Source organism: Larus michahellis, chromosome 1, assembly GCF_964199755.1.
Source record: "Larus michahellis chromosome 1, bLarMic1.1, whole genome shotgun sequence".
Lineage (NCBI taxonomy): Eukaryota > Metazoa > Chordata > Aves > Charadriiformes > Laridae > Larus > Larus michahellis.
Genome location: NC_133896.1, coordinates 155,216,104 through 155,437,906, shown reverse-complemented (window position 1 = coordinate 155,437,906; position 221,803 = coordinate 155,216,104). Strand labels below are relative to the sequence as shown.

At 41.6% G+C, this 221,803-nt stretch overlaps 4 protein-coding genes across 20 annotated transcripts; 1 reads left to right on the top strand and 3 right to left on the bottom strand.

The window, feature by feature from the left end:
- Positions 1–28,951: 28,951 nt before the first annotated feature.
- Positions 28,952–52,743, top strand: EDAR (ectodysplasin A receptor). Of its 2 annotated transcripts, none has more exons than XM_074572917.1 (11): positions 28,952–29,014; positions 29,743–29,865; positions 31,001–31,182; positions 35,745–35,830; positions 45,976–46,062; positions 47,197–47,325; positions 47,414–47,488; positions 47,806–47,878; positions 48,590–48,749; positions 51,725–51,785; positions 52,424–52,743. In XM_074572917.1, the coding sequence occupies exons 1-11, from the start codon at positions 28,964–28,966 to the stop codon at positions 52,741–52,743; spliced, it is 1,347 nt and encodes a 448-aa protein (XP_074429018.1). In that variant the 5' UTR covers positions 28,952–28,963. The 2 variants fall into 2 exon arrangements, with proteins under 2 accessions (XP_074429018.1, XP_074429017.1); XM_074572916.1 differs by having other exon boundaries at positions 28,964–29,014; positions 47,200–47,325.
- Positions 52,744–63,704: 10,961 nt separating this feature from the next.
- Positions 63,705–102,537, bottom strand: CCDC138 (coiled-coil domain containing 138). Of its 7 annotated transcripts, XR_012583956.1 has the most exons (16): positions 102,271–102,537; positions 100,390–100,450; positions 99,602–99,740; positions 98,763–98,878; positions 96,623–96,807; positions 95,442–95,600; positions 91,179–91,298; positions 89,648–89,725; positions 89,458–89,568; positions 87,115–87,273; positions 86,219–86,335; positions 84,995–85,187; positions 80,733–80,909; positions 65,675–65,813; positions 65,312–65,374; positions 64,436–64,527 (listed from the first exon to the last, which is right to left on the bottom strand). XR_012583956.1 is itself a non-coding variant. In XM_074560546.1 (15 exons), the coding sequence occupies exons 1-15, from the start codon at positions 102,403–102,405 to the stop codon at positions 64,356–64,358; spliced, it is 2,061 nt and encodes a 686-aa protein (XP_074416647.1). In that variant the 5' UTR covers positions 102,406–102,537; the 3' UTR covers positions 63,705–64,355. The 7 variants fall into 7 exon arrangements, 6 of the variants coding, with proteins under 6 accessions (XP_074416647.1, XP_074416657.1, XP_074416678.1 ...); XM_074560546.1 differs by lacking the exon at positions 65,312–65,374 and having other exon boundaries at positions 63,705–64,527; XM_074560556.1 differs by lacking the exon at positions 65,312–65,374 and having other exon boundaries at positions 63,705–64,527; positions 102,292–102,537.
- Positions 102,538–103,485: 948 nt separating this feature from the next.
- Positions 103,486–136,824, bottom strand: RGPD4 (RANBP2 like and GRIP domain containing 4). Of its 4 annotated transcripts, none has more exons than XM_074560502.1 (30): positions 136,552–136,824; positions 134,016–134,083; positions 133,428–133,539; positions 133,100–133,252; positions 132,156–132,386; positions 131,578–131,723; positions 129,901–130,093; positions 129,104–129,194; positions 128,004–128,213; positions 127,334–127,512; positions 127,067–127,242; positions 126,643–126,766; positions 126,121–126,282; positions 125,637–125,774; positions 125,409–125,555; positions 124,749–124,931; positions 124,582–124,665; positions 123,929–124,067; positions 123,657–123,754; positions 118,519–123,109; positions 117,453–117,530; positions 112,445–112,612; positions 110,954–111,046; positions 109,859–110,055; positions 109,111–109,339; positions 108,456–108,554; positions 108,142–108,284; positions 106,298–106,571; positions 105,792–106,126; positions 103,486–103,974 (listed from the first exon to the last, which is right to left on the bottom strand). In XM_074560502.1, the coding sequence occupies exons 1-30, from the start codon at positions 136,624–136,626 to the stop codon at positions 103,669–103,671; spliced, it is 9,222 nt and encodes a 3,073-aa protein (XP_074416603.1). In that variant the 5' UTR covers positions 136,627–136,824; the 3' UTR covers positions 103,486–103,668. The 4 variants fall into 4 exon arrangements, with proteins under 4 accessions (XP_074416603.1, XP_074416611.1, XP_074416619.1 ...); XM_074560510.1 differs by having other exon boundaries at positions 109,859–110,052; XM_074560518.1 differs by lacking the exon at positions 117,453–117,530.
- A 2,327-nt stretch (positions 136,825–139,151) lies between these two features.
- Positions 139,152–215,469, bottom strand: LIMS1 (LIM zinc finger domain containing 1). Of its 7 annotated transcripts, none has more exons than XM_074560434.1 (11): positions 158,517–158,889; positions 156,137–156,296; positions 150,179–150,245; positions 148,038–148,158; positions 147,150–147,299; positions 145,790–145,940; positions 144,887–144,979; positions 143,430–143,478; positions 141,509–141,584; positions 141,061–141,252; positions 140,335–140,672 (listed from the first exon to the last, which is right to left on the bottom strand). In XM_074560434.1, exons 1-10 carry the CDS (start codon positions 158,696–158,698, stop codon positions 141,105–141,107), a joined length of 1,197 nt encoding a protein of 398 aa, XP_074416535.1. In that variant the 5' UTR covers positions 158,699–158,889; the 3' UTR covers positions 140,335–140,672; positions 141,061–141,104. The 7 variants fall into 7 exon arrangements, with proteins under 7 accessions (XP_074416581.1, XP_074416592.1, XP_074416553.1 ...); XM_074560460.1 differs by lacking the exon at positions 158,517–158,889 and adding an exon at positions 215,313–215,469 and having other exon boundaries at positions 140,544–140,672; XM_074560469.1 differs by lacking the exon at positions 158,517–158,889 and adding an exon at positions 182,682–182,871 and having other exon boundaries at positions 140,544–140,672.
- Positions 215,470–221,803: the final 6,334 nt, after the last annotated feature.

Below are 221,803 nucleotides of genomic sequence, written 5' to 3'. Positions count from 1 at the left end.
CCCTGGGCACACCCCCACACACTCCTTCCTGCCCGTCTGTTTGTCTCTCCACCCACTACCTGCATCAGGGGGTTGATTTTTCTTTTTTTTTTTCTTTTTTTCCTTTTTTTTTTTTTCCACCTCAAAGTGATAGCAATTCCTGGTGCATTTATCTTAGATGATGTGGTCGTTGTAAGATGAAGTACCTGCAGCAGCCAGTCTGCGGTTGATTTGAAGGCAGGCGAGTCTCAACAATGAGCTTAAAGGAGGGTGTCAGGTATAAATCTTGTCTTCAAACAGCCAGGGTGCATTCCAGACTTCAGAGACACCTCTTTGTGTGGAAGGGGAGGGTTTTTTTTATGCCTCCTTTTTCTTTTTCTTGGACCTGGAAGAGGATGAAAGTGGCGGGGTGTGTGCGTTCGTTTAGGCTGATAATGAGAGTGGGGCTCACGGGCATGGTAATTTGGCAGCCTCTTCACTTCCTGTAACAGTTTAAAAAAAAAAAAAATCATCCAAGGGCTGCTTAAAGACAAACATTTTTTGTTTAACTACTGGTGGTTCATTTTCTGAACAACCATGCAATTAATCTTATTTGTATTAAAGAGGCAGGCTGCTTTTTGTAAGCTTTTCTGAGCTATAATTAATGAAGATCAAAAATGTTACAGAGACATAATATTTAAGTTTTCATAGGTGCGACTATACAACATCTGCAGCAATTAGAGAAGCAAAAGAAAAAGGCATTGTGTTGGGCTTTTTCCCTTCAAAGTGGCTTTGTTAAGCCTCTTTCCTGCATACAACTCTTTAGTGCTCTAGCTTTGAACATAATTTTTGGTGAGGAGACTAATCAATACTAAAACCACAGATAGTTATTTTTTTTTTAATTGCATAGAGAGATAAACACACTGTTCAAAAATGTTATCATCAGCTAGGTCAGACTTGCGAGGACTGAGCCCATGAAGTTAAGTGCAGGACTACCGGTGTTGCTCCTTGAAGGACCGAACCCAAACACGAGTGTTTGTTGCTTGCATAGTCGTTTTCAAGCAAATGCGTGTGTGTGTTTAAAACTTCAAAAGCATCACAGCAGTTTCATGATTTTACATGTAAAAAATCCTGGATGTTTTGCCACTAGGAATTCTGTAGCACAGATTATCTTTTAGCTGCGCTGCTTAAAAAAATAATTAGTTTGTAATAAGTAGCAGCTTATTTATCTCTGGATGATTAAATAAAGAACAACTCTGGAATGTATCACTTGAAGACATATGACAAGAAACGTGCATAGTTTTACCTTGGCATTAGCTGCTTCCCGCTCCACCAACCTTTCAGCTACTCTAGCAAAAGGAAAATCTGGTTTTCACTGGCCTGAAATCAAAACACGGATGGCTCCAAGTGTGTCACTCGGATCCACAAAACAACTGCACGCTTTGCCTTTACATACAAACAACTGGTGCACGACTTTATTATGCCAGGGATCACTCATATCATATGCATGTGGCATTTTGCTAATGCTTTGCAAAGAGAAGCTGCAGCTACGTCATTCCTGTTAGCAGCAGAACTGTTCTGGCATTGCTAAGGCAAGGTCAGATCTGTCATCTGTGTGATCTGGGATAAGTCTGATCTCAAACATTGTTTGAGAAACAAGCTACCCTGGTGCGATCCCAAAACCAACAGAGGCACCATCTGATGTGTACTACACCATGTTAAGAGTGAACGAGGAATTAATCTTTGTGGGATGCAAGTGTCACCTAGGAGGGGACATATGAAGAAGTTGCGACCCAGGGATGTCCACCACACCATAGCTGTACCCTAGAAAAGTTTGTGCTACCTGATGCCAAGTCCCTCTGTCTCCAGTAAGAATAAACTCTGCTTCTAGAAACTCAGAGGGAAATATGAGCAAGGGGTGCAAGGCCTGCGCCCCAGCTGCTTCTTCCCAGGGAGAGAGCAGTCTGGTGCCTTTCTGACCAGGGGGGTCCTTGCCTTTAACCCGTGCTTGATGTCCGAAGATAGATGCGTTCAGTCTGGAGAATGGTTTGCAAAACTGAATCATGGAAAGTTGCGCATGCTGATTACATCATATTTATTTCTATTTACTTTGTGACTCATAACTTTCCTAAGTATATGCAAGCCAAAAAAGGTCTAACAGTGTCATGTATTTAAATGAAAAGTCTTCCACCATATCCACCATATACAAGAGACATCTGGTCTCTAAAGCTCTCCTTCTAATACCTTTCAAGGTCAAAACCCAACAAGTTGTTTACGGGACGTCAGGATGCTGATGCGCAAGTGTTTCCCTCAGAGCAGGGTCAGCGGTTTGAGCGAGAGCGTTTGCCTTTGGGCAGGGACTGGCTGCAGCAGGGTGGCACGGTGGCCACCTCGGGGATGTCGGGAGCATTAGCAGCAATGCATTACCTAAGTCCTAACAAAACCTGGCACAAGCAAATGTCAACCGCTTCACCTTTTCTTCTTAAACGCAAAACTGTTATACTTAAAAAAATCCACATTTTCAGTACCAAAATCTGTATGTTCTTTGAGTGATTTCCAGGTTTTTACGTTTCAACTGAGGTAAACCCCTTCCGCGGTCCCCCCTGTTACTCATCTTCCCAGGCACTCTTTCATCTTCTTATCTTTCAGACTGCAAGATCTTTGAGGAAGAGACAGTCTTTATTTGTGTACTGTACAACACCCAGCATATTTAACACTAAACTCAAATGTTTGCCTACACTGTAAAATAGTTGCCAAACAGTGCGGTTTAAGAGGGTGTTCAAGGTTGTTAATTTCTGTTAAGAAGGGAAGGAGAAACAGCGTGAACATACTGTAGATTTCATTCAAAACGAAATGATGGAACATGGGGCCACCTGAAGATTTCACTGAGCGCACTCCGATCACGGCGTTGGTCAGTGCACAGTTGAGGTTGCCCATGTAATGACAGTTTTGCTCCATAGCTTCTTTCTGCCCCTTGCAACTTGCACGTTAATCTCAGCTGTTGTCACGAAAAGTTTTGATAAGGATGTTTTCAGGAAGAGTTGGAGAGGTCTAAGAAACTACGGTCACCGTGCTTACACTTAACAGGCTCCGTTTGTTCAGGAAAACAAGGCAGTTTTGGTTTGTCTTTGCCCCTCCAGCTTGTCCCCTTTTACCCAACAGATCTACTCTGTGAGGCCCCAGGTTTTTTATCCTGCTCTCAAAATGCAGACCTGCTTTAAAGTCAGAGGAATGGTGTCTTTGATTACTTTTATTTATTATACCATATAATCCCCACGCATACGCTCAGTTTATACATAAAAACAAAGCTAGTTTGACTCTGTATGGCGCTTCTTTACATGATGTGATTATTTTCTCTGGTGACCTGCAAAAGTATGAAGTAAGTCAGAAAGATAGTATTTTCGTGTAGAAATAAGTAATTGTGTGGGCACCAGCCACTGGAAGTTTTTATCTGTTTTCTTTCTGTGACTACCATCATAACCTGAAATCAGAAAATCGCTCTGCATGTTGCTTTCATGTGGTCTTTAGGATGAGATCTTTCAATGTTGCTTTCTTTCTGCCTGTGATTTTTAATGAGTAAAAGATCCTTCTGAAGAACTGTATTCGTTTGCCTGCCTATCTGTGGCTGTTGCCATTTAAGATGTGCTAGGTAAGATGTCCATGTGAGGCTGGCAAGTCTGACACAGGACCCAGGGGGGACCTACAGTCTTTTGGAGTGACACACTGGGGTCAGGCAGGGTGCCATAGGACATTTCAGATGGCACCAGGCACCTGTGCGTGGGCAGCTGTGGTGAGCCCTAGACAGGTCCAGCAACTACAAGAATTGCTTAGCAAACAGCTCCAGAAAGCTCCTGATCATCTACCTGGTCATCAGATGACTTCTTTTTTCCCTACATACATCATGCATTTCTTCTTTCTTGCTCCTGTGGTGGTTCCCAGCTCCCCCAGTCACCACAACTTTTATGCTTGCTACTGTATATAGTGGATTCCTAACTTGAATATAAATGCGATCACTTTACAACACTGTAGTAGGGTTTCAAAATTATGTAGACACTTTAATAACATAAATATGAACTGATTATTAGCTCTTAATAAACTTTAAGAAAATCACAGCTAGAACAGAACACCAAAAAACTGTCTAAGGGACAAGATTAAAGGAGGGATGTTTTTGAGTTCTAGCTCCAAAAACACTGAACATCCAAAAAGTGAGATCACTCCATTTTTAAAAAATTATTATTATAAATTTCCTATGCTTTGTGCAGCTTACCCTTGTGTTTCCAGAGAAACCTGGAACAAGATCGGGCCTGTGACATTACTGAACATGTAATGTGAGATTTTCTTCAACACATACTATGACTGCTAGATAAAGAACTTGCACCTAACTGATAACGCAAAATGTTTTTTTCAAGCCTGACCTATTGCAGTGACTAGAGATTTAATCTAAAACTTTGTCCAAACCTTCAACTCAGTGTTAGCATGGAGATCACCGGGAATTTCAGAAAAACTTGACCGCTTCTTTAGTCGAAACTTGCTTCTCTCTGTATCCATTTCTTTATTAAAGACACATGACAAAGTGAAGTTAAAGTATATCTGCATCTGAGCTAGGTCACAGATTCGTCTCTTCCAGTGGTAGTAGGCTGGTGAGGATCAACATACAGTATTGTGTGTTAGGAATAATCACATTTAAAAGTCTAACAGAGAATTACACCTCCTGCATGCCTTCATGCCCTTGACCTCAAATTTCCAGTACTTTATAGAAGCCCTCTTTGTCCCCATTACATTAACTCTGGGAAAATTGAGTGTGTGGTTGCATTGATCTGTAGTAACGAAGTGTTTGTAAAAAACATTGTTTACTTTACCTTGCACTCGAAGCTAGAGGGTATAACACAAAAGCTGTCTTGGAACAGTGTTCCTGATGCCGCCGAGCCTTGGAGAGCCCACGTTCTTGGTAACTGCCATCATAAGTCAGAGCAGAGCTGTCACGCCAAGGATGCAATGTCTTTTCTAAATACAAGGTCAGGCTGGCCGGTAGTTCAGAGGAAGTTGTACGAGGGATGAAGTCTGGCACATTTGAGGACCGTCTGGATGTTGCTCTTGGTGCCCTACGTGTGTGGAGATGAGGACCAGTCTCACCAGCCCCATGTCCACCACCACTGAGCCCTCAAACCACTTTCCCAGAGGAGTTTGCATTAATGTAAAAAAAAATTAGAGTTAGAAAGGGGCAGTTTTTTCAGCCAGTAGTTTGTTCACATGTGCACACAAACCCTGCCAACACAGTTTCCAAGCAACTGAAACCATTTATAAATTCAATTCTAAATTGGAAAACACTTTTAGACAATAAAACTGGGAAGAGTCTTTGGAAAATACAAAACAATTCAAATGTAGGATTTGCTAAGTGAAACAACTTATATGTTTATGGTACTTTACCTGAGAAAATTACTTATTTATTTTAAGGGAAGGTAAAATCTTTCCCAAAACCATGGGAAAACACCTTTAGCCAGCTCTTCCTCGCATGTGCGGTTTCACCCCATCTGAACTCAGTCTTGAGTTTGACCAGTACAGCTGCCTGAAAGCATCCCCTCCGGTCGTGTCGGGAAAGCGTTAGCTGTCCCGCAGGCACAGATGGACAGAACGGGAGCGGCCCCAGTGAGCCATTTCCATCCTCGAAGCAGCCGTGCTTGGACCAAGGGCTGAGGAAGTTCTCCTCTCTCAGAGGAAAGGAGCGCCTAGCTTAGTGGCTTCCCATCCTTCCTAAATGGAAAGCTACTTTCTTTCCTCACCCCAAAGCAAAAAGAAAGGGGCAAAGCAGCCCAAATTGCACCACCGTAGCTCTAGGACTCAGAGTGCTGCAATCCCAGTGTTCATAATGTCAGACACAGCACAAGACACCTGAGAATGGTGAAGTGTCCCATGGGGCGTCCCTGATGAAGAGCCCTGCGAGGTGCCCCGGGGAGGGTCTCCGACCCCCTGGGTCGAGCAGGATGGGGAACAGCAGAGTATTGCCTACCTGCTCACTGGCATGTGTGGGATACAGCGCTCGGGGGGAAAACATGGGCTTCCTCAGGATTACTGCTCGATGCCATAATGGATGGCTAATTATAGGTCTCGCAGTGAAAGAAGCAGCACAGCAGAGATCTTAAGCTGCTAGAATTTAAGTAGAGATGTTATTTCTGGGATATTATTCCCACAGGCCAAAGTACAATTATAGTGGTGTTTTATGTTTCCTCACCAAAAAGAAGTTAAATGAGCAAAGCGTATGGTTTTAAATTAATCCTCTTATCAAGGAGTCACGTAGACACAGTGTTTCATCTTCTGCTTCCTCCTTGTAACGCCACTGATCTCTGGGAAAGTCTCTGGTTTGAATCCTTGGACAGCACAGCATAAAGGGCCTGAGCAGGTACAGCCTGGCAAGCTTGATCGTGCAAGGTTGAGTACCTTCTTTGAAATCAGCAGAAAACCCGATCCTGTATACCAAACAAACAAACAATCAAGCCCTGTGCTATCCAGTCCTCCTCCAAAACAGCCAGGGGAAAGTAATGTTGTTCCCTCTACATAGAGGAGAACAAGTTCTTGAAACAAGATGGAGGTCTCCTTTGTTCTTAATGGGAGCCTAAAAATATGGTTAGCTACACCTAGCCACTTTAAGGTGAGATATTGCAATACAAGTCTTTGCACACATCCTAGTAATGGCCAAGAAAAAGGTTTCAACAAGTTGTCCATAATTAATCTTTCCCCAAAAGATAAACTGTATGAGGAAAATATTGGGAAAAATGAGCTCTCAGTTTTCCAAGTTGGTGAGAAGACATTTTGCCCTCTCTAAAGTATCACTCCTTTGGGCAAAGTGACAGAAAGATGGATGAAATTTGTAAGCTTGAAGTTGACATGGAAACGCTCTCTTCTGGGGAGTGTGCACTTTTCCGACTTGAAAATAAAAATGGGCAGAGTATGACAGGGTTAGGAGCGTTTGCAAGCTGTGCCTTAGGAATAGTCAGCGGAAGAGATGAAGAATTAACTCATGAGAACTGAGAACTGTGCCTTTACTTGTTTACTGATGTGTTTGCCTGGGGTATTTTCAAAGTCAGAGTACTGTTTAGAGGGTCCTATGAGTTTACTCAGGATGTCATTGAAGTGCAGAAGGCCAAAGTTTGTACATGTCTGACACACTGTGCTGTACTACTGAGAAACAGCAAGCGGTCGGATGGTGAGAGGTCATTAAAACAGAGGGAAGACAATAGATAAGATTGTATTTTCAGTCTTGTTCATGTATAACTTCAATCCCAAAACACATGGGAGGATTTTACAAAAGGATATACAAATTGTATTTAAGAGCAAGCTTGTTCATACCAGTGTGTCACTGGCTTCATGACGCAGGGTAGAAATCATAGCGCTGTGCTCAGCAATACTTTCCATTGCCATTTCCATTTGGAGCATGTGAACGGAGGGGTAATATTTTAGATGTTACGGGAAAATGTCAGCTGGTGACATGTAGTTACAAAAAAGGGCTCTGGTTTGTGCGACAGGGAGATGGCTCAGGTATTTAATCCGGAAAGAGCAGTGGGACTTTGGCTGCATGGCCACTCTGCAGGAAGCAAGGTGGTCCTTTGTGGTCTCCTGCTGCCCAAACTCTAGCTTGATAACACCTCCTTTCCCAAGCGGCAAGGATCCTTCCCTAACCACGGTTTAAATACAATGCCTGTTTACTGATCTTAAATGGCACCGTCAGCAGCTTGATACTTCAAAGATCTTGCTAGGTTGCTGGTTGGGTGCCAGCACCCCAAAGGAAGGGTGCCCACATCACTTGGCATGGCAGCCGGCATTCCTCTTTGTCTCACCTCCAGACACCAGTGCCAAGCCTGCCCCTTTGGTGAAGCCCAGGATCTCTCCTAACACTGTGCCTGATGACCACACGCCACACATACAATAGCCTTGGCGAACAAAATTAATTGTCTCTGAGATGTACAGCAGCCTGAGGAGTAGCTCCATCTTTAGCAGAGAAAACCTGTTCCCTTGGATGCACGTATATGGCAACAAAGGAGAATGGATGTGGGTACTTTATTTACCAAGCCAGGTCGAATGTTGCAGATCTATCCCAACCCCCAGTTCTCTGAACACATATAAAGGCTGAAGGTGAGTCATTCATGAGCAAAGGAGAGATCTAGTCGTAACCTAATGCCCCAGCCTCGAGTAAGCTGAATATTGTTCTTAAAGCCTGTTGGTTTTCCAAAGATTTCAATTTGTATGACAGGATGCTAGATGCATTGCCCAAATGGTCTGTCAAATCTGTCATGGTGACAAGGAAATATTGTGCTCTCCTCCTTCCCTCTGAAATTCCTTGAATACCTGGTGGCAGCAGTTCAGCTGATAACACAAAGAGGGATGAAAGCAGACAGCCTTGTCTAGAAGAAGTGACTTTTCAAATGGGCTGTGACAGGCTCCCTTCATCTTTCTGTAACATGTCATTTTGATGCAAGCAACCGACTACAAATAACCCCATTGGCACAGCAAGGGTACAGCAGTTTTCATCTTTTCACTAATTGTGAACTATTACTTAATTGCTAATGTGTTAGTGGATGTTCCATTACTTGGAATGTATTGAGTGTTGCATTTCAGGATCTGAGCTAGAATTTGGCTATTTTCAAGCAAATTTTAATGTTTCTGATCAGGCTGCTAAGTAGGGGCTTATGTTAAGGTAGGTCTGTGGTGCTTGTAGTGGTATTGTTTTGATAGGGAAATTATATGACTACTTCCTTTGAGCGCAGTGAACACACAGCGTTTTTATCTACATGATCCTCTTTTATTAATTCTGTCAACTACCATATTGAGTGCTCTCTTTGTGTGTCATGGCTCAAATCCAGATGCCGCCAGGATCACTGAGAACTTCACCGCAGACTTCAGTGGGATTTCACCTGCGCAGCTGTGCCTGATGCTCCACCTCGGGGAGGGAGCAGCCTTGTTCTGCCTCGAATCCCTGGTTCTTCCTTTGAACCAGGGTCGTTCAGACAACACGCGTTCTCCTGAGTGTCTCAGCCCCTCCTACTCTAGGGACCATGGTCTCTACCCCCTGCAGGTCCAGAGGCAGGGACCTCAGTGACCACCACCCTACCCCACCAGATGGAAGAGACTGCTGTCACACAGGGAGCGTAGGACGGTATGCGGAGACAGGGCCGTGTCCCTCAGTGCCTCCCAACAAACACTGCCAGAGATGACAGGTTTTAGAAGTCTAATGCACAGAAAAACCTCTAAAGGACAGGGAGAAAAGCCTACCTAGAAAACGAGATAGGGCTGACCAAGTCTGTTTTACTTATGGCAGACAAGCACCATGCAAGGTGTGATGAGAAGCTACCATAAACACCATGGAGTTAGCACAGCAGAAAAAAATATATCTGTGCGGCAACGCTGCCCTCAGCACAGAGGATGATGTATGCCTTGTGCTTTGCCTCTCCTGGCTTAGCCCCAACATATATTAAAGTAGCCTGAGGGCTACTTTAACTCTTAACCGACTACAAGGCCTCCAGTGGACGACTGAAGCGCACGGGCAGGGCGTAGCAATGGTTACGGGTTTTCTAAGATATTTGAAGCATCTATGGCAACTTGTCAGACTGATCCATAGAAAGATAACTAAAGTCTACTCAGCTGCACATGAGCTCACCCTTCTGAGACAGGTCCAGGGCTTTACAAAAATAAGCATGTTTACTTAAGAGAGCAAATGTTTCCCCTGTTTGCCGCTTCCAAACCAATCTACAGCAATCGGTCTATCATGGGAATTGCTCTTCTGTGTTTCATCCCCTCCCTCTACAGCATGCTCCTACTATGCAACACGACAAACAAATTCTGCTAAGCTACTTCCCTGCGCAGACCACGCTCCAGCCTCCCACACTGCAGCGTGCGTTCAGGATAGCCTCCCTTCCCTGCAAGATGGCTTAATTGATAACCTTCAGCAACGTGAAGCCGAGGGCAGGGGCAGGAGCAGTGCTGCACCACGAGGTGGGCATGCTCTGCTTGAGCTACCTAAGAATACGTACCTGATGTCTGCCTATGCCTCCTATAGGTTAGAAAAGTTGTATCGGACACTATAGAGCAATTTCTAATATATCTATGGACAGAAGTTTTCTTTCCTAATGAGAGGAGACTCCCGTTTTCCAGCTGCAGCAGAGTCAGTGAGTTTCATATCCACGCATCTCGGGCAGAGCTGCAGATCCAGGCACTGCCAACATGCAGGACTTAAGCACAGGACGTCAGCGGCAAGTATGTGAAGCATGAGAGAACAATTACATTTGTGACCCTCAGACTGCTTTCTGAGCGGCACGGTGATGTAACTCTTCGCCTGTTCCAGGTTTTTTCCTGCTGGATGTTAAGTTAGTTAAGTAAGCAGACTGAGAGCGCTCTAGCAGGCACGTTCGGAAGAGGCCGGACAGGTTTAATGTGCTTTAACTTTGTGGGTTTAGTTCGTTCCCCCACCCCAGTTCCTCTCCCAGACTCCCCCCATGTTTACAAGCCTTTAGTGTTATTTTAGCTTCTCGCTCTTGCATTCATCATAATCTGTGAAAATCGGAGTTGACATGATGACAAAAGTTGTCACATTGAATACATTGTTTACTTGGCTTGAACAGTTATTTTTATAGTCTCTCCAGAGAAAGTTTCTTATTCAAATTTACCAGAGATACTCAACAAGTTTAACTAGAAACTTGGCATTTCCTCTTCCAAAAATTCTTCGAGTGATATTTTCCAGCAACAGACTAATTGACAACATCTTGCTTCACGGAGGCACACATCCTTCTGCATTAGATTTTTCTCGACACATTCGCACCTGGAGTTTGGGGATGGGCAGTTCGGCACCGCACCGCACCGCCAGTAAACGGCTCACCTAGGAGGCACGCTGATCAATCCCCAAAATTCAGTTTTGTGTAAACGAGGGATAAAAATCCTACCAACTTGTGACAAGAGTGATTCTTCACGCCCAGACTGAGATTTCTCCAGCGTTCTGCGCTGTATATTTTACATACTGAATCTCTCACCAATTTAATTTTCCCCAAGGCTTTCATATTGTTCTAAGGGAAACAACAGCTAAGATCTTTTCCAAACCAGTGGAACGAGACATCGTGTTTGACAGGAAAGGTCTAAAATTTATATTTTGCTTGCTTCATGCTTAGACTTGAATTTACCAAAACAGCTTCTCCAAGAGGGGATAGTCCCTTGTTGTTTATATCCACTGAATGCCGCAGTCACCTGTGTGATCCGGGACCGTCTGTGTCTGGGTTATTTCCATATCGATACCCGCAGACATTTTAACCTGGAGGATGGGTAGACTACTTTAAATTTTATTTGTGACCAATAGGGAATAGCCACCCCCCTGAAATTTTTAGTGTAGAAATAATGTCTCCCACAAATTTGGGCTAGGTAGATTCACTAGCACCATAAAATACCATGAAATATGCCTTTGGCCTCCAGAAACCATGCACAAGTTTGCAAGATCTCTGCAGCAATCACTATTAGATGCTTATAGGGCTGCAAAACAATTCTTCTAGGTATAGCCAATTGTTATAAATCAGTGTGATTTGCAACGTACAGTGTAGTTAATGTAGAAGGAAGTAAGGAGACGTGGAAATCCAGCAGCAGCAGCCACGATTTCAGGGTGGTCAAGAGACCTCGCCTACAAAAAGGAGCTGAGTTCTGCATCCTGGAAACTTGTTTATTTAGATTAAGAAAAAATTAAGGCAAAATCACCACTAACATCTGACCCAGCTCTACAGCAGGCAAAAGAAATGGCTAGAGAAGGATAGTGGCTGGCTGACCCGCCAGCCACCGGGGACCAAACAAAGCTGTTTATAAAAGAAAAGGAAAAAAAAACAAACCACCCAAACTTTGTCATTCTACAAAGTCTCATCTATTCTGTTTCCAATTTATATAACAGTTTAGGCTTTAAGGAGTAAACAACGTGTTTCTGCTTCTGGCTCTTCAAAAAGCTATTCCATTTACCTTTCTCAGCTCTAAGACGGTGGGTTTCCTGCGCGTCCTGCTTTGCCTCCTGCCTCCTCCCGGTGCCTGGATGCTGAGCGGTGTGCAGGCAGCAGCACCAGCTCCTCCCAAGCCCGCACGGGTCCTGTGAGTGCTGCAGCACCCAGCATTAGTGTCGTGGCCTATTTGGGCTGGTTAGCTTGCTGAGCCACCCATGCCCTGCCTGTTGTCACCCTTCTCCCTTCCCCACTGCTGTAAATGTCTGCCCCTTCACTGATCACGCACCAGATGTGGAGGCATTAATTTGCTGGACAGAAGGGTTTTTTCCAGCTTGCCCTGCAGAAGCAACACACACGTGTGTTTAACATGAAATGTAACTAATTAAAATATGACAAGCTGATTTGGGAGGCGGAGCTCACAATCTGTCCTGTTCAGGAGGGGAGGTTACCTCTAAGCAGCACCTCCAGAGCTCCTCCAGAAAGTATTGAAGGAGTTATTACCAGTATAAGCTAATTTTGTGTGAGCTAATCCCGCCGGAGAGCAAGCTTCCTCCATTTCAGATGAACCCAGCAGACTAGAGCTGGCTTTGACAGACATACTAGCTTTCTAGTCAGGATAAACTCAAAACTATGTGGTCCCATCTCACCAGCCAGGACTGAGAATAGCTGGCAGACAGATCAGGCAAGCAGTCTTTCCCTCATCCCTGCGTTTCTCCAAAAGCATTGTCGGCACTGTCTTGCTCACGTGATAGCGTAGGTAGAGCTTTGACCTGTTTGCTAGACTCCTTTCAAAGCAGATACTTGACTCCACCAGTTGCTTTCTTTGGGTGCAAACTCAAGTAAGCAATAATACACCTGAAGGGCACTCCAGTCCACTTTTAACGCACTGTCTTCTGAGGAAACTAAAAAAAAAAAAAAACACAAAAGGGTAAAAAGCTGACAACATGTATTTTCATCATCGGGCTCTTCTCTCCTTGGGGCTTGATATTCCTGCAACCTGTAAGATGGGGTCCTTTGAAACTTCACCACCTGTAGCAATATGGAAATTTCACTCTCTGAATGCCCTGACTTTCTGTTTAGTAAGGGTCATGTAGTGTTAACAATGGGAAAATGTTAGGATTTGTATGAAATTGAAGCTTGCCTTGTTTCTTCTAAATTGTTGGTCTTCAAAGTGCAGAGGTGCTGGCTCTGCAGGAGCAGTCACTGCTTTATACAGAATTAAAGCTTCTGAAAAGTTCGCTGCCTCCATCTGAAAGCCATCCTTCAGTCTTCCACGCACCAAAAAATACAGGGGACACTTAGCCATTACAGGTGTTCTCCAAAGAGACAAGATTTAAGCTTCACTGTAGCATCTCCTAGACCCTACACGTATTACTTTGCTTTGCTTCGCTTCTATGCTTCAGGACAGCAGTTAAATACACAATTAGTGACTCTTGCATTTTCCTACAGGCCACTTAAGGAGCGAACAACCTAATTTTAACCAGGGTGATCAAAGAACAATTGAATATCTGCAACGTTTATTTGCTGAGGTCTATAGTTTTGTGTTGTTTTATTAAAATAGATGTTATCTATTAAGGCATCCTCCAGTAGTTTGAGCTCAGGATTGGCCATCAAGTGACATACAAGATACTCAGAGAGGTTAATGAACAAAGGGGAGCAATTTCTTTGCTCTGTTTAATGCAGAAATGTTCTCGCCAGCCCTCACAACTGGATTCTCTCCTGACCATGCAAGTGTGTTTGCCCGTAATACATTCAGTCCTCAAAATGAGACATTAGAATTTGAGGATGAAAGCAGATTTTTGTAGCGGAAATATTGCAAAGATGTTCTGCCAGAAAAATCTTTTTCAGCAACTTGAGCATCCAACTCAAAATAGCAGCTCATGATGCTGGAGTCATTGCTTTCATCCAGCATCACAGTGAAAAGATTTGAGCTGGCATGGCTCAGCAGTCTGCAGGAGACACGATGACAGCTTTCTGAGGGTGCAGATTGCTTTTGTTCTCCAGATGAAAACACTCTTACCATGGCAGTCTCAACATCCCCTTCACCCACCTGGCAAAGCAAAGAGCATGGAGAATGGGAATATGTTCCTATGGCATCACTGGAAAAACAACAAATTTGGTAGAGTTTACTCCAGCAGAATAAAAAACCCAGAGCTGTTGTTAGGCACAAAAGGAATATATCTGCTGATGCACAAATAGCAACACTGCAAACCTGATATATGTCTTACAAATGCAAGATATTCTTTTACATCTTGGTAGAAATGCCAACGTAGATTAAGGGGAAGGAGGGAGAAGAGCAAGTCAAAAACCTTACCAGCTTCAAACATGTAGTAGCTTAACAGATGAGATTTTATGGTCTCTAGTAGATCCCTAGCTGACTGCGGGACCTTTATTCTCTCCACAACCTCATCCAAGGATTTGTGAAAAAGAGCTTATAAACTCTTCAATTAAATGCTCTATCCAGGGTGACCAAGGCCTTCATAAAAATATTCTGTTCAGTTTTAGACATTCATCTCAAGAAAGATGGGGGCAAGCTGGAGAAAATCCTGGTAGAAGCAGAAACTGTTCTCGAAATCTTGGCTTAATGGTGCAAGACTGAATGAGTTAGGACTGTTTTGCATAAAATATGACCATGTTGAGATGCGAGGTCAGACTCAAATACCTAGGAGACTACTGCAGAGCAGAAGGAAGTAATCTGCTCTTCACATCCGTGGTGGATAAAACGAACAACAGCAGCTTCAAGTGAATGAAGCGAGATGTAGATTAGACATTAAGAGAAGAAGCCTAATACCAAGAATGGCAGAACACTGGAATAAATACATGAAGGAAAACTGTGTAATCTCTGTCACTGGAGATTCCTAAGACCCAGTGAGATAAATGTTTGTTGGGATGGCAGGGAATGATTTTCTCTTAGTGTAAAACAGAAGGGTAGATTAGATAACTTCTTGAGGTCCCATCCAGTCCTTTTTTTTTTTTTTTGATGAATGAATTATTTGATAACTGATAAGTATATAATAAGCACAGATCTCAGAATCACCTTTTTTTTTTTTCCTGACAGGATGCATTTTACTGTACTGATCGACTGAATTGGTAAAGGTCTATATAATTCTCTGTAAAATCTAATGACTTTATAGTCTGGTGGTTTTGGAGGTACATAGACTTTTAAAGAAAGCACAGCTGAGAAGATGCAAGTATCTTGTTTTAATTAGGCTAATTTAATGTAGCTCTGAGAGTTGTTTCAGTATAAACTTTATTCTATTAATGTTCATCAAAATCACTCCTTCAAAAATAGAGAGATGAAGTATAGGAAAAATATCCATGTTGGCCTCGCAAAAGGAATTTTTATGTTAAAATACTTGGCCACAAATGTCACACACATAGACACAAACTAGAATGCTGTCAGAGGTGACAGAAATGAAATACAGGGTGAAATAATTTTTTCCATGTTTAGTAATAAACTGCATGAAGGACGTAAGATGGAGTTGCAATATTCAAACCAGTAAGCACCTATGATACAAGTTTTCCAATAAAGGTCCATGTGAATTGAAGAAGTGTTTGCGGTATCATCTGAATTGCAGGCAAGTTTAATCCAAGGAGAGCCTTCAGCCTCTCATTTCTGCAATTCTGCAATTACTGGGAGTTCTTAAGTGCTAAGAAAATGAAAAAAAACATACTTGAATTTACAGCTGAGAGCTATTCTTCTTCCTTATAATCCTGATAAACATGAATTATCCATTAATTACTAAAAATTATTTTAAATCTTCTTAGAATTGTCTTAGTTTTAGACAGTTCTGTTTTCTACCTTGCACTTCTCTTCTGCCCACAAGCTGCATGGAGTGACATACCTCTAAACAGGCACGTAGCGTTTCTCCTGTCAGGGACCTACTGCACTGCTTCCCAACAGCCCATCTCCCCTATCCAGAGCCCGATGTATCCGACTTCACCCCTCATCTTCCCGTAGCCATACTAGAGTTTATCAGCTGAGTGGGACCTAGTAAGACCATTTCTTTGAGTGCCTCCTTAGCCTTCTCCTTCTGCTTCAGAAGTTTCTTCCTTATAAAGTCCAGATGTGCTCCACCAACCTGTGGTGGGCTAAATCTGTGTTCTTGGCTGCAAGGCTCTTGGGCAAAGCCATTCACGGCATGTCCAGCCCTGAAAAAAGCCAAAACAAAGCAAAACAAAACAAAGCAAAGCAAAGCAAAACCAAACCAAACCAAACCCACAAAGCACAGTGAGAATCTCCTCCTCCACAAGCTCCAAAATCCAGGGACTGATGAGTCAGCACAAACTTCCAGCAAGTTCTGCCTCTTCCTAGCCTAGAGGGATCCTAAATGGCTCTAACCCTTCTGCCCAGCCCTACTCTGAAACCTGTTGGAATGTACCCAAGCAGGGACAAGAGCAGCGGCCTGGACTAGCTCAAATTGGCAGACATGGTTACAGTCCTGGCGCAGGTATCAAATATGTACTTTACATTTCTCTACAGCCTGAAACGAGACACAGAGAAGCACCTGTCTCCTCTCAGAGGGCACAGCCCTGCAACTGCAAAAACACTACGAGGGCCCCAACGAGAGCAAATTAAGGCGCCGGTGAGAGAGGATTTACTCTAGCACGGGGAGTGGATTGCAGACAGCGGTCTCCCCAAGCACAAGTCCCGGGCAGCCCCAGTCCGTCTGCCAGCGCAGGCACCTCTCAGCTCATCAGTTCCTCCACGTGCACCACTCAGGGCGAGGGCTTTGCTCGGAAAGGCACAACACCGGCATGAAACCTGCCCAAGTGCCTTCTCTGCTGTGGTGCAATTCCCGTGTTTCACCTATGGTAGCTGCTCTGTCTGCATGTATCCCTCAGCTATCCCGCTCCTGGGCTCAGGCCAGAATAAGTATATGTCTCCCTTCAGGGTGGCGTGTAACCAAGGCTTTGTCCTACCAGCTAATTCTTCGCTCTAATTCTTGTCACCATCCCAAGGCGCTTGGCATGGCGCTGCAGAGCTTTGCCGGGGGAAGCGCAAGCAGTTCACTTTGTGCTGCCACAGGGCAGACATCACTGCTCTCTGTCAAGCAATCTTCTCCCGTGCCTTCAAGTAGGATCTTGAACCTCATCATAAGGTTGGTTTAAGGCTCATCCTCTTCCCTGTCCCGCTGCTCGGTGCAGGATGGCTCCAGTTCTGTTTCCTGAAGCCTCAGCAACCTGTGCTGTTCCCTTGTGTTGCGATTGCTTGCAGCCCTGGAGGCCCCATGCCATTCTCTGGAGTCATGTAACCCAGACCCCACCAGACAACTGTCCTTACAGCTTGCTGTGGAGCAACCAGCAGCTGGGATCCCACTAAAAGGCAACCACAGCCTGTGCTCGGCTCTGCTGCCTTCCAGTTATGTCATGTTCTCCATTCCTGTCCTCATCCTCTGTTCCCTTTCTCCAGCCCAGGGCTCCCAATCTAGAGGCCAGCCCTCTGTACCTCCTCCAGCTCCATGCCTGGACTTTTGCCCTGGTTCTTGCTTCCACCCAGCTTCACCCCACCTCCCCGGCTGCCCTCCGGTCTTCATTTCTCTTCTAACCAGAGAACAGGGAGCCCTGTCCCACCCAAACCCTGGTATATAGGTGTGGTAGCACCTTGTGGGGTTTAACGCTTAGGTGGTGCTCAGAATAATTAAGGGGCCAAATGGATTCCTCCCACAGCTTGGCTGCCCCGGGAGAGCGGGGATGTGCATGCATTACCCCTGCAATCCTGCACACGGTGTTCTGACACCTCACGGCTCCTGTTTTCATGTCATTCCAAGCAGCCTTTGACGGATACAGGTCTGCAGCATGCAGACAGGACCTTTGCCATGTCGAAATGCCTCCAAGCAGCAACCACCCATGTTGGCAGGCTATTAAGTTTCTATAGAATTTTGACAAGCGTCCAGATGAACATCAAACCATCCCAAGTCTCCCGAGGGGCTAAGAATTAAAAAAAAAAAAAAAGAAGAAAAAAAAAAAGAAAAAAAAAAACCAAAAACTGACTTCACATGACATTATTCCCTGCAGCTTTGTAGCTAATTTAGAATCTGTTGATCCTGGTGCCAATAAATAATTTATCTTTAAACTCCCTCTGTACTCAGACTTGATTTCATTCTCAGGTTAGTGTTGGTTGTTTAGCTAGCAAGTCAGTAATCGAACAGCATCTATAGGAGAGATATTTGCCGTATATATCTGCCTGCACATATTTGTTCCATTAAGCAGAACCCTACATGATAACTAAATATTTCTCTGGGAAAACTTGCTTTCTCAGAAGAAGGTGAGTGCAGAATTAATATATGTGCTAATGCACTGCCCCCCAGTGGAGTCGGGGTCTGGTATAAGAGATCAAGCTTTTCAAACCTTCATTTGTAGGGTGTGAAAAGAAGAAGCCAGCCACAGGACTTATATTAAATCAAAACACTAAATTAACCATTGGTGGGGCAGTGTTAAATCTGTTCAAAGGTGTTTTATGGAGATGATAATTCACATCCGATTGTAATTTTGCAGTACCATCTAACGCTGTCCCAGAATACCTCCTTTCTCAGTCAGGGGGAGCAGAAGGTCTTCAGCTGCTTCTGGATGACACTTCACATTTCAGAGCTGCTGAGAGGAGCTATAGGAAGGTCTCATTTTTAAAGAATAGCCAAATCCAGAATGTCTCAAGGCTGATGAGATGTCACACGTAGCTATTAAAGCAGCTGGAAGGAGCTATATTTATTCACTGCAACATCCCTCATCATCCAGTAGGAAAATGTGTCACCTTCTCATTTGTACCAGAAATGATTATGTTTATTTGAGCATATCAAATATTTCTAGAGATAACTTTAAGCCACTTTTTTTTTTTTTTTACTGCTGCATTTCCTTCTCTCACTGGCTCCTTGTCTTCCAGAATTCTTAGGAATGTCATTGCTTCCCAGAGGTTCCTTTTCTATCGTCATTTCATTTTTCCTACAGCAACACAGAACATTGTAAAAATTGAGGTTGGGTTCACGGTTACAGCCATAATTTGGCATGTCCAAAGACTTTTATCAAACAGCAGCTTTAGATGAATATAAACTTTAAAAATGCACACAATTAAATGTCTAGATGGAAGAAATCAAGACCATAAGCCCATGATGTTCGCCATTGCTTCAATTCTCTTCTGTTGTTGTCCCCGTCACATCACCTCTGTGTCAGGACAGGGTAATGCATCTGAAACCACATCTCCACATTTTCTTGTGCTTGTGTCGCTGGAATGGGATGAGGCAATAAATGTGCATACGGATAATAAAAATATCTTTTTCTGCTCACAGCATAGTCGGGTTGTAGCACCATAAAAGGCATCTGAATCAGCTAAATGACCAGTTAATGGAGGGGGGGGAGAAGAAATATAAAGCCAATGTGAAATTTAGTATATTCGAAGAGAGCATGTAAGTTAGGCTTAGCAGTACTCAAGGCAGAAGCAGGCAGGACCCCTCCCCAGGTGACTGGGGGAGGTGGTCATGAACACCCTCGTAGTGCACGTGGGAAAAGCAGCGTCTCACACTGCACAAGCAGAAGGAGTATAGCTTCCTTTCTGTATATATATTGTCCTAACACCCTATAGCCTTGCCTTCCAGGGCATTAGTTTGCCAGGCTCAACTCCCCTCTTTGCCTATGCCTTCTGGGGTGCTTGCTGTCAGGTCAGCAAGTGGCAAAGCCTGACCCTCAGATATTGAGGGGTGGCCAGCAGCATGTGCAATGCTTTCCAGTTACCCCAGTTCCCAGGCCACAGGCATCCAGGCTGAGATGCCAGCAGGACCTATGGGAGGCAGCCTCACACCTGCCCTGAGGTGGCCATCCTGGCAGGACACTTGCTCAGCTACCTGCAGCCCCGGGAGGTAGTGCCAAGCCCTTGGCTGGTAGTACCCTAATCCTGAATATATTCTCCCCTCCCCATCTACATTTGGAGTCAATAGCTCCAGGCATTTTGTTAGTGGTTTTTGCACAAGAAATGTGCCTATGTCTCCTGTAAAATCATAGAAGAAATAGAGGCTTCCTTTAGGTGTGCAATACAATATGACCTCGGTAGGTAATACCAGGCTCCTAAGTTATCCTTGACAGGAAGCTTTAATTCCTAAATAGAGCAGGTACCATGGGCTGTCTGGACTTCAATAAAGCATTTGACACTGATACACATGAGGAACACGGGATAGATAAGTCCAACAGGTAAAACATGAGCAAGCAGAGAGCTATGGTCATGTCAGAAGAGCAATTACTGAACTGAAGGCTCCTGCCTGGTCTCTCAAAACCAGTCTTACTTAAGCGTCCTGGGCTGCAAATTGCAATCAGAATTGGCTGAGCGCACCAAACTGGAAAACAACATCTCTGCTGAAATGGCCAGGGCGCAGTCACAAGGTGCTACTTCATGGGAAGCAGGTCAAGAGATCGCTCACAGAAGGTTACATCTTGCACGGCACTGCTGGTGGTGGTGTCTCAAGGTTCTCATGATGCGTGCAGTGGTGGTGGTGGTGGGAGAATAGGCATGGAGAGAGAAGCGATGTCTTTTATTAGACCAGCCAGTAGACCTAGAAGAAGTGAACATTGCTTGGCCTTGCCTCTTCAGCAGGCGCAAAAAGCAGCAGTGAAAGCCATGCTATCTGCAAGGCAGAAGCAGTCACTCTTGGATCAATCTTGCTATGCTAATCAATCCCGCCACATGAGAGAAAAAGGTGGTTAACACCTGTGGAGTGTGGGGGGGTGTTAACTGGGAGCAAAGTGACAGGCTGTTAGCTCCCGCAGAGGGGGAAAAAGGAGGGAGGGCAGGAAAAAAAAAAAAAAGGTCATTAGCACCTGTGTTATATTTTTAAATACATTATTACATTTCTGGTATTTTGTAATTAACCCGAGTTAATTGTGAGCTCTTGGCTTGCACATTTCCAGCCCAGAGGATAACCAGTTTTTAAAACTAGTTTGCTCCTTTGAAAGGCTCGGCTTGACATAGCCTCGTAACAGGTTTATCAGATAAGGTACCACTAGGCTTAATGCACTCCTTAATTAGGAATATAAACACCTTCATTAAAAAAAAAAAAAAAGAGGGCCTCAGAGAAATTATGAAGAGATTTTATGATTATCGACTCGAAAGAGAAAGTATTCCAACAGAGAAAGCCATTTCTGCCTCCTTCCCTAGGAGCGGAGGCAACCTACTTACTAATTGTAACCCCACGCGGCGCGTTGAGCACAGAGATCTCCCTCCACAGGGACACGATCTGCGATTCGGGAGATACAGGCTGAACAGAGATGTGAGGCACAGTCAGGCCCTCTAGGGGCACGTGGGTCTAAATAGACGTGTTTGCGTACACGTGCGTGCCTGTATACACGCAATTTCTATAGGCGCGTCCATATAGCGGACTGTGACTTCAGCTGCTGTTGGCCAAGGTGGTGGCTGTTCCTCCTCCCGCCTGTACGCGTGGTGGTTGGCACCAGTAGCAGCCCCAGCAGGTCGCAGCTCGCAGCTACCCACAGATATGGAGGATTTGGTTGCTCGGGCATGTTTCTCCGCCTGCTGTTGGACCGGGAGCTGCGTTTTGGCCTCTCTACGCCCCATCCCCTCGCTGTCCCCCCGGGGGGACCCACGGCCATGAGATGGGTGGGTGGATGGCCGTACGTGGTGGGGGTGCTCCCATGTGCCACCCCGCATCCCCCTGCTCGGGGCACAGGGGCCATCAAGCCCGTGCCGTGCCTCCCCGGCCACCTCTCCCCTCGAGCACCCCCCGGCACGGCGCCCACTCGCTGTGTGGCCCCCGTTCCCGGCGGAGAACTTCCCCTCCCCGTCCTCCCTCTTCCCGCTTTTCCCAACAATGGTGGCCCCGGCAGCTCGGGATGTAGTTTTGAATTTAAATGCGGCCAGCCTTTAGTTTACAAAAATAATAAATTCCCTTCAAACAGAGTTATGCAAAAAGTAGAATAATAAAAAAACCTAATGTTTGTTGGCAGCGTATGTATCCCTTTGTCTGCATGACAGAGGCCTGTTGACAAACAAGAGGCTTTTTCTGGGACTCTAAAATCAAGTACCAAAGCATACATGGCCACCACCTAACACTGACAAACACCGATTTCATTACGTTTGCCAGACACGGTGAAACTGCTGCACTGTTGCTTCATGCACTTGTAGAGGGAAAGAAAGTTCATGGCCTGGACGCTCCCAATGACATCCCCCCCACGCAGCGACCTGCTCAGGGGAGGTTCACCCCCCGTGAAGGTACCACCATGCTCTGCCGCAGCCCCCTCCCACAGCCCCCCAGCTGCTGCTACTCTGCCTGTAAGATGCAGTATTTCAGATGGTGGGGGTTTTTTATGTAAACCGTGGAAAAACCAGAACTGTGTGTTGACCTCTCTAACAATTTTCTGGCTTTTAGCTAAGAAATGCAAATGTGCTGCAGAGCTAAGAGCAGGCAGTATTTATTGATGGTCACCATGGGATTTCTATTCTGTTTACAATTTCAGTAAATTCTGGTGATGGTCGCTGTAGGATTTTCAATTTCTTCCTGTAAAGTATTTCTAAATTTCTCCACCTCTGCCCTGTCCGTCAACTCTTAGTGTATTAAAAAGATGCCAGTCTTTGCACACTGCTAAAAATCCTCTGTTTCTCAAATACTGTGAGATTTGAAGGTACTCGGCAGCTCACAGGATCAGACCCTGTGAAACGGAAGCAAAGTGTGAGCTCAAATCCTTATCAATCTTAATAATGCAAGCCAAGACTCACACTGTTCTTATTAGGTTATCTGTCATCTAGAAAGCATAAAGCTCGATAAAAAGGAAAAGATGTTAGAAAAACATCATCGTTGCTTTGGTGGTTTGTGTTTTCCTAATAAGCTTTTAATTTTCTGCTCTGAATGGAAAGTAATACTTCTCTGAGGAACTAAGGAGAGCTTCTGAATCTAAAATGAGTTGTTTTCGTACTAGCAATTTCACCTCTCCCTTGGAAGCAAAATTCCGAAGCCAAATTTCTTCTCCCTCAGGTAGGGGCAGATGGGGAAACTTCTTAGGAAGCGGTGGTGGAGAAAGCACAGAGTTGATGTGGCACTGGGACGAGCCAGTAGTCGGTGAATGACTGTACTGTTGCTCGTTAACTTAGAATTATTAGGCTGGGGAGCCTAACGTACGATTTTTCATGGTGAGGTAAGATCCATCTTCCAATGATTTCCATGGAAAACTGGGGTGCCCTCCGGCAGCTGCGAGCTGGCAGCGGGGTGAGCTCACCTGGGCAGGGGAGCAGGATCTCTGCGGGGGCGAGCACGGCGCAGCCACGATGTGCCTCCAGCAGCTCTGCTCCCACCACCACCATTGCCAGCTTTTCTTAAAATAAAAGCCTGAGCCCTCCCCCTAAAACAAACAAGTAAGCAAGCAAACCAGTAGGAATAATATGTCAGTTGTAGCACTTCCCGGCAGACATTAGGAGGGGTTTGAAAATAACAGGGAAGTCGTCTTCCTGTAAATCACCTTAGAAAAAATTTATTTTCAGAGAGATGGAAAGCAAACCTCTCCCACTGAGGAAAATCCTTATGGGGACCAGCCAAAAGAGTCAAGATTTTTTTTCCCCATTACAAATAGAAGTTTTCTGATTTTTTTTTTTTAATTGCTTGTCAGAACAAATCCCAGATTTATTTATTTATTTATTTATTTTTAATTATAGAAAACAAAAGAGATCATGTGACTTAGCCTAAGGGTCAGGGCAGCCTTTTGACTGGGGGAGGTACAAGTCCCTGCTCACATTTTTGCCCTGATGAGTACTTTCTTGTTTGTATGAAGCAGCACCAACTGCAGCAGCCTCCATAGCAGGAGGTCATGAGTGCCTTTTCCCCACAGCATCACTCACCCACCAAAATATCAGCCTTTCTAGCGGGAACATCACCGAAGCGGATGCCTTGCAATGGCAGGTTGTGGGATCAACGACTTACCATTTTCCTCCCCAAAAAGCCACCCCATATTCACTCCCTGCTCATCTCCCTGAGTGGCTTGGGTTGCTGGGGCGGCAGGGAGGGAAGTTTGCCTGTGGGAGGGGGAGCCTGTGGTGGGGATGGAGACCGCCATGCTCCTCTGGCAGCCCTGGTCTGATGGGGTTAGGTTTTGGAGGGATGCTGCTGGCAGATGAGGCCAACATCATCCTAGAGGAGGATGAATTGGGGCCATGCGGGTAGTAAGGGGGCCAGAGGACAGCTGGATGCTTTTTTCCTGCATCGTAGCCTTTTTTTTTTTTTTTTTTCCCCCCTGAAAACCTTTTCAGAAAGCTGATGGCCTGTCTACACGTGAGCCAATGCCAACCCGTGTCTTTATGTAAGGTGAGAAAGCAGGTTCCAAGACTACGGACTTCCAGATGAAGCTTCTGGATAGGAGAGTCTTTAAGAGACAGACAGCTCTTCATTAGGCTTGACTGCCCCATGTCCTCAGTGTATGGTGCCCCCGTTAACAAATTACGGAATCTTTTATGTCCTCTCTTGTCAACGCAGTTCCCACTGGAAAAAATCTTGTTTCTGTGCCCAAGCAATGAATTACTTTTCTGATGGAGTTGCCAGATCACAGAGGCAGTTTAAGTTTTAAATGTAGCTTGAGCTGTTCTCATTTCCTTTTGATGTTTGAGGTAAAAGGAAGAAGAGAGTTGTATCATTTTAACACTTTTTACATCTCTCTCCGAGGTAATTCTTAAGGTATTTGCAAGGTCAAAGTGATAAAAAACAGATATGGGAAACAGTGTAATTCGCGTCGTCCTGCAAATGTAATAGTGTTCTGTGCAATATTTTTTCACAGCAATACAAACTGTAACCAAGGCTACAAAATAGTTTTCTTCGTCATCCCTGTGTTTCCATTTGCTTATAGTTCTCTAAACTTATTCTCCCCCCGAGCTTGTGCTGCCATCATTGTCATTCAGTGATGGGCTCAGGGAACCCTCTTTCCTCCTGAAAGAAAAACTCAGACCACATCTTTTTTCATGAGGCCAGAGCCAGACAGAACTCTGAAACCTGTGCGGCCCTGCAGCAAGGATTATATGCTTATTGCAGCTGGGAAGGATTTAGCAGCATCAGGAGCACACAGACAACATCTACTGAGCCCATGCAAAAAACTGTGATAATCCGTGGAAAAGGTGGTTCTTCAGGTTCCTCTCATAAGCCCGGGAACTCGAGGCAAGCGCTGGGTTTGTTGGTGGCACCTGTGAAGTACATAGGACCTGCCCACGTTTATTTATGTGGAACCTTTTGTCTCGCATTCTGCTGTCCATCCCGGCTGTTGTTGCTAGTGGTGGAGATCTCGGATGTGGACTCGTGATCGAGACCGGTTTGCCAGCTCTTCAGGAATTACATGTGTAACCGCAGATCTGCTAACCAAACTGCTGCCTAGAAAATGCCAGAAGATAAATGCTTATAGAAATATCAAAATGGTGAAGTTGTCTGACACGGTGGTTGTGCCTTTCCCTCTTGCAAAGACAAGTTTTGTGTCCTTGAAGTATATCTGCATCAGTGATGAAATTAAGGAAATGCAGAGACACCAAGAAAAAACCCCTCTCTACAACATTAAGAAGCATGTATTTCTGTACTTCAATTCCAGTATTTGTTTTCCTCCTTTTTTCAACTTTTTTTTAAAACCAAGAAGTCTATGATAGGAAATTATCTTTTGCACTGTGCTAATACTGAAGCCACAGAATTAAAGTAATCCACCAAAAGCTGTGAGCTTTAGCTTAGACCACCAGCTAGGGTAACCTCATTGTTCGCACGTTCCCTACATTTACTTCCCTACATTTACTCCATTTACACATGGATACTTACAGTATCATGGCAGTACTACCTTATCATCTGAGTAAATTATCGAACTCAAAGGCTGACGACTGCGAATGATGCTTTTTCTCCTTTGGACAGCGTGAACTAAGGACTTGCTGCCTGGGGATCAATTTATTTATTTATTTGTTTGTATCTGCCAGTTCTTGGTAAGAAGCCGCAAAGACTATATAGAAAGGCCTTTCGACTGGGAGGAGAAATATTTGATTAATAGGGTCCCAGGCGTCTCTTTTCCTATTCCCCCAGGCCAAATTTGTGCCTCGCAGTCTACAGGAGAGAAGCTGAGACAACAAGTCTCTCACATTTCTTGCTGCGGTTGCCACTGGGAAAACAGTCTTCCTTTTCCTGTCAGCTTGTGTGTGTGCTCTTAACAGCTATTAACGAATATGCCCCGAAAGGCAAATATGGCTGTAATTAGCAACCCCCTCTAGTCATGACGAGGCTTGCTGCGTGTTGCACACCTGATCCACAAAGACACAGGTCTGTGTTCTACACCTCCTCTCCGGAGACACCCACACGGCCTAAGCAGAATCACGAGTCGGGATCTGTGGAGGGCTCTGCGGACGAGCTGCCAGAGATCCCAAATAGCACAGGAGCCGTCGCGTGGTCCTGGCAAAAATCCACCCACTCGCTCCTTCCCACTTACCGTTGCCTGCCATCCCGCAGGAGAGAGTCATTTGCACAGCAGAATACGAAGGAAAGGTGCAGCGTCTGTTAGCTCATTAAGAACTAATTGCTTTTAATGATTAAGGGCCGTAATAACTGGTCACTCTTTTTCCTGCTTCTTGGCAGACACAGGCTCACTGCCCAAGCTTTGCACGTCTTCACAGATGTCAGCTGGAGAAAAAAGCGATCTTAGCTCTAGAAGATCCCTTGTTGTGTGGATGGGATTAATGCATGACACATAATATGCGGGTGCGGGTGCAAATTAACATGCCTGAAAATCGACAGCAAGCCCGAGAGCATCCTGGCACGTCTTGGTAAATACCGTTGGGTATCGTCCCAGCTGAGGAGCTACCTGAGGCCCTCCTGCCAGAAACCTCCTGCATCTGCCTTCCCCCAATCCTGCGTTGTAAAAATAAACATTTTGGTTTTTTAACTACAAAGGAGGTTAAAAAAAACCAAAACCAACAGAAAATAACACTGCCAGTTTATGGCAGTGTACTTGAATAGGGGGATGACTAATTAAATTTAACATTTTGGTATTCCAAATTGGGGAGAAAGCCTCCCCTAGAGTTCCAATCTGGCCATATTCAGCACTTTGAACTGGATTTTTCCAGTTAAAAAAGTACTTCCCATATGCTTGACATATTGCTGCGTATAATGATGGAATGCAGGGGGGGAAAAAATCTATGTTTACATACAGAACATACCCCCACGTGCATATTTATATTGAGAGACAGAAAAATATTTTGTGTATGCACGTATAACTTGACACTTTCAACATTTTATGTAAATAAGTGCCAAATGGATGGAGAAGATTGTATTGTACATTAGTGGGCCACATTTCTTCATTTCCATTTTTCAAATCTGGCTATGATTGCATACAAGTACCTCAAACAGCAAACATCTGGGTGGCTTGGAAGCAACTGAAGCATGTTTTTACTGTAAGACGTATTCTTACTGTAAAGTTACAGATTCAAGCTTTACCAAGTGAAAGCTTTGGTCCTGAGCAGGCTCAGGCCCAATTTATAATAAATACGATGATTTTGCGGTGTCAGTGGTGACACAGTCTTAAGAATATTCATATTTAAAGTCTAACAAGCTCTTTTGTAATTAGCATTCAGTTTAAGAGACACATGTGTTAAGACTATATATCCTTGGAACTTTTCCAAGCAACTGCACTGTCATAGCCAAAGCCTTTGTCCAACTTAAATGTTTGACAGTTTATACAATTGCATGACTATTTTCCATCTCTCACCTCCAGATTTAGGACACACTATCTCTGATTCTCTTTTGTTTTTAGGTTTCAAAGTGCAATTTCCTGCAGAAACAAATATACTCATAATTCAGGTTGTCCACCCACCCACCCACCCAGTTACCTGTCTCAGCTAGCCCAATTGCTGGAAGGAACATATAAAGCAAGTTCATAGCTTGATGCTGGAGTGATATAATCTTTGCTTAATCTACTTAGTGCTTAAAATACTAGAGCGCTGCTCTCATGTAGGTTGTACACTCGAACGTGGCACAAAGCAGTGATTGTGCTCTTCTGAGAGACTAAAAGCCTAGCGGTGTCTGAGACCTGGAAAATTTAAAAGAGTAGTTTACATCTGCTAGGACCAAAGTGTTGCAACTGTATCTCAAACATTTGCAATTTGAGGCTGTAAAATCCCTAGGGCATATTATGTGCTACAACAATAGCATTAAATATGTTGTATCATGCTAACAAAACAAATTGTGCTTCCTTTTCCTGCCTCATTTTTCTCCTTAGAAAGAAATGCAGTACATGAATATGTAACATTAGGCCTTATTCAAAACTATTCATTTGAAGAAATGAAATAAATTAGCACGTGTGTTTATAGCAGAGATTGATTGCAGCCTTTCTTTTCCTTTCTTTTCCCCAACCATTGTAATAGCACTTCAAATACAAAGTTTGGCTTCTTCCTTGAGCTTTACCTCTTAAACCTGCAGTTTGCTTATTGAGAACAAAAAGCAGCCAACGTTTCCGATGGAAGGCAGCTCTGGGCTTTCTCGGTGGATCCTCAAGAGCCGGCGAGGAAGGTGCAGCCCCGACGTGCCAGCTGCCCACGCTGCTTGCCATCAGTTCGCTCCCTGGCTCTGCTTTTGGCCGCTCCAGCTAGATCTTTCCTAGACCAATCTGATCTAGCAGGGTCAGGCACTGAGTGGTGCGGATACAAGCCAGGCTACTGATCCCCATCCCCCTTTCATTCAGCGGTCGAGACTTGTCTCCGTGGGAGCCCTTGGTTCCTCCACGGGAAGATTTCTCAGCAAGCCAAGAAGTGCCGGGGCTCAGAATGGATTCCTCATCTTTGTCAGATTTTTATAAAGGCTACAGGACCGGGCTCCCTCATGCCATCGGTCTTCTTGAAGAGAGGAATGAGGTGTGCAGTAAGGATGTGTAGTGTGTGCGTGTGTGTTGGTGCACGTGCGCATCTCCCCCTCTCTTTCTTTAGACCTCCGGGCATCGCTCCCCTGTAACCTTTGTTCTGCTTATGAGCCCTTCAGTTCTTATTTTGGCAACACACGCAAATATTTGCTCGTTTTCGTAAACAGTCACCAATTCTATCTTTTCAGGTAAAATATCAAGAGAGCATGGCTCACCTGGGGGAACGTAAATGGACTCACGTGTTTCCTTTTCTGGTGGTAAGTATTTATGCACGTATAGATCTCTCCAGCATGCAAAGATAACTGGGTTCTCCTTGGGTCTTTGCAAACACCTCTGAATTGCCATGGTCCAGCTACAGACAACTTTGGGACTGAACCCCGATGCAGTGATCGGTTTCCATTCAATGAAACACCTGGGCATGTGCTGCTTAGACTGAGGCTGCTGGGGAGGAGGAGGGGGACCCGGGATGGGGCAGAGACAGGAGGCGCTGGAAGAGATCATTTGCCTGGGTGTCACATGGAACACAGCCTTACCATGGTTGAGTCCTGACGCAGCTCATTATCTCAGGTTGTTATAATTGTCGCTTGCAGTCACAGTTAGAGCTGGGAGGAGTGAGGGTGAGGGTGAGGGTGAAGGTGAAGGTGAAAACTCAGGCGTTTGCTGCACAGGAGAGCATGAGAACAAATAGGTCAGGAATCACGGCCTGCAATACTTTGAGGAGCTGTAGCTGTGCGCAAGCATCAGTGCTCTGAGAAACTCTTAGGAGGACCAGGTTGCTGAAAACCATTCCTGCCTCCATCCCACATAGCGGCACCGCTTCTGTTTCTGAGCTTTAGGGGTGTTTCCCCCCGCGATGCTGTCCCCATCGCCTTCTGAGCCACAGCAGCTGGGCGAGGCTCAGAAGGGGGGGACAGGCACAGGGGGGGAGGCGTGGGGGACAAAGGCGGTGGAAGTGACAGTGCTCTGGGATGCTCTCTGGTGACAGGTCTCCCTGGTGTACTCCGCCAGCGCCGAATACTCCAACTGCGGCGAGAACGAATACTACAACCAGACCACCGGCATGTGCCACGACTGTCCCAAGTGCGAGCCGGGCGAAGAGCCTTACATGGTAATTCCAGCTTCCTCTGGGGGGACACATATCGAGCACCGAATGCAAAAAAAAACCCAAAAAACAAACGCTTTGCTACGCGGAGGTAATATATGGATAAGAGAGAAACTGGGGAAGGGCAGAGATGCTTAAGCTCACGCCTGCGAGTGTGCCATGGGAGCCAGGCACTGCGTTGTGCGCACACCGGTACGCCATGTCCTGGGTACACGTGTGCGCTGTACGCCATGCCTGTTAAAAGCGATATTGTAAAAGTCGTAAGGTAAAAGTTTCACTCACGGTCTCTGCCGGCCCGTTCTCATCTCAATAGTTATTTAAAAATCTGACGCTGCCATTACGGCTTGGTGTGATAAATTGGTTAGTCTGGTGTGCTCGCTGGCCCCCCACACCGAGAATTTAATTTTGCTCTCCCACTAAGACATTTTGGCACTGGAGGAACTTGGATGCTTCTGCAACATTTTAAATTACAGTTCCTAAGTAACCATTTGATTTACAGCAGATAATTGTTGCTTATTAAAAAATGAATTACTGAAATCCTGTTTGGTTTTAATGGGATAAACATCCTATTGCAAGAATTTCACGCAGTTGGTAGTCCTGAACAAGTACATTTGAATAATAACCAGTTGGGTTTAGTTTTATTTAATCTAAATGTAATGTTCAGCTGGGACATGTGAGTTCAGGGGTTACGAAATCTCGTACAAACACTGCCTTTTGTGATGTTCCCTCTGGCCTCTTCAAGCATGAACGCAAGATCGCTGATTTCCCTGCTGCAGCTGTGTTTCCCCTGTATTTTTCTTCTCTATTTTTCAATTTTCAGTTCACTTTCTATCTAAGCAGCAGCCAAAATTCACTTCCATGACTTGCTGGAAGGTGATATAAATAGCTATGATGGGGGGCCACTTTCAAGGATTATGGTGCTCTGGTTCCCCTTTTTGCTCTCCAGGACACAGCATGTTGGGTCCTTGTATCCCTCCATGGCCTTTTTAGGTCAGACAGACACTAAGGGACCAAACAGCAAACTCTTTTCCCTTGTTAGGACGTTGTGCTGCAAAGCCAACGGGCCAGAGTATGGCTATTCCCTTTCGCTAGAAGCCGGTGGGTAGCGCAAGCCTGCTTTTCAGTGACTGTGTTGTTGCAGACATGTGGATACGGCACCAAAGATGAGGACTACGGCTGCATCCCCTGCCCTTCGGAGAAGTTTTCCAGAGGAGGTTACCAGATATGCAGGCGGCACAAAGACTGCGAGGGTTTTTTTCGAGCAACAGTCTTGACACCCGGCGATCAGGAGAACGATGCAGAGTGTGGTCCATGTCTCCCGGGGTAAGGGTTTAACCATGGACCTTTGCTCTAGCCAAGGCACCGCAAAATACTTTTTTAATGTCAAAATCTCTGGCAGCCTCTTTGTGTCCTAGCTGACTGTGAATTATGTTTTTCAGTCTGTGCTAAAACAATACATTTATAATGTTTCAAAAGCATTGGTGAATTTAGTGTATCACAAGACATCATTAATCTTACCAAAATCTCACTGAAGAAACTGTTGGGAACAACTAGAAAAACTGAAATTTCTCCTCCTACTAGAGGTGGAAAGGGAGCAGCTCACGTACCCAAGCACAGGTGTACAGTGCCTTTTTGGGTGCTCTAAGAAATCCAGCGTGGCCTCCAGCTGCCACTTCAGATGGCCGCCTTGTAAGTCCCGCATCCCACAAACGAGCTCCATGAAGGTGCCTTGGATACTCTGTAGGATCCATGGTGGCACTACAGCGTGTTTAGGAACGTAAAATATCTCCTCTCCACGTGTGACCAGCTGGCAAATTCGTCAGTAGTTGACAGAATTAGCTTACATAGCTGTTAGGTGAGATTGACCAAGGCATTTTAGTCTCTCAGGGTCCTTTCTACCCAACAGAAAGGGGTCTAAAGAGCTGCTAACGTGGCGTGTGTGCTGTTGTTCAGAGTCAGAACAAGTTCCAGGGCTGGCTGAAGGCACTTAAAACAGATGCTGTTTAAGTCCGTCTTTTTAATGGTCTCTTATGCTCAGTATAAATCTAATAGCAATGGTGAGAAACCAATTGCTACATGGAGTCTGTTAGCAATATATTCTTGACCACCTTACCTTCAAAGTCCGAAACCCAAGCACGCGTTTGCTTTCTCAACATTTTTTGGTTTTGGTAGGGTAAGTAAATACTCTAAAACACAACCTCACCTTACATACCTTTTCAGTTTCTGCCAGTGCGCCTCTTTGGTTTAGAACCCTAATTCCTACTGACGTTTGGCTTTTGTGCATTTTGCAGACGCTGTATAACCCACACTACTTATAGGGCAGGAAACCCTGTTAAAGAGGCCCTGCAAGGTTCCAGGTTTATTATATCAGTGAGTCTGTGTGAAATTTTCACAGTTTACAAATAAAAAGAAGGACTTGTCTAGCTGCCAGCCGAGCAAACTGATGATGTGATTTGAAAAGAGCTCCCTCTTGACTTCCCCTCATACATCATAAAGAGCAAGAAAGTTAAATAGTGGCCACAGTTGCTGTTTTGCAATTTTTGTCAGGACTAATGAGGTCACCCAGGTGGGAGCGGGGTGCTAGCTGAAAATAATCAGCTTGCACAGCTGGTGCTTGGGGAGTAATCTCAAAACATCATGTTTGCACAGGTGTAACCTGTAGCAGAAACTGGTCTGCCGGAGCCTGGCTGTGTGCCGCTCTGTGGGTGACTCTCAGGTCCTGGGATAGTTTGGAGAGGCCAGCAGTTAAGGAGAAACACCCTCTTACTCCGAGCACGAAGAGATTAAATTCTCGGGATAAATTAAATACAGGCTAAAAGAAGCTCTGAAGCTGCCTTGACTCCTTGTGCATCTTAAAGACCCCAGGGGTTGCTCCTGTGGGGTGGTGGGGGAAACGCAGAGCCCCTGGACCAGAGCAGAGGCTGACTGACTGGTCACCCTTCCTCGTTGCCCCTGGTAGCAGAGGGACAGCCAGGCGCCTGGGTGAGTGGCAGCTGTCAGAGTGCTCCCTTCCCCAGGCAGGAAACCTCAAAGAGCCCCCGGGTCAATGGGAGGGGAAAAATAAGGTTTTCTTTTTTTTTTTTTCACTGTTATTGATAATTAGTTTTAGGGAAGAAGGAGACCTTTGGTACAAGAGCATGGGTCATCCACTGCTTGTCTGTGTCCAGGTTCCCTTGCATATAAAATAGGAATAAGACTATTTGTCAAGCTCACAAAAAGCTTGCAAGACTATGACCAGGGGGGAATTTAAAGGCTTAGCTCCAGAGCTGTGATCCTCAAAACCAAAGTTCAGCTGCCAGTGAACTCTGGAGTTACCCAGACCTAACCTCCTGGGGCACTGCAGGCTTCATCCTCTGCTCCTCCCCAGAAGCTCTTCCATCATGGTAAACAGGACAGGTCAAGAATGTGGAAATTAGGTGCGACTCAGACTATTTCCCTCACTGGGATGATCCATTAGGTGTTCCTGTAGGGTGACTGAAATCACGACCAACTTGGAGCAGCCACAGCGTGTCACAGTAAGGGTCTCTCTAGCCTGGTCGTCTGTCTTCAGGAGCGGCCATAAGTGAAAACCCACAGAGGATTAAGAACAGGGCAAGCGTATATGATAAGTCTCCTTCATGCTTGGAGGAACTGCCTGGTCTCCTCACAAGATGGAATTGCAAAGGGAACATTTTCTTTTAAAATATAGTCAGAGATGCTTCCGCTACTGCCACTTCCCCTTTTTATGTGTTTGTCCATGGTTTCAGCAAATCCAGGTTCAATTCTCTTCTCTGAGGTATGTTAAAAGAAGGAACGAGCTCTTCCCTTTGTTTTCTGAATGAAAAGACAGTGGATTTCTCATGAAATGAAGTCCTTCCCTGCAGTTCTGGATAAGGCAGCAGCGCCTCCACTTACGTGCTCATCACCTCGCTGTTGTCTCTCTACAAAATGTCCCCTGCCGAGAACAGCCCCCATCTGTCCCCCGCCCAGTCCCAGGTGCCCTGGTCCCTGCAAGGGGGTAGACCTAAACCTGGGGCGAAGTCCCTGAGTGTGACATGACACCACCAAGATGAGCCCGAGATAAACGACCATGGTGTTAAGTAGGAAAACGCTTAAGTCTGTTTTTCAGTCTTGCCTTTAGTCTTGCATTTTTCCCGTGACACTTCAAAATCTGGGCCTGGCAGGTGCTAAGGAAGGAGGAATAATGAGCCTCATAGTGGAAGAGTAACACCACGAAAATTCATTATTTCATTAGTGGGCCACTTCTCCATAGTTAGTGATATAAAGGGATCGGATATTTCCAATATTGCCTTTAATATTTGGTGCATTGCAAAGTAGCCAGAAACACAAATCTGTTGCCACTACTTTGTAGGGGTGAATCATTAATGTTTGCAGCTGCAGAGGTTCCTACTCATGTGAGCGAACAGTTGCTTTCCACGAGCATCCTCTTCAGTTTTCTTTATGTGTCCTCCACCATCCTGCATTGTGGTGAAAACCAAGAAATATTCCACCAGCTTGATTTAATTAACTGTTGGAAGGACTGTTTGTCTTTCCTAAACCACTGTGGCTATTAGACTGTGGATCCTAACTGTCCTGTATTTTCCTTTATAGATTTATATGTATTTTTGGCCTGCCACTCTTTTTTTGTGGTTTGGCAGTCGTTCCCTGCTTATTTATTAGCCGCTTCACGAGCTACCATTAACATTACACAGGCCCCCATAAGAGTGGAAAGATGAAGTTTTGCTCCTGAGAGAAGGGTGAAGTGGCAGATGGGGCACAAGAGACATTCAGAAGAAAGAGTGAGGGCTAGTCTTTTAAAACCAGTAAGAAAGAAAGGAGGAACCATGTTCAGTTTGCCTGCTCTCTGAGGTACCTCCGGCCCCCAGCCCCATCCTTGCATCCCTGCGTACTCCGTTTGCTGGACCCTTATTTGTAGGCTGGGTCATTCATTAATGGCCAACTGATTTTGCTGGACAGTTTCAGCAGTCATTTCCTAACAATGCGTACATTTTCCAGAAAAAACGTACTGCACATGCATAGACAGGTACGTGAGAGCGGAAAACAGATTCCCCATTGTGTAAAGTGTCTGTTATGTTGAGTGCCTGTCCGCACAGAATGGATTATGAATTTATTTATTTCTTTGTTCAAATTTGTAGTGACTGTCAAGTGATTTGTAAGGATATATCCATAACGTCAACTGTGTATGATTTTGATGTAATTTACTAATTAGCATGCCTGTGGATCCAATTATTGCATTAGCAATTACCTTATTTCAACACTAACTTTATTAGCAGCCCAGAACTTCAAATAATGAAAACTTTTCCTTCTCACTGTAATTCCACTATCAAGGACTAACTTATAAACCATACAGCAAGGAAGTATTAAAAAAAAAACAACAAAACCTCTCTGTAAAACCTAATCTGACTTTCCCTGTAATGGTGGTGTTTTCCTGTATTTTTTGTTCTGATTTGGCTCAGATTTGGTTCTAACATTAAGGACATTGAAAGAAAATTAGCCAACCATGTCCAATTGATGCTCTTGCCTGAAAGATTACTGCTTCAAAAAATAGCGTTCCCTTATTTTGAAAAATCTTATTTCAGGGCATGCTGTAAACTGCAGCTTGAACCCAGCAGGGAGAATAATGTTGTTTTAGGCAATGATACTACTTCTTGTCATGTAGGCTTGATGCCTGATTAACTGCCTTTTAGGAGGAAAGGAAGAAGGGAAACACTGTCTCTATTCAGGCAGCTTAAAAAAAAAAAAAAAGAATAATCTTTGCATCAAATTGCTTATAAAAGTTTTTTTTTAAAATGATTTTATCTCAGTGTAATTGGTTGCTGCTGAACCATGCTCAGTTGTAGCATATTAATTTACACTGTTTTGCCTCATCTTGCCCTTCATTTCAGTTACTACATGCTGGAAAACAGACCTCGAAACATATATGGGATGGTTTGCTACTCATGTTTGTTGGCGCCTCCTAACACCAAGGAATGTAAGTGTTCTGCGATTTCTATGCATTTCATCTGGTTTTGACTAGAAATCATCTGGAAGCTCAATATGAAGTCCTTCAGCGATGATTATTATGTTCAAACAATAACTCCCTCTCCAGTAAAGCGATTTCTGCTTCCAACTGGCCTTGCCAACACAGGGACCAAATGTTGAACATTTGAGGGGGGGATCAGAACCCTTGATTTTAGGACCTGCTATTGTTCGGTTGTGCTCCAGTTTTCATCTGTTAAGGCACCCCATACAGGATTATTATGGTTCCTTAAGCAGTAGGTGCAGGAAGTCACAAAACTGTATTTTTTTAATTCCGTTTCAGTTCAGCTATGAGGAAAACATGGGAGACTTTATAGATCCCCGTAAAGGTGCATCACACCTTTTCATATCCTTTCTCCTTTATGCTCCACGTGCTTTCTCCTTTAGGGGGTAAAGAATGTGAGAAAAAGGGAAAATTAGGTTCTCTCTGAATGAACAAATTACTTCCACACCCCTTCAGAGAATCTGGAGCAGATAAGGAGAAAAAGCTTTTTTTAAAAACCAACCAAACAAACCAACAAAAACCACACAAATATGGGCTGTCCCCCAGAGAAACCCGATGCATCTGAAACAGATGTCCTGTCCGTGTCCTGTTCTTGTAAAAGTCTTTATCATGAAAAAGAATTGCAGTATTTTGCCTGCTTGATATGAAAGCAGAGGTTGACACAGAAGTCCCTGAGCACTTAGTTGTGTACATAAATAGCAATCACTGAGTTCAGATGCTGCCGAACTGTGTATCACTGGTGCTCTGCGAGCCACTTCAAAGGGGGATAGGTCATTAACAGCTACCACCTTTCCTAAAGTGACGGAGCTCAGATGAGCCAGGGGATAATTACCACCTCACACAGCTCCTGGTGAGCGGTGACAGCCTGGCTGGAGGCATCTCCCTTGACCTGTCTGCACGCAAAGGGGCTGATCGGTTCTACAGCCTCTCACCCCGCTTGGCTGCAGAAACCCACCCGGTCCCGAGATGTGCACCTCTGCCTGAGACAGAGGGAGCGGGCAAGGGCAGGGTGAGCGTGATTTTGGTGAGACAAGGTCCATGTTAGGAGGTGAGGTAAAGGTGCTAGGGAGGACCCGAGTGTGAGATGTGGGGAGAAGGGGGAGAGGTAAGTGAAAACATGAGGTTAGGAGTCTCGGTGGGAGATGAGGTTATCTGGTAAAAGGATGAGGACGCATCTTCTGCATGCACGGGCGGGCTGGCTGCCCCGTTGGTGGGAATACAGCCATGCCGGCTGCTAGCCCATAGCCTGAAATGAATCACTTCCTCAGCTCTGACGGTCTGTCTCAAACACGTGCTGCAATGGGTTTTTAGTAGTATCAAACATGTTGTAGCTTACTGATTTGGCAAGGAACGACCAGAAGATCTTATGGCTATTACTCAAAATCTTTGTCTTTGATAGCATATCTGGCAGATACTATATATAATGTGCTTTGTTCTGTGGGGAAAGTATGAACTGCAACAACTGATTAACCACGTGCAATTTTTCACTTGACAAACACAAGAATAAATATATATTATCTTTGGGAGGAATTTAGGCAGGCGCATAAAACAACAAATTGGGTACTAAGGTAGGAGAAAACATTAGTCCTAGAAAGAGTAAACATTACCATTTTAATCAAGTCTATGAAACCAACCATTTGATTACAAGTGTTTAAAAAGTAGGAAAGCTTCTTAAAAATCAAATCACCAAGCTCAGGTAATTTAGTCTAAACCTCTGGACCCTGTTTGGGATGGCAGCTCCCTAATTCATAGGCAGTAATTTGTACTCCAGTTGGAAAATCAGCCTTGCTGCAGGAACCTCTTGAAAAGCGCACTGTTGTTGTGGCAGGCAGCATAAAATTTGGTATTTTTATGCTGCCAGGCAGCATAAAATCAGCAAAAATAAATCTTCTTTATCTCTCCCATGTTTCACTGTCATCAGATTATACCAGTCAGAGCAAAGAAAAAGCATCGTGTCAGTGTGGCACAACTGCCTCATTTTTTGAGGTTTGCAAATTCCAAATTTGAGCACATACCCTTGGTGTTAGCATGCCATTTCTGATCCTTCTGATATGAAGGATAATATCAGTTCTTTGATAAGAATGGTTCCTCTATGCAGAACAACTTCTGTGTAGCAGCGCTCCTCATGCACCCCTCTGGCTGTCGTGGTGGAGGACCCGGAAGGCCTTAGAGAACACCAAATGATCCCAGGCGTCTTCCCTTTCTTTAGCGAGACTTCAAAATAACACTGAACAGCCATCAGGAACTTAAATTTTGCCAGGGTCCCTCTTCCCTAGAGCTGCCCTTTCTTCAAAGTGTCCTGCATATGGCACCACGCTGGAGAAGGGTGACCCAATAGGTTGCAAGGTACCAAAGGTGGCAAATTACTTAAAAATAGGAAACTGGGAGTGACAAGCTCTGGCTTTATACCTCTGGAGAGAAGAATGAGGGCAGATTAATCCCATTTCAGGCCTTCATTAGGTTTGAGACAGGGTTGAAGGACAGTTGTGCTCTCCTTAGGTGGAAAAATACTGTGCTGGGGAAGTGCCTGGCCTGCGTGTTATGGAGGGCCAGAAGGAGAGCAAAGCATGGTTTGTGTGCTGCTGCATGGAAACCTGCTCAGGGAATTTGCCTGACGATACATTATGTCTGGCAGAAAAGTGTTTGGGTTTGATCAAAGGGTAAACAAATAGCTTTCAACTCCAAGAGCCTGCTGTGCAACTTTCATCTCCTACACAGTCAATAAACCTTGAAATGGCTGAGGAAACAAGATGAACACCCCGAGTCCCAGCATCTGGAAACACTAGTGTAGAAAAGACTGGAAGTGAGAAAGGGACTTGTGTCCCTGCCCACGGCAGGGGCGTTGGAACTAGATGATCTTTAAGGTCCCTTCCAACCCAAACCATTCTGTGACTCTGTGTTTCTGTGACTTAAGACAAAAATAGCACAAAATAGCATCGAAAAGAGGGGGAGGAGAAGGAGACATTTCACAGAGGTCTGACATATTTAATTGAGGCAAACGTATTACCAGGTTATGGCATTGAAACTGTCTCTCTGGACTGAAGGATGGGAGCAGTCTGGGAGGAACACCAGGCTTCAGCGGCAGCTTGTGGGCAATGGGCACGTACGGGCAAGGGGCTGTGCGTATGTGAGCATAAGGATGTGTGCTGTGTAGCAGGAAAGCTTTTTCTTACTGGGAAAAGGGTAAACGTCACCCTAAAGACTGCAGTTTTTCATGTCTTGTGCACCGTGAAACACTTGTGTAAGACTTCTGGGTAGGAGCCTCGGGCCTGGTCTGCCAAGCACAGAGGAGCACAATGCCAACCCATCGGAGGTGTGAGGCCTTCAGCTGTGCATGAAGCAGATCACGGGCCACCAGTGACCCATTGCCGACAGTAAATTGGGGTGTGATGCCCCTGCGATAAATAGCAGCACTGCAAAAAGTAGGGGAGGAAGGTTTCTTATGCAAATCAAAGAATGAAGGTAATGAGCACCAAACCACTTTAAGATGTGGCTTCCCACAGTTAATGGTGCTGGATTTTCTGTTGACACCTCTGGAAGTGGAGTTACTTGAGGCTTCTGACTACATTGGGTGTTTGCGTTGTGGTTTTTTTTTCTTTTATCCCATGTAAAAGTATATGCAAAAGAGAGAATAGTTAAACCTACATGGAGCTTCTCTAGCAGAGAGGTACAGTTGCTGCTGCAAGAGATTTTGTCTTTTAGCAGCTGCAATTCTCTATCAGTTTATGTATATTAACTCTGCTCTTCTGTTCAAACTTTGATATTTGCCATTCCAGTTCAAAAATGGTGGAGGAAAACAAAATCAAACCCCACTGCAAAAATTGAAGAACTTACTTTGAAGTTGTATTTACACAATTATGTCAAATATGTAAATCCTTTTCCACTCACAGATTATTGATCTAGAGAACTTCAGCAACTGATTGGGGGTTTTCTTTTTAATCTACTGTATATATTCATAAGTTTGCATGGGCACAAAATATTTTTTTTCCTCTCATCTTTTTTGCTAGTTGTAGAGATGAAAACAGATGCAGTAATCAACCTGTGTAAGTTTTCAAGTTTAACAGCTACCGATGATGGCTTAGGAAAATTAAAAAAAAAAGAAAGAAAAAGAAAAAAAAAACCCAAAGGAAAACATACGTAGTCAATTTATTTTTTAATTACCAGAGAGCAAATGGCATCTAGAAACGGAAAAGATAGATAATTTTTATTATTGTATCATCAGAACTTGAAAAAACTAAACAGATGAGATGGAACAATTGACTAACAAGCTGACGGCTTCGTGTAAGCTGTAATCGTGGGGGGGGCACGTCCACACCCGTGTGCTGAAGACGGAGAACTCAGCCTCCTTAATTGAAATGCTTAACACAAACAAGCCTAATGCCAAGAACACTTGTATTAGTGAAAAATAATTCTTTCAGAGATTTTTATTTTAACTCTCCATTCTTTGTAATATCACTAATTTTCTTTCCTTGCCAGTTTTGTCCTTTTGTAATACGATCAACGTCAGGACTTTTTTTTCCTTCTGTTTCAAATTACACTTACAAATGAATAGGCTTGTTAGCTGGAGCTAACAAACTTTTTTTTTTTTTTTGAGTTGTTTGATCTCTGAACACCCCATTCCTCTTCACATGTGGAATGGGAGAAATGTCGAAGGCAGCGCTTTATTGTTCGCCGGTGGTATGGCCTAATTCTCATCCCCTTAGGGTTTGTCTATATTAGGAAAGGAACCTAATCTTAGGATGAAATTGGCCTCAGCCATAAACCTTCAAGGGGAGGGTTCCGAGAAGCAAATATGGGGTTTGCTGTCTTCAGCTGCTGGGAAGGCTGGGCCCAGGTATCGCTCAGGAAGGCACCTGGGCCCAGTGCAGCTCTCCTGAAACAAAACTCCGGTGGCTTTGATGTTCTCGGCTGTGCCGGAGATGCAGCTCCCATCGTGCAGGTTTCTGCAGCATCGCTCTGCCCAGACGCAGGAGCTGCAGCACCTGCAGGGCTGCAGCTTTCCACCACCTGTACAGCCCGGACACCAAGGAGCAGCGGCTCCTTGCGGGTCCTTCTCTCCTTTCTGACGCTTCTAAAGTCACCGTAGTAGGGGTTCAACAGCAATTATTCCCTTCACGTTGCATAGAGAAAGAGGGCATGATGCTGAATTCCTGGAGGTGGGCTTCATTCATGAAGCGTGTGCCTGTGACCTTCCAGTACTGTGCGGTGATTACAGCTCCCAGGGCATCCTAAACAAAGCTACAACAGATGCAAACAAACTGTCGGGCTAAGGCCACGCAGCCTGTAATCATCACTACTTCCCTGCCGGGGCGAAATAAAAGGAGGGAGAAATAGAACAAGCGGAGACATTACAGAGAGCACAACAGCATAAAACATTTCCTTATATGTCTGAAGAGTAGTGGTGACTTAGAGTGAGAATGACCAGATCAAAAATAAAAGTCTGGGGGAACTTTGCTATTCCCATTGTGAAAAGGTTCACTCTCAGGAATTAATTTATTTTGTGCTCTTCCTGGTTTAATAACTACCTGCACTAACTGAAGTATCGACCTGCGGCTCCAGCAAACGTTAGAGTAACTTGCTTTGGAGTATTCCGTATGTCCCCTGAAAATAAAAGACAGTAAAATAAAGAGCAGTCAGGCAATCCTCCATTGTCTAGCATATGCTCTGTCGCTACCGCTTTGCAGTATTTTCAGAGCTGGTTAATGTTTGGTTACTGAAGTCACGTGTAGACACCTCAGAGAGTGGGTTGGCTTTGACTGCTGCTTCAGCCTCCATGACTTTCCGAGCACGCAGGGTTTCCACGTGCAATGTTGTTTCCTTAAGTTTGAAACCAAACCTTTCGTGCAAGTCCCTGAGTACAGATTTACATTAATTTGAAAATTCTGACCTCTGCTCTCTAAATATCTGCTTCTTTATTTATGCCTAGGTTTACTTATAATCCAGTTTTCAATTACTTTGTCAGCCATAAACTGTCTACCTCTATTGAATTTCAACTCAATATAATTTATTTTTCATCTCATATTCCGGGCTGCTAGTTATTTATTTGCCTATATGTGCTTTATCTGACTTCGCTCCCATAAAACGGTCTCAGTGATGGGACTCGCAGCTCAGCTGGCAGTGGCGAGCGTGCGTTGCCATTCATAAATGGACCACGGCTGTGAGAAGGGGGATGCATCAGGAGAAAGCAAGCTCCGCTCAATGGCAAGAAATAGATTCGTATATACACCAAGACATTTTCGAAACACTTCTTATTTGGGGATCACTCTGATAGTCTGTTGTATGCACGCTTTGGGTGTTTTTATAATATGTCATTAAGTATTAAATAAACTTCAAAAAAAAAAAAAGCTTTTGCTGGCTATGAGCAGCAGTCCTTTGCAGGGACCAGCAAGCTGACACCCACAGCAACATATGTCAGGAGCACATATGGTCTCCTACTGCACCAGATTTTATTCACTCACAAACACTTTGCAAAGGGGCATGTTGGTAAAACCTCCCCTCCCTGCGCCCTCCTCCTCTCACAAATCTGGTAGTTTTGTCCATCACTTCTTCTTGTAAATCTGTCTTGAGACACACGAACAACTGTAATGGTCCTGTTGCATAAAGCAGAAAGGTTCTTTGAAACGAAAAAAAAAAATTATTTTATTGCCCAGCATTTGTTCACCGTGAGGACAAAAGGCTGACTGCACGGCAATTTAAGTTAAAGCTATCTTTTGAGCTAAAAACCCCCAAACATTCAAATATGAATACAAGTTCAATTGTTCTTTTAAACAATAACTATGTTTTTAAATGAAACTGTATTTAGACTCCAAGAAAGTTATAACTAAATTACAATTTTTGAATAAAAACATTTATAAAGCAAAAGCTGACCAAACTTCAGTGATAAATTTCTTTCCTAATGTCTTTATCACATTCCTACAATATTACTTACAGGTGTCTAGGAATATAAGCCACTCCTTTGCACAGCTATATTACAGCTATCAGTCTTTTCTTGTGCTTAAAATAGAGTTGTTTCCATATGTTGTGCTGTAGCACCTTAGGATGTCTCTGCCTGAACTGTGTCTACGTCTTTATAGATTATGTAAGTGTCGTCTATATTGGAACCAGAATTAATAATGTGATTGGGATGCAAAACTGGATGTGCACAGGAAGAACTGACATTGCAATCACGGTGTGCTGCTGGACGGGGAAAAAGCAACAGCCACGAGTTCGGTTTCTTTTTGCGCACACAAAGACGATACGGACTGAACTCCTGCAGAAGCTGGCATTTTTGGTTCCCCTTGTAGCGCAGGTGCACGAATTGGCACTTTCTTCCAACCCACATCTAAAGAAAAATCTTGGCTCATAATGAATATGCCAAATTATTAAATTTGATAATGGGCTTAAAATATGCATAACGACTAACTCCCACCTAGGCATATGTAAAAGGCCATCACGTTCTAGCACCAGCCTCGATTTTGCCACAACAGGCACTAGAGAACACCAAAGCGGTCCCATTCCCATGCAACTCGGAGGAAATTCTGCACGTAGGCTCCGGAGCTCACCCTTGTGCTCACTCTTGTGCATGGGAAAGGTGTGTGTGTGTGTGTGTGTGTTCGGTGTGGGCGACGTGCCGTATCCTGATGTGGGGTAGAGCTGGGTGAAGCGTGATGATGGTGCTGAATGAAGAACGGGTGGCCTTCCTCCTTACCGTTCCCGTGCCACGTGCTGCTGCGTGAGTTCCCACCTTGGAAGGCTCGCCTTCCTTGAAAAGGAAAGAGACACGGTGAAAAAGAGGTGGCTAACAATACCGAATGATTGAAAGATTGATTAGGCAGAAAATACTTCAATGACTACATATCTCAGATGAAGGGAAAGAGAGAGGGGGGAGTTTGATAAAACTTGCTTGTGGAGGAGACGAGCTGAAGCTTGTTCGACAAACTCCAAGCAGAGGGAGCATGGCTCGCCTGGGTTAACTGAAAGGCGGTGTAAGAAAAGCTACTGTTGACTTGTTGCAGCTTGCGAGGACTGCGCAGAATTGCAAGTGGCTGTAACTGGATTTGCCAGGGGGACTGCAAGGATAGGCGTAAGCTGGGTACCTGTGGACATGAAGGAAAGTATCGGGCTACAGCATTGGCCATTTACTAAATTTCCTCCGTTGTCCAGCCCTGATGAGTAAATATATAGGTCGAGACCAAGGGTGATTCACTTCACTTTTGTGAAGAATTGCTGAAAATTTAACAAATTACCTGTCTTTTAATCTCCAGTACATGCAGATGATACCTTCACGCTGGTGTCTAGGTGTTCTACTGCTACGTTGCAGTTTCTGGAGCTCATAACCAATTCTTCCTAGAAGGAAGTTTGTCACGGAGAAGGGACCCAAGGCAAGACTTACGTAATCCGCCTGTCACTTACACAATATGAAAAGCATCTGAATTAACAAATTAGTATATGAAAACATTTCTTCAGTTTGGAAAAAAAAAAAAAAAAGAGCAATTATAATAAATGAATCCGCTTCCTTCCAACAAATGAGGTTTGAAAGAAGTTTTACCATTGTTAAAGAAAATGTCTTTTAAAGACATCTGCAACTCATACTTTGTGGCCACTTTAAGAGCGTACATTTCTCATTCACTACATGCAGCCACGTTTTATGTTAGGTAGTACCTTTTTTTTTTTTCTTTTTAGAAAACATTTCTCTTAATTTGAAGAACATGTATATTGCTTTGTTCTTAACCATGGAACATTTCTCAGACCATTCCAGACCACTTAATTTCCTGACAAGTTTACCTGGTGGGTTTAAATTTCTCGTAATATTTACCAGGTCAAAAGAATGGCACGGTTAGTTCTCAGCTACTCTAGCTGCCAAACTAGCTTGTGGAGCCGTGTGCTGTGTGCACCTCACCAGATGACCAGGACCGTCTTTTGCCTTTAGGTCTGCTGAATTTAATTATCGCTGGACCTTTTCCATAGACAGCTAATACAAAGCAGGAGGGATTTCATACCCCCTCCAAGCCAGAAGATGTTTTTCAGTGTCTGCTGATAGCAGCTGTTGCATAACCTGCTTACCAATGATATTAAAGTTTACATGAGAATGAAGAGAATGTTTTCTCCCAAGCCTAATGTTTTTATTCTGTTTTGGAATGCTGTGCCAACACCGTCCCGTATGAAAGCATTCCCATCAATTCCCAAGCCTTATTCGCAGTAATACCCAGTATTGTCTGGTATTGTCAAAATATGTTAATTTATGACTTGGTTTACTGCTTTGAAAACTTGGTGTATGACACCATCTGAACGATGAACTGTAGAATTTAGACATGGACAATTGGACAATCTCACTCCTCCGCCAGCGTGAAGTTCTTTAAGTTCTTCATTTCACTATTTTTGTGGATTTCCCCCCTCTCCAGAATATAGATTTGGACTGGAAGGGGGAGTTGTAAGAAACATACTGCCCAGATAGATTGCAGGAAATTCTAATGTTCCCTGTTATGATAGTTTTCTACTCCTAAAGACATTCAACACTATTATTTGTCACCTTCCCTAGGTTTTCCTGTGGGGTCATGAGGGTTGGCACACCATCAGAGTTTCACCATAGAATCACAGAATTGCCTAGGCTGGAAGGGACCTTTAAGATCATCGAGTGCAACCATCAACCTAACACTGACAAAACCACCACTAAACCACGTCCACTAAACCGTGGTCCTGCTCCTGAAGGGTGCTTGTGGGAAGCGCTAGTTGGCCGAATCTACCAGCTGGGACTTGGGGTCCACAGTTGCAAATAAGGGAGCGGGGGTTGTAAACAGTTTGAGTCATCAGCTGGACTCTGGAAAACTTTCTGCTACCGAGGACACACTGGTGATACGGGAATCTATGTATAACAGTTGGCCCTGCACGTGTGTCTGAAGATGCTTGGGTTTCTTCTAAGTCCAGAACCATTTCAGGAACTTTGACTTCTTCCCCTCCTTCTAGATGCTTATGCAAAATTGTATTCTGTAACACAATTTTCAGCATGGTAGAGATGCAATCAAGCTAAGTAAGGGTTCTGTTTAGTTGGGCCAAGGTATCGCTTTGACTGGACAAAGTAACTGTGGAAGTTTATGGCATTTCTGTTTCTATTCCAGGTGCGGGGGCTACCTCTGGCATTTCAGCCATTTTCCCAAGTACCTCTGGCACAAGCACTTTCTCCCCTTACCAGCATGCTCACAAAGGTAAGAATGCATTTGCAGTTTTAATTTAGCAGCTGTTTTGAAAATAGCATCAATAAAGTGCAACCAAACTGAAAATATCTATTGTGAATTTAATTGCCGCTATTTCCAGATTTCTGAAACTGCTATAAAAAATAATTCAGAATGAGCTTTTATTTCTTGGTTAATCAGCACCGCTGTTTTAGTCAGACGGACTTAAAATGGATTGGAACTGTACTCAGTAATGCCAGCAATAAATTTAGCTCATTATTTGTAGCCATACAGAAATGGCGCTATGCCTCAGCAAAGCTTAGCTTAGAGTGGTGAAAATAATTTAAGGCGCAAATATGGCCGGTCTCTTATTGAGCTAACATAAACAGTTCTCCAGCATCATTATTAAGTTTTAAAAATACGTGAACCTGGGAAGACACAACAGGAAAGATGCAATTAATGAGGTACTGACATTGCTGATCTTCCTGGTATTGTCCGGAAACATGATCGTGAGGATCATGTTTTCAGAAAAATTAGTTTTCACGCATTTTAGCATATCTGACATTTTCTGCATCCTTTTGTGGCTTTTCAATTCTAGTCTTTCGCATGCAATTTCTGCTTCTGAATACCTTTTCACATACGTTATTTTAAATTCGCCTTCTAGCCGTGCTGCATTTACGTCTTGGTTAGAAAAACATCAGTCCGTCCACATACGCGTTGGGTTCTCCTTTTTACTGCAAAGCTTTTGAGGCAGCCGTAGTTATCAATGGTCATTTTAGCTCTCGTCCCAGTTGTTTTTTTTCCTCTTCGATGCTGTTTCACAGAATAATGTTAGGAAAGTTACTGCTCTCGCTCACATATAGCTTCCTGTATTATTTGCAGATAATATAATTTCCTACACCTTTGTATCTGATGGATCACGTCATCGAATATTTTTATGAATATGTTAACTGGTTATTGCAGCATAAATATCACAATTTTGAAAAACTCTTCATTACTTTCCCTTTAAGACATAATAGTAACTTTTTCAATGTTTAACAAGTAACCAAGAGTCAGATCAACTAAACGAGTATGCAAAATGTAAATGTAGAGCAGCCCACAAACTGTTAACTATTCTCTCATGCTGAGTTGCTCCTTTATGAAAATATATTTTTTTGTTTATTCCAGCAGATCTTTCAGGACAAGGACATCTGGCTACAGCTCTTATAATTGCAATGTCTACCATTTTCATAATGGCTATTGCCATTGTCCTCATCATCATGTTTTACATTGTGAAAACAAAACCTTCTGCTCAAGGTAATTGTTCAGCACGTGACATTTTAGCTGCAAATGCTATTTTTAGATAGCTTCTGAGAGTAATTAGTGTTATATTTTTATATTCTAGCCTGTTGCAAGAGCCACTCAGTAAAAAATGTGGAAGCTCAGGCTAACACACAGGAAGAGAAGAAAGAAGTGCAAGGTATAAGTTGCTTCAGTTTTGCTTTTTCTGTCCAAGACAACATTAGGCTTAAATACTCTTAATGCATTTCTCTTTACTACAGTTTCTCCTTTGAACTGTATAAAATCCACATCAGTTTACTAAAGAATTGTGTGTAATAGTTTTTATACTTGTATACTTCTTATATAAGAATGTCACTTAATCCTCTGATAGCAATTAAAAAGGTAGCAGAGAGATTTATGTTTGCAGTAAGTTTGCTGGCAGAACCAACTCCTGAGACAAAACTCTGGTTTGGAAAGTCATTACCAACTTGAATTTCTCTAATTGTTGATCTGCAGATAATGTTGTGATATTCTCTGAGAAAGAAGAGTTCGAAAAACTTACAGCAACTCCAGCTAAGGCTGTTAAAAGGTGGGTAAAAAATAAACACACTTCCAGTTTGAATGAAGTGGGGAGCGGACATACCATTCATCCTGGTACGGAGGAATACATGAAGAACAAATTAGATGGGTATAATGGCAGCAGGGAAAAGACTAGATGCTTCAGTAGACTTTTTTTACCCTCTAAGAGAGGATGACAGAAGTTACCAAATAGAGACCTGTGTCCTCACCACTCCCTCTGTGTCCAGTTCATCAGCTTTTGGGGCTCCATCTCCTCCGTTGAGAGGTCCATTTTTGGGACCTGAGTGTTGCTCTCACATACATGCCCGTAGTAAGGTTCCTCTTCGCTTCCAGGCAGGAGGAGCAAAAATAGCTGCTCCGGGCCTCAGGGAAACTCCTTGTCCATAGCATCATCTGGGTGGCACGGTGGGATAGTTTTCTTCACTTTGTGTCTGCCTGGCGGCCAAACCTGGCTGGGTAACATGATAAAGGTGGGCTAAACACTGTCCTCAGTGGAAAATCCCTCTATAAAAGGATTCTTGCAAGATAGGCGTGACTGCGTAACTTGGTGGGCATTGTGCATACAGCCTGCGCTGGTGGGTGCGGTTACATTTCAGAGGAAGGACATTATAAGACATGGAAAACATCATTATTCCATTACTCTGGGATAGCAAAAAGGAGATGACTGGAGTCAACCCTCCACTGCGGCTCCACTGAGATAACCGTATCTTTAATTTTACAGCGAAAATGATGCATCTTCTGAGAATGAACGACTTTTAAGCCGCAGTATGGATAGTGATGAAGAAGCTGCGGTTGACAAGCAAGGGACTCCAGAGAGATGCTTGTTATCTTTAGTACATTTGGCCAGAGATAAATCTTCTACAAGCAATAAATCAACTGGGGTAAGGCTATTTTGAGATTTAAGAACTGAGAGGATTTTTAGGTGTTTTGTTTTTTTTTTTTAAAAAAACAATATACCAACCCCCAAAAATGCATTATAGTGTGGAACAGTCTAATTTACAAGAGTGTCTCCAGACAAATTTATTATAGAATCTCTTTTGCATAGTGACATATATGAACATATATACTGTTCAGGGATGAAAAAACCCAAATTTCCTACAAGATTAATAACTTTGATTTTTGAGTATTATATTTTACAGTCTAAAGAAAGAAAAAACAAATAACAGCAAACCCCCAACATAGCTAATGCTAAAATAACTAACCCCGGTGCTACATTTACCACAGAAAATCCAAGACAGCAAAATAACGTAGCCGCTTGGCTGGATTCATACGACCGCATAGTACCTTGACCCCGTAGCATCGGTATTTCCATGGCACAGACTTTTCAACAATATCTGGTGTTGTGCTTGGGTTTTGTGTATAATTTTGAAACACACACGTGCTTTGAAGGTCACTCCTGTGCTCTGAAGGACACTGTAAATCCACTGATTGCTTTGCTGCGGAAGGGCTTTGCTTCTTCCTGCTGAGCGCGAACTGCTCAGGGCGTTTTATCTCACTTGGAGTATTTCAAGGTATGGTGAAGGCTGTACCACCCACACAACTTTTTTTAAGGCTACCTCACCCACACAACTTTTTAGTTTATATTAACACGAAACTATCCTTAAAAAGACAGTGTCTGCTCAGGTATTTTTTATGTTTTTAGTACTTCAAAAATCATTTTTAAATGGCAATACCTAGGACAAAAACACATCATTAATATCAAACGTTATATAGCTTTTAAGAATAACAAAGTTTGAAACTACATCTTTTCATGTTTTAAATTGTTGGGATGGCTGAGATCAAACTTTCTAAAATAACTTATTTTTCAACTGAGACCAGACACACAGTCTCAACACAAGAGAAATGTTTTTCTAGTTGTAGACACTCAGGAGCATCTGAAAATAACTTACTACTCCAGTGCTCACGTTTTAAAATTCCATTTTCTGAGGTCTCTCTAAATATCCAACTTTATCATACTTCTGTATGCACTGGCTTGAAATGGGATAATACGAGTTGCTATGCATGAAATCAGGTTTAATAAGAAGCGGTTTACCTTCTAAAGACCACATGTAGTAGATATATTCTCCAGAGTGACTTAGATAGCTGGCTTGTAAGCACATCAGAAGCATGAACTATTTCTTCCAGACCTCCTCTTCTAACACACTCCTCATGGGCTGAAGCCTGCTGACAAGGCTGAAGACAAAGTCTTCAATGAAAGGGCAGACTGCACCAAGGTCCTCTGCTCCATACCTAAGATTTCACAACTAAGCCAGTTGCCAGAAGTTAGGAAAGCAGTAATTTGCTTCAGGCTGGGGCTTAAGTAACACTTCTAGTACAGGAAAGAGTATTAAGTAGCTGTTGGATGAGGGTAAAGAAAGTTTGCTCTTATACAAGTCTGCTCCTTCCTCGATAAAACCAAAACCAATATCTGCAATGAGCTGCCCCATGAAGGATCATCAGGGTCAATTTTACCCGTTTGCTTTCAGCATAAGCTTTACAAATCCCCCCATCTTCTGGCTCTGGTAAAAAGAGCATCCTGCACAATTCTTCGTGGGCATGGAATTATTTAACCTCCCTCCTTGCCCTAAAAATGAGGGAATGAAAATAAACATCCAATAGTTTGCTTAGGAGGAATTTTAAAAAAACCCATTAAAAGAAAAATTCCTGTTTACAAGGTTCTAAAACAGCTCATCCAAGCCTGTAACAGCAACACGAATGGTTAAGCACATGTAAATTATACCAAGAATATGTGAAGGAGAGAGAGTGTCTGCGCTGCGGTGTGTCTGCGCCGGCAGGACGGGGCGCGTGCAGGTGGAGCAGCCACTTTGTGGTCTCCAGCTGCAAGTCTGTTAATCCAAGTCATTGCTGCGCCTTGCCCTTTAGAGTCCAAATAAAATGAGGAAAATCTTTCCACAAAATAAAATGCTGAAAGCAGAGCTTTTTTTTTTTTTTTTTCCCAACAAAAAGTGGCAAATTTGCGGAGATAATGCTAGAGTCCTATCAAAAAGACAGCTTTTCAGAAAGCTCTGTCCTAATGAGAGCTGGCAGAGGGATGACAATTCCACCCTCTGACAACTCGTGACATTTTGACATTTGTTTTCACTCCACATTGAATCCAAAGCCAAACCTTGAGAATATTTTTGCTAAATGAAACTATATCAAAATGTCCATTTTCAGCTTGGAAAATGTCAGGTTTTCAGTCCAAGTTTCTTTCTTGTCAAAAATGACCAGAGCGCCCTGGACCTCAGGTTTTCCCTGTCCAAAGTTTCACTAATTTATATTTTTTTTCAATCTATCCGTAAAACATTTCAGATTCAACCAGCCAATGTATCATAGAAGAAAACACAGTTAATTAGTAATGCGCTAAGCAGTTCTAAGTCAAATGACAGAAAGGAAGATCCCCTCCTCTGCAGTCCTCTTAGATTACTGGAAGAAGGCAATTTCAGTCTGAATTTAACCCCCTGTGACCAGTCCTGTCCTGGCTTACCCGGACATCCCTGCATTAATTGCCTGCATGCCTGGTATTGGATTTGTCCTCATTGTCAGGAGTTTGCTTTGGTGTGAAAGAGAAATAAAATATACAAACACTTGGAGCAGAAAAATAATTGATATTTAAAAAGACTAGAAGGTGGAAAGAAAGATCTCTAGCAGTGGAAAGAGAAATCAGAAATAGGTTTTGAAACCAGAAATAGATTTATGTTCCACGTAATAATTGCTGTGTCCTTTTCTATGAGTCTTCAAAAGGGACCCTTGAGGACATTATGTGATAACCCCTAGTGCCATGAAATGAGGGCGTCCCACAGGTTTTTCACTGCTGTTTGCTAATTGTTTTCTCTCATGACAGCAAAATTAATGAAATAAAAATCTTTTCATTTAGATTCAAAGTCGAAGGAAAAAGATACTTGACGTGTATGCTAACGTGTGCGACGTTGCAGAAGGTGAGTGTAGGAAACTTTTCCCCCACAGGATGGATGTTAAATCCCCCACAGGATGGATGTAGCTTTTCCCCCACAGGATGAATGTTAAATCCTCTCTAGAGATTCAGCCATAGTAATGACAATGGAGCACTTGCAGGGACTTTTATGCTTGCAAACGTCTGGCATCATTGCTTCACCTCACTCCTCACATTCCTACGAGGGCAACTTTCAATTACAGAGATGTTGCAGCAGCCGCTGGTGACAGACTCAGGGAAGGGTCAGAGCTGTCTCTCGAGCTCGAACACTGTGCCCGATGTGCAGAGGTGCATTAATGGAGCTGCTCACTAGGGATATGGTTGCAATATACTTTTTCTAACAGCTAGTAAATTGTTGAAGGAAGGGGCAGTGCCATGGGAATTCATACAACCCAACTAATGCTTCTTTACCAGACAACTTTTTACCCTAATTATTGTACACTACTGTCACTAGGAAGAATTAATTTGGTAATATACAGTAATAAATTCGGAGCTAGACATGGACTATCACTCAAAGTTTTTAGCTGTACTTATTGCTAACAGTATATGCTGTGGTACTTTAATAAATGTCTTGAATAGTCAAGACTCGTGCACAGATCTGACGATGAACACCTCACTTTGCAGGTCTGAGCCCTACGGAGCTGCCGTTTGATTGCCTGGAGAAGACCAGCCGAATGCTCAGCTCGACCTACAACACAGAAAAAGCCATAGTGAAAACGTGGCGCCACCTTGCCGAGAGCTTTGGACTGAAGAGAGATGAGATAGGTGGTATGACAGATGGCATGCAGCTGTTTGATCGCATCAGCACGGCAGGCTACAGCATCCCAGAACTCCTAACCAAACTGGTGCAAATTGAGCGGTTGGATGCTGTTGAATCCTTGTGTGCCGATATTCTGGAGTGGGCACAAGCAATGCCGGCTCCTGAACCAGCAGGGACATCCTGACGTGCCCGCCGGGGACCCGCGCTTCCACATCACCTGCAAGAACCATGATTCCGGCAAGCACCGCATCAAAGACTTTGGACAAAAGACCATTGACATTTCTTCTGCATAACTGCTCCCAATAACCAACAGGAAGCTATTCCCTTTGACTTCTAAAAAAAAGTGAAGTTACACATCTACCAAAACAGGGGCAGAAATCTCCCAAGGAGCTCGGTATGAGACACGTCATTAAACCAAACGATCATATTAAAGAGTTACTAATAATAAGTGGACACGCAAACATCCATTTTGCAGTCTGTGTTACCCTTCCTGCCTGGCCTTCAAGAAAGCCGCTGAGTTGCTCTCTGAAAATATTCCTGTTTCTCAGGGCTTCCTTCAGTGGTTTAATAGTTACAGTCAAAAGCAGCAGTACCACAGCTACAGTATCAATTAATACACCAGGCACGTACATTTCTATCGGCTGTAACATATTTAATATGTAACCAGTCTCGTTTTCTGTACTTAAACCGTGGGTTCGTTGAATCTAGAAGTATGCGCATAGGTGTATATACACAGTCCTCACATTAACTAACTGTACTCTATGAAAAAAAGAGCCAACAGAATTTACGGATTGAAGTGCTGCTTCAAAACGCTGTACATATTGCACATAAATGCACTCTTGCTCCATACTGACATTTCAGAAATTGTAAAAAACTGCTAACTTGCTGAGGACAAGCTGGTTAGCAAGTGGGCAGTAAAAGCTGGCAGTCACTCCGCCTAAGTTGAGAGCAACAAGTTCTTCTACTGTATTTTTCCAGTTGTGACATCTTTATATCAAATTATATTCCAAGCAGAGGAATTTCAGACAACAGTGGTGCACATTTGACACTAAGAGCAAAAAGAGTAGATCTCTTCAGAGACGCTTGAAATGCAGAGGAAAAAGTGTTTTTTAAATTCTAGCCTCTTGTAAACACAGACCATAAGCACAGAATCCACAGGTGAAAACCAGCTCCTCTGGAAGGTAAAGCATTATTGTGAGTTTGTGTACAACAAAAATTGACCTTATTTTTTTTCCTTTTACCTAATCTCTGATTTTCACGGTTAAAAGTTCTCTAAAACTCGTTCAGACGACAAATCAGTAGTTGTTACCAAACCTATTTGCTTAATTTATGGCTGAAATGAGTGATGACAGATTTCAACAAGTGCAACCACTAAATTGAGACGTGTCAGTTACAAAGCAATACTTTTTTAATTCCAAAATGCATGACTGAACAAAATGCTATAAAAAATACTAACTATTACCCTGAAGTTAACAACCGGTATTCCGTCACTTAGTAACTAGATCTTATCTATGATAGTACCATAATTGTGCAGAACATTTAGTATCACCCTTTAACATCTATATTTAGTATCTATTCAGCACTTGATTTGTACAGCAGAGGAAGTACATACTGTCACATAAAACCTAGCGCTCTCATTATTCTTCTTCCACCATTTCTTTTGTATCCTAACACACTCTTCATTAATTCGCATATGCCAAATTTGATGACAATTTTGACTTTTAACGAAGTAGCAAGCTCCATTTATTTGAACATTTAACTAGCTAATTGATGTTTAATTTAGAGGTGAAATTCTTGCTGTCTTGAAATGAATGGCAAATTCATACAGATTTCAACAGGCTTCAATAAGATTTCTAGATCTGCTGACAACTCAGCAACCTTCAACAAGATTTTCAAGACCCCGAATTTGCAGTTTAGTAATATTGCTACTAGAATAAAAAGGGGAAAGAAAAAAAAAAAAAGAAAATGGAAAGATTGTATTTTTCTTGTGCCAGTGTGTAGCTACAGTGTTATTCAGTGGACTGCCTCCTATATTTCATTTGTCAGTAGAAGTACATGCCATTTATTTGTTTAAAAGAAGATACAGGAATCTTCTTTTTTATGTTTATTAGGCCATGAAAAGTTAGGGTCTTGAAATCAATGGTGCCAATGTGAACACAGACTATTTAACATTATTTTATTTAGTATACAGTATTTTTATTGTTACACAAAAGATGTACAGGAATGAAAAAGATTCCTGTAGATCTTGCCAAAGCTTACTTTCTAATAATTTTGTTTAATGCTGTATATATAACTTATTATATTGTAAAATATGAACATAAAATATGCTAATAAAAGAAAGAGGTCAAAGACAGTTGCATTAGCCATTTCTTTGATTAAATCATATATTGCCTTATAAAGCTGTAATTAAATGAGTTAGCCACGGGCTAGCAGGCACATTCCTGCGGTATGGGAGCGTCTAGGTAACATACATGAAGGAATCTTTGCATTCCCGTAGGATACTGCTTCTCTGCATCACACTTTGGAAACTTTTGAAGCAGAAACCATTCTTCCTTTGTCAATATAGTTTTGGTTCAATGTTTCACCTTGTAGGTACTATGAAAAAGCCAAACTCCTCGCAACTCCTTGGAGAAACTGCTTGAAGTTATTATATATGTAGTGAGAGCTGGTACAGACTGTGAGGCTGGTGAGTAATCTCACAGTAGCAATACTCTCTCATTAACGTGTTTTCATTTTGCGCTCCTAAATTAGCAGTACTACACCGCATTATCAGAGATCTTAACAGGAAGCTTTCACTGCATGACGGGACAATTATGTTCATCCAATCTTAGGCTGCACTGGTGAGACCGCCAGTAGAACTGCTAGCTTCTACATAAAACAGAGCACCAAGTCGCATTTCCCCCAGACCCTGGTGACTAAGCTAAGACTTTGGAAGTGCTTCATACAGATCAAATATTTTCTAAAGGGAAGAAACACTGTCCTACTTTAAAAGCAGTTTGGGATTTTGTTTATTCCGATTCATTTGTTGGTTTCAGCATGATGAATACGTTCTCGTTCCATCGACAATTAAAGGAGAGAAAAGCTCCAGAAACTGCAACAAAAGCTGTGAGGTTGCCAGATGGTTGGGAGGAACTGATGTTCCGAGTTTCACTTTACTGTCTTTTTACTCCCCGCACGACATGGGCAGGAGTTAACGTAGCGTGAAGCGCACTCCAGCAGGCGTTGCTGCATCTAAACGCGTCACTGTCTGAAAGGCTTGAGCATCCTCTGCTTTAATGTGCTTATGGGTACCCACCCAAAGGAGGAACTTTGGCTTTTTAGGCTTAACTTGACAAAGCACAAACTCAGATCTGCATAAAATACCCATGTCCTTCCATTGTGCAAAATAATGAAACAAAACACAGAAACATGAAAAACAGACCACCCAAGAGCTTCTGTGGGATGTCATCTTTGTTTCAATTTTTCCTTCTGTTTTTTTTTTCTTCACTTTTTCATTTCTGTGCGGTTCTTCCAGCACCGTGGGACATACCTGTGCAAATACAGGTGTCTGCAGTGAGATGCATCTTGCACTAAAGCAGACATCTGAAATAATCAAGATTAATTGAATCCTCAAGCCATAGGCTATAGTGTCTCTAGACTACAAGGAGAACCTGGAGGGACAAGTTTAGATGTAAACATTTATTCTACAGTTATCAAAGTTTGAGGTGAATCTTCCAAGTAACCAATGAATTTCAGGTGTGTGACTGTATTTCAGCTCAGTAACATCTCTGAAATAGCTGCAGCCAGTAAGTGAAGAATGAAGACGAACATGAAACTATTATAAATTCTGTAAAATATGTTGGGGAATTATTGGATCAGATGAATGCTTAAGGTGTACTTCAGCTTAATTTCTCTGACATTGTATAATAATATTAGTAGTATTTACAGCAAACTTGGCTCATATAAGGTTATAGTAAAGTTACAATTGACTCTGCTATCCTAAATATAACAAGGAATTTGCAATCAGAAGTCAAATGGAAATTTTCGAATTCTCGTGTAAGAATGTTAAAGATTTTAACCTGTTGCAGTGACTTCAGCTCAAATGTAAGCACATTTCTAGGCACACAGTCTTAAACCAAATTCACTTCAATGATCCAAACTCTGAAGCAAACATGACCACCCTTGCTTAGAAGTGGCTCTTTACCTCTCCGGCAAGCAGTTGATCAACTACAGACTGACTTCTTCAGAGAAAAATATCAATCCTGCTTTTGGTGTGGAAAGCTCAATTTATACTTTCGCTTTTAGGACACTTTTTTTTTTTCAGCACCTGACAGCACTTTTTTAGGATTTTAGGATTATCTTGGTTTGAGCTTTTTGACCTAATGCTGAAGACAAGATTGAAAAGGGGAAGAAATGGTTACTGACATTAGCGTATGTGCTCAGGCAGAGTGATTTTAACTCGACTAACCCATAAAATGTCTTTACACAGCTACAGATCCACTTTGATCATCCCTGGAAGTTTGTTGACTTACTCATCACAACAAATGCCACACAAACTAGGTGTGTCCTAGAGATAAAAAAAATCAGTTACGTTACAATGTTTTATTCCTTTAAAAGGCTGCCTTTTCACAGTGAAGTGGAAAGGCTACTGTTTTACCTTGCCCTGATCGCCACAAACAGTCTCAGGCTTTTCCTCTGGACAGAGGAAAACTTGTGCCTTCCTTCAGACCAAAGGAGCGTGCCAGCAGCAAGAGGGGCTTCAAAAAGGCAAGGTGGGAAAGGCTGGGGGGCAAAGTGGGAAAGCAGAGGCTCTGCAGAGCAGCAGGGAATGGGAGACCACCGGTAAGGGCAGGGACAGGTACAGGACAAGGCCTCAAATAGCTATGATGTAAATTAGATTAATGTTTATGGAAGTTAGAGGAGACACGTGGAATTTGCTGCAAACAGGAAGTTATTAGAGTTGGAATAAAATTTGAGATCCATCCCTTAAGGAAGTGAGCGGGTCAGGGAGAAAATTATCGACAAGACCTTTTATTTCCTTTTTGATGTGCTTTTTTTTTCCCCCCTTAAAAAACAATTGTTCTTCTTTATACTCTGATAAAACCCAGGTTTCAAGTTGAAAAGACCCTTTAAGTCCTTGGAAATGCTTACTTAAAATAAAAGACTTAAGAGATTCACACAAAGCTCTGGTCAACTCAAGGTTTTGCTGCAAGGACTTCTACAGCCCATGTCATGGACATTGCAAAAATAGCATCAGGGCTTTTCTCTTTTGTGTTATATCAACAGGCTCTACTAGAGAAAGCACTTAACTGTGTATCTACAGATAAATCTATTCCCAACTCCATCCCTAGCCTTTTGGGTGACTTTGTGGAAAGTTCCTCCTGGGCAAGATTAATACTTACTACCTTGCAAGACCTATCCCACCTAATCCCAGCTTCCTAGCCTGACCAGTATCATCCCAATTTTACCTTAGAGAAACTTGCCGGATTTTGCAGACTCTCTCTAACCTCAGGTTGCAGTCAGGAACTGCCCTCTACATAATGTTTGGTATCTGATGGTCCTGGTCTGATGACATTAATAAAAAGAAATGACAGAGGCAAGGTGGGCTGAAAAGGATGGGTCTCTGCTCTGCAGCGTGAAGCAACAACAGCTGACTGCCTCCAAATTCTGTAATTTGGAATCATTAAACCATTATTCATGAATAAAAAGATAATGCGCGTAAACGGCCAGCAGCATGGGTTGGAGGATGAGCTGAAAAGGCATGCCAGCTTCATTTCTCCCCATTGAACTCAAAGCCTGATACAGTTTAGAAGTCATGCTTTGTTATAAGGAGGGTGTATTTAAGACGTCGGAAAAAACCTTACTGTTGCAGGTGAAAATCATGACCCCGAGGTAAGCCAATGACTCCTGTAGGCAGAAGTCATTCTTCTGCAAGCAACCTCTATACTCCTCCGTGATAATGAAAAGCAAAGCGAGCTCATGCCCTTATTATGTATTGGATAGGCTTCCTAGTGCATCTTCCAGTAAATATATTAATATAAACAGGGTAAGAATGCACTGTCTGTCTATATCTAGTTCTAGACACATAATATTGCATATATATTCTTTCCCCACACCCGAATAAGCTCTTTTGATTATTTATTGTGAGATGATTTATAATGCATAGCACCTGTTACCTCAGGCATTAATTTATCACTATCAACCGCTCTTCAAGGACAGAAAAATGTTGATTCCTTTTTTGCCAGTGTTCTGTGAAACCAGACCATCTGAATACCTATATTATGGAAGAATGGTAAGAGCCTTTCCATGCTCTGCTGCAGAAGACATCAGTGATTAGCTGTTACACGGCCCACACACAGGCATCTCATTTGTCCATCACCTTTTAAAAAAAAAAAAAGATAATTCATTTTTTTATAGTTGGTGAGAGAGGCTGCTTTAAAAAGAAGATTGTAATAGGATTCAAGTTAGTATTGCAAGACAGTTCAGGAACAGACAATGATTTTCCAATTTAATCTACCACATAGAAGTAAGTGAAAAATCAGGAGGAGGTAACACTGAAGACCGGTTAGTAGAAAGACAACTGAAACAGGAAGGAAGCGGAAACAGGCATCTGCTTCTGGAATTTGGCCTTGGTGCGCAAGGCTGCTGTGAAAAAAAAAATCACAGCCATGCTTCAATGTGGAGGAGGACAAACCAGGAGGACATCAAGCTGCTGCATTTTGGGAAGGACCACAGAACAGAGAAATCCTGTTTATTTGCATTTCTTATATAAATAACTCTTGAATGCACATACTAGAATACTATTTCTTCTGAAGGACAAAAACCAGTCTGGCAACACTAGTTATCTGCCCTCCTCAAAGGCATACTACTTTTCCAAGAAGCTGCTGTGTGGGTGGAATATTATGCTCCTGTTGGAACTCTTATACTACATGATACTATTTTTTTCCCTGTAAGCTGGATAGATTGGTTTTTATTTCTTTTCTCCATAACTAACTGCATTTTATGGAGCTGAAGATGACCTTAAAGTAAGCTTATTAATGGGAATGTTATTCTATGCTGAGGTTTCATAGCTACTGTTGTTATCAGTATCCTGGCCACTGAGTTAACGGCCCTTGCTTGTGTACATCTGCCAGATCATTAAGTTGCAGTGATCAGAGAGATGCGGTATGTTCAGGGAAATATTCCTTGGGACCAGTCTAAATATCCTTCAGTAATGGGCACAGAGAGAATTGTAATATATATATATGGCTTCTTGGATCTCTTTCTTGGGTAATTCTCTCAGTGTGACTTTAGAGATCAGAATGTCTTGTGTGTTATGTCTTGTTAAACTTCAGTGTATGACCATTCACTCCAAAAAAGTAGCTACAAGCAAGTAAGCAGTAGGTGGTTTTGTTTGAAGTTCTCTCTTCTAGTTGAGCTCAGGTAGTCATATATAGACAAGACGCTTGCTTTCAAAGTTATGTGAAAATCAAAAGTCTAATAAACAGGGATGTTCCTAACCATGGTCAGAAGATGGCATTAAAGGCTTTCATCAGCCCCAAACGCATCTATTTTTGGTAATAGATAGTGGTGGCTTTGACACAGCACATTACAATTGCCCGTATAACACATAAAGATGCCATTGCCCATCACAGTGTTTCTCAGGAGGATGTCAAAGGTAGGATATCACGACACTGTGCAGCACTATTACTTTTAAAATAATTTTTATTAATTTTAAGAACACGTGAGCATGATATCATTAAGAGGAGCACAAGGGGTCACTGCTCTGCCACCGCAGTTCCTCTAACCATTTGGAAAGTGGAAGATTACCAAATTGTGTCATAGATCAAATTTTCAGACTCTCTGGACTAAATTTAAATATGTTATCCTGAAGATAAATGCTTTCTATCAGACCATCAATCCCTGAAGCCGTATAAGTTTTAGGTAAAAATTCAGTATATAATTAAAGGATCCAGTGTCACAGCTCTGAGTTATGAGCTCTGTTTACAGCTCCTTTTAGATCTGGTCTGCTAAGTTAAATCATATATTTTAGACATTGATGCTGATCATGAATAAAAGTTCTTCAAAAGTATGTTGCCTTCAGCATGCCTTCACCTTTCAGATTAATTTATCTGCTACAAGACATTTTCCCCCATAATATATGAAATTCAGTTACGTAACATTAAAAAAGATGCAAGCCAGTCATGTTCAGGGGAACTGGAAGATAACTGTGAAATCCCACTTTAAGAGTCAGACCTCTCATCAGCTGGTGCAAGTCACAAACATGAAGAAACGGAGCACAGCTGTGCAGGCTGGGTAATGTTAGCCTATTTTATTTAGATCTGCCAAGCCTCTGCAAATACAACTGTCGCCTGTCCAGGGAACGATCTTTCTTACAGATTTGCCAAATCTAGACTTTGTAGATTGGGTCCAAAACATTGTCTTGCCCATTTATCAATAGGAAGCCTTCAATAAACAGCAAGGGTGATTACAATTCGGCAATACAAGGGTTTGTAAAAATAAAAGAAAATATTTCTCTTTAAATTTGGTAGCCTTTTCTGGGATAAAAACTATCCTAACATAAGCAGGATAGTTGCTTGTTGACTTTCCCAATGAGGACTCTCACAGCTGTTCCAAAAAACCGCGACATAAAATCGTGTGTCAATTCTTTATTTTCCTTTAAAGTGACAGGTTGTGAATCGCAGAAACTTTCTTCGTTTTATGCCAGTGACGGTAGTTAATAATTTCAAACCTTTTTCAAATGTATCTTGTTGTAGGTAGTCTTCTGAGAGAAGGATAAAGTAGTTGAAATTCTTACTCATATTACAGTACCCAAATGCTGCAAAAGCAGAAAACCCCAAGGAAATTCTAGATTTCACTTGAGAAGGCAAGATTATATAAAGAGATGCCAAAAATGTGGCCAACTTGACAGAAGTCTATACTTCACAACCCAAATCCACAAAAACCAGCAGGGAATGCAACTGACTTCATCTGTTCCCCTTCCTCACAAAGGCTGCGAAGGTCACTCAAGGGAATGATAACGCGATGGGGATGTTTGGGCAAGGCCACAAGACGGACCTGGTGTGGACAACTGGGGTGGGCTGGCCCACAAGACTGACGTTCAAGACAGTGCAACAAGCAGATGTGTACAAAATTTGATATACCAAATATTTAGAAGCAAAAATATAGAAATAACTCTGATTCTGGTACAATATTTATTCTGGTACCCGCTTCTGCCTGTTAATGACAAAGGCAAGCTAGATTATCTACGCTTCTAACACAGACACCATTATTAGTTAGCTTAGTTACACTGGGTAATCAATTACAAGTTGAAACAGAATAGAACTAAAATCTCTGTTTCACTTTATTATTACTGATCATTTTAGTTCCATTTTTGGTAGACTGACACTTTACTTTCCTTGAAGTCTCTGATCCTGAAAATCATATTGTTGTAAGACAATCTTTTCAATTGTATTTATAGTCCACACGTCCCACAAAACCATGTAAGTTTAAAGGTGCAATCCAACACAAACTGAAAATCTGATGGCAAATAAAATCAATTCCAAATTCATCATTGTTTTACTAATTCATTGATTAGTAATAAATTTGGGAAAAACGGCATGGTTTATATTCTTTAAAAATCTTCACGGAAAAGTTTTATGACAATGTATGAAGGGACTATTGTTAAGTTGTCTGTCAACAACTGGCTTAAAATATTCCCTTCTACCATCACAAATCTAACCTCCATATGGCTCTACTAGAGTGTATTTGTGACTTTCCTTTTTTACCTAATAATTATTACCCTGAGTCAAAAATCACATGCACATTTTGGAACCTTACTCTAGCTTTCTTATTTATAGAAGTATCTATTCTTCACAAGACACTTCAGATTCATTTGCATAATTCATTTACTTATTTCTGATAATTTTTATGTTTACTGTAATATGAATGTGAAATCAAGAACTTTATTTTTCTTCACAACTCAGTTAAAGTTTACTTAAAATCAAAATTATTATTCTCATCCTTAGTTCGTCAATTTAATTACATTAATATTTAACAGATTAAAAAAATCTCTCTTTTTTTTTTTATTTTAACAGAAACACTCTAGATGATCAAAACTTGAACTTAACAGTGATTCACCTTTTCAGACTGCCAACACTACTGCATATAAACCACAATGGACCATATAGTAAAAGCTACACTGTACTCTATGTGCTTCTTTTACCCCATTACCTTCGCCATTATTAGAATTTTGTGTTAAATCACATTGTGTTAAATTGGTACCACAAGGAAGATTGTTAATCTACCAAACAAGAGGGGTGAAGGCCGAAAGCCAAGAGCACAATCAACTTTCCTGTGGAAAGTTTTTCCTAAAAACTTTCTGCAGCTTGTTTTGGTTATTAATTTTCTAGTATTTTTAATGACCAAGCAGAGGGAGCAGCACGTGAGGACTGTGAACACACTTCCTAAATAAGAGGATTTTGTCTCCAGCCAAAGGTATATGCAAGCTTTTGCACTGATGGTAAATATGACAGAAAAACGAAACTACGGATGAAGAAATACTTATTCCAAAACACAATCCATTGTCAGCAAAAGCTTTTAGCTATGATTAGTGTTATTTAAAAATTACCTAGAACTGGTTTCCTGCCCAAAGAGTACAGACTGCTTGCTCTCTCTTCCAGACATACTTGGTGCCAAAGCTGGTGTAGACTCCTTTCATATAGGAAAGCCTGTCAGAAATATAAGTCAAATTGCTAGAAAAATATTTGCAGTTAGAATTCAACTTCAAAGACTCAGTTCAAAGACTTCTGGTAAAAAATACAATGGAAAACTAAGAAAAAAAAGGGGAAGTAAACCTCTCCAAAGTTTTATACTGACTGCCAGTGTTAGTCAGAGACTAACAGCAGATCTTTAAATTTTAACTGCAGTTTCAATTTTACAATTAGAGAGTTTCAGTAGTTAGAGTACAAACCAGAAACGGAAGTTTAAGTTGAATTTTTAAAAAGAATCCTATTTGCTATGTGTAAGAACTTCTGAACGCTGAACTGTGGGCAGACAAAAAAAGATATTCATCATACTCAGAAAAGAAACGTGGGTACTAAGAGACCAAATGAGGATTGTATTGCAAATTAATATAAAACACAGCAGAAACAATAAAATATAATAATTTTACATTAGGGATTACTATTGGCAGGCATTTTAAGAAATGTTTTTATTTACTTTTCTAGAGATGATACAACCCAAAGTTACACTAGAAGTTCATACAAAGCAGGATAAAATACAAAATGTTACATAAATACAGGAAAAGATCAAATAAACATTAAGACATTCTGAAATCAAAACAACAAAAAAAATTTCTCATTCAACACAATTACGTTAAATCAAAATCTGGTTTTAATCATTAAAACTAATTATCTCAAAAGATAATTTGATAAGATACCTGTCTGTTACTTATCAACCATAAAATAAATAAATGAATTTATAAAACTCTCTGAAGAATGAAAGGTAACTAAGATCCATACCTATTAGGAAAAGCTGGCATTTCTGCTTACTCAAGGGATCCAATTCCTTAGATTGCATGAGTCATTTAGAACAGCAGCATTATTTCACTTCTTTTAAAAGTATTGAAGAAAGCCATTTAGCATATTACACAATTTTTCATTTTCCTGTTTATGAATGAAGATCAATGAGATTCCACATGATACAGAGTAACTTATACAGTACTGAGGTTCTGCTTAATTTATTTATAGAAAACAGTAAAAGAAAATATCCAAAATTCAAGTAACATAGGCAGTTGGTGTAAATTATACAGAACAATAATTAGATTGAAAGATAGTGCTAGTGACTTGTGCTTAGACTGGAAGTAACAGAGTTACTCCTTGACAATCCCAAATTCAACAGAATTGAATTGAGGTTTATACAGAGGAAAGCATGATCTGGATTTGTAGTCCTATGTAGTTCCTGGATCATTTGGTGAAGAGCAAACAATTCAAACATCTTCTTATTGCTTCTGCAAAAGATTTTACATAAAATAACTGTCAATTGAAAATTGAGAGTTTTCATCTAAACACTAAAGATTCCACAGAAAATTTTTTTTTTAATGAAGAAAAACGTGCATTATATTGGGAGTTTCATATAATTCTTCTTTGTTGCATCTAACATCTCTAAGCAGAAGGTTATCAATGCATGGTGAGAAAAATCTTGGCAAAAATCACCAAAAACTATCATTTGACTTGAGTAAGTGGTATTTACATGTAGTATAATGAAAGCTCAAGGAAAGGCTATAGCAGGGTTTCAGTAATGTGAAACAGGATTCCAGAACCAATAAATAAAAAATTTTAAATAATTAGGATTTCTGAGCAAATTTTACTTTTAGTATATTTCCAATGTAAGTTATGATTTGTATTAGATTATTTTACAGGAACACTTCTTTTTTTCCCCTAGAGTTCAATTTTATTCCTAATAAAGTCAAATGAAAACCTCGGTTTCATCAACAACTTTAATGTACAAAATGGTTCAGTTTAGATACCTGCTTATATAAATGAAACAATCCCATGAAGTAATGCACCAATGGAGCTCATCAGCACATTACTACTGATACGATGAAGACCTTTGTTACAATAAACTAACAGCCAATAAGCAAGAAGAACATATTTTACAAAGATTAACATTCACAAAAGGGCTTAAATGGCTCAAGACTTAAAATTTTGGTTTTGAAGGAAATGAAAACTAATGAAACTTGAATGCAAGTCACAGATGAGGCTCAATTTTCAAAGGAGATTATTACCATGTACCTGAGTAAAAGTGAAGGTTGAGAGGAAAGAAAAGAAGGGTTCTCTTCTAAGGATTCTTGTCATCTGCATACAGAAGGAATAATTGCTCTTTAGCCTAGGTTTTTTGGTGTGGGTTTTTTTTTTTTTTAGTTTGCATTCTGTAAATTGAACTACATTTATAAGCAAATTGAGAGTCTTGTCTCACGCATACGTGAGACAAACAGTTTAAATTTAATTGCTAACAGAGGCCAGCATTGTCTATGGTAGAGCACATAAACAGCAACATAGAGATGAGTTTTTGAAAAAGGAGAAGGAAAAAGGAGAAGGATCTCCAAGTTTGCTGATCTAATAATAACTAACAGAGTAATGGTAGTAAAGGATTACTTTATTCTGGAGAGTTTTTGCAGTATAGCACAGAGCTTTTCCAAAATCTGAATATCTAGCTTAGAACTTCGAAGCAATACAGAGCAAGTACGGAAGAAGGATTCGTTACTGCAGGCTTCCAGGAAAGGCTGTAAGGAATCTGTAAAAGAAAATAATTAAAAAACTGTATCAGAGTGCTCTGTGCAGTGAAAAGTAAAATAGCTATTCATACCTTTAGAGGGCTTTAAGTGTCTCGTGTTGTGCAACTATTAGAAAAATGAAATAATTCAGTTCATGCTGGGCATATGATGCAAAACTTGGGTAAAACTAGGAACTGAAAAAATGCAAGTTCCTAAGAGTTCTGACATTACCAACCCATGTATTAAATCAAGGCCTATGCCCTTGAGAACAAAGGAAAACAGAAAACAGAACAATTTTAAACTCAAATAAAAATTCTTATCTTGAACCTGTTTATTCAATGCTCACTTATCATGGTTCCTTCCTTTTGATCATGTGAGGGGAAGAGTAAGCCATGTAAAAAGACTCACAAGGAAATCGCTGCAAATCACATGGACAGGGATAGTACACGTAGAAGCTAATGTGATGCCTGACAGCCTTTCATTATCAGAATATCATCACTGTACTCTGTTTCAAGCCAAGCAAAATAATAATTGAGAGGTAACAGTAAGAGCTGAGTAAGAACGCTTTAATACCAACAAAACTCCCTTAGAAGAGTGGATGAATTTTTAAGTCACATTGTATAACATTTCCCTCTATCCCTTTCCCCAAAATCTAACCACTTCAGAATAAAGTTAAATCTATTCCCTTGTTATCTCTTTCTTTGTTCTTTTTTTTTTTATTTTTAATAATTACAGATTAATTTATAGCAAAACCAAGGAAAATAAGTAACAATTGATTTTTTAAAAAAATGAATAGTCTTTCATATAGCATAGGGTATTTGCATTAGAAGAATACAGATGTGAGGAAAATATTCTAATGTTTACATAATGTTAAAAATATTTATTCTGCTTAACAAGAAACTACAATATGCAAATTACACCACAAACTAATAAGCACAGACATTAAAAAAATTCTTCACATACTATAATTTATAAACAGGATGTCAAGATGCTTTTATCGGTTCAAAGAGAACTAGATATATCTTCTGGTCAAAATTTTCCCGTTCCTTGTCCAAGGACACACAGTTTATTAAATATAACAAGTAGCCTTGGAGTGAATTCAAGGTTTTCATTTATTTCAGGAGGCTTACTGATACAAAGTCAGAAGAAATGCTATAGAAAACTGTTTGGAATAGGGCTTAAAAAAAAAAAAAAAAAATCGACTAAAACCAGCTTGAGAGCCTAAGTAACTAATTTTCTCAGAGCTGGGCATTTATACTGAATATTCAACAAGGACCCCGTAATTCCTAGACCTTACTGTTAGGACGATGATCTTTCAAAAACTGTATTTTTTGCAAAACAGTGGCATATCATTTGGCTACACCAACAAATGACCCAGTGTCGCCTGTCCTGTCCCCCCTCCCTCCCCGGTGCTGAGAACATCTTACCTCGCATTATACTATACAGTGAAGTCAACAAGATTTGTGGGCCTTTACTGGTTTACACCGTCAGATGAAGAGATGGAGAAACAGCAAATGCCTTTAGCACAGATCAGAGAAGCTATGGCTACATGATATTTTTCCGCTCTTTTCAGTGGAGGTGCTTTCAGCAGAATTGAGTTGAAAGGCTGGATTCAACAGCCAGAATCCCCAAAATATGCAACAGAATGTGCGGATGGAAACTATACAGATGCAGGATGATGGACTTCAGTAGCAAGGGGACAGCCTTGCAGCAATAAAAAGCAAGATGACAACTGATATACTATGAAGTTTGGAAAGGGAGGCAAATGTTTTGTGGTTTGCACACAGCTGAAGCGTCCTCTGTTCTTTACCCAAAGCAACACAAAGCAATAATTATTCCAGGAGACATACATTATCCAGCAGTTAATGGTTATAAATTAACTTCTTTTTATATGTACTTCTACTTCCATGTTTCTTGCATTCTGTCTACCATATTCAATCCACCTACAGTTTTATGCATATTCTCTCACTTGTACTACTATTTCCAGTTACAATTTGCTGTCTCCAAATTGTAACAGCAATAAATATAAAACTAGAATGAAAGTAAAGTAGAAATGCAAGCAGTAATCAGTAAAAACTATAGTAAAAAATAAGTACATATATATTTTTATTGTCTGTCAGTAAAGATACTATTTCTCATTTTATTTTAGCTTATGGTCTTCAATTAAGGATAGAATACTATAATTGAAGCGATGTATTAAGTACCATTGACAGCTTCTAAGACAAGAAAAACGTCATGGATACTGGAAGAGTTAACTATGGCTGCATTTCTATAGACCAGCAGATACCACAACACATTAAAAGCAATTGAACTGAAGATTGGAAGCTACAAGTCAATTCCTAAAAGGAACAAAGAAAAGGGCACAGCCTCCTTAAGATGAAAAATAAGGTTCACGCTGAAGAAATACATTTTGTATGCGTGCATAAATATATATTTATATAAAATAGATACATATAAAGAAACCATTTACCAGATATGTTTGATTGACCTGAAAGTGCTATTTTTGTCACATATCACAAGGGACCAGTAGAATGCTGATTTCACTAAAAGAAAAAATAAAAGAAAAAATAAAAGAAAAAGATGAGAAGAATACATTCTCTAAGGAAAATTAGAGATTATTCTAGTCTGGGATTATTCTAACGTACAACTCAACAGGTAACAGAACTGAACAAATTTGTCAGAATCCAACAAGAGAAGTCACTATTGACTGCATTCTGCCCTTGGCGTCTTTTAATATTCTTTTAATATTTCTCTACTTTTGTTGTAGAAGGTAATATTTTTCAGAAATTGTGACGTCAAAAACTCAGGGCTATCTGTCAATTATAGCAAGCAGAAATTCCTTAGATGTGTTCATAGTATGTGCTAAATTTAGGGATACGTGACTGACAAACACTCAAGATTCATCACTCTCTATTGAGACACTGTTCTCTATGACAGAACTTTGAAGTTATTAGATACACACAGCAGTGTATTAAACCCGGAAAAAATAATTAACTCAAAATTCACTTCTACTACGATGGTATCATGCTCTAATGAGTCTAACTTGTTAAAACCCATGAGAAGAGGTAACAAAACTACAAACAGAAACAGCAAATAAGCAAAGCCCAATGAATACAATCCTACCATCTTAAGAGCACTTTCTATCAAAAGATTTCTATCCATTGAGTGTTTGAAGCAAAAATTGCTATACAGATAGCAAAAAGAGATAGCCTTCTGTAAAGCAAGAAAAATCTAAGACTAAAAATTATGTTATCACTTATAAACTACAACTTCATAGAGATTCTTCTACAATTTGCTAGAGTTCCTACAAATGACTGCCTATTCCCAAGAAACAGAAACAGTCCTATCAATCTGCACAGCACCACTGATGAAGTCTGTTTTAACAACAAAAACTCGATCAGTATCTCTTACTTACCGAAGATGTTTATGAGAAAGGTAAGAAGAGAAAAGTGTAAATAAATGTGCGAGAACAGTGACAATCAAGAAGTAAATTGAGAAGAAGAGTTTTTCTTCTTTTCTATTGCCTGTTGAAACAACAAATAGCTTTAGAAACCTCTCATTTAACATGACTTCAGGCTCATCTGAACTCTGATTCATAAGAGATCTGAAGGTAACAAGACTGATGAGATAAAGAGGGCGGTCCTACAATTTATTCCTATAAATATCCTTAAGTAGCCATAAAATGCTTTACATTCCTTTTCTGCAGGGGTAAACAAGTACCATATTCAACTGACCTGGACATTTCTTTGCTGCCTTGTTCTTACTGGTTCCTTTAAAATAGTTAATTAAAAAAAAAACAACAACAAATGCACACACACATATATGTACTGTAAGAATGTTTTGACTGTGAAGTTTACAAACCAACATAAAAGATATTATTACTTTTAAGACAGAAAGATTTATTATAAAACAGAAGCGCCAAAGTGGAAAAAACTTCTAAAGTTTCGCAAAGTTCAACTTCGTGAAAGCAAACTGATAAAGGCACACATTTAAATAGACTTTTTGTACACTGCTTCAGATAAGCTTTTGCAGAATATATTCTAAGTAATCAGAAAGTGTACAAAACAAGCATAAAATTTAAATGCATGTCTAGATGATGAACTAAAAAAATATAAGCTTCACATTTTAAAATATGTTGGTAGTTTAGATTTACACAGGTTTTGTTTTTATTAACTATTTTGGAAAAAACTAAATTGCAATCAATTCTGACATGACTTTGGCACAATTTAAAATGATCTGCAGAAGCCTCCACTGGTATTCTTTAAAATTGCAGCATGTTGTAGTTGCATTAGCTTAACTTGATTGGTAGAGTGCAATGAACAATGAGCAATTTATCATTGTTGACAGAATTCATCTGAAATTTACCCTCAAAGTAATCAGTCACTCACAGCATAAAGTCTCACCAGCTATAGTTATCCAGAAAATTCTGTTTTACACCTAAAGCTATGCCATCTCAGAAAATGAAGACTGTCAGGAATGCCAACTTTAAGTTCATGTTTTAACAAATTAACTATTAGTTTTGCCTCATTTCTAATTGCATGAGGATCTGCCGGGAGAACAGAGAACAGGTGAAAGCAATGCAAGTGAGTGACACAGCACTGTCTACTAGTGTGGAAAAGCTGACGAACGCAAAAGTTAACTAACTATGCACCACAGCAGGAACACTTAAAATGAAACAGTAATATCACTTACATGTTACTAATAGCCAATTGTGTGTAATACAGTCACCTGTAAGACTTGAACCATTTGCTGAATTTAACTTTTTCTCCTGTAATCGACAGCCAGGGCTGTTAAGTGCCAGTGGTTAAAGCACAGTGGAGGCAGGGCAAGATTCCAGTCAACGTAAGGCACCTCAAGTGTTGATGCCTACACAGGTGACCCTGAGCGAAGAGAGCCCAAGTGGCAAATTCAGCTGGTCACCCAATGTGACCGAAATTGCTCTTCAGTTTCCTAGGATGCACGAGACATTCAGACAGACATGAGACAAGACGTATGGGAGACCAGTGTCATTCTCAAAGGTCAAGTGAATGTTACACCCACCAAAAAAAAATTATAATAGAAAAGGTTAAAAAATTAGCAGGAATACTTATGTCACAAGAGATGCTTGGAAGAGATGCTACAAAGAAAAGAAAAAAGATTAGAAAAGAAAGCCTTGGCGGTCAGAAACTATTTTTATAATTGAAAGGATAGTATGAAAAGTCACGTTAAGTCAGATCTTGTTAAGAAAAAAAAGTTCTCCCAGCCATTTAAGTAAAAAATAGGACAAAAAAGAGGTATTGAGGTCATCTGTGGTCAGCACAAGAAAGATGGGATAGAAGCTAATGGTATTTTAGTCTTCTGGGTGCACCCCTTGGTTAATATGCTGGTTTTCAGGAGAGAACTCTAACTTGATTAAAGGCACACAAAAAAAATCCCCCAAACTTGTAATTCCAAAAGACTCCTTTAGTCAGGGACACCAGAACAGACTTCAGGATTCTGAAAGAAATGTTGCCTCAATTTTACGAAGGAAGAGTTAAACAATTGTTGAAAAATTAAATCAAGTGTACTATAGTTTTATCTGTAAGTATGTGTACAGGAACTGCAGGTATGTTGTGTCAGAGCAGTCAGATACTTTTGTTTGGTAAAGAAATGCCACAGCAGTTATAACTCAGCTAGACTTCAACAGCATTTGGTAAAACAATATGTGATACCATACTGGAGAAGATGGGGGTTAGTAGAAGAACTGGAAGGTATATAGTATAAGGAACTGGTTAAAAGCAAAGCAAAACATTTTGCCTTGAAAAGTGAACTTTAGTTTTAAATACTGATTTTTGCAACCGTACTTATTTAGTGTATTTATTAATGACTGTGGCACGAAAACAGGAGCAGTCTAATAAAATTCCATGCTGGAACTGCCCATTTAGAAGGCAACAGGTATAAAATACATGAAAAACAGAATTACCTTACTTACTAGAATAGCAGAAGCGTAAAGACAATACACTAACAAACAACAAAAATTTTTCCTGGAAAACCACTGATTAGAAACATCAGAGGATGAAAACTTTTGGTGTGCTAATTGAACTCAGTATGTCTATGAGCAACCAACATGGTCTAACCATTAAAGACTGATTCTAATGAGGCCTGAGAGAGAGAAAAACACCATTTTACAAATAACCTAGACAGCACTACAAATTGAAGCTATGCATTATTATGGGAAACGTTGTTCAAGAAACCAGAAAAAGCCAAATGAACTACCAGAATCATGAAGGAATCACAACTCTCTCTTACAGAGGACACCTAAAGGCACTTTGTTCCAACACTTTCTGTTGGAGCTTGCCTGCCTTGTTTCCCCTGCTCCCATATCTCCACTCCTGTAATAAACAGCTCAGAACTAAGCACAGTATTTCAAACACAATGACAAACCCAAATAAGGAAGCCTTTAGATAAATGAACTAACCTGGCATGACCTGTAATTCTGTAACTTCAGATTGCATGTAAGCAAGTAAATAATGTCTGAACTCTGACAATTCATACACGTTACTCAAACTGCAGAAATTGTATTATCTACTTCCAAAGAAAGCCCTTCTTTATGAAATTATTTCGATTATGGCATTGCTCTAAATTCACCTTGAAAGTTACAGAAAAAAGCCAGCTAATACATACAGTAGTTCTGCTAGTCAAATGCAAAATTTAAAAAATATGCATTAGAAGATATTTTTTCTACTTAAATCATACTTTAATTGCTTGAAATGAAATAGTTTTATGGAAAATTACAAAACTGTAAACTGTTGATAAAAAAATGCAAGTTTAGTAACTATGAGCAAACAAGATCCTACTTGAATAAACTTTAATGTTCTAAAGATTTGATAAATTAAATTGACTTGAAAAGGGATGTGTATATCCAAGTACTGATATAAACAACTGCTTTTTACATCAAATACTTTAAAAAAGTTAGCATTCACATGTACCTTCAAAGTGGTATGCTGCTTACAAAGTACAGTATTACCCTGAATTAACAAAGTGGCTACTTGGCTCTACTTGAGTTTATATTTAATAGTCCCTTTTATTTCTTACTTTAGAGCGGATGAGACAGGGCTCCAAAATTCAGAATGGCTAAGCATTACACAACTGTTACTAGAATAAGAAGAAAACAATGACAAGAACATTTTTTCTTATTAGAGAGAAGGCTAATGTTACTTCGTAGAAATCAAATGACATTATTCCATTTACTGCATTCATTTTTAAATCCTGTAAACATGTATTTCATCAAAATCAAAGTACTCAAACTAAGCTTGCAATTAATTATCAAAAAGTGTGCAAACTTTTGGTGTACTTGCTTGCTTTCAGCAAGTATACAGGTTGGTCCTAACATTATCATAGGCTGCATTTAACAGAGTTAGAGATACTTACCTGTGGTTAAAATATTAAACTAAAACATCTATTAATCCAGCATAATTATTCACTGTTTTCAGAAGAATGAATAAAAAAATTACAAAGGTAAGAAAGGATAATAGAGGAAGGATTTCCTTTTAAATGACTTGTATTTCAATGTTTATCCCACATAAGCTGTAAATCATTCCTTTCGCTATAGCTTCAAACACAGTTCCTCAGGATAATTTCATATCTGCCTTTCACACAGGTGAGTGGGAATCCTACCTTAGGATGGTATTTGCAGACTTGACATTTTTACCCTTTCAGTACTGCAGAATAAGCTCATTTGAAAACTTTCAATCCTGCGAACGGCTACCAGGTAAAGATAATATGCTGCTTGTAGTCTTTAAAGTCTCGAAATGCTAAGACTCAAGAGAAAAATAAAGGAGCGGGTTTGGGTTTCCTTGACAGATTCTAACAATCAACTTTTAGAAGTACCTGTAGAACAGTGTGAATTGTGGAATGCCCAGCATTGGCTATGGAAACATTCCAACTCCAAGGAAGAGACAGAGTGTGTGTATAGGCAGCCCAGATAAAAAGATTGTCTCCACAGTAAGAAGTTGTGATTATTTACTTGTAAACTGAATCTTTTTATCTTCACAGGCATGATTAACTTCCCATGTGAATGAGTAAATCTGGACACAAAAAAAAACAAATCAGAAGTAAGGTTCAGTGAACCTGTAAACACAGCTCACTTTTGCAGTTACTAAAAATCTTAAGTGATGTTAATATGGTTAAGAAATCATACTTAGGCCTGACCAGAATGTGCCTTAACTTACAGTAAGCATAAGAGTCATTTAGAGCTTTTTTTTTTCCAATATGCACTCATTTCAATTTGTGAACAGGCACACACTAATGTAAAATAGTCTCTCCGTAAAACAGAAATAAGCTTGAAGACAAAGTAAACGTAAGCTTTATTTAAAGCAAAGCCCAGTGCTTTGTAATGTCTAATGCGCAAGTAAGTTTTGATTTCCTTGAATGAACATAAGGTTGGGAAAGGGGAACCTACTAATCTATGTGACAGAAGTCAGCTATCACTGCGGGAGGAATTTAAGATGTATGCTGTCTTTGTGTAAAAGTGCAAAGGGTGAAACTGAGACAGGCAGCTCCCTGCTAATAGCAGATCTCAAATCAAGCATGAATCAAGACTACAGTTCAACAATAGTATTTTTGATAGGTGACTGTAAAATCACCACATCCTTTGGAACCCTTTTAACTGATTCACAGGTAAAAAAACACAGTAAGCTCCGTAAGAAGTGAGAAGACAGGAACAACGGTATTTAACAAGATTGTATATGACAAGTATTCAGCTACAGCGTGATTTAATACTAATGATGTGATGTCCTTCAACACCCACAGAACAAATTTTCTTGCTGAGGTCATGCTACTTATTACTAGATTGTTTCCAGAAAACATTTCATGTCTGGCATCCAGGAATTCTCTTGAACGGTGTGTTGCAACTACTGTCCTAGAAACACGATCTGTTGTGAAAATAAATTTGTCATCTTAGGGAAAGAACTTTGGGGTATGAAGATGCCCTGGAAGCCACTGGTGTTATTCTATAACAATCTGGATGATAAAAAGTAACTTTTACTTCAATTATTAAACATTCATTTTAATAGTAATTTAAATGGGAATTTGTAAGAGCTTTGTTAAGGAATAAATACATTATAAGCTATTCAACTAAACTGAAACATAACAGTATCTAGCAGTTAATACATTTTGGTCTCAAAATTTCAAAGATGGTCAGAGCATTGCATTTGTGGAAATTTCTCACTGAGCACATTCAGAGTTTATCGAGATATTAAATCTATTTTTTGTGATAATACTACCAGAGAAGGTTTTGTTCTATCTTCAGACAGGTTCATAGCTTAGACATGGGACTAAAAACCAAACATCATGGCTCAGTAGCCTGCTTTCCTTAACTAAGGTAAGGAAACCTTGGTACTGAGATCTTTCTTCCCTGTCAAATCATCAGGAATATCTCTCTTCCCCTTTTACTCAAGGGGAAGCAAGAAAGATGACTTTATAGACCACTCACTAGTTTCAAAGACCAAAAGAAGGATCAAATTGAATTTTATGGCACCCATCTGAAGCCCCGGATTCAAGCAAAGCACCACCACCATTAAAAAAAGACTGCGGGACTTTCTCCCTTGATTCTGCTTTTATCAGTCAATCTCTGCAGCAAAGGAAAGATGGGCATCTTCCAGAAAACAAACATGGATTGAAAACCTGGTAATGGTTACGGAGAGCCAAATGAAAGACTGAAAAGCATACACCTGATCTGGCACTCATCCCATCTAGCCATGACAGAAAACCAGCATTGATGAGATAGCTATGTTGAAAGTATAGCTAAACCACTGCTTTGGTGCTGTGTTCACACATATCAGGTATTGGAAAGTACATTTAAAACAGAAGACTGAACAGGTTGAAATGTAGCAATTTATGCACCATTACAGACAGCATTAGACAAAAATATTAGCAGAATGTAGTAAAAGAAAAGGGGCAAAATACTTTGTTGAGTTAATTTTCTACCGTCAGGTTCATAACAAGCTGTTAACTCTCCCAACTGTGGAATTTAGAAGCAAACAATTTAGAAGTAATAACTTCCAGTGAAGACAGCAGACTAAATCGACTAGACTTACCCTTACAAATACTTACACCTTAATTTCAGGTACTTATCAAGTTTCTAGCGTAGGTTAAATGAAGCGAGCATTTGCGAAGAGAAAGCAAATGGTTAGATAAGGATTTCACTTAGTTGCAAAGTTTCTTTCCTCAAATGTAGTAACAGTAAAAGTAGTGAAAAGAATCCACATAAGCACTGGAGGATGAGGGAAAAAAAAACTATTACAGCTTGAAAGTAAGCTGAAACTGAAGTTCTCTTGACACAAAGCAAACTCTCAGAAATTACTGCATAACATCTGTAGCAGCTCCTCTCACTCTTACGCCCTGAGGAGCTGGCCGAAACTAACCTCAACTTTTTTCACCCCTGACATTCAGAAGTCAGCATTTGTTCCAACTATGAATGTTTTTGTATATTACAAGAACAGTAATCAGTATAACATTTTACCCTCCTTCCTAGGCTTTAACATTTTTATAAAAGAGGTGAGGCAAACAAGATTGGCATGCATACATATATATTATTTTTTTTTTTCTGTATCTGTGACATACTGTTACAATTCCAAAAACATTTAATGATTGGGACAAAATGGTGAGATTATTTTTGGCTGGTACCATAATTCAGAATTATACAATGGCATGAAAACTCACTGATGTCTGGGAAATGCTGTGCAGCTGGAATAGTATCCAAGCTCTGATACCTAAAACATAATGTAGTCTGATGCCATGTATGCAATTTGAGATCCCAATTTGATAAACACACATAAACTTGAATCCTTCCAAGAAATAATGCGACCGTGTCGTGTACTATAATGTGGGCTCTGGAGCTTTGTATGCTATGATGATGTACCTAAGTTTCAAGAAACATACACAAATAAACTTACCAAGGGTACCGAAAGTCCGAAAGAATTCCTGTGGTGTTAAGACCACTGTGCTTCTATGGCCTAGCTGGATGGTGTTATCAACTCTTGTACAGAACACAGATCAACTCAGACAAACTTTTCATAAAGTTGTGGACTTCAGGCATAATTTTATTTATAGTTTTAAATGAGCTTGCAGCTAGTATATGAGATCTACTAGACCGGCATCATTCCTGTGGAGTATGGTAAGCTCTCCCTAACTTGGAATCAAAAAGATTAAAGAGTAAACCCTGATCCTATTAGTAACTGAAAATGTTCCAACCTGGAATCTGAAGTAATACTAAGAGATGAACCAGAAAGAACACTTCGAAGGTTGATAGCCCATCTTGTGGCTCTAATGAGAAAATGATGACAAATGGTTTTACCACTAAGAATGCAAATGTATAGACCTCTTGACACAAAGGGGGTCAAAATAAGCCTTTTGTCTTTGGAGTAGGAATGAAATGCCTAATCCCTGATTACTAAGGTTACATTTTCTGCTCTTCTGTCATCTAAGTGAACATCCAGATGTTGATTTTACAGTACCTTGTCATGATGGTATGGATGGAAAAGGTAATGTAAGAGCACAAGTTCAGTGAAACTATCTGTAATATCCACTGCTCACACCTTCTTGCTCTCATTAGACCTGGGGATTCTAAGTCAGGTTTCCTGAAAGAAAGTCTGTCACTAGAAGTTGTGTAGGGGTCATTTGGTCTAGTAACCTATGCTTCTTCCTTTGTACCTCACAAAACTGAGTTGTGCAGTGCAAAAAAACATCATCTGCTTCTTCCTTCAGACTGGAATGCATAAGCTCACTGAAAACAGAAGCTCCAACTTCTTAATGAGCGAAGAGTTTCGTTAGCCTTTGAACTAATGTTTAAATTAAGTATTTTTAATGGCTTGAACTCCAACCCTGATAGCTATCTTCATCAGCCACAGTCTTAAGGGCATGGATGTGCCCAAACATCTAAAAACATGTGCGGGCACATTGCATACAAGGATTTTGGCTACCAGCCGCATCTCACCATATAGATTTTACTTCTTCCCACCACTCTGTGGGAGTCTTTTTATAAATAGACAACCTGTTATAATAGACAACCTTAATAAAGTTAGTCTTGCCTTGCCAGAAACACATGGTGAGTGTCAACAGACATTTACAAAATGACAGCAGATCTCACCAAACAAATCCTGATTTACTGTCCTTTTTCATGCATTTTTTCAGGTTTTGAAATGCCCTGAAGCCATCCTCTGGACCACGTTATGATCTAGCAAGCTTTCTCAGACAACTAAATCACTCTAGAATTAATTACTCCTCCACCTCTGCCTGCTGATCCTTCTTTTCCTTGTGAAAAAAAGATCTAACAAGCAACAATCAGAACAGTAGAAGATACTGCGTACAAATGCATATCCTCAGCTGGCCAGGACTGACGAGCATATAATAATGACATCATAGGTGGACAAATAAAGAAAATACTGAAGAATGTTACCTTTCAGTCCCCCACCATTTCGCATTGAAATGGTGGTGTCAAGACTCTCCTATATTTTTGGTGTGAAACTCCTGAATAGAAATGGAGAGAGAGTGCTTGAAAGGCTGTGTGCCAGTAAGATGCACAGCAGTAAGACTATTAATTTTAATTTAGGTCTTGTACACAGAGAGAAAACAGATGATACCAATGCCTCAACTGTTGTATTTGACATCATGTCTTCAATAACTGAATGCCGTATCAGTGCTGTCAACGTTGTATGAATTTGCCATGGAAACTTGGATCCTGGACCCATTGAACAAGGTATACTATGAAGCCAAAAGCAATGATACTGATCTAAAATATGAGAACATGCACACCAAAATCAGTCAAGGGGCTTAAGCCGTACTGCCGACTCTCTTGCTATAATTTCTATCAAAGCACAGAAATATCCATCTTAGAACAGCAGGTACTTTCTTCATATACAGCTTAATATATGAGGGAAATCTAGGTTTCATTTCTGGAACATGAGGATGATAATTTCTTCCCCAGAAGGGAACCTACATGAAGACCTCAGACAGATTTGGACTGTACAGAACCATTAGAATTTATTTCTTACTATAACAAAAGGTACATGCAGTGACAGGGAATAGTGCAACATAGTAGTTATTTCATATCTGATTCACATTTCTCAGTCCAGACAACTAAAATCTGAATCTGTAAAAATACTTCACCAAAAATTTAAAACTTAGAAAAATTAAATTTTTTCTAAGGTGCTTAGAATAAGAATATCTGCAAAAAAATAAAGCACTGGCTTTTTTTCCAACTTAATTTCTAATCACTTCATCTCTAAAGGTAATATTTTTAAACAAAAATATTCAAATACTCCTACAGAGCCAGAAAATTATTGCAGGTCGTTGAAAGAATACCTAGGATTGCATATCTTACAGGAAAAAAAAAAAGCCTACACTTTGCCTACTGTTGCTCAAATGCTGTCTTTTTGTGCAATGTAATTCCATATTTTACCATATGGCCTATGACTTCCTATTTAAGGCTGCACATCAATATAGCTTTAAAATCAAACATAAATTCCTGTTTTAATCTAACACAGAGAGACCTGAATATCCATTGCTGCCTTCCAGTTTATCTTTTAATGGCTTTTTAATAGGAAACTTACAAAGGAATGAAAATACGATTTACCATCAACAATACTACCTCTCATTGTTAATATTTTCTTGCAAAACACTAACTATATATTAGAAAAGAGCAGAACATGCTTATAACTTGTGTATTGGCAATTTATTCTACCAAAAAGAAAGGCTCTGCAAAAAGATTTATATCCAGTTGCCAAGAAAGAAATTCTCAATTAAATGTCAATTCAATTAAAGATAGCTTCTCCTTCCCTGATTTCACAAATACACATCTTCTCTGGGAAGCAACAAAGCAAAACGAGTCTCTCACAACATACCTCCATTATTCTTCAAACTGCGGGCATTTAGCGTATCAGAACGACTACTGCTAGATAACAGATGATGTACTGTTACTGGCATCACTCAAAGTAATACCAGAAACCATCCACCTTGCTTAGGTTACTTTTGTATGTACAACTATCTCTCTCATAATCACTTTACCAATCATAGTTATGACTATTAGGAAGAACGCTTTCCTGTAAGATTACACTAACTACATGGTCAGAAAAAGAGTCTGTAAGGAAGAATAAAACTTCAGTTAAATCTTTCTGACACCTCGCTACAAAATGGCTTTTAACTTAATGCTGTTCCATCCCGAGTCAAATATGCTTTCTATTTTTACTACTACAATGCATGGTAAGAAAATACTCCCCAAAAAACAATATAACTTTCAAAAATGGCAGCAGCCCCTTCCCCTTTTCTATTCTAAAGGGCAGTGAGTGATTCTTTCCTTTTACAAAAAACAGTCACAAGGTTTATTCAACATGGCACTGGAATGCCTTACTACTTTCATGTTCATCCAGTTGGTTATCAACTGATTCTTAGCCTGTATCACTTGGAAAAGTGCGGCGACAAATGAGATTATTAACCCTTTTACAGGGCCACAGCACAGTAAAAGTCAGCAAAATATGACCATCTCACCACAGTAAAATCCAGTAAAACCACCATCTCTTCTAGAAATGTCATTTCCAATTATTAGAAAGTGAAAAATGACTGGGGATGAGCTGTTCATTCAAACTAGAAAAAGAATTTTGATAAAGCCTGTTTTTTATCTCCACCTGCTGGCAGTTTTTCATGATATGGCTTCCTAGGCACAGCCTGACTTCAAAGAAAAACATCAACAGAAAAATTCACGCCAATAAATAAGAAAGTAACAAGAAAAGATAACTCAAAGAGACAGACAATTCAGAAATACATTTTATGTCTCTAATGAACCTACATGACACAAACGAATGCTAATACTAGATTAGATTATTTATACAGAAGAATCATGCTATTTTTATGTTGTATTTGTGCATACCTCACCTGTTTTCAACATGATTTTATGTTTTTATTTTTTTTTAATTATATAAATTTACCAGATTCTGTGGTCATCTGAAGTAATCCATCAAGAGCACAGGGAAGCAGACCTCTACTGGATATTTTTAAGTGACTTAATACAACAGGTACGCTTTGGTATTCCACAAATAAGGCCTTCCCTTCATCTGTCTTCAAGTCTACGCGAAGGGAATCAAACGCTTGAGCCAGGTAATCCACTGAAAGATATCAGAATACAGGCAATAAAACTTCTACAATCATAGCTCCATTAACCAATATGTTAATAGCTATCCTGAGAGTTACTGTTGCAGATGTATACTTAAAAGTTAAATGGCTGAATATATTAAATTTTATTTTTATTTAAAGACAGCCTCTGCCTGTTTTTATTCCTTAACAAATTGTTGTGAGTGGAGAAAAGGTCTAACTACAACTCGTATGTTGAAGAAAAATACACTTACAGATATAAAGCCCTTTAACATTTTGCTTAAGAGGAAAGAAATTAAAAGCTTGTATAGTTTGAGACAGTGTTGGTTTCAACATCTGGGAAACCTCTATTAAAGGAGCTAAGGGCTGATTTGTCTGAATAAGAGAAATTACTTTCATGAGAGCAACTACTCCCATTCCTTTCTATAAAAAGCTGTACTTAAGTTTCAGTGCATACATTTTATGTACTCCTTCATTATGGGGCGCACTAAATTATACAAAGAATGTAGATTAAGTGGAACAACCTAATTTTCTTAATTTCCTGATGTCATATCTTTCTCAGTATCTTGGAATTGCATTGATCAGCTGGAGCACAGAAAAGAAGTGTAAGCAAACAATTTATCCTGTAGCATACGTTTAACTACAGTGCCCTCTGCTGGATACTGGCATTTTGAATGAAACAGGATATCTGTTCAAACCAAGCGTGCTACCTTATCACTACATCATTGGTGCCATGTGGTCAGAGCGATCAAAATTCACACAAGGTGACATTTGAGATATGTTTAACAACAGGGTGTATTTTCCATGTTATAGAAGTCAGCAGTAAAAAACTACCATGAGAAGCTAACCTGATTCATTCTAATTAACAGCATACATGCAATAACTCTGCAATAACTGATTTTTGTATTGTAATTCTTTTGCCTCATTTTTATCAAACATTTCTAGAAATGTGCGCCTCAATTTTAGAGGAATTATCACACCTCATCAAAATATCTTGACTGAAATAGTTTCCTCCAACAGCTAAAATACTATATATGTTCATTAATGATGTCAGGGTGGTCTTCCACCATGTTTAAATCCTGTGTTTACTGTAAATAGTTACAATATAAATACTGCACAGGTCAGTTAAGCATAAAGACATACTAATCTGCTTAACCATTTAATCCAGAAGGATAAATTCCATTAAGAAGAACATTGTTCATTATGTATGGACTTAAAATCTTTGCCATCCCTGATTAGCATCAATCAGGATGCCGGAGACTGCAGGAATTTTGTGATGTGGATTTCTGCTTTCTAAGAAATGGCCCCAAATTCATAATGTATTTCATGCAAGAGACAGAAAAAAATCAGGTGCCATCTGATTCTGACACTCTGGCATGGTTTTTCAGGATTACCTTGAAAATTAACATCTCTGTAAACTGTCTCTATCTCTTTGTGTTACTAGCAGAGGAGATGTGTTACTGGTAAAGACATTTTAAAATACCAACCATTCTGAGAACAATAGATAGCAAAAATAGAATCATGGAATAATACAGGCTACAACCTCCTGCACAAGGCAGGACCACTTCTGAAGTTAAATCAGATTGCTCATAGTTGTAACCCCACTGAACAATTATTTGCTATCAAAATAATCTGTGCTTTTAAAATGTCTTTGAAAATGGAAAAACAATCGGTTAGTATCACAAAGAGTTGGAAAAGGGTTATGGATATATTTATTCTTATGATACCCTTGCAAAACTCATTCTTGCAGAAAATCCCAGTTATGTGGCACCACACTACTCCTAAGTTGCTGCAAGTAGGCAGTAATCACCTCTTATGCCTGCTCTTAGTGGTATATAATTAGTGTTTTCTGCCTGACTTCCATAAAAAGGATCTGCAGCACCTCTTGTTCCCTACTTCCCTTGAAAAGAGAAAAGGCTTCATAACCAAAGGCAGCAGTTAACAAATCAGCCTACAGAATGGTTATTGTATTCTTTGAAATATATTTTCCACAGGTTTTTTTCTCATCCTGTCCAGACACAATCTGATTCTTGTTAACTTGTAGTGTCTACTTTGAAACCTTTACCTTCTCCCTCTCCCATGAGGCAGACCCAACTTCCCCTATTTCTTTGCCAACACAAAATCATATAAGTTTTAAGTAGAGGATTCTACTTTACACTACTATTATACATGATCTGCTAATGTGAAAGGTGGGAAGATCCTGTGAACAAAGTGGAAACGGGAAAAAAAAAACTCAACAGTGAAAGCAAAGAGTCACTTATCCTATGATGTCCCCTTACACACACCCCAGATTCTTTTTGGTTAATAAAAGGCAAAAGCATGAGCTGAAAATGATATAGCTGTTTCAAATACAGTAACCCCCTAACAGGCACTGAAGGCTGTCTGGACTATATTGTTTAAGAGGATGTTTGGATTTTTCTTTTCCTAAGCTCAATTTTTTTCAAAGAAATAAATACATGAAAAATCATATCTTTATATGGTCAGTAGTTCAACTTGATAATACGTGACAATTATATTGCATTTAGGATTCAGAGAGGACCTATCAACTCTGCTGCTTTTATGCTGTTGGACTCCTTTTGCATAGGTGAACAAAATTGCTTCACAGTAATCATTGAAACCATTATTGAATTAAAACAATTAAGTCAAAAGAGAAAGCTAGTAACAGAAGTCAAAATAAGACATTCTTTTGAATTACTCATCAAATCTGCAGATTTACGAATTAAGAACCTTCAAGCATAATTCAGATTAAATACTAATGTAGAAGTTTTCAAAAAACTCATATGTAAATTAGAATTTGTTTAAATAACCAAAGTTAATTTTAAAATAAAATATCTCTATAAATCAGATTGATTTAAGGTTTTTCTTCTCTGGGTTCTGACAGAAAAGTGTACACCAATCTCTATGTCAAAAGGATAAGGAAGGAAAGTATTATAAATCTGGGTTTGCGCCTCTTCTCATAACGTGCTCAACACTCATGAGCTCACAAGAAACAGTCCATCTTTGTCATCACTTTAAAGAAAATGTTTCACTCTTTTCAGATCGTATCTGTATGCAAAGAAGGTCCCACTGAGAAAATTTGCCACAGCATCTTGAAAACTGCACAAGTGGAGTAACCTGTCATAACCTGAAGCAGAAGTCACTATTTTCAGAGCTGTGTTATCTCCTGATATGACCTTGTACGTTACTATACTACATCAACATAGGAATTTTGGAAGATTTTGGATAAAAAGGCCGCTTTTCATGCTAGAGAGGTGGCTTAGAAGTCTAAAACATTTTTACGTGAACAGAACATGGTGCCTTTGTAAATGAGTCTATTTAACAGTGAAATCTGAATGGACAATCATATAAAGAACTGACAACTTCACAGAGTAGCACTTTTCAGTGTTGCTAATACGGGTAGCCATTTGCAGACTTGGTAGGAGAAGAGGGGAGCAGCAGACATTAAGAGCTGAAGCATGAACTGTATACTAAACTTAGACCAAAGGACAGAGCAATTGCAGGACATATATCACAATTAACTCTAACAATAATAATCCACTACACAGCTGGCTTTCTCTATGTGACTACAGATACATCAGAAATACCTATGAACATCAGATTTATCTATAGAGATAAATGCAGCACAGTTGTAACTATGTCAGAAAAGAAACACTTGACACTGCAGCTGATTAGCCTTTCAGGGGATAGGTAAACAACCTACTAGCTCAAACAGGACAGTGAAATTCTAGAACTGTTCAAAATCTGCTACTTATTTCAGTTTATAAAAGAGTAACTAGCTGTGCCATTCCATGCAGTAAAGATCTTGGCAATCCAATCACTGCTATAGTGACAGTTAGACAGAATTACCATCTCTTTTCCCCTTCTTTAGAAATGTTGATTTCTGACAAGAAGTCGTCATACCAAAAGAAACACATAAATTCCAATATGAAATGAATAATAGCGAGATTCATGCTTGTTTCCAGTATATTTTTCTTCACAAGGTAGCAAAACCACTTTTCACTAATAAAGTATAAAAGATGCTACAGTATCACTGAAATGTTTTTTTGTCCAGCCACATGACTGAAATAAATAAATACATTTTTAAAAAATCAGAACTTACCTTGTGTCACTGTTTTAAGCACAATTAAAGTTGACAGAAACCTCAAAGGCATACAGGAACTCTTAAAGAAAGCTGCCGATTTTGATTTACTCTCTGTAGCCTGTTCAGAAGAACTGTGTGGGTTTCCCTTACTTACTATGCCTTTGAAAATATCTTCGCCAAGTCTCCTTATCGTTGATGTCATTGTTGCATGCTGTTTCAAACACCGCATACAGTTAGTGTAAAGATTACAATGCATTAAAATCCTGCATACTATACAGAGACATAAATGTTCCCCTAGTGATTAAATATTAAATAGCAAATGGTTTGACCATGTATTGGATCCTTATCTGTATAGGATCCTTTGTGTTCCAAAAGCAGTTGAACAACATTACCGTGCCTTGTCAACACCAGTCAACATCAGTCAACTCTATTTTGTAAGGTTGCCTGAAGTTATATCCTGTAAAAGCATTCATAGAATCAAGGTCTAAACATGAACCTTAAGAGCACTGTACAGGCAAGATCTAATAGATTTTTCATCATAAGCTATACAGAAAAATTACTTCAGAATCGAACTTCACAATAGGCTCATTTAAAATATGGTTCCTTATTAGCACTAAAACTGACAGCTTACTATTCTATTGAATTTAAACAAGATATTTACAAGTTTCCTCCTTTTTGCTTTAGCAAAAGCACTACTGACAGCGCTCTGCACTATACTGAGTCTTTACAATACAGCTACTGTCTTTTTTCTTAAATATACTGCTATATATTTTCTTATAGCATTCTAGTCCAAGAAAAGTAAGAAATGTCTTGTGGTTAGACAACTGAGCAGAGAACAGAAAAATCAAAATTCCTTCACTGCTTTGCCACACATCTCCATCAATTTCAACAAGTCTCATGCATAAAGTGAACCTAAAAATATCGCCTTTTCAGTGCATATGTAAAAACACAATTTCTGAGATGCTTTGACACCACAATAGAGATCACATAGTTATGAAAACTATGTTTAGATACACAATACAAAATTTAAAATTAACTTGAAAAAGAATTTATTTTTTTCATTTGCCATCAATCTGTGGTAAACACTATGATTTTAGGTTTTGCAAAGACAGCAGAATTTCTTTTATACATTCTAGCTGAAAACACCCACTTTTCATATGCATTTAAAACACAAAATACAATGATGTATTCTGGGAATTTAGTTTTAAAAGAACCATACAGCAAGAGGACTACTTGTTTTACCTGAATACCACTGTCTAGCTGTCTTATAGTCCAGTAAATAAATTTAATTACAGGCATGTGTAGTTTAGGATTCACAAATGGCATCCACTGGAGTTGTTCAGCAGCTATAGGCAAAAGCTGTAAAAATAAACAAAAGTACAAGTACATGCAGTATATTAAACTACTGTATAAGCTAAATGTAAGTGAAAACCAAACAAAACTCCCAGCTTTCTCTTGGCATTTAACAGATTACATATGCAAATACTCACTGGGCAGATCCAGTACAGGTTTTATATGCAGTACAGGAATTACATGCATAAACAGATTTAAATTTTATAGAGGCTTACATGCAAAAGTGGAGATACATCTCCACTCAATCTCAGTAAATCCAATCCCAATGGCTATAAATCTTTAATAATAATGAAGAAAAACAGTAAGAGAAGATTTTCTGAACACCTCACTGATTTCCAAACCTTGGTATCCCCAAGAAGAAAACAATAAAAGTGGAGTAGAACCTTTCATCAATCATAAATTGGAACTTTAATACCTAATATAGGCATCAAAATATTTTTAAATTAGACATGTTCATCTCCTTAAAAAAAAAGGAATTATACATAAAACATAAGACAAATTATGAACTGACAGAAGTGACTTGAAATAAAATGCTGAAACTCTCAAGGTGAGACTGAACACCACACTTTACCTTAAAAATGATTTGTATGCTTTACAAATGACAAATTGTCTACTATATTTCACTGCTGGAATTAATACTGACTTACTAACAGTGGTTTTGTTTAAATTACTGTATCCAAAGCATGTATCAAACAGGCTGACCTGCAATATTCTCAAAATCATTTAAAAAAACCCCAAAATCCAGAAAACATATTAACACAAGCAAACAATCCAAACCCCTTTACCTTTGTACACTTTTCCTGGGTGTGGGTTTTTTTGGAGGTCTGGGTAAGTTTATGACTGTCCTCTCTTTCTTCTTGTATTTTTATTTTGCTAAGGTGCTGGTCTGAGATCCAATCCATAAGAAAAGTTAAGAGCTCATAAACTTGAGAATTCAATGGTAGCTGTAATACATCCACATCAGATATTTCAGCTTTCAAGTTAACCATTTTTCTAAGCCAAAACAGTAACAGACTGAAATATATGAGAGTACATTAGTTCTGAAATATTATGCATAATTTAAAGGATGATGAGTAATGCCTGATAAAATCTGGGAGGTAAGTTACTGTATTGGGAGCCTGTGAAAAATGTTGTATTTGATGAAACAGTGATCTTGAACAGGCCATGTCTACTCTGTTGGGTCTTGTACCCAGGGTTTGAGAAGCCTGTATGTTATTAATATAACATGTAACTTATAATATCTTTGGGAAAGGTAAACTGTATGTGGATCAAAGGGTGATATGTGGTGATCCTGACCCTGAGACCACTGTACACTGAGGAGTCAGAGATGCACATCACAGTTAACCTGGGTAGGCACAGCCTATGCTGTGCTGCGCAGATCCCTTGGCTGCAGGATAAAATCAGCCTGCAGACACCTCCCACTTGGTACCAGTAATCACACCTCCTGCCTGGCCATACCTTTGTCCAAAAGGGCAACAAGAAGTTCTCCTGTGAATGGCCTTCGTGAATAGAGTTTGTTTTCTTATAAGAGAACTATATAATAGCTTGAATGACCAAAAAGGAGGAGCTTGTCTCCACGGACAGGACCTGCTCAGCGTGCCCTGGGAAAAATCTACTGGGCTCCATCTGATGCTGCACAAACGCAAGGTTCCCAACATCTGAAGTGACATTAATATTTACTTGCTATCTACATTCCTCCTCTTATTCTGTCTTACTAATTCAGCTATTTCATTAAGCTATTTGTTGTCAGGCTTTCTTATAATAGAGATACAGAAAGAACCCTGCAATGTTTCTCTCTCTCACACCTCACTCCCCTCCCCACTGCAGAACAGGTACTATCTGTGATGGCTTCTGGGTATGAAAAAAATACGCATATAATTTATTTTGTACTCAGACAAATGGATATAAAAGGCCTGGAAAAAGATTTTCACACACAGAATCACTCCATTTTATAATTTTGGCCAAATGACTTACAGGAGAAAGCAAATCTTTAATGTCCTTTGCGTGTGAAAATTCTCATTTCAGTGCACTAGACCTCTACACTAGACCATACAATCCACTGTTGTTAAAATTTAACTGCGTAACTAGCACCGTTAGAAAAATAACAAAGACTTCATGAAATGGTCATTCTATCATTCACTACATTGCAGTGAAATACTCTATGAAGGATATCCAGAGATACCTGAAGACAGGCTGCACGGACAGTTCTCTAAAGACTTCAAAAATTTTCTTGCACCTACCTTCAAATAACAGTTTTCCTCTTCACTTGGAACTGTAACTACTGATACTGTTTATATTTCACTTGCAACCAAATTACACTAAAACCTATGTAAACAGAGAAATACGTTGCCTATATATAGACAGCACAGTTTTAAGGCATCTGATATAGAATAATTAAACCAGGATGGTGTAAATATCTCTTTCCCATTTCACAGTTTAGCCTCTAGCTGGAGAAAATCATTACTAGTTGGGAGATGTTGGCAGAATACTACCAGAGGACTTGCTACTAAATGGAACAACATGGAGACAGAAAGAATTTCATTACGTGATGTAAGAAGACATTTTAAGGAAAACAAGGTGATTGGTTTGGAACTGCATATGAACACTGTCTTCATTCTCTTTCCCTCATTAAAGATGATTTCTCAAAAAAATAAAAGTAGTACCATCACCTCTGGCTTACAAAATTAAAATTCTTTATCTGATACCTCTGACTGACTACTGTTTAGCTGGTGTTATTCATAAAAAGTGCTGTACTGTAGCAGCAACCAGAATGAATTTAAGATTTGCTCCGACACAGCAAAAGAAACCAGTAACAGGTTACAATTTTAATTGACAGATGAAAGTTGATGTGACAGGAAGAGGAAAACATACCATATAAACAAAAATATATATGTACACTATACACATAGACAATACGAAATCCAACAGATGTTTTTAGCAACAAGCTTAATTCTTTGTTAACTGCCTGTTTTCCCCCAATAAAATCTGTATATTTTCTTACTGTAACTAATTCACTCATTAAATAAATAAAATTGGTAGTTACGTTTTCTAATTTCTAGCAGATATACAGAGAATATTCCACTGCCTAATGTCTTTAGAATGAATCTTTCACTTTGCCCAATTCTTACCTTAGCAATTTTCGATGTTACCATCATTTTTTCCTGCTTGACGGGTTTATTTTGTTGCACCACTTGATATATATCCTTAGACTTCTGTACCATTAAAAATTCATGCTTCCTCTACGACAAAATGTAACAATGAATTATAATTCACTTGTTACCTATAAAGGAAGCAAGTACATGTAAAAACAAACCTTACTTGTAGATTCTCTAAACGAGCTTGTACTTTTCTTGCTTGACCTTCCAACTTCTTGTTCAGCTCAGTTACATCACTTAACTGAAAGAATCAGAAAATATCAAAGTATCTGTAAATTCAAAAATCACTTCTCAATTATCACACTGAAATAACTTCATGTGGTTGCTGAGCCGTGATTATTTAAGTTCAAGTTTTTTCTTTTCGGTATGTAAAGTGATAGAAACAAAATCATCATCCACCTCCTCAACAAATCACAGAATCACAGAATGGTTGAGGCTGGCAGGCACCTCTGGAGGTCATCTGGTCCAACCTCCCAGCTCAAGCAGAGCCACCTAGAGCTGGCTGCCCAGGACCATGTCCAGACAGCTTTTGAATATCTTCAAGGTGGGACACTCTAACACCTCTCTAGACAACCTGCTCCAGGATAACTAAGACAGCAGCTCTTAGTTGACTTGCAGCCCAACCTTTCAGTTTGCAGGGGAAGAATAAGCAGTACAATGCTTCTCTAGATATACAGGCATGACACATTTGATTACTTTTCATAAGAAGTGACATAAAAATGGAGCGCGCATTTCAAGAATGGTCCAATAGTCTTGTCAGTGGGGATGGTGAAAGTTTTCCTCTCTGCAGAATCAAACAGTTACTGACCATGCTACAGAAACAGTTTACTCTGTGAGAAAAGGTGAGGGAAACTGTAACCTCCATTGAAACATATGAAACATGCTCTAGGCGTACAACAATGAACACCATGATTATTGCAGAAGCCCTCGGTTTGCACAGACATGCAAAGATTTTCTAGTGATGCGAAATAAAGAGACAGATGGGTTGCACCAGAACCATCAATATTCTAGGAGTTAGGTCTGAACTTCTCTAAGGGAAAGAATAAGGCTCTGATGTAGATTTTTATTGTACTCAGACTATCAGAACTGTAATTAATTCAATGAATAAACAGTGGTCAAATAGTTTAGACAGCAATTTGTGCGTCAGCATTTTAGGTCAGACAACAGTCAAGTGAGATGAAAATTCTTACTCTCGGTATTACTATGAACCACTGTCTCAGTTTAAGAACTGAGAAAATACTGCCTTCATTAACGTTTGTAAAAATAACTGAAAATACTGACCGAACATGAAGTTAGAAATACACATTCTACTTTTTATTTAATAGAATCAACGCAGCGATTCAGCACAGGGTGAGATTGTTATAAATATTTTGTTATAAAATTATGTTATAAAATACTTTCTCCCCATCCACTCTCAATTTGCTTCAGAGGACACATGGATTTGTACTTCCTAACAATTAGCTGTTGCTAGTGGGTCAGAAAAATAAGTGCAACTTTTTTTATGCCATAAAAGATCAGAGAGGCTAAATTTCAAGTACTAGAAAAAGTTGAGGAAAGTACTTTCAGACATTCATACAATTCTTGTCTTACCAAAACAAAAAATTACCAATTTTGCAAACTTAAGCTGTTCAAGTATTTAAAATTGTTGACTGTAACTTGTAAAATTATTGATAACAAGAAATAACTAATTTTACCTGTTTTCTTAAAGAGTCATTCATTTCCTTCAGGGTGTCGAATGATGACTTCAGCCTCCTATTTTCTTTAGTTATTTCTCTCAAGGCTTCTGTCAGCTGTTTAACTTCTGCCTCATGTTGCTATAGGAATATCAAATTTAAAACCATGATTTACAAGAGACCATTTTAGAAACAATTCTAAGCTAAGTTACATTTCAGTGTTAGAATAATAAGACAAACTTCAAAGATCAATTTGGAATTCTGCATTGCCAAATTTGCACGTTCAACCAGTAGCAAGAAAAACAACCTCCACACCACATATTCATGTTCAGTATATTCATTAATGACTTGGATGATGGGACAGAGTGTATCCTCAGCAAGTTCGCTGATGATACCAAACTGGGAGGGGTGGCTGACACTCCAGAGGGCCGTGCTGCCATCCAGTGTGACCTGGACAGGCTGGAGAGCTGGGCAGAGAAGAACCTAATGAGGTTCAACAAAAGCAAGTGTAAGGTCCTCCACCTGGGGAGGAAGAATGCTAAGCACCAGTATAGGTTAGGGGTGGACCTGTTGGGAAGTAGTTCTGAGGAGAAGGATCTGGGGGTCCTGGTAGACAGTAAATTATCCATGAGCCAACAATGTGCCCTTGTTGCCAAAAAGACCAATGGAATCCTGGGCTGCATAGGGAAGACTGTGGCCAGTAGGTCGAGGGAGGTCATTCTCCCCCTCTACTCTGCACTGGTGAGGCCACAACTGGAATACTGCATCCAGTTTTGGGCTCCCCAGTTCAAGAGCGACAGGGAACTGCTGGAGTGGGTCCAGCGTAGGGCAACTAAGATGATTGAGGGACTGGAGCATCTCCCTTATGAGGAAAGGCTGAGAGAGCTGGGACTCTTTAGCCTGGAGAAGAGAAGGCTGAGGGGAGACCTTATTATGGCATATAAGTATCTAAAGGGTGGGTTGAAGGAGGATGGTGCCAGACTCTTTTCATTAGTTCCCAGTGACAGGACAAGGGGCAATGGGCACAAGTTAGAACATAGGAAGTTCCGTTCAAATACACGGACAAACTTCTTTACAGTGAGGGTGACAGAGCACTGGAACAGGCTGCCCTGGGAGGCTGTGGAGTCCCCTTCTCTGGAGACTTTCAAGACTCTCCTGGATGCAGCCCTGAGTGACGTGCTCTAGGCAATCCTGCTTTAGCAGGGGAGTTGGACTAGATGATCTCTAGAGGTCCCTTCCAACTCTGAAGTTTCTGTGATTCTGTGATATTAAGAAGAATCTATTAAGAACACGAGAGCAACACGCACCGCCAATTGCTCTTATCCTTTCCAGATTCTACCCAAACCAGATGATATCGATACATACACTTCTTAGACAAGTCACACGTGGGAAAGGTTTGTGAACTAAAACCATTGACAAAGTTTTATTTATAGCTTATTCTTCCATATAATGACAAAAAACGGTGATTCTGTTTTGTAGCAACTTTTGAGGTTTCAACTAGTTTTTCTGGTGTTGCTCTCTGAATCGTGCAGAGCAAGAAATTAATCCTATGCCTCTTAGACTAGCGCTCTGGTTTACAGCATGAGCATATGAATTGCTAACTACAACCTGCACATCCACTGCCATTGTTCTCATTCCAGTGAATCTTATTTTAGTTTTAATCTTCTCTGGACACCAGCGCATCTGGTATACCTCAGATTTGATAAAAAAAAGCAAAGTTTTATTTTACTGAAAATATTCCAGCTATATATACTTACTATCTTTCATTTCTCCCCCTTCCATGAATTCACTATTCTTCACACATTCACACACTCATTCTCTATTTTTCCATTTCCAGTCATATCCTCTCTTCCTACATGTGCAAATGACAAAAATAAATCTCTGCAGAAGTTTAAAGGAGGCAGGCCCTGAAGAGATCCTTCTCTATATTTCTGCTTAGAAGCACAGTAACTTCCATTCCAGCTATGCAGGAAAACCATATACAACACCTTTTCTCTCAACTGATGCTCTTCTTGAGTCAATAGGATCAGACCAGCTGTGGGCAGGACATTCTTGTCTAAAGCACCTACCCACACTTGGCTAAGACAGCATGAAATGACAGATCCCCTTTTCATATCAATGAACATGCAGATGCTGCCAACATATAATGAGTGCACCCTATCACATCACATGGAATGTTTCACTTTCATTTTCTACATACACAGTTAATATGCTTATTTGAAGTTCAACAGCTGGCCTAGGAAGAATCAGTAAATAATTATTAACGTGAAAAGTAAGTAGCACCAGTGTGTTAAGCCATGGGGTTGTAGGTGATGCCAGGATGTCAAAGCCATCCACTTCCATAAGTAAATAAGATGGTACCATTTGTAACATAACCAGCTATACTATTTCACTCCTTACAGATGTTTGCCTAGTCTGTTCTTCAGTACTGGAAACACTGCAGCCTTACCAATCTACCTGTCCCTATGCTTAACTATTTTTGCTTAGATCTAGTTTTTCCTACCATGTAACCTAATTTTTCCTTACTACTACTACTCCTCCTCCTATCACAGACATGAAAAAAAGTATTAGTTTCTGCCTCTTTGTTGCAGTCTTTTATGTAGCTGAAGCTTGTCACATTCACCCTCAATTCATCCTGTATGTTGAACGCATGCATCCACTCATCATCCTCTATTTCTGCAGCTGATACTTCTATTCCAAGACAATACTGTACACTCACACCTTCTGAATAGTTTAATGGCTTTTTTCAGACCTATTATATCTTCAATTTGTCATGATCGATTTTAATCCTAATGTTTTTTCAGTGTGCTTGAAATTCCCCCTCACTTGCTATTTTCTTCAAATTTAATAAATGTGCTTTTTAGAATCTTCATGGTTGGAAAGGACCTTTGAGATCATCAAGTCCACGGTGAGTTTTCTCACCATCAAACTTCTTACTGGAAATACTGAATAACACTGGACTGAAAAGATATTCCAGAATCCACTATGTACATTCCTTCAACTTTACTGCGAACTACTGTTGCACTACAGCTTTACACAAACTGCATTATGTCTATGTTATACTTTCCTAATATGATTATGAAAATGCCACGGAAACCTGTATAACAATTTCTAATTAAATCAAGACATATATGTAATTACTACTTCTCTATTAGCAATGCCCATTACTTTACTGTAGTGGAAATGAGACAGATTTGACAATTTATGATTAACATATGCTAGTAGTTATTTATTGCATTGTTTTCTGCATTGTGCTTCCCATGGCTTGTTCATAGCTTGCTTCAGGATTTATTTATTTATTTATTTGGAGAACTGGCATTAAGCTGATGGCTGTAGAACTCCTTCCCTTTTGAAAAGAAAGGCACCACATTTTTTTAGTCTTCTAATACTCCATTTGACCTCCACAAATTTTCACAGTTAACCACTAATTTCTCCTGGGTTTTCATCAGGCAGTTCTCTAACTGGTGTAACATTCTTAAAGCACAGAAGATTTGAAACATTTAAATTAACATCTTAACCTATTCCTTCCTTCTTCAGAAGTTGAGGTCCTGCTGCTCTGACACTCTTCTCCCCTTTTTAACATGTCCTCCCTCAACAGCTTGTGGGAAAGGTTTATCCGCACACTTCAAAGAAATTTAATTTCTCAGCTTATGTTTTTGACAGTAAGTACATATATTTAAGGACTTCTCTAGGTGATCTTCTGGATAATACCCAAAAGTTTTCACAAGACCTACAATAAATACCAACCACCCACAAGAACAGTGTTGTTGAATACATTTTTCCATTGTTGAAATCATATCATTTCATTTCCTCCAACGCCCCCAGTTAGGTTGATTTTTTCTTTCTTCAAACTTTCTGAGTGTTTTTGTGCTAATACTCTCTGCAATAGTTGTTATGTCATAAGATCTCATTGTGTCTTAAAGCCTTCCCAAGGAAATCTACTTCAACTACAGCTAATGAAAAGATACTCATTTAGGTTACACACAACTACAGCTAGACCACAACTGTTTCTCTAATAACGATCTTAGAAATATGTTACCTTTCTTTTCCAAACTGTAACAGTAAAATGTACCTACGTATCAGACAACTAAATGCACCATTCTGAAATAGAACCATATAAAAACCCTATCAATACTGTTTCTTACTTTTTATGTAAACCTTTCATTTGGGGATTTCAAACACTTTAAAGAAATAAGTATTATATCCAGCAAACGTGATGACTTAAGATAACTACATACAAAATAGCATGTAGAGCAATAAACATCATTCAACACATTACTACACCTCTTTTATAATTCCAAATTTCGTGTGAACTTCTTCCTCAACACCTTTTATTTTAGCCAAAGCAGCTTCATGTCTAAAAATCAATGCTTCTCGCTCAGTGAGAAAATGCTCTCGTTTCTGGAGTTCCAGAGCATACTCCTGCTGTGCTGAACTTTCTCTCTGTATCAAGAAAGCAAAATGTTGAAACAGCTTTAAAATCCATTAAATTATCACAATTTATACTGAATTTGAATTTTGTCTCCCAGAGATACGCTTAGCTTTTTGCAAAATTACAGTGTTACATAACAGCTTACTAATTAAAAGTATCCTGATGGACATCTATGTTTAGATTCCCCACGCATTAACCCACATGACTTTGATGTGTGTTGAGATGGCTCTGCCTCACGAAATACAAAATTCAACTCTACATGGTTGTTCAAGTATAAACCTAGACAATTAAACATAGACTTTTGCTTCCAAAAGTATTGGATAATGGTATTAACTGTAAGACAAAACAGAGTCTGATGCAACTATCTATCCTGAACGCTAGATTACTGTATTATTTCTTCACTAGTGGGAAGCATCCCTGAAAAGCGGTAAGGAAAAAAGAGATACAAAATTGGTTTTGAAAAACACAGACCTGGCAGGGAATCTAGCAGAAGCACGGGAGCTGTTACAGAATAAAACCATAAAGGAGGTTCTTCTGTTAGTGGCCTAGCCCTGCCAGGGGATAAACTGTTAGGATTCCCCAGCAGCAGCAAAGTAAAGATAAGGCAGAACACAGAGTTTTCACAGGAGGCCATGAAGGCAAGCGCTCTTGAATGCCTAGAGCCAGGAGAATTGTTTCAGATGCTCTCAGGAGAAGCAATGGTTGCGGGTGCTTCCCTCCACGCCCACAGCATGTCACAAGACACTCTTCTTGGATGTAGCAGCACTGTGTTCAAACTCCCTCAAGCTGTATTTTATCTGATCTACCCACTATGCAAGTCAAAGCACCACTACCAAATCAGTGAATTAATTTAGGGGAAGAGGTGGATGATGACACAGTTTTAGTATATAAGTGATTGCGATTAGTATAAGTAATAGTTTTAGTATGTAAGTAATTAAGTTCTAGTATATAAGTAATTTCTGGATTCTCTGTCAAAAGTAAGAATCTTCATAACATTGCTCAACAAAATTTTTAAGACAATTCCAGTTCTTACCTGGAGCTTCTGATGTATGACAAATAATTCATCGTAAATTTGCCTGATGTGAGGTGGTATTAAGCCTTGACTATAACATGCTTGAGCATCAGTTCCACTCACAATTTTCCTTATCAAACCATTGATAATATTTTGGTCACTATTTTCTCGTGTATTTGCAGCCAAACAGGATGGTAAGGTGCTGCCTATGGAAAGGAAAAACCCATTTTACATTAAAAATTTAGTCCTACATAAATAACAACATGATTGTTGTTCCAAAACATTGAAAACTTATTTTAGGAATTTAGAGTGACAAGTATAGAGCAAGAGGTATCAAAATGAGAAAATAATCTCCTGAAGAACCAGGGAGAATTGTTCAAAGCTGTGTTCCATGACTTGTTTGAACAATCAGTGACCAATGAAGTTTTATAAGTAAAACTATGTCCTCCTCTTCAATACAGAAATCCCATAGATGTTTGCATGAAATCCATGCACAGACTGAATCATAACATACCCAAAATTTCTTATTATTTTTGTAAGGGCTTTAGGCAAGCGATTCGCTGCTGACTACACCTTAGCCTGACATCTAAGTTAACAGAACAAGACTGAAGATTAACTACCAGACATGACACGAGAAACTGCTAGACATGACAGGTTACAGTGTAAGAAGCTGAAGAAAGTTGCAGCTAGCACACTGAGGAAAGGCTGGATTTCACAAATAGGCCTACCGACAGGAAGCAGGGAATTAATTCCTTATTTTGCTGTGCTTGCACATACAGATTTTCCTTTACCTATTAAAGTGTCCTTATCTCAGTCCAGGAGGTTTCTCACTTTTACCTTTCTGATTCTCTCCTATCCTACTGCACGGGGAGAGTGAGCAAGCAGCTGTCGGGGGCTGAACTGCCTGTGGTGGTTAAACACAACAGGTACAGCTGTAGCAAAACTCAGGCTAATGAAGAAAAATTAATTAGGGATAAGTTGTTTATTTGGCAGGTAACCGGGGAAAAGAAAAGGAGGATAATGAGAAGAAGCATCAGGAAACAGGAAAAAGGTTACTAGGTAAGCAAATGATGTAATCAGGGCTAATTGGTGGTATGCATCAGGCAGCCTTGTGGTTGACCACCCATCACAGCTGGAGCAGCACAATAAACCAAACCTGTTGTTCTGCCACAGTATGTCTGCTTCAGATGTGAGGAAGGACAGTATAACTAGTACAATGCCACATAAATCATAACAGAAAAAAAAGGAAAAAGAAATCAGAAAAAAGTAGTTATATCTGAAACAAGTGTGTGTGGTATTTATCAACCTTTTGTATTTATTTTGCCTTTGATCCCAATTACTGTAAACTATGTATTTTTCCTGGTGCAATTTAATTATTTTTTTTGCTTTTCAGAAAGAATGTGCTTTCAGGAAGCTGTTTGTATACTCTCCCCACCCATTTAATACAACTCTTGGTGACAGTCTATTACAGTTCCATTGATCTGTTCTGCCTGGCTTCTGAGATTCCCTCTAGCTTCTTCCCGGGGTTGGTTGGCTGGCTGTCTCCACATTTCCAGATACACTTTCAAAAGAATGCAGCAATGTTCTTCTCAAACTAAAAATCTCCGTAACAGACAGAGCTACACTGATTCACAAATTCCTCCAATTGTGGCAGCATTTTCAAACATTTGCAGTGAATTAATGCCATCTGGTCCCCGCTACAGTCTTACAGTTAGAATTTCCTGAGTTAACAACAGACAACACTCTCTTCCTATCCATTGCCAGTTTTCAATCCTTAAACTGACACAAGACAGCTGATTTAACAGAGTATTTGTTAATGCAGCTAGCTACTTAAAACAAAAGAAAACAAAACAAAACCACCAGAACCCAGCCTGTTTCTTCATTTATATTATAAAGTCACATGGCAACCAGTCTCATAAAAGGTTGATTTTTCTTTTTAAAATGTTGTTAGTATTGCATCGAGTATGTCTGGACTTCCTAAACTAGTTCTAAAGGAGTTACTTACACTTACATGAAAAGTTAAATCCTCAAATTAAAATACATTTTAGCTGATCATTGTATTTCTGAACTGAGCAGAAACACATTTCCTAGAAAGTTTTTTAAATTACATGTTATACTTCACATAGAGTTGTAAAAATATTTAAAATTCAATATTTATTACCTGTTTCCACATCTATAGCTGTATTTGGAACTGCATCAGTTTCAGAGCAACTAACGGTATTTTCTTCTATTTCTAGACCACTTGAATCACAAAAAGAATCTTGCTCACCATCAGCACTAAAAAAATGCAAAAGAGGAATAATTTGAAATTACTCAGTCCCTTTCTAACAGATCATTGAGAGAAGTTTGTATAAAAATGTAAACATTGCTAAATCTAAGATTTTGATATTTGACTGAAAACAACCAGCAGAATTAAATCATTTGGATGGAAGGTATTATTACTTACATGATTTTAACCACAACAATTAGTAATGTTGCTGACTTAAAAATGATAACAATAACTAGAATTTTCATGCTATAAGCACATGTATGCAACAGGTAAAACCAACACTCTTCTCTCACCGCCAACTACCAAATTCCAGGAAAGCCAAAAATACAACCCCACTTTTTTTCCATTATTTCTTCATATTTGGTGTAGAGTAGCTCTGAAAAGCGATTTCTTGGCTTTTGAAATCAAATTATCTCTGAATAAACTTAAAGCTCTTGATCAGTTTGAGCTACTTGTTCTACTCCTATTTCAGTTTGTACTATCCCTGTACTCAGTTTATATCATCCTTGTATCCCAACAGCAATTCCAACATAGATTAGATTAGAAAGTGTGCGAGACAATACTCCTCATCAAAATCAGCATTCACATTATCTCATACATCATCCACAAACATTTCTTTACTTAACAAGATTCTTAAAACAACTTCTGGATCTGTGCAATCTGAATGTATTGTTTACTCATGGTTTATGAGAGATAATAAATGGGAAAGGAGAGCTGAAAACACCTCTTACCAATCCCAGTCTTTAACACTTTGTACGAAATCACTAGAAGATCTGATGCTGTTCTCTCTTCCACTTTCAGTAAATTCTGACTCTAAAGAACATTTGGATAAAGAAGTAGCTGTATTTTCCAGTGAGCTGTCCATGTCACCTGGAATATATAAAATAAGAATAAATTTATTTTGTATTTGAGAAGGTAACATTAAGAAATCAACAAGGGCTTATTAGATATGTTTGCCATGTAATCATGTAGGTTTAAGAACCAAAAAACCCCACTGACCCAGCCTGACAAATGAATGAAGAATTGTAATAGCTTAAACTATAGGAAGAATTATTTAGTTCTCAAAACAGATTTGTCTTTCTGAAGTTTTACAGCTAGCCTTCATATACTAATTTTTCTATAACCGAAGTCTGATAAATACATTTTTTTACCCTGCTGTCTGCATGCACCAGCAACATTTGTTTCTCAAGAAGCCCAAAGACATTCTAAATATTAAACATATACGCATCTTTAAATTAAAGCCAAATGTATGCATTATGAGGTGGGCTCCTACCAACTACTTCAAGCAGGACTTAAACACAAACAGGTTGGGACACATTGTTGTAAAGCATCCTTTGTGTTCTTTATGTGAATGTCAACATTCCCAGGATGGCTCCCAGGTATCACAAACCCCTGATCAAGAATGTCCACCTATTTAAAATGGGAAAATACAAAACTACTTAAAATAAATTCAGGAATGATACAGTTTTAGCATATATTTTCCCTGAAAAACATACCAAAGCACCATGTTTGGTATTACCTTTGTATATTGGGGAGCTTCTGCTGTTATATTCGGTATGTAATGCTCCTGAAAGGCAATCCTACAAGAAAGCGCAAAATCACTGTAATTTTCAGGGAAAGTGTATGTTACAGCTTACTTGTTTATAAATTACAATGGCTTGTGACAGAACTCTTACTACAAATTACTGACTTTGAAAAAAGTGTGCTTTTTCCAATACATAAATGTAAATGGCCCTCATATTAATATAAAGAGGCAAACATATTCCCCGCAGTCTAATAATGAAATATACATAGCGTTATATGTTAAAATATTTGAGAGACAAGACGACATTATGAAGACAGTGACATAAAATAAGGGCATAAAGGTAGGATTAGGTAATCGCGGAAACAGCGCCATCTATCTTTACACCTAGGTTTTCTATGTCAATGTTTCCTGCTCTACTTTTTCCTACTAACTTGTAACTAACTACATGCTAAAAAACGAGTGACAGGAGTATTAGACTACAAGCAAAATCAATTAAGTGCACATTAGAAAATATCAGACTCAAAGCAGGTCTCATGATCTCAGTTGTGTTTCACTGCATCTCTCTGCTATGCTCTAAATGAAGTGATTAACTGCTGTTATTTTCTTGTACTTAAATACTGCTTTTTAATGAAGTAACAAAAAGCACTAACAAATCTAACATTTCCTTCCTTGCAAGCATTACACTTTCAATTCTTGGTGATAGTTTTTTAAAGGTAACTTTGGAAAATTATTTTTCTTTACAGAACAGTTCAGAGCAGAATATTCCCTAAGAGGAACACAGCATCTAGAGCACCACAAAACGCTATCCAAGTTGCAAATCCCTCTGGAGGAACTAAAGGCAGATACATCCAGATTTTATCTGCTAAAGAACTCAAATCTTCACCTCAATTTTAGGACGGTTCCTAACCCCAAAATGGCAAGTCACACTTTGTTGGAAAAAAAGCCTGGTTTCTGTAGTCATTTGATGGTTCACAGGAACAACTTGATCTCCCAGTCCAACTATGTGTCTAGCCCAAATCCAGCTTTCAGTCTCTCTCAATCCTTGGCTGCTTACAGGAATTTTTACAACGTATTACTTCCCTTGCTGCATGAGTCTGAACACTTAAGATCTATTATGCCCTAGGCACACTACAAGCATTTGACCCATAGAATACAGATGGAAGAAAATACATTCTCTAGTATAAAATAGCATTGCTTTACCTTAGCAAGGGAATCCCACCATAATTTACTATCTAGTCATTGTAGCACTCTTATGAACTATGAGTTTGATTCTCCACTGGTTGACTAGATATGGAACAATTTCCTGCTCCCTGAAAACAGAGCTAATCACTAGGCTTTGCAAAACACCACTAGCCCTCCTAACACATTCTAAATAAGGCTAGCAATTGCTGTAACAAAAGAAGATATAAAAGAAATGGGTTATCCTATTACAGACATTTTATACATGCCTAGTATACTACTTCTAAGAGGATTCACATATTATCTTTCCCAGCTGGCAGGCACCAAAAGGTTTTTAGGCAAAAACTAAGTGCCAAGCTGCTCTGGGAATGCATGAAATGTGGAATTGCAATTTCCAGGGAAATTTCAAGTTCAGACAAGGATGACACTTCAGCACCGCCACTGTAACGCAATCAGAGCAGGGGGGGGCACGGGTAGGACTAGAAAAGAACACATTTTACACGTAAGCTCCTGAAACCTGTGTAAATCCCATTTTCGTCTCGCAGACTGTACGGGTGTGTAATACTACGGTATTCACAAAGAACCCCAAGGGAGGGGACGGGGACACAGACACACCCCACCCACACCTCCGGGACCGGGCGAGGAGGAACGGCTTTCCCCCTTCTCACACACGGCCCACCTCCCTCGGACGCGCACCCCCCGGTCCTTCCGTCTCACCGCCGCCGCGCCTCGCCGCTGCAGACGCTGGGCGGAGCGGCCCAGGCCCAGGCCCAGGCCCAGGCCCAGGCCCAGGCCCAGGCCCAGGCCCAGGCGCCGTCCGCGCCCCGCCATGGCGCACGTCCGCGCCGCTCGCGCTCGAAGTAACCGCCACCAGCCGCCGGAGGGCGGGCGCAGGCGCGGCAGGCGGCGCGCGCGCACGCGCGCGAGCCCCCAACCGCCCGTTGTGGCGTGCCTTTCCCCGGGCCGGCGGCGGGAAGCGGCGGCTGCGGACAAGGACAGCCCCCACGGCGCCAGCGGACGGGCGGAGGAGACTCCCCGCCCCACCCGGCTTCGTGGGACAATCGCTGCTGCGGCCTCCCGCTGCTGCCTGAGGCGGCGGCCGAGGCCCCGGCCTCGCCCTGCCAGCCAAAGCGGTGGTGTTTTACAGGCTAACGCTTTGGGAGAAGTACTCCTACTAGCCTTTAAAATAAATTAAAAAAAAAAATTCCCAAAGAACGTTTAAAGCTGTATATAAATTACGTATTTCCAATTTAGAGATCATCATACCCCATTGGTTACCTTGAAAAAAATCCTTGATAATGCCAGCTCCGAGCTGGAGAGGGGAATTTTAAATCCCACATTAGTTCATGCATATTCACTGCTGAGAGACAAAAGGTTTTAAAAGAGAAAACGACGATGTCGTACATAAGCTGCAGTGAGGTCAGAGAAGTCTGCCATAGGAAACGAAGCAGTAGCAGTGGGTTATCCTACAGCATTTCAGCAGACATCCCAATGTCAAGTAGGTGGCTTCCACTGAACTAATTTAGACATATGTACCAAAAAAAAAAGTTGGTACAGTTGTCTAGCAAAAAACTAAAATATTTAAGAACTATTCTTTAAGCTTTCAAATGCAGAAGTGCAGTTCCTAGACTTCAGACAGCACAAACCAGCATCTACGTGGTAGCTGGCTCAGCTTGCTTTCTGCAATAAGTTTGAAAGGCCTTCGGTTTACTGACCAGCGATTAGCACCTACAATTTGCATATTCAAAACAGAGTTATGAAAGCAAGGAAGCCAAATTATGCAAGTTTTTCTTTTTCAAACAAACCAGAGTGAAGACAAGACATTTATTTTAACAAGACTAAGATTTAATTTTTAAAATTTGACATTTAATACAAATATGTCAGGATAACACAAATACACCTGAAATATGCCAGTGTCTGAACTTTTATTTAACATGCAAAAATCAATTAGAACACATAAAAAATCCAACTATAAGCTGTAATTTTACATTTATACATCAGAAGTGTCCATTTTAAGAAGTCAAAATAATTAGTCAATAACATCTAAATACTGATTTATACTGCTAGAACATCTGTATACTCAAAGAAATAAGTCTATATTTGCCCACAGTCTGTAATGACAATTCTTCCATTTACTAGCCCTTTAGGAGAACCAAAGGATTCAATCTTTTTCACAACATCCATTCCATCTTTCACAAACCCAAATACCACATGCTTGAAGTCCAAGTGTTCTGCTTTTTTAAGTGTTATGAAGAACTGAGAATTATTCGTATCCCTGCCCTTATTTGCCATTGACAGCAATCCAGGACCAGTGTGCTTCACTTCAAAGTTCTCATCTTCAAATGCTGTTCCGTAAATTGACCGGCCGCCTGTTCCATCATGGTTAGTTATATCACCTCCCTTTAAAAAAAAAAAAAAAGAAAAAAAAAAAGAGGCATAGCATTAACTTACAAGTCCCCAAACATCAACCAACAGCAAAATTATATTCCCTTTCAATAGTGAAGACTCTGCTTTGGAAGAACTCATAATCTTCACAAGTAGTGTATTTGATTAGATATAAGGCATCCCAGCTTCAGCAGCTTTGTTTATGGCAATGGAAGCAGTAGCGGAAAGTATTTATTCCTCATTTATTCTGAGCACAGGATTTTATCTTCCTGCTCCACATGGTGGTCACTCCTCTGGGCCTGTCTTTCCCACTGCCTGCTTCCTGCATCACTTGGCCCTGACAGCAGAGACCTGCATTATCTCACTGCAGGCCTGTCCTTGCTTAGTCTCTGCAGGCACAGACCTGATCATCTTAAAAAGGTTAAGGTACCAATGATCAGCAGTTTCTTGCTTCTGTGTAGGCAGCAGCTTTTGCCATGTTACTGCTTGTTTAGGAGAGCAGCTACTGTTAGCAAGCAGCATCTTTTGTCTTTCTGCAAGGCAGCGAGCTTCCGGCTCCTAACTATTTGGCTACACGCATAAAAGTAACAGTATGGGTTATCGTATCTTTGAAGGAAAGCCTTAATTCTCATTGCAAAGCTTCTCACTGAGTACCTGGAAAAAGTTCAGGCAAAGCAGAGCAAACTTAGAATACACTATTTTCATGTGATAAAAGCTCACTTTTTGTCAGGTTACGTACGCATAGTGCGGTTAACTTGTTTTAAGAAAGTCTGCTCCTTATAGGACATGGAATACCCCGAAAAAAGTTTAAACAGTAAATAAGCAACACTGTGTTCCTTATCAGAAAGGCACAGTTTTAACAAAAGAGCCATAAAGGGTGTACTTCAGAGACAGGTGATACCTCATCAGGAGACTGGGTAATTTTTTATTCCAGTAGCAAGCCTGTTAGCTTGTTACAAGAAGTATTACTGTCTACTTCTGAGTTCGTAGAGCGCTGTGCCCTGTCTTCAGGGATGTTGTGACATGCAGGAACATTAGCATAGCGTGTAAGGAAGTTGGTTCATTCTGTCTGTTACAAGTCACTAAACCTCACTGAATTACTGATGAGAATTTTAGGAAAGGGAAGGTCTCTCTCAGCTATGATCAATCTCTTAAGCCTTTAGCATTTATGAAGAACTTGCTAGTGCTACCAAATGCACACAGAGGTTTAAAACCAACACTATCTACACAGGGGTTCAGATGCACTGCAGGCTGATATTCTTGGCGGACAATTTGAGTACTTTAAGGAACAGGCTTCTGCATGATAATGAGATCTAGAAGACTTCTTTTTAGATGGAAACTTGAGCATGTACAGTATTTGTAATGTCAGTTTTAAAGTGCACAATATCTGAAATACAAAGCGTACTTTAAAATGTAACAGAAGCCTGGAAAGTAAGTGTTCTTAGGAGGTGAGGATACGTAAGTTCCTCCCTGTAGAGAGAGAGAGTGAGAGAAGGCTGAATGGTAATTTTGGGAACCCCTACTTTCCTTGGTGTTCCTGTTCAGCATCAGGCTCCGTTTTTCCTTCCACACTAACATGGCAGCACTAGGTAACACTAGAGCATCAGGCAGCTGGCAGACACAGGTAAAAAGCATTTGGCTTCAGGCAGCACATGCTGCTTGCACCATTTCTCACCTTGTAGGGAGAAGACAGATGAGAGTATCTTGCACACTAAATTCATGCTGCCAGCAAGAATGTGCTATCCTGGTTAAGTGATTTTTTTTTTTAAAGTGTCATTGTTAGCAAAGATGCATCTCATTCTCTTAATTAAGAGTCTTCCTGTTGTGCTTACCTGACACACAAAGTCAGTCACTATTCGGTGAAACCTGGAGTTCTTGAATCCAAATCCTTTCTCTCCTGTGCACAGGGCCCTGAAATTTTCAGCAGTTCGAGGGACAATATTTGAGAACAGCTCCATGGTTATGTGTCCTAAAGGTTCATCATCAGCAGAAACTTCAAAATACACAACGGGGTTGGTGTCCTTTGACAGTCCTGCTGCCAGAGATAAGTGTCCCTTCTGTAGTTCTGACAAGCTTAGCTGGCATTCTTCAAACCTCCTCTTGAAAGAATTAGCCATTTCTTGGCTTTTAAATCTGACTGCAAGTTGTTCTACTTTTACTTCACCATCTGAAAATAAATCCGAGAACAGGTTTCTTTAGTTCCATTCAGTATAGTCAGAAACAAAATGTTTTTGCTTTTGTCTTATATAATCTCCACGAAAAACAAAGCCACAGAAACTACACACCACCTAAAAAAAAAACCAAAAAACAAAACCCACCCAAAAACCCCCAAACTTACCAGCATAATCTGTGGCTGTCCAAATTAAAGCATTGTTTGACGTATCAGAGGGCACTAAGTTCATTTCTTTGGTGATGACGTGGTTTGCACAGACTTTAAGAACTTGGTCCCTTCTCATGAGGACTCTATAGTATTTCTTCTGTGTATGGAAGAGGATCTTTATCTCTCCAACACCACGCTCCTTCCACTGAGTAGCATCTCTGTCCCATCTGTAAAGTTTTGCCCTCTCTTTGAAGAGAATTTCTTCATCTTCTTCTCCAGATTTTACCTCCACCTAAAAAACAGCATAGTGATTTCCAAGATTTGATGCAATTTCCAAGAGCTGCTGTCACCAATGACATTAATAGTATTTATGATGATTCTGACATATTAATGGAAAATTAGTCAATGTGTTCTCCTTTCTCAAACATCATATCATCACACACCAAAATGATTAGAACATCTAGCATTTTTTGAATTTAACAGCCCAACAAATTGCAGTTTGAGATTAATTATAGCACTGCAATACTACTTCGCTGTGCTGCATATGGGTTTTGGTGGGTGTTTGTTGGTTTTTGCTTTGGGGGTGTTTTTTTTGTTTGTTGGAGGATTTTTTTTGTGGATTTTTCTTTCTTTAAGAAAACCACTACCAAGTGTTCTGGCAAGTTTCCCAGGAAAGTTTCAGGTTTGCTGAATGACGTGCACATTGAGAAGTGAAGACACAGTACTACTGTCATTTCAGGTATTACCTTTTGAACATTGTTAATGAACTTGATCTTTGCATTTGAACAGAATAAACACCAACCGAGCATAACAAACTGAAGCCTGACAGCCATATCTCCTCCTCACTTTATGTATGCATATTAACTGGCCTCTAACCTCCTTTGGTTAAAAAAAAAAATCTTCCAAAGGTAAGAAACACTTGAGAGAATTGGAGAAATACATGACAAACAACTATTCGTGGAGGGCAAAATGCGACTGAAGAAGAGAAGCAGCAAGTAAGGGAAGAAAGAAAACCACAGAAGTCATAATATGACACAGATGAACAAAGGCCTGCAAATTTTGAAGAACGTGGTTGAAAGCGTGTTATGAACTACATCAGATTTGCTGTTCAAAAAAAAGGACACTGCATACTGTTTATTTGTGCTCTACTTGTCTTGCTTAATAATTATACTAATCTATAATTGAATTTATGAATATTATCTATAGGCAAGCCAGATGATATAACATCGGAGAAGTCTGAAATGGTTACGAGGCGCACTAAGGCTCAATACCAAATCAAGACATGAGCAACGTGTGAAGCCTCGTCAGTAAGTTATAAGGCTACCTTCAAAGTTGAAGGTTCTCCTGCTTCCTGAAAAACAATTTATTTTCCAACTAACATAGTTCCCTTTGCCTTCAGGTGAGGTTAATTGTACTACATCTTTATTGCTTAGTGATTCTAGAACTCCCTTTTACCCTAAGTTGGGATGGCTTTCACAGAACTGAATCTACAAGTCATGGATACAAAGCCACAGCTGAGTTGTATTAGCAGTTCACTCCACTTGGTTTTCAAGAGTGCTATAATGAATCAGTTTTAGCCTTTATGAATTATGCTTACAAATTTGCATACTGATTAATATTCAGACAAGGTATAACGAAGTAAACTTTGAAGATTTTAACTGATGCACCAGACACCTCCCCAGTGCTAAGCTGCACTAGGATTTAAAACAGCAGGTGTTTCTACATTGGCAGTGAGAGAAATACAGAACACAAAGCACACAACACAGAAAGCAAAATTAGTTAAGCAAAGCATTTTTAAAAACTTGCTGTGTTAGCAGACATGCTTATCTTACTGTTGGTTTGTATCCCAGAAGTCCCCTTACCTCTGGTAAGGACACAATTGGCTCAAAGTGGATATCATCACTATGTACCACCTCATCATCACTACCACCTTCATCTTCGTCTGCTTTACGGGCTGTCTGTCCAAACACAGCTGCTCCTGTATTTGCCCATTTGAAGTTTTTATCTATAATTAAGAGAGAGTTACATTTTAAACTTTATGTAGGTTTTAGTTCCAGACAAAAACTTGCAAAAAACCAGTTGTTAACTGATTGATAGTAGAAATTTGGTGCACAAAAGGTATATTGTATGAAGCAGAAGTCCACCTGAGTGTCTGTCTCAGACTAGTTTAACTCACCTTTTGAGCCAAAAGCAAAGTCTCCAGAGTTTTTGGAAGCCAAATCTGCAAACGACAAGCCTGCAGTATTGCCGAAACCAAATCCCATGATTCTGTTTTCTGTCAAATAAGAGGAGAAAATCCAAGGTTTTTCTTTGCCTTTCTTAAAGAAAATGTGTTTAATGCTATGTAGTCACAAAAAAAAAAAAGGGAGAGTCTCTACGGCATTTTTCCCTTCCAATAAATTTAAGAAGTTTGCATGCCACTTGTCATGATGACAGTCATTTATTATGGTTTTAAAAAAGGGCTCAAGACTGTGTGTGATAGTTTCAGCATGTTGCTTTCCTGAAGATCCACAGAGCTCCAGTAAGTATATATGCAGTATTTAACAGTAAACTAATGAGACATTAGTTCAGTAGTTAGACATTAGTACATTATAGAAATTATACAACAGACACTAGCATTGCTCTGTAGTAGTGCCATCTGAACACACCAGAATTTGATGCATATAATTATTTTAATCCCCAGGCACATTTTTACTAGACTGGTACTCATGCTTCTAATTTAGTAGTGGTACCACTTCCCTGCAAGGCAGGGGATAAACTAATATAGAGAAAAGCACAGTTAAGTTCCTACAAAAGAAAAAAAAAAAAAAAGGACATACCCCTGACCTTACCTTGTGTTGACTCCGAACAGTCCGAATCAGTTTTTTTAGTTGACAAGTCTACAGGTTTGTCATCAGCTCCTGATAAAGTCTGTGATACATGCACGGTTTCCGTAGTGGAATCTGGTTCTTCACTGCTGGTGGTTGACTGGACTGATACTGTCACCTCACTGGTTGTTGAAGTAGGTACTTCTTCCTTACTGGTACAGAGGAAGTCAGTTGAGCTTGTAACCTCATTGTCCTGAGATTAATAAAAAAGTAAGGTAATAAGCAAATAACCTAGAAGAGCCTACTATTCAAAGTACCTCCTCAGGACACTAATAATAGTCATTTTATTAAAAAAAACACACCAAGAAAAGTTGTTGTTATAAGATTTCTGAAGATTTCCATTACACTTAACACACATTGGACATTAACAGGACAAGAGACTGAAGTATCTTTGTAGTAGAATGCTTTTTAAAAAATTACTATTACTTTCTGAAATCAATTCGTCCTTATACACACACATTAGGACCAATTTTACTAGCCAAAGCAGTTTATACTTTATGAAAACAGCGATACCTCCTTTCTGTTCCCAAGGAACTTAAGATCTAAGCTTCCATTTTAGCAAAGACTCGAGGCCCAGCAACAAGAGTCAAACAGTTTTTCACCACTTGATATTTTTGTTCTCACAAGGTGAAAACTATGTAACACCTCACATGTGTATGAAGTGATTGTACAAGTTTAATGACAAAAAGTTTAGTAAAGATTTAGTTCTTACTTTCGTTTCTTCAATTTTAACTTCTGTCTGAAAATCTTCTGGACTGTCATTCTCCGTATCACTGCTGACACCACAAACAGATGTGGAAGGAACCTGCAGAGTTTCTGCCTTAGTCTTCTCCTCAGGAGTTGGTTTCTTTTCCCAAGCAGTAACACATTCTCTTTCATTATTGAATTCACTTTTTCCTGTGGTACCTACTGCAAAGAATAAAAATTAGTGGAAAATAGCTGGGAAGGCAGCTAAATACTGCAGTATTTTTTGGCACCCACGTTATAAAATAACCTCAAGATAACCAGAGCAACTTGAAGTAGGACTTCATCAGTTTTTCTAATAGCATCACTGTTTAAAAAGTGGAAGCAAGAACTAACTTAACTGCACTTGGGGTAACTAGAACTGGAAATTCACCATACTTGGTTTTCTATTGGCATCAGAAATTTCCATGCAACGATGAAGAGTTCAATCTTGCAGCTGCCACTACTAGTAGCTTCCTTCAACATTTGCTCATATTTCAGATGGCTCAATATATATGCCTCCTTTCTAGCGCATATCTCAAAAAAATACCAAACTTTACTTCTACAAGTATCTACCCAGATTTTCATTTATGCAACACCAAAGTCTGAGGCACAGCCAAAGCAGACACAAACAGAAGCAGCAAATCCAATCTTCTATACCTGTATTTTTAGTATAAAGACTAAATATCTTTTTTTTTAATTGAACAATATCAACTCATAAGCTTAATTTTACTATCTGCAGAAGTAGCAAGTATTCACAGATGTAGACAACTTTTGTCTTGTACAGTACTGTCCCAAGCTGAATTCTTCAGAAGGAGCTCAAGGTAGGAAGACACTTTGATGTTCTTATTTAGAGGCCACATGAAATGTACATTTGTCATTCAGGTAACACTTTACTGCTAACTAACAGTTCAACATACTGAGCTTAAAGCTGTATTTTGAGATGCTCTTCTGCTTCCAGCAGCACCATTTCTGAAAACCATCTCAGGAAATATAAAATTAATCTCAATGCCCAAGTGTCCATCAGATTTAGAGCTTGTGTTTCAGTATATAAGAAATTTAAGTATTGTGTTTTAAGACATACCTTTTAGAGGATCTTGCAATTTCTTTTTCTCTTCTGAATCGCTGGGATACAGTCTTCCATTAAGTTTCTTAACAGCTGTTTCATAGTCTTCATCTTAAATACAGGAAACAAGCGTAAGTTCTCAGGCATCCTTTAAGCACAGAAAAGTCTGCTAAGCCCTTTTGACTCACAAGCCTACCAAGTATGCACAATATTTGCTTATGTTTTAAGAGTTCCACAGATCAACAAGTAAGCTTTTGCTTCCTATTTTGCATATATGTGCTTCAGTGTGCTATTGACACTTTTCTCAGCATAGATTGTTATGGATGTGTGGCACAAGTTTTGTTTTCAGAAAACACATTTCTTACTGAGTGATTTTATTAAAAATACTACTAAACAGAACTGGGAAGGAGGACTGAAAATCTTTTATATAAAAACTAGCAAGCTCAGATATTTGTGGGAGGGGGCTTGTCTTCTCCCAATGCTTCAGAACTTCCATTTAACATATCTGCTCCTTAATAAATTAGTAATTTAGTTGCATGTAATTAAGATTTGATATAAAACCTTTCCAGTCTTAGTGTTAGGAATTTGCTTTAGAAGAAAAATAAGCGTTAGTCTGGCACTTAGGGAATGTGAGCATGTTCCTTTTTGATAAAGGCTGCCTTGTATTTGTCTCTAAAATTAAGTTACAGAAGTAAGCCTCTTGCTCACATGAGACTAGGCTCAGACGTCTAATTATTTAGTCTTACCTAACCAACTACATTGGTAATATGAGTGTCAACACCCATAAGACACCAATACAAATTTCCTTTAGTCATTCCTGGGCCTCCATAGTACTATTCTGTTGTGAAGACCTAAGCGTACATCTTTGGCTGTAAGAGAGATGACAGGATTATTTCCCATCAGTCCAAACAAAAATATTTGAGCATCTAATGGTTCTGATAGTTCACAGAATCACAGAATAGCTCAAGTTGGACCCGTAACGGCCATCAAGTCCAACTCCCTGCTCCTCACAGGGCTACCTAAAACTAAACCATATGACGAAGTGTTGTCCAGACACTCCTTGAACTATGATCAGCTTGGTGCCACAACCAGCCTGGGGAACAAGACCATCCTCTCCATGAAGAGCCTTTTCCCAGAGTCCAATCTGACCTCCCCCTGACAGCTTCATTCCATTTCCTCATGTCCTGTCGCTGGTCACCAGAGAGAGGAGCTCAGCACCTCCCCCTCTGCTGCCCCCCTTGAGGAAGTTGTAGACTGTGATAAGGTCACCCCTCAGCCTTCTCTTCGCCAAGCTCAAAAAACCTCAGCTGCTCCTCCTAACTCTAGCCCTTGAGGCTTTTCACCATCTCGGTCATCCTCCTCCGGACACACTCTAATAGTCTGATATCCCTCTTATATCAAGGCACCCAAAACTGCACACCATGCTTGAGGTGGGGCTGTACCAGTGTAGTGTATTACACCCTTTCCCCACAAAAAGGCAACACAAAGATCAACTTTGGCATTCCTTACCATCGTCCTCGTCACTCACATATCCAGGCTTATTCTTGTAACAGAAGAATGTTGAAGGCAGCTTGAGAAAGCCAGCGAGAGCTCTCTGTTCAGGGGTAGGTGTTAACTCATAAACTATTATAACCTCATCAGATGGAAGATCATCTTCTGACGCTGTTGTCTTCTCAGCTTGTTACAGAAAAAACCCAAACCATTAGAACTTAATTATTTCAGAACAGGGAATAACATTAACCCCACATTGCTGTTATTACAGAACTGAGTTCTAAGGGAGTTAGAAATACATTTGGAGCCTACATATTTTCCTGTTGAGCAACAGGAAACAAAAATTAACGTTACAGAATGCTAGGACAGACCATCCTGTTAAAACTTAAGAAATTCTAACCTGCATACCCAACTACATCCTGTTCTGTTGCCTTTGGAATTTAAGTATCAGAACAGAAACAAGCCTGCATCTTTATACTGTTACAAGGATTAAGTCCTCATGTCAAATAAAATATGACTACGAAGAAGAGGGATGTAGGTGTTATCTAGAGGTAGAGGGGCAAACTTCAGGCTGAAAAAAGTGAAGTTGTCTACAACATGTCCTACCACATTGCTTAAAAGTTCTTGTTGTGGTTTAACCTCAGCTGGCAACTAAGATCACATACCTGTTCACTCCCCACAATGGGGCAGAGAAAAGAGGGAGAAAAAAGGAAAAAAAAAAACCCCAAACCTCATGGGTTGAGATAAAGACAGTTTCATAGAACAGTAATGAAAGAGATAATAATAATAATAAAAAATATAAAAAAGAAGTAACACAATGCAATTGCTCTCACTATTGCACGATAGCTGGTGGCCCAGCCCATCCCAAGCACAGATCATGGATCCCTGGCCAACCCCCATTTATACACTGAGCATGACGTCTATGATATGGAATATTCCTTTGGCCAGCTTGTCCTGTCTGTGCTCCCTCTCAGCTTCTACGGGAAGCTGAAAGAGTCCTTGACTTAATATAAGCATTACTTAGCAACAACTAAGCCAATCTGTGTTATCAGCGTTATTCTCATACTAAATTCAGAACACAGTAGCTACTAGGAAGAAAATTAACTCTATCCCAACTGAAACCAGGACAGTGTTTTAGATTCTAGAAATTATTAAACAGCAACTGAATAGAACTTATTGCAGGTTACCTATATGAAATCTGAGCTTTTTATTAGCTAATCTCTTTTATCATAATAGCTGTTGCTGACACTTTTTTCCAAAAGTAAAGTAATTTTTAGTTCCACAAAAAAATATTCTTTTAGCCTATTTAACTAGCATTTCCAGCAAGAATAAATACCACTATCAATCTCATTATATAGGTTTTTCTCCCGCCTCTTTCAAGTGGTCCATTCCACTTGTATTGAAAAAATAGTGCATAATCAAAGGTTAAAGCTGAAAGCACAGCCTGCAGCAAACTGCAGAAAAAAAAAATAAGGCTATAAGAACAGCTTTGGAAACAAAGATTTGCATTTATTATGAGAAAATGGAAGGAAAGAGGGAGAATATACCAGCTTAAGCATCATGTATTGTTTGGTTGGGCTTTAGTTTGTTTGTGTTGGGGTTTAGTTTTGTTTTGAGAGGGGGAGGTTGGGGGTAAAGGTGAGAGAAACAAATTTATGAGCTATTTATAAAAGTTACCCCATAAGCACATCAATATCCATGCATCAGCTGTTTCTAAGATCAATTTCATTGCTTTCTTAAGTCAACCTATTTGTTAACATTCTTCAAGTTTGAGTTAAACTAGTCACCAGATTTTGAAGGATACTCTTAAAAGCTCAATGTTCTTTTCGTTAGAAAATATCTGTTAAGTTTGTGGCACAGAGTGGTCAGTGGCAACCTAAATCTTCATCTAGGAACCAGACTACTACTCAGTTCTTGAGGAACAGCGATTTTCCTGCTCATGCAGTTTGATATCCATCATTGCAAGAGGAAACAAGGACAGAAAAGAAGTGTGATGTTTATAGACATGCCCCTTGATCATCTGACAACTGACACTAAAATAAATCTGCTTTTTAAAAGTAGTTTTCCCACTAGTCCCTTCCATTAGATTAAGAGCAATATAAAGAATAGTAGAATAAGAGCAAAATCCAAAGCAATAGTTGACATTTAAGTCTTTTTTCAAAGTGTTCTCTCCCTAACCCCTGCCCTAGTTGACCCTCCCTTCAACTACAAGTTAATAATTTCAGGCATTTAAATATCCAAGTATAGCTCAAACCCATTACCAGCACACAGTTATGTAAAGTAATCCTTTTTGCTCACTTTTTTTTTTTTTTTAGATCTCAATAGCTTTTCTGAGCCTGTAAAAAGTAAATGTAGGATAAAATTCTCAAACAGCAAATTTCATATCATGACAGCAGGCTATAGATGTTTTCATATATTTTCCCAGAACCATATGCAAAAAACTCACTAACCCTATCTAATTTAAGAATTAGGAGTACATCTTGTACCATGTTATGAAGATATGCAGGTATCCTGCACATTGGCATGTGTTTATTCACTCAGATTAGTTAAACAAGTGTCTCAACTGGATTGAGTAAATTTGCACCAAGTTCACCACAGAGGTTTAAGCGTGGAATATTTCGTCTTACAACCATTAAAGGTTACAGCAAAAACCAGCTTTTCTTAGGATTAGAAAGTTTTCAAAAATATATCTTCAACAAAAAAATATTTCTTCCAAAGTCACTCAGGTACATAGTAAAAGCGTGAACTTCCTTTAATGAGAACAGTATAAAGCTAGCTAGAAGACACTAGCAGCAGAGGATATAGTCCGTCATATTTGACAGGCAGCATTCCTAAAGAATTATTATACAGCCTCCTTCAGTAGCCTTTATGCAAAGTAGCTGAATAAAAGCAATACATTAAATAGCCACTTCAGATTAATCCATAGGTAAAAGTTCTCCATGAAGCTGATCTATCAAACACTGGACTAAGATTCTACTGTTCCAAACGCCCACACAAAGCAACAAAAGGGTTCAACAACAAAGATTAAGGTTACAACATGTATTTGCCCTCAGAATATTAAGACTGAGCAAGATGTTCACTGGTTCAGTTAAGTCAATTTCATCTCACCCTACCCACAAGAGAGTTAGTTTTTCGTATTCAAAAATGCTGCAGACAGCTTAAATATATCTTCACAGGCAGCCATGCATACATACAACATACTCTTAAAAGACTGTCGGTTGTGTAATAATAAAACTTTCTACTCAGAGGAAAAAATCCACACAAAACATTGTTAGTATATGGAAGGAAGAAAATAAAGAACAATACCATGCACAACAGTTCTTTCCACTGGTGTATTGTATTTTGCTTTTGTTTCAACTGACATAAAGACCAGGTAGGCCTAAATATCTAGCTAGTCACAATAGTGATATTTTTTTCTTGTGCATATACCAGTAAATGTCTTCTGAATATAAGAGAAAAGCACCAAAGTTTAGACCATAATGCATGCAACTGATAGAGTAACATGCAATTGACGTAACTTTGATTCAAACCTGTGAAGCCCTTATAAAAAGCTCACGACCTGACCTAAGAAAAACTTAAGTAACTTTTGCATGGAGCTGCAGAACTACTATGAGGTTAAATTTCTTTTGAATGTTTCACTAGCACAACTCAGAAGCCACCCCCCAAAAGATGTTCCCCATGAGAAAGCCTCAGATTATATTTGCATTGGGTAGGCTTGAAAGTCTAATTTAGAAAGGATTTCTCAAAGTAATTTGCTATCAAAGCCCAAAACAAAGCCACCAAAAAGCTACACTGAAGACAATTATCAACCATAAATAAATCACTAAGTATATAATCATATCCTAGGTACCAGAAAAGTAGACATGAAGAACAGTCTGAGGTACCAGAAAGGCATGTTTTGTTTGATTTTGTTAAACTATACACACCCCTGCCCTCACACACCCCTAATATAAAAACAGGATCAATTTGAGGTAGTAAGAGTTCTTCATGTATGCATTGGCACAGAATGCCTAATCACTTGACATTATGGACATCAAATGATGAAAATAAAACAGAGTTGTTAATAAACTCCATGCACAGGGATGCCTAAAAACACAAAACAGTTGATCATACATACAGAACAAGAGTTCAGTGTTTAAACAAGAACAGCTTCTCTAGAAATACAATATTGTGAAAACGGTGTTTTGACATTTTAAACAATGTAAGACACTAACATTAGAAGACTAGTACAGACTAGAATAAAAATTTGCTTTTTTAATTTTAAAAAGCTGTTGAACTATGTAAGTTGAGTATGCTTACATCAAGCACACTTGCAAGAAGCACCATTCGTAATATCTTATAATGACATATAATCAAACTATAAGCTGTAACAGTTTTGGTTCCTGGTTCTGAATGTAAACAAATTGGTTGCTCAATAAGAGTTTCCTGACCAGCAAAGGCTGACTTCATATTATACATGAAGTATATACGCCTAAGCAGTAGCTAAGGAGTTGGCTTCCTCATTTCTGTGTGCTCCTTGTTTTTAGAAGTGCAGCAGTTAACATATTGATAATGGGGAAACTGAATTAAACATTTCCAACAGAGAGGCTAAATACATTCAAGTGTTTTACTGGATAACCTGTCTTGACATCTTCAAGCATATTTCATTGAAGTGAAAGACCTCAGGCACTAAGAGATGTATTCTCTAAAAATAACAGGAGAATTCAATTTCTTTAGAGCTCCAGTGTGCATGTTCAGTAAAACTGTGATGGAGAAGCGCAAGGCAGATACCCTCAGAAAATAAGGCAAACGGAAGCCAAAAGCTTAAACAGGGTCATCCATTGTGCTAGCTCGTATTAACACACTAAGGGCTAGAGACATTCTCCAATATGACAAATACAGCAGTCAGACACATAATTTTAAGTACTCTTCTTCAGCATGCATGTTAATTATAAGCATTACTGAGCCAACTGCTTTGCCACAGTTGGGTTACTGTCCATGCCTGCTACAGTGTTTTTATCACACATTCAGTGCAGTATGTAAATACCTTTACTATCAGGTTGCATGGAAGATGTGCTTGTCCAAAAGGCCATTGGATTAGATTTAAAAAGGCTAAAATTAAATCCTAAAAAAATAAATTGTTCAGACATAAGTGTTTACCTGGAATTTTAAAAGGGTAAAACAGACTTATCTATGTTCTGGAAGCATTCCATAGTCATATTTCACAGTAGGAAATCTGTTAATTCTACACAAGCTTATCCAACCCGTGTGAACGGACTACCACTATCATCTTCAGCCACGTCACTTTATTATACTTTAGTTAATAAACAGACAGTATGTCTTCATAATTCTGACACTAGTATGTAAATTAAAAACTACCATCTGATTAAACAGCTTTGCACTGATGGGAAGCAGCATATGAAGCCGTCAAAGAGAAGTGCTCTACCATTAAAATGCTTAAGAGACACCAGCACATTACAGTGGTCATGTGGCAGCGACAACTTCTGCAACCACATTTTTTTCAGACAGTGTCAGAAACTGTATGACTGAGGATGTAATCACACATCTCTCTTCAGTAAGGAAAGAGGCTAACATCTGGTGTTAATTAAGGTACACATCTGACATTGCAGAGGCAAATAATTAAACAAATGCATAGAGTAGTTTTAGAATAACCATCTGTTCAATCATGGGGATGATTCAAATTTGCTGTTCTCACACTCTACCACTCAGAGCAAATGCCCAGGTACATACGCTGCCAATCCAACTACCTATTTAAGTCTCAAAAAGTGAAACCGCAGCTCCTTCATTAAGCACTTAAGCCTGAGATTCAGGTATAGCACTTCAGAGTTATAGCTCCTACCTGAAATCCCCTTTCTCACTTATCTCACAAAACTCCATCCTGCATCACACACTCATTTTTTCTATAAAAATAATTATAACTTCAAATTCCTTCCTTTAGCTGAAACTCTTGAGAACTTGTGAAGACTGGGTACCCACATTAGAACTGAAAGCGATTACATATTAATGAGACAACAAAGAGTATTGAATAGCATAGAGACGACTGCTTAATAAGTTGCATAGTTGAATAAATTACTAGTTCAGTTGACACTCACCTTTTTCCAGAATTCTAAATGAGAAGTTAGAAGGTCCATCTTGTGTTGAAGCAGGCAAGTTGTCTACCTTGCTGTCTAGAGGCTTCTGAGGAACACTAGAGCTTTTTGGTGGTTCAGATGCTTCCAGTTCTTTCTCTGCCGTGTTCTGAGATGCTGGAATATGGTCTTCACTCTTTCTTGGAGGATTAAAGCTGAAGCCAAAGAGAGAACCAGTGGCTGAAGTATTTCCAAATGTGAATGTCTTTGACTTCTCATTACTGAAAATGCTCTTGACAGATTCAGATCCAAATACAAATTTTGGCGGAGAAACCACTGTTTTTGTTGGTGTTTCAGAAGTGTTTGACGCTTCTGTGACCTCTACAGTTACATCAGAAGCATCCTCACCATGGCTGAGGTCAGTTCTTTCTCTGGTAGTTTCTTCTAGTACAGCAACAGCATTTTTACCACACGGAGACTCCTTTGGCGTATTGGCACGAGAAGAAAGAGGCGTTATCAGTGTGTCTCTCTCTTGGGCATGCTTAGCTTCATCAAAAATTTGCTTAAATGAGTCTGCAACGTCTTGCAGCTTGAATCGCACAGCTAGAAGTTCTACTTTCCTTTCCCCATCTGCAAAGTCACATGCAGTCCATACCCATGCTCTATCAGATCCTTTCATTTGTTGCATATTCATATCTGGTGTTATTCTGTGATTGGCACACAGTTTTAGTACCTGGTCTCTTCTCATTACTATACGCACTTGTTTGTTGTCATAGTTCTGTAATATCTTGATATCTCCAATACCTCTCTCTTTCCACTGATTAGCATCTTTGTCATATCTGTAGAGCTTAGCTCGGTGACTGAAGACAACTTGCTCATTTTCCTCACCACTGGTCACTTCCACAAGGTCAGGCAGAGGTACCACAGGTTCAAAGTACTGCCCATCTCTCTCTTCTTCCTGAGTAACATCAGAATCTTCATCTGTGCCTACTGATGTTCTGCTCTGGTTCTGTTTGGCAGGAGATTTGGATGGGCTCAAGGCAGATTTAAAGCTGAAACTAAAGCCTGTGGTAGACTCTCCAAATCTAAACAGATTTTTCCTTACAGGGCTACTTGCAAGAGGTGATGCATATACAGAACTACTTACACTATCATCCAATGCTTCTTCACGCAAATCATAGTTATCCCATTCCAGAGTAGGCCCAGTACTTTCAGCATGTGGCTTTATAACCAGGTCAGAAGTACTGCTGACACCAACAGAGTTTACATTTTCCTCTTCTGACAATTTAGTTTTGTCATCTGTCAAAAATGTTTTTAGATCTTTCAAGCCACACTTCATTTCTTCTGCTTTCTGTATAAGTTGAGCTGTCCTACCTGTATCAACAAGTTTATGAGGTGTCTGCAGTGGTATATCTAGAAGTAGCCTCTGACATTCCTCAAACTTCTGTTTGAACTCCTCAGCCTGCTCTGGTGTCTTAAATTTTGCTGCCAGTTGTTCCAGCTTTGCATCACCATCAGAGAAGTCACTGGCCATCCACATCCATGCTTTGTCTGAGCCAGACAGCTGTTTCAAGTTCATTGTTGTTGTTATCCAGTGATTTGCACACACCTTCAATACCTGCTCACGCCGCATTAATATTCTTACTTTGCCATTAACTTCATTTTTAAGAATCTTCAGGTTGCCCACCCCACGTTCTTTCCACTGGCTTGTTTCTGGATCAAACCTGAACAGCTTTACTCTTTGGGAGTACAACACTTTTTCATCTTCCTCTCCTGTAAATGGTTCTACTTTTTCAGGCATCTGAACTATAGGTTCAAAATGGATATCATCACTGTCCTCTGTCTTATACACATCATCATCCTTCTCGCCAAGGTCAGCAGATGTGTTTGCTTTGTGATCCGTTTTAGAATCCTGCGAAGAGAACACCTTTTCACCCTCACGTGAAAAGCCTTTGAAGTTAGGGTCTTTTTTGCCAAACTGAAAGCCTTCCTTAGGAGCACTTTTTGCAAGCTCAGCAAAAGTGAAAGTGTTGCTATTTTGCCCAAAACCAAAGTCACCTTTCTCCTTGTTTGCTGTTTCTTTAAATTGGAATGTAGTTTCACTATCTGAAGACAGTTCCTTTTTGTCTTTTCCATCAGTGCTTTTTAAGAAGCCAGTTGTACACTCTTTGGATGGCTCATCTTTCTTAGTGGTATTTTTACTAGTCTCCTGTATCCCAAATTTAAATCCGTCTGCAGGCGCTGGCATTGAAAATCTAAATCCTTCCTTTGAAGGCTTAGCTTCAGTATCAGAAGGAATCTGAAATGTAAATGATGGTGTCTTGCCTTGCTCAGCATGACCAAACTTAAAGCCCTTTTCTGAGAAATCACACTTAAAGCCTGTTCCCAACTGTCCTCCATCAGATTCAGATAATTTACTTTTCAAGCCAAAAGTAGGAGTCGATGAAGCATCTCCAGCAGGCTTAGCAGACGGATTTGGTGTTTGGCAGGCTACGCAAGCTGGTGAAGAACCTTCATTCCTCACAAAGCAAGTACTACAATCCCACTGCCCTTCCTTTTTAGTAAAAAGCCCTTCAAATCCATTTTTCTGAGGCTTACTTGCATCAGCAATGGAATCAAACCTGGGAGCTAGGGATGCCTGAATAGTAGGTATAGGCACATTGGGTTGACTTTGTGGGTTAGGATTCTGACAAGAACGACAGTTCACATCTTTTGCTTCATTTTGTACTAGGCATACAGAGCAGTCCCACTGACCTTCCTTTTTAAGAGAAGCAGTTCCTGAGTCATTTTGAACCGCCTTTGGAGCAATTGCTTGGCCAAATTTAAAGGAAGTCTGTTGACCAGATACTGCTGTATTAGTATTGTTTGGATTTTGACAGGCAACACACTTGGAGGCAGTGGGTTCGTTTCTTACTAAGCAGACACTGCAGTCCCATTGACCTTCCTTTTTAGCAAAAGCAGATCCAAATTTGTCCTGGACAGTGTTAACACTGGCTTTGAAACTTGCAGCAGATTCAGTTAATGGGGCGCAATGCGTTTCCCACACATCTGGATTTGGACTTTGACATGATACACAGTTCTTTGCAGTTGCTTCATTTGGAACTGAACATACTTTACACTCCCATTGATCCTTCTTCAACAGATGCTGTCCAAACCCCCCAGAAGAATAGGTCTGCGGGGCTTCCTTTCCAAATGAAAAAGTGGTAGGGTCAGATGCAGCAGATGTAGCTGTAAGGCTGCCTTTGTTATCAGATTCACTGCTCACTCCATCTTTCGGGAGCTGAAAGCCGAAGTTCAGGTTCCCAGAAATGGATCTGCTAGGCTCCTTGATGTCCTGATTTGTTGTTTCTCTTGGAGTCCCACTGCTCTGAGTCACAGATGTATCAATATTTGATCCCATGGTTTTTAAAATATTCTGTGACTCCTCAAATTTACTTTTGAAAAGCATTGCTTCCTCAGGTGTTTTAAATCTAATTGCAAGCTGTTCTGGTTTTGGCAACTCATCTGCATAATCTAAAGCATGCCACACAAATGACTTATCTGATCCAGCATTTGGAGTTAATTTCATATCAGTATTTATGTAGTGATTTGCACAGATTTTCAGCACTTGGTCCCGCCTCATTAAGAGACGAAATTTGCCAGATACTTTATGTTTCAGTATTTTCACATTTCCAACACCCCTTTCTTTCCATTCTTTAGATTCTGCATCAAAACGAAATAGCTTGGCTCTGTTGCAGAAGAATTCTTCTTCATCTTCCTCACCTGTCTTTACTTCAATCTTGTCAGGGAGTGGCACCACAGGATCAAAATGAGGACCATCATCATCCTCATCTCCACCATGGGTGCTTCCTCCCTCTGTTTCATGACTTCTATTGGCCAAATCCGAATTTGAAGTCATAAATACAGGCTTGCTTGGTTCTTGGACGCTAAGCATATCACTCTTCTCAAAAGCCAGGTTTTTGTGTGTATTCTGTCCTATGCTTTCTCTAAAAGAGATGCCTGGAACATGTTTATTGCTAAAATTGAAGACATTTCTTTGACTATTTATGTGATCGTTAACTGGTTTTTGTTCTGCATATCTATCATCCTGTAAAGGTTTATCAGATTTCAGAAGACACAAGAGGCTATCGCTGCTATTAAAAGCTGCATTAGGAGGCTGTGCTTGAAGAGATGAAAAGGTAAAGTCTCCATCATTAGACTTGAAGTTAGTGTTGAATTTAAAAGTTGGCTGACTTGACTGTGGTGGTGTTGACAGAGATGTTTTTGATCTTTCTGCTGTTCCTGGCTGTCCAAATTTGACAGATTTTGTAAATTCTAGCCCTTTTGGTTCTGTAGGCTTTACAATTGGTGGTGCGACTGAAGGCTTTGTGAAATAGCCTGGTTCAGGCAATGGTGGATTTGTGCTTGCCTGTGGAACACTGTAATTGTAGTAATCATCACCTCCACGAGGAGAAATGAGTCCAGTACCAGGAGAATCAAAACGCAGAGGTGTGCCATAGATTTCTTGGGAAAACATACAAGCAGGAGGGTTTTGCAGAGGTGGTGTATGCATCGGTTGTTGATAAGCATATATATGTTGCTGAGGTGTAAGTCGGTTCATGCCATAGACAGGAGCCTAAAGAAAATGCAGAAAACAATTGCTTTGCTTATTACAGCAACATAGAGAACAAAGTCTTACTGTGGTGAAGCTCACATAATAGGTATAATACATACAAGTTTACATCTAAATTAATTTTAACTTAGTTTAAACTGATTCGTTTAAATATTGCAGGGCATCTGAAAATGAGCATTGAAAAAGGGGCACAAGATGAGTGCGGTTTTTTGTTTGTTTGTTTTTAAATCAAAAAAGCCTTGAAAACCCCATTCTCTTTTGCCATACTACTGGGAGGGGGGCGGGGAGCAGGGAGAACAAAGTACTATCACACATAACCTGTAGGGGACATGTACTAACATATTACAAACACATTTTGCTGGCTTTCCCTCCCAAATTCCCACATCCCCAAAATTAGGCAGAAAGATAAATTATCAGTTTAGCCCTAGCAGTCCAAGTTTACTAAATACTATTTAAGGAACTGTAATTACATCCAACAACGTGTAGAATCAAAAGCAATAACTTTCAGTAGATCATTGGAAGTATCTTAAATGGATAGATCTGTTCTCACCTTTGTTGGCGTTACATTGGTTGCAGCAGTTCTGAGAAGATACTGAGAGTTATAGGCAGGTGACTGGCTGTAGTATACAGATGGACCAGTGGTAGCAACTAAAAAGAAACATCAGGAAAACTGTTTATACTTGATTTTTCAGTTGTTTTTGTTTTGAATGGACTCTCCCCACCAATCAGTTTTCAATTGTGAAACACTAACACATTTCTGTAATATTTTCAAAAGTCTTACTTTGTTTAGCTAAGCATTTAGATAAAAATTCAGCAACTTACCCGTTAATGGAGCTTCATGAAGATTTTGTGCTCTCTGATAACCCTCTGACATTGTATCTGTTCCATAGCTTTCAGCAGGCCACCGATGAGATGACGCATTTGAGTTAGAATTATTAAGTTTCATTTCTTGCATTTCATTCTGTCAAGATCGTGTGCCAATCAAGAGTGTAAGTATATATTACATAAGTATTTGTAGATGAAAACATAAGTAATGATCCTGACCCTTTTTCTATTAAAAAGCATGTCCAAGCCCAGGAAATAAATAAATAAATAAAATCAAGAGGTACCTGACCTGCCAGAATCATACAAGATCTGCCCATGCAATACAAAGTACTAAGACTGTGTTCTAAAGGCAGAAGTTAAAAAGAAAAACAGAGCCAAGCAGATGAGAACCAAGCTGGTAAAAGCAGAACTCTTTCTGCATAAGGTCATTACAAGGGTTGCATCTGCACCCCCTGCCCAAGTCCCAAATAAGAGTTTTTAAGCAAAATATTTACTCTTGCACTCAATTTAGGTAGATGTTTACAGAAGCTAAATCCACTGATTAAGTAATAGTCTAGGAACTGTAAGTTAGCCCGTTCTAGCCCACTAAGTCTTTACCGTAACTAGAAGGTCAGCTGTTCTTCACTGAATATGCTGACAAAATTGTTTACCTTTAAAGCTTCCACTTGCTGACAGATCATTTGAAGTATAGATCTGTGATCTTCTGCCCACTGAGGAGGAGTTTTAGGAGAAAACTAGGGGAAAAAAAAGCTAATTGAGTCTTGTGAATTTTTATTCAAACATTGAAATTCCCTGAAATAACAGCTGGCTGATATACCTTGTAACTCTTAGCCGGTGAGAGAGAGAACTTAGTTGGTGATGGAGTGGAATATTTCATCTCTGAATCTACAGCTCGTGACAGACCATTTCGGAAGGCTGGACTCCCCTCTTCACCATTCTCGCCAAGTTCCTGGATCACTGTATCTAGCATTTCCCTCACAGTTTCAATAGACACCGGCAGCTAGAAAGTTATTTGAAATATGAGTCACAATTGCAATTCCCCCTCAGAGCAAGACAGATTACATTCAGAATTCTGGCTGAACAATTCACAAGGCTTTCATTAGACAAATAACTGATTTTCAGCAAAGCTCTAAATCTGCTAAGACCGATGTAAGAAAACAATTCACACAAACATTAATTCTATTTTTTCCAAGTATCAACCTCTATAAAAAGATAGTGGCAAAAGCTATTTGTTTACATTAAAGCTTTCATCACAGAGTAGTCAGAATACTGCATGATCTGGAAAGTTACAGAAGCTACTTGGAGTTTATCAACCCACTGGTGTTAAGCAGGTTATTTGTCTTGAGCGAAGAAATAAGCTGAACTTGCCTTAATGCAAAGCCTGGTCTAAAAAAAGCTAACATCAATGCAAACAATTTCATTTTGTAATGGTAACCAAAGGCACTTGAAACAAGTTTTTAAAGCAAGAATTACTTACTTCCTCAGTTACTGACGTATCTGAGGAGCTTTCCTCAATGATCTTCATTAGATAATGCTTGCTTTTAAGAAGGTAAGTTTTGTGTTCTTCTTGTTCTTCTGGCAGCGTGGTATCATTTTCAATCTCTTCTGCCTTTCTTTGGAAGATCTAAAGAACAGGATGCAGATTAATTAGGATGTCAACTGAATAAAGCAAAGCATTTCAGGGTAATGCAATTTATGAACTTACCATGGCAAGATTCCAGTATGAAACCACATTCTTAATAGCTTCAAATGCTAATAAAGCGTCATCAGTTTTGCCATCAACTGCATCCAACATTGCAAACGCTATACGTGCCTCCTCTTCATACGCTGCAACCTGAGAGACCTATGAAGAAAGCGAAAGACAAACCTCGTACCTTGCAATGGAATTACACACTCACTATTATTTTTCTTCCTATAATACAGGGAAAATACTTTTCAAAGAAAGTTGATACTAAGGGTGTTCAGTGCCTTCCAATCATCTACATAGTTTTAAAGGTAAGAATAAAGTGTTAAGGACAGATTTTGTCTCCCCCCCCCCCCCCCCATCAGACACTGATACTACCAAATCTCATCAATAACAGTTTTATACTAATAACATGAGTTGTACAATGCAGAGAAACATGCCACGACTATATACATTTCTGACACAGACCTTCTCTTACTTCAACTGCAGCTTAATCAATCTGTACCTGAATGTCTACGCTATGGAAGTGTCTGAAGAGAGGATCAGTAGGTTCAGGAATACTCCTCCTCTTTTTAATAATTTCCATCATAGGCAAAACTTTCTTCCAGTAGTAGACACTTCGTCCAATGTATTCTTTCTGGTCATAGAAGGAATTAAGGCTAATGCCCTGGTGAAGAAAAGGGAATGTTATTTCAACAAATTCAAGTCAAAATGCTATTCATATTCGTCCTTCTCCTGCTTTTATGAAAAGTTCCAAGAGTGCTTGTCTGACACTTGACATAAACCTCGAGGAGTTTCTCTCAAGAGCTATATAAAGTGACATACATGTAGCAAATAACACCACAGTTTAAGACAGAGTACTTTATAGAGTGACTAGAGCAACTAATTTGCCTGACAAAATAAACAACAGTTCTCAATAATACATTCGCCTCTGATTTCGCCCCCCCCCCCCAGTCTGCTTATAGTTTGGAAAATAAGAGAGAAAAACACCTCAGCTTCCACATATTTAAAAATAATCTCAGCTTACTGTTTTTTGCAGGCTTTTTGCCCAGTGGATAATTACGGCAGGTTGAAGGCCATGCTTCCCCAGTGTTCGCAGAGTACTTATTCCATGCTGTACAATAAGTCTCAGTTTTGCTGCTGTTCCTGGTCTGAATATCAGAAGAAACAGTCCTTGATTAGTATTCTATTTTTCACCTGTTCACATCTCATTTGCTTGATGAATATAGCCCGCAGTTACAGTCCTAACATGCCTCTAGTTTAGAAATGCATTGTTAGAAATTAAAATTCCATTTTTAGAAATCTTTCAAGTGTATCAAGTCCCTACTACAACAAAACTTTAATGTGTAAAATATGTCAAAAAAGACATTTAATTTTACAAGAATCTATTCTGCTGTAGCAGAAGCTGCCTAAAGGCATAGTTAAACATTTTGAAACTAAGAAAACCTTACGTTGTTTTTCTCTGAATAAGAGTACGAACAGCATCCCACCAGGATCTTTGCTTTTCGGTATAGAGCTGTTTGCACACTGGCAATGGTAAGAATTGTGGCTGATGCGCGCTGTAGTGAGAATTAAACTTCTCTTGCAATTGTAAGTTGCTAGTGAATACCACCCCAAGTAGAAATACCTGTTTTTGTAAAGATAAATAAATAAAAGGTATTAAATACCAAAAACCTTAAGTTGTATTGTACATTTAAGGACTTGGAAAGTTCACTTACTTCAAGGTCCAACAGGCAAATGGATTCAGGAGCATCTGTCTCAAGTCTTGATGTTTCCTGGGGCAAGTGAAAAAGCTGTTTTAACCATTTGCGCATTGGGGGTAAGATGGACATAGAGTTCCACTGCAAGCCGAGCCACACAAGGTGCTGGAGACTGCCATTGTACATTCGAACAGCACCTATGCAAAAACAAAGTTGGATGCAGATGTCAGCTTCCTACAAGGCAGCAAGACTTGTATCTGATCAAAGCTGGGTTTCACATTTCGCTGTCAGAGCAGCCAAAGATACTTTGCAGACCAACGAGCATCAAGATTGCAACTTCCACTTACGAAAGATTACAAACTTCAAATTAGCCAAACGTATCAAGTAGACAGTTCATCTGAGTCCTCAAGCCATCAACCCCTTAAGCTTCTGAGGGGGTGACTGTCAGATTTCCTTTCACTTCCATCCTTACCATATTCAGGATACCTACTTAACTTCTCCAGAATCTTTAAGGAATTATTCAAGAAGCACTTATTTACTTTGCAATAAAGTCCTAAGTCTTGCCTAGGACATTAGGGCAACTTTGTGCAGCTATTCCACGTATTTGTCTTTTGATGCAATATGAAGTATTTGTAGATGAGCTTCTGGTACAGAAAGTTGTGTTGAGTTTCAGAAAGCAGCCTCTTACCAGTATCATATTTATTAAGTTCCACTTGCACTGGTGCTTGTGTACTGACATTTCCAATATCATCTGTGCCAATAAAAGATCTCTCTCTAGAAGCTCCACTCTCAAACAGGCTATCAAACAATGTAAATGAACCACTCTTGTTTGCAAAAGATTCCACAATCTCTTTAAAGAAGTCTTGCTTGCCATGGCTTAAGTTCAGCAGCATATGACCTAGAAAACAAAAATATCACTTCACATAAATAAAGCAGTGAACATAAGGAAAGTAATATTTGATACGCTGCACTGTTCTTGTTACCAAAGGCTGAGTGGGAATCAGGATTTCCCCTTATGAAACCTACAGATTGTTAAGCTATGTTCTCCCCGTAATTAGGTCAGTGTTTCAGCACATAGGCTTTCCAAGCTTTTAGTGACTACAATCCCAAGGCATTTGTAAATACAGTCCTTTGGGAAAACAAAGCCATCTTATTATTATTATTACAGTGGCATTGAACTTTCCTTAAAATAAGTAGCTGTAATATAAGTAGAAGTCTCTTTATCAAAATCCGTTCTGAAACAATTGAACCTGATATCTAGTGTGTTCGTTTGTTTTCATCTAGGCTCTGCAAGAGATTGTAGACTGGAAAACTGTCCATACTTAGCAGCAAAAAGAGCAAAGCTGATGAACAAGTAAGAGGATAGAAGGACAGGGAAACAGTAATATTTTCTTTTCTTCTTGGGGCTAACAACATTTGCGGAATAGTATCAGCAGGCAGAAGGCATTTCCAGTAGATTAAGAGACCATAGAAGTTAAATTCTATTTTAGTGGACTGGAGAGGCAAAAAAGGAGGGGGGAAAAACCACACTTGGGGGGAAAAAAAAAAAAAAAAAAGAGAACGCACTCCTCTGGCATGCTGAAGAGAAGAAAAAAACACTTTAGGTGTCAGGATCAAACTACTGGTTTGTTTTACAGATGTGGTCAAAATATAGAAAGTTTTATTGCATATTGAAGTGTTAACATTACATTTCAAGATAATGCATGTGTTCTTTGACAAACCAATTAGCTTTTAAAGTAACTATCCATAGCACTACAATGGAACTATGCAGCTATTTTTATTAATTACCAGACTGGCTTTTTCGGTCACAGGCCAACATTTCTAGCACATCTTGTCCAGTTTGATCTCCCTTTATTAGTTTTGACTTTGGTTTAGGAACCTGGTGAAGTAAGGAGAGAATTGTTACAGCTTTTTCACAGTAAGAGCAGATCATTTAAATTAGTCTTAGGAAACAAGCTTCTTTTTAGTATTAGAAAACCATAGAAAAAATTCACAATTAATCTTGAAGGTACACTAAGACATGTATCACAGGGGTTTTGGGGGATGGGGTGGGGAACCCACCCAAAACCCTGAGGTGGACAATTATAGCTATTGTAAGTAACATTAAGGGCGCCCAAGAGCAAGTAATACCCGAAATGCAAGCAGTGACATAAAAAGGACAATCAATTTTATTTCATTAAGGCAAAGAATTAGGCTTGATTTTTTAGTTCTGCTGTCTACACAAGTATATGGGAACTATTCAGTTCATCCCCTTCCCTTCCTATAGGAATAAGCCTAATACTTAACATTATGTGTTCAGCCGTATTACAGAAAAGGGAGTATACTGTAGGGAATAAACTCACTAGCCTTTAAGAATCAGGCTAATCAGACAAGGGGAAAAGCTGAACATACACTTTTACCCTATTCATGTCATTTGAAGCTTTTTAAAGAATTGTGAAAGTGTAGGGTTTGGTGACTGAGGAGGAAGTCTTGCCTTACCACACAAACACTAGTTCGTCTCAGGAATGCAGGAGTTCAACACATGTACGGCAAGAACATTTCAAGAACTGCATCAACTAAAGGCATAAACTGAAAAAGTTACTTACCTGGAAACTTATCAGATAACACAATGCTGCTAGTTCACACACAACTCGCCACTGTGCCTCATTGTGTTGGGCCATTTTCAGTAGCAAAGTTCCAGCATGCATGTATAGCTGTCCTTTCATTTCCACAAAGGTACGAGACAACTCATCAGCCCCATTCACATATGGTTTCACCAACTGAAGCACACGATCGAAACTGAAACGTAGAGAAGACTCATTCTAAACAGAGTCCTGGCAAAAGCTATAGCAGATGGTTTTGGCTGATGCTATTTAACTCTGAATCAAGTAACGTAACAAGTCAATGGTTAGTACTGTCTGTTGCTTAAGGCCTGAGTTGCACCAGAAAGTACAATAATGGTTTCAAACTCCCAAAGCTCTCAACTTAGTTTATTGAAATATAACCTATTAAATATTACCTAGATATTTACAGTCTTTTTCAGCACATCTTTGCACAGCTGCTTTCAAAACTATTCTCCCAAACCACGTGGAAAAACCTGTTCACTGCTGCAGACTGAGAGACATACAGGAGGCACTAATCACTCTGCTCTTCCCTTTCCTTCATTTACCAGAAAGGTCCAAAATACAGCTAGACAGGCTCTTCAAAAATAAAAGATACTGTAGAAATCTGAGTAGCTGTAGGCTAGTACACAACCCCCACTCGGGGGGGGCCTTCCAGAAAACAGTTAAAACACTCTTTCAATTACCTGACAAAACTATTATGGCTGTTAGCATTGCCATGATCTGGAAGTGCTTCATATATAATCACCTTGAAAGACTCTAGTAAAATGGCAGGAGAAAACCCAAGATGGTTTTGGTCAAGATTAGAGGAGAAAAAGAAAATAAAACATACTTGGGCACTAAGTATTCCTCATCCACTGTCTGTATTGCTTCAAATACTCACCCATGATTAACAGACTGAAGAATATTGTTTTACAAAAGACAATATAACAGCCATTGCAAAATTGAGAAATAAAGGTAAGTCAATAAAAGTCAGTAAGAAAGGGAAGATACTGGAAAGAAAGGAACACAGATCTTAATACATTGACTACAAACATTATTTTGTACTACTCTAGGTGTGCCACAGATGATACCCCTTGAAGTCAGCTGGCCCAGCTGACCCTGTAACACCATCAGTGTTCCCTGAAGGAGAGTGTTCTTACTGCAAGTGGCTTCCTCCATCCCAATTATACTTACACCTGAAGTTCCTAATTATTCCAGTATTTCCAGTAATTTAGAACAAAACAATCAGGACAAAGCTGATAAAAAAACCAAAACCACCCCTTGCGTTGGGTTTTTTTGTTGGGTGGGGGTTTTTTTAAGTTGTCTGGGAAATCTGGATTAGTCAATTGATGGAGTACAGAACATTCCCTTACTGAAGGGGAAGAAGGTGCAAAGTTAATTGACTCAGGATATCAATGATATCTCCATGGGTGTGTGCTGACTATTCAAACAAGGCTTGCACCTCAGTCAAAAGACAGCTTGGTGTTAAAACCCAGCAAGAACCATTCTTGGGGGCTAGTACAGAGAATCTCCTCACCCATTCACAAAGTTAAGCAGTGAAAGCTTGGTAGGTGTTCTGTGGCCCAGAAAAAAAAAAAAACCACCACCAGAGAAAACCACCAAAACACAATTCTTAAAGAAAGCTGGGGTTTTTTTACTACAGGAAAGTTAAAACAGTACCTTTCAAGTGTCTCTCTGCATTCCTGAACATCTCTAGAAGAAAGTGTCATTTTGACAAAGCTGGAGTAGGCCAGCAGATGATCTTTCTTGATAGCTCTCCAGTTATTTTTATCAGACTCCAAGTCTTGCAAAGATTCCAGATATTCCTAAAGAAGAGATTTCATCACAAGATAAGGAACAGTCATTCTTCCATGAAGGCAAGGGCAGTACTTCTCCAAAACATATTAGTAGCATTTACTGCACAATCCAGTTTCACAGGTAAGACCTTAACATATTCTTCAGCAGCAAAGTTCCAGGGAACTATTTGTCTGAGCAATTTTATCCCCAATGGAACTGCTGTATCTAACTCAGCTTTTGAAGTTAGAAACTCAATGGCTCTATAAGGCTTAATTTTAGGGAGAAAGTTCCAGTTAAAAAAAAAAACAAGAAATATTTTGTAATTCCACTGGTTTCAGTAGACTTGCATTTGAAGGAGTTAAATCACTTGAGAAATAGCTGACAGAGTAATGACACTAAGAGAAACAGACCAGTTAAAAAGATACAGAAGACTATCACAGGATCAAAATATGACTAAACACCTCAAATGTCTCTACAACACAGGAACACCATTCCAGGCTTGACTGCAAAGGTATTTTCTTCTGTGCCTCCTGACAATGGAGCACAGCATCTCTTAATCTATTATTTGAACGGTAGAGCGCAACTAGTCTGATGTTTATGTAGACATCGTCTGGTCTTGCATAAAGTTCTGCTTGAATCAAGTCAAAAAGCTGATTCCATCCATCTTCACCTTTACAGTCCAATAACCGCTCCTGTTAAACATGAAGGCAACACATTAGTATCTCATTTCCCACGTGAGTCTTTTCAGCAACTACAGTACCAGACAGTTTTCTTTCCTCCACTATGCAGACTACATTATTTAAACTACACTACTCTTAACAGCCTTCAGGTATTACATACAGTCCATAAAGCCACAGACGCCCTTGCTTAAAAAAAACCAGGCATCTTAAGGCTTCAAGGTGGTTGCTGCCTAGTTACGCAAAATTAATGTACCTGTGCAAAAGGGAAATTGCATGACTGAAAGCATTTACACAGTATTTGGGAATTACAGCACTTCTCACATTCTACACAGTTGATCATAATACAGATTTTAAAAAACAAAAAAGCAGAAGAGAACAAGAAAGCCTGAGTTCACAGGCCTGCTACCTTCCTGTCAGTCACACAATAGAAAGATCAAGTAGTGCCTCTCAACTTCTCAGATGTGATAACTAACAGTTTCTCATCATTTTTGAAGAGAATCAACCTTGAAACATTAAAAAGGCTATCAAAGCCTGTAGCTACAGCTTTCTTGAAAGCTAGCCAAAAACGTCAGACAGCAAGGAAGTAACGTCTGGCAAATTCAATACTAAAGATTCTAAAATAATTTAGACAGGAACAGTTTTGGGCGAGGCGACAGGCAAAAAGCACTCCAGTCAGATGCTGAAAGTTTCTTTAAGCCACAGAACAGAGGTAATTTGGAATTTACCTTCAACCTGTAAACAGTAGGACTCCCAGGGAAGAGCTTTGCAGCTCTCTCAACCCAGTATTTTGCTCTTCCATCAGTAATGTTGTTATTGCATAGTAACTCCGCAATCTTCAACACAAGATCTTTCTGTGTTGGGTTCAAATCCACAGAACGCTAGTTTTCCCATGCACACACAGGAAGAAAAGTAAAAAAAAAAAAAAACAAAACAATAGTAACTTGATCTCATGATCCATGTAGAACAGGAAAGTGTTATACCCCCACAAACAGACCCAGCTATTCAAACTAGTTAGGAATAAAGCAGGACATTAGGGGTCAGTGTAGTACTTACCTTATAACACCCAAAAGCTTTTTCTATGTTATCCTCAGCTTCGTAAATTTGTCCAAGAAATCTGTGTGCTTTGGGATCTCTCTCTTGTACGTTGAGGTATGTAGATATATACCTATGGAGGGGAAAAAATTCAGTTACATGACAAGTATTTTTCAATAATACTTCTGCTCCCAGCTATGATGATAACTTTATCTGCCATACAGGAAGTACAGACATATTTTGTTCTAGATACCTTGTCTGGACCTTAAAGTAAGAAGCAACGCTGTTTTACATGTACAGATACTACCTACTTGCCAGCAAGTATTTGTTAAAAAAAGCAGTAGTTCGCAGAAGTGGTAAGAACTACTTAATGCATTGAGAAAAAAAATAGCCGTCTCAACCATATAATGTTTTCAGTATCACATAACTCATCTTCTTTTACATTGTTGTTTTATAAACATTTAAATGGCACTCAATACTCACATTTACTGCTACCTTAAAACAGCATGATATTGGTCTTGGTTTCTCTGGTCTACTACATATTCATTTAACTTTTCTCTTACACTTTGGAGAACAGAAGAAGACCAAACATACATCAACACATGTTACCTTTTAGCAAGTTCATACTCTTTTATTTCAAAATACAGCTTAGCAAAGAGGAATCCTTTCATCGATTTCTGAAGGAGAAAAAAACATGACAGACATACTTTAGATGTACGGTACTTTTAAAATAATTCAATAGAGTGCCCCTTCTTTTCAGCAATGCATAATACTTTTAAATGACTGATCAGCTCAAATCCACTCCTCATATTTGAGGGATTATTTTTGAAAGATGCAGGATTAAAAATGAAAAGAGTAAAAGTTCTTGCTATAACTGCCAAAGGCTACTAGGCAAAATAGAGATTACCAGTGAAGCAAGCAGCAAGCCCTTGTATATCCAGCATTTCATAAACACTTCTGATTAAAGAGAGTATAAGAATGGGGTCAGCTACATATGATCTATTTTGCTGCAATGTAGCAAAGAAAAAAAATTCCTAGAAACAAAGAGAGATCTGACATTTAGCCCTGCTGTAGTATACTGTCATCAGACACCATTGTTTGAATATACTTGGGGAAAAAGCAATTTCTACCTAAGTCATTCTCAGTTTGGTTAAGAAAAGTGCAACAGTTTATTTCTGATGTCATCAGCCTAAGATACCTTGAATACTCTATAGGCAAAAGGTGAAACATCTCCAGGTAGAACAAGGAAGCAATAAAGGCAAAACAAAAAGAAACAGAGAGAGCAGGCAGAAGGCAAGATGGCAGTAGCACAGAGAAGAGGAAAAGAGTGAAAGGAATGAGCTAAAGAACCAAGTCACAAGCGAAACCTCAAGGCAGAAGTAAACCAGACAGAAATTAAGGGTTGAGCACTATCACTTTGAAAGTAGATTTTGCTTATGAACCAAAAAATACTGGAACTAGTTACATCTGCGATTCCAAACAAGTGTGTACATTTTGAATGCATCTGAATGACTAGTCTCCTTCCCTCTGACAACCCTGCTATTCATGCAAAATTTTAAGAAGTGGTTTAGAATGAAACCGGGCCTCCTAAGATAACTTCAAGTTTTCAGTCTTTATTTTTGAAGTATGTTATAAAAAGGAAACACTGAAATATGTCAGAGTGGAATCACACTTGGCATCTCCTTTTTAAACATGGATGAAAAGAAACCTCAAAATAAATGCTCTGCAGCCTTATAAGTGCTCCCCCCCCCAATCAACACAAGAAAACCAGCAACTATATCCACCATTGACTGTGCTGTACAATTAGTTGTAAGCATTACTTAATTAAAAAAAAAAACAATAACGACAAACAAAACAAAACTAAATATGCACCAGTTGGCCTTCAGCACAACAGGAGGAGACTAATTTTTATTTTTTTTTTAGTTCGACAGGACTATCAAAGCAATTAAAGGGCATCTCTGATTCTGGCAAGCATGTATAGACATCGTCTGGTCTAAAGAGCACCCAAGTCAATTAAAGTCACAGGACAACTTTGTTGCTATTGGAAAACGTACAAATAATGATGATGTACACAGGCCCTGCATAAAAATCCTACTGCATAGTAGTGAACGTGGATGCATTCATGCTATACAACACACTGCTGAATATTCTACCTCTGCAATAAAATCAATTCAGAGCAGCAGAACAGGATCTTTCAGGATTAAATAGCTCCTATGAATTGCAACAGACTGCTTACTGTGACCTGTTTACCATTTTCCAGATATAATGCAAAATAGTAACCAATCATGCAGAGATCCTCATCCTTCTGTCCAGTTAATAAAACACAGCAGGAAAATTATTTTCTCCCAGTTCTCCTTCTCTTAATACTGTTATTTCACAAAGCGGTCACACAGACAAGAATATTAATCATATGGCACATAAAAGAAAACTGAAAGCGTCTCACATGTTCCCTACTTGGGTTCCCTGTATTTTCTAGAAAAGAGAAACTCTGGAAACTTCAGAACTATAGTCTCACAAAACTGAAGAATTGTGTACTTCTACGTTGAGAGTTGGTAGGGTCTTTAAAGCCCAAAACTGAACAATCGTATACTTGTACTTTGAGAGTCGGTGGGCTCTTCAAAAGCTACACTAGGGCTTACCAGGTGTAAAAGGTAGGTGCACAGGTCTGGTAAACCACTCCCCCTGGTCAGGTAAAGCACTTCCAGTAAACGAAACCCCACACCCTTCCTCACAGCAGCTCCCCCCACTTCACTCGACTTAAAGAAACACTGAGTAAATACGGACTCAGGAACACTCCTAGAGACGCTATAACCCCCTTTTCCTCGTCCCGCCGTGGACGAGGAAGGGCCGGGCAGGTTCAGCCCCAGCACGGCAGGGCCCGACAGGGCGCGGGGATCAGCAGCACCCCGCCCCGGCAGAGCAAGGAGCAGCCAGGCCTCCCCCTCCGAAAGCGAGGGAGGACACGACGCTGCCGCCCCACGCCAGCCGCCCCTCAGGCCTAGCGCCACGGGCCGCACCGGGCCAGGCGGCCGCCAGCGGCCATAACATCCCCCCCCTCCCCCGGGACCGGCGCAGGAGGGTGGTGGAAGGCCGTGGAAGGCCCACCGGCAGCCCCTCGCCGGAGCCCGCCACCGGCAGCGCTCACCTCTCTGGGGGAAGGCGCGGCGGCCTGCACGGAGGCGACGTACCGCTCCACCTCGGGCTTCGTGCGCCTCATCATGGCGCCGCGGCGGGGGAAGGGGGGGGCCGCGCCCGGCCTCCCTCCAGGCAGAACGCCTTTCCCCGCCGGTCTTCGCCCGGCGCCTGCAGAGGGGGAGGAGGAAGGAAAGGAAGAAGGGAAGGAGGAAGCGACGGCGTGAGGCGGCGGCGGCCGCGCGTTACGCAAGTTCCCGCGCAACCGTACAAGGCCGCCACCAACGGCCGCGGGGGAGGGCGGGGCCGCGCTCTGCGCGTGCGCCGGGCCCGCGCATGCGCCCCCCCGGGGCGGGGGAGCGGGAGCGCGCAGCCGCCGCGGAGTCAACCTGGGAGGCGGAGGCCGCTCTCCTCCCCTGGCTGAGGGGCCCGGACCGGGCCGGTGGGGTGGGGTTAAGTCCGCTCCTCGTCCCCCCGCCCCGTCCCTGTGAGGCCGTCGGCTGGAGGCAGCCCCAGGTGAGGCGGCTGGGGTTCGGGTACCGGGCTGCCCTCGCTTTGTGTCCCCCTGAATTTTGAGGGGCAGCTGATCATTGCTCCTTTTTTACTCGACCAGCTTCCCTTCGTGCGTGGGCCTTCACCGTGACAGTAAAGCTTCACGTGCGTGGAGCCATGCTTTAGTATTGTCTCACCTAAAACTGTATCTTCTGGCAAACCACAACCATAAATTCAAATTTAATCCACAACCACGGGCCTTATCACTGAAATCCAGGGCTCTAGAAAATGAGTTTCCAAATATTCCAGCAGTTGTGGTGAGCAAACTTTATTTTCCATGTACTCTGAATAGAGTAATTATGCTCTTTATTATGATCCTGAAGCATAACTGGCGACATGGATCAGAAGATAACGAGATCAGCAGCCCTCAAGACAAGAGAAATTTGCAAGTTGCAGCTGTCAGGGTTTGGTGGTGCTGGGCACCAGTGGTGGCCCCACCTGGGTGTAATTCCCAGCTGATAGCCTTGGATTCTCCCTGCTGGAATTGCCCGTCTCATCTCTCCTCTGCCAGTTCAGGCACTTTGGTCAAAATAAGGCCACTGGGCTCTCTCTCTCTGGAGAAGCGTCGTTAAAAATTTATCCCGTTCTCAGTCTGAAGCAACCCATTGACAGCCATACGATTCCTGCTACACCTGAAAAATACTGATGTCACCAAAGCTCTGCCTCTTTCAGTAAAGAATGTCCAGCTATGCAAAATATTTGTAATACTGACAGCCCAGGAAGTGAGCTTCAATACCAGATCTGTAATTGTCCAGGCTGCTTAATGGCTAGCTTGCTCCGTGGCTGTTTTGCAACTGCTTTTAATTAATCCTCTTCATAGCTATGTCCAGGGGTATTATTTCAATGACAGTTCACTCCAAACACAGCTCCCAAGAGAGCAGTGATTTGCGGAACCCACCGCTCGACACAGGACTCCAATAATAAATTCACCATGAGGGTGACTAAACACTGGAACATACTGTCCACAAGGGTCTGTGAAATCTCATTCTGTGGAGATACTCACAGCTTGGCTGAGCAAGACCTTCAGTACTGATCCAACTTTGAATTGAGACCTGCTTTGAGCGGATTGTTGGGCTAGCTGACCTCTAGCGGTCCCTTCCAACCAACATTTTTCCATGATTCATCAGGCTTTGAACCCTCAAGTACCCTCAGATGCTCTCAGAGCTGCATCGCGGGGTCTAAGATACGCTCATGTTCGTGAAACAGAAACTGCTGCCTTGGTGAACTGTAGACAGCGTTCATCATCAGGAACTTTCCCGTTGTTAGGGCCACAGGGCTACCACAGAGTCGAGAGGGGACTGGTAGCTGCACAGCGCAACAGAGGCCACTCTGTTGTGGATGGATGTAACCCCAAGCATGTGGATTGAGCCAAGTCTTGTCATTTGGCCTCAGGGTTAGGGACCCTTCCTGACTCTTCGAGCAGCAAGTGCATACATAGACTGAAGGAAAGGATGTAGAGTCAGTAAAAAACCTAGAACAAGAAGTGTTACAAGAAGGTACAATTTCAAGGAAGCATTGGTGAGTTTGGTCTACGGAATCCATGGCACAGTCCAAAATCCCAACGGTGCTAACACGGTAGTTATGTAAACTTTTTTGTGGGACATTTTAAGCTTTTCTAGTCTTTAACACAGTCAGGACTGCATTCAGTTACTGAACTGTTATGGCATTCAATAACTACGTAGGATAAAATAGTAAAAAAAACCCCTACTTAGCACTAAACTGGAAGTTTAGGGTGACAGTTTCATTACAGTGAAAGGAGGAGAGGAAAAACTGATAGGAAGGTGTACATTTTAAACTCAGACAAGATATTTTCTCTAGGAAAACCTAGCAACTGTGCCAATTCAGACAAAATCCAGAAGAATAAAGCTGTTCTTTACGAAACAACGGTGGTTTCTTTCACGAACCTAAGAACGACAGTGGGATATTTAGGAAAGGTGTATGTCTCCTTTAAATCAGGATAATAAGGAAGTATTTACATACAGTCACAGGTAAAAGCATAAGGAAAAAAGATAGCCCAGTTGCTTTCTTACCCTTCGCAGCACTCATTTAAGAGAGGTGATACAAGGTTTAATACCATAGCCTTTATTGATGACACTGTAAAGCAGACATTTTAAAGCAACTAATTTTTCATAAACAGGAAAGAAAATTTTACTTCCTATGAGGTAATTACATAAAATCCATTTAAGTCACTAATATAAAAAAAATTAAAAAATGTTTGCGTACTTCGTAATGTAGTACCATCAAGAAGCTCTAAGTAGCTGTATTTTCTATAAGAAAGGGACAAATAAAACAGATTTGCATGGTCAGAAGTCAACAGTATAAAACAATTAAATGGATGTTGTAAGGAATTCTGATGATTTGTGAGCTCAATTCTTGAGGATGGTTAAAGAAATAGATCCTAGCAGGATCAAACCTTGTATATTTACACTCATAGGTGTAAAAATAATATTGCCAGTTAATTGAAATACGCATTTTCAGTGTTCTGAAAATTAAGGAAGTCTAGAAGCTAAATTTTAAGCTCAGGTGTTCACATTTGAAATAAAATACTTCTCACATCCTGTATAATTAAGGCAAAGTTACGTTATATTTTGAAAATACCTTGTATATAGTTTCTGCATAAAAAATATGAAATAAAAAATAAAACTATATATATATATTTTTAATGGAACACTGTTATGTATGGTCCAGCAGAATAAGGCACAAAAAGTAAATAGAATGCAAAAGCATATAAAAGTTAATGTGTTATTTTGAGTGGAATATATAGCAAAATTCAAGTAGTTCTGAGTACGCTCATTTCTTGCAATAGGAATATACATTTTATATAGGTATGTCATGCTAGGCCTGATGTACAAAGATTCATCATGTAGGCATAATCTATCAGAAGCAGGTCATTTGCATGGTGACTGTATTTAGAAATCTGATATTTTTCAAACCATCTGAAATAAGGCTCCTTTAACGAGACAACTTGGCCTGAAATCCAAGGGTGAATTTTTCCATGAGGCAAAGTATGTTGGTTTCTTGCCCAAGTCACGTCACTTGGGCAAGTTTTGTGTGCATGCTTAATTTGAAGGTTAATAATTTCATTAATATAAATGACAATACATGCCCCTAAAGTTGGACACATTTGCACAGTTTGTTTTCACAGGTATTCGTTCACAAGCAAATCTTCTGTCTCCGTAAATTTCCGCAGAGATCACTGTGCCGAATGCACCACATGCATCAATTCAACTGCGTTATCAGGGTCAGAAACCTTTCAAGTGAGCTAGTATTTAATTTACTTTGGAAGTATGGTCTGTTTATAAACAAATAAGCATACATGTACACGTATAGAGAGCAGAGAATCTTAAGATTTGATCCCCTTCTGGCATACTCATCATTTGTTGTCTAATCGCAGCCTCAGAACAGCCCCCCTCCCCAAGTAATATATGTAAGATTTTCACAAAGGAAGGGGAGAGCAGATGAAGTCTTTACTTCCTTCCCAAAGTTTCAGCTAGTTTCTTCAGTCTTTTCTTCAGCTCTAAAGGAAACTTCTCATAACACTTTTTGCAGACAGGCTTCATATCAAACTCAACGAATTTATTCCTAAAACGACAAAGCAAAAACCAGACAAAGTTTTAGCAGCAGCGAGAGTGAAAAACATTTTTAAAAGTATCATATTAAACATGCACAGGCAAAAAATTAGAACAGCAATTTATACATACATATGGAGTTACTTTCACAAGGTTATACGTTGTAGACGGTAATTACAATACCCTGTTGAGTGTTACACAGTTTTTACCCAAATGTCGATTTTTATTAACCTTCTCATTCAAAAAGCCTTTCAAACCTAATTGTAGAGCTAAACAGACTAAGCATAAGATAATGGAATAACAAGTTAATATTTCAAGTTGCAGTAGTGTGAAAAATATTTTGGCTTTGATTGCCATAAATTCATGCAAAAACTTAAAAAAAAAGCATCCTTAGCACTGACCAAAGAAGAACGGATCAGAGGTGGTGGTGAGAAGGAAAAAAAGTTTACAAACAGATTGGCTTTTTCTTTTTCTGCTTCTCTTTATCCTTTGCTTCACGTTCCCGTTTGGCAAGTCGTCGCTTAAATTCATCTGGCATTTTCTCATAACAGTGTTTGCAGACAGGTTTTAGATCAATTTCAACAAACTTATCCCTTTAGAGTTAGACACAGAAAAAATAAAGGACAGAAAAGGAGAAGAGTTAAGAAGACTAACTGAAGGAAGACCTGAACAGACAGCTAAAAGAGATGTAAATTAGTAAGTGGAGCAAGAGGAAGAAAGATGCATGTATTTTCTCAGTGCTCCTTGTATGTTTTTCATACTGTAACAGCTGCACGATAGCAATATCTACACTTTGAAGATAACCACTGGTATGTTTTGAAGGCATCACACACTTATTAATAAACTTACTTGAGTGTTAACTTAGTGTTGCAAGTTGAACAAGCGAAACAGTTCACGCACCATGCCTTATTCAGAGCGGACACAACTAGGGCGACAGGAAAAAAGAACCAAACCATTAGCATTACGGAAAAAAAAAAGATTATAAAAATTTTCAGCTCACACGTTCCTGAGGCATGAAGAACAGTCATTTGATTCTTGTATCAAGTATTAAGGACGTAGCAAGAACGTGGCACAGCTAGGAAGGCACACGTGAGCGAAGCATTGCTAAAGCTGTCTCTGAGGTTACATACAACTCTGTGCTCACCAGCAAGACCAGTTTAGCTTATTTCTGCCTCCTGTTGCCTGCTTCCACCTCATCTCATAGCATGCTGACCTCAGGCAACTGTTTTATGAGGCTGGGTGTCCAATGTAATCAGGAGACTTTTTCAGCTGAAAAGCAATCCAGCAAGGAGGTGCTTATGTTTTTCATTCAGTTTCATTTCCCAGCACCCGTTCAGACCTCAGTGCCATCAACAGTAGCACCTGCCTGGCCAAAAAAAAAATAACCTGACGCCAACAGTCAGGACCCTGCTGCTAAATCAGCACTACCAAGGTAAAAAAAATTACGGACTTGTGGGATAAATTACTTGATCAAGACAAAGTTGGATATATTTTTATTTTTTGCTTTGGAGAGAAAGTAACTATTTTCTCTGTGTTCTGTATCTCAGTCCATTTTCTGTTGTTCCTCTCTTTCAATGTACCTTTCCACTTTTCCCTGCCAAAATTTGCTTCTCAATCTAAGTTAGAAGACGCAGGACAATGGTTTTCTCGTAAAATACAGCATTTTCTCAACAACAAACAGAACCAGAGCATTGTCACGCAGACCTTTTTTTCCTCCACGATGGGGCGAGCACATCCACGGAAGCATAGTTATTCCACTGCTTGCCAAAATAATACTAGTCAGACTAAAGTCTTTGCTCCCAAGCAACCTCTGTCATAGTCATAGACACCTTCCTGAAAAACTGCTGCCACAGATGTTTGTTTCACCAGAGAGAGAACAATACCGGACACCCATCATTTGTGACAACAGTGGCAAATTTGTGTGCAGAAATGAAAGAGAAAATGTAAAATAATTGAAGATGTACTTTGAAAATAAAGAAATTACTGCATTACACCACATTCTCTTCAGTTCAGAGACCGAAACACACAATATGCGTGTCAGATTATGGGGTGTAACATTAGAAACATACAGAAATGTAGTTATCAGATATGGCTGAAGATCCGGTTCTGTTCATTCTAGAAGGACTTTAATGAAAAGGAGGACACCGTTTCCTCCAAGGCGTTCTGGATTGTTGTTCTGCAGGTATAGTCCAGTCCAGAAAATGTGGGGAAAGCACATCTCTGGAATGTATGTCCCACCCTATATTTACATGACTGTAAACTACCTTATGTCTCTTTTTACATGCTACAGGTTTCCTCCCACTTCGCTAATGGCTTTCGCTTACGTGAGGCTAACACTGGTATTATAGTATTTAGTTCAGGCAGGGGTAAAAAGGCACATAATATGTTATTTCAGGTAGAATAATTTGCTTTTTGGCATTTTATCATAGCTGGTTGTCCAAAAAAAACCCTTCAAAATACCTTCCCCCCAAAAATTAAAATCCCAAACTTAAGACACTTGCATCTGGTTCTGCCTTTACAGGACACATCTTTCCAAACACCATCGTTTCTGGTTTTTGTAGTCACTGGGTGGTCTTCCACACCACCATGAAACACTATTTGGTCTCTGACCAATCAGCTCTAAACTAATTTCTGATCAAGAGAATGGCTGGTTTTGTTTTAATGAGAACAATCACGGATTCAACAGGGAGCTGCTTTCCCCTTACTTCCACTTTTAAAGAGAACTTCCATCAGAAAGGAACATTAAGCGAACAGCTAGAAAAGTGCTTACCATCTCCTTCAATCACACGGTTGCAATGGAAACAAACATCACCGAATAGCTGAAGAGGAAAGAGAAGTAATGAATTTTTAATGTAATGATTTTATCGAGGGTACCTTCTCAAACTAACAGAATAACTATATTTCAGCTGATGAGCACAATAGCAGTAAAATAAAGAGAATGCTGGCAAGTCTGGTTTGGTTTCCCAAGTACGTTTTGCATCACCTCAGCACAAAAAGTCTTTACAATATTAAAGATGAAAACATTTGTTTACCTCTGTTTGCTCCTCTGTAAAAATGATTTTGTTTTGTTTTAACATTTCTCTAATCCTGAACATTTGAAATACAGCAGTCAGTGTCACATACTCATCATTACTAATCAGCCAATTTAACATTTGGACTTACATGCACGGCTAGAACAACATACTGCTGTTTCTGGAAAAGACTGTAAATTAATTTTTATTTTAAAAACCCAGAAATTGAAGCCAAAAAATAATCATTCTATTTCTAGGCTTAACATTGGCCCTCAATGTAACAATTAAGAAGTTCCCAAAATTTAATGTATTTTTTCTAACTGTAGCAGTTAACCTAGTAAAAGACATCCACTCTACATACAGCTCTTGTCTGGTATATGTACTTGCTCCATGACGGCTGCAACACTATTACTGCTAATGTCATGGCATTTACCGTCTACAAGTATGCCAGCAACATTTCAATCATCTGCCCTGCATCACCGACAAATTCAGAATCCACCTGTAATTAGCAGATGCCTTACAACTCCCAGAAGTAACCCATAGTCTTGTATTTATACAAGCGAAGAGGTGGACATGACACAACGCAGATGGCTTCCAAATAAAAAGGTCTATACGTCGTGGTGCTGGACTACACAATCAAGGGAGTGTGGAGAGAAATGGTATCATGGTATATAACTCCTATAGAAATGCAAGTGGTCACTAGGTGGTGTCCTCTGACAAATGTAGTCTTCGCAGTCTTCAGCAACCTAATGAAGGAGCTGGGTGATGCAGTGTATGTTAACACACAGTCAGCTTAGAGAAGCCGCTGTAGGGAAAACCACACAACTCACTAGGGCCTTGTCTTAAACCGCAGCTACCGAGTGGCAGATCTTCTTTAGCTTCTTGGGGAAGACTGGGTGTCGTTAGCTGCTCTGATCTCACAGACATGTAAAAGCTCATAACAGCTCTCCTTAAGTACAACTAACCTTGAAGAACAACTCCATACTGATTGTCTTGGCTAGCCTTTGTGAAATACCTGCAGTTTTCTTTCTCAATACCAGGGAGGTGTAGAGAGAAACCTGTATAAATTAACTGCAACAGAACATCTAGTGATTGGCATTACACCCACAGGTGCCCAGAAGAGAACAGAGAATGTCCATGGTTTTCCATCTCTATCTAATAAAACCAATTCACAAGTTTACCAATTAACACCATTTTTAAAAATATGCAACCTTACCTGATTGTAGTGGGTTTCACAATATGCCAAGCCTTTTCTCTCGTAATGACGATGACCCAGGAATGGCTTTTCACATTTTGCACACACAAAATGCTACAAAGAAAATGACATACATTTTGATTATTTGGAAGTAATGGTATTTTTTCTGGAAAGCAAACCAATCAAGACAAGTACTGAACATGACTGAAGTCTACTGAGCTGACTGTGTCATCTTGAAAATGAAAATTAAAACTTTGTTCATTTTAGACCACAGAAATAATGCTCCTTTTAATGTATTCAACATTTCAACCCAAAAGTTACCAAAAAAAAAAAGTCAAGTAAAGGGATGTTATCAATGAACAAAATGAAGAGATTTTAAATAATTTGCACCAACATTACAGTCTCGTGAAGAATGTGTTTGTGGGAGGAGATTTTCAAAACAACAAAAGGAATAGACTGTTTATCTTCCTAATGTAAATGGAAGATGTGGAACTAAATCCTGTACATGGCCTTGAAATACAGACTCTCACATAAAGTGCTTTAGAGATGTTTACGTGACAGGTGACCGTGGAAGACATAAGGGTATTACAATGCACAGTAACATTATGGTTGCCACAGAATTTACCGCCTTTCCACATGTACTGCTTTGCACTCTGAAATTTTCTTTTGTAAGGACCTCACAGAGCTTCCTTTGATTACTGGTTTTAGTTTCACAGTCAAGGCTCTCTGTAAGGTAGGAAATAACGCCTATTTCACAGCGGAAGACCAGCCACAGGAAGGCTGAAGATGGGATTAGGAGAAGGCATTTACTAACCACTGCTGCGTACTTTGCTAATCCTTTCATTGAAATTGATCAGCAAAATCCCAGATAAGTATGTTAATGTTTACATTTGTAAAAGACAATATATATCATCTGATGTTTACCTCCACGTGCCATTGTTTGCCCATAGCATTCACCACACGGCCTTCAATTGGTCTCCTACATGCCCCACAGATGGGGACCCCCATTTTGTCGTGGCAGGGTAAGCAGTATAATTCTCCCTTCAACTCACGAGCATCAGCAGTAAGCTCCTTCCTGTTCAAAAGTTAATGAATTGAGAGCATGAATAAAGGCACTGAACGATGTCAACTCTTGAGAGTTTCTGAAAAGAAAAAAAATAATTTTTAGCATTTGTTTTAGAAATTGTATTTGTACTACAGTAATGCAGCAGCAAATATGACATAGCTGAACATAGTTCAAGACTGATCAAGTCCACAGTAAACCAAGAACAGGCTGCTAAGCGAGATGCACTAAGTCTCTGAAAACAGCTGCTGAGCTATCGCCATTCTGCGTTCTGGTTACGTAGCACAAATGCGTGCATGTGCAAGCTGTAGACTGTTTGGTTTATATTCTGGCCCTCATCACCAGTTTATTTTAGATTTGCATAACTGTAACTGAAAGTAAAACATAGTCCTCTACATCTAGCTACATTTTCCCTGTTGTATCAAACTTCAGAGAAAGAAAACTACAGAGCCACATAAGCTAGTTATGTTTATTCATTACCAATTGCAGAATCTCATACACTGTACTTTTTAGTAATTTGCATGGTTAGAATACTGAGAACAGCTAAACTTTAAACGTGACTGTACTCACTAATGCTCTCAACTGCTTGCCACTGACACACCTCCACGTTGTTATTCAAATCAGCCTTTGCTATGGCGCTGAAATGATAGCTTCCTTTGCACCAGAAATAAACAACAAATAATTTGTGCTATATCCTACAATACCCCCTGATCTCTGCATCAGTGCAGGATGTAGAAATGTGCAGCTTCATGCACTGCAGTTGCAGAAGCTGATAAAATGAGGTGGGAAGAAGCTTCTAAGAAAAAGAGGCCTTAGAAGGAGAGAACAAAGTTTGCATGCCACTCAGCTAAAAAGAAATAATATAGGCAAGATGGTAACGGAAGCAGCCAAAGAGGACCACTTTTCTTCCTCTCAGAGCAGAATAACATGCTCTCATTTCGCTGCTACAGAAACTGTTATCTGTGTCTGTATTTTGTATTTTGTAAGGTACTACCTTGTCCTGCAGAGTCCAACTTTCTTTACTCCCTGACAGGTCACCTGTTGTTTGAACTAAAGGCCCAACCCCACCATCCCAAAAGCAGTCACACACATTTGGCCGCAAGGCACCCAAACCCCACCCCTCTTGCTGGCTGTACAGGACAGGTTTTCACTTTAAGATGCAAACCGAGGAAGCAAATAAACACAGCATTTTCCTGTTTTCTTTTGCAGAACTCATGTTACCCGCAGTTTGCACAGTTGAAATGATCAGGGTGATAAGGATCATTTTTGAATATGAGAGGCTGTTCGTCAATAATGGCATGGCACTTCTGGCAAATGTACTTTCCCAGGCCTCTGGCTTTTTCCCTGTTGTGGCAAGGACGGCAGAGATGTCTGAAACGGGACAAAAAAGAGAGGTAAGTCCTGGTACCACGTATGACAGTACAAAATATAAACAAAAAATCTATTAGAATCTCATTTCAATCAGCCCTTTTTGGAGGGAAAACAGTCTTTAAAACAATTTCCTTGTTAAGCAAACCAAGTTCAGGAGAGCAAGGGCTATCGTTTTATTTTCTTTCACCTCAGGGACAGATTTTCTTCAGCTCATTTGAGTTTAAGACGTGTTGAAACACATAAAACAATGTTTATGATAGATTCTCATACCTGAATGTTTTACTTTCAAAATCTTAAAAATCACAGCTGGTAAAAATATCCTACTCTGTGAAGTGTCCCACTGAACTTAAAGCAATTATTAATATTGGAATTGTTAATATTGGAAACCCAAGTTGGAAAAAGAAAGTAAAAACTGGTACTAAAAAAAATAAAGACAATGCTTCTTTATCTGAATGCTTTCTCTCTTATTATGTATCACAACGGCCCCAAAATGTTACCAGGTAGAGAACATGTTTGCAAGAAATCTGGTGTTGAAGTAGGTAGACTGTTAATATTTTAAGTGTATATTTTAAGATACCCGTTCTTAGTTTTGCGATGCACTACTAGACCTATTCCCCACAAAAGATGCTTCAGTTGCTCCACCTCAGCTGGAAAGCTTCAGGAACCAAAACCTCTCAGTCCCCCCCTCTTAGTTCATTTTATTTATGATCAGTAACAGAAGGAAGGGTGAAGACTTACCTGCCAGCGTTCTTGACAAATCCAATGTCAGCCAATACTTGTTGGCAGATATCACAGCAGAAGCACTCTGGATGCCAGCTATTGTTCATAGCTTTAATAACACGACCAATAATGAACTCACCTGTAAGAAACACAACACCAGGATGTAAAAAAACCATGCTAGACAAAGTTAAAAGCAACCCACAACCAAATTGTTACAATGCCATCATCCTCTTCCTCCCCCCCAAATCTGGTAGGATACACTGCTTTCAGTATCCCAGTTCTGGTTCTACACTCTGAAATTTGGGTTTGTTTGTTTTTTTCCTACAGGTCAGAAGAAAATGTCCTTGCTGATGGAGGACCTTCTGTTCTTTACATACAAGCCCTTCTACACACACACACTCCACCTTCTCTTTGCAATCATCCTTTTTTGGTCCCTTGCCTGTTTTTACTTATCTGTTCTCAAGCTGTTAAGAAATATATGGAGTTCTTTATATAACATGGCTTTCTTGTGTCCTAATCATCTTTCTCCTTCTTTTATTTTAGAAGACAACAGTTTTAACTTGGCAAGCACATAGTACTGGTTTCTACTCCACTAGGACCAAGCCTTGAAGGGGCTCTATACTCAAAGCACAACAGAACTGATCTTGGGTGGCTGTGGACGTCCTGCAGAAAAAAACCCACGGAGTCAAAATGCAAAGCTGCAGTGAAGCTGCAGAACAGCCAATCCAACATATGCGAATTATGGCTTACCACAAGGAGTCCTGTCCTGTGAGACATTAAAAAAATAGTGTGAGAACTACTGTTTTGCATGTACTGCACAGGCAGTGGAGCCATGTCCACCACACGTGTGATTTAGTTCTCTATGCGGACGTTGCAGGCAAGGCCCTTGAGATGTGCAAAAACTCTGCCTGAAATGTGTTGGGAGCTCAGCTTCCCAGTGCTGTGGGAAGCCGAGTCCTGATTTTGGAGAACGTACAACTCAAACAGCTGCCAAAGGCCAGCAATTGGGCAGGTAACCGATGCAGATGATGACATCCAGCATGCAACCCTCTGGTGCTCCCATGAAGTTGTAGCTTTTCAAGAACAAAACCCAATGGACTACAGAAATGTCAGGAATGCTGGAGGCCTCATCGCTAACAACAGCCCCGCCTATTTTGGCTGTGCTTACTAAATCCAAGCAGTGGCAAAGCCCAGCTCTGCACAGGACCTTGAGGAGGTTTTAAGGGAGCTGGCGCTGAGGAGCCAGGGCAGGAGCAGTGGGAGCCGTGCCAGCTGGGCAGGAGAAATCCTGGAGATAGGCAGCATAGCTCCCCAGAAATCACCACGGACCCTTTTCTTCCTCTTCCCCAGCTTGTTCACATCCGCAGCTTTAAATTCAAAGGTCCATAACATCTGCTTCCCCCTCCCTTGGTGTTCACCCCCTCCCTCCACTTGGGAAAGCCTCACTGAGGTAAGTGAAAGCCGTAGCACCTTGCCAAGGCACCACAGAAACACAAGAGCTTCCAGACCAGTTTAAGCAATAGTCAAGTAATGACTTCCTAGCCCTGCCTGAGCACAATGTGTCACACACAGGAGGAAGAAAACCCGTGCAAATGATTACAGTGCAGCAGATATGCAAGCATTTACATCAACAGTGGCAAATAAAATGCAGCCCTCAGTGTTACATAGGGTTGATATTGTAGGGTTGACATCACACGTTGAAGCCTTAAAGGTATTTACTTCAAAAATACAAAAGGGGACCAGCTGGCTCATAAGTTGATTATAACACTAGATGATAAAGACTGTCACCGTTTCTGTGGAGTAGGACAGCATGGGTGGGTTACAATAGTCAAAGCAGATGACAAAGACTTTTTGCAGGGTTTCAGCTGCAGGAGCACATGTATGTAGATGTATATAACCAGGAGTCATGGATCACTGGATCAACAGCTAAACTACTCACTCAAATAATGCAAACTATTTTTTTTTTTAAATCCCATCATTTATGAACTTTAGGGAGAGCAACTCCCCACATTCTCTGAAGTCTAGTTCATTCTGGAAATTCAGATACTCTGCCACACAGGGCCACCTCTCAGAGAAGGTACACAAGGGTTACACATCTTCCCTAGTGATGTTCCCTTTTGGGATCAGTGTGAAGTGTTTCACCTTGATGTAAAACTTACCACATTGATGGCAGCAAGGGGCAAAAAGCATTTGAAAATCATGTTCGCAGTACTTCCTCCCTTCAAACTGCAAATGGAAAAAAATTTGAGCGTTAGACGGATGAGGAGCATGCCCTTAACATAAATCCTGTAATATACCAGTTTGTTTCCAGATGCAATTAGGCAGCAAAACATGAGGGGCTGCACAAAAAACCAGACCACGTGCTAGGCATTAAATCCTTAATTCAGCTACTAGTTAGCATGTAGCGTTAATAGCACACCATTCCTCTAATGCCACTGAGAGTGTAAGGCATTTTTTTATCACCCATTTACATCACAAGAGACGCCTGAATTTTTACAGACTGCTGACACTCTGATGCAACCGAGCAAATTCTGGGCAGGAAATTAGCTTACAAAAACCTTTCCTGGGGGGAAGCATTTTCTCTGAACCCATTTGATCTCTTCCCCACTCTACATTTCCTGCAGGAATGGCCCAGCATGTTGGAGGAAGCAAGTACGGGGGAGGAAGAACACCCAGGGACAGAAATCTTTGCAATTTATGGAGCAATACAGCCAAAACATGAAGGGAAATAAGACTTTTCTTTCATTATGCTTATTTCATAGAATTATAAAATCATTTAGGTTGGAAAAGACCCTTAAGCTCATCGAGTCCAGATTTTAAGGATCAAAGTTCACTACACTGACCAGATGAAACAGGGAACCAATCTTATGGGATTTGGATCTGAATTTTCTCACAGCTTAAAGAAGTTCAGCTGCAGTTCAAGCTCACATAGAAAAAAACCCATATGGCAACAAAAAAAGTACTACAGCACTGCATTAGCAACTTAGCTGGAGAATATGTAAAAACATGTAGGCAAGTACATCCTGAAATGAAGAGAAATGTTTAGATACCTTCAGGCACATCATTACTAGACACACATGCCAACTAGCATGTCAAAACCAGACAGACAATATTAGGTATGCTATGGGATGTTTGGATTTGAATGTCTCAGTTTAAAACACTGGAAAAAGGGGGATAGCAGGAAGCCCCACTCCTTTCTTTTTACTGGGTCTAACACAAAACAAAGCAGATAGCATAAAATAACTACCCACAAATAAAGTTTTGGTGCACAGACAGAAAATACAGCAATGTCCTTCAAGATAGCCTGCTTTATACTATGAAATTCCAAGGATCGAACACAATATAAACATAGTAATTAGTTGTGCAATATACAGAGCCACTGGCAGGGATGGGAATCTAATGAAACACTCTAGAAGTCACTGGATACTTGAGATCAGAAAATTTAATTCCTGTGCCCAACCTGAATTGCACCTACTAGGAACAGAAAGACCTGTGCTTGATATAGACTCTTCCAGAAGTCTCTGCTAGCAATTTATCAAGTGTTTTTCCAGTGTAATACTCTAAAACAGACAACTTTCTAAACTGGAGAATTATCTATTTAATTATTTATTTATTACAGAGGGCTATTACTTTCTCAAAGTGTAATGGAAATTACTGGTTCATTGAGAATTGTGCTTGCTTCCTGCTGGATAAAATCCTTTTTAAACTGAAAAAAATCCAAAAGCTTCCTGTTTTGTGTAAACAGGTGGTCCAATGGGAGATACTTGGGTTTGCTTGGGTTTCAGAGTGACCACATGTTGATTGGGGCAGACCAAACAGGTTTTCTTCCCCTCTGGTTTGCATCAGGCAGGTTGGTTGCCTTTCAGTCTCAGTCTTGTTTATATTGTCAGTGTTCTCGGCTCATTTGTGCTGCCTTTTGTGGATGACCCAGCAGCTCATCCGTCAAAAAAGCCTTGAGCTTCTATAACAAATCCCACAGCACATACTTTAAAAGCAAGGTCATTTGACTGTTGTATGCTGTAGGTCCATGAGTTAAATGCATAGAATATTTCACCACAACATAACCTGTAGACAATCTCCATGGTTTTAGCTAACCTACTGGAAAGACACGCTCAAAAACTGAGTCTTTAAAGACTCCTCCTCTAAGGCAGTTTCTGGTAAAGCTCATTTTAAGAAAACACTCCAGGTGCAACTGGAATAGAAACAAATCTGACAAGCGCATTGCAGCTGCACCTTCCTTTAATCTTCCTATAGGTTATTACAAGCATCTTAGAAAAAACCCAAAACTAAAAGAAACTCCATCTCATTCAGGAGACAAAAGTCACGTGCCATTCCATTTATTTCATTTTATGATATATTGATAATAACAACAACAACAATAATAGCGATACGGATTCTCCAATTATAGCTCTTATGAGTACTCCATAAGGATTTTGCTGTATTTCTTCTATTGTGGGATGCACATCTCTAGGCTCTTCCATCTCCCCCACCCCAGCACAGCGCAGACAGAGCAGGTTGGGCTTCTTCCAAATACACCCAGCAAGAGGCTCTTAACAGCTGGATGAGGGGTAGGAGTCATCTCTCTTAACCTCCCCTGTCTGAAGGTGAGGTGCCTGCAGCCCGCAGTGGGAGAGAGAGGCAACCTCTAGTAGGGAGGAGCCACTCTTGGACCCAAGAGTGCCGTGGGTTGGAGGAAATGCCCGCTGCCTGATTACAGTGGGGCCAACCTGTCCCTCTGGGCCCGCTGCTGCCAAAGCTCTCCATTTAAGCCAGCTGTTCTGCTGTTATTAGTACAGGACTGTGTGCTGCTACCTGTTGTAAGACTGCAACAGCAGGTCTAGGGGATAGACGGCTTCCAGGTGATGGAGTAAAAGAAGACCAGAATTGCCATCACTTCACATCTGATAGCAAGGCATGGTGAGTTCAGAGACTCTGCTGGCATGTGCTTGTGCTAACTGCTATTTAGGCTGAGTGCGTAAGAAAACGTGCTAAATTCACGATACCGGGCAAACTGGAACACAAATAAACCCTAGCAGGTCCCATGCAACATGAGGCACACAGCACTTGCTTACACCCTTATGCAACAAGGCCAACACTGGCTGGTTACGAATCTGTATTACCATTTCTAACACAGGCTTATGAGGACACCTCCAAAATTCCTGCTATGGTGTGCAAACCCCCAGCTGCGGATGAGCGCTGCTCCAGTATGGCGCTGCTTGTGCCTGCAAGCAGCTTGGCTCCGATGCCAGACCACGGGGACCTGTGCTGATGGGGGTCCCTGCAAGCAGCCTGGAGACACATCCCGTGCTGCAGGAGACCTGCATTGGGATTTCTTCCTGAGTAGCCTGACCAGTTCAGCCCCTACCCATGGAACAGAGCGTGAAAGCTTATCACAGCAGTGTTTGACAGCAAATGTTGATAAGCAGTTTAATGACTAACTGGGGGAATTCGGCAAGGCTTGCGATAGGCGGAGGAAGAACATTTGACTCCTTGATTGCTAAGAGCTGGAAATCATTTCCAACAAGCACTAGCTTAGCTAAACCAGACACAGAATAAACACAAAGTCATGCTGACCGACCAACAATGCCTGTGTTTACCCATGGGGAACCTGCTCAGAAAAACATTTTACCTGGCCACACCTCCAAACACATCCATCTTCTCAAAGAGTGTGTTAAGCCAGTCAGAGGAAGATATCCTTTCTGACAGTCTTTTCCAGTCACTTTTTCTTGACAGTGATACAGACCATCTCAAGTCCTCAAGTCCTGAGCCCATCCTCTACCTGCTTAGGGCTGTCCCTCTCCCCTAAACGCTGACACCCAGTATATTCCCAACGCTCATGCCAAGGTGCCGAATGAAAGAAGAGCAAGCTGTGCCCTTGTCACCCTTTCTCCCTGAGCAGCACCACCAGGAAACATGCTGGGGTTTCCACTGCAATCATCTCACTGACCACTTCAGTGCTAAGCGAGAGCCATTCTGGCAGCATGGGATGTGCGTGGACACCCTAAAGGGCACAGAGGAGAATGCCCTGTTGCAGATTTCCTAGCTGAAAGCCCCAAAGGCATGAGGGCTGGGACAGCACGGATATCCACTGACCTCTCCACTCTCTAGAAGATGCCTGGGACAGGCCAGTATAGATGGGGGAGGAAGGCTGGGTAAGATTTATGAGCCATCACCTGAAGGCTGTCAGAGGGCTTAAATAGACCAAAAAGTACCTCTCCAACATCAGCAGACAGACTTGCTGGTGCAGAGAGAAACTGAAAGATCTTGTGGTGGACATTACAAAGCATAGAGGCAGAAGGGTGATATGAATTCAAGCCACACACAAGTCTTTACGTATTTATTTAATCCTCATCACATTATTTTACCTCTGTAACAGCTGTGGCAAAGTTGTCTATTCTTAACTGAAACTTTCCACTTTCTATGTAACATTTCTCAAGAACAAAGCACCTACCCAGCCTGAAAAAAAAACACCCTAGCAACATTAACCAAAACCATGTTGAGCACACAAGGCTATTTTCATTCCCAGGACAATCACTTCTGACTTACTGTCTTTAATAGGGAGCATCACTTTGCAGTAAGAGGGTGCTCAAAGACCATTATGAATGTGAATGTTAACAAGGTAGCAGTAGGAAACAAAATGCCTACGTCCAATATATCTACACACCACCAGTCCCCTGACAAGGACATTCAGATATGGCCATCATGAGCAACAGAGACATTGTAATATTCCTGGATTAGGTGCAAAAATAAGACTTTATTTCCATTGTGGTCCTCCTCCATCCTCTAGAAGATACAGGCTGCCTAGAGCAGGATTTCTCAAACTTTTATCTCAAACAAAGGATCATTCAACTTTCTGAAAGACGTCTCTGGATTGTCCCACTGTTTTTTGAGTCAGAAGAAGGCTGAATAAAGTACTCATTATGTAGAGAAAATATATTTTATTGTTTTAAGACAATTTTATTAACACAGTTACAAATATTTTAGTTCTACAACATTTATATCACTTTATGTTTGCCTCGGGTCTTAACATGTCAGGACTCCTCACCATGCCTGCCAGCAGGCAGCAGCGCAGTATATACTAACAATTGTAACGTAATGTATAAGTATCTAGAGGGTGTTTTGTTTTGTTGTCTTTTTAATTGCTACTGCCTTGCAGCTCACCTTTTGATGTCTTATGGAACACTAGTGGCTCATTTACCACAATTTGTGCAACACTATCCCTACAGCATTGAAAAGCCTTTTGATCCTCAAACAAGGTGAGAGAAAGCAAACTTCAGGAATCCCCTTTGCCAGTCTCTTTTCCAATCCACACTCCTCGCTCAGCCTCTCCTCGTCAACGTGGTCCTTTAAAATTAGAAATACTACCGTGGAAGACAAACTGTTGTGCTCTTGCCACAAGGATGGCACGCTATATGTGAGAGCACAGCATTGTGCTTTTAACACACCGCTTACTTTCCTTTTCAGACCACAGTATGACATAAATCCTGTAAGTACGTTGCAGTATGAGCTACTTGAGCAGGACCTTATCTCTCAGACAATAATTCCCTGTCTCACATCATCTACCCTTCCTTATACCAGTCACTTCATATTTTATGAGCTACTATAAAGTCTTCACTATAGTTACTTTGTGTTTGAGATAGCTGAGGGGTTTGGGCTGTCTGCACACCCCAAGCTCAGCATGCTGACTTACAGGTCATCTCTACGAGCAACTTTTCACATGCCATACTGGCCTTACTCAACACATCAATAAACCTCCTACGGACCGCAGGATGCTGGGGTTTCCTTCTATATAACTGTTCTTTAAGAAGTATGCTTTCTCTGTACTGCTGGTCGATTGTCTGCACAGATTTCAGAGCAAGAAGTCTGCATCGAGAGAGAAATCTCCAGCAGTTCTTTGCTCTAATAACACGAGGCTATACATTTAAATAAGGTTATACACACTGATCTCCTCCAAACTGGCATAGAAACATTTCTTCTTTTTTCACCCTCTATTGGGTATATCGTTTCAGATACCCATTCTTACCACAGAACTTTCTAAGCTACCGATCTGCCTGTAGTTGCTTCTTCTATGAGAAGGACAGCACAAGGCAAAGGCTCGGAGTGAGATGGGGGCTTACCTCGTAGAAGAGCCCTTCGGGGAACTGCTGAAAGCACTGGGCGCAGACAAAGCACTGCTCGTGGTACAGCTCACCATTGCTGTTGACGATTTTCTCAGCAGGGGCAAAGCCACCTCTGCAGCGCTCACAGATGGCATTTGCAAGTGCGTTTGCCATGTTGCTGTTGTAAAAAAAAAAAAAGAAAGAAAATTATCCCAAATAGACAACACTACTGCTTGTGGGTCTCTTTTTTTTTCCCAAAGCCGACTGCATCAGCCTAACAGTAAGCCACCCAACACAAGTTTTTCAATGGACTTAATGACCTGTGGTATCCCCTCAGAAACAAAACCGCCATTTCCCCCTGCTTCCAAACTCTTTACAAACAAAAACCCCACAACACACTCTAATAACTATTAGTTCAAAAACACAAACAGAAATGTCATTGCTACAGATACATTTACAGGCTTTTTATGATAAGAAAAGGCAGGCAATTCAAAGAAGTACTATAACAATGATGAAATACATTAGAATTACATAAAATAGGGGCAAATGTTAACAACAATTGAGGACTGGCATCACATGGGAAAACATAAATGGTAATTTCAAAATAATTCCTAATTCTAAAATACATATAACAGTATTGGTTCAAAAGCTCTAAATAAGCAATGTGGAAGAGTGTATGGTATCTAATCTGGCAGATAGTACTGAAAAGCAGAGCAGGTAAACAATTAACAATTATTCCTTATATAAGCTTCACATGGCTTGAAGTAATTTTACAAATGGGATTTTTGGTTGGTTTGTTAGGGTTCATCTCAGGGAGGTCAGCTCACAGCGTGCCAGTGTTGGTCCAGGGCCAAGGGGGAGGGTGGGAACGCTCTGGCTGCCCCACCGTGACCCACATGCAGGCCAAGACAAGCTGGCGACCCCATGCCAGGAATGCAAAAATTACTCAAATTGCAACCTTGGTTGCTTCTCAAAGGCTCGTGACCATAAAATGACAGCGCAGTAGCTGCAAAATATCAGAGGAGTTAGCTACTTCACTAGGATCATGTCTACATCTGCAACAGACAGTACAGCCATGTTTCAGTTAATGAAAGCTCCCGTGACAGAAAAGGGCTCACTTGATTTTTCCTTTGCAAGCATTTCCTTACTCGTATCTAAACTCTCAAAGCTATGCCTTTCAGGATCACCTCTATGCCCTGCTGCAGAGAGCAAATACGGGGCAATAGCCTAGTTTCATTACAATCTGACCACAGCTGACAAAACCACTGACTCAAATGTCTATCTGGAAGCTTATTAAACAACTGACATTATTTTAAACACATGTGCACACACGCACACATTTCGATACAGAAAAGAGCCATCATGCAGAGCCCTCAGTCCTCTGCAAGATGCCAAGCCCTTCCCACCAAGGGGTAAGGCCTCTTGGCTCCCACCAGGCTGAACAGGAACTGAATTCCTTCCTTGCACAGCATCCAAGGGAGCAAGCAAACACCTAGCATGTGGTTAAAAAGGAATGCACTTTATCTATTTCTTACACTGTCTCACAGAAGAGCCCTACGCAAGGTCACATTTGACCAGTTATTATTAGCTGGGTTTTTTTTCCTCTCTCTCTCTCGAGATCTCTGCAGAAGAGGAAAACAGTAACTGCTATCCCATTATGTCTATCCCATACTATTCCAACAGACAAGCCTACAGACAAACTGCAGTGAATATATATATAAACTGTGATTAAGTATAAAGCTCGCTGATGGTCTCAATGCATTGTGTATGTTTTCTGTGGGGGGGAAAAAAAACCCTCAGACACTTCACCCATCCTCCTTATCAATCTAAGTGAAGAACAGTTACAACAAAATCTTGAATCTTTCATCATCACTTCAACAGTTCTCGAGCACTAAGGGTGTTAAAATTAAAATTAATGATGTTAAGTGCTGTCAGACACTAAGTGTCATCCAAGCAAAAAAACATGAAACAAAGTGCAAAAACAAATGAAATCATAAAGCTTTCCTCTTTAGTATGCAAAAGTACTTCACTTCGATCTGAAACACATCATATATGCAAAAACAGCAATGTACATAATGCTTCTGCATTAGTGAAGCAGTTTATCCATTTGCCCAAAACAACAAGCAAACAGCCTAAACTCGGAGAGACTTGATGAATTCCAACCCTGTTTCAACTGGTGATGAAAATTTCTGACGCAATTAATGATGAAGTTTAAAGCAACAGCTCAAATTTTAGCTGCCGATTACAACTGGCAAAGTATCAAGCCAAACAGTGGCAAAGGCTGCATTAGAGAATGGCTTGCACAGCCTGCCCAGTGCTCAGATAATAAAATAAACATGTACATTATGCCAATACTGCCACTGTAGTTACACCCCGAAGCCGAATAGAACGAACTTACAATTTTGCATAAAAGTCACAAAACTCTTTGTAGAGTTTTATGTCACTGTGCCTACGTTGCAATTTTGACACCGGTTTCTCGCCTTCATTTCCTGCGGAGTTGTGGGCATCAGGAACGACCTTGTGCGCAACCTCTTCATCCTCTGGGATGGGGTAAGGGTGAGCTCTGCGCTGGAAGTCCATTTCTCTCTAATTGCTTTCCCGGGTGGATATATTCTACACTTATACTGCAAAGAAACTGTAGGCAAAGACTGCAAAACAATATGCTGGACTTCCCCTTGTTCCCAGCAAAGCGATTTACTTTCACAGCTCTGTGTCATGCAGCCGGAGCTACCCAGTGCCCTGCTAGAGCTTCAAGTTAAAAGTTCAGCGTCGGGGCGGTGAGCCCGTCACGCTGTGATTTACTGATGCTGGCTGCGAGCGGAGGAGCACATTCCCCTGCCAGGCCCTCATGCAAACTCGGATGCTAGAAAGGGGCTTCACTGACGGCTGCTGACAGAAGCCGCCCAGGAGAGCTGTGGTGTGAGGTACCTATGTGAGCAAACGAGTCCACCACCAAACTTGTCCACAGCTACTTTCTGCTGAGGGGGGACGGAGGTGGATTCCAACAATATTTTATTGTGGGAAACCAGCAGTGGAAAGGATGAAGAGAAGACTTCCATCATTAGGTAAATATTGCTTTAATGCTACAGTGTATTAATTACATTGTAAAAATGGCCTTTAATGTTCCACTTGTGCCTTATAAGTCAAATGTGCTGAATTTATCTATAGGCATCTTCTTGTCAGCACTTCAGAGAAGGGGTAGGTACAGACGGATAGTTTGGTTTCTGTTGTGCTTCACAGGCCATTAACTGAACTGCCAGGTACGCTATAATAGGCAGTATACGAAGGAGGAAAAACAAAGCTTGATTTCCAGCAATGTGTTGAGTTTAGAACAATTATCTAATGTAAGAACACTTACTGAAGTAATTTACTGGGGATATTAGGGAACTGAGAGAGAAAGACCAGGAAGAAAGAATAAAATTAATCATTCTCTCACCACAAAATGCCTTCCTAATGTTGCAATTATTTCATGGTTATATTCTATTTAAAAAGCCTGTTGTGCACCACTTACTGGGGAAGGCAGGGTCGATTAGCTGCAGATCTGCAGCTAATAATTACACTCCTGCAAGCTCTCCCTGCTGGAAGTGCAGCACTTGCAGCAGACAAGGGCTACTCAGCTTCCAGCAACTCGTAACTGCAGACGAAGCAGGGTGTTGGGAAGCTGTCCCCAGCAACTATCTCTTGCGTTGAACTGAGTCAGCCTTGGTAGCAATTGACTGAACTGCAAAACCACATGAACTCTGCGCTCATGACACGCGGCGTCTTGGTATCTGAAGAATCTGCTACTCTGTGAGGGAGCATGAGAAGGCAGAGGAGGACAGGAAGACGATGACTGGAGGGAACAAGCAGAGAAATTAGGACCAGAAAATGACAAAGGATATGACAGAAAGACCAGTCAAGGCTACTTCTTAATATGCCTTCGCCTTCCTAGGACCTACTGCAGAGGGTCTGGTTTGTGCCAGTTTTGGGCCAAATCTCTCATTACAAGTTGAGATCGCTTGCTCGGTAGGCGTACAGCAGCACACACGTCACTCTCCGCACAGGCCTGGGCTCGCACGTCTTCCCACAGCCTGGCCAACACAGCACTGCATGTCTGCTGCTGCACAGCAAAACCAAACCGGCCAAATCTCTGGGATGGGTTTGGTCAGGTTTCCTTCACCGCCCCCTCAGCAGGAAGCAACCTCTGGGCAAGCTATTCCCCTGCACCACAGGACATCATGGTAGGTGGGACCCAGGCAGCATGACCCTGTTAATTTACCTGTCCGTAGGTGTCATTATCCATCTTCCACCAGAGCTACCGGGAGTCACAAGCTGTAACAGGCTAAGGAGGCTGCACCCTCACCACTGACACGGCTTGGCTGGAGCTCAAGACCTATTTTTACCTGTCACAGAGCAAGCTCTACATCAAGCAATTCTCATGTTGTAGCCCTAGGCCATGATGGCTCTTGCCAGAGCACCATTGCAGGAAACAGCACTAGAAGAAAAGGTTTCTGCATCTGCTGGAGCACCAGTGATGAAACTAAGTGCTGTTTGCTAACGGAGATGCAGGCATGGTGCTGCCGGCTCCTCCTTCTCCATCCTTCTTCTCAACATCTCCTGCACAGGTCAATGCTGGGCTTCTGTGGGTATGGAAAACTCCAGGGAGACTGACTGCAACAGACTAACCATACTGATTCATCCAGGACTAATACAGGTGCACCAAGCCACTGAGACAAGAAACAGCAAGCCAGTCTGCCTCTTCCCCTTAACACTGATGTCTCCTCAGTTGTTTTCTTGTATTTTGTCCCAGACCACAGGCAATTCTCCTGGGAGGCTGCTGCTGCAAATCAGAGCGCCCTTAAGTGTTTCTTTCTCCCAGTGGACTACTTCAGTCCTTGCAGTAACCCTGAAATCCAGAGGCTACCAAGGTGGCTGGAAACCATCTCTGCTGCCTTGTGTCTTCTGTGGTCAACAGAAAAATATCCACCCAGGTGCTTGTTTTACTGGCTTGCTACTGTGCAGTCTTTTGCATGGCTGTAACAAAGCAAGTAGTACAGCAAGTCAGTGGAATAAGATGTCCATCCAAAAGGCCTTTTTAATCTTCCTAACTTTTTTGAAGAAGCAGTCCTACAAAGTAATAGGGCTCCGTATGTGCAATAAGTAGAAGCTGCCTGGTTCACGAGGCCTATTGCCATTGCTGCTGGTGGCATTACTCCCAATTTGTTTTCCATTAAGCAAGAAAGGAGCTTGTCAGGGGTTTAAAAAGGGCCTTTCTGCTACTGAAGCAAAACATAGTGTCCACTGTGAAGGTTTGGTAGTCCACAAATCCAGAGCAGCTGGCTATCTTTCTCTTTTCTGTCATTTTGCTGGAGGCGTGCTGCCAAGATCTGAAATATGCTGTTAAAAATACATGGCATTTTCATTAGGGAATTCTAGGTTACTCCGAGGTGAAGCTGTCCACAAGGAGCAAGAAGCATGTAGGGAGCTGTTGATTTGCAGCAGCAGCTTCCCAAGGGCATTCCCTGGGACTGAGGACAAAAACCTACCAGCCTGCTGTTAAGGAAGCAGTGATAAGGAGAAGAGAAAAGGGAGAGTTGAGTATTTAACTGGAAAAGGTATGTAGGAAGGAAGAAGACAGAGAGGCTCCTCCAGGCACACTGAGGGTCTTATCAGAAGTCAAAGGTGATGGTGGGGAAGGTGCTAAAGGAAAGGGCAGAAGAGGGAAGGAAAAGCGGCTCAGTGCAGCTATGGATAAGGGCTTTGGAAAACAACAGCAAAAATAGCTGTCATTCCTTTATCATCCCTGACGGACAACTGCCTCCCTGCTCACATGTGGCTTTCTCTGGAGAGCTTTCAAACCCGGCTGCCCGCACCAGTGGCTGCCAGAGGCAGACGGGGACTCTTACAGAGAAGGCTCCGTGGCTGGCCAGCCCCACTGAGAGCTTCGCTCCATACCACAAATAGACGCGCCGAGCAGTCACGGCTCCAAACAAGGTGCTTGGCAAAAGCAGCTGCTGCTTGGCAAACTACTCATGCCACCGTGAAATATCACTGCGTCACCCGCGCTGCCAGGAGACCACGTGCCCCATCGGATTATGCGGGGACGGGGGGGAGGATAAGTAATCACAGTGCATCCTTCCCCTTCCCACATAGGTAAGGGTGATTTCATTTTAATTATATTTAACACAGATTCTATGCAAGGGCCCTCACACGCAAAATACAGAACAACTAGAACAGAAGTTTTGCTGCAAAATATGCGTGAACTTGCAGTGCCTTGCGCTGATTTCTGCACCAACCTTTTAAAGGCTAATTGACCTTTTGCATCTTTTTTTATTGAAATTAAAAACACTCTTGGGATCTGGTTGCTGCAGTTGTTTATCTCTTAAGCAATAAAATACTTTGTGCGTTAAGCTGGTCTCCTAAGGCAATCTGAAAGAAGGTATAAACCTTTTCCATAATAAAGATGCACATTACGGGTAGGATTTTCACATGTGCCCAGCACTGTTCTGTTTCTGTTAAAAAGGATGGAAAACCATCTTGAAACCACTGCAGTAAAGACCATGTGAATTCTGAGCACTCCTAAAAGTTTCATCCTTTAGTCTTCGCCATAAAAAGCATGATTAAGCTTATGCAGTGGGAGTTGAAACAGGGCAAACAAAAAGGCAACTCTAGCTGTTTCATATACTTCAGTATAAATTTACTCTAGTATAAACATGTCCAAAAAATGCTTTGGTCTCCGCAAACAGAGAAGGCTCACATTCCATCTCTCCATAAGGAAATGAATATAACTAGAATAAACAGGTAAGCAGCACCTCCCCACACAACATTTTATCAGCCATAGAAGCACAGTGAAAAATCAGCCTCTGAAAGAATTCATAGAAAGGGAGAGCAATATTTAACTACAGCACTTTCCTATTGTTAGTAATATTTCAAAAAACTATTGTATTTTCTTCCTGCTGGTTACAAACATTACCAAAGCCATGCTTCCTGTAAATTACTTCTTCTGTGTACAGATATTTGATCCTCTTTACAAGTCATCTCTTCCTCCCCCGCTACTATTTTTTGAATCCTATACAGACAGAAAAAAAAACCCAAACAAAAAGATGCAGTATCACATATGAGAAACTCACAAGAGCTCCAGTAAATTTGTGTTACAAGGGATACAGCATACTATTGGTTATTCTTCACATGTGCACCCTGTGTAGTTGACTGCATGTATACTTCACTATGGTAAATGCATCGTATCCAAACTCTTACAACTCAATACATTTTAAAGATGCATTTGCACTAATGTATGTCATATAACAGCATTTATATTCCCATTTCTAATTTAGGTATATTAAAAAAAAGGTCAGCTACTCAATACTAGGAGCTACACACATATTGTCTCTGAAAAGAACCATCTTGTCAAGACTGATGGGCCAATATCAGGCCACCAAGATCAAAAATCTCCTTCTATTTGGACACATGCACGGTGAACTTCACAACACCAAAGTCATTCAGTTCTAAAATATGAAAGTGTTGGGGCACAATAATATTTATACTGGTGGAAATCAAACCACTGGACAGTCAAGGGATGCACAATAGAGTGCAATCAGGCAATTGCAAGCAAGTTACAACTAAGTCAACATGCGTTCCTCATCCATTGCTTAAGGAACAGATTTAAAGTTCAAATACGTAAAAAATGTATAAGGTTGATCTTTGTTTTTTCTGACATTACAGGAAATTAGCAGCCTGGCCTGTATCAGGGATAGTGTGGCCAGCAGGATTAGGGAAGTGATCGTGCCCCTGTACTTGGCACTCGAGCCCCACCTCGAGTACTGTGTTGATTTTTGGGCCCCTCACTGCAAGAAAGACATTGAGGTGCTGGAGCGTGTCCAGAGAAGGGCAATGAGACTGGTGAAGGGTCTAGAACACAAGTCTTATGAGGAGCGGCTGAGGGAGCTGGGGTTGTTTATCCTGAAGAAAAGGCGACTGAGGGGAGACCTTATCGCTCCCTACAACTACATGAAAGGAGCTTGTAGCGAGGTGGGGGTCGGTCTCTTCTCCCAAGTAACAAGTGACAGGCTGAGAGAAAATGGCCTCAAGTTGCACCAGGGGAGGTTTAGATTGGGTATTAGGAAAAATTTCTTCACTGAGAGGGTTGTTAAGCATTGGAACAGACTGCCCAGGGAAGCGGTTGAATCAACATCCCTGAAGGTATTTAAAAGACGTGTAGATGTAGCATTTAGGGACACGGTTTGGTGGTGGACTTGGCAGTGATAGGTTTACGGTTGGACTTGATCATCATAAAGGTCTTTTCCAACCTAAATGATTCTGAATCTAAAATGCTACATTACCATATGTCTCTTCAGTGTAACAGTTTCCTAGCACCAATATTCAGTTCATGTCATCTGTCACTGAAATCCACCAAAAATCCCTCACAGAATCCTTGTCTAAAGGCAAACACCAGCCTTTGCTTCTGCCTTAGCCATCTGCTCACACTAGCTGGAGACAAGGTTTTCACAAGCTGAACACCATGACCTGAGTGGCTCATCCAGCAGCTATAATTAACACCATGATTCAACATAACATCCCAACTACCAGGAGAGACTTACAGTATGTCCACGCAGTACCTTGTAGGGCAGAGGTAACTGCAACACCAGGCTTCCCAGCTCACAGACGCATCCTTATTACAGTAACATCTCCGCTGGAGATACCACACTGAGGACTGACCTTCAGCTTTACTAACCAGCATGTCACTTCCACTCCTGTCTCCTCTTGAATGTTGCTACTAACCTACACCTCCAGCAACCTCTAGAACCATTTCTCACCTTCATTAAGTTTGGTTTTCTATTCTATATGAGAAAGTGCAAAGTCCTTCATTGCCTGAATTCGTTTGTTTTGTGCAGAAGTAGAATGTGGTAAAGAAAACACCTCCTCAGCTGTTGCACTTCTCTCACACACATATTAAATTGTACTTATTAGTCACTCTAGGTTTTGGTTTCACATTTTTCTCTTCCCACATTCACTGCAGCATCACCAAGCTTTAAAACCAGCAGAGGATAGCAGACGGCTCAGACATCTGCAGTTAACATTGCGGAATTAAATAATGGCCCTAATACTCAACAGCTGAAAGAGAATAACCAGAAGCAGTTTATGTTCCTAAGAGTCGAGCATGAGTAATCTATCGACAAATAAAGCTAATACAAAATAGCATTGCTTTCATATTTCATTATGATGTTCTTAACATTTTGGGTTACACAAACTGAAGGTCTTAAACTTGAATTTACATTTATTAGCTATTCAATACTAGTAGCAGATCTGTCAAGTAAGCAAGAATGAATTTCAGTAGCATTTCATGCAAAGCAAGACTTACATGCATTTTCCAAACCAAAGGCTTTGGTAACTATTGCAAATTTTCTCTAAAGTAACCGTTTCCATCCCAACAACTGACTAATCCCGAACAAGTGCAGCAGGAGTGGATGGCTATAATATATATTATAAGACTTGCGAGGGAAGATGTAGAAGCTAACCCCTTGCAACAGCGTACTGCTGGGATTAGGTGAAGGAGCGGTGCAGGGCAGAGAGTCTGAGTTATTTGCTTGACAGAACAGAAGCAAAAGTGAAAGGGAAGATGATGGGGTTTTTTATGCTTTGGATCAGAGCATTGCCAAACCTCCTTCCCCTTTGTTATGTATCATGGAGAAGTAGGTATAATTTGAGAATTAGCTTTAGAAAGGAATGCAGTTTAAAACTAAGCAATTAATGGTACACTTTGGGCAAAATTCAAGACCTTCAACCCGGTAACTCATGGAGCTATCCTATCCCGAAGCCGCACTGCTGCTATGCCCTTAAAAATATAAATATATATATATATAAGGAGCAACTTTTTTAATATATCAGAAATATATAGTATACTTCAGTTTCTGAAGTCATCAAGGAGAAATGAACAAAACAGTAACTGAAAAGGCAGATATCAAGTGAGACAAACAGCTTTCAATGCAAACTTTCCAACCCGGAACAAGAAGGGGACTAGCCAGGGCAGTTTTGAGTCATGACTCTGAGTGGGTAACATTTTTCCAATAGCTGCATAGAAACAGAGTTCAAAAGGTAGACTCAACTTGGAATCAAGAACTTTATGGTCTATGAAGAGCGTGGCATGCACAGATTTAACATGCTGGAAAAGAAAGACAAACGCCATTTCACATCCGCTTCACCTTTGTCCATTCATTCCTTGATGAAACACCTTGAATCTTTTGAATCTTTCGAATTTCTAATTTAAAAAGGCACAGCTGAGAAATGCTGCCATGTATTGCTAGCTGTGTCTGACAATATGTTACTTCCTTTGAGGCTAATAGTTAATAGTTTTTAACTAATTTTCTTCTAGCTCCATCATGGCTGTTAGAGGAGATAGAAAAAGCAGAAAAGTTACAGGGAAATATGTCACAAAAGTCATAAACCAAACCTTTCTTCTTGGAAAAAGACTCCGTAAGATCACAAAGCTTCATCTTGATATATAAAGACACATCACGGGATAACTTAAAACCTGCTCAAAAGCTGAGCAGTATCATCCTAAACAACTGCTCACAGAGCATTGTATTTGAAACCATCCTTTCAGAATGCTACCGGGAAGGGAACTAGTTAAAATCAGAAGTTTCTACAAAGCTGTCAGATAGAAAGCTGAAAACTGAACAGTGCCTAAAGCTCCCACGACAAATCAAGCAAAGAAAAAAATGACCACACAACCATGTGCACTATGGCATCAGGTAATACACATGAAAACTCAAAAGCATCACTCGTGTTTGGGAAATGCCCTGAGATTCCTGGGTACAAGGCGAGACTGGAGGAGTTAACTGAAGGGAAAAACACTGAATGTCACAAACTCTGTAGGAAGTCCCTGAGGCACAGCTGGTGGCAAGCTGGGATTACTACCAAGGGAAATCCCATAAAAGGCTCGCTCCTTCCTTACGCCTCCCTCCATAGGCATCAGCTTTTGGCCACTGTCAGAGGCAACATACTTGGCAAGACGGACCTGTTCCCAAGTCTGGAGAGCATCATGTAAAAGGCTTATGGTCCTCTCAAGGACACCGTGTCTATTAGCTTTGCATTTCCTAGAACAGCTCAGAGACCACAGGAAAACAAAATAAACAGAAAGGGAACCCAAACTTAAAGCCTTTAAGCTTGTTCTCCCCAAGCCTGCAAGTTGGTAATTTTTATTAAGTGGTGACATCATTGACATAATTTTGTGGAGACCAGCGATGAGTGGTGCTTCTCAGGGGTCAGTATTGGGACTGGTGCTGCTTAACCTCTTTATCAGTGACATGGACGGTGGAATCATGTGCACCCTCAGCAAGTTTGCTGATGACACCAAGCTGTGTGGTGCGGTCGACACACTGGAGGGAAGGGATACCATCCAGAGGGACCTGCACAGGCTTGAGAGGTGTGCCTGTGTGAACCTCATGAAGTTCAACAAGGCCAAGTGCACGGTCCTGCACCTGGGTCATGGCAATCCCAGGCACAAATACAGGCTGGGCAATGAATGGATTGAGAGCAGCCCTGAGGAGAAGGACTTGGGGGTGTTGGTGGATGAGAAGCTCAACATGAGCTGGCAATGCATGCTTGCAGCCCAGAAACCCAACTGCACCCTGGGCTGCATCAAAAGAAGCATGGCCAGCAGGTAAAGGGAGGTGATTCTGCCCCTCTACTCTGCTCTCATGAGACCCCACCTGGAGTACTGCGTCCAGCTCTAGGACCCCCAACATAAGAAGGGCATGGACCTGTTGGAGCAAGTCCAGTGGAGGGCCATGAAAATGATCAGAGTGCTGGAGAACCTCTTCTATGAGGACAGGCTGAGAGAGTTGGGGTTGTTCAGCCTGGAGAAGGCTCCAGGGAGATCTTATAGCAGTCTTTCAGTACTTAAAGGGGGTCTACAGAAAAGATGAGGAGGGACTCTTTATCAGGGGGTGTAGCGATAGGACGAGGGGTAACAGTTTCAAACTGAAAGACGGCAGATTTAGATTAGACATTAGGAAGAAATTCTTTCCTGTGAGGGTGGTGAGAGACTGGAACAGGTTGCCCAGGGAAGTTGTGGATGCCCCATCCCTGGAAGTGTTCAAGGCCAGGCTGGATGGGGCTTTGAGCAGCCTGGTCTAGTGGGAGGTGTCCCTGCCCATGGCAGGGGGGTTGGAATTAGATGATCTTTAAGGTCCTTTCCAACCCAAATCATTCTATGATTCTATGATAATTTAGTCTTTCTCTCCTTTGCAGAATCCTTAATTGTCAGTGTGACAGACTGCATTGAAAGGAGAACTTAATTATAATGAGAAATCACAGTACATTTTCTGTAGAGAACACCTCTGATGAGGTGCTATCAAAACACATGAAAACAAAAGCAAAAAAAAAGAAACATACAACTTATCTTTAGCCAGCTAATCTTGTAAGAAAGAGCAATGAAAATGCTAAGTGCTACAATCATTGAAGGTTTGAAGGTTACCAATTTACTGAAATAGAATATTACAATGAGAAAAGTGTAAGAGGAACAGTAGTAATTGCTTGGGTTTCTGTTACGCAAGGAGCTACCTCCGGCCATTTGGAGTCACAGGAGGTAATAGGGTGAGCAAGTCAAACAAAATCACTTATGAGTTATGCAATGCAGGAGACAAGGGGTGAGGGAGAAGGCACGAAAAATAAAAGGGTGTGTTCCTCCTATTATTTTAACCCCTAGAGCAATGAAAAGTACAGCAGAAATGAAAAGTAAAGCTGACAGTCATTTGGATACCTCAAACTAAGCCTCAACACAAATTCTAAGTATTGCAATATTAAAATACAACTGCAAAGCCTATTTTTGCTTGCTGGAAGTTACTATAATTAATAATAATAATTCAGTGTTACGTTTACATGGACAAATCCTCTTTTCAATTAGAGTACCTACCAGATGAGCCAAAGTGTTTTTAATCAAGAGTTCCCAAGCATCTGATTCAAGAGAGTATTTCTAGGTCCCAACTCACTACTATTCCAGCAGAGTTTCTAACCGCAACAAATGAAGACGTGTAATTTTTTTGTGGCTTAACATTTATTTTCAAGCCCTTCCTGGTTTAATAAATTAGTCTCTTTTTTTACCAACGTATTGAATAATTACTGCTTTACCTGCTGACACTGGCACTGTGAGCAAGCAGCTATATAAACATTAGCATTTGTGATGCTATTAAGAAATGTTACCGGTGGAAACCAAATTTAAGAATCCTTCGAGGTGCAGACAGATCTTTTCTTTTTGCCTTCCCCTGCCCTCAGTACCCTAAGGTGTCTGAAAGCCCAGCAGGGTCCCTAGTTCCTCAGACAGTCCCTGATCAACGTCTTCTTCTCTCCCTCCCAGGAAGAGCAGGAGGTCTTCAGGGAGGACATGCGGATGGAAACAGCTGCACACCTTGGCTGGCTGCTACACATGGGTTTTTGATGGCAGGCTGAGGAGATTTGTGACCTCACACAATTCCCAAATGCCGTATCTCATAAAGAAAGAGAGGCACTCGTCCCTACCACATCGCCAGTGTTGTGGGGATTTTATTCATTTTGTTCTTTTTATACTCCCCTACTAGCTTTGCTGTGCAGAGCCTATCCCCCCAAGGCTCAGTGGGACGTAAGAATGTGCTTATGTCTCCTATTTCATCTGCGAGGAAGTCTTTGTGCATGAAATTTTGGGGCACATCCACATGCCTTCCAGCCTGGAGTCAGTGCATAGAGACAGGCGGGAGCCTGATCAGACCCAGCAGAAGACTGCCTGCACCTACTCACCCAGATGTACCCATCAGCTTTAGCAGCAGAGTGAAGCTTGACAATGATTATTTGTTGCAAACGCTGAAATTTACTGTTTGGTAAAAACTTGAGATGAAGCTCTTCAAAAACTGTTTATTTTTTTAATTGCATTTGAACCCATATGAACTTAAAAAGAGAGATATGGACAACACTGATCAAATTCACTCTAAGTGTAATTGTCAAAAAAAAAAAAAAAGATAATTGCCCCTGCCAGTACCTTGTATTGAGCTTTGAAAACTAATAGCATCAAATTTTTAGATGAATCATTCTGTTTTTACAAAGGCCAAGGGATGAGAAGGAGAAAGCAAAAATAGCAAGCATACTACTACTGTTAAGTGACTCCTAATGATTAATCAGAAATGTATGCATACAATTTCCTTTGCATCCTGTTTGCTGAAAAAGCAAGAAAGAATAGCTAAGCATACAGTCAGAATTTTTTACATGCCATGTCTAAAGACAAAGCAAGACAAGATTTATCAGAGATGTAATTTTTTTTCCACCAAAGCAATATAGCCAGAAAAGAACAAGTCTTCCTCTCCATTCTGAAAAGCGGGTTTCTCAGGTTGCATTTAGTTCAATGACTGTTGCACCTATTGCAGACAGGGGAGATGAAGGCGCCAGACAGCCCCCTGCACTTTGAACTCTGCACCTGGGTAGCACCCTGCGTAGTTAAGGTCTATGCACTGGTGAGCCTAGGTTAAGCAGGGGAAGAGAGGACTGCATTCAGCATCCCAACCCCAGCAGAGGTCAAAATTCAGCACATTCTTGTACTGTGCAAGTTCAAGAAAAGGATGAGCTATCCAGCCCATCTTTCATGTGGGGCGGGCAGGCTCCAGCTCCCTAGAATGTCAGTAAAGCAGCAGTAACATCTATAGCAGCAGACTAAAAAGCTCTCAGAGAGGGAGCTTTTTATGAGGTTTTTGAAGTGATACATGGAGAGGGAGAGGTAGAAAGAGAAGCTGAATTTCCCATCCTCATCAATGTGATGTGCTATCAGGACAAGGGCTGGGACTCTTTTCTCCTCACCACAGCTGATAGGATAACCTGGGCATGGGTTACCCCAGGAGAAGGTGGGGTGGAAGTGACGAGACAGGCTCCCTGGGAGGGCAACCCACTCATCCTAGGATAGGTTTCTAAAACAAGGGGATGGATCCTACCCTCCCATCCCCGTCCCCATGTCAATTGAGATTAGGACTTGCTATTTATGTTTGTGTAGGCTGTGGGTGGCTTCCCTTGAAATGCTCTCACTCTCCTCAACTGGAAGGACTCTGGCGGTCCCCCTCAGCCCTCTCAGGTCCTTATCGCTGCTGGTGGGACAGCTCAGCTGCTCTGCCACACCGTGCCACCTGCAACACCGAGGTGGCTGGGACAGATTTTGAGCTTATGATGAGCACCAGGTTGTAAACTGATGCAGAGCAGTGGCTGCAATGCAAGGTGTTGAACGCAGTCTGCAGCAGGATTAGGACTCACAGAAACTGGATGGGCAAAATGAGCAAAATCATGCACTAAAGTAAGCTCTGCTGCGTGCGCATTGGGCCCTGTTGATGGCCACAGCTGCGTGAGATGAGTTCCCCACAAGACAACCTGGCACCTAGTTGCTAGAGCAAGAGGTGTTCGGAGAGACTCTGTTAAATTTAAACATTTATATAGGAGCGTCTACTGTAAACAGAAATCTGACAAGCTGCGAAACTTAACGTAAAGAGCCAAACTATATTCCTACAGTCTTTCCTGCAAAAGACTGAGTAAAATGTGTAGTCAGTAGAGACTGACTCATCCTAAACTGAATAGCAGATGTGAAAGACAATGCTGGGGGTCAAACCTCTGGGTTAAGTGACATCAGTGGACACAGATGCAGAAGCTAAAGCTCGCCTTCCTGTTGTGGAGCTCAGAGTCCCACAAGGTATCATGAAATTATGACAACTTAGAAAAACACTTTTATACTGTAAAGCTAATTGTTTCAAGTAATTTTGGTTCCTGGAAATTAAAATGTATGCGATATATTATATGATAAACATATGGTCTCTACACGTTTAGGAGTTCCAGTACACTGCTTTATAGTGCCCTAATTATTAGTAATCTCAGGTATTTTAGGTACAAATGACACTGACTTTCCCAGGAAAGAGCAAAGGCAGAATTTTGGCCCCCTCTCCCAGCCCCGTGAGCTGCTTTGCAGCACTGGCTCTGCCAACACTTGTCTAGGTCTCCACCGCAGTTTGTGGGCACACAAGCCCCCGTTCTACCGAGCAGTGTCCAGCTCCTGCTGCGATGGCTGGACTCGGGAGCCACATTTACAGCAGTGCTTGCAGCAGCAGAGCGGAAGCAGCCCAGGACACCCCGCAGCCAAGGCGAAGGGGTGTGAAGGGCTGTCCGCTGTGTTACTCACTACTGTTTTGTGCCTTACCAGAGGAACACCTCAGCCTGGATCCCAGGAAACTGCTATCAAAGGAGACACAGACCACAAGAAGGGCAGGAGAGAGAAATGCCATACTGGAGTAAGATGCAAAAGGCTGTAAAATGAAATCTGACAGATATCATGTATGACTTTAACAAAGGGTGATTTTAATTTTTATTTTTTTAAATACAGGAATTCTCACAGGATACCCTGAGGACATTGGCATCTTGAGTATGTTTTGGCCCAGGATTAGAAAAATACAGTACTTGAACCAAGAAGGCAGCTTTTAGTGAACTGTTCCTCGAGGGCTGATATTATTTAACACATGTGGATTAATATGTATGTAAAACAAAATGCAAAGGCACTAGAACAAAGAACCAGAGAGAGAAACTGCGGGGCGGCATTGTAAAGCCACGGAGGATGGCAAGCTATATTTAGCAGACATGAAAGAAACCTCTTGTCTTTCTTGTGGACTCTAGATACTCTGAAAGTATTTGCTAAGGACAGGCATCTAAGTGTCACTGGGGAGAGCACATGAAAAAAGCTAGAGGTTTCCAGTCTTAGAAAACTAAAGAACTTTTTCCTTTGTTCCTGATTGCTCTTTGCCCTGTTGTTATGTCGTTATTTTGTATTTACAATGCCATAGCCTTTTGTCACAGAGAATGCAGTAAAAATTACAAATAAGGCTGCCTGGCAACACACTGAAATATCACAAAATGGGTTAGGAAGGAGCAAGGTTTAGTTTGAATAAGAACCTGCTTAAGCTATTAGCAAATATAAGGGAAGCTCTGTCTCTAACTACGGGCTGTCCCCCTGCTCTAGGAGCATCATCTGACCATGCTCTATTCACCTTTTTTTTATCACCAATACCCTGAGCTGATTCCTGAGTCCCCTGATCTGCTATTTCCTCTACTCACGTTTTATTTCTCAAGACCCATCCCTGTTCCACGTATTTCTCAACTTTAACAGGAAGAGGCTCAGGAAAGGATCAAAACACCTAGACTTACACTGGTACAGACAACCCCTTCCCCCCACCCAGCCCACAAAGGGCCTCATTCCCATCTTGAATGTGCATATAAATAAGAGAAACAATGACACAATCCTAGAGAGCCAGCACTCTTTTTTACGCATATGCTTTGAAAAGCATCTTTCTCTTCCCTAACAAGATCCATTCTTCCTCATTGCTAGTTTTGTATAAAAGCAGCTAAACACAAAAAAGTCAAGAATCTCCGCACATCTCTACTAAGTCTGATTATTCTTCCATCTATAGTCATATGAGTATAATAGATACTGCTAATGCTATTAGAAATCCATCTATGAAATCAATTAAGAATTAATACTATAAATATACCAAGCACACATAGCACACCTGCAAGTTAACACATTCCTAGAACTGATCTGATACTTCTGACATCTCATAGCAAATAATCTCACATTTTGCCACAATAATTTTTAATTAAGGTGCTTGGTTATAACAAAAGGATAAGTCCCCCAAATCTGAATACCCGTCCTCCTGAAATTGCTAACTCTGGTCATGAAAGCACAGCAACAAACACACTTTCAATTGCACAGCACTCCAGTCCGATGCACAACCACCACCAACAAAAAATAATCTAAAAATACAACCAGAGAACAGGCGTTAGGAGATAGGAAGTACTTCCTCTCTACCGAGGCTTTTGTCAGCGTTTACACAAGGATCCTTTTCTGAGGAGCTTGAAGCGGGAACAGATTGCTTTCACGCCGAGCACACTTCGAAAAAAACCTTTGCTATTTTTTTTTTTTTTTTGGTGTCTGAATTTACTCAGGTTACGAACAATTCTTTAATCTCCCTGCTCCAAACAGAGGCTTTTTGAAAATTCGCTGTTACTCTTTCAAAAGGCACGTAGCATCAAGAAGACAACCTGGGACATTAAATGGCTTTCCGATTTTTGGTCGACCTCCTGGGTAAGGTCAGGCTAAGTAGTCTTGCTGCATTCTTTTGTCTAAAGCCCTTTCCACAACAAAGAACCCCCCCTGAAGAAAGCCAGAGCCCAGGAGCTGCAAGGAAACCAACCCAGCAAAGGGGCTGCCCCGAGACCCCCTGAGAAGCAGCACAACCCACAGCGCCCGGGTGACCCAAAACTGACTTCAAACCAGACCAAGCAAAACTGTCAGGCTGGGGAGAGTTATTTACTGGCAAGTGCTGGCTATCAGAAGGGATCCAGAAGCAACCCACCAGCTAACATTTGCCCTTCCCAGAGCTGGGGAAGGGAGTCACACCATCACCAAAACTCACAAAGTCACCGTACGGTTCCTGTTATCCCTCTGTCGGGGCTTTTTCCATAGTGCTTTGGGACTGCTTCTCGATGCATGCGTTGTGCAGACTTTCCAGAGCCCTGTTGCAGTTTGTCTGCTGAAACCACCAAAGCAAGCAGGCTGCCGAGAAGGGCTCGGCACCCCAGTGATACCCGTCCATTCGCACTCACCTCAGCTTCTCTTCGTGCGACCCGGGCAGTCCCACGCTATCAGGGCGATCCCGTCTCCTCCTGTACAGACCTGAATGTGACAACTCTTTCAGCTGCAAGGCCGTCATATTTCTCTACCTGGAGGGTTGTTTTTTTTGAGGGGGAAAGGAAGGGGGGGGGGGTGTTTTGGCTTTGGGTTGGGTTTCTTTCTCCCCCTGCCTCTTCCAGATGTTGCTGCCAAGATGCCTGGAGAGAAGAGGCTGGGTGGTGTGTCGGCACACCTGCGCCCGCCCGGGCTACCAACCTCTGCAGGCAGGGCAGGCAGGCGGCCGCTGCTCGGCTTCCTGTTTCTCAAAGGTACACACCCTCCCGAAGGGCACCACATTTCCTTTATCACTCGGTCACACCTAAAGGGATGTCTGTGACAAGCTCACCGGCTTTCCCTCTGGCTTTCTGCAAACTCCCGCTGCCCCGACGGGAGCAACTCTGTGGCGTGAGCTGGGCTGCAACCAGCTAAAAATCTCCAGGGCTGCAATGGGCTGTTAACTCTTTCCCACTATCATTTATGACAAAAAGAAAGTCATCAGCGCTCTGAAAATTCAGAGTTACTCAAGAATGTGAGCAAACCCCGATAGGGAGATGAATGCAGCAAGGTAACTTCAGTTAAAATACTCTTTTGGAAATGGTGCTTGTCAGAAATTGCTCTTTTCCACGCATCTTTAGAATCAGAAGAAAACACCAATGTTTTTTTCTTCCTACTCTCAGCTATCAAAACATAACCACCGTAACTATTTGTCACATTTTGCAGTGATGGAGTGTTCTGTGTAATTGTAAAACAGGAATGAAAGCGCTTAAGGTTTCCTGTAAGACAGGAAGGTGACTAGCAGGGATTTGCAAACTCTGCACCTCATCTCATTTAATAATTTTTTAGTAATAAACCTCTTAATTGCAACTCAAAAGGAGGCTTCAAAAAAGCTTACCACTTTTTGAAATCTTTTTACAACTTCTTTGACGTTATCCTTGGCACATATAAACAAAAACTTAATTCAGAATTTTTACTTCTATGTTGAGAGATTGGGGGGGAGGTTCTTTAAATGAACTTGCATTTAACAAAAGACAAGAAATCTAACAATCTGCAAGGACTGTTTTGACTAGCATAGGAAACAAGTTCTATGTGGTATGAATTTCATAGTTCATTATTAAAGTGTTTATTTTGTAGAGGAATACATACAAGAGAGCATTTGTGGATGCCTGTAGCAGAGAAAAGTGTAACGTGTAATACTGGTTCTGTCGCTTGCCACCAATTTTGTCAGGATTACCAGACTGAAGACAAGCACAGTATTTTATATAAGACTCTCAATGTGCTTCAGCCTGGAATGTCATCAACATACAATATAAAACATCACATAATGGAAAAATAACAGAAATTATTTTGGAAAAGGAATCACATAACATGCCAAATAGATAATGGCTGGAGAAATTCAAAGTGATTTATGTGGTGTTAGAAGGTTGCACACACTGAAACATCAACAAGAGCTATACATCCGAGCTCCTGTCCTCAGAAAATAAAAGAGAGAACAGTCACGATATTTGCCTAAACACGCTGCATTCCAGTTTCAAACGAAGTATTTTAAATTGTTTCTCAATATGCAGTAGGATAAGCTTAAACATAATTAAATGCCAATTCCCTGCAGTCAGTCAATCAGCGATTCAATGAAAAGTTAATGCTGTTAGGAGCAGAGGTAAAGGACTGCAGACAGATGCCCATGGCAAGCAGCTTTTATACATTACCAACCGTGCTTTAAATATCAGTGTACCAATGATTTATCTTTGCCTAAACATTCTGTTTTAGATAATAATAATAATAACCATCTAAAAAGTGAAGACAGAATAGATTTTTTGCTGTGAAAAAGCTCTTTGTAAACTAATGAATTTGAACTATTACCTACAAAATTGTTCATAAATTTTTACTCACTACAGCAGCAGTCTCTTTGGTGTACACTGAATACTTCTGTATTAATCATGACACAAGTTTATCAAAAATTAAAGGACAATGCTTCACCCACTTTGCTGCAAGTTGCATTAGTACAAAGTACACAGCATTAAGATTCATGTTTATCTTCATAAACAGCTGCTGTGCTTGGCCAGCCTATGGGGCAACGGCTTTTACTAAAATGTACTTGGAAGCCACAGCTGCACCAAACCAGTGTAATTACAATTTACAATCAATGTCCCCAGACAGAGCACGTAAATGTAAGGAATACAAGAAGGCCAGACACAAAAATGCATTGTTTGTTGTAGAGATCAAATCCACCTCAATATAAAGGAGCTAATTTTTTTTTAAATAGACCTGGGAGTGAGCTCCACAACATCAATTTTTCACTGGCTTCTTCAGCAAACTCCAACAGGGGTCTAAGCTGAGTTAGAAAATACTTTCTTGGAGGACTTGAGAACAAGCTAAAAGCTTTCTACACAAAGAAATCCAAACTGGACTCCTTTTCTGCCCTGTGGGATCCCCCACCAATCCTCGCGAGAGATGAGGTTTCAAATCTGAAATTCCTCAAACAGCTGAACCTTAAGTTCTGAGTATCAAATGCATGTTGCAGGGACATTTTCTGGAGAGATGTTGGAGAATGCAAATGATATTTCCCCACTAACCCGCTTAAAGGTTGCCAGAAAGCACCTTGGATGGACCTCGCTCTGCAGGAAGAACTTCCCCAGCGAGTGCCTCCTGCTCCCCACACCCCCTTTTACCTTCCAGCCCCTATCTGCTGTTTATAATTCCTTTTTTAAGAGATTACATTCTTCTTGCGTGGGACGGGGCTGCTTGGACCTTTCACATTCCGTCAGAATTTTTGAGGACCGGCCAAGTTACCACAGCTTTTCTTATTACCGGTAACACGCAGCCTTCTTTTATGTCCTGTACTTTGAAGGTTCCCTCTTCATTTTGTAGTGCGTGCCTCTTCACTCATGCAACCGACCTTCCTCCTGCCCCCAGATAAAGCTAACATTGCAACTGCAATCCAATGGATAAGCATGGTATTATCAGTATTTCATTAGAGGAAAATATTCACCTATGTCTAAGCAGCAAAAGGTGGAACCTAGACAGAAACTATGCAGTCCTTCATTCATCCCAAGCAATAAATAACTTTTTACTATGTGGGACAAGGCTTATGCTTGAGTTTTCACTGCAGTCCTACAAATTGATTATCTTCATACACCAGGTCTGAAGTACTCTCTCTTAAATTTCCGTGAAAATACTGTGGTTCTGGTGACTGTAGGTATTCAGCAGAATTTTGCTATTTAAACATCTTTTAAGACAGACAGGTTATGTCTGCTTACTTTTCACTATGTTCAAAGGGATGTGAACAGTAATCCGTGATGCTGGAAACCATGTCAATGAATTTAGGAATAACAAAAACCACCAAGTACTCCCAATTTAGTAGATTTCTTCATGAGTCTGTATTTACACAGAATGCATGCTAACTACAGAATCCAGAAAAGACGAAATTTTAGCACTCTCATTCCACACAGAGAAGCCTTTATCAATTTCATTGATCTTTTTTCCACTCCAGTGGCACGTTCTTGTTTTGGTTTGTTTTTTTAAACTTTGAAGAACCCAGCAAATTTCAATTACATTTACTTGAAGATTTTCAAAGCAATAGAAAAAGTTATAGGGCATCATAAACAGTCAAAAAAGTAATCAGAAGAGCGTTATAAGAGTAGTATAAGAGTGCTCATAGCGTGCACACAGTTAAAAAGTGTCTGCGGTGGGGGAGCACATTTCTCCATCCCTCATTGCTCACCCAGCTTATCACCGGGATGAGTCTCCAGAGGAACATACCCAAAAGCGTTGGTTTTCTACCATTTTTTGCAAGGTCTGGAAGAAAAACACTCTTTACAGCCAAGGAAAAGTCTTGTATATCAGCTGGAATGCATGGGACTCGCTGGAGCAAGTGAAGGAAGGTGAAAATAACCTGACCAGCAGTTTTGCAAGAATCCCTGAAGCATCCAACTGATGTCCTGAAATGAAGCAAATGAAGCTTTACACCTCTCTGAATTAGAGGCTGCTGAGGTGAGTCCCCACAGATGGGTTTGGATGTCAAGGAATAGCGAACCGCACCTTGGGTCCCTGCTAGGGCAGGCGGTGACAAAAGGAAACAAACAGAGAGAAATCAAGCCACAAATCTAAGCGAACCTTGAAAAAAAAAATCCAAAGCTTCACAGGGAGCTTTGTTGATTCAAGGAGTTAAATAATTAACTAATTAAATGCTTCCTTCCTTGTCTAATGTGACACCAACATCTGTTTTGATGTTTCTTGCCCTGTTCCACTTAGCGATCAATCAGTCCTGAAGCATGCATATTTTACCTGTGGATTAGGATAAGTACTAAGGCACTTGCACTATCCGCATGGATGCTGCAAAGCATCGTTATGGATTTATGTCCATGCTCCAGCTGACCAAGCACATTTGCTGCAATTTAATGGTAGTTGCTGGGTTTGTTTTAAACCTCTTCTATGGATGCATGTCCCTGCCATACAATGTAAAGTAAAAAAATCTACATGATGGTGTGCTTGACGCCGTTCAGAGTAGCACTGTACTCAACCCGCCAAAGTCCTTTGGGATTTGAGGGGATAGAGGGAAGGCAAGGGGGCTTCTGCAGTGAGCATGGAGAGTCCCTCCTCGCCCTGGCGGCACCAAAGGCATCTCTACCTCCACCACAGGTGGCCTGTGAGGTTTTGGTGAGACAAGGCAGAGGTCCCTGCTCTCTTTACAATTGTTCTATTCCAATAATAATAAAAAAATATAAAAGCAAGCATGGGAAAATCTTCTGTCTACCGAAACATGGAGCAAGGTCTTTTGGCTGCCTCCTCCAAGCTCTCTGCACACACTGCCCCACGAATTCCTAAAATTCAGAAAAAAAAAACCCCAAAACGCAAAAGGCGCATTTTTCTCCAGCAAGTGGAATCCTACTTGGGCTGAGCTCTACAATACCTCCCTCTACTGGGAAAATGCTGCCTTCTTTCTCAGTGCCAGTATTTCTCTCTACAGCCAGAGGGAGGTATGGATTAACCCACACATGCTTTAATAATTCAGACCGGAGCCAAGGTGAATGACAGACCAGTGTCTGAAGATGCAGTTTAGCATTATAGCTAGAAATTTATGCTGTTAATCGGTTCAGGATCAATGCATGAGTAGGTGTGCAAAGAAGAAACCAGGCAACACAGCATGAATCAGTTTTGTCCTGCTGTTTGTACATAAGCCCCTTTTAAAAAAGAGTGATAAGCAAGTTGGCAAGCAGCTGAAGCTTTAAGATGGGTACAGTTACTCGTATGGACCATGAACTCCATGGGATAAACACCTTAAAAAAAAGAAAAAAAAAACCACACCAAAAAGATGGGGAAAGGGAGGGTTTAAAGCCAGCAAACTCAGAGTTTAGATTAATCTTCATAGCCTAGAACATGTGGAAAAACACAAGTAATTACTGATCTGCATTTCTAGATATGGGACCTTCTCTTCAGAATAATTTTTACTGACTTGGAATTAAAAGCCTCTTCTCAAAAGAGATTTTCAAACCCAGTCATAAATATACTTTTTACATTTAAGCACTTTGTGATGCATAAAGAACCTGAGTCTGAAAAAGACGACTGAAAAGTCTTATCTTTAAACAAGTACACTTCTACTTGCACCCTACTACTGTAGATATATCCAGAATATTTACTTTACTCTACTGTAATGGAATAAAATGCCTTTGGAATTGGGGGTAAAAAGCCCCTGGTGCCAGCTGGCATACTGTATGATTAAAAGTTCACCAGTAGATGCTACAAAACGCTGAGGAAGTCTCCAAGAAAAAAACAAAGACAGAAGCAGAACCTGAAAATGGGTGGCAAGTGAAGGAAACTGCCCGGAGGGCTGCTGCCCCAGATACTCTGGGGAATTACCTGCTCTGACGGTCGGGTTTGTGCCCCGAAAGCCAGTGAGCCCTTCCAGGGCTGCAGAAAGGCCTACTGAGCCATTCCAGATGGGCAACTGCTGAGACCTGGTTTTGCTGGAGAGCTAGTGGGAGATCTCAAAACAGGCCCCAGACTGACTTTGCCCTTTCACTGAAGGAATGGGAGTATTAGGAAGTCTACATTTTTCTCCAAAACAGCACTCATCAGGGTTAAATAAATGCAAACAAAACCACAGCACCCCATAAACTGCTTCCTCTGTTGACTGCCCAGCAATTATTCTCCTGGCCCCTTTGTCTTCCAGCTCACAAATACTTTTCAGATGACTAACGCTACATTGCAAGTAGAGAAAGAACAGCCTCTCATCAAGGTTTTGTGTTCTTTACACTGAAATGAAATTAATCTGCCAAGGACAGAAGACAGTACGCTCTCCTTGTGAAAAATGAAAGAGGTGCCAGTGACCCTGACAATATGCACATGCTTGAAAGCCCCACCATGTCATGGCACACAACCAAAAATGACCGCCAAAGCAGCAGGTGATGCTACTTTATGGGTGCAAGTCCTGGAGTTTTAGAAGGACAACCCACCCCTGGGGTCCCGAGAGGATACTGGAGCCTTTGAATGCTGCTGGTTGTAAGAAGAACAATGAGCTGAATGGTGAGGGATGGTCAATTTAGCAGCCCAAAAGAAGCCTCCATCCTGGCTGTACGTCTGTGAACATACCATACAGCCACCTCATGCAGTCCCTACTGGCCAAAAAACAAGGCAGGAGAAACGCATTACAAAGGAAAGGCATGGCGGAAGTCGGGGCACCTCTTGAGAGAGCACAGGAGACCAGATATACGGAAAAGTGGTCCTGTACTCTGACCAGCATTTCCAAGAAAGGTAGAACACAGTGGCTGCCTAGAGTTGATCACCTGTAAAAGGTCAGAGACTAGCACTATGATGGTTTCTGGTGTTAAGAATGTACTCTCTAAATCAGCATATACAAAGTAGCTCATGTGTCTAGAAAATAAAGCTGAATACATGCAAACACTTAAGAAACACAGGCAAAGTACAACTTTCAGCCACTCAAAAAATATTAATTTTTAAGTATATACATTTTGGTTTCAAAGTTATTAAAACTGGTAATCCATATCCATGCGGAAAAATCCATACTTGGAAATAAATTCACAGTGTGGAAGAAATGAAACTTCATCCTGAAAATTCAGAATAATGTAAAACGGAAACATCCCCAACTACCCCCATAACTTTGCAAAAATTACATTTGGATTCAGCACAAAAAATAAAAATTCTATCTCACCTGGATTTTTCATAATATTTTAAAGCACATGAAAAACACACTTAAGATTCTTAATTAGAGCAAAAGCCTTAAACCAAAAAAGCACAGCTGCCCTAACATAAAAGGTTTGCTTTGCTGGAAAAGTGACTGACTTCTCAACATAAAGACTCCCTCAAATTGAATCAGAAGCAATACAATCTCTGTAACAGGTGGGAAAAAACTATTCCTTCCACTGGAAATACACTTTAAGGTTCAGTTACTCCATCACAGTGTTCTGTGCCTCAGCCACTGACAATTATCATATTGCTCAAAAAAACCTGGCAGTGACGGGGTATCTTCAAACCGATCACGAATCCTCTGTTCTAGGTGGGGACGAAATAGTGTCCCTAAAAACACTGCAGATGAGCAACAGATAAAAAACTACTGGGAATACCAGGATACCTTGCCACATTTCAAGAATGACGAAAGACTTAGCTCAAAGCTCTGTTACCCATGCCGCTTGCTTTTAGTAGTAAACTCCAGCAAGCAAATCTATTACCCAGCCTCTTCCTAACTCCATTTATCACCGTTCCCATGCATGGCTCCTGCTTGTAAGAATTTCCCCGCAAAGGACTAAAAGACCATACAATTCGTCACCAGGCTGTCAGCTGGGAAAGCTGGGTAACATGCACCCAGGCAGACGCGACAGTCAGACCCTCAGCCCAAGCGACCGGGTGCATACTTACCGGCACCATGTAGCCTCGCTGGCAGCAGGTTCGCAATGGGCAGCCTTTCCCATATATAGCTTTACATTGAATACTCACTGTTTGCACGTTTTCCCTGTGGTTATTACTGGTAGTTGTGATAAAATTAAAAAAAAAAAAAAAAAAAAAAGTGACTTAGCAAACCACTTCCTTCTTTCACTCTGTAGAAATTTCATGCTGTAAAGAGGACAAATTCATCACAGTTTGGCTCCACAAATTGTCACACCAATTCTCCATCCCAAAACCACCAAGGAGACAGAAGGAAGCAAATTCTCCACCCCACAGGAAAAGGTATAGCTTTACATATACCATTGGTATTTTTAAAACGACAAAAGTACAGAAACTTGGAGAGGAAACAGCCAACAGCCGTAGATCCACTTCTCTGGATCATTCAGGGGTTTTCATCTTACAAATTTTCTGATAGTCCAGGGACTGAAGATAACTGTGACAACTTCATCATCAGTCCCTCCAGAGCTATACCTTAACTTGTGGCTTTTTACACTGTTATTCTGGGGACAAGTAGAGAAGGAACAGTCAACAACTCTGTGAACATAACCCCAGACATCTTGATGGGCATGACATGCCTGGGAAGAGCAACCCCTGGCTGGAGTCACCAGTGATCACTGACCAGCTGTGCAGGGCCATTCTATCCCACCACAAGGACCTCTGCCAATGCCAAGGGGAGAGGGAAGACCCTCTCTCCTCACCCTCCCACCTGCTGAGAAAGGAGGAATATCCTCTGATTTTCTCCTAGATGAAGGCAGCCAGTTTCACTCTCCATCTGCTGGAAGGCCACTGCTGTTTCTGGCAACCTCAATACAGGGCAAGGACTAACAGGGAACAGAAAATAACCATCACCTCCTAGAGCCGGTTACAGTGATCAACCTGCATGACCAAACAAGAGTTGAGCTGCATCTCTCTTCTCTGGACAGAGGCCCAAACTGTCTTCCTAAAGCAATCTGAACCCCTTGCATGCCTCTTCAAAGGCCCCAGGCAATCCTTTGCAAGTTAAAGCAGCAATATCCTCAAGACCAACAATGCTGATTGTTGGACTGGATGATCTGAAAAGGTCCCTTCCAACCTAGGCAATTCTATGATTCTATGTTCCCCTGCCACTTGCTACACAATCAGAGATGTATCAAGCGGAGTCTAAAACCTTGCTCACTGCCAGTGATGGGGACAGAGAAATGGTGCAAATATGCCCAAAAGCATTTTCCATTGTACGCTCTTAGTAACGTTCCTTTTGGCCTGCTACTGGTTACAGAGAAAAAAATTATGAAGATGCAACTTTCAGTTATTGTGCAGTCCATTTAGAGGTAACTTTCTTCCACTGAAGTAGTAGCTTGGACAGAGCCAAATGATTTTTAAAGGTTTAATATTTTCAAAACACAAATATCTAACCCTCCTAACACTATTTTACCACTCATTGACAAGAACGGTTACAAAGTATGCTTGTAGAGTTATAAAGGAATTCAAGAAAATGGGTGTTTTTTCGTTGGTCACTCAGAAGGGTATTTATTAATTTGTCTGTTTATGGACAGATATATCTTAAAAACAAATACATCATGTGAAAACATGATTACTTGCCCTCCAAGGTCCCAAGCTGTGAAACTGAGTAGGGCCAGCCCCAGATCTCCATCAGCATTTAATGCAGAAACTGATGTGCTGCTTTCAGACATGGCATTTGTGCTGGCATTTGACACTGACCCTAAAGGCAATGCAGAAATCTTCTCTATTCAGAAATTTAAAACTGTACTTAGTGCACTGTAGTGTTTTTATCTGCAATATTCAGTTGTTCTTGGTGAAGTCTGGTGCACAATACCTTGCTTTCTTACAAGATTTTTGTCAGACAATGCACATGAGTCTTGATAATCCTTCTTAGCTGCTTCCACCATACGCTATACTGTATGGTGAAATAATAACAAATAATGCTATACTGTACCAACAGAGCCTCATTTTGCTTTCCCTTCTCCACCACGTCTCTCTACATCCTGCTTCTTGCTCCTTCTATTTCTGTCTTCAGGCCACTTAACATTATCACTAACACTCTTTTGTGGACAAATTAACAATGCAAGTTATCTTTCCAAGCTGCTGTTTCCCATGCCGCCACATAGTGCTTCCTCATTTGAACTTCTTATCTCTTCCTGAGAAGGCCCTTCAAGTACAAAAACAGCAGCAAAGTTTTATTAAACTTATCACTGGACAGTTACTAACCTAGGGGAAAAAGTGCACTACAGCTTGGTCTCTCAAAATAATGTGTCAAATGTCAAGGTAAGAGCAGTTTGTTCTCGAGGATGAAGAAAATCACAATAAACCAGTTGCTGTACAGAATGAAAAGAGGCCTCGCTTGGGATTGCAATGTATGTTATTTCATATATTGCTCATATGCCAGCAGTTCCACTTTTATAGGAAGGAAGGACAGTTTGTTGATTCATGATGACTGTGAAAGCTGCAAGACTTCAAGGAGAATACCAATAAGCATCTGTTAAAAGGGAACTAAGAAAACAAGCATTAACTCTTCAATTAATACTTTTTAAAGCCTGTTTGAGTCATTCTTTAAGCAGTTTGGCCCGGCTAAACTATTTTTCAGTTTTGTTCACTTCGCAGTAGTTGGACCTGTTGTCAACCCATTTTCCAAAAGAGCTGTGCTCGAAGAAAACATGTGAACAAAATTACAGCTGAGGAGAGCAGGACAAGGCCAATCGCACAGTGACCATGCTCATAAGCACTGCCAGATCACTGCAGTCTGCAGTTGCCTGGACCAGGTATTTGGGGAAGTGCACAGCCGAGCCACGTAAACAGCTCTAGACAAAGTCATACAGTCCAACCAAGACCATAAGTTTGGTCCTGGCGCCAGGGTTTCCAGCACCAGCAGAAAATGGGATCAGCAGCCATGGCTCTGTGGTGATGATGAAGCTCCCGAGGTAGAGAAGGGGATGGACCTGGGTTAGGCATGAAATTAAACCAGTGATGTCAAGCAAAGGTTGACTACAGGAGGGAACCATTGCTCCAGACCCACATTTCCCATAGTATTTTTCTTTGCTCCTCTATCAGGCCACCAGAAACCAGAACAGCAGCACATGGGTGGAGACGGATCCTCAGGGCTGTTCCAGAATGCTCAGAGCCCTGCAGTTCCTGGCCAGGTCTGTGTCCTTCTCCCTGCTTCAGGCAGCTTGGGTCACCCTCCCCAAGGAGATCTTTGAGATGCCCGCATTGCCAGGAGCTGGCGGAGAAGCCAGACAGTCACACCCTGCAGCTGTCTGCCCCGCCACCCCCTGAGATCACCATTCCCGGAGCAAAATAAGCAGAAGGAAACACGTACTCATGCCTCAGCCATTCTAGTTTGCTGAGGGTGTACACACACCGGGTGACTGAGCTGACGGAGGAGCTCACCGCCACCGAAAGGGCAAAGTCTAGTTCCTTTTTTCTCCTTCCACTGCTCTTCCTTCCCCTACCACCACACTCCTTCCTCCTCTCACCTCCACCCCAGCTGCAAAGAGCTGCACCCTCCTTCAGGCCACCACTTGCTCTCACCAGAGCCCTCTCCCAGCCGGCACCGACTCCCCCACCCGCAGAAGACGGGTTTTTGGGGGAGTGGGTTAGGGAATTCAGCTGGTGCAGAGCAAGGGACCAGTGAGCGCCATACCCAGCCCAAGGGAGCAAGATGCAAGAAGCACCTCTTGATTTCAGCAAAAAGGGAGATGTTCCTTCAGCGTGGGCATCCCGCGCTGGGACCAGGGGCACAGGGCCGGCAGGTGCGTCCCCTCCACCATGTTCGCAGCAGGAGGTGACACGGCAGGCTGGGGAACAGGAGCGGGCCATGGCCATGGGCGCACTGGAACGGAGGGGAACTTTGTGAAAGCTGCATTTATCACCTTTTCGGGACCCTGTGATCCCAGCCCTCTCAAGGCTGGCAACCATCTCTCCCAATTAATCGGAATCCATAAAGCACCTGCAATTAGGCTTTCATACATTTCAGAAGTCATCTACATGCGAACCGCATGCTTCCCCCTGCAGACACGGAGTTAATGAAAACCCTTGACTCAGGCTGTGGTGCGGAGTGACCGGCCACCGACCAGAGCCACCACTTCTCACCGCCCTCACTTCCCTTCTTCACAACAAACGCTCCCAAACAGCTTTTGCAGCCGCCATCCCCAAAGTGATCCCCGCCCGACGGCCCGGCAGCACGCACCCGCCGGGGCAGGCCCCTGTCCGGCCGGGAAGCCGGCCTCGCCTCGGCCCGGCCCCGCCGCCCTCCCGCCGGCAGGTGGAGCCGGAGAGCCGCCATTTCCCCCCTCGCCGCCAGCGAGCGCCCCTTCACAACGCCCCTCCCCAAACGGAGGGGCGGCTGCTGCCTGCCCGGCAGAGGCCTGCCCGCCGCTCTCCCCACAAATCCCCACAAGCTGTGAAGGCGCTGCCTGTCCAGAAGAAGTAAAGGAGGGGTGGAAAAGTCCCTGGGGTTTTCCTTGCGGTCCTTCCTTTCAGTGTCATCAAAGCAGCTAACGCCAGGTCACCAAAGGCTAGCGGCAAATTCACAGACATCCACGCTGGAACTCCGAACCAGCCTGACCCAGGCTCAGCCAAGAAATCAAAATCCCAGCCGTTCAAGTAAGAAATTTTTTAGGATGAGGGTGGTTAGACACTGGCACTGGTTGCCCAGAGAGGTGGTAGATGCCCCATCCCTGGAAACATTCCAGGTCAGGTTGGACGGGGCTCTGAGCAACCTGATCTGCTTAAAGATGTCCCTGCTCATTGCAGGGGCTTGGACTAGCTGACCTTTAAAGGTCCTTCCAACCCAAACCTTCTGTGATTCTATGAAATGGCACCAATTAAAAAGATCTGCTCTCAACTGACAAGAGGGCCGTCATTGCTCTTCTCTTGAACTCACTGCAATATTTAAACACAACTTTTTAAACAGTGTTATCGCTACACCTGAAACAGGCGCAGAGGGATGCCCTGGGATAAACTGTGCTGCTTGACTGAGGGCCCTGCGCAAAGAAGTGATGGGAAACACCAGTTCCATGGCCAGACTGGCTCTCCTTGCCCAGCGTCCTCTCCTGGGCCCAGTGGCACCCGCAGGCTGAGCAGAGCAGGAGCAGGGACTCGGGGGCCAGGCGGGAGCAGATGGCACAGCTACTGTGATGTGGGACTGGAGTCACAGCAGCTGATCAGAGGAAGTATTTGATGTAGGAAGCTGTCAAAAGCTTCCTCTCTAACATGCTTAGGAATAACAGCAGAAAGGCTTGACCTTTCTGCCAACATACTCTTGGAAGAAGCGAAGGCGATGTTTCACAGTTAAACAATGGACCTCTGGGACCCCCAACATAAGAAGGACTTGGACCTGTTGGAGTGAGTCCAGTGGAGGGCCACGAAGATGATGAGAGGGCTGGAGCACCTCTCCTATGAGGACAGGCTGAGAGTTGGGGTTGTTCAGCCTGGAGAAGAGAAGGCTCCAGGGAAATCTTATAGCAGCCTGCCAGTACCTGAAGGGGGTCTACAAAAAAGATGGGGAGGGACTCTTTATCGGGGGTGTAGTGATAGGATGAGGGGAAAAGGTTTTGAACTGAAAGAGGGGAGGTTTAGATTAGATATTAGGAAGAAATTCTTTCCTGTGAGGGTGGTGAGGCACTGGAACAGGTTGCCCAGGGAAGCTGTGGATGCCCCATCCCTGGAAGTGTTCAAGGCCAGGCTGGATGGGGTTTTGAGTAACCTGGTCTAGTGGGAGGTGTCCCTGCCCATGGCAGGGGGGTTGGAACTAGATGATCTTTAAGGTCCCTTCCAACTCTAACCATTCTGTGATTCCATGAATTTGCTCCCAAAACAGTAAATGCTACTCACCAGTTACTTTTTGAATCCCCAGGGCATTAATGTTCATCAAGCTACCTACTTTGAATCTGCCTGTGGTCCTGGTTACTGTTATAATTTCATCTGCAGAGTCCAAAGCCGCATCGACCAGATCCTAGCCCCAGGATCCTCATGGCCAGAAAGGGAAGAAATCATCCCTGCCGTTCTCCCTGTCCTCCTCCTCTGCAGTTCCCATGAAGGGGGGAAGACAAACAGGAGGGCTACATATTGCCCAGCATGGCTGGATGGTGCCCTGCAGTCTGCATCCTGACAAGTGGGGAGATGTGCATACCCCATCACATGCAGACAGCACAGCCTTGCGCAGGCAGTTCTCACCCCAAACTAAAGCACACTCATCGAGGATATGCCAGGGCAAGAGTCCCATTTTGGGACCTCTGACTTCACCCACCAACCCCACTGGCAGAAAAGCATATGGAAAGAGGAAATGCTGTTTTGGAAAGAAAAGCGATTCTAATTCCCTAGCTATCATGTTCCTCCTCTTTCACTTACAGAGACTGCAGACACATTAACTCACAACCAAAATAGATTTGCCATCCACAGACACAACCCTGCTCCTAGATTTCAGTAAAGTAGCATGCATTAGTTTGCGGTCGCTGCACTCTTTCCAGTCTTCTTCTAGGCCTTCTAACAAGGCCTCTCTGTTATCTTCCTCGGGCAGGACAATGGCTCTCAGGCTTTTTCACTAATGACTACACAGGCTCTTCAAAAAAAATCTAGGTCGACCCTCCTTTATATTTTACATATAACGTTTCCATAACAAGAGCTGGTTTTCTGTGCAAGCACATGATAAGACATGCTATGTCTTTGCAATACATCCTCCAAGTAGCCCAGCCCATGGCCATTTGAATTCTCCTTCATGAGTACAACTCTTAGCACTTCACTTTTTGAAATTTCAGCTTCTTCACTGTGGACCCTCTCTCCAGCCTGCCAAGATAATTTTGAATGCATCTTCTGTGCCCACCAAGGTTTCTCCAAGTGAAGGAGGACCCCCACAAACTTCATAAGCCAACTTTCAGCTCCAGCATCCAGGTCAGTGATCAAGTTCTTCTGGAGCCCCTACTACAAGAAAGATGTGGACGTGCTGGAACGTGTCCAGAGAAGGGCCACGAGGATGATCAGAGGCCTGGAGCACCTCTCCTGTGAGGACAGACTGAGAGAGTTGGGGTTGTTCAGTCTGGAGAAAAGAAGGCTCCGAGGAGACCTCATAGTGGCCTACCAGTATCTTAAGGGGGCCTACAGGAAAGCTGGTGAGGGACTTTTTAGGATGTCGGGTCATGGATTAAAACTAGAGATGGGACGATTCAGACTGGACGTTAGGAAGTTGTTCTTCACCATGAGGGTGGTGAGACACTGGCACAGGTTGCCCAGAGAGCTGGTGGAAGCCCCATCCCTGGAAGTTTTTAAGGCCAGGCTGGATGGGGCTCTGAGCAACCTGATCTAGTGGGAGATGTCCCTGCCCATGGCAGGGGGGTTGGAACTAGGCGATCTTTAAGGTCCCTTCCAACCCTAACAATTCTATGATTCTAAGTTATTAAATGCAAGTGGGAAAGGAGAACGTCCTGCAAGGGACTGTCAGGAAGGTCCTGGTAGGGGGAGGTCCTGCTGGTGGCTCAGTATCAAAAGAAGAATTCCTGCCCAAATGCTTCTTTCCAAGCAGCTGCACACCTCCCTTCTGGCAATTTCACCTAGACTGGTATTTCCAAACTGCCACGTGCTTCTCTACTAAACAAGGCCAATAGCAGTGAAACCTAGCACTGAGTCCAAACTAACACATCTTGCAAGGGGAAGATGAAGAAATGGGAGGAGGTAGCAGCAGCACTTCTGTGAGTGGTCTAGGACAGCCACAAACCAGTGGCAACAGCGGAGGGGTGGATACATAGAGGAAGAGAAGCCCTGTGCTCCAGCAAAGTTGATCACTGTGGCTCTAGCTCTAGAGCCTCTTTCTCTTGTTTGCTTATGAAATTTTGTATGAGACAACATCAGCAGACACACCTCGTTTATTCCCTCATTTATTCATGTAAGGCATGCTCATTTGTCAGAGTTGGAAAATTGGCTGCTTTGAAACGTTCTGTTCATAGAAATCCACGTCGCTTTTTTAATGTTGTACTACTCAGTAAGTGCTTATATTGACTATTAGTTGCATTCATGCCTTGCAAGGGATCAAAGTTAGGCAGACTGAGCTTTAATTCTCCAGCAGCCTATTTTTGCCACAAATACATATAATATAAATACTGCGTTCACTCTTCTGCATGTCTTCTGGGGCCTCTTACATGAGCTCTGAAAAAGCATCCCTAATGAGCATTACAGCAGTCTCTAAACCATTCAGCGCTACTGCTGACACCATGCACATAGTATTAAGCCAAAATATTACAGAAATTGTATCACACTATGTGACATTAACGTTAAGAAGAGCATTCTTCCTCACCATTATTACTGCATATTATTATCTTAAAGGATTAAACAGGAACAGTGACAGCCAGAGCAAAATAAACAACATGCAAACTGAAAGGTTATGCCTGTGGAATGGTACAAAAGGACCAAAAGATAAATCTCCTGTGAGAAATTATTTACACATTTCAGCCTGCTTCTGGCTCCATTCACTGCCAGGGTTTCAGTAATGGTCTCCTCCGTCCCTGGGGTTATGTGAAAGGGGAAATGAGATAACGCCCAACCCGTCATTCTTACAGCACGCCAGCCCTTTGAACAGCACCCAGCAGTCACACTCTGACTAACACCATCGGTAGCCGCTTTCCTCCCAAACTCACTGGCAGCGGACCAGGGATCTCCCTCCCAGGCATGCTGCTGCAGACCTGGGGCCAGCTAGCTGCCGCTGGCCACCATGCCTCTCTCCGAGCCCCTGCCTCCCTCTGAGCCCTGCTGCAAGTCGACGCTCACTCATCCGAGTCAAGAAACACTTCCACTTCTAATAGGACCCCTTTTGCTCCCCACTGTCTCACCCAGAAAGAGTCAGGGATATAAGTTATTCCTTTCCCTCTCTCCTCTCAGTGATACCAAATAACTTTGGATTGCTTGCCAGTGTCTCACCAGGGCACTGCAAGGGCTTGCCCTACTCCCCAGCCTTTGCAAGATGATGATGGAGGTTCGGCTTGTGAAGAAAGCCAGAGCACCCAGGGCATCAGGGGGCATGTACTTTGTCTTTGAATCTCACAGCCACCTCAGGGTTCTCTGGCTCAAGGGTCAGCTGAGATAACGCCTGTCGGGACTTGCCCACCTGGTCAGGGCTGGATTATGGAGCGTAAACGCCTGCCCCAACCTGAGTGAAAACTCAGACAAACCTACTCACTGCAAAGACTGGATTTGTTTCAAGAGCAATTTGCTCAGTGCCCAGATAAAGAAACTGCACAGAATTTTCTTATTTGTAGCAATCTTCCATGCAGCTATGAACTTCTGGGTTACTGATCGACTGTAGCATTAAAAAAAATAAAATCAGTAAAAAGGTTCACATTTAACAACACTAGAGGAATAAATTTAGGCAGCAGCAGAGGGAAAAACAAGTTATTACATATCAGCCCAGTGAAGATGAGCTGAGTGAAACAGCTTAATTGTTTGGTGGGGAAAATACAGTGAGTCACCCTTTAAGATTTCGAGTGTTCTCAATATAATCTCTCACAAGACTGCAAAGTACTTTAAAGACTCAGAAAGATACTACAGGCTCTCTGATTCAAATATCCCACCTATGACTAAATGTTTTGATTATTTGACTTCAATCACACTATCGGCTGGGTCCCCAGTTTGAATAAATCTGTGTTACAACGTGAAACTGCCTTGAAGTTTTTTATTACATACTGGTTGGCATATTTGCATACTGCACAAGCAACAGAAATTATTACCACGTATGTGTAGCACTGATGACTTCTGTGCTCACCATTCACCCTCCCACCTCACCCACCATGCTGCTTTCCTCTCCTGCCCTTCTCCCACCCTATTTTAAGAGACAGAGAAAATGAAGAGTGCAAAGGCTTATATCTTCTCCAAGCAGAGCAACTTTCTAAGCAGCTGGAAATACATGGAACATTGCTTTCTGTTCATAGCCTGAAGTACTTCTATTCATGGGACAGCCCTTTCTAGTCCACGTATCTGCCTTTGCATGTCAGCGCAGTAACCCTCAAGAACTCCTCCAGCCTTTTTTCAGGTCAACATCACTGGGATCATGCATCTGCAGAAACCATCCCAGCATTTCACCCAGCTCCCCTTCCGTCACCTAGGCAGATTGCCAGGCCCTGCCCACCCTCCCCTCCTTCCTCAGCATCTTCCTCCTCTCACCCACTGGCTTATCCAGGGACTTATTTTCCTTATCAGTGCTCTTGCAGTAGTGCAGTGGGAAAGAGCAGCAAGGGAGAGGGAGGAGTGTGTGTAGAATGTTTAAGCCGGTAAGAAACAAAAGGATATCCTTCAGAAGATAAACCCCCAAAAAACTTATCTGTAATCACTCACCATTAAAGTCTTGTGTTTGACCTTACAAGCATAAAGCTCTGGCGTAATTGCTACCGGCAATCACTAAGAGTGCTAGTTTGTAGAAAGTCGGTACACATATTGCCCATATTTTAAAGCTCTTGCAATTTATACTGCTTTATGTGACAGCAGCTATGCGGTAACTTTCCAAGCTGGCGCTATCATTTGACTCATTTATTTTTTTCCCCTGAAAAATAGGGACACCTTACAGCAAAGCAGAGCAGTCATATCTGCTGGGTAACCTACTGCTACATTGTGCTGGCTGTAACAAAAGTCATCATTAAGGGGAAACAAAACCACTTTCATTATAAATCAAGTTCAGTCACCCTACTGCTTAGCACTAAATAATAAAATGAATGAATTTAGTAAATTTGTATCAACACTTTTTTTTTTTGCAATTCCACCTGTGGGATATTAAACACACTGTTAACGCCAGAATTGTATTCCTGTGACAGTATTACCTGATTTTGCTTATTTTAGGTAAGAAGAAGGGAATGTCAAGGCAGGGCTGTCAAGGCAGGGACCCATTCCCCAGATGACAAACCTCTTTACATACCACAGCTCTCCACTGGCTGCTTCCCTCTACTGTGTACTGACTCTAGTGTTTGAGCATCTCATGGTCCTTAAACTATTTTCCCTGGAGCACTCCTGCAAGACAGGGTGGTACCGTGAGGCTCGGCTGGCAGCCTGGGACCTGAGACACTTACCAAAGGCAAAGGAGCGGGAGAGGTGCAGTGCAGGGGACCAGATCCCACTCTGGGTTTGCATCCTCACCTCAGACCCCATGTAACCTCGGCATACGCTCTAGCAGAAAGGCTGTTCAGTTAAAAAGAAAGGGAGAAAAAAAACCCCACAAACCAAAACCCAGAATAGCTTAACTTGAGCAAAAGGGAAGGACTTTAGGGCTCTCAAGCTTGTGAGCAAAGCACTCATGAGCAGCGCAGTCCCACCTCAGCTGGATTTGCAGCCTGTCTGCCAGCCGGGCTGGGTTCTCTGGTATTTAAGAGCTGTCTCTGAAAGCTAGGGACACAGCTAGACAGGGGGTGTCCATCTATCCCACTCCTTTTCCCTACTCCTTTAGAATCATAGAATTGCCTAAGTTGGAAGGGGCCTTTCAGATCATTGAGCCCAATCATCAACCTAATACTGACAAAAACCATCACTAAACCATATTGCCAAGCACTATGTCTACCCGTCTTTTAAAAACCTCCAGGCATGGTGCCTCAACCGCTTCCCTGGGCAGCCTGTTCCAATGCTTAACAACCCCTTCAGCGTAAAAATTTTTCCTAATATCTAATCTAAGCCTCCCCTGGCGCAACTTGAGGCCGTTTCCTCTTGTCATATCACCTGTTACTTGGGAGAAGAGGCTGACCCCACCTCGCTACAACCTCCTTTCAGGTAGTTGCAAAGAGCAAAAGGTCTCCCCTCAGCCTCCTTTTCTCCAGGCTAAACAACCCCAGCTCCCTCAGATGCTCCTCTGCCTGAGTGTTTATACCAGGCGGTGCAAAGAGAAGTGAATCGCACCCAGGTGGGGATCATTAGCACAAACCCAGGTGAGCAGGATCCCCAGCAAAGGCCATCTTCCAAAGTGCCTTGGCGGGCTCCCACTTTTTCATTTTCAGAGAGGGCAGGCAAGCACTGCTCCAAGAGAAAAGGTGTGGTGGGACAGAAGGAATCTGGGCTGGAAGGCACAGTGGGCCAGATCAGTAGGGATGCCGCCCAAGTCACCTCGCCTCCGCATTTGCTGCTTCCCAACAGCCCTGCAAGTTTTGGCACACACTTGCTCCCTAACCTCGCTGCCTGGCTGTGCCCCTCCACCTTTCCTCCCCTTAACCGGCCTCAATAAATAGAGCATTGGATATCAGGCATTTCACTTTAGGAGAAGAAAACAGCTCTTTTGCCTGCAATGGGAAACCAACGAGTTCCCATTCAAATCAAAAGGAAAAGATCACATGGATGCATTTCAATTAATTGCATTGGAGAGGCAGCCTGCAAGCATGCTTCCCTTTCAGACAGACCCCTTCATTTACATCTTCTCTTGGAGAAGGGGTGGTTTTCAGCTGAGTTACCTGGGGGGTTCATTTCATTACACAGCGTCTATAAGCTGGAAGGAGGCTGTATGTGCAGAGGGCTCAATTTAGCTGAGCCATAATCAGGGGGCAAATAAGGGGAAAGAAGAAAGAACTGGTTTTCCATCTGTTAGAGCAGTGGTCTCCAAACTATTTTCATCATGTACACCTACCAGTAAAAACTTTTGAGCATGCATCCTCAATATATGTATATTTATTTGTTTATAAATTATGTGTGTGTACTACTGAAGTCCCAATATTTTCTTCTCGCACCCCAATGCATCGTCCTGTGCACGCATCCCCTTTGGAGAGTGCTGTGCCAGATAACATGGTGACAGTGGCCACTTGGTGCCAGAAGCAGGACACAGATGGACAACCAGCAGACAACTGCTGAAACCCAAGTGTCAGCTGAAGAAATTCACAGACAAATGATGAAGCAGACAGGAAATGAGGTCTAGAGCAGGAGGTTGTACCTTCACATGCCCTCTGTTCCCTTTTTTGTTTCACCCAGTCTTCTCTGAAATGCTTGTCCAAGGAAAGTTGTCCCCACAGAGCCCCCTCCACAGCCTGCTCTCCTTGGCAGGGACTAAAATAAGGACCACATCAAGTTCTACCCTTCTGTAGTTCTGTCTCCTCAGGAAGCCATCACAAGAAAAACAGTGCTTGTGGGCTCTGCTGGGGGAAGGTTCATGGCAAAAATGAAGGGCACATGAACAGCCAGAGAGCAAGTGCATTTGTTCACGCGTGAAGACTGCAGTGATTTAAGAGACGTTTCAAATTGACTTGGATAAACTGGGGTAACCATCCTTGTTTGGATTTAAAGGAGGTGATTTTTTAGGTTTAACTTTAAGGATGACCCCATGCACAGCTCACCAATGATTTAATAGGAATATGAACACATCAACTGCCATCTGCCCCCTGGTACCGACCCATCATGTGGGCCCTTATGCCAGTACCACCATCAAATACTCCAGGGCAACCTTCAGATAGCATGAAGCAAAAAAAACCTAACCAAAAGAAAAACAGCATAAGACTTTTTTGGAGTAAGAGGGTGTGGTATTTCTCAGAAATTTTTTCCCTTAAAAGTAATTTTTAAAGCCTCTTGGGACACACACCCTTCATGAAAGAATGTGAAGAAGGAGCATTCACAGAGATCCTAGAAGCAATCTAAATATGGGCCACACAGGAGGTGTGTTATGCATATAAATGATCATGTTCGGATAAAGAATTACTGTCACGGCATACCCTCAACAAGCAGTTAAAAACTGAGGTCTAAAATCAGTACTAATCTGCAGTGGGGTTTTGGCACATCATTTGTGCTTCCTCTGACAACAGGCATTTCCGTTTTCACTTCCATTTACTTCTAACTGCTATAAAATAGCAAGTCATGAAGTTCAGTAGTACATCAATTATTCAGTATATAAATAAATATAAATATTAACTTAACATCAGATGTGAGGTAAGGTACAGGTCAATTTTATGTGTGGAAAATAGGGCAAATGTAGAAGAATAAGGGCAATACCAGAACTCATGTTAGAATCCTATACTTATTTTTTCCCTTAATTCCTTCCCCTATCATAAGTTATACGTTTGTAATAATGATAGGAATAGATGAAGAAAACATAAGCCCTAGAAGGAAATATGCTTTAACCTGGAACTTCCATAAACACTCAAAACTTATTAGGAACTTATTTAAAAATACTGCTGCCATACGGCTCCAAAAAAATCTGATGTACTTCTTTCAGAATAACCATCACCACCCTAATTTGAAGATAAGATTTAGCAGAAGAAACTGAAATCCCCAGATGTTGTGCCTAACAAAAAGTAAACACTAATTTTGTGTACTAGATATTCCAATAATAGAAAGAAGTTACTTCCAAAATTTACTTTCTTGCTTTCTAAGTAATACACAGCTGCAAGGATGCCAAGTTATTTTGAACACAGGCCATATGAGAATTCATTCAGGACAGCAAAAAAGTGCCTGCCCAAAGAATCATTATTTTACTACCATTTTTAGATCACGGCAATGCCAATAACATACAATTATCAGTCTTGATGTATGAAGAGAGTACCAAATTAATTTTTAAAAAGTTACTCTGCTTGTCTAGCAGACACCTTTTTTTGGTAGCTCTGATCTGCTACTGAAAAACAAGGCATCAGTCCAAAGTAAAGAGTAAGCCTAGAGGAAAACAAATAAAGGTCTTTGAATAATACTCAAAAAATTTTCCACTACTTCTTTTGACAGAAAAGCATTTTCATCTGAAACAACACATGGAAAACCAATTTGGATTCCCTCAACTTAAAGGAAAAAAAATGCAAAGGAAGTTTTTATTTAAAAAAAAAACCAAACCAAAACCAAACCTTGCTCGGCAGCAGGGAGCTGAGCTCAGCTGTGGGAGTCCATCTCCCCACAGCATCTCCCACGCGGCCCACTCCCTGCCTCGCCCGGGCTACCACCCCATCACTGTGGGGGGGTTACAGCTCTGCTGTGCTACGACCTGTGAGCAGGGGCAATCAGAAGAAAAATGGAGGCTTTTTGTCATCTTTAGTTCCGATGTGACTGTGAACGTTAAACCTGGGAAGAGACAGTCAGCCAGGCTGCAGCTAGCGAAACTCACTACTTAATGCTGGCATCTGCAACAACTAGAGATTTGAGAGACACGTTTTTCACTACTTCTTGTTTATGTAAGAGCTTCAAAATATACTGGGTAGTTACAAAAATGGAAAAAGACACTTCTTATCCTAAGTGCTTAAAATGAAAAAAAAAAGATGGGTGAAAATGAGAATTCAGTAAAAGATGTGATGGGCGTGTACTCTTGATTTATTTCAAATATTATGCTTCATGCTGGGCGCCTGGCTGCTCTTCTAGTACTTAAACTTCTCACAGTTACTGCAAATGAAACAGTTCAGATGGGATTTGGGAAAGCCTGTGCCAGGAGCCTTCTGCCCCTCATGCAGGAGCGACTGCGGGCACGTTTTCCAGCAGGGCCACCCTGGGAAGAGACACCGGCAGGAAGGGGGGACAAATGTATGAACAAGCAGGAACAGCTTGGGTAGAAAAAGCTGGTGCAGTAAGAGAGGACTTCAGACAACCGACAGTGGGAGGGAGGGAAAGGCAATTGCCAACCACAGCCTGTAACGGGAAACAATGAAGTTTCATCCTGGAAAGCCCAACATCCCACCAAGCCTCAATATGTTCCAGATTTATTAGTGGTTAGCAGTAAATGCTTGGAGAAAAAAAGCACAGAATTCCTGTAAATGGATTCAAGACAGTAATACAACCAGAGAAGATGATATACACCAGTACTATATGAAATATATTATGTGAAATGGAAGCGAGACCAAGGGGAGCACCTTCAGAAATATAGTTGGGGAAATAAATCTGAACTTCTGCTGAAATGACTGAGAATGGCTTCAGATGCTCAGCAGTTCAAAAAAATGGGACTCGTAATCCAGAGCCTTCTTTTCCTGGTATCATTACAGAAAATCAGCTTTTAAATTATCCCGATTTAAATTAACTTGAACTATCCTGTACCTAAAACTTGAAATTAAATCTTATTTCCACAAAGAACACACTAAAAGTGGCCCAAAGTTCCTTTCAATTCTGGACTCTCCATGTCCTGACTTTCAGCCTATAGAGGCCACAAGATATTAAAAATAAAAAAGCGATCAGCCCTCAGCTTTAACCACCAGTGCCAGGAACCATGGAACAGCAATTAGATGCTGGAAGTAAGAGGCAAAAGGGAAGAAAGACAAATGAAGATAAAACTTTCCTTATGCTCAGATCAGCCACAGGATTTCCAGCTGATTCCTCTCAGCTATGGAGATCTTCATTAATAGGTTGTTTGTACTTGGATAAAGTACAATAGAAATCAATTCTTTTAATAAAATCTTAAGGAGTTATATTGGCCAACCATGCCAAATAGCACATACCTACCCAAAGGGAGGGATGAATGTCACAATGTCACTGCTGGGACTGTGTTACGCTGCCATCAACCTCCCAATAGGGAGCTGGAGGAGAACATCACACTTCTGGGTTCAGAGCAACATCCTCCACTCAGGGGGAAGGTTGCTTTATGCAATATTGGTATATGCTCAAGACTGTTCAAAGGCACCTCCCAAATCCAGAATAATCAGTCCAATCAACCTATAACTAAGAGTGTAAAAACAAAGGGTTTGTAAAACAGCCACCAGAAGGAACAACAGAGACTGTTTTCCCTGCTAAGACAGGAGAGAGATGCCAGTTCAAGAGCACCTCATTGTCGATGTTCTTAAAGCAAGGCACTGGCAAAGCAAAGGCTTCCTTTGTTTGCTGCTTGTGTGTGTTTGCTTTTAAGCTCTTTTCCCCTGAACGAACAACAACGACAAATCTGTATACCATTCCTGGCCCTGCTGTCTGACCTTCAGCAAGCTGCATCTCCTTGAAGTCACAGTTCAGAGACACAGTTAATGCATAGCCCATTTCACAGCTCCTCAGGCAGGATCAAACATGCTGCAGCAGCATGGTGCTGAGTACCAGCCCACTATAAACTCTCCTACCCAGATCAGGTATTTTTAAAAAATATTGGCAGGTGACCTGTCCTGGTATAAAACCTACTAACATGAAGTTATCATCAGTCTTCCCACAGCTGGCATAAATTCTGTGTTGTGTGCTCTGCCCAATTAAACTGTGGGATAAACTGCCAACCCAAAACTCAGCTCTGCCCAATTATCATTAGTGCCTATGCCTGACCACGTTTGTCCCACAGAGCAGCATCATACACAGGTGTAAATCCAGCCCTAAGCTACACTTAACCTACACATAATGTGTGCCCCTGAACATCACCAGCAGTTTCTTGCTTTCAGAAACTGGGACAAGAATCGAAGTTGCTTATAGCATAAATGAAAATCTGCCAATACTTTTAACTCGAATAAAGCATATCTAAAAATGCTAGCCTGTACTCCTAGGGCAACATTTCAAATGTCAAGGCCATGCACGACATACTCTAGAAATTTAAAAGTCTGGATTCCTGCCTGGATGACCCATCGTAGAGCATCACCATTATAACTCTCCCTCAGAAAAAAGATTTAGAGGACAGATAACTTGCAACATGCATGAAGCTAGGCATTTTTTCCAATTACTGCACAAAAAATAAGTTTTTAAACCTCTCAAATAAACACCATTTTTTTGTGGTTAGTCATCTTTCACCCTTTGGAGTGCTTGGGGAGAGGCCAAGCAAGATCTGTCATCCCTCCAGGAGCACAGTGAGAATGCAGGTGAAACAACGACCAGCATACAGACTCAAAGCTGGTCAACTCACTTTTCAGAAGATCCTTTTGTCCTCTGCTCCCAGAGCTAAACCTTGTCACCACCACCACACCTGCGAGGCTGGGCCACAAGAGCAGCCTCACACGGAGGCAGCACGACCGAGCTGAGCGCGGAGACCAGGATGGACCGAGGCACTTCACCACCCTGCTCCTGCGGAAGACTGCATGGCCACAAAATAAGCCTGAGGGAAGGAGACCTTTCCAAAAACCTCCTTGCAGCAGAGATGTCCTTCTAATTTTGCTGGCTTTTAGCAATCATTGTAATCAAAGCACCCCCTCTCACATTCCCTTGCTTTTGGGGATGCTACGACAGGAATACTGATGAGGGGAAGCCAAAGTAGTCCAAGCATCTATTTAATATCACATTTGGTTGCCACTGTTACTGGCAGGGTAGCAAATCTTCCATTCCAACCTTGCCTTGCAACTGTCCCCTTCAGAAATTGTCTCTTCCACACATATTTATAAAGGATATAATAACCGGCAGCTCTGAGCAGCCCAACCTGGTGCTCAGCATTCAGCAGAAATCACCAGCCTTGCATACATTAATTAGGAACTGAAATGCAACACAACACCCACATAGATTACAGTTTCAGCAACTTAATGGATAAATCATAGTTTGTCCAGAATCAATTCTGTTTCACAGGGCAGTGGGGGATGATACCAAATGAACAGAAATCCTGTTTCTAACATTAAATCCCAATGTGCTGTTCCTAATGTCATTGAAAACTACTGGTATAATGCCAAGTAACACAAGAAACATTGAGCAAGCAGTACAAATAAACCAGGCACCTTAGAAACCACAGTGACTTAGACATTGTAAGTTTTATCTTTTCCTTCCTTCCTTCCTTCTTTACCCTCTTCAGTACCAAAGTGCCCCGCCACAGACATTTCAAAGCCCTGCTGCTTGTGGGATGCACCACTTGGCCAAGCTGATGTATAAATGCCAGCTTCCCTGCGGCTGTTACATTCATGTACATCATTCACCAAGCAGTGCTACAAGGTGCAGCACCCCTCCCCTGCTCTCCCTTTCTTGGAGTTCTGGCTTTGACAAAATTTAATTACTGCAAAACACCACCAGTCTGCGGCACAGGCGGCCACTCCTCAGACCGGACCCACACGTGCCCAGGAGATCACCTGGACCTCCCCTCTGCCAGAGGCAGAGTGTGGCTCACAGGCAGGTCACCAGGACCCCACAGTCCCACAGGCTCCCACCCCACCCCATTCCCACCCACTCACAGTAGCCGCTCCACTGCCAACCCAAAACGCAGCTCCCTTTCACAAACACACCACACTCTCCTGTGAACAGGCACCCCCCTCTTGCTTACCCATCCGTAACCATTTCATTTGCTCCAAAGCTGAAAGAACAGCACGCAGGTCATCAGCCAAGTGGCTACTAGGATAAAAATGTAAATTAAATGATACCAGTTAGCACTACACTGGGTTAATACACAACTTCTTAATACTCCGATGCAGAAGACTGAAACCGAAGTGTCATTTGGGTGCCAACCTTCCAAGCAAGCAGACCTGCGCTGACTCGCTTTTTGTAGCCTGCAGGTCCGGACTTTCGTTTTATTTCTCACTTTTACATTTGCATGATGGTTTGCCAAACTATGCAAACCCAATTATGGCAACAAAAGGGCGTTGCCAAGATCTGCTGAAAAATGCTGTAAATAAAATTATAGGATCATATACTACAACAATTACTTTTTAATTAAATTCAGATCTTTTGTATGGAAAACAAAAAAAGCTGAAACAGCTTTGGTTACTAGTTATAAGCAAGACGTAGATTATACAAAACATACTTTACCAGGTGTAAAATCCAAGCTATGACATCTTCAACTGAAGGCATTTATCTGTGGGCACGGGGATGTGACACTGGGCAGGCATGCTGTACCCATTTATCTAACAAGCAGCTGCTCTTCTTTAAATATGAGAAACAATACATTAGGAAAATATCCCCCTGAGCTTTAACTGTTACGAGACTGACCTTACTGTACCATCCAGACAAAACTAACTCGAAACAGCAATAGCTTCATCTCTTATCTGAGACGCAGGAGCAAGCTTTCAAAAACAACAGAAATACTTCCCAAGAATTAGGAGGTATTTTGCCTGATTTGACCACTAATGTTCCAGTTACAGACCCTTGAGTCTAAACCAAGCAAGTTTAGCCAAACTAAACAGAACAAAAGAATTTCTACTGGCTTCAAGGAGAATTGGGAAAGATTTGCTGTAATCCATCAGCACCGAATCAGTTAATCACACTAACCTCTAGCATTTGCACGTTACCAGAAACATTAAACAACAAGTGATTAAACATACGACTTGAGGTATTTCTGTGTTCCTAATGACATGCAGAAGATAATCAAATATTGCTTTAAACTGGAGCAGAATTCTCTATTTACATGCATGCAGTCTTGTGGAATTGTCACAAAGCTCCACTCACCTATTTTTATTGAAGTTAATAAAATATGTCCTGCAGATTTGAAAGGATCTTGATTCTGAGTAAGGGAAAAATCAGCTGTATTTCTGATGGGTAATCATTTCAACTTTTATTATAGAAGCTGGCAGGAAGATAAATCAGGACAATCATTTTATAATCAAAACTTTTTTTTTTTTTACTTTTTGGGAAGTTTATTTTCTCCATTAGAAATTCAGTTCCTGTCTAGGCTACGAAACTCTTATCTGACTGAAAAGCTATTAACATGACAACAGCAACAGCAAGTGGGATGTCACAGTAAAACCCTAGGGCTTGTTCACAGATGGTTTTGTAGCTGGACAAATTGATGTCCGTTCCCAACAAGCATGCCCCAAATCTTCCAGATGCAGGAGTCAGGAAAGATAAAACCGACAGTTTTAGAGTTAAAAATAAAAAAGAAATAAAAAGAGGCAGGGGGAAGAATATTCTTAAAACCTGGTCCTTGGGTATTTCCATATCACTGACAAGCAGCAGAAAAGGAAGTAAACCATCCCATTTTAAAATACCTCTGCAAAAGTTGCTCTACTTAAAAAAAAAATATGCAAAAGGCAGCTGGTGGTCCATCTCATTTCCCTCTTGACATGGCCATGCACACAAACTCTTTCTGAATCCCACTCCTCCAATTTTGAGAGATGAACACATTTCTTCCCCTGTAGAAGACACTTCCATATTCTTAAAAAAGGCTCCTGTATTCCTGGGAAAAAATGTGGGGCAATTTAATCTTCATCCTCCCTGGGTTGCTGGCCTCACCTCCCACAAGATACAGCCAGAGAGGGGTGATGCAGACAGTGACTCTGCAGAGAGAGCTCAAGAGAAGCAAGCGGTAGCACGTTGGCCAGTTAGCTAGAAATGACCTCAGTTTGGCTCTTCATAACTAATAAATAAGCAAACAATTCCTGACTTGAGCTGCAGTTTCCTCTCTTCTCCCCTCCCTGTACACAAGTTATTAGTGCAATGGGTTCATAGCGTGGCCTCGTGCCTGTGTGCTGAAGAGGAAGAGAAAGCCACTGCTATGGTTCAGGTTGACAAAGCACTGAAGACGTCCTCTGTGAAAGCACGTATGTGTTAGCACAGAAAACGCATATTTACAGGAGCAAAGCAAAAGGATACACCAGAGCTGTTAAGAAATTAAACATCCTAGCATGCCACGATAAGGTGATGTAAGAGATAAGGTACATAAGAAAGAAAATAAATTCTTTTGGTGTTGAGAAAAGACAGAGGAGGTGGTATCACCATCTGGTGAGGTTGCCAGGAGGGTTCCCACACCCGCACCACTGTGTGGGCTGCCGACCGCTGCCCTGTGTTTGGACATCCCCAGATGCTGCCACTGTTTCTCTCAACTCCTTTGTTACTTATACAGAGCAAATTTTGCATGAAGACCATCAGGACAGACCTGGCAGTAGGGTCCAGAGATGCCGACTGTAACTTTTATCGCTCACCGAGTGGCCATTTCACACGCCTCCCACAGCTGCGTGGTGCCACGCCACTGCCTTCTCTTCAGGTACCGGCAGCATCATCCTGCCAAGGGGCAGCTGCGACTTGCAAGCATCCAGAGAGAAAAATGCCAGCAATGGCAAAGTGTGAAGGCAACAGGCAGAACCGAAGCACCCCTTGCCACAGTGCTTTTGTTGCTGTACCATCATCCACTGAGGTTTTAAAATGTTAGCAATTCTTGTTGATGCATTTCTTGCTTCGGAAGGAAGACTTCAGTAGAGGCATCCTGTGTTTGTTTATACACCTGACCAGGCAATTGCTAGTAATATTTTGGAGACAACATCCTATTGCAACACCTGCTTGTACACAATGAACAGAGTTATGGAATAATTTATGGCAGAATCACTTAAAAAAAAAAAAATCTACATATTCTCCTGCCACTCTTTTACTTGTTTGGTTGGTTTAAATGCTTCACATGCTGTGCCATAGGTATCTCTCAAGAAAGAGAATACAGTAGCAGAGATGCAGTTTAATAGTCACATGAGCCATGGACAACAAGGGTGAACCCAGGCCCTGTTACTGGAGATGCATGACATGCCAGCTCCATGCACTTGAGCTCTTGGCTCCAAGGAAACGAAAATTTAAACTTGTAACTTGACCCAAGTGAACTCAGGAATTTAACTCAAGTGCTCTGTGTGATTGGGACTATATTTGTCTTCAGACTAAATAAATTAATACAATTATTCTTACTTAGATACATTTCACTGTTTATGAATTTCCAAAAAACAAGCATGTCCTTTCTATAAATGTTTAATGTTCACTTTAAGATAAGAATATTTGAGACAAGTATTGTGAGCTCTTTGTCCTCGCTGATTTCTGTTAATATCATACCGAAAAAAGCAAATGAAACAAAGTTTTCAGTAAATGCAGTTGTTAACATCCTTGCAACATTTCCACTCAAGCACTAATGAACATTCACACTCCAATCTGAAATATTAGATATTGATGTCACAGACACTTTTGGGGGGCTTTTTGAACTTTATATGAACATGAACTTCAGATGAACTTCAGACCTTTCGGTAGAATGCAGATCAATGTATCTTTAGGGTGATGAACTAAGAATTTCCTTCTATTTCAGGTAGACCCTGCCTCTCTTTTGCATCCCCAAGACCAGCTACAAGAACATTATTATTTAAACCAAGAACACAGAGTGGATAACTTAGTTTTCCCAAGTTTGATGGAAAACCTTTCGATCTGGAACTAAGGCCCTGCTCATTGTGCACACACTTCCATGAAAATGAATTAACCATGTGTTAGAAAATATGGATTCAGCAGTTTTTCATTACATTCTCCCCACAGTGTGGCAGGGAGAACTGGTAAATATCTGTAATGCAAACCAAACAGGAGAATTAGTCAACATAGGAGAGAAAAACCCTCTGCTTAACATTGGTATCACCAACATCCTCCATGCCTACATGGGTGGGACACCAGAAGACAGCTCTCGTTGGCGTGGTTCCTCCTCCGACAGTGTGGAGCCCTTCTCCCCACAGAGACCTCCTAACGCCATGTTGCCACCACCCAACTCGTCCAAGTGATGGCTGTGATGGCCGCGGTGGCTCTGCTGGGCACACAGTGACTTATAACCCACCATCTTCCCCATCACTTCCCTTCTGCAGACTCCAGCGCTTATTTTTGTACATGCATGGAAGTAACATTGCTGCACATTTTAAACTCTGTGCTTATAGACTTAACAGAAAATCCATTATGTAAATCAAGCCACTACACAGCTACACCTTATCAAAATCCATCGGGTAAAAAGGACTAAACAAATTTTACCTCAGATGACACAAAACACTCATTTTGTACTTCTGCCTACCTTGTGAATCTGTCCATGCTGAAACTGCTCTGAAAAGACATCAATACCATGCAATAGCATTAAAGTCCCTTAATCCCTCTTTTAAATACAGGTTCACAAAGCTATTTATAAATGAATAAATAGCCCAAGGTGAGCAGAAAGCTTTCTCATGAAATCTGAGCAATAATGCAATATTATAGTGCCTGGATCCTCTGCCATTTTATCATGTTCTGGTAATTTTCCCAAGGGTAATGTCAAGGATCCTCTTAACTGTACTGTTTACCCATCTCAGCATGCTAAACATCAAAAATAATAATTTTCATATTTGTGACTCAGATTCAGTTCCACACAAGAAATCCAAATTATTTCCCCCTTGCAGTGTATCAGCTAAGGAATCGCAAGCACAAAGAGTTTCATCTGCATCAAAATGATGCAGGGTCGTTAATACATGACACTTAAAACAGCACTTAATTTTCTCTGTACTTCTCGTAATGAAGCCCTGGTTGAGCAATAGGTTTAATGCAGGCTGGGAAGGGATGGATTTGGAGAGCAGCATCTGCTGGGTGAGGTTTGCCTCGGACGTGAGCTGGCACCGAGGACCATCCTGCCTTCCCTTAAGAAGAATGCTGGGATCTGTAGTGACCCAGCCAGAGCCTGGCACATCGAACACCCCCCACGGCTGACAACCTGCGGACCCTCTCCAGGTCCCACTAGAGATGTCAGGGCGATCATTCCCATCCTGCATGCGACAATAAGGAAAATGCGGCGTTCAGTCTTAGACAAAGTTTGGAAACTCTGACCTTTGGGCTTACGCTGTACGTAGCCACCAGCAATTATTTTATCCCTCCTCCCTCGCTTCATCTGACTGCAAAGCTATGGCAAAACTCATCCCCCCGCCTCCCTGTCCACACTCTGAAGCTAAACTCAGCTGGGCAACACCAGACGGCTTTGTGCCACCGCCTGAAGACATCCAGCTCCCAGCACGGCATTGAGAGGGGTTGAACGATGCCATTTCATGGGGGACATCACATAAGTGGGATGCCTGGGGAGAAGGGCAGCCTTTTCTCTTGGAAAAAAGAGAAATTATAACTGCTGGAGATTTCAACAGAGGGGGATTCATCCCAGGGCTGCAAGCCCATCAGATTCCCCCAAAGACTGTCTTGGCTCTACGGGTTTCTTTTATATATTTTTTTTTAAATTTGAACCTGAAAGAGCTCTTCAGTGTTTGAATAAGCAGGAAATCAGCCAAAAGAATAAGGCCCACCAGCCTTTAGATTATTTCAAACAATTAACAATAAGGTGCTATTCTTTGATATAATTATAGAAAACACACTTCTTTGATGTATAATGGAAAAACGAGCACACTGAAAGGGCAAAAGGAGGCAGAATTTCTTCCGGGAGATAAGTACTTTTCTAAACAACACTACCCTGAGTACCATATTTATACAACTATTTCAACAAGCAAGACTTTTGAAAGTCCACTATGATCCACTGATGAGAAAAGATCAAAGAAACTAACAGGAAGGCCAGGATGCAATCAAAATATTTGATCAGTGAGAGGTTTCTTATCTGAGCCATAAACTCAAGGGCATTTCAGTGGAAGCTGCGGGAGGAGAAGCTGCCGTGAACGCCCAGAGATGGGTGGAGCCTGTTGGGAATCTTCTCCTCATGCCCCTGCCACCATCCCACCATCTGTCTCTGCATGGGACACCACCGGCGCCTACTGTCCCTGGTCTCCCATCATTTTTGGTGTACTACCTTAAACAACCAAGGGTGGAAATTTAATTTGTTCTCCTAAATCCCACCACCTCCCCCGCTCAAGTTAAATATTTGGCCTTTAGTTAAACTAAATGGATTTTTTTTTTCCTTTTAAAACGGAGTCTCACGATCCCCATGTGACCCGGGTGGGAGGACAGAGAGAGTCAGTGAGACCCCGCCGTGCACGCAGAGCACTGCCAGAGCCCACCGAGTGTCAGCTCACTGAACGGCAGAGAGGAGTATAATAAGCTTTTAATTACTTCCTTTTTTTTTTTTTCCCCAAAGACCAACAAAAGAGCTACTGGGATTTTCCAATTTTCCTCCTCACACTTTTTTTTTCCTTTTAAAATCTACTTGGCAAACATTGAAGAGCTACATATTTGGATGCAACTCACATGAAACAACTACTTTGATAGTTTAATTTTTGAAAGAAATAGCAAATTCTCACTTTCTTTGAAGGCTTTACTTTTACTTGTTTGTTTATTCCCTAGGTTATCAGATCATTTCCCTTGACTTTTCTGACAGCAATATACATATCCTTGTAATCAGAAAAGTATGGGAAACTGGAAACATCCCACTGTGTACAAACATTTAAAGCTCAGATACCCTAATACAAAACAAGTACCTCTCCGAAACAAACATCTCCAGATGTTATAACATATTTTTATATATAGACAGAGATATATATAAGATGTGACTCAGGCACGGAAAGCCAAAAGAATGTTCTCATTTCCTGAGGCTGACTAACAAAAAGGAAAAAAATGTGAATGAAGGAACAAAGATTTCGGAAGTCAGCTTTTTCTTAAGAGCACCAGCTTTAAAATGATCCGCTTTGATTCCTTTCTCATATTATCAGAATATTGCCTCTCTCTTGCAACTGCATATACTTTCAAAAGGAAAAAAACTTCGTTTTCTGGGATGTTTAAAAGTGTTATAGAAACGTTGCACTTGAGAAGCTCCTGCCCTTTTCCTTTCAGCCCCCGTGAAGCTCACCCACAGCTCCCATCAAGCCCCTTTTCCCACAGCAGCTTGCCTTGTCTCCCGGTACAGGACTTGCGAAGAAAAAGCAAGCAGCCACGTGCGCCATGGATGCCCACAGTTGGGTCTCCATGTGGTGGGATTCAGCCCGTGAGACCTCACAGGCACAGCTCTTGCTCCATTTTTTTTCTCAACGGCACAAGTGGGCATGAAAAGCATCCAGTTCCTCTAGGACCTCAAAGCAGTGGCTGAAGCAAGCCCCTGGGAACCTTCAGATCACAAAGTCATGTCATGCCAACAAACGTTAGGTAGATTTAAACAGGCATTGATGTGTCACTGTTCTTTCTCCATGCCCTTTCCGACTATAACCTGCGTGTCACGGGGACAGCACATGGGGTCTCCTTCCTCCAAGCACTCTGAAAGCGAATTTTTGCAAACTAGTCCTATGACAACACCACTGCTGGGGTGGTGTCGCTTCAGGCAGGGCTGTAGGAGGAGACAACAAGCAGCAGAAAGAACATACTCAAGTGTGCTTGCAACAGCAGCAAGCAAAAATACGCAGGTGATCCTCCTTGAACAACCTGCAGCAAGCGATCCCTCTTCCAGTGCAACAGAGCATGGACATGCCCCTTCCCAACACTGCACCCGGGATGGCTGCAGGCTGTCCCCAGCCCCAATCCAGACCACAAACCAACACCGCTCCCTCCTTCTTTAGATCAAAACACCTCCTCACAGAATCCCACTTTTAATGCCGCTATACATCCCAGGCACAAATCTATGTATCTACCAATCTCTCTCACCGTGGGTTTTCAGCTGGCTCAAGTCCCTGGTGCTGGCACGAGAGATGTTGGAGAACGGGTGCATGCGGGTCACCCCGGTCAGCTGCAGCGCAACCACATGCTTAATTAAAATGTCTCTGTAATTGCCACCTGTGGGAAGAGCAGCTGCCTTGGCATGGCCCAGAGACACCCTGTCCTGCTTTGTGACACTGGGCAGAGCTGTGTCTGGGAGAGGACTGCTGCCGAGTGAATCTCAGCCTACTTACCAGCAGACCCTGGCAAAAATAAATGACTTAATCCAGCACAAATGTTGATCTCTCTGCCACGAAACCCAAATCTGTCCTGCTGCCAACGCAGTTCAGAAGCGCACAGTGTTCAAACTGAAAAACGTGCCTATTTGCAAGCGTTTCCTCATGACGGAGGATCCACCAAAACCGGAGGGTTTTGCAAGCGGAGGCTGCTGTGCTGATTCAGCCCTGAATCTGCAAGGGCCGCCTTCCCCCAGCAGCGCCGGCTGGCAGCCCGTGCCGCCCTGCCTGCCAAGCTGTATTTTTCATCCCCAAATCAGAGATGGGGAGCGCGCCAGGAGACACCGAGGGAGGACTCGGGGATGCTGTGGCTCCAGAAGGCAAGAGGCTGACAGCCGGTCCCTTGTCCCTGCCGGGCAGCACCCAGCCCCAGCAGGGACGGCCAAGCCCCCACAGAGTCCTTGCAAAGTGTTGAGGCTCTCTTTCCCACTCCCAGGGCGGATTTGAAACTATTTTCTCTGCATGGTTTTCTCTCCCCACATCAATCCCACAGCTGTTGCATGTCAGCGTGGGGTCTGGATGGGAGCCACGCTGCCATGTTGTTGCCTCCCAAATATTTGCTGGCGTTACTGCATGGCTTTGCTGTGGTCTTTCCCAGTGCCCCCAACTACACTAAAACAATATATTAATACAGAAAACCCTTATAATTCTCAGCGCAGCAGCTTCCCCATGCTGCTCAGAGGCCACCCAGGAAACATTCATAAAATCATTACATTGCCTTAGTTTCTCAGATTATCCACACTGACTCCCCATCCATGATGTGAGCAATAAACCCCAAGGTTTTAACTGTATTGTTCCCACCAGTTTAGGTTTAACTCAATTAAAAGCTCATCCACCAGTGTGTTCTCAGTTCTTCAAACTATTTAATGCAAGCAGTGATTGAAACAACCCTAAATGCACCAAGTGACGTAGGACTTGCCTTCTTATCAAATTCTGTAGAAGTGGAAGGTGGGGGTTTTTAATGAGTTAAAAAGCAATGGAAAAAAGGATGATTAAAGCTGGAATTCAAGGAGTTCTTATATAAAATATAAGGAAAAGCAATTAACATGAAAAATATAGAGCATAAAATCTCATCCTGGGTGCTGGCCTTGTGACACTATTTTTCATGCACCCTAGGATACTCCAGACCATGCCATTTTCACAGAGGAATGTGGTTTCATACTGCAGGCAAGAGGTCCACTTGGCCTGTAAAAAGTTTATCGCTGGGCACACCATCAGCTTCTGCCCTCTGGACCTCACCCGTGGTCTCCAGGTGCTGAGACAAAATCATCAAACTGTTTCACGTAAAGGGTCATCAAGGTACACAAAAACAGCTAAGGAAATTACAATATTTTTGTTCCCTCTATCTGCTTAAAAAACATAAGCAGACATTTTCAATAAAGACTTAGACACTTCAGAAAGGGGAATGCTGACGTAATTGCAAAGGAGTGTCCTAATATGAAGAAGAGTATTAACCCCAGGGCACAGTCCCCTGCTATGCTTTCTCTAATTGTCAAATTGAATTAGGACCTTCTCATCCCTTTTCCACCCTTTCTGCCTCAACACCAGCCTCTCTGCACAAGCGGTAACAGAGATATGCACTGTAACACATCTCTAAAAGAACAAGCACAGCAGAGCACATAGGCGGCTGCTGGATTCATGCTATGGACAGCTTATACAAGGGAAGGCTTTGGCTATAAAAACGTGACTGTCAGTTTGATTTTTCCTTGTCATCAGCACCTGATTGCCATCATGGAAAGACCTGACGTGAGTAACTTCCCCACAATCTATCAAGCAGCTTTTAGCACAGCTAATAGTTAAAGAGTCTCTATACTGAAAATTAATAAGAGACTGCATTATGCTATGGAATGAAAAACCTTTAAACCGGGCTTTGGAGGAGAACAAAACACAGATGAATCAGGATGTCTAACCTAACACACTTAGCATGAAGCCACAATTGCCAGCGCTGAAAAGCCTGCCTTAAGTGCTTCAATAATAAATATTTCATTGCAACTTGAAAAATAATTTGTTAACTACGCAAACCATCCTCCGTATATTGTGGGCCATTAACAGTTCCCCTGCAGTAACTGTATGGAGCCAGTGCTAAGAAAAAGACCCCTGCATAACAACTGAGATCAAACTGCAGCATCATTTACCCAAATTTTGGAGCTTCATAGTCTCCAGCGGAACAAGAGCTGTAAACCCAGCGAGTCTATGCTAGTTTTTCAAGTAGCTATGCTTTGAATAAAGAGGAAGAGGAGCTTGCTTTGTTCAATATTTTACTGCATGCTGGCCTGTATTTATTGTTACAAAGAACTACTTAGTTTGTGCTAGGAAACTACAAAAGCTTAAGATAATAATGGTTCTGAACTGCAAGCTAATGTTTTTCACAAGAAACTCATTCCAATGATAACACCCCAAGATGAGTTCAGCACAACCATCTGGAAAAGCTGCCCACAATCCCCTCTACCCCCCCTTAAAAAAAGCCCCAACTCATGCAGTCTCAGCTCAAAAGTTGAATCCCAAATGGCTACCCATCATTGTCCCAGCTACAGGGTGACCCACGCATCCCTCCACGCCCAAAGCCCTCTCCTCTGGGGCACAGTCTGATCTCTCAGCCTGATGCAGAGCACGATGGCCGTGCCTCGGGAAACAGGCGCTCAGGTTACCAGTGCCAGCCTGCAAGTCCCTTTCATTGCGAAACAAAAGCCGTGGCAGCAACTGGAGTGCAAAAAGCCTCCATAAAGTGGAGAAGGAAAAAAAGAACCAAACCACCGAAGTTAAAAAGAAGGGTATTTCAGAGGACAATAACGAACCCCGTGCGCGTACCTGCTGACCAGATGTCTGCTCCTCTTCTGTGTACCAAATCTGGAGAGTGACCTCAAATGATTCTTTCCTTTTTTGTTTTCTTCCCCAAAACTTAGATTATTTTAACTCCCTAAATCAGAGCAAAAAGTTGAGATTCAAAGTCCCTTAGGAGTTTTAGCCTGCAGAAACTTTGGAGGTCACCTTATATTTTGTTAAAAAGTGGGTTTGAATGAAACATTTGCATTTTTAGTGTGGTTTTTTTCCCCACACAATCAGAACAAGAAAAATGCACCAATTTTTAACCTCCTCCCTTTGCATTTACCAAATCAAAATGTATCTTACACAAACCCTGCCCTTTTGTTTTATTTTGACCGCAACAGACTGGAATCATGTAAAGAAACGCCCTCTCGGCCAGAAGTCCTGCAACCGTCTCCCCCCAAGGAGGTGACCCCACAGCCTCTCCCCACCATGCCAGGTGGGAACAGCCCTGCCCATCCCAGCCAGCAGCTCCCTCCACTCCCTCGAGCCACGGCCCCTACAAGAATCAACCCCACAGCACCTTCACCTCCTTAACCACAGCACAGCCCCTTGTCCCCCATACCACGATTCACCCAACCAAACGGAGAGCAGAGAGGGACAGTGGGGACCAAGGGGCCCCACGTCCAGCCCTTGCTGGGACAGCAGTCCATATTCAGAGCCCATCAGCAGCAGGCTGACTCTCAACCGTGGGAGGATTTGCTCAGTCAGGAGGCAGCAGTGCTCATCCCCGCTGCTGGGGAAGGATGCTCGAGTCACCAGGATGGGCGCTCTGCCACTTCCCTGCATGTGCCAGCCACCCGTGGGATGCACCATGTGTGTTTTGTGATGAAGAGGGTCCCCCCAGTCAGCTCTGACTGAGGTGGGCTCCCACCAGAGCGCTCTGCTACTTCGTCTCGGCAAGTTTCCACAAGTGTAGGCTCTAGCCTGACTTTGTCCCAAAATTTCTCGCCGCACCAGGGGTGTAGCCTAGTTCGTACATATCCTGGGAAGCGTGTAGCAGCAGGGCAGCTGGCTTGCTCCCTGACAACTTCAGCAGAACAGATGCCAAATATGTAATTGCTCTATTTACCCAGCGAGGCAGGCTCCACTGTAACTGAAGCACCTGTGAGGGGCAGATCCTCGCAGTTGCAAGAGACTGACACTCGCAGCATGAATACTGACAACTAGGACACTTTGGGGAAGGCAGAAAGAAACCTGGCCTGGAAGCACCCATCACCTGCTAAAAAAGCAAGCGGCTTTGGGAGCAACTGAAGAAAAAACAGTTACCTTAATACACATGGACACCTGAATCGTGTTACCTTCTCTTTTTCAGTACATGCCTGCACAGCTAAAGCTGGTCAAGAATGGCCAGATCCTGCTGCTTCCCCTCCCTTGCCCATGGGGACATTGGGATGCTGACCCCGGGAGCAGCACTGGCTCCATAGCCCACCCCACTGCACGCCGGCACAGGGTGCCACCGCAGTAGCCCCGACTCGGCTCGACTTTGCTGCTACCACCACAGCTTTTCTCCAAAGGCATGGTGTAGAGCTGCAGGAATTCACGGCAGAAACCGGGCACGAAAAGATAAGGAGGTCTTTAGCAAGGCTAAAGTCTGTGGGCACCCTGTAGTCCAAGCCACTCTTTTCCGTTCCCTCGGCCAGAGGTTTCAACATATTAATACAACACTTGCCAAGTGCTTTAATTTGGGGCATTTCTTCCCAAGAAACGACTACAATGGGTAAGGCTTTGAAAGGCTGAGTGATGAGAAGAACAGCCTTCGCTCTCCGTAACCCATCCCCATTAACCTTGCCCTAAGATACGACTACTCACTAATTGTGGGGTATGCATAAAACCAGGCACATCTCACCGCATAAATACCCCAGGGTTATTTAGCACCACGCTTTTAAAACAATTAACCTCCCTCGGGAAAGGGACGCCTTTTGATACAAAGGGCGTTAATCCGTCCTCGAGGGCCGTTCAAAACACGTTAGACTGGAGTTTTTGGTGTGTTATTCCCAGTTTGCTGTAACGAGGACGCGCAGGCCACCCCACCGCTCCCCGTGGGACCGTCACCCCCAAGGCGGGGGGGCGCACAAGGCAGAAGGGATTTCTGCCCCCCGGGAAGGGGAAAGCTGCCCCCCGCCAAGCGAAAACTTTCCGAGGCGAGACGGGGGGGGGGGGGGCACACACCTGCACGGCCGCGAACCCCCGGCCTCACCGAGGGAGGGGGAGCCCCATCCCCTACACCGGCCCGCCCCAGGGATCGTCCAAGCCCAGGCGCGCCGCCGCCTCCCTCAGCCCCGCACGGCCCCGCCGTGGGGAGCAAGGTGAGAGTGTGTGTGTGGGGGGGGCCGCCTTCCACGGGGGACCTGAGGGGGCCTTCACACAAGCGGGCAGCAGCCGTTGACAGCGGCCCGGCCACGCCGAGACAAAGCGCCGCCCTCAGCAGCCGCCCGCCGCGGGAGGCGGGACGGGACAGGGCAGGCGAACCCCGCGCCTCTCCTACCTGTTACAGCTCATCCCCGCCGCCGCGGCCGCCGCCGCCGTCACCCCCAGCATCCCGCCGCCGCCGCCGGCCGCCGCTGCCGCCGGGAGGAGCCAGGCCGGGCGACGGTAATGGCGCTGAGCTGCCGCTCCGCCCGCGCCCCCCTCCGCCGCCGCCGCTGGGGGGCGCCCTCCCCGCGCGCTGCTGCTGCCGCTGCCGCCGCCGCCGCCGCGAGCCGCAGGCAGGCCCCGCCCAGGGCAGTCGCCCCCCCCCACTCCATACACCTCCCCGTTTCCCGCGCTTGGCCGGCCCTCTGTGAGCCCTCCTCGCCGCCACCCCACCCCCGCGGTAAAAGGCGGCGAGTCCCCGCCGAGGGCTGGGGACGCGGGTCCCGCCGCTGCCTGCGGGGAAGCGAGGTCAGGGAGAATCCCTGGAATCGGGGTTTATCTGCGCCTTTTATGGGGAAACTCACACGGGCAGACCTGGGCGGGGGGGGCGCAGGGAAGAGACGCCGCGGAGTTACGTGGAGTAGGGGCTGGAGAGCATCGTTTGCTGGTTTTGGTTTGGTTTTTTTTTTTTCCCCGAACAGAAAATTGCTGTCAAAACCATTGCAAGTATTTGTAGTATTTCTTACGTGGGGTTGTGTAATACAGTATCACTTCTATCAAGAGAGCCGTCGCCTCACCTTAAGGCGCCACACACGTTTAGGTGAGTATTTACCAGAGCAAGGTTCCGTTGTTAACCAACATATTTAAAAGTTTTAACAGAACTAATAAGGAACAGTGTCGGGAAGAGGCCAGCACCTCGCTCAGGTTCAGCTGCCTCTTTTTAGAAAATAAATACAAATAATTAACCTTCAGCCGGAGCCAGAGCTGTCAAACCTGAAGGCAGAGGCCCTGCTTTACTTGAGAGGCGCAAGCTCGTTCCGAATCCTACAAGTTTCATTATGGGTGAATGAAAAGAGCATTATGGAAAATGCTGGATTATTAGGCAATCCGTACCGCCACCCATTGCCATTCTCAATATCAGAACAAGGAAGTGGCATGGTGAAATGAAAAATGCAAATATTTGACTGCCGGGATTAAGGAGGTCTCGATGTGGCTCCAAGAAGACAATACGTTCAGGGAATATGTTAAGCCAGTGAAAATCGGGTTAGGCAGGTACAAGTGAATACACATCAGAAAGTAATTCCAACTATGTGCACATGGAGTACATCTACTTCAGTATCCATTAAGACCAGGAAAAAGAATGTAATCTTTCAGGAATATAGTTCACAAAAGGTATTTGATCAATATGCCCCAAGCATGGTTCTGGACAGAACCACAACTGTAAAAACACAGGGACAGCAGACTGTTGGCTATTTCTTTATTTGTTTGCTGTTTAGCACAGTTTGGTTTTGCTTGCCAAGCCTAAGAATCCAAACGTAGCAAAATTTTAGCATCACAGGGAATACATTTCTGTACAAAGAGGGAAATAAAGGATATGGCTGGAAAAGGGAAGGGATAAGATGCCAGAAGAGGGGAAGATGATTCATCCCCTCTACCTGGCAACTGGTGAAGCCACAACTGGAGTGCTGGGTCCAGTTCTAGGCTCCCCAGTACAAGAGAGACATGGACATACTGGAGAGAGCTCAACAAACGGCCACCAAGATGACTACGGCACTGGAACGTCTCTGCTATAAGGAGAGTCTGAGAGAGCTGGGACTCTTCAGCCTGGAGAAGAGAAGGCTCGGGTGGATTTTATCAATTAATATAAATACCTGAAAAGGGAGGGTACAAAGAGGATGTAGCCAGACTCTTTTCAGTGGTGCCCAGTGACCGGACCAGAGGCAATGAGCACAACCTGACACACAGGAGGTTCCCTCCAAACGTCAAGAAACACCGTTTTACTGTGAGTGACCGAGCAATGGGTTGCCCAGAGAGGTTGTGGAGTCTCCAGCCTTGGAGATACTCAAAAGCCTCCTGGACATGGTCCTGGGGCAACTGGCTCAAGGTGGCCCTTCTTGAGCAGGGAGGTTGGACAAGGTGACCTCCAGAGGTGCCTGCCAACCTCAAACAGTCTGTGATTCTGTTAAAAAAATGAAATAAAATGAAACAGACACGCCTGCCACGCACCCCAACCCCCCCAAAAAAACCCCAAAACACCCACTCATGTTAATGACTCTGTCAGCAGAGCTTCCTTGTATCATCTGAGTTCTCGTTTTGTGACAGCTGAAGGTAATAGTACCCTTTTGTTTCTTTTTAATCAACTTTGGGCTGTCTGCCATTACTTGTAGGCAGCTTCATAAATGCCTTCAATTAACCTCAGTCTGTCTGCAAGGATTTCGGGGTCTCTTCCCCTGTTGCCCGTCCCTCCTGGGGAGCCGTACCGGGCATTTGCCCCTGGCTGCTGAGCCTGGCGGAGGAGCTGCACCTCTGACCGGCACAGCCTGGGACAGGGGGAGGTGGCTGGGCAGACCTGCCACTACCAGGGCAGCAAACTCCAAAACAGTAAACTCTGGAAATAATTAACAGGCAGGGCCTGCCAGCAAGCGCAGCCGTTACACTCCTTCCTTTAGAGGTCTTGTTAATAGATTTAATGGCAAGCAAAGTGCACTGTGTGCAGTTCTCCAGCGCTTTTAAAGGCGACATCCCTAGAGCCTGGCGAGCAATATAATTTCAAAGTCGCAAAAGGCGTTCGGAGAGAGCGGCAAGAGCCTCCCCCAGACGTGTACGTATGCCAAATGCTAAGTACTAGCAGCTTTCGGAAAAGAAAAGCCAGGAATTGGGTTTCATGGGTTGCCTCCCCTAGGCTCTGTGCGCTTTACAGCAAGTTTGCGCCTTGGCTTTGGGGTCCGATTTAAGTTTTTGTTGCATCTAGCTGTGCAACAGGAATAACAGTTCTTAATTGTTACTAATTCTCCATTACGTAGTATTAGGGCATGCTGGCAGTCTAATTAACTTGTAAAATCCAGTCCAGAATACTTAGGCAAACAATTTAGTAGGATTCACAAACACACACTGCAAACTCAAAAGGAAAAAAAAATGTCCCTCCTTACAGTCCAGGATAATAAAAGGCTATGACCATTTTCTTCCAATGCAGTTTTTAAAAAATATGGTAATCTGCCTACTTATTTCTGCTTGCAAACCCATCACAAAGTTAAACGTTCTACTGCTAATGTACTTGGCATCAGGAGGAAAAGTGCCATTATCTTCAGCAGACAAGTGAGGAAACGGAGACAGAGAAATTGAAATTAAATTCACAAAGGAAGCATGTGGCAAAGCAGGGACTTTGGACTCCATGTCTCCAGACCAGCATATTAATCACAAAATTAATGTCTCTTTTATTATTTCCCCCCCTCGCCTCTCTCCCTGCTAGGCTGGAGTAAAAAGCAGTTTTAAGTAGACACATGCTTTTGATGTTCTGTTTCCAGAGCACCTCCATCATTTTCTTCCATCATTGTTGAAATGCCAACGTATAGTATCAGGGCTGGCCGCGGTGGAAGTGACAGCACAGAACCTTTACCTGTTCAGAGCTACACGCGTTATCAGCTTTGCTGACACCAAACAAGACCATTATTGTAGGCTTGGGGAAGAAGTGAGAAAGGAAAGGTTATGGGGGAGAAAGACGAGAAAAAGGCTGCTTGGTGAAAAAATGCGACTGCTTGTCTCTGATCACCAATGCCAGCATCTTTACACCAAGTGCTTTTTCATTTCCAGAAAAAGTGTCTTACAGTTTTGCCATAGTGATATGAAGAGGCTCAAATAAGTAACTTCCACCTATTGTATTGTAGGTATTTGCTCTAGCTTCTGCTTTTTCCCAGAACTTCATGCAACCCAGATGGTATATCTTCGTCACGATGTTATTGACTCCAAGCGCCTGTTAACACGGCAGCCACATGGCTGTTTACCTTAATATGAGTGGATTTCAACTGTAAACTGTATCAGTGTTCTTCCTGTTATACCTCCAAAGTTATGAAGTTAAAGCAACAGTAAAGGCACCTTCAACCAGCAAAGCATTCCTAGCAAAACCTTTAATGAATTCACAAGTTGCAAATTATTTAGGTTTCACATTCTTGCTCAGCATTAATGAATTTTCAAAACTCAGATGTAGAAACAAGTACATTTTCATCACTATTTGACCTCCATAAAAATCCTTGCTGTTTTTTTAAGTATATACTTTACTCAGAAAGGTAACAGACTAATAAAAGCAAAGACAAATTTCTGCTTCATGCACTTTAGACATGCCTAGTGTATTTGGCTTTGCCTTTTCTTGGGAAATGGAAGGAGATAGTGCAAGAACAGGGATATGACTTTTATAGATCAATCTCAAAACCCTGCAAAACTGATCATTAAAATTCCATATTTAGCAGCATAGATTTCTGCTTCATGAGAAGGTCAGTAATTGGATGGGCACACTAACAGCTAAAGAGAATGCTTACGGCAGCACCACAAAACATGTACTTTAAAAAGTAACTTAATGACTTCTGGCAATCATGGTATTATTCTCACATTTTTTCTTAAGCTTGTGTGCCACTTGCATATAACAGAGGAATACGGAGATTTGTCCACAGCAATGGTTATTGTTAGTGATACTTTAGAAAGGGTTCAGGGCATCTATTCCAAACAGAAAGCTCAGTCTACATAAATAGATAAAGGAATAAAAAGGGTTAATTTAATACACAGTCATCCTTATCACACTATTCTCATTATGCTCTACCTATCATGAAAAATAAACCTCTACCTGAGCCACCTCAAATTCCTAACTCACCCATCAGAAATAATTTTTCGAAGTGATCACTGTTGAGCTGCAGAAGGCAGGGAACAAATCTGACGGCAAATCTTGCAGACAAACCCCATCCCTCTTTACCACATATGGACCATATTTTAGCCCAAGCATCCCTAGGGTATCACCATTGGATTATTAAAAAAAAAAAAAAAGTCATTGCTTAATAACAACAATTTGATCCAACCAGTTGGAATTACCTGGTTATTATTTTGTATGGTTACTTGGAAGTTTTTGCTAATGCTGAGGTCCTCCAAAGAAAGGAAATGTCAAGCAGCACCGAAGTCAGTCGATACTTTGGGATAACTAGATGGGGAGAAACAAGTTCCAACCTGAAGTAATTTAAGTCTCATTTTTCTACTTTAAGCTTTTTGTCACTGCAATTTCCCTCCCCCACAGAACGTTACGCAATCTATCTTTAGCTTTTCTGCATTTTCTGAAAATCCTCCTCCTGCAAGAAAAGTATGATATATCCACTATCCCCCACCGCTCTGCAAACAACTGGTTTAACCGGCTTCCGAGAGAAAGGCTGGTGGGGAACTGGGGCAGGGGGAGAGAGCCTCCGCGTCAGTAACAGGAGCTGTTTGAGTTCTTGTTGCCTCCAGCTGCTTCTCTCTCCGCTCTTCCTGGGGCTGTAGCAGAGTGACCACCCATCTACCCCTCTGCGAAGGTTGCCAGCTTCACCTTCAAAGCAGTAGCTTTTTGGAGTGAATGCTGTGACTACTCGCGAGAGGAACACTCATTAGTCTGTAGAAATATTTGGATGCTAACAGCCAAAATAACAGGGTGTAGGTAGAAGCCTTTTTCTGGAGTTCTGTAGTGGCGTCCATGGTTTTTACTTTTGAAATGTTCTGCTTGCTGCAAAGGACAAGAGATCCAAGAACTAATACGTACCTCCACTCCGGAAACGGGCTGAGTTCTCAGAACAGGCTTCGATTTTCAAGCAGTAAAGCTTCCAGATGAAACAATAAAAAACTCCTTAAAGCCTGTACTCATATACAACTGCTATCCAATGTCTATCAATTTTAAACACTTTCAAAGGCCATTATAAGAGGACTGTGACTGTGCCTGTGCCCAAAATAGCACATTGGTTTTTACACTGATTACCTTTACCTTGGCTTCTTAAGAAGCCTGCAGGCATTCAACTGACAGCAAAAATAACAAACGATTGGCTAATACCAAAGTGGATTTAATTGTTGGAGCAGCAACTGATGCTCATTTTTCCACTTTGTTTTACTATCCTTAGTCTTCATTGTTCAGCCCAGCCTCAATCCTCAGGAGGGTCCCGAGGAACACAGGACAGGAAGGAAGCTCTTGAACCTGCGAAGCACCTTCTAGTCCTCACGAGACAGTAAGATACATTTTAGATCAAATTCAGTTTGAAAAGTAGTCAGTTATTTCCCTTCCCCTAAGCATATATACATTTATGTGAAAGCTGTTAGAAATTGACTTTTACTATCAGGCTTTCTGACTGTTTTACATCCATTTGTGATATCAATCAACTTCATTTTGCACTTCATGATCCCCTCCCTGACCACGTATTTGTATAATAAGCATAAGCCTAGCAAAAAAAAAATGGATGGCAAGAAGATAAACACACCAAGCTCTCACTTAAACCAACCAGCCACCTCTTCATCCATAGAGCATCTAATCTTTGCAGTAGGACGGCCATGCAGATACAGAAAAACTAATCACAGGGGGTCAGGAAAGAGGTCGTTATGGCCACTTTGAAGTTGAGTGCTATTCAG

Coding starts and splice junctions, on each gene's coding strand:
- EDAR (XM_074572917.1), top strand. CDS start 28,964: ATGGCTCACCTGGGGGAACGTAAATGGACTCACGTGTTTCCTTTTCTG. Junction 29,015..29,742: donor ACGTGTTTCCTTTTCTGGTG/GTAAGTATTTAT, acceptor CTCTGGTGACAG/GTCTCCCTGGTGTACTCCGC. Junction 48,750..51,724: donor CAAGCAATAAATCAACTGGG/GTAAGGCTATTT, acceptor CTTTTCATTTAG/ATTCAAAGTCGAAGGAAAAA.
- RGPD4 (XM_074560502.1), bottom strand. CDS start 136,626: ATGATGAGGCGCACGAAGCCCGAGGTGGAGCGGTACGTCGCCTCCGTG. Junction 127,513..128,003: donor ACTTAATAAATATGATACTG/GTAAGAGGCTGC, acceptor GTTTTTGCATAG/GTGCTGTTCGAATGTACAAT. Junction 124,068..124,581: donor AGCAAGTGGAAGCTTTAAAG/GTAAACAATTTT, acceptor CGATCTTGACAG/AATGAAATGCAAGAAATGAA.
- LIMS1 (XM_074560434.1), bottom strand. CDS start 158,698: ATGGACTTCCAGCGCAGAGCTCACCCTTACCCCATCCCAGAGGATGAA. Junction 150,246..156,136: donor CCGAAGGGCTCTTCTACGAG/GTAAGCCCCCAT, acceptor TTCCATTTGCAG/TTTGAAGGGAGGAAGTACTG. Junction 143,479..144,886: donor GTGAAACCCACTACAATCAG/GTAAGGTTGCAT, acceptor TTTCCTCTTCAG/CTATTCGGTGATGTTTGTTT.
- CCDC138 (XM_074560546.1), bottom strand. CDS start 102,405: ATGGCGGGGCGCGGACGGCGCCTGGGCCTGGGCCTGGGCCTGGGCCTG. Junction 91,299..95,441: donor AATTTGGAATTATAAAAGAG/GTGTAGTAATGT, acceptor ATATTCCTATAG/CAACATGAGGCAGAAGTTAA. Junction 87,274..89,457: donor TAACATCGAAAATTGCTAAG/GTAAGAATTGGG, acceptor GATGTATTACAG/CTACCATTGAATTCTCAAGT.